Consider the following 288,358-nt stretch of genomic DNA (forward strand, 5'->3'; position numbering starts at 1 on the left):
AAGTATCTGATTTCAATAAAAAACATCTATAATTATTTATAGTTTTTGTTTAATGGTTAATTCAATGTTGAAATCGGGGGCAAAATCGGTGTTCTCCGCGTGTCACACTCTGTTCGCGCTTACGGAAAGCTTTAATAACTTTTGTTTTCTATTCATTAGCATAGAGTGTGATACATCAAAATAATCTAGATTAACTGGGCTACCTAATTCCTAAAATAAAATAATGTTATACCTTAAGTTAAAAAATTTAATAGGCATTAACGTCTGTGTCACACGATTTTGCTAGTTTCACGAGCGGGTAATAAAACTGCACCTATCTTCCAAACGCGACGACTTGTGGTTACACGTTTTAGCTGCACCAACGCTCAATGTCTTTCCAGCATCAGTACAGGGGATTCAAACCCTCGTTGCTTCAAAACAAAGAAAATATAAGATAAGATATTCCTTAAAAATTTTGTGGTCGCTGTAGTCACGTAACTTTTACGAGCATGTTTTTAATGATAATAATTTATAATTATGACACTCATATCAAATTAAGGAATAAGGTATATGATCGAGATTATTTCCTAGTACTTTGTTTGTTTATTTACCTATTACTTTAATCATAATTCTAAAAAATGTAAAATTTTCGTAACTTTCGTGGCACAATTTTCGTGGATTTTCACCCATGAAAGTTGCCTAGCGACCTACGAAAGCTACGCAGGCTGTTTTGTACACCGTTTTCCTATGTGAATGGGCTATAGTATAGTATTTCCAGCTATGGTTTTGGTACCCAGAACTAATTTTTCACTCTACAAGCTTTTTTTGAAAAACAAAACATATGTGGCTTTATACATCAATCTACCTTCTGATCTTTTCCCCATATATATCGAATCTGCTTCTAATCTAGTGGATTCACCTGAATATTATCAGTATTTTACATGAACAACTGATATTACATCCTCAATCCAAATGCAATGCGATACGATACTCAGACGAGAGCGAGCGAAGCGAGCCCTCGTATATATCCCACAAACTGAATCGAAGAAAATATTATGATCTTGTGTCCATATTTAGTTGAAAACCCCCTTATATGACTTCCTAAATGACTTATTCTTCACGAACTTCAAATAAAATTACCTGAACCTCGAAAAAATCACAGCATTTCAGGACCGGTTACTTGACAGATTAAGCAACAAATTAAAGCTCCATGCTCTTTAGTATTATTTATCGCAATAAAAACTGATTAAATAAATATTTTTTTTATTTTTTAAGGAAAAAAGATTTCAATCCATATTTTGTTCCTAGGAAATTCAATCGTAACTTTCGTGGAGTTTGTCGCAACTTTCGTGGGGACCGAAATTTCAAATTTGATTATCTCAGTAGTTTATGGACCGATTTACATGCCTTACAGATCGTATTTGTTAACTTTAGAGCACCTTAAAGGTATTTGCATTTATTTAAAGATAACTCTAAAATAAAAAATTCCCACGAAAGTGACGCGGAGAATCATTTTTGAAGAATCACTCAAAAATCAAAATCGCCTATTTTTAGAGAACAGAAAAACAATATTTTATACTTACTATATTTCGGAATGAACTGCAACTTTTTTGTGAAATTATTTTACACAGTAATTACATACTAATTTTATTCATTACTGTATGATCTTCTCGTCGTTTGGATTTACATTATAATCGGGTACTTCTCTATGATGTACAATTGAACGCCTTAAGCCCGGCCGGCCGCACATTGTCCGAAATTTCTGATCAGAAACAGTTGAACGTCCGCGCTGTCTCTTACATTTTGTACTCAGCCGAGTGAGCTCGAACTCGCTGGAAGGATATTTCGGATAGTGTGCGGGGTGGCGGTCCGGCAAAATTTAACTGTTTCTGATCAGAATTCGGACAATGTGCGGCCGCGCTTATAGCTGTCACCCGGCAGTCGATACACACCGGCGGCGTTGGTTCACACCGGCGCGGCATTGGTTAGCAAACGTTTGTACTAGAACTTATGCAGATGTAGCAGCTTAATTGAAATATTAATACCTCTATACCTATAGAATAATAACACCGGTTTCGGTGACGGTGGCTCGTTTCATTGGGAGTCAGTTACGCAGGAGTTATTTTATAGTGCCCAAGTATGTGCACACGTGGATCATCTTGTCAGACATTACTTGTCAGACAATCAGGTGATCAGCCTGCATTGTCCTAACCAAACATGGAAATAACATGTTTCCAACGCGGAAATCAACTCCCGATGGTTTAGAGCGTGGCTCCTAGTCAAGAGCAACGTTCTAAGCCACTGGACCACTGAAGGCGTTTAAAAACGTACACGTGCACCCGTAGCGAGGCTCTTGACTCGGTGGTCACGGGTTTGATCCCAGCATTGGAAAAATGTTTCCAAGCAACACAGGCTGTTCATTTGATTGTTTTACAAGAAGGATGAATAATTGTTGTATAATATGAAGTTTGGCATGGTCATGTAAAAGTCGGTCCAGCGCTTGTTTTATCACCAATCACGTCGTCATTTCATTAGATTTAGAGAGTAAAGGAAGACAGTGCTTTGTGGCTGTGCATTCCCTTAAAACACTTTAGGTACTCCGCTACAGTGGGCCTTTTTTTTAACATGGGGAAATGCTTTACGCATCCCCGGCAAATTAGAGATATCGGCTGGGGTATGTGGGACTCCTGTCTACCCACTAAAACCCCATGGTGCTCCACTCATCGCTTAAGGCAGAGTTGCGGGTACGATAGAACCTACCGCAACCCGCTACAGTGGGCCTAGTTTTATTAAAATCGTATTTTAAAAAGAAACAACATATATTTTACCGGGATATAACAGTATTTTAAAAAGAAAAAACCGACTTCAAAGTTGTAAGTAATTAAGAATTAAAATTCTCTATCTCAAAAACTACTAAGCCGATTTTGATGAAACTTACAGTAGTCCTTAAGTTGAACAATACTTAGTATAATAAAAAAATAATCACTCAAATCTGACTTGTAGTTCCGGAGATATGCGAATACAAACATAAAACATACTAAATACATACACTTTTGAAATTTGGCACATTTGTTCAGACGCTGATATAGACTAACATAATATTATACGAAAGCTAGGCAGTGTTGGAAATACATACCGGTCGAATTGATAACCTCCTTTTTTGAAGTCGGTTAAAAATGGTTCGCAGTCATCGAAAGCGGTTGAAAGACTATCTCATGTTACTGTCTTTTGTAGATAATATTTTTGTGTAAATTATTATCACGCACGGTGAAGCACAGGTGTACTTCAAGTATGATTTAAAACCTAATCGCTAAAATAGCCCAGGTACTTGAGGAAATAAATATTATTGATATGTCCTAAGAGCGTCTTACCCACACGATTTACATAATATATCCAATTGTACTCTCAGAGTGCCAATAAATGTATTTTATATAGGGCTGGCGGAAATAGCGCTGTCGTTCAACGATATCGCGCTATTCGTATAGAGGATTTCGCTCGGTTGACACCCCTAGAGCTAATGTAATCTCCTAAACACGCTTCTCACTGGGTTATCTCCGACCGAAACATGTCGACTATGTCTTAACAATTCCGACGAATTCGACGAAATGTGTCGCCAGTGTTTTCAGAAGTGTTTCATGAATTAGTTACTTTTGAAGTGGAAACTCCTTAAGCGATGCGCTTTTTCTTAGGATTGTTAAAATTGAAAATCCGTAGAGAAAAGACCGCCAGCGAGGTGTAGGAATGGAATAAATAGCCTCTTTCTATGGCGTACTTTGTTGTTTTTGGAAATTTTGCAATTTTTTTATGATGTGCAGGTGAGGAAAGTTGTGATAAGTAGCTTACGTGTTAATTCAAAGTCGCATTAAATTCATTCTATAGTTTTTGCATGAATACGTGGCAGAGCCATGCTTCGGCACGAATGGGCCGGCTCGACCGGAGAAATACCACGTTCTCACAGAAAACCGGCGTGAAACAGCGCTTGCGCTGTGTTTCGCCGAGTGAGTGAGTTTACCGGAGGCCCAATCCCCTACCTTATTCCCTTTCCTACCCTCCCCTATTCCCTTCCCTTCCCATCCCTACCCTCCCCTATTACCCTATTCCCTCTTCAAAGGCCGGCAACGCACCTGCAGCTCTTCTGATGCTGCGAGTGTCCATGGGCGACGGAAGTTGCTTTCCATCATGTGACCCGTTTGCTCGTTTGCAAAAAAATTTTTATTATTATTTCATAAAAAAAAAACACAAATTCTTAAATTTCAATATAGTTACAATTTATCAAAAGGGTTGGTTTGATGCGCTCAAAGTTGCGGAAAATTTCTGCAAGTGCAAGATAAAGACGACGTGGAAACTTAAAAGAAAATCATATAAATTCTATTCGTGAAACAGGGTTAGGTGAAACGGTGGATGTCATGCGAGGAGCGGGACGGGGGGACTCGCCCGGGGAAATTCGGAAGCAATTTAATTGTGGCTGCCTCGGGCGACTGCCGTGTATGGCGATCCTGGGCGGCCTAAGCGATGGGATGTAGCGGGTAAAGGCCCGGCTTTTACTGAGAGGGCAGTCTTATCCCCGAAACTGATACGATTTTCATTTAATGATTTCTGTCAATGCGACAAGGCCCGGCAAGGCCCGACAAACCCGCTGCGCCCCGGCAACACTTCACATTGATTTCAACTTTTTGGTAGATTTGAGGTCAAATAAATGACGATTTAATAGTCCAAATTTTTTTCTAAATTTTAATAGAAAATCGATATTATATAACAAATAATATAAAAAATTAAAATGCATAATGAAGACAGTCCATATAAACATTTTAGTTTTGTTTTAGTTTCAACCACGTAGAATACATTGATTAATAAAGGTAGATTTTCGGTAGAAACTAATACACGGTCTAGTAGATTTCAGTAGAATATAGCAACGTTTTTGATAAGGTGCATTGGGGTAACTTCGGAAGAAAAAAAAAATGGGGATATTCCGAAAATGGCAAATAATTACCAAACAGAAAGTAATTTTGAGCTCTGGCTACATTAACCGAGACGCCAATTTAATCACCTCCCCCACTTCCTTTCCCTCGAGCCGTCAGCCGGCAGTGTATGTGCGCTAAGTTCATTTTTTCGCGCCAAGTGCAATTTTATGATTTTTTTGGGATTATCGAAATTACCCCGTATTGTTTTACACAGAAATTAGGTAAGTTACGTAATATTTTGTTTGTTTTAAAGAAGCTTTGACGTTTTTTGCTTTCCTAAGAATAGGTTATGTTGCTCTAGCTATGATTTTTAATAAACATTCGAAATAACCCCAGTGGGGTAAATTTGTTAACGAAATTTCCCCAAAAATTTTTTCATAGTCTTTTGCAGGGGTGCGCAACATAATATAATATTCCGATTTGATGGTCCTAAAATATGGATTGTTCTATTTATAGGACAAGGTTACTCTTGAATTATATAACTATAATAACCTATCATTATACAAAAAAACAGCTTATTAGGGTACCATTTTAGTTGTTTTAGTTCACTAATCAACAAAACTTAGTTGACTACGGAACCCTAAAACGCACCCCTAACCAGCTGATTTTCTGTATATTGATAGGTTAATAGTTCTACCTCTGTTAGCTACCACTTTCGTTGGCTTTTTTATTGTTCTTATTCTATTTATTTCTTTGCTCCAAATGTTGAGGACATCTGCATCCCCGATGGGGTAATTTCGAAAATTTTTCGGTACAAAACTTAGTTTGGTGTCTTCTATGGCTTGTATGCACAATGTTTTTGTATGGGGTAAAATAGAATAAAAATAAATATGTGCCTTAAATGTATTATTACATTAGGTCGTGTTTCGGCTGATATTCGAAATTACCCCTTGAGTATTCGAAATTACCCATGAAAAGTAGAAATAGGGTTATATTTTAAAGGGGTAGTTACATCAGAATCCGTAAATACTTTTGAACTAAAAAATATACAATTCACATGGAAATATGGAAATATGTTTATTATAACTAAAATGTTACAGTTATAGGTAACAATATATACAAATTCGTTTTCTAAACTTGAAACAATGACACAATATACTCACTCTTCCAAAAACTTTACGAGATTGCCCCAATGCACCTTATATCGAGTGATTTAAGAGTGGTCACACTGGAGCTATCCAAAGTACTCAAAATCCGTCAATGCGATGCGGTCCGGCCCGGCAATAGTGTGCTGTAATAATATTAAATAATATCCACCCCGGCAAGCCCCGGCAAGCCCCGGCACGCGCCAACAAACTGTGCGCGTACCTTAAAGTGTAAAAAACCGTTGAGATCGAATTAGTTCAAAATTGAGCTGCAGTACGATTAGCGCTGTCAGAAGTAGCAAAAGTTTTGAGATCGAGCTGATTCGATTCTCGAGAATCGAAGAATCGAGTCGAATTGAGTCTCAAAACCTAGGCCTACTACGAAACCGTTTTGAGACTCAAACAATCGGACGAAAATGCTGCGTCCTGCTCTAATGACGTCATTTCACGTTTGTTAGAGTAGGAGGTGGTGTTCTCGTCCGATTGTTTGAGTCTCAAAACAGTTTCATGGTACAAGCCCTGATTCTGATAAGAGTAAGGCAGCTGGTTGGCCAGAATGCAAGTTGATGTAACAGTGCACATTTGAGAATAAATCATACCGTTAATCTTGCCCTTGGCCTCAGTATTAAAAGTCTTTAAATATTACTAGCTGTCCCGGCAAACGTTTCTTTGCCATATAAAGTAAGGTGCATTGGGGCAATCTCGTAAAGTTTTTGGAAGAGTGAGTATATTGTGTCATTGTTTCAAGTTTAGAAGACGACTTTATATATATTGTTACCTATAACTGTAACATTTTAGGTATAATAAACATATTTCCATGTGAATTGTATATTTTTTAGTTCAAAAGTATTTACGGATTCTGATATAAGTACCCCTTTAAAATATAACCCTATTTCTACTTTTTATGGGTAATTTCGAATACTCAAGGGGTAATTTCGAATATCAGCCGAAACACGACCTAATGTAATAATACATTTAAGGCACATATTTATTTTTATTCTATTTTACCCCATACAAAAACATTGTGCATACACGCCATAGAAGACACCAAACTAAGTTTTGTACCGAAAAATTTTCGAAATTACCCCATCGGGGATGCAGATGTCCTCAACATTTGGAGCAAAGAAATAAATAGAATAAGAACAATAAAAAAGCCAACGAAAGTGGTAGCTAACAGAGATAGAACTATTAACCTATCAATATACAGAAAATCAGCTGGTTAGGGGTGCGTTTTAGGGTTCCGTAGTCAACTAAGTTTTGTTGATTAGTGAACTAAAACGACTAAAACGGTACCCTAATAAGCTGTTTTTTTGTATAATGATAGGTTATTATAGTTATATAATTCAAGAGTAACCTTGTCCTACAAATAGAACAATCCATATTTTAGGACCATCAAATCGGAATATTATATTATGTTGCGCACCCCTGCAAAAGACTATGAAAAAATTTTTGGGGAAATTTCGTTAACAAATTTACCCCACTGGGGTTATTTCGAATGTTTATTAAAAATCATAGCTAGAGCAACATAACCTATTCTTAGGAAAGCAAAAAACGTCAAAGCTTCTTTAAAACAAACAAAATATTACGTAACTTACCTAATTTCTGTGTAAAAAAATACGGGGTAATTTCGATAATTTCGATAATCCCAAAAAAATCATAAAATTGCACTTGGCGCGAAAAAATGAACTTAGCGCACATACACTGCCGGCTGACGGCTCGAGGGAAAGGAAGTGGGGGAGGTGATTAAATTGGCGTCTCGGTTAATGTAGCCAGAGCTCAAAATTAGTTTCTGTTTGGTAATTATTTGCCATTTTCGGAATATCCCCATTTTTTTTTTCTTCCGAAGTTACCCCAATGCACCTTATTTCTCCCATATAATTTTATTGAAGTGACTAAATAACTATATCACCATGACAACGTACATCGCTAGTAGGGGCCGTTAAAAAAAAAAAAAAAACGTATACGTCCCGTCGCACAAACAATAGTCGCCGTCAGTCTCGAGTTGTAATAATTTACTATTATTTATTCAACAAATGCACTTATCAATAGAAATGGTACCCAGTAGCTGATTCTTGGACCCACTGAATATGCATATAAAATTTGGTTAAAATTAGTAAAGGCGATTCGCAGGAGTACTGCGTAGTGACGCAGCCTAACATTGTGACAAGAGAATTTCATATATAAGATAGTGAAATATATTATGTTAGGGTGGATTCCTGAAGTTCAATCTAGACTACGAAGCAAGCAAAATATCCTCAATTGAATTACCAAACGTATAGAATGGAAATTTGATATAGGACTCTATGTAGTTTAGATAGTATGTAAAATATATTATGTGACATCCTTTGGAAGCCAATATGGTTGTCTACCCAAAATAGTGGACTTGCAATTTTTGATGACAAATTTAGAATTCATACATCCATATTAATATCATAAGTGACTAACTTTTCATGCACTTTTTCCACTTTTATTAATTAACAATTATGTTTTACAGGACCGGTTTCGAAAAATCATCATCAAGTGTAGTTCCACCAAGAAGTTACGGTACATTCAATATCATATATGATATTTTGAGTCTCAGGAAAGGACAAACATATAGGATACTTTTTATCCCGCAAAAATGACAGTTTCGAGGTAATAAACGAACAGAGTTGCGGGCGACATCTGGAATCAAATAAAATGGTAAAATGAAAACGCTTCAGCTTTTAATTGAAAAAACTTTAATAGATTAAAACGCAAGCATAGAGCCTATTAATCTCTTAGCACGCACTAACGTGATTCCATCCCGACATTTTTTTCTGTATCATTTTTTAAGATTAAAGTTATGAAATATTTTAATATAGGAGACAGTGGGGTAAAATAACCCAATCTAAAACAGAATAAGATGTATTTTAGCCTACATTTAGGTACTATTACAATATATTTCCTTATAAAAGTATAAAAATATATATACGTTTCCTATTATAGACCTGAAAGGATTTTTATAGGAATAACACATGAATGCGAAACGGTCATCACTCCAAATGAAACCGACAGTATAAATCATAATTTGGATAACATGGCACATAGTTCTGGCAGCATGCTGAAGCCTGGCATTTTGTGTCAAAACGGAATATGAAATTAATTTTGAAAACACCTTGTTTGCAAGCTCGCAAAAAATAATCGTATATGCATTTTCTACTTACTGTCGCCTATCCTATCAACACTTCTTCAATAATTAAACTTCTCATGTGCTGTCCCACTCACATTGACGTAGGAGTGAGCGAGATAGTATTAGTATCACGATTTCGCCAGAGCTAACAAGTTTGAAGCACTTATCCCTGTGCCGGTACAACTGGAGGCAATTTCGTGAATTAAAGTTGTGAGTTAATCGATTTTGAAAGCCTTTTTCATCTGAAGACACGAAGTTGTTTAAAATTTATTACCGACTCAGTCCTTTGTTACGTTTAATTTGAATTTAGAGTGTTAAAAGAAGGTAATTAACGTTAAACACAGTCTAAAGGTTTTTTCTAGTTTTTGGGGCTCCCTAAAAACATTTATTACTCTGTTTATTTGCCAATTATATGCGTATTTTTGCGTAAAGACGTACCTACCTACCAATACGGCTGATGAATATGATAAGGCTACCTTATCATTGACATGGGACCTGCCTTAAAATACTTTTCAAGAGCCTCTTACCATAACAGACGTTAACTTTGAGAGACGTCCCGAATATACGGCACAGTTATATTCTAAATACCGGGCATACAAATTGGTGTGGAGAGAGGAATTTCATCTCAGTGCAGGCCGCATACCGCTGGTCCGAATTGTGTCGCGATTACGCCGAGATCACATGATACGTTGTGTTTTCGCAACAGAATAACAATTATAAAATATGTCCTGTCGCGACCCGTAAGCTCATCAGTGAGCGAGACACAATAGAATAACAATAGATTTCCAAGAATCCACGATCGAAGGATTTAGGCCAATATCAACAGGTAGCCAATTAAAAAAATACTAATTGTTGAATGTTTTTTAGGAAAGTAAGATTTAATGTTACGCTAAACATCGTATGCTGTATCTGCGTTGCGTAAACGCTGCGATGCGACGTTGCAATTCAAAGCAATATTATAAAAATGAAATATTGCAGAATGGTTGCACCACAATAGTATCAGCCAATGCCGAGCACCCCGCTATTCTTCTCCGTCAATCCGTACCTATCGTATCTGGCAACGCATCAATTTTGCATAATATAATATACAACGTTGACGCTACGACAACGCAACGAAACAGTGTAGCTCAACTCTTATAAAGGACTTAGCTTTGTTGTGGTCTGCTTATAAAAACGTGACCTACCGTAATTGAGATTCTGTAAAATAATCTCAGAGCATTCCATTTTACCTATAAAGTTAATATAGAAAAACAAAGGCCTGAGCAAGCGAGATGTCACTATCAGTAACACTGCGTGGTAAAAAGAGATGTGTGTTACATGAGCAGAACTATTTTTTGACGTCCAGTCAGCACTTATCGGGACGTTGACAATTTAATCTCATAGAATTCATCTTCAATCATGCTTGTGTAAGTGTATACATACACATATTTTTACACGCAGATGTGAACCAATTTCGGTTTCGTTTGACAGCTCGAGATTGTTGCTCTATTCCGCTAGGTATATTAACTTTATGATTTTACCTGAAGTCCTGTTTGATTTCTTCTTTGTTATTACTACCGAAGAATTTTCAATAATATCTTAAAATTTTAGTTCCATCGCTTGGGTTGTAGCGTATAGGTGTGAGGTAACAAACAGACAATCCTTCCCAAATATTATTATGGATTTCGTAGAAAATGCTAACACCAAAGCAAGCTTCAATATTTTGTCTCGAGTTCGGATAAAATCTTGGCTCGGATACTCTAATCCACCTGTTGAGATCCCATTGAGGATAATCTCTTTATTTCCCCGTGAAATTATCAGTGATCTTTTCATATGTTTAAGATAATGCCAATGGTCCAGTGGTTGAGAGCGTGACTGATCTTTACCTAATCATGGGTTCGATTCCCACGTTGAAAAACGTTGTTTTCAAGTTTGGTTAGTTGATCCATGACTCGGATAGTAATTTTGTCCCTTTTCCTAATCTTTGGCTGGTTGCTTCTGTCTTCTCTTTTATTAGTGTAATTACTCTAGTGTACTGCGCACATAATTGGGCATTATTGAATCACTCCGTAGCTAAGTCTCGTTTTAATAATTAATATTATTAATTAAACCGGGCACCGTAACTAGAACAAAAAATTGTCATCAAATAACCAATAGCCGGAGAGCTCTATTCCACATTCATACTTACTAATTACTTATAATAGTATAAATGCGAATGCGATGCTGTGTCTATGTGTCTGTCTGTTACCTCTTCTCGTCCAAACCAATGAATCGATTTTGCTAAAATTTTGTATGGAGATACTTTGAGTCCCAGGAAAAGACATAGGATATTTTTTACTTTTGATTTTTTTATATTATCCTGTTGGCTGTTATCATTTTTTATTAACCCTAGAAATACGAAATTTCAAAAGTGAAACGAATAACATAAATCAATTATTCTTTGCCAAATTTCAATTCATCGCCCAAATTCAATGAACATTGAGAAAGAACTCACTGACTGAAAAAACGATAATGTAAATAGAAGCGCAAAGTCGGAAAAGTATCAGTAAATATAAAGAAGTTGAAGTGTCGTACAACCGCTAGGCGGCCGATACTGTGCGTAGAGCATGCAAATATAACAAGTTTCACAGTTACCTACGAGCAGATTGTCTCTGAGAGGCAATAGAGTTGATTTAAATAAATATTCGCTGTTAATATACATGGAATTCGGTAGAGTTTAGTAATGATATTTTGCATTTTTTTTATATTATGTAAAATATATTTTTTAATTTTTCAAAGTCATTTTAACTTTTGCAATAATATACAAACTAAAAATACTTATCATATTTTGTCATAAACCTTTCTTATCATCATAACAATAACAAATAGAACGACAAACGAAAAAAAATAGTACCTTTAATGCTATTCATTATTATAGCTATGTAAATTTTCATACTTGTAAATTTTGAAAAATTTTCATTTCGTTAAAAGGCTACAAAAATCTAACACACTACTAACAACTAAATAATATTCGCTTATCTTTGTCTACTAACTGGAAACGCCACATGGCAGAGAAAGACAGAGTACCTAAAATACACGCTGTAAAATTATATTTTACAATTTTAATAAGAATACAAATACAACATACAATTTTATTAAGAAGGTAAAGTAGTATCATAAATATGTTTTCTGTTCTGAATGAATAGTCTGTGCTGTTCCCCGCGAGGTAAGATCTGTCCTCGTGGGATTTGTTCGCCAGTTGCCAGCGACCGGCGTTTATCAGCTGTGTTTCAAACAAACACACTTTATTGGTTTTGTTTTACATTTTTAATTATTTCAGTATTTTTATCTACTTTATATTTTGTTGTTCGTTTCATCAATAGTATTGGAAAAATACTTTTGCTTACTATGTGTTGCAGCGCCTAAATCTTATTAATGTTAATTTAGGTTTTTTGTTTCTGAAAATCATGTTGTTGCTATGTAATTTTTATAGGCGTTTTAATTATTTTTATTTTTGTTAATTGGTAGGCGGTAGTCGTCATATTCTTGTATCGTCCATTTTCTCTTTGTGCACTGTAATGCTGTTCCTTTGTTACAAAACTAATATGCAAAAGTTCATATAAATTGCATTTCATTCAGTATCCTCAAAATAGGATCAAAATTAACTAAATCCAGTTTCAATACGAAACATTATGTTTTGTAAAGTCAAATTATTTTGATTGTTATCTATATATTAATACCCAAGCGAAAAACTTTGTAACCCTTTTTACGAAAAATGGGGTAACGTACGTGCATGAAATTTTGCACAGTTATAGTTTATATGGTGAAGGAGTGCATCGCAAGTTGACAAATTGAAAATGGATTATAGTTTTTTTTTATTGAATCTAAGATACTATTAGATAATGCTTACGCGGCCAGTCTGAGATCAGCTAAGTCCCAGAGACAAGAGTTAAAAAAATGATAAAGTCAATATTTTTACAAAATATAGGTAGTAGTCCTAATATCGTTGAAACTAATGTCGAATTTCTTCGACCATTGAGCGATCTCTAGTATAATTAGCAACAAATAGTTTTTGAATTGCTATTACTAAATGCTATCAAATAATACAAACAAAACAATGACTATTCAAATAAACTCATATTTAATCGCATTATACAATTTAAACTGTAAAATTCATACGCCGTAATGAAACAAAGGAAAATGAATTCCCGAATTCGGTTCATTCAATTATGCCTAAAACCGATGCAAAGGTCGTATCACAAATCATGGTAGTGTGGTTTTCGGTAGGCTAGCTGGCATGCTGCGTGTTGAGCTTCTGTGTTTCGTTGCTCTGTGGCGCGTAGCACATCTCCCGCCATTCGTCTACTCATTGTTCTCGCGAGCGGTCGTGCTACGGCGTAGCCTCGTAGCCTCGTAGCCTCGTAGCTTCGTAGCGTCGTAGCGGCTACGAATGATTTTGTGACTGAGTGATTGCGTGATGACATTTTGAAAGTGAAACTTTTGGAAACATGAGGTAAGAAAAAAATCTTCTATTTATGATTGTTTTTTTTTAAGCACCAAAACAGTCAAATTATTAAAAAAAAAAAAAAAAAAAAAAAGCACCAAAGCAAAAAAAAAGTACAAAACTTTTTTACTTGTGAATTAATAAATGTTATGAAATATTTCATAACATTTATTAATTCACAAGTAAAAAAGTTTTGTATAATATTTTTTATTCATTTAGTATACAATTTTATAATTTTACAACATGTGACTTTAATTTGTTGATAAAATAATATTTATCACATTAAATTATAAAAACATTATTCAATTAATTGTTAATTCTGTTTTACATTCGTACATACTAATTTAATTCCATTTAACCTAACTAAATGTAATTAAACTAAATGTTTCTTAATGTTTGTGAGAAGTTTGTATCTAGCGAGTTGTAACAAACTTAGCGAGCTTAGCGTTTGAAACAATTTATTATGAGTAGTTAAATTCCTTTCTTTAAATGTTTCTCGTCATCTTGACGACCTCTGTGGCTTAGTTGGTGGGCTGTTGATAGCTCAAGCCGGGGATCGCGGGTTCGAATCCCGCCAACGGAACAAAAAGTTTTCAAAGTTGTGGGTCATGGATGTGTATTAAATATGTACCTATATCAAATAATAAAAATCTTAAATATATTATGTTTAGTATAAAAGTGATTAAATATATTTCCGTTGTCTGGTACCCGTAACAATTCCCGTACCTTCAGGTACTTACGAGGCCAGACTGACGTGGTGTGAAGCGTCCATAGATATTATTATTATTATTATCTTTCAACAACGGAACCCTCAATACTATGCTATGGTTTTTAGGGTTTCATCCCTGAAGTTTATGTAGTGTCATAGACGCCATTGTACCTCTGTTTGTCACAATGCATCACATCTATATATATAAAAATGGATTTTCAATTGTTTTTTTTTTTTTTTTTTTTATTATTAAATTGGGGCCGACTATGGACTGTTCGTCCATATCCTTTTTTTGTTATTTTATTATTTAGATTTTTCGCACCAAGGATAATTGAAATAATATTATGAATTTTAATTAATTGTGGTCCATCACGCCATGGACATTTTTTTTTTTTTTTTAATATATATGTGTATTTAATAGAATAGAGTATAATATGTTATACATATAATAAATAAATATATATATATATATTTATTGTTTTATAAATTGCATTTTTTTTTCAATTGTGTTAGTAACGCTAAAACTCGAAAACGGCTGAACGAATTGGGCTAATTTTAGTCTTAAAATATTCATAGAAGTCCAAGGAAGTTAGTTTTAAAGTGACACGAAGTTCACCGGAACAGCTAGTAAACTTATGAATCTAGATGGTTCTTACAGTTATATTTTTGGTAACTACCTAGTTTAATTTAAAAAATATTTGATTAGTTACTTTAAACAATCATAATATTTTTTGTGGTATTAGCAAAAAAAAAAATGATTTTTCGATTAATTTATTTTTTTATCTGTTTAAAAGTTATAGATATATTTTTTGAATCGAATACGCTCTGTTACTTCTGCACCGATTTTTATGTAATTTGCCACAAAGTGTTTTTTAATTGCGACTTCATGATTTAAAAACATTTAAGAGATTTTCGTTATGTCTGTAAATAACTCAAGATAAAGAATAACGGGTCTTTCTTACCAATACGATCAGATAATGAGTGCTAATGTGATTTACCCACCCAAAAAGTGCACAATACCGCAGGACTTTTCACTACAACAGACTTATAACATTCTAGTCATCAACAATCAGCTAAACTGAAGTAATTACAGTCACAACATTTTCTAAGGGTCAGTTCACATTGCAACGTGATGAGGTGATTCAATTCAAAATTGGTAAAACCAGCTCACACCGCTGACGAGGAATATGTAGTTTATTCAATTTGCATCTATTTGTGTAGCAAATAAAGTTTATTTTTGAATGACATAGCTAATCCGCAACGTATCACTTCGTCACGTTGCAATATAAACTGTAACATAAACTATTCCGCCAAGTGTCTAGCTAAGCTAATGACAGTTACAAACTTAGAATCAAAGCTCAGCTAAGCTGTTAGACTAAGCCCGTTAGAATAGGCACAAACTTACACCCTATTGTTCATAGATTAACCTGATTTCAGTTTCAGTATTGTGTGAAACTTCCATAAACTTTTGCTTCACGAGATTAAAAGTTCGGAAAGTTTAAAGTTTAAAGAGTGCTTTATTTATTATGGAATTCATCTGCCTCGCTTAGAATATCTTATGTAAAACAGGAAGAAAAACTTTTAAACTGAGCCAAACTATCTCGATATTAAAGTATTGATTTTTAGGGTTCAGTAGCGAAATAGTAAAACGGGAGTTATTACGACTTAACAGAAAATAAAACAATAACCCCTTTACTAATAAACGTTGTATAAGCTTTGAAACTATTCAACAACAACACTGTATTACTAAATACAGTGTTTTGTTCCTGTCACACAAGTGACATTTTTAATTGGATTGAAGAAGAACTAAGGGGGTAAGACGTCGCCGTCATAATTCGAGCAAATAATAATAATAATATCTATGGACGCTTCACACCACGTCAGTCTGGCCCCGTGCTAAGTACCTAAAGGACTTGTGTTACAGGTACCAGACAACGGAAATATATTTCATACTTTTATACTATACATATATTTAAGATTTTTATTATATCATATTTAATACGTGGGAGAGCCATGCTTCGGCACAAATGGGCCGGCTCGACCGGAGAAATACCACGTTCTCACAGAAAACCGGCGTGAAACAGCGCTTGCGCTGTGTTTCGCCGAGTGAGTGAGTTTACCGGAGGCCCAATCCCCTATCCTATTCCCTTCCCTTCCCTACCCTCCCCTATTCCCTTCCCTTCCCTACCCTCCCATATTACCCTATTCCCTCTTAAAAGGCCGGCAACGCACCTGCAGCTCCTCTGATGCTGCGAGTGTCCATGGGCGACGGAAGTTGCTTTCCATCAGGTGACCCGATTGCTCGTTTGCCCCCTTATTTCATAAAAAAAAAATGTATATCATACACATATTTAATACACATCCAGACCCGGGAACATTGAAAACTTTTTGTTCCGTCGGCGGGATTCGAACCCGCGACCCCCGGCTTGAGCTACCAACGCACTGAGCCACAGAGGTCGTCAGACAGCAAAGTAACAAATATATTAAAATTAAAATTCAATTTGGTTAAGATTTTATACGATACTTATTATGAGAATAGAAAAAGAAAAGCAATTATTTGTATCAAAATATAGGCTTAGGGATAAGCAGAAAATTTTTGATAAAATTTGGCATATTCATAGAGAAACGCTCCGAGAAATGACATTATTTACTTTTTATCGTTATATCACGGTGGTCGTACATTACGACTATCGTGAAATACTGTTGTTACGCGGAAGAACTGACAGTAATATTATTAGTTACTATTGTACTATCTGAAGTTTGAATAATCCCATCCCAACCATTTTATAATGCCTTTAATCCAAAATCCGACGTACAATTTTATATCCAAAATAATATTGAAATAGTTGAGCTAGCGAACGGTTATACAAAATAGTTCTGACCCCGTAACACGAGTTGCAAAGAGCGCGGTTGGAAAGAATGTATTTGCTTAAATTCCTATTCTTGTAAAATCCGAATATTACCATATACTTCAACTGTTTGTTTTGGATTTGTTTTCTGAAGTAAAATGTTAATATTTTTATTATCATCTTTTGAAAATTGATTTTTTTTGGGTTGGTGAAACATTTTTTAAATCGCGTCAGAACCCGATCGAATATTCGTAAGCGGAAGGATTATAGATTGTCAACGCGGAGTAGGAGAACAAATAACATAATCGCCTTTTTTCTGCGGTGCGGCAAAATGTGCCTGAGCCTGCTATTTTGTTTTCTTTTCCGCCGATACTAAAGATGTGCAAAAGATATTAATATAAAAAGAGTCTGTACTCCGTTTATCAACGGGCTATCGTGATTCTTGATAGTCTATGTCCGGTGTAACATGTTTAAATTGAAACTTAAAGTATACTAGCTGTCCAGGCAAACGTTTCTTTGCCATATAAAGTATTTCGCCCGTATTATTTTATTGAAGTGACTAAATAAGTATGTCACCATGGCAACGTCCATCGCTATCCCGTCGCACAAACAATGGTTGCCGTCAGTCTCGAGTTGTAATATTTTACTATTATTTATTAAAACAAAATATGAACTTATCAATATTAAAAGTGCCCACTAGCCGATTCTCAGACCCACTGAATACGAGTATGCATATAAAATTTGGTTAAAATCAGTAAAGCTGTTTCGGAGGAGTACGCTATCTAACATTGTGACACGAGAATTTTATATATTACTAGCTGTCCCGGTGAACTTCGTGTCACTTTAAAACCTTCCCTGGACTTCTACGAATATTTTAAGACTAAAATCAGCCCAATCCGTTCAGCCGTATTCGAGTTTTAGCGTTACTAACACAATTGAAAATCCATTTTTATTTATATAGATAAGAAGTATTTCAGTTAAATACAGACAAAAGTCCTAATATTGAAGCGATTTTGATTCTCCCGAACAACAACATTTTTGCTACACTTCAATTTTTAAGCTACTGCATAGCTTTTAACGCGGGCTTTGAGCGCGGCTACCCAATCAAGAAATTCCGTAACGAAATTCATAGCGAATTATCATTGCATAGGTTCATGAAAAATGCTAAGCAATAGTTTTATATCGGCAGCCCCCGAGTGCCATACGTATTTTTTGAAGTGCAAACTTCTTTACCGGCGTTGAGCACTTTTGTGGGATGGTAAAAACTGTGAAACTCGCGTCAGATTCTCGTGCTGATCGAAAAACCGTAATACGGTTGGAGAGTAGTGTTGCAACATTGAAATCGATTAATCGAACAAGTGATTGTTTTCGATTGTCGATATTTTTTAATCGTAAGGGTTTCGATTAATTAAAAAAAAACGATTTTTTTAAAATCGATTTTCATAAAATATGGGTTAAAAATTTAATCGATTGTAAGGGTTTCGATTCATTAAAAAATCGATTTTTTTTAAATCGATTTTCATAAAAAACGGGTTAAAAAAATAATGCACAACGTTAATAATCAAGTTTTTACTTCTGCCGGCACTCCAGGAGTGCAACTCGTCTTTTTTATGTTATTTAAATCTATTTGCTACAAAAATCCATTGAATACATTATTTGTGTGAATATACGAAGGCTTGTAATAACGGCTATTGTCGTTGTAACAAAGTCCATAATTTTTAAAACATTAATGCAGACTCAATACTATGTTTCGCAGGAAGTTTATTCAGTTATTTAACCTCTACTTGTACCTTAATGCTGAGAACATAAGGGTCAAAATATACATTCTGAGGTGGAATAACTGTGACCGGAGTTTACAGTTATGATAAATATTGATTTACATTGTGCAGGTCCGGAACGGGGCCCACCGGATGCGCCGTGCTCCTGCTCCTATCCGGTGAGTCGCCTTTGTTATAGCTACGCCCCTGGTCGCCAATAACTTTGTAGTACGACCCTCTCGTTTCATTTATTGAGTATCACATATTATAATATTTCAATGCATTTGTTTTGTCCTGATTTTTGGAACGGATGCCACAGTATAATAATGTAACATAAAGTATCTTTATCAGGTTGAGTTCAGTACATAACAGCGTGATATTAAAGAGCAAATCACTGCACTCGCCATCGAAGTCTTCTTGGCCTTAACGCACTAGGAGTAGCCCATGACTGTCGAATATCTCCCTGAATGACAGTCTGCAATCGTAATTCGAGGAATGAGAATAGAACCCCAGTTTTGAATTTAATTTCCCAATTATTCATTATTGCAGCGGGTAAATGATTTCGCATAATTCGAATTGTTGAATTGCGTTGAAATGCGTACTGGTCAAGCTATTGTTGGGTGGTTCGGGTGGGGCTGACCTAGAAAGCGGATTGATTAATTTGTTATGCGAGGCTGCACTGTGTACATCAGACGCCATGATACATAGGTATAAACCAGTTTGAGCCGGCTTGAGCCGATTTCAACTGGTATTTGAGTGCGCTCCTGGCTTATGGGGTCACCATTAACCAATTAGTTTCGCTCGGGGTCCATTTTAAGGAATGACCTTGGCGGTCTGCATATTTTATAAAAAAATATTTTTTAAACAAAGATAATTACAGAAATTACAAAGGTATTTATATACATATCAATGAGAAAAGTGATAATTTTTATTGATAATTATCTGTCTGAAGTTTTAAGTAAAATTGGTGCAATTAAACGAAGTTCATCTTCGAAAATATTTGGTCGGTACCCACACAATGGGTAGGCGGTCCGGATGCGGACCGCGGTCCGCATTTGGTGACCCCTGAACTAGCCTAACATATTGTAAAAACTTTACTTTGCTACTACAGGGTGTAACAAAACAAAGCGATAATACTTAACCCATCAATCCCCAAACGGCAGCCGGCTGCCGCATAACAATTGAAAATCTATTGTGTCTGCGATACCCTTGATCGAGGTGCTACGAGTGTGTATATATGTATGTACCCTTTATCGAAATCGCTGTGAAAGTAGCTGCGCTTACAGAGATTTTTTTTGTGATTTCTGTGAGCAATCGTCATGAATTTTCCCATATAAAAGTAAGAAAAAACTCTTTCAGCGCTGCTACTTTAACAGGGAAGTCAATATAAGGGAACCCATTCACACCCTTAGCTATTATCATTTATTTTTGTTACACCCCGTAAAAACCCAAGTGTCGGTAGATATCATGACTTTGATAGATTATTCTAATGATTTTAACGTGTGCCTAAGAAACGTAAAAAGATAGCATATTAATATTTTATTCCTTCTAGTGCAGTCGTTTAAAAAAAAATGATTTCGGTTTTTCACATCCCCGCCAAAACAATACACAGGATTTTAAATGCTGTGTGTAACCGTAGAAGCTTTTTTATTTTCAATGAATAAGCAACAGATGGCGTTTGCTGTCCCAATATTATCTCTGTAAGGTTAAAATAATATTATCCCGATAGTTTATTTTTATGATTTTAGTGATGTAACAAAATCAACTTCTGTATAGAATACAAATACTCGAAGATATTACTAAAATATTAAGGCCGTCCGGCTAAAATTATAATCTCCTGTTACTGGTGAAATAAATTTTAATTAAAACCTGAATAAAGGCCGGCTTCCAGCACTGATTACGTAAAACCCACACGAGGCCAGGGCACACAAAACTCATTCATTACGCGCTAAAATATTGCCTGTATTTCAATATCGACGAATAAGCGAACCGCATCGATGTGAAATGGTGATCTGAAATATATATGTTTCATAAAAATATTATTTACACAAGCTGTAACGAAACAAAATGATGATGAATTAGAATTTTTAAGTGTCCTTTAAAGTTCCAGTTTAGTATTATACAGGGTGTAACAAAAGTTTATGATAATACTTTAAGTGTGGGTTGCACCAGAGGCGTGGTTAAAGTTAAAGTTATGTTCAAAGTTATGTTTATTGTTAAGGCTAATTTAACTTTAACCTTAACTTTGACCACAGAATTTGACAGAAGACGTTGCTGGTCCGACAAGGCTTTATAAGAACGTGGGCTGCTGGTAAAGGAGAACTGTCAAAAATGGCGTTTTTGTATGATGACAGCGTTAGTTCCTTTTTTCGCCACGTGCATTTATAGCCTTGCCGAGCCCTATGGTTATGGTTAAATATAGCGTCTTGATGGCGTCCATTTTTAACTTTAACCAAAGATTGTGCTGATTTTCATCTCATGGAAAACATATATTTTTCCGTGATGAACCTATGTACCATCGAGGAAGTTGATTCCTCTGCAATTGACAGACCAACGTTATTTGGTCGAATAATATTTCAATTCAATGTTAATTGTGATCTGTCAGCTGGGTTTGACGTAACGCGACCAAACTACTTAGGTCCCCAATTTGCATAGGAATTAACTTACATAACATACGCATGAAGAGGTACTGCAGTAATATTATAGAAAATCTTTTTTATAATATTACTAGATGATGCCCGCAACTCCGTTGCGCCAAAATTAGTATATCGCGTGGGAACCGTACTTTTTTTCGGGATTAAAAGCATCCTTTGTCCTTTCCCGGGACTCAAAGTATCTCCATACCAAATTTCAGCAACATCGGTTCAGCGGTTTAGGCGTGAAGAGATAACAGACAGACAAACAGAGAGACACACTTTCGCATTTTTGACGTGGGAGAGCCATGCTTCGGCACGAATGGGCCGGCTCGACCAGAGAAATACCACGGGCTCACAGAAAACCGGCGTGAAACAGCGCTTGCGCTGTGTTTCGCCGAGCGAGTGAGTTTACCGGAGGCCCAATCCCCTACCCTTTTCCCTTCCCTACCCTCCCCTATTCCCTCTTAAAAGGCCGACAACGCACCTGCAGCTCTTCTGATGCTGCGAGTGTCCATGGGCGACGGAAGTTGCTTTCCATCAGGTGATCCGTTTGCTCGTTTGCCCCCTTATTTCATAAAAAAAAAAAAAAGTATGGACTATAGATAAAATTAATACATTATAATGTTTTGCAGTAAGCCGTCTCGTTTCCATGGCACCATGGTTTTCCAATAAGCATTGCACCATGAAATGATTAGCCTGTAATGTGGGAGTGTAATCAATTGCTCCTCGTTTGGCCAGCGACCGGCGATCGGCGACCGGCCGATGCAACGTATCAATTACTATATCTACGACATCGATGTCAAATAGCATCTAGATAAAAAAAATATATTGGTAGTATAATATAAGTTATTGGTAGTAATTAAGTAATATGCTTCAGCATTTCAGGAGTAACATCGAATTTTGATAAAAAAATAAATGGTGAGTTACACCTAAGATGAGGACATCTTAGATGTAACTCACCATTTACTTTTCTACTAAATATCTTGAATAGGATGGATCCTATTCAAGATATTAATTATCATAGTACGTAAATCAATATGTTGATTGTTCAGAGTATGAAAAATCCTTCTGATATTTTTAAATTACATACATTGAAAATGAAAAATCCTTTTAAAATTTTAATTTCATACATTGAAATAATTACCATTTACCTCCATATTTTTACATTCATATTATGAAGTTTAAATAAGATATTCTAGCCAAAATCGTTTTAAAAAAATATGTTTAATATTCTTACATAAAACAAGTTTCAAAATATTCTCAGCATTATTTACACGACTGCCGATAGTGAATCTATGAACTTCAATGTCGATGTCGTCCATACTTGCCCACACATTAGCTGCTCCACTAGATTTCAATCATGGCGGGCAATGTTTGAATGACGGCCATCTTGTGCTCGTCGGCCAATCAGCTGCACGCACGCTCGGGAAATCCCTGAGCACGCTTAAATAAATATCCCGCATTAATTCCAATTTTTACAAAGCAAATAGAAAATTCCATTAGTATTGACTAAAACATTTTCCACTATCAAATACATCAAGTTACGAGGGCTCATAAGATTGTATGCAAAACGAATTTAAAGTCAAATAACTTGGCAACAGAGCAATGCAAAATTCATTTTAACATTTAAATTTTGCCATACTTAATCTTGATTGACGGCGCATGTGGAATCAAGACAGCAAGGCGGGCGTTCCGCAGGGCTCACCGTTCGCTCCGCCATTGTTTATCTTGTACGTTGATATGCACAATATGAGTAGCATTCGCCGTTATGCAGATGACAGTGCGGAAATGCATTTCATTTCGGCTGAACAAATTACTCCAGGGATTGCGAAAGGATACACGCAGGCGGTAAATAAATTAAACATGAACGAGTGTATGATCAAAATTAATATATTTTGCTTACCAAAAATATTCATAACGCGTCGTCTACTTGTTATGTAAATTCAGTTTAAACAATGATTCATTATTACTATTAATTGAATACTGATAAAGTAGCAGAGTGCTTAACTAGAGTTTCTTTTATTTTAAATTAATAAAGTGTTGTTCTAACAATTAGAACATCTAATAGTTAAATAAAGTGTTTCAATAAAAGTAAAAAATACGTATTTTATTTACGAATGTCTAAATAGCGTACTAAAAGACAACTATCAGGCTACATAACATGGCGAAGATCCAGGTGACATCACAGGAATTCCAGCTCCTCACAAAGGGGAGATTGAATCACGCTCAAATATTAGTACGGCCCACTGCACCCGATACATCAACTAGCGGCGAATTGACTTGTATTCGTATTGTAGTGTCTTTTATTGGTATTTCATGAAACGTTTCAAATAACTTTGATCTACTCAACCATTTCTGAAATTTAATCAGTATAAAATATGTAACTTAAAGCTACGCTATTCGAGTATTTCACGCACAAAAGTGATTGATTCACTTTAATCTCTAATATTTTATATCGATCATTACTGCTATCTATAGTTTTTTTTATAAACAAGACTTGAGCGTACTCATCTTTTCTTAAGTACACATAAAACAGTTGAAATATTGTGTTTATAATATTATTTTCATAAACATATTTTCTGCGCAAATCCTTTTTTCTGTGTAAAGTCATATAACATGTCCATTATTGGTTCCGACCTACAGACTAGTCTACTTTTTTTTCGTATAATTATTAAAATACCCATCTTAGCAAGCAATAATTCGTGCCAAAGCCTGTAACTACAACAATAATGTCAACAACATTGAATTAATATTGGCGATAATAGCGATAATATTATTTGATAAGAGTCATGTACATAACCGTTTATGTACTCGGATATGTACAGACTGCAGGCTACCTAAATACCTATCGAGCGGACGGAATATGTAGAACATGTTTGTTTCCATTACAGTAAGTGCTTTTAACAACGTTTAGAACATCACAGATTTGCAGTTTAAACATGTTAAGGCTGAAATTAAACCAAGCTTTTATAGACAACTTTTATATTTTGTAAAAAAAATAATTTAGTGCCTACGATTATTGTAATTTATTATTTCCTACCTTTAAAATTTCCCAATTAACCAAAAACGTGTCATTATAGAAGTTAACTCAAAGTTATAAAACACTATCGAAATTAATAGATGATACTTGACTTTGGTTCATTTATGTGAGTCAAAACGTACTCAGGTGGCTAGAACGTTAATGTATATAAACAATTTGTTTTCCCTCACTCACAGCTAAGCCGGGCTAACGTGGTGTGAATATTTATTTAATTTGTTTGAGCTGAGTACAGCACAGTCGGTTTGCCGACCACGTGCCTGATTTATGTTCTTGCAGAACATTCGAGAATGGTGGCGCTAGTAAAAGACACGGGGCTCTTTTTAAGGCAGAGACCATCTTAAGTTTTTTGTAAAATAAGATACGTTTGGTTTTCTGGAAATTTATGACCGCTATAATACATTATTTAAGATCATTAGGATTTTTAGTCATACTGTTAAATGTTTAATGTCTAGTAAAATAACTGACTAACACAAAATCTTAATTAAATTATTTTCATTCAAAATATATTATTAAATACTGTTATTGAACGTAGATTCCATAACTATGAAAACAATCCCGACTAGAGGAACCGGTGTAAGAAACAATAGTGTTACTCAACTACTATTCCTTTTTCAGCGAAATTTCAAACGGGACTTGATAGGAATAAGCTTACGTGTAGCCTTCGCCTGCAACAAAGCTGGTAAATATATAAAATCCCTGAGCTCTGTGAGATGTAATCCGTGTAAACAGATTAAATCCGTTGTAAGCAGCTTAATCGCTTTATTACCGCTGCCCATCAAAGCAACTTTAGATACCGCTGCAAATTAGCCGCTTCGCATTCCAAAATGGCTGACTTAGGGTAGGGACGAATGGATGGACCCATCCATCCATTTTTGGTTTTCAATTGTCATCTTCATTGGAATTGTTCTGAGACACAATGGGTGATTGTTATGCCATGCACACTGCTAAAGTATACGGGTACCAGACAACGAATATAATATTATATTTATTAATTTCATAGTTATCATACATTCAAGATTTTTGTTATATCCGATCCACGATCCAGGAACATTGAAAACGTTCCTTCGACGCTAGTGGGATTCGAGCCCGAGACCTCCGGCTTGAGCGCCGACTTGTCAACTGAGCCATAGAGAGCGTCTTATATTTTTGATATTCAAAGTAGGTACTGCTTTAACTTGAATAATTACAAGTCATCAGTAGGCAAATCAAACATCCTCAAACATAAGTTTGGAGGCGATATCAAACATAATTTATCCGGAATTAATTAGAATAGACTCGTGCCGCGCTTACTAATGACGGGATTATTCTTTGTCGACTTTCTCTTACCGGACTCAAAGGATCCTTATTCCAGGATTAGTAAAGTATTTGGGAATTATGTTACACATGGATTACTGAGCTGTAACAACTAAAATAATATTATTTGCCTCGAACTTCGTCGGTGGTTTCGTCTTTATCGCAATTAAAATGTTTTGATGCAATTTGTAACGTCATTTACCTTTAATTTAACAAACAGTTTGACAGAAAAGGTGCTGCTTATGGCAAAATATTCTTCAAATTAATGTTAAGCAATCATCAAATTCTCTGAGTGCGGACAAAAGTATGATAGTCTTTGAATGTCGTTGTTTAATTTCTACCGCTATTTTCTTTATTAAATAAGGGGGCAAACGAGCAAACGGGTCACCAGATGGAAAGCAACTTCCGTCGCTAATGGACACTCGCAACATCAGAAGATCTGAAGGTACGTTTCCGGCCTTTTAAGAGGGAATAGGATTACAAGGTAGGGGAGGTAAGGAAGAGAATAGGGAAGAGAAGGGTAGGGAATTGGACCTCCGGTAAACTCACTCACTCGGCGAAACACAGCATAAGCTGTTTCACGCCGGTTTTCTGTGAGCCCGTGGTATTTCTCCGCTCGAGCCGTCCCATTCGTGCATGGCTCTACCACGTAATAGTGTTTTTGTTACATAAAATACGTAACAAAAGTTGTTCCACAGGGAGTAAGCGCTTACCGCTATTGTAGAGGCGTTAACTACAGAACGGATCGAGCATAACTCGCATCAGTAAACTTAGCAAACTGCTCGTTTGGGATTTGACTTGAGTACTAACCGTTGCCAATAATAGCGCTAGCTTCTCTATAAGCCCTAGCTTCGACCTATTTCGATACAGTTTGTATAGTTGTAAAGTTTTATTAAGCGCTAGAGAATTTATATTGTCTATCGTCGTTTGAATTCTGTTTAAGCGTAATTTAATGGATGGTGCGAGGTAGATTCGACACTGTAGGTATAATGAGGATTCTTAATGGAGGAAAATTTTGAAAGGGATTACATTCCCTAACGAATATCAACACATAAAAGGAAAACACGAGTAGATGAATATAAATGATTTTTATATTTTTTTATGAATTTCAAGCTGGGTCATTCTTGTCAGAGTATGGAATTTGTATGTGTGGATGTTGTGTTTTTCATACAACATCATGTTACCTCTACTTTCACATCCAATCCAATAACTTATAAATACACAAGTCTACTCTGATCATATTTTGCTAAAATTTTATATCCAACAATGTAGAATAGTAAATACAGAATGTTTTAACAACATTGGATATCAAAACAAACGTTAGCATTAAATTTAATATACGTCCATTAAAACAGGTTGAAACTGGGATCGCGGCGATCCCCCGTGCCTTCTATAACCGTTACTCCAAATGTAGTGATGATACCCACAGGACTCTTCTGCGGTTGATATAGGACGTTGTATGTATGTTTTAGAATTACTTTTAGAAGGTGTTTTAGGGGACCGTCTCGTTATTATTAGCACCTTAAATTTTAAGCTATGCCATAGCCTTTATCGCGGGTTTTGAGCGGCGCGACCGAAACAAGAAATTGCGTAACGAAAAAACCTAACACACCCCACTCCAATCGGCACATTGGTGCGGCGTTGCTAGACTTCTACACGGTCTAGTCATGTGACTAGACGTATGCGAATTATCATCTTATAGGTTGATAAAAAATTAGCTATGCAATAGCTTTACTGCGGCAGTCCTTAAGTGCCACACATATTTATTTGTTTAAAAAAGCTATGTCAATAATAGGATTTTCTGTTGTATGCACTTTTAAACTGCAGTAGTTTAAAAGTGCATTACCTTATATGGCTTTAAAAAAGGTTGTATTTTACGTTCTTATTTTTTGCACAGTTATATAATATACAGAAAGCGATTGAATACGAAATCATTGATTTAAATATGAATATTGTAATTAAAATTTTAATAAACTTACGGATTTATGTGAAACAGCAAAATGTCATTGTCATTTTTAAGTACCCTGTAAACGATCAAATTTGTTTGACAAACTTGTTTCATGAAATTTACGTTTTCATCAAACAGCAGCGCATATGAACAAACGTGCATCATACAAGTTTGTCAAACAATTAGCTAGAAGAGGTTTGATATCATTAGATCTTGCTTGGCAAATACAGCGGATCACGTTCAAACACGTTTATCAAACGCTACGCCAATCCAAATGTTGTTCAAACAGCTCAAACACGTCGATTGTTTGACAAACGCTTCAAACAAAGCTGTACACTATAAAATTGTTTGACAAACACGTAAAGTTTGACAAACAATTTGATCGTTTATAGGGTACTGCCAACGCAAGATGCCCATTGATTGGTCCAAACTAGAAAAATCTGTCTAAAGCCTCAACGATTTATTAATTCTTTCGAAATCTCATTCGAATACGAAAATCAGAATTCAAAAATCAGCTTCGTGGTCCATTGTTTAATAGAAAAATGTTAGAAACTGCTAATGACACTAACCCCCCTCTTTTTCGCCGGGGCAAAAACGTCTGAGACAGAAAGCGATGAATTAGCATAAAGCGCAGTTGACACACTTGCTGGAGGTTGCAGCCGCTTTGTCCCTAAGCCGGGTTTGATTGCGAATACGTTCATAGTTCGCGGAGCTGTTTTGTTCGTATAATTTTTAACAGACTGAAAATGTAGACTGGCTCTCATTGTTTGATGATGCGGGGGTTAAAATGTTACATTTTGGGAACAGTTTTATGTTTTTAATTTTTGTGTTTTTGGAATGCCGGGTTACTTCCCGAACCGGTGGTAGGCACCAGTCTGAACGTCGGAACTACCGGACGTACGTCCGGTAGTTAGAAAGTATTTGAAAAAAATTATTCTGAATAAAAAAAATTGAGTTTGTTTGTTATTTCTGATTTTTGAGTGTTTCACAATTGTCTTTGCTACGGATTTGGAAATTACCGCATCGGTGGATAACGCTTAGTACGATGCACTTTCTGGCCTCGCGACGATTGTCGAAACCCAATCCAATTCACAATATAAAATATTCCCCAAAGGACAACAGTCCTCCGAAATCATTCCATTTGCTTTTCAGATCGCCTTCAATAACTTAACGCGCGTTTACATGTCCAACAATTTTGCGGTAAGATTTCAAATCCAAGTCGAATGGGAACCCATACGCAGGATCCACGATTTGATTTTTGCATTGTGCAATAATTATGATTGCTTTGAATAACTAACAACTATCCATACTTCACAGGTTCTAAATGCTTTTAGTGGTAATTCTAACGTCCAAATCCCATAAGTTTAGGACTCGAACATTCTGCATGACATACGTAATTCCACGCCATAATGCATATCCCAGCACGTGAATCCCAAAACTAGTTTCGGCTCGGCAATCTGTCGTGCGGGACATTACTATACATAATAGATGGCTGGATTTACAGCCTCCCTGCGGATGTACGAGTACAGTACGGCCGGAACACCACCATTCGATCCTATACCTATGTAAATAAAGGCCAAAATTGGTGAAACTGGTACGGCAGCGAATGTACAGAGCACGCAGCACTGGTGAATAATTTAATGGTTATGTTTTATTGGTCGCGCTAAACGTAACGCGATGCCACGGCAATAAACAAAAACCATTTGTGCAAGGTCGTTTCAACATCCATCTTTCCCCAAAAAGTGTTGGATGGAATAGAAAAGTTCTTAAGTAGGCGAAGATGTTAGTGTAAACTGTAAGCACCGTTATCCTTGAAACCACCAAATGAGCCCGTCAAAATGAACAAATTTTTCTATGAGAACAATGCTGGCAACTTAAAAAAATCTGTCTTCATACCCATACAAATTTATTGCCGATCCGAGCATCCGTATGGGTAAGGTAAGACGGCATTTTTTTTGAGTTCCCAGCATTGTTCTCATAGAAAAAGTTGTAACACACTGTATAGAGTTTATTTTTGATAAAATAAATTTTATTATTAGAAATAGAAATATCATTTAATTGCCTTTGATTTCGTAATTAGAAAGGAAAATCCTGCTAACAATTTTATGTCTTTCTACGAGAGTGAGGCTGAGTGAAGAAATATAGTTTGCACTAAAACAAAACAATCATCAAACCAGTTTTTTACGAAATTAAACATTTTTTGTTTTGCTTCAAAGTTGACAAAAAGTGTTACATGATCTTATAATAATTACTAGCTATTTGACCGAGCTTAGCTCGGTATTGATAAAACACGAATAAAATTACATTTTCTAAAAATTCCTAGCTAGATCGATTTATCGCCTCCGAAACCCCCTATATACTAAATGTCATGAAAATCGTTGGAGCCGGTTCCGAGATTCCAATTATATATATATATATATATATATATATATTATATATATATATATATATATATACAAGAATTGCTCGTTTAAAGATATGAGATACAGTATTAGTCAAGCGGCTGATAGTTTAGATTTAGGATTTAGATACATTATTTTATTGACAAGACAAATCAAATTGTTAACAAGAGCTAGAGCTAGCCCATGTATTTATTTTAAGCAGCAGGTTTTGCCACCCAAAATTACGCTAGTTTTTGCCACAAAGCGATTAAGGTTTTTACTTGTGCTTGGTCTGGGAAAATTAATCTCCGAATGTTCGTAGGGCTAATATTCTGAAATGATCTGTTCACTTTGAATGTAATATTTCATTGTTTGTAATATTGTTTTGTGAAATAACTAACTCGTTAAAAAGCTGATGATGATGTTGGCTAAGAAAATGTTCAATCACCTCTAGTTTTAAACAAGTGAAACTAGATCAAAATCGGTTCAACCGATTGGGTGCTATGGACATGGGCATTTCTCTAGCTGTTTACAATGTTCATTTACTTTTAACGCCAGTAAAGCAACGCTTATTAAAATTTTAAATTAAGAAAACAGGTCTGGGGTTCACAAGCTAAAACAATTAAAATCTTTAATAAAACGTAATGCCTACGCTGAAGGCTCCTCGTATTTTCTTAGACCCTGGTTATGAGCCCTTAACGATGGCGGGATCAGGTAAACGGTCGTCCCCGTAGGGCTTAGCCAGCTATATTCTCAACCTGCGGCCCGACGGTTTTTTTTAAATAAAATTAAGGGGCAAACGAATATAAACGGGTCACCTGATGGAAAGCAACAACCGTCACCCATGGACACTCGCAATATTAGAAGAGTTGCAGGTGTGCTGCCGGCTTTATCAGTGGCCCGCGTGAAATCAAACCATTATGAAATTAACGCCTACCGGAAAAATAGTAACTAAGGACCGGGACACATAAACACGATACGACGTCGTGTCATACCACGATGCGGCGTCGTTTCACGACGCGACGTCGCGTCGTGGAAATCTACGACGACCATCGTAAAAAACTACGTCCCGAGATCGTAACGTGCAACGCACGATACACGGCACGATGTCGCGTCATAGAAACTCACGATTCGTGTCATTAAAAATTCAAAGAAATTAACTGCGACAATTCACGCTGCATTGTATCGACGGCGTCGTGCCGTGTATCGTGGCACGTTACGATGTCGCGAAGTAGTTTTTTACGATGCTCGTCGTACATTCCCACGACGCGACGTCGCATCGTGAAACGACGCCACATCGTGGTATGACATGACGTCGTATCGTGTTTATGTGTCCCGGCCCTAAGTCGTCGTGAAAGTCGGGAATTTTTTCACACTTTATTAAATCGCTAATTTTGAAGATTTTTATTTTTTTAACTTCAAAAAATGTTGGATGCGACCCGCGACACTAACACCAAAACGTGCTTATGGCCCGTATTAAAAAAGGTTGAGTACAACTTGGCTAAGCCCTCATATATTGAAGGGATCCCGCAAATACCTTCCCTCCGTGTGAATTTGCTAAGACACTGCGAGCCCTTCTGAAATAATGTCCCTTAGATGTTGCCTGGATTATTGTTTGCCGGAAAAAAAGGTAAAGTATTTTGGGTTTGGAATTTGTGATTAAGTTTTTATATGGGAATTTTTATGAATGTAATAGATCATTCTTTCGGTATAGATAATTTCGATCTGTCGCAAATGCACTAATAACCTATGAGTTATGACCAACGGTATTTAGCCGATATAGTGGCAATGATACTAAAACCTACCAGTTCTTGCCTTTAAATAAACCGTCAGCTTAGGAACAAAATTGAGTCTAATTCAATTTTCAAATTCCAATAAACTTCATTATTAAGCGCGAGGCTCGCTACCCGTTGGTAAGTGAAGTATTGGAACCTTTCTTGTTCCAGTGGGGACGATAAGTTATACGGGTTGAGCTGTGGTTTCTGTCCTTGCCAGGATTACTGCCTCTGTGTATTCTTATAATGAAATTCATATTAATATTACAAATGCGAAAGTGTGTCTGTCTGTCTGTTACATCTTCACGCTTAAGCCGCTGAGCCGATCTTGATGAAATTTGGCATGGAGATATTTGGAGTCCCGGAAAAGGACATAAGGTACTTTTTTCTCCCAGGAAAGTTACGGTTCCTGCAATAAAATTATTGTGATAAGATAAAATTATTGTTTTATAACGGTAAATCTTGACTCTGTCATCAATAGTCAAGTTCAACCTTATCTTCAGAATCAGGACACTGTATGCGGATAGAGATAAGTTTTCCCCAAAACCTTATTGACTTTCAAATGAGATACTTGATAAACACACAAGGCGCAGGTTCGGCCTCATATGGAATATTGTTCTCATCTCTGGGCAGGGGCGCCAAAATACCAACTGCTCCCTCTGGATCGTATCCAACGAAGGGCTGCTCGAATTGTTGACTGCCATAGTGTTTCAAACAGCTTGGACTCCCTGGAATTACGCCGAGATGTAGCTTCACTCTGCATCCTCTATCGGTTGTATCACGGGGAGTGCTCTGAGGAATTGTTCGGAATCATACCACCTGCAACTTTTCGCTATCGTCCCACGCGAAAAACATACCATCCTCATCACCTTGATGAGTGGCAGTCTTCCACAGTGCGTTTTTCGCGTAACTTTCTGCCGCGCACTGTAAAACTCTGGAATGAACTGTCACCAGCAGTATTTCCGGACCGATACGACCTGCAAACCTTCAAGAAAAGAGCGTATTCCCTCTTAAAAGGCCGGCAACGCACCTGCAGCTCTTCTGATGTTGCGAGTGTCCATGGGCGACGGTAGTTGCTTACCCGTTTGCTCGTTTGCCCCCTTATTTAATAAAAAAAAAAAACACATACAAACCTCGGTGCTGAAGATCACCTACTATTAGATTTTTTTGTTCTACTAAAGTTTAGTCATACTACAGCCTTGTGACGTTTTTTTGACTCTGAGATCTATTAGGTCCCTATACAATACTTATAGACGACATCCGCAACTCCGTTGCACCAAAATTTGTTTATCACGCAGGAATTGTGCATTTTTCCGGGATAAAAGTATCCTTTGTCCTTTTCCGGGTCTCAAAGTATCTCCATACGCAGCAAAATAGTTTTCAACAGACCAAAAGGCTGACAGACTTTCGCATTTATAATATTTGTTCATAGATAAAAGCCTTAGGGCGGATTCAGCGCGAGTTGCGTGTTTTCTTAAACGCTATAGCAATTTGAGGTTCCATGCTAAATTACATAAAGCAAATTTTTAAAAGTGGGCTCCAAAGTCACGGCGCGAAAGCCCGCGAAGGCAGTGAACCGCAAGTGTCGAAGGTTTCGCGGCTTCGCGTTCACGCTTCGCGGCTATTCCCATCCGGGGTCGGTTTTTTGGCCCGCGACAAAGGGCTCGCGAAGCGTGAACGTGAACATCATCCACACTCGCTTTTATTCGCAGTCGCACACAATGTCAGAGTAGCAGCAACAGTGACTTCAACGTCCATTTTACTCAAATGCTCGAACGTAAATGCGAAGACTGTGAGTGTAGAAGGCCGTTTTTGTTCGTGTTATGTTCTCGCCGCGTAGCACCCGTGAATCGCAACCGTGATTCGCGCCGCGAGTGTGGAGGGGGCTATACATTTCCACAACCGCGTACGCACGTAACGCACAGGTCTGAACGCGCGTTAAGCTTTAAGTAGCCGCATGCACTTGTTGTTTAAAATCAAGCTTAGCCTTCTCGCAAAGAAAAAATAACTTACACTCTCTTTTTACATCCTAGATTATTTTAAAATCTTTTCATTTAATAGGTAACAGTCACTTTGCGTAGATAAGCGCCGTAAAAGAAGATGATAAGGGAGCCGTGCTCGTGAATATATTCCGAGCTCTCATTTAATCCCGCCGTGTTGTTCGAGTCCTGTTGATTTTGTTAACGAAATTGAAATAAATATAAAAAAGATTTTTCTTTAAGGCAATTTAACGCGTCAAAAGATGGCCTTACCTTATCATTTTACAGGAGCAAATATTATAAATAAATTGATCCGTAGACAGACGCGTACCTTATTTTTTTGGTTGGGCTTGTCATGTTAATATCAGGCTTATCTTATCGTTATCGTGATCTGTCGGCTGGACCTAGGTCATCCAGATGGATAACCTAGGCTAGAAGCAGATGCCTATGAGTCAATTCCTAAGGTAATACTTTCAACTGTGGGCCTTGCAATAATAAAAACAACCTTAAAACAGCGTTTTAATGAAACCACCTTCATCGAAACCGGTGTAGAATCCATTATTATATATTTTTTTAATTCTATTATTAAAATCAATACTTTGAACCAGTACAATGTTAGTGCCATGTTATAAACACGTGTCTGCTGGCAATCCATGACAGCATTCCTCATGCAGTTGTAGCCATATCCCGGCACACTAACACCTGTGTCTATTACACTGACACTGACGGAGACGCTGTGGCAAGCTCCATAAAAAGAGCCACGGAGGTGTCAACTGAACACATAAAAGATTATAACATAAAAATGACTATAAAAGACAGGAACGATAAAGTCCTAAGGCACATGGCGGGTAGATTCAACACAGAACGATATCTCTTTAACACCCTAGAAACTCCACCCAGCTTGAGTGACCCCTCTCCACCAAGCCAATGTTACAACATCTAGAGGCAAAGGGTGGAGCAGCATAAAATCTAAGGAAATCGGAAAATGTCGGACCTACTGGCCGCCACACCGACTAGGACCTCACCGTTCAAAACATTAATATTATTATTATGTAATTGATATATATATATATATATATATATATATATATATATATATATATATATATATATATATATATATATATATATATATATATATATATATATATATATATATATATATATATATATATATATATATATATATATATATATATATATATATATATATATATATATATATATATATATATATGTATATATATATATACATATATACATAATAATACATAATAATAATATTAATGTTTTGAACGGTGAGGTCCTAGTCGGTGTGGCGGCCAGTAGGTCCGACATTTTCCGATTTCCTTAGATTTTATGCTGCTCCACCCTTTGCCTCTAGATGTTGTAACATTGGCTTGGTGGAGAGGGGTCACTCAAGCTGGGTGGAGTTTCTAGGGTGTTAAAGAGATATCGTTCTGTGTTGAATCTACCCGCCATGTGCCTTAGGACTTTATCGTTCCTGTCTTTTATAATTGAAATAATATTATGAATTTTAAATATATATATATAATATATATATATATATATATATATATATATACATATATATATATATATATATATATATATATATTATATATATATATTTAAAATTCATAATATTATTTCAATTATCCTTGGTGCGAAAAATCTAAATAATAAAATAACAAAAAAAGGATATGGACGAACAGTCCATAGACGGCCACAATTTTATAATAAAAAAAAACCACGTGTCTGTAAATTATTTTTGTACACCCCACAACATAAAAAACTATATAAAAAAAATAATTTTAAATTCACGGAAGTCCCAGGAAGGTTTGTATTAGAAGAAAAGTGATACGATGTTTACCGGGTCATCTAGTAAATTATAAATAGAAAAGTTTTAAATAAATATTACTCTCAGCTAGACTAGCATTAGTAGGTGCAGATACAATATTTGCTCCCGCCATTTTCCGATGAAAAATAACTCGATTTCAATGGGTTTCAATAGCGGCATATTTTAGCGGAAAATAAAATTTACTGCGAATTTCATTACAGGCTACACAGTAAAATCGATATGAAAATTCATAAAGGCTTAGTCTGGTTCATGATATTTAAATTTTTAACTAACATAATATCTACAGGTTATCTGTTGATAACAGTAGATTCCAGCGACGTCTCTTATCTACCTTTAGATAATATTGTAGACGTCTGTCAACTATCTATGAATTAATTTATCTGATAATATATTGCTAAGCTTCTTTTAAATCTTTCTCAGGTCTCATAGTATTTCCTGAGTCCTCTAGGACTGACACATCTTAATTCATATCTTTATGCTTTAACCGCTGATGGTTTTAGGCTTATCAACAGCGGTTAAAGCATACAAATGTGACAGACAGAAGAAATGATTTAGCATTTATAATAATATAATATGCTATTATTAGATTATAGGTAAAAATTTAGGCAAAACAACAAGAAAACCTTTTTGTACGGCTACTTTTATACAAGCTTCAATTCATTTTTTCCCATCTGACAATTCCAATTATGTTAAGCAACTGAAAACAGAAGACGCTTGGCAAAAGTAAACAAAAAGAATTAAACTTCACCATTATGAGAATTACTCTCTCTCGGAACACTAAAACTTTAGTGTAACCGTATCCTTATGTAACCTACGGTAACCTTAAAGGTAAATTGTTTTGTATTTCGGGGCATATTAATGTATGTGTACACTGGCTGACAGGGCCCGCTATAAAAGCAATTAGTGACAATACTACCGAGGTAATGGCTTATATGGGCCAATGCGCGATTTGGCTCAGCTCCAAATGGAGCGAGACAGAAATATTGCCTCTCTCCCTCGCGAAATGCAGTTGTGTAAATTTTTTATTAGTTCAATATCGCACGGATAAATTGGTTTTTAATTGAGTTAATTATTGAGTCTCATTGAAATGTTTTTCTGATGTATCTGGGGACGTTTTGTTTGCTTTGGTACGTAAACTTTTCTGTTTTCGTAGTACCTGCTTAGAAATTAGTATATTCTTTTGTAAAATGAACTTTAATGTTAAAATTATCAACATTAAACATTTTTAAATAACAATTTATTTGATCCAGCAGGGAATTTTCTCTTAAATTGTTTGCTGTAGAGATGTCTAGTTATTTCCTAGCAGCTATCCGACCGCGGACCTATGAGCTTACTGTCATCTTCACAAGATTTATAATACAACTGAAATTACATTACGAAATAGTTGTGTGGCAGTATGTTGCTAAACTCAATTTAAATAGAGCAACAAGTTATAATAAGTTGGTTGCTCAAAAATGTATCTGTATATATTTTGGTGTTTTTTTTTTGTTATTGTAATAGTTTTTGTAAGTGTATAAATACGACCAATATTAAGTCTATGAATACGACCATTACATAGACGTAGCAATGATAAAACTAATAAGTTTGTACGGATTTATATACATTATACGTACAGACTACAGTGTACACTTAACTTGCATGTTGTTATGCCTGACTGTGGACTATAATATTAATAAAGTTACAAGTGTAAGTCTGTAACTTACAGGCTTACACTCTATAAATAATAAAAACTAAGGAAACGTAACTCCCATACTATAACCGTTTTAAATTTGGTTCCTTTCGAACTGTCAATTGTCATGTAACGTCAGCCTGATACCGCTCAAGCACAATAGACATAACGACCAGTAGTTCGACTGCAAAGAAACGGACAGGTTTCAATATCTGTCAAATTCGTCGGGTTTCACTAGGATTATGAACGGAATGTGCCTCGCGCTGGCTGATATTATAATTATTTATTTTTAAATATTTAAAACAGAGATTTCAAAATTGGATTCTGACAATTTCAATCGCAAGTTCCAAAATACAAACAACAATACGACCAAAGAGGAACACGTCCAGCGAATATGTCATAGTTTTAAATTCGTAGGTAACAATTTAACAACCCTAGCAATGATTTTCGTCATAATACGTCAAATTTAAAAATTTCAACATCAGTTCTAAGTCGACATACTCTATAATTCTGTTTACTCTGGCTCAAGGCCACCTAAATATTGCAAATGTATTGATATGTGTACCTTCTCTTAGGTACACATTTTTGACAAGTAATGTAGAACATGTTTTTTGACGGATTTAATTTTTCTTAGTTTTTAGGTTTCCGTACCCAAAGGGTAAAAACGGGACTCTATTACTGAGACTTCGATGTCTGTCCGTCTGTCCGTCTGTCTCCAGACTGTAACTCAAGAACCGCTATAGCTAGACTTCTGAAATTTTTACAGATTGTGTATTTCTGTTGCTGCCATAACAACAAATACTAAAAACAAAATAAAATAAATATTTAAGGGGGGCTCCCGTACATCAAACATGATTTTTTTTTGCCTTTTTTGCTCGTAACCAATAATGGTAGCAACTAGGCACTTGAAATACTCACAATATTATAATTTATATTTGTACTTCAATAGTTGATAATGAAATTAAAATAAAATAAATATTTAAGGGGGCTCACATACAAAAAACACAATTTTTTGCCACTCAATAACGGTAAGGAATCCTTCATGTGCGAGTCCCACTCGCACTTGGACGATTTTATTATTAATATCACTTAAAAAAAAATTAAGTTTTAACAATAACATACATACATTTGTACATTCATATTAGAAATATTACTGTTTGTCTATAAAAACCAAGATCTGTTTCCCAAAAATCGTGATTACATCAAATGAAATAGACGATAACAATAAGTTATATAATGCCAACTGCTGCAAAACCTCACTAGTGTGTAAAAGCATATTGGGTATGTCATCAAAATTATATAATAAACTACCTACATCAATAAGAAAAAATTGTGACAATATTATTATTTTCAGAAAAACAGTCAAAGATCTCCTTATGCAAAAATGTTATTATAACATTGTGTTATGCTTGGTAGGTGGATGGCTTCAGGATTTGTTCATTAAAAGATAATAGTTTAGTCATTACGTTTTATTCACGTTTTATTACACATCGGCGGAGGGCGAGCGCGGAGCGAGAAGACGGAAGTGCGTACCTAGTTCACAGATTACAATATCCTAACAGCGGTGTTGCTATATTACAATATCCTGACACATTGAAGAATACCTTAATGATAATATTATTGACATGTAATTGAAATTAAATTTAATTGACTATTTTTTTTTTCTCTACCTGGGATGTCAAGATATCACACTTTTACACTTTATATGGCGGTAGATTTCATTTCAATGACATGATGAAATTAATGATATTACTTAAATTCAATTTTATTTAACTTTGACTAATTTATTGGCATTTTTTACTTTATGCTATTAACATTATTATTACTAGACTAATTTATTGACATTTTTACTTTATGCTATTATTATTATTATATACCTTTATCAATTTTTTTCTCCTTTATGACATTACTTTGTGTACTTGACGATATTATTATTTATGACAAATTATAAACTTTGACCTATGTGTTTTGTCGTCCATCCAATGTATTTTATTTTTTTATTGAGGTATAATGCCTACGACTTGTATATTCATTAGTGTATAATGTATGTCATAATGAATTTAATGTAATATTATGTTAATTTATGTTTTTGATCTAAATATTTAATGTTAAGTACTACTTAGTTTAAAGCTTTATATCTTGTTTGACTTTGTATTAATAAATCATATTCCTGAAACTATTTTGCACGCCACTGACAAGGCAGAATGTTGGATCTGATAATATGTAAACCTTTGTAAACCACAATTCATGCAATAAATGATATTCTATTCTATTCTGTTCAAAAAACGCTGTTACTGGAATCCCATAAAACATTCACACTCTCACAACAAAAATGAATGGAGCAGCTCTCACTTTTTGCAATAAATCTGAACAAAATAGTTCTACGGTTGTAAATGCTAATACAAAAGGTTTAGAATAGTTTAGAACAGTTATTCTCAAAGTGGACGGTGGGTCTACGGATACGGATGATTTGTGCGTTACAAAAACTAAGGGTCGACAATCGTAAGAATGAAAACGTAATTTTATTCGTATAATGAAGTACTAAAATCTCTGCTTGACTTCTATTCATAAAGGCAGATTATATTAAATTTATTTATTATTAACTGATTAAGTATAATAATTGATATCTAAACTTAATTATAACATAATATTTTAAGAAGCTTAGAGTCTTTAAAAAACGCATCTTTACAATCTAGTCTTGATTTTTTAAGAGATCCAGATATTGGTAATAACGTCCAGAAATTGGTAAGTAAGAGACATTAAATCCAGCAAAATTTTGCAAGTGTTCTATCAAACAAAATAGTTTGGGAACCACTGGTTTAGAACGAAGCTCTCCAATATATTTCATGGGACATTCTCACTGCGTCATAGATACGCTCTACTGGCTTCGCAATATGCTCCAGTGTTTAGTATTTAAGTTCCAATCTATCAGGATACCTAACTTAGAATATCCCTGGATTTCATGATACCAGGAAATTACATTTTGGTATTGCAACTGGAAAATTACGTCTTTGATGAATGATAAATTTATTTCAATCAGATGTTGAGATTTTGTGACGTGGGAGAGCCATGCTTCGGCACGAATAGGCCGGCTCAACCGGAGAAATACCACGGGCTCACAGAAAACCGGCGTGAAACAGCGCTTGCGCTGTGTTTCGCCGAGTGAGCCTACCCTCCCATATTTCCTTCCCTACCCTCACCTATTCCCTTCCCTACCCTCCCCTATTACCCTATTCCCCCTTAAAATGCCGGCAACGTACCTGCAGCTCTTCTGATGCTGCGAGTGTCCTTGGGCGACGGAAGTTACTTTCCATCAGGTGACCCGTTTGCTCATTTGCCCCCTTTATTTCATAAAATTGCTGAATGCACTCGTAATGGTCTTGATAATAATTTAACCCATCAAGGCCCATAAGCTCACCGGTGAGACACAATAGAATAACAATAGATTTCCGAGAATCCACGATCGAAGTATTAAATGAAAATAAATTACGTAGAGAATGAAGCTGATTTCCACAATGGCGAAGAATTCGTATGCTATTTTTAAATATTATTTTTTACTATGAAGCAAAAATCGTAATTTTCCATTAGTCTGTGCACCGGATTCCATAACTTATATGGAGTTACACTGATTCTCGAAAAAACGATGAAATACCCCTTTTGACAGGGGTCAATGTCCGCTGTCACCTCGAATCACGTATACTATAATATTTACTAAAACGGTAGGAGGAAGGACGTTTCGTGTAATTTGACCGTCGGCTGAACCCGCGACAATCGCATTACGGTGTACCTTACACGCGGGACGAGTGCTATAATGAAATTGTGGTCAATTCGCCCCAAGGCCCCGACACCTACGACCTTCATAATTTAATATTAAACAGTATTGATAATCCCAAATTATACGTGTAGATTGGTGCGTTGTTTTAGGTTTAGGTGTTGGTTTTAGGTCCATTAGCACCAAAGTGAGACACGAAAATGAGTAAATATCTACCTATCTGCTATTATCGAAGCCATTCGGTTTAATGGCTCTATGCAAAACTCCAAAACATATAGAGTAAACTCCACAGACCAACGCTTATCATAAATTATGTACTAGGTGTATTTATATACGTTGTTTTGTAGCACCTGTTAATGCGCCAGATAACTAAGGTTTAATTAAAATACACTTTTGGTTTTTTTTTTTACGAGATAAGGGGGCAAACGAGCAAACGGGTCACCTGATGGAAAGCAACTTCCGTCGCCCCTGGACACTCGCAGCATCAGAAGAGCTGCAGGTGCGTTGCCGGCCTTTTAAGGGGTAATAGGGGAGGGTACGGAAGGAAATAGGGGAGGGTACGGAAGGAAATAGGGGAGGGTAGGGAAAGGAAAAGGGTAGGGGATTGGGCCTCCGGTAAACTCACTCACTCGGCGAAACACAGCGGAAGCGCTGCTTCACGCCGGTTTTCTGTGAGGACGTAGTATTTCTCCGGTCGAGCCGGCCCATTCGTGCCGAAGCATGGCTCTCCCACGTCAAAAAGTTACTGGTAACCCATACTAATAACCTACACACAGTGTCTATCTGTATGTTACCTCTTCACGCTTAAACCGCTGTACCGATTTTGATAAAATTTTGATATGTCCTTTACATATTATGATAGTTTTATTCCGACTTATGTAAAATTAAAGTATTATTTTGTAACGTTAAAAATAACTTACATCATTTTATTAATTAAACTTAAACACTTAATTAAAAATGCCGTCCATAGCACAGGCGTTGAATTGTTAAGTGGTTTCTAGACGTCAGTACATCTCCCATTAGTGCATAACAAGAGAAGCTGCAGTGTAATTGCCAGCGAGTGTCAGTCCCTAGAGTCAGTCCCTTGACCGAACAGTCGCTTTGAAGTGTAACATTTTTTAGTATTACTTAAGTAAAAATTCGGCTGCCAATTGAAATATATTATGTGATGCTACGAAACTTTTCTATCACACTAGAATTAGATGTTGTCTAATTTGTTGTGCCGAAATCATTTATCGCGCTCAAGAAACCGTTCATTTTCCAGCGGTAAATGTCCTTTTCCAGGACCCAAAATACTTCCTTACCCTTATTGTGGTACGTTTAAATCGCTAAAATAATTTATATATAAATTGATTCATCAAACTAAATGTGAACAGATAGACTGACAGATACAATATAGACACACTTTTTATAATTATTTTGTCATATTTTTTTTATATAATTACAATGAATTATATAAAACTTATTGGCTCCAAGTCAAATCTATTTACTGTAGGTACTGATTGTTTATGTATAGTAAGTCCCGTGGCTGCATCAGTCCCCTGGTCATTGCAGATTACTGCTGCCAGCGATTACGGCCTGAGTTATTACTTGTCACGGCCAACTTAATCTGAATGTACTACGTAATTAATACCCGCCGTAATATATGCTAACTGGTATCGAGGATATATGCTAATATGCTGAATATCTAGCTTGACCTGATAGACATAAGATATATGTAATATAAACTGTGCACGAATAAAAACTTTATAATTAAACAATCTGCATTAAGCACCACTTACAAACTTTTAGTGTCACTATAGCCCTTTCACGTTTATTTATTAATTAAAATTAAAACAATTAACATATTATTTGCGTATACTTAAAAAAATCATTAACAAATTAGTGACCTCCGCTTTTTTTGTTAACGTTTGACTAAGTTATATAGATATAAAATAACCTTGATTGATTGCTTCAATAAAGTGTTAAAATGATTAATATTTACAATAAATATTACATTAATGTTCCGAAGTTTCGCGGAGCGTTTTGTCACTAAATTAAAACTTTTCTAATTTGATTCGCCATTTTGTTCATTACGTTCGTGCCGTGATTGTCAGTCATTAAGGAATAAGGACCTCGAGAATATCTCATAAAGATTGCTAAGGGAGGATGAGATCAAAGTTAATAAACGAATTGTCTACTATATGAACGGGACTGTTGACAATATAATATTTGCTTTGTTTGCGAACGGAGAAATAAAATGAAATGGTGGCTAAGGAGAATTAAATCGAAGAAAAAATTAGAAGAGATTTTCTATTTCATTCGGAGTAAAAAGGTGGTTAAACATACCTCGGAAATAAAAAAGTTATGGATACTCATTATTACCAAGGCTTAGCGTTCACTTACAACACGATAGTTTTTAGTCAGTCTTCACTATAATTATTCAAAACAGTCTTATAAGTTATAAGTAAAAACTTGAACAGTTATGTCTTGAAACCATAGACATTAATGATTAATAGTTAGACTTGCAATGAGCCAGTTCGGACAAAGGCCTGAGCAAAAGAGATGTCACTATCAGTAACACTACGTGGTAAAAAGAGACGTGTGATACATGACAGCAGCACTCTTTGACGTCCAGTCGGCACGTGCCGCACGTTGACAATTTAATCTCATAGAATTCATGTTCAATCATGCTTGTGTAAGTGTATACGTACACATATTTTTCACACAGATGAAAACCAATTTCGGTTTCGTTTGACAGGTCGAGATTGTTGCTCTATTCCGCTAGGTATATTAACTTTATGGTTCGGACGCTATAAGTCAGATTGTCTTTGAGACGTTTTGTTTCGAGTGTGCGTAGCTACATGTTATTATACTTTGTATGGCAATGGTCAGTCTAGTCACTATTTTATCGCAGGTGAGCGGTTAGCCTTAAATAAGTTCAGACACATGACTGGTTTTAATCGCGAATTAGGCTGCGCTGTTTATTATGTTGATTAAGTTTTATGGTTCTGTTGTTAAACGAAACAACAGATGTAAGGGACTGAACGAGGGGGGGGGGGGGGGGGGGGCGAAAAGCCGAGGAGACGAATAGGAATGACAAACAAGCGGTAATCGCGTTTCAGCTGATTTCATTACTGCGGTTCCTCGCCGAATGAAAATGTAATGAAAATGATTATACAGTATAATCTAGAAATTGAATGGTAAATAGATTGTGAGTAAGGGTGTTTGTGCACTATTTCCGTGTAGTGCACAAACACCCTAACAGTGACGTGAAAACAGGCACGGACAGTAAAATTGTATAAGAATTAAGGCCCTTATATTAAGTTGCATTCAACAGCAAAGTCGCTCCCTCACTGGGAGCATTCGCGTGTAATGTAATAGATTCGACTTTGAGCATTCCATAGACTACGCCTCCACTCACAGCCAGGAAAGTAACAGCCTGGGACCGAAGTATTAAGACCTTGTTTAGCTAGGACACACGCCCTTACTACCCATATCTTACTCTCAAGGGCGAAATATTAAATAATTTGGTAATTTTAAAATTATAAACTTTCTCATAATATATTTTTTCAGGTCTCAGGGTTTTATTTTATTATAAATCTTTAAGGACCCAGCATAGCTAGCACAAGCACGTAGACAAACGAAAGAAACTAAATTTTGACAGTTTTACCGGAAAAACATTGGAGTAAAAGTTTCTTTCGTATCTCGATATCTTTCGCTTTTGAAAATATATATCAATGAGTTTCTAACATAGAATATCATTGATCTATATGTCAAGCATGACGATCCGCTTTTGACATTTAGTTTCTTGATTCTGTTTTTATTTTTATTATGGCACTTGGCTATAAAACCATGGCCAGTGTCGAATAAATGGCGGCGAATTCAAAAAATCGATGTATAGCAACCCTGTCTATAGCCGGAATTATAGTTTTGATCTACAAACTACGAATAATAAAGTTAGTTAGTTTTTATTATCCGTATTTCGTAGATCAAAACTATAATTCCGGCTATAGACAAGGTTGCTACACGTCGATTTTTTGAATTTGCCGCCATTTACTCGACACTGGCCATGGTTTTATAGCCGAGGTGCCATAATTAAAAAAAAAGAACCAAGAAACTAAATGTCAAAAAAAATAAATAATTGCCGTTGCTTTAATGGTTGCTATGGAAAGAGTTTCTTGTCTTTGTCCACTGAAACTCAAGTCGATGGGTGGTGCCATGCTCGGGAATAAGATATGTAGACATGGGAAAGAAACTGCCATTACTTTCTTCCGAATAATCGACTGGGAAACCCCGTGCTAGCTACACAGGAACCTACCCCGTGACATAAGCTGACTTAACTGTCACGTGGCATTGATGTTACAAGTTGTATCAAAATATTACACATTGTATCTTTACAAGGTACTCATTGTAATGCTCGGTTCTCCTCCCTCACTGATGTAATACTCGACTCTACAACGTTACAATACAAGCGAATGCTCCCGGTGAGGGCGCACATTTATGTAAGTTAAAGAAACATTACAACAATTTTTTTTCAACACATTTTGACCAATTAGATCGTGTTTGAAGTTGGATTGACAGATTTTATAAGAACACCTTATCATTTAATTTTATTTAGATAATTATCCAAAACTGCATCGAAATCATATCGGTATTCACTTTAAATCATGAAGTCCCAGTTTGTAGCCAGATGTGTAGTCACCTTTAGCTAAATAATTAATGAAAGTCGAGGGTTCGCAGAGATTTCCAATAAAAGCTGTCATACACCCTTACAATAAGTTAATTGACTGAGCCTAATTTTGTATTCAGCTAATTATTTTTGTCTTGACACTGCTATGAGATTTTATACGTGGGAAAGCCATGCTTCGGCACGAATGGGCCGGCTCGACCCGATAAATACCACGTTCTTACAGAAAACCGGCGTGAAACAGCGCTTGCGCTGTGTTTCGCCGAGTGAGTGAGTTTACCGGAGGCCCAATCCCCTAACCCCTACCCTATTTCCTTCCCTACCCTCAACTATTCCCTTCCCTTCCCTTCCCTTCCCTACCCTCCCCTATTACCCTATTCCCTCTTAAAAGGCCGGCAACGCACTTGCAGCTCTTCTGATGCTGCGAGTGTCCATGGGCGACGGAAGTTGCTTTCCATCAGGTGACCCGTTTGCTCGTTTGCCCCCTTATTTCATAAAAAAAAAAAGAGATTAAGGTCCAATTCAATAAAAGACTGTTAAACTTAATGCTCGAATTAGTATCACGTTTGCTCTTTCATCTATCATCTTCATCTATCATCTATATATATAAAACTCAAAGGTGACTGACTGATTGATCTATCAACGCACAGCCCAAACCACTGGACGGATCGGGCTGAAATTTGGCATGCAGGTAGATGTTATGTCGTAGGCATCCGCTAAGGAAGGATTTTGATCAATTCCATCTCCAAGGGGTTAAAATAGGGGATGAAAGTTTGTACATAATAATATTTCTTAACGTGAGCGAAGCCGCGGGCAAAAGCTCGTTATTCATATAAATGAAAGAGGAGACATGACATTTTAACAAGCTGTTAACACTTGACGTTGGTGAAATTGGGCCTAAGGCTCATTGTGCTTGAAACTATAATATGACTGTTACTGTGATATTAGTATAGCGGCTTTCGACTATGCCTTTAATTATTACACTGTACAATGGTGACTGCAGTCGACTGCGGTGACTGTAATTGTTGAGGACAGCGGTGGTCAAACGGCACCGGCTCCAATTATACCGCTCCGTTCCTTGTGACGTCACTATTTGCCTTAAGTTACGCAAGAGAAGCGATGATGTCCTTAAAGATGAAACTATGTCTAAGACGATGCTTTTTTTTATGAAATAAGAGGGCAAACGAGCAATCGGGTCACCTGATGGAAAGCAACTTCCGTCGCCCATGGACACTCGCAGCATCAGAAGAGCTGCAAGTGCGTTGCCGGCCTTTTAAGGGGAATAGGGTAATACGGGAGGGTAGGGAAGGGAAGGGAAGGGAATAGTTGAGCACACGCAACACAGCGCAAGCGCTGTTTCACGCCGGTTTTCTGTGAGAACGTGGTATTTATCCGGTCGAGCCGGCCCATTCGTGCTGATAGAACCAAACAACCAAAATAGCTACCATAGAATATAAAATAGTAGTACTCTAATAATATCTTACATGTTAAATAGAAATCAAAAAAATATAACGAATTAAAAAGTTACTAAATAAAGTTAAATAGTTAAAATCTATTTAGTACTATACACGAAGAAATACTAATACTATTTAGTGTTACTTAGCTTTTGATATAAAACATTTACGTGGTAGAGCCACGCTTCGGCACGAATGGGCCGGCTTGACCGGAGAAATACCATGGGCTCACAGAAAACCGGCGTGAAACAGCGCTTGCGCTGTGTTTCGCCGAGTGAGTGAATTTATCGGAGGCCCAATCCCCTACCCTATTCCTTTCCCTACCCTTCTGTATTCCCTTCCTTACCCTCTCCTATTCCCTCTTAAAAGGCCGGCAACGCACCTGCAGCTCTTCTGAAATTGCGAGTGTCCATGGCCACGAAAGCTGCTTTCCATCAGGTGAACGGTTTGCTCGTTTGCCCCCTTATTGCATAAAAAGAAAAAAAATGAGGATTTATTGAATGATCTTTTAATTATCGTATTAAAATCAAAAAGGCGTTTTTTTTTTGACTAAGTTCCAAAAAATTGCACACCCACCTTACTTACCTATATATATTTTTTAAGATTTTGGACAAAATTAGTTCTATAGAACAAGTTCATAATCTTATAATTTGTGCCGGATGGCTCTGATGTTGGAGAGCTGAGCAAGCGGGAACGGGCGGGGAGGGCGGTCGCCATTAGTGCAGTTCCGGTATTGGCCTAATTGCCCCAGCTCAAGCTTGCCAATGCACATGGACACTTAAGCCTTATTATTTGTAAACGTAGTACTAATTTATTGTACTAAGTATAACAAGGATATATACTAAGTGTCGTCTACAGAATACTTTGATCATATACAAAGGATTCGTTATAGAAGTAAAACTTTAGTTATCACTGATGTTCTGCTATAATATTATAGTTTTCCTATATTGCTATAATATTATAAGCCACGAGCCTTGACAAAAAAATTACACAAGAGTTGTGTGTCTCGACTCCTGAATTTTGCTATAACAATAGACGAACAATAATATATTTTAATATTTTGACGACCTCTATGGCTCAGTTGGTGGGATGTTGGTAGTTCGAATCCCGCCAACGGAACAAAAAGTTTGCAAAGTTCCTGGGTCATGGATGTGTATTAAATATGTGTATCATACAATAAAAATCTTAAATATAATATATATAGTATTAAATATATTTCCGTTGTCTGGTACCCGTAACACAAGTCCTTTAGGTACTTAGCACGGGGCCAGACTGACGTGGTGTAAAGCGTAAATAGATATTATTATTATTATACAAAATAGTCTCTAGTGACTTCAAAATATCTTTTAACACTTCTCAAGCTGAATCCAAAACTTCTTCAGGCCCATTTAAAGTGCAGACTTACAAACAGGCATTTAAATTTCACTGCAAACGTGCCATAACAAATATAAGTTTATCAAAGACAATTAAAAATCTAGTATAACAATTACCAAATCATAATAATAATAATAGCTCCCACACCGGTTTCGGTGATGGTGGCCGGTTTCATGGAAACCAGGCCAGCTACGCAGGAGTAATTTTATAGTGCCCAAGTGTGTGCGCAGTACACGAGAGCACTCCCTATTCCTTTACTCTCATAACCCAGTGGAACGGCAGACCGACACGACTAGCGAGAGATCAGGCGCAGGACCGACTTTTTACATGCCCATCCGACGCATGGATCATCTTACTTGTCAGACAATCAGGTGATCAGCCTGCATTATCCTAACCAAACTTGGAAATAACATGTTTCCAACGCGGGAATCGAACCCACGACCTCCGAGTCAAGAGCCGAGCTCTGAACCACTGGACCACGGAGGCGTTATCAATATCAGTAATCATAATTTATGTAGAACTAGATGACGCCCGCAACTCCGTTGCGCCAAAGTTCGTTTATCGCGCGGGAACCGTACATTTTGCGGGATAAAAATTATCCTATGTCCTTTCCCGGGACTCAAAGTATCTCCATAACAAATTTTAGCAACATCGATTCAGTGGTTTGGGCGTGAAGAGGTAACAGACAGACAGACACACTTTCGCATTTATAATATTAGTATGGATGGACATTTCTCTATTCGGTGTTGTACCTACTATAGCAATTGACAAAGAATAATACAATATTATGATGCTGAAAGACTTTAGAGATTTCAAGGCACTCCCTGAAAATATCAACGACTCGTGCCAACTTCATCAAAGACAATTAAAAATCTAGTCACTTACTTAATTAATATAAATGTAGAATATGAAGTTCTCAAGTGTAACGTCGTTATGCAGATGCTCGGCGGTAAATCAGCACTTGTCTCGGCGACGAATAATTGCTGCCTTTAATCTCACACCGCCACTCCGGGGAATTTAATAATGGTATTAAGCAATCTTTGAGCTTATTATAAACATCAAAGTGGGAGAGATGAAAGCGTGTTTTGTCAAACACGATGGAAGTATTTTAATTTGCGTAAGCGCGCGTAGTTTGTGAAACTTGTTGTGACATACTATTGTTAAAATAGTTGTACAACTTAGACTACATACTAGATGTCGCCCGCAACTCTGTTGCGCCACAATTCGTTTATCACCTAATACATTTTTTCGGGATTAACTGTAGCAGCTATGCTCATTCAGGACTCAACGTAGGTTTTTTTTTATGAAATAAGGGGGCAAACAAGCAAACGGGTCACCTGATGGAAAGCAACTTCCGTCGCCCATGGACACTCGCAGCATCAGAAGAGCTGCATGTGCGTTGCCGGCCTTTTAAGAGGGAATAGGGTAATAGGGGAGGGTAGGGAAGGGAAGGGAATAGGGGAGGGTAGGAAAGGGAATAGGGTAGGGGATTGGGCCTCCGGTAAACTCACTCACTCGGCGAAACACAGCGCAAGCGCTGTTTCACGCCGGTTTTCTGTGAGAACGTGGTATTTATCCGGTCGAGCCGGCCCATTCGTGCCGAAGCATAGCTCTCCCAGGTATCTGCATACCAGCGGACGGAAGCCACGGAAGACATTTATGTGATAGGCCCTCGCGTCTCCGTCCTGCGCGGAAGTAGAAACACGGTCGGGTTTTAGTGGGCACAGCTGCGGCCACTTACCATCTCTTCGGCAGTAGCAAGTCCCACATACCTCTGTGGTCCTTCCCCAACGCTACCGGGGATGCGTAATAGCATTTCCCGATCAAAAAAAAGGTATCTGCATACCAAATTTCAGTAAAATTGGTTTAGCAGTTCGGGCGTGAAGAGGTAACAGACAGCCAGACACACTTTTTAAAAAATTAACTCTACAGCGCTGTATTTAATGACAAATTAAATTTAAAAAAGTACTCAAAGAGCGTTTGTGTGCCAAAGCTTATTATAAGGTCAATGACTTCATAGAAGATGGCACATCTTGGGAGTAGGATGGTTTCTTGCAAGGCTACTTCTACATTATTATATTATGACTTACAATTATGTATGTTGACATTGTATATAATATTAAGTTACAAAATTGTAAACTTTATTTTAAAAGAATAATTTTTCTCTCACTTTTTTGGTAAAAAGTGGAACCCGTGCGAGTTTCTTACGCCGGTTCTTCTCGCCGGGGTAGTTCCCGAACCGGTGGTAGGCATCAGGTAGAAATTTGATTCAAATTTACTCAGAAATATAACATTTTTTTTATTTTTTTTTATTTTTTTAATGAAATAACATTTTAAACTTTCGCGTTGCATTATAATTAAACTTTTTAATCGGGACTTAACGCGACTTATTTAAGTAGTAATGCTACTACGAGTACATACTTTTTCTCGACGTTTCGGCCGTGTTGCAACGGCCGTGGTCACGAGGGGACTGCAGGAGCGCGACGTCTTCGTTTGCACCGGGCGGTCGGTTCTACGACTACCCTCGAATTGTCCAATATTTGTGTTCCAATACACTGAAAGTCAGTAGGTTCACTGCGACACACAACACTAACTGTATCCGGGTTTACACTTATAGACAGAGGTGACACACGCGGTTTGCACTTATTGATCACTGGATTCCAGGCGGGCGACAATTTAAATCCGTCCTCACGATTGAAATTTTTGTACTTTTTAATTTCAATTGCTTCACGTATTACTCTCGTGTGGTAATGACGATCCGTAGAGAGGATTTTAGGGTCGTGTAGCTCCATCCAGTGATTAGTCCCCATATCAAGCAGATGTTCTGCTACCGCGGATTTATTTGTCTGGCGATTTTTCACTGCGGCTATGTGCTCTTTCACTCTTTCGCCAATAGTCCGTTTCGTTTGGCCAATGTACGAACTACCACAGCTACAATCTATTTTATAAACCCCAGGAGTTTGGAAAGGTAAAAACAGATGCCTTGCATTTTTGGATGTGGAGATCAAAGTGAAGGAGGATGGTACATTATCCCACACTGTGTACAGAAAACCTACACACACTGACAGATATCTACACGCAGCTTCTCATTATCATCCTCGGCATCTTCAATCTGTTATATCATCATTAACAAACAGAGCTCATAACCTTTGTGACCCTGAACATTTACCCAAGGAGCTAACACATGTTCAGGATCACAAAGGTTATGAGCTCTGTTTGTTAATGATGATATAACAGATTGAAGATGCCGAGGATGATGATGAGAAGCTGCGTGTAGATATCTGTCAGTGTGTGTAGGTTTTCTGTACACAGTGTGGGATAATGTACCATCCTCCTTCACTTTGATCTCCACATCCAAAAATGCAAGGACTCTGTTTTTACCTTTCCAAACTCCTGGGGTTTATAAAATAGATTGTAGCTGTGGTAGTTCGTACATTGGCCAAACGAAACGGACTATTGGCGAAAGAGTGAAAGAGCACATAGCCGCAGTGAAAAATCGCCAGACAAATAAATCCGCGGTAGCAGAACATCTGCTTGATATGGGGACTAATCACTGGATGGAGCTACACGACCCTAAAATCCTCTCTACGGATCGTCATTACCACACGAGAGTAATACGTGAAGCAATTGAAATTAAAAAGTACAAAAATTTCAATCGTGAGGACGGATTTAAATTGTCGCCCGCCTGGAATCCAGTGATCAATAAGTGCAAACCGCGTGTGTCACCTCTGTCTATAAGTGTAAACCCGGATACAGTTAGTGTTGTGTGTCGCAGTGAACCTACTGACTTTCAGTGTATTGGAACACAAATATTGGACAATTCGAGGGTAGTCGTAGAACCGACCGCCCGGTGCAAACGAAGACGTCGCGCTCCTGCAGTCCCCTCGTGACCACGGCCGTTGCAACACGGCCGAAACGTCGAGAAAAAGTATGTACTCGTAGTAGCATTACTACTTAAATAAGTCGCGTTAAGTCCCGATTAAAAAGTTTAATTTTTTTAATGAAGTATACGTTAAAAACAACAACTATGCAAAAGTTTCGTATTTTTTAATAAATTATGCTATGCTTAATGTCTAAGTATGTCTACGTAGATGTCGTAGCACGTCTACGTAGATGTCGTAGCACGTCTACGTAGATGTCGTAGCACGTCTACGTAGATGTCGTAGCACGTCTGCGTAGATGTCTAAGTATGTCTACGTAGATGTCGTAGCACGTCTACGTAGATGTCGTAGCACGTCTACGTAGATGTCGTAGCACGTCTACGTAGATGTCGTAGCACGTCTACGTAGATGTCGTAGCACGTCTTTTTTTTTTTTTTTTTATGAAATAAGGGGGCAAACGAGCAAACGGGTCACCTGATGGAAAGCAACTTCCGTCGCCCATCCGTCGTCTGCGTAGATGTCTAAGTATGTCTACGTAGATGTCGTAGCACGTCTACGTAGATGTCGTAGCACGTCTACGTAGATGTCGTAGCACGTCTACGTAGATGTCTAAGTATGTCTACGTAGATGTCGTAGCACGTCTACGTAGATGTCGTAGCACGTCTACGTAGATGTCGTAGCACGTCTACGTAGATGTCTAATGTAGCTACGTGAAGCCCTGCTTGGACTTTTTTGCGTCATTTTCAATTAAAATATTTTATGATATCAGAAGAACAAGTATGAGACGCTTCACTTTCAAGAAAAAAATCTATCGAAATAATCGAAAAATATATTCTGTCCTCTAAATGTAAAGGTAAATGTTATAATTAAAAAAATATATTATATTTAAAAATGGAAAATAAAATGCCGTAAATATTCAAGCTCATCAAAAACTCTTTAGCAGTACAATAAACTCAGTACCGTACTCACTAAAAGTTTCATATTAAGTAACGCATGCATCCCTCTGATTAAAAAAACGCAAACAAAAAAGGGGACTGTTACAAAAAAAGATTAAATCCGACGTCAGACACGTCGGTAACATCGATATACAACAATAGGTTTTCTTTTTTATAGTTTTAAAAAAAATATTTTTCATATGTCGCGGTGTCATCAACCGCTCCTCCGAACACTCCTAGAGCACGTAACCAGCGCAATTTGCCCGCGAGTGTACCCGGCAGCAGATATGAATATTGTGAATCTAGCTACGGGATTCTCGTCCCAATCTCGGTTGTATAAAGGCGAAGATCGCGCGAAGGATTTGCGTCATATGATAGGCGGCGTCAGTCATTACATGTTTCGCTCTCTAATTGCTTTCCGCTCGCCTGTACTCGCCTGTACTCATACGGTGAAGTATCATCGCGCGGTAAATTGTTTACGATTCGAAACTGTTTCAGCTCATATTACACTGGCGGAGGTTTCATACAAATTATGAAGGCTGAGTTTAAAATACGATACTAAAATATTATTACCGAGTGCATTACTAAAAATATCTCATTAGGACTGGCTATGTAACATACACTATTGTCTTCAATCCTATAAAGAAATGGAAACGTTTGTTTCTTATTTTGTTATTTAATTTCGACGCAAATAATAAGGGTTAGGTTAGGTTAGTTTAATTTTTGTAAAAAAAGGGTAAGGTTAATTTTTGTAAAAAAAATATATTGTGCTTTGGCACAATATATTTTTTTTACAAAAATTATGACACTGCTTCAACATTGCGTCGCGTCTCCTCATGTTTTGTTTTTGTAAGATCCCGAACCACATTATTAATACTTGCATAATACCAGTAAAAAAATATCCAATTTTTAAGCATTCAACACAACTTCTCCTATATTTAATCAAGAACAAATTCAATGTTAACATAATGGTCACATTAGAATATTCAATTTCACAAAACTTTCGTGTTCAAACAATGGGAATTTGTGTATTAAAACATTCGACGTATGTTCGGGCCAAGCCACAACGCTGCGTTGCGGCGTCGCATCGCTAAAACAAGATCGCATAGAAATGCGATGCGATGACGCTACGTGAAAATTTCATCAGAAGAAATTGTACAATAAGACCAAACTTACCAACTTTAGGGCCAGGCCACAACACTGCGTTGCGGCGTCGCATCGCAAAAAACTACATTGCTTTTCAAAGGTTGTTTTTGCGATACCACGCCGCAACACAGCCTGGCCCTAAATTAACGCTTTATCATGTGTTGTCACATTGGAAATTCTCGCGATGCGTTCTTCGGCATCGTAGATTTTTACGATGCGACGCCGCAATGCAGTGTTGTGGCCTGGTCCTTTGGGGTTAATGCAGACCGCAATACGACGCGTAGTAGCATTTCAAAATTTGTACTGAATGGACAGATTTCAATTACGTGAGATGTCTTGCAAGTCTGTCAATTCAATACAAAAGAAATGCATATTCTATGCGTCGCTCTGTGGTCTGAATTGACCCTTATAAGGCGTGTGTACGGCGCGGCGCGGTGCGGCGCGTGGGAACGCACAAGTGATTTCATCAAAGATAATCAGTTTAAACATTTCCCAACTCCAGCGGGAAACTGCGTGTGGTCCAAGTCATGAGCTTACATTTTTTTATTCTAGTGTAACGTGAAGTTTTCAGCTCAGAAGTCTGTAAGGGAACTGTAACTAGTCCAAATTATAAGCTGAGAGAAGACAGTTGCTGTGACTAATTAATTATGTTTACGTCTTTATGTCACTAGATTATAGTATCACAACAACATTTTCCTAAGGACGACTAATGCTAAGTACTCACATGCGGTTTTGCTCGATAGTTTTACTCCAAATCGAGTAATAATCACCGTGTGGACCGCAAAACTGACAGCTCGAAGGCTCGCATTGAGCCGCTCGAAGGCTCGCATCGAGCCGGCTCGATGGAATTAAATATATCGATTTAGAATAAAACTATAAAGCAAAGCTAAATGTGTGGACTGTGGACGAAATCCCGAGCCGCGGGTTTTGCTCGACGTTATTGCTCGATCCGCGATCGAGTAAAGCCGTATGTGAGTACTTAGCATAAGAATTCACCTGTCATCTTCAGAAGATAGTTAGACTTTCATAACTTATTATAATATTTTATTCATCTATTCATATAACAGTAAACATAATATTAATGGATAGAAAAGTACACATAAGTTAAAGTACCTGAACGAAGCAATAGTTACGCGCACACGATATACATTTTTTTCTGGTCAGAGAGATGTTTTAATATAGATAATTCCTCCATTTTGCCGTATAGAATTACTAGATGACGATTGCAATTCCGTTATGTCAAAATTCGGTATTCGCACGGGAACCGTACATTTTTCCGGGACTCAAAGTATCCCCATACCTAGCAAAATAGCTTCAGCGCATTACACGAGAAGTGGTAGGTAACAGACAGACAGATATATTTTTCATTTAAAATACTAGTATCTGATCTTATATCTTTAAACGAGCGATCGATATATATATATATATATATATATATATATATATATAAATCGATCTAGCTAGGAATCATTTCTAGAAAATGTCATTTTCATCGGATACCGAGCAAAGCTCGGTCAAACAGCTAATGAATATTAAGCTCCATAGACGAAACAAAACACATCTAAACTTGTGACAGCAGTAGGATAAGATACAGGCTCAAGTTGCACCGATACTGAGTCTTCCGCCGGCGTCTTGGTACACTGATTGTTTATATTAACAAGGAAGATGGTCTAAGGGCGGCTTCACATTTATGTATTGGATTATTTCCTTACTTCCATACTAATATTATAAATGCGAAAGTTTGTCTGTCTGTCTGTGACCTCTTCCGCTGAACCGAATTTGCTGCAATTTGATATGGATATACCCTGGGAGTGGGTCTTAGTGTATATACACTTCAATGTTGTCATGGGAGATTTTAACTCCAAAGTAGGAGTACGAGCTAGCGGCGAATCTTGCTTGGGACAGCACGGTGTTAGGATTCGAAACCGCAGGGGGCAAATGCTGGTCAACTTTCTCGAAAAAGAGAGGCTCTTTATAATGAATTCCTTCTTCAAAAAGAAGCCCCAAAGAAAGTGGACATGGCGAAGTCCTGACTCTGTGGTAAGGAACGAGATAGACTTCATCATTACGGATCGGAAGTATATATTTAGGGATGTCTCTGTGATCAACAGGTTCAATACCGGTAGCGATCACCGACTACTGCGAGGATCCTTGAGTGTATGCTTCAAACTCGAAAGAGCCCATATGCTGAGGTCTACTCTCCGACCCAACTTTCAACAATCCGTCGCTGATACCCAGAAATTTCAGTTACAACTGAGAAATAGGTTCGACGCTCTTAACATCTCGGAAACTACAATGGCAGTTGACGAGGCTTTAAATGCAATTGTGGAGAGCATACGGGTCGAAGGTGAAAGGTTTTGCAGGCCCAAGCATGCGGGCAGGAAATCCAAACTTTCGGATGATACACTCAAACTTATGAGGGAGCGGATCGAAAACACGGACTCGGGTTCGTCAGATGTAAAACATCTCTCGAGGCGAATACGGAAACTTATACGTAGAGATCTTCGCCGCTCGAACACGCTGGAAATCAAGGAAGCGATTGAGCGGAATAAAGTTTTCGTAAGGCCCCTCGGGAGGAGTCATCTGACGAAGGTGAAGAATAGCTGTGGCCAAATTGTTTCCTCACAAGTTCTGTCCGAGATCGAGTATTTCTATAGCCGCTTGTATGCTTCACATGCTTCGCAACCTGATCCTCGTGATGACGACCCGCGTGCTAAACTCACCCGGCATCTTTCTGGCGAGCTTCCTGACGTCAGTATAGGCGAAATCGGATTGGCTCTGAAACAACTTAAAGGGGGAAAGGCCCCGGGGAGGGACGGAATTACGATCGAACTTCTCAGAGCGGGAGGCGAACCCGTCTTGAGAAAGCTTCGTAAAGTCTTTAATTTTGTCCTTCAACGGCGAGTTTCCCCCGAAGAGTGGCTTAAAAGCGAGGTGGTTCTCTTTTTTAAGAAGGGCGATAACACCCTTCTTAAAAATTATAGACCAATCTCGCTTTTGAGTCACATATATAAGTTGTTTTTTAGGATCATTACGAATCGCCTATCCAATAAACTTGACGAATGCCAGCCACCGGAGCAGGCTGGGTTTCGCAGAGGCTTTAGCACCATAGATCACATCCACACCTTAAGGCAAGTTGTACAAAAGTCACATGAGTACAGGCAGCCATTGTGCCTTGCCTTTGTGGACTATGAGAATGCTTATGATTCTGTTGAGACCTGGGCTGTTCTGGAAGCCCTGCAACGATGTCAAGTCGATTGGCGTTACGTCAAAGTTTTGAAAGGTCTTTATAGTGCCGCGTCTATGTCCGTCCGAGTACAGGGGGCCACAACAAGGCCAATCTTTTTGCATCGAGGACTGTTCACAAATGCGTTAGAGGACGCCTTCAAGACCCTAAACTGGAAAGGACGTGGCATAAACTTTAATGGCAAGTACCTCTCACACCTTCGTTTCGCTGACGATATCGTCATATTGGCAGAATCGTTGGAGGACTCGCAGGAATGTTGAACGACCTAAATGAATCTTCCCGGCGGATCGGTCTCGGGATGAACTTGGACAAGACGAAAGTCATGTTCAACGAACATGTTCTCCCGGGTACGGTTGCAGTTAACGGTGTCTTTCTCGAAGTCGTAACGGAATATGTCTATTTGGGGCACATACTGCAGGTAGGTAGACATAACTTCGAGAGAGAAACCGATAGGAGGATACAGTTGGGTTGGGCAGCATTCAGGAAGTTAAGCCACATTCTCGCGTCGCATATTCCGCAGAGCTTGAAGACGAAAGTCTTCGACCAATGCGTGCTTCCCGTTATGACCTACGGGGCGGAAACCTGGCCTTTTACAGCAGGGCTAGCTCGTAAGTTTTCCGTCGCTCAGCGTACTATGGAGCGCGCTATGCTCGGAGTTTCTTTGGCGGATAAGCTTCGAAATGAAACAATTCGTCAAAGAACTAAAGTCACCGACATAGTGCAGAGAATCAGTACGCTGAAGTGGAACTGGGCTGGTCACGTAGCTCGAAGAACAGACGATCGCTGGAGTAAACTTACTCTGGAATGGAGACCAAGGCTGGGAATTCGGGGTGTAGGTCGACCTCCAACTAGGTGGGACTATAGGCTGATATGATGATACCCTGGGAAAAGACATAGGATACTTTTTATCCCGGAAAAATTTGCGGTTTCCGCGTGGTAAACGAATTTAGGCGCACCGAAGTTGTGAGCGTCACCTAGTTTGTTTATGATTGTGAAATTATACTATTATAGTATAGCTTATCAACTGAGCTGCGCAGGCCAGCGAACCTTGAAATTTAAACTACAATTATAATGAAACGTGTATTTTCATATGAAGTGAATGAAGTTAATTTTAAATTGTTGTTTTAGTGCTGCAACTTCGTGTATCGTTTTTTTTCTCGAACTTAAGCAATACAAGGCCATTTAGCCGAAATTTAAAAACAAAACAAAGTGATAATGCTTTAGGGTGTGTATGTGTCCCCTAAATAGAGTTCACTGTGAAAGTAGCAGCACTGAAAGAGCAACATTTTTTGTGATTTGTAATGTTCATGCACCCCCGTGTCGTGCATTTTTCCATACAAAGGTGAAAAAAAAATGTTAGTCTTGCAGCACTGCTACTTTCACAACAAACTCAGTATATGGGTTATACACATACACACCATGAAGTATTATTTCTCTTAGTTTTGTTATACCCTGAAGAAGAAACATTCATATTATTCTACTTAATTAAAAAACAAAATTTAACTGAGAACCACTGTTTCCTACACCCTATATTAAAAGAATAGCTACCATTTAATAAACCTAATAACGTAGTATAAATGGGTCCATATTTTCGAATTAAAGGGAAACCTCGATGGGGTCCCGGCTAATCCCCTTTTTTGTTATCCCACTTTTATTAAAACGAAAATCCGTAGGACAGTTTATTACTTAACACGGGCGTTTTGTCGTTTTAAGCCGATTACTCAGTGGGACTTTACTGTTGTATTCTCTAAGCGGACTTTCTAATGTAAACGAAATTATTAAAATACGAGCTTTTGCCCGCGGCTTCGCTCGCGTTAAGAAGTATTACTATATACAAACTTCCATCTCCTATTTTAACCCCTAGGAGGTAGAATCGATCAAAATCCTTTCTTAGCGGATGCCTACGTCATATCATCTACTTGCATGCCAAATTTCAGCCCGATCCTTCCAGTGGTTTGGGCTGTTCGTTGATAGATCACCATGTCAGTCAGTCACCTTTGAGTTTTATATCTATAGATTTGCTTTGCCGTGTCCGTGAGGACACTCCGTCTCATACGCAACGTCGTCAAAAATTGAAGGTAGGACTCGATTTAAATGCGTCCGTGCGTACGAATGCGCCAATACGAAAGTTGATGACGAAAATTGAAGATGAAAGTGCACAGTGTGGACAAAGCTTTTGACCGCTACGCCGCGATTTCATAAGCAATTGCATATAATATCCAGCCTAATAATTTTCAATCTCGGTGGCTAACAGCGTAATTAATCATAAAAGTCGAAGTTTGCACAAGGAAAAATATAGTCCACAAGGATCTGTTTCATCATTGTAATAACCTAGTAGGACTGGTTATCAAGATAAGACAGATTCTTAAGACAGCATGTGTGGAAATGAGATCAAAAGTCGACGATCGAAGGTACATTCGAGGTATGGAAAATCAGGCCCCATGGCCTATTCCAGTATTCATATGTTTACTTAATATTATAAAATATGCGATAGTGTGTATGTCTGTCTGTCTGTTATCTCTTCAAGCCCAAACCGCTGAACCGATTTTGCTGAATCTTGGCATGGAGATACTTTGAGTCCCGGGAAAGGACATAGGATACTTTTTGTTCAAGAAAAATGTACGGTTCCCGCGCGATAAACGAGTTTTGGCGCAACGGAGCTGCGGGCGTCATCTAGTTCTGAATAATGATATATTATGAGACAAGTCACCACTTTTGGAATATGTGTATGACTATTTTATTACCAAACGAATGGAGTGAAATGCTAAGGATTTACAGTGTCGGAAGTGAGTTTTAATATTTAATTAAAACTCACTTCCGACAATATGCCTCCTCACAGCCTGATATTAAAGCAGTTTGTCGTGCTCTAACCTAAAGGTTATGGAGGTCACCTAGACGTAGAGGTTATTTAAGCAACGTTATGTTATGAATAAGTTCTAGGTAGAATTAGCATATAAATAAACACTAAATGAAATTACAAAATGTATGGTAATATACGAGTATGTTCACCTCTTTTAAATTTTCTTTATGTTTAATAACAATAAAGTATTTTCATAATTTAAAGTTCCCAATACAAACTATTTTTCTCTATTTTCTATAAATTGAGATTAAGTGATAAGAGTAACATACATTTATATTTACCTAAGTGATAAGAGTAACATAAATTTATATTGATACAGTTGGTGCATCACATAATTCCATACTTCATTGCACAGTACGTAGATAATAAAACCAAAACATTTCTGTAGGTAGAGAAGAGTGCATCAATTTAAACCCTTAAAGGATCAACCCTTTTTAAAGGGACACTAGAACGCAAAATGCAGCCAAAATATTGGACAAAAAATGTCTGTTGGATCGGAATAAAAGTTTTAAAACGATCGACTGAGTAGTACAAGAGCTCTTGACCGCGACTAAAATACGGCACTAATTTGAGCGACGACGACAGAACGAGACGGATTATTATAGTAGAGGAGACAACGTAGTTCGTCGAATTGTAAATTCTTTTTAATGTTTTTTTTAGGTCTGAGAGATCATTCCTAGTATGCTAACAAAACAAACTTACACTTACTACAATGTCAAAAAAAGAGTGCCGGCAAAAGTAACAACAAAGTAATTTTGTAAATCGTTCCACAAACGACGGAGCTGTTATCCACGAACAAGCATAAATAAAACATTGTATAATAATATAATACGGTCCAATTGAGAAACCTCCTCCATTTTGGAAGTCGGTTTAAAACGAAACAGTACAAGCAGGCATACATGTTCGCCGAGCAGTATAAAGAAAAAGTTTTTCTTTCTTACGGCGCGCCGGTTGTCTACTCTCCATTACAATTTTCGATCATGTCACGAGTTTCACATTTTTACTTATCCCAAAAAAAGCACAACGTCGTATAAGAAATTTACAGTACCAAAATATTACCTCTGTTTTATACTCTTTGGATAAAACGGTCGTCGGTCTAGAGGCAAATGACGTCTCGCCCAAACGCCGATGGAACGACACAAAATGTGGACAAAAATGACGCTTAAGTACCCACAATAGGAGCCACTTTGTGGGAAATATTGGTCGGTTTGTAGTTCTTTAGTGTCTTTAGTGTAGTAAAATAGTTTTGATGGCATCATACATTCATGCTTACATGAACTTACATGAATTTGAAAAGAACGACATGGACGCTTCGGGGTTTGGAGAGTATATTTTGACATTTGGGGTATGTTATTGACGATGTAATTTTGTCTTGCATGATTTTTTCTGTCTGCCTGTCTGTCTGTTACTTCTTCAAGCTTAAACCGTTGAACCGATTTTCATGATATTAGGTAAGTAGATAGTTTGAGTGCCGGGAATAGACATAATGTACAAAATACCCCAGATTCCCGTACGATAAACGAATTCTAAATTATGAGTAATGGAGTTGTGAAATAACGACTTTAGTACGTTATAGATTTAGAGTATTTTAAATTGCTACTATTGGTTGAAGGTTATATTGCAACAAGTCGTTATTTCTACATAATATTTTTCGATATTAAAAAGACCAAGGACATTTTCCCCCCGACCAGTCTGGGACTTAAAAGCGGCGCATTGTTGCTCGCGACTGCACAGTAATTTCGCTGTTTTACCTTTACAAAAATGAGAATGGTTTTAATGTGGTACGCCTACATAATTGTGAAAACTGTACAAAGACATCGCTGGAAATGTTACAATGTTTTTATAAATTTTGGAAGTGTGTTTTTGTTGTGTTCTACATACGTACTAATATAGTTAATTTGAAAGTATATCTATCTGTAACCTCTTTAGTACTTTATCTTTAAGCTGCTAAGCTGATTTCAAAATTATTTGGAACGGACTAGAGAGACAAATAATGTACGGTCACCGCACTATGGATTTAATTAATTAATTTATTCTTTATGTACAATTTTTAAAACTAGCTTAATATACACTATACATAGAGTACAAAGGTGTGCTTATCTACGTTATTGCTAGTAACTTCTATTATTCTAACTAGCTATTTGACCGAGCTTTGCTCGGTATTCGTTAAGACACGAATAAAATGATATTTTGACATTTTCTTATAATTATTCCTAGCTAGATTGATTTACCCCCCCTATATATAGTGATTTGTGATTTACCCCCCCTATATATAGTCAGTCTGGTGTGAACCGCGTACGCGTGCGCATGCAGGTCTTGCACCCGTGCGAAAAAAATGGATAACGTTTCGAAAACTGTAAAATGTGCTACTTGCAATATTGTTATCTGTGAGGTGTTAGCATTTATACAAAATAAATTAAATGTTATGGACGAACAAAGCCTTGTGCAAATTTGTGAAAGTGCGTTTAGTACAGTGGATATAAAAACTGATAAGTCGTTGTTGTTTGAATCGCTAAGCAAGCGACCAACAACACGAAAACGGGAAGGCAAAACCCTTAGAGATCTAGAGGACATCATATGTCTACTTAAAGAGACAGATCCCGAAGAGATTCCTATCTTTGTGGCCAGGAAGTTAGAAAAATTGCCTCCCGTAACGTTTGATCATATAGACGTTACGGCGCTGCTAAAGAGGATAGTTGTACTTGAGAAAAATGTTCAAGATTTTCGCCACGTATATGTCACTAAAAGTGATCTTAATGATCGAATTAATAATAATACTCCCCACACCGGTTTCGGTGACGGTGGCCGGTTTCATTGAAACCAGACCAGATACGCAGGAGTAATTTTATAGTGCCCAAGTGTGTGCGCAGTACACAAGAGCACTCTCTATTCCTTTTACTCTCATAACCCAGTGGGACGGAAGACCGACACGACTGGCGAGAGATCAGGCGCAGGACCGACTTTTTACATGCCCATCCGACGCATGGATCATCTTACTTGTCAGACAATCAGGTGATCAGCCTGCATTGTCCTAACCAAACTTGGAAATAACATGTTTCTAACGCGGGATTCGAACCCACGACCTCCGAAGTCGAGAGCGACGCTCTAACCACTAGACCACGGAGGCGTTAATGGTCGAATTAATGAATATTCGGAAAATACGTCTTTTGAATTTCAAGAAAGGAATGTTAACATGCACAGAGGAGGTACTTTTAAACATTTCGACAGCGGACCGTTGGCACTACCTACATTAAGCATCGATAACGACGACGTCATCGAGCGCGAAGCAATGAACTCGCCATCTCGTTCACATCTGCGGCCGCCACCTGTATCGACGTCACCGATCCCGGCAAGCGAAGCTACAGCTGCTGATAGTGATATTGTTAATACCGCGGCGAAGGTGCTTGACAGTGTGTTGAATGGTTTTCTTATGGAGTTTATCAAGGTCAGCGATGCACAGTTTGGCTTTAGGGCTGGAGTATCGACTGAGAGTGTTGCCTTAAACACACTGTCAAGTATTACACCGCCAGGAGGACGCCGGTATACGCGTGCTTCTTCGACTTGTCGAGGGCTTTTGGTTACCTATGATATCCTGTGGAACAAGTTGAGTCGGGTGTGCCGGGCCAGTACACCGCACTCTTTAAATACTGGTATGGTCACCAGACAAACCGAGTGAGATGGGTCTGTACACTGTCGGATGAGTACACAATGGACTGTGGCTTGAGGCAGGGGGGGTTGAGCTCCCCATTACTGATCAACCTTTATGTAAATCAGCTTATCGAGGAACTGAGCAGCACTCATGTCGGCTGCCACGTAGACGGAGTGTGTGTTAACAACATAAGCTACGCGGACGACATGGTTCTGCTCAGTCCCTCGATAAGCGGACTTAGAGAACTCCTGTCGATTTGTGAGAGATACGCGGAGGCTTGAAATATAACTCAAATAAGAGTGAAATACTCATATTCAAGGCACCGAAACAGCCCAGGCGTGCGCCTCCAGTCTATCTTAATGGGGTGGCTCTTAAGGTCGTCAATAGTTTTAAGTATCTCGGTCATATTGTGACCAGTGACCTGCGAGATGACTGCAACATAGAGCGGGAGCGCAGAGCGTTGGCGGTGAGAAGTAACATGCTCGCCCGCAGGTTTACTCGCTCTACTGCAGAGGTTAAAATAACTCTATTTAAGGCGTTCTGTCAGTCTTTTTTACGAGCGGCCTGTGGGTGTCATACACGAGTCGAACCTACAACGTTCTGCGCGTACAGTATAATAACGCTTTTAGGATGCTGTTGCGTCTGCCGTGGCGCTGTAGCGCATCAGGAATGTTTGCCGAGGCTCGTACTGATGGCTTTCACGCTATCATGCGCAAAAAAGCCGTTTCTCTGCTGCAACGTATTCGCAACTCTCGGAACAGCATCCTAAAAATGATTTCTTGCAGACCAGATTGCCCCATTCAGAGGCATTGGGTGGAGGTAGCACTGGGCCTAAAATACTACTAACATAGGTTAAGTCATTGATTGTTACTAACACATTTACTAATAATTTTATGGGTTTAAAGCCTGAAATAAACATATTTTATTTATATCCCCCCCCCCCCCCCCCCCTATATACTAAATTTCATGAAAATCGTTGGAGCCGATTCTGAGATTCCAATTATAATTATATTTATATATATATATATATATATATATATATATATATATATATATATATATATATATATATATATATATATATATATATATATATATATATATATATACAAGAATTGCTCGTTTAAAGATATAAGATAAAACTCGTTACACACACTGTCCTAGTCTGAAATTATTGAGCAATCAGTCTAATAGAAGCTCTATTCCAAAGAGATAAGGATCACAAAAAACTCCATAAAAAAACTGTAACAGCCTTAATAAAATTCACTAGTGAAATATAAACTCGGCATCATTATTACGCTTCATAATATATTTGGCGTCAAAAGAGTACTATAGCTGGGAGCCGGGTACAATATACAGTAACGACACTCCACCGACGCCGGCTCTCATTAGGAGATTCTTCACATATTTTTATATCAAAATATTTATAATGTAGCGTGGAATTATCATATCGCTATGACTGCTAGAAAAGTCGTATGCTGCGCGTCCAACAGTCGGAATAGGAGCGTATGGTGCGGACGGAGCGTCGTCATTTATAATTTGTCAGGCGCAGAAATGACGTTCCATTGCACACAGTACCATAGAAATCAATACAAAGCAACAAATCTGTCCGTGCGTCCGAGCCGGTGGAGGCGCAGCTTTATAGGCGCTTGTAAGAGTCTTACTTGTCACTCAATACTTAGTCTCCGGGTTGCAACAATGAAACAAATTCGACATTTAACTTAGGCTTTTATCCCTGTACTTAACACTTGTATTAATAATATACATACTGACAACTGTCTGTCCGTCGTTACAAACTATTTAGCCCTGATTAGGTTGATACTTGAGTTAAACGCAGTGGACCGTATAAATTAATATATTCTCGTAATATACAAAAGAATTACCGTGTGCGGGTGCTGTTGTCTGAATTCTAGACTCAAAACTACTCACACTACACTTTCACACACTGTCCAACGTCCATGGTTCTCCACGAGCATTCGCGCGTAATGCATCTTAACACAGTCGAGTTTCATGCTCGACACTGTAACGTCAGTGCAGGAGAACTGAACATTGCAATCCGTACCTTGTAAGATACAGTGTGTAATATTTTGACACAACTCGTAACATCAACGGTTTTATATTATACTAAATGACGCATGCAACTCCGTTTTGACTTAATACGTTTACCGCGCGATAACCGTACATTTTACCGGGATAAAAAGTGTCCTAAGTACTGTACCGAGACTCAAAATATCTCCATAACACATTACATTTAATCTATTACATTCTATTTTAGTGCAATCATGAAATTCATAAACATTTCCACAACATTTATTACTTTCCCAATCGGAGTTATCGGCAGCTCGAGGTTGTCGAAAAGTTAAATTAGCCCAACTTCAGTCGAACTAATGACCTGCGAAACAATTGTCGACAACTTCTGTACTTTAAGCGCTTAGTCCGATTAAACACTGCACTCTCACTAAATCTATATTTGGGAAGAAACTTCTCGTAATAGTTATAAGTTTAACAATGATCATTCGCTAGTTTAGTTTATGAAGGCAGAAAAAAAATTGTATTTTAATATTAGGTATGAATAACTCTTCTCTCAACTCAAGCTCGCTCCTATATAGAGAAAAAGGGAGATTTTTCATTCGAATACCGTGCCGTAGTCAAACAAGTTTATCGTGTGTTACAATATACGTAAGAATAGAGTTTACTTTGGGCTTACAAGAAAATTCATCATTATAGGAGTCAGTGGATGAAGTGAGTAACAATTTGAAAATGTTCATTTTTTTTGCATAAATGGAACGTTTAGGGCGGGAAAAATTATTAGATAAAAAAATGTCGACGCCCCCACCGAATAATCAGACAATGTGCTATTGTGGGGTTTTTGCTGTTATGCGATTTTTGGCATCTAGAAGTCAAAATACATCATGTGAATTTTTTTCAGAATTTTTCTGTGGATATTTACAAAGATATAAAAAATTATGTGTTTATTCCATAACAATACTTAAAATTGTATTTTACACCAAAAACTGGGCAATAGGCTATTGCGAAAAAATATGTCAAAATGAATTGACGACAAACGACTATTGCATGACTATTCGGGTAAATAAAGCCTACTGCACACTTCCACTCCTGCGCATCTCAATTTCACACTCCTTCCACTCAGGTAGCCGCTGATCACCCGCCTCAGGTTCCCCAGACACCTAACTTCAGCTAACCGAACCTTTATAGCTGGCCACCAAGCATTGTCGAAGATCCCCTCTGTATCCAGCGATACCACAACAGAAATTTTCTCCTTCTCTCTCTTCTTTCTGATGTGGTTCAATAATCTATAGAGGGCGTCTTCGGTGCCCCTTTGGGGCATAAAGGCATATTAGTTGGGTTTTATTTTGGACAACTTGTAGGATCTGAATCGGACAACCATCATGTCGCGGTGATCATCTCAGTCCACTCACCTCCAGTCTCAGACCAGCATCAGATCAGTCATTGGAGAGGACAGGACCCAAGAGTCAGGAATTGTCAGACTTTCTTCATTAAAATAAATTAGAATGTCTGACTGTACCTGGCTAGCTTTTTTGGATGTCTTAAGTCGTCATAGACGTAAGAACGACCAGCGGTCGTTTTGGAAGACATCAAGTGGTAATGTCCTTCCTAATATTCATTAAATTATGTATATTACATTGTACATCTACATTTTATACTTTACTGCTATTGTAGGAATCCGTCTTCTTCAGTTTTCAGGATATATAATCATAATCTGTTTCAATTTTTGTAATCCACATGCGGTTTTTCTTACAAACAAGGATGTATAGGCAATACTTGCTACAAAAGAAATTAACGAGAACGTATTTAGATATCTTCTTCTTTCGCAAATACTCCTAAGAAGTGCTTAAAACTGTCACGACAGCACTTGTTACGGTTTCACGACTGCAAGCAGCTGTCAGACAGTCAAACATTATTCGTGGAAGTTGTCCTGCAGGTCCTAATGGGACCCAATTCAGTATTTAATTAGGAATACGATTGCTAGCTACTATAAGATGTGTTGTTATAGTGTGTTGTGTGAATATTGTATTGTATCGTAACTTGAGAAGTTTTTAACATAGTTTTGATCCTGATTACATTGAACTGTGTTACGATGTAGACAGAAGTCGACGATTAAAGCACCGTCATATATGAAAGGCCTATGATGGTCTCGGAAGACTGTCTAAAGTAATTTCCTGCCATTATCATTCCTTTTTTTAGAATATAATATGATATTGATTATTGTGATACCAGCTCTGGTACTCCGGTGGCGATAAGGGTTATGATTAACATTTTAAGTAACTTCAATGATTATATAAGTACTATTAAAATGATAGAGCCAGTCTCCAGAGTGTATTTTTTTGAACCAAGAGCTGTTTCGATTGCAAGAATATAATTTATGTCATCAAAAAATGAATGTATTAAAACAAAAATACATATTATTTTTATTTTATCTATAGTAGAAAATCATTGGAATAAACGACAATGACTATAATTATAAAGTGTACAATATTTTTTAATCACCGAATAGAAAAGTAATAGGTGTTTACCAATATTCTTATCCCAAACAATTTCCCCGAAAAATATTGCAATGGGATATTATATGTGCATTTTATTGAAGTCGAAACGCAAGATTACCCGAATAATCATGCAATAGACAATAATGATCAGAGCTTGACCTACTCCAGAACGATAAGTTGCGTTTTGCTTTATTTAAAAAAAACTTCGGTGGTAATTAAATATTGTTAAGATAGCAAGATAGGCAAAAAAATTAGCTTTCATTTGAGATATAAAAAGTCTTTGATGCTTTTTTTATGACGGAGTTATTAACAAAAATCAGTTTTTCGGCTCCCCTGGACATTTTCATTTTTACGATTGTCCGATTATTCGGTGAGGGCGTCGAATTGTGGATTATAATTTGTATTATAGCAAGATAAATTAGACAGATGATGAAGTAGGTAAGTTACAAGGTTTGTTTAAATGATAAAGGAAAAAATGCGTATAATTATGCTCTTATATACAGTGTGTAAGCACCGTTATCCTTGAAACCATCAAATGAGCCCGTCAAAATGAACAACATTTTCTATGAGAACAATGCTGGTAACTCAAAAAAAATGCCATCTACATACCCATACGGATGCCCGGATCGGCAATTTGTAAAGGGTATGAAGACGGATTTTTTTGGGTTCCCAGCAATGTTCTCATAGAAAAAGTTGATGGTTTCAAGGATAACGGTGTTAACACTAACATCTTGTATATTGTAAAATGATAGAACCACGTTATCCACTCACGTTTTTCATTATGTTACTTAATAACATCCAGAGACATTACAACAACTTCTGGAACCTTCGGATGATTGTCAAAACCACTAACGAGATAATACAAGCGAATTTAAACAATAAAACAGCGGGAACGGCGAACTTGGAGTAAAAACTTTTAATTAACTTCACAAACTACAATGAAACTAATGACTGCGCCGAACGTAGCTGCGAATTGAAATCTTGCGAGTTTAATAGAAAATATTTAACAAGTTAGCTACCGCTACGTACACAAGTTGCCCCATTGGACTGTCAAAATATATTTACAAGTTACGTTTTCCACAATTCACGTTACTGTTGCACTCAGAGACGAATACTAAACATAACTGTAAATAAATGAAGATTTTGACGCCCCTTACATTATCTGTCTGAATGTGATCGTGTTTCTATCAACACGCACGCGCCGAACGCGCCGCATTTTAGAATTCGTTGTATGAAATGATGTGAAACCTTGCACATTCGTCCGCACCGTACGCTCCGCATTTCGTATATTATGCGGTGCGTTCGGCGCGTACGGTGTTGAACTACGAATAAAAAAAACTAAGGAATCGTAACTCCCGTTACCGTTTTAAAGGACTATGCCCAAAAAAAAACCCATGGTCGATTAAAATAATTTATGTACAGCAAAGTAGAGCATAAATAGTAGATTGAAAATATGCAATTCATTTTTTTCTAAACCATAACCGAAATCGATAATTTGAAAAAATAAATCTGAGATGCACAGTGTGGTATCTACTTCGAATCACCTTGTTATTTTCTTTTATTTTGTGATCTTTCTCGTGAAAGTGATGTTGAAAGATGATAATGTACAATTAAATAGAAAAAAATTGGCCAAGTGCGAGTCGAACTCGCGCACCAAGGGTTCCGTACCGTTATAGAGCGAAAATAGGGAAAAATTGTTTTTTGTATGGGAGCCCCCCTTAATTATTTATTTTATTTTAATTTTGCGATTAAATATTAAAGTACACACATAATTGAGGATTTCGTAAAAAAATCATGTGGCTACATAATATAGCCATTACAGATTAGGAGCTAAAAAGGGCAAAAAATCACGTTTGTTGTATGGGAGCCTCCCTTGAATCTTAATTTTATTTAGTTTTTAGTATCTGTTCTTACAGCGGCATCAGATATACACAATCTGTGAAGATTTCAGAAGTTTAGCTATAGCGGTTCTTGAGTAAGAGCCTGGAGACAGACAGACGGACAGACATCGAAGTCTCAGTAATAGTGTCCCGTTTTTACCCTTTGGGTACGGAACCCTAAAAAAGTATGTCAAATATAATATATTTAAGAATAAACTAAATCACAAGTGGCTTCACTCTACATCCTCTATCGGTTGTATAACGGGGAGTGCTCTAAGAAATTGTTCGGAATCATACCATACATATTCAGATATAATTTAAGTGATAAATATTTAAACATTAAATTCATAAATACATAATTACAACACTGTACATCTGTATTAAAAATGTTTTTACTATGTACTAATCGCCACACTTTCGTTTGTAGCATCGCGTCGTCCTGAATATCATATAGATTCCTATAAGAAAAGTCAATTAGATCGTTTTTAAGGTACTCGGTGATTGTTTAATCCAAAAAGGACATTGTATTTGGGATATAGTCTACCATGACACATATAAATGGTTTCAATCGATTACGGGTTTTTGATCCTTACATTTTTGGGCATTCGCCTTTGTTCCTTTTGATCTGTCACGTAACGTCAGCCTAGTACCGCTCAAAGTCACCTAAATATTGCAAATGTATTGAAATGTGTACCTAAGGTACACTTTTTTGACAAGTATTGTGGAGCATGTTTTTTGACGGAGTTACTTTTCCTTAGTTTTATTATTCGTAGGTGTTGACAAATATGCGATCAGCTAAACTCTTCATTAAATTGAAGAGTCTCTGAGTCCCGGGAAAAGGTATAGGATACTTTTTAACACGGAAAAATGTACCTTGCATATTTTTTCCGGGATTTTTTTTTATGAAATAAGGGGGCAAACGAGCAAACGGGTTACCTGATGGAAAGCAACTTCCGTCGCCCATGGACACTCGCAGCATCAAAAGAGCTGCAGGTGCGTTGCCGGCCTTTTAAGAGAGGAGAGAGAGAGGCCTATCCTCCCCTATTCCCTTCGCTTCCCATCCAGGGTAGGGATGAGAAGGGAAGGGAATAGGGGAGGATAGGAAAGGGAATTGGGCCTCCAGTGAACTCACTCACTCGGCGAAACACAGCGCAAGCGCTGTTTTACGCCGGTTTTCTGTGAGAACGTGGTATTTCTAAGGTCGAGCCGGCCCATTCGTGCTGAAGCATGGCTCTCCCAGGTAAAATATAAAAGGCATGAGGTTGGTAATAGTACTGTAGAGTACTATTAACTGGATCTTCTGAATATTTATAGAAAACTAGATGACGCTTGCAACTCCGTTGCGCCAAAGTTCGTTTATCGCGCGGGAACCGTACATTTTTCCGGGATAAAAAATATCCTATGTCCTTTCCCGGGACTCAAAGTATCTATATACCCAGCAAAATCGGTTCAGCTGTTTGGGCGCGAAGAGGTAACAGATAGGCGAACAGATAGACAGACAGACGGACAGACAGACGGACAGACAGACAGATGAACAAACTGACCGATTTTCACATTTTTAATATTAGTATGGAAATAAAAAAAATCGAGATTTCTCAATATTCTTACAATAATTACAATGTTACTTTCTAGTTCCTACTGAAGTTCATTTAAAATAAAATACACTAAGTTTTTAACGAATTAAATACCAAGGAAAAGGTAATTTTTCTTCTTGCCCCAAATTACACGGGTCCTGTGGCCACTTCTCCGACAATTATACCCTAATTGCTCGCGGTAATAAACTGCTCGTGATCGGCGACTTTCGTCCTTACTGCACCGCAATAAAAACTGTTAGAGTACGAGTTGTGTTCGGTGGTATTTTACTTTAAATTGTGATATTAAACCTCCGTGGAATTTCATCTCGCAGCAATTGTTTCATGCATGCAGGCATGCTCGCGAGGACGACAGTAAGATTTAGTATACACACATAACGGTACACTGCCTTTTAAATTAATGTGAGGACGGAAAAATAGTTCCTTTGTCATTATGAGTTCACGTAAATATAGTTTAGTTTTTTGCGTTTAACGTTTGAAGGTGTGTCATAAAGTGACAATTTAAGGTAGAGAAATGCTCTGGTTGGTCATAATTAAAGAGATGAGTGTATGAAAATGGTAAATTCGTACCACATTCTTTATTATTTAGCGGTCGAACTCAGATACATTTAATCATAATTAACCCATATGCTCACCGGTGAGCGAGACACAATAGAATAACAATAGATTTCCAAGAATCCACGATCGAAGTATTAGCTCGGCCGCACATTATCCGAATTTGTGATCAGAAAGATTCGAACGCCCCGCCGGAACGCACTCTGTTCATTATAGTTAAGTAAGTAATTAATATTTGTCTCTGAGTGCGGCAGTTAGTGTCTAAACACACTAGGCCGAAGTTCCGCGGCGGAAATTCCGCATGATTACGTCAGCAATGTCAAACGCATACAATTTAATGCGACGGAATTTCGGCATGGTGTGATCGGTACTTAATTTAAAATACATTGCAGGTGGAATCATGCGGTGATTTCGCCGCGGACACAATGTGTTTAGACACTTTAAAACTTTGATTGGTCTCAAGAAAATTTGAATTTTGCCTACATCATCAAAATACCAGCGCATACACAATGCATACATCTGATGAGATTCATCTACACCATGTGATTAGTTAGAAAGAGACACTCGACAATGAGGAAACAAAACATTGAATAGCTTATTCATCAAATTTATTATTAGTAAGAGGGATAGAATTTTAAAATACTGGATCTGCAACATCTAAAATATTATCTACCCAAAGACCTAACATGTCCTTTTAAATGAGAAGCTCTATCATATCTTTATTACAACCCGGGATCAAATACGTAGGGTCTTTTGTTAAGAAAACATTACCCTTGTTTTATAATGTAGGCTTAGAAATACATTACAAAAGTCTTGTTATTTTTGCCCATAATGGCAGCGATATTAACATAATTATCATTGATATCCAAATATTTATGTTCAATTTGTTGTTATTAGACCTTTTATTGTGCTCGTTTCTCGTGAGAATTTTGAGTAAATTGGATTCATAATTTTAGACTGACCGGTAAGATTCGATTATACTGGTTTGTTTTCGATCTTATTCTTGCGTTTTGCAAGCTAAAGTCTAATGTCCAATTTTATCAACTACTGATAAAGTTAATGCTCGAATTAGTATCACGTTTCCTCTTTCGTTTTTCATCTGAACGAAAGAGAAGACATGACATTTTAACAAGCTGTTAAGACTAACAGACGTTGGTGAAATTGAGCCTTAGCACACTAGATATACAGAATGTAACAAAGCTAAGTGATAATACTTTAGGATGTGTACGTCTTCCTCGTAGAGAGTTCACTGTGAAAGTAGCAGCGCTGAAAGACGATATTTTTTCACTTTTGTATGGGTAAGCGCCCCAGTGTCACGAGTTTCCCCATACAAAAGGGAAAAAAAATTTGGTCTTTCAGCGCTGCTACTTTCACAATGAACTCTCTACAAGGAATACATACACATCCTAAAGTATTATCACTTAGTTTTGTTACACCCTGTAGATGTCTATTGTCTCCTAGGTAAAACATGATAATCGTATGTTCAAAAACTCAATTTTACAAAAGAGCCATTTCAATACAATAATATGATGTATCTACTTCTACCATCAAGTTGATATACCTACTAGACGCCTCCGTGGTCTAGTGGTTAGAGCGTCGCTCTCGTCTCCGGAGGTCGTGGGTTCGAATCCCGCGTTGGAAACATGTTATTTCCAAGTTTGGTTAGGACAATACAGGCTGATCACCTGATTGTCTGACAAGTAAGATGATCCATGCGTCGGATGGGCATGTAAAAAGTTGGTCCTGCGCCTGATCTCTCGCCAGTCGTGTCGGTCTTCCGTTCCACTGGGTTATGAGAGTAAAGGAATATGGAGTGCTCTTGTGTACTGCGCACACACTTAGGCACTATAAAATTACTCCTGCGTACCTGGTCTGGTTTCAATGAAACCGGCCACCGTCAGCGAAACCGGTGTGGGGAGTATTATTATTATTATACCTACTAGGTATAATATTAACTTTATGGTATCTATAGAATATTGTCTAAAATATCATGTATATTAAAAAATATAATGCCTTTATTTCTAAGAACCTTACTCAGAAATAAAGGCATAGCCCAAATTTCTAGCGAATCGCAAGGTAGTAAAACATTTTAATAATAAATGGAGTGTCAGGAAAACTAAAGAATGTAAGTTACATCAGTGCTGTGGCCGGGATTTAATTTCCTGCGAGGACGGCACTGAATAACAAACGCTTTGGCCGAACTTTCCCTTAGGAGGAAATCATGTCCGGAGAATGTCAATAGTATCCTGAGACTTGAGTCCTGGTGATTTCAGTAACGGCCCAATGATACAAGTAATAGAAATTGTAGGATCTACATTATTTAGCCGGGTCAGAATGCAGTTAATAATGTCAATATTTGTTGTATATAATATAGTAACAGTTTCAACGACGGTGACCATCGGGATGGTTTCATCAAGACCAGGCTAATTACACAGGAGTAATTTTATAGTGCTCAAGTGTGTGCGCACTGCAAAAGACCACTCTCTTTCCCTTTCATAACCCAATGGGACGGATGATGACTGACACGACTGACAAGAGATCAGGCGCCGGACCGAACTTTCACATGCCTATCCGACGCATGGATAATGTTATTTGTCAGACAATTTGGTAACCGGCCTGCATTGTCCTAACCAAATTTGGAAATAACATGTTTCCAATGCGGGAATCGAACCCACGACCTACGAGTCAAGAGCCCCGCACTAAACCACGGAGGGGTCGTCTGAATGTCTGTTGTGACGTGTATCTAACCTAACCTAAGAAGGTATATCTCTGCCTTCAAATGAAGTTGTCTAATAATACTTAGTACTATAGTTAATACGTGGGAGAGCCATGCTTCGGCACGAATGGGCCGTCTCTACCGGAGAAATACCACGTTCTCACAGTAAACCGGCGTGAAACAGCGCTTGCGAGAGGCCCAATCCCATTTCCTTCCCTGCCCTCCTCTATTCCCTTCCCTTCCCATCCCTACCCTTCCCTATTACCCTATTTCCTCTTGAAAGGCCGGCAACGCACGTGCAGCTCTTCTGATGCTGCGAGTGTCCATGGGCGAAAGTTGCTTTCCATCAGGTGACCCGTTTGCTCGTTTGCCCCCTTATTTCATAAAAAAAAGTACACTCCGCTCAAGCCTCTTAAATATCAGTTGGGTCCTGTAGACTTATCACCACAGTAGAAATAAGAGAGAATACTGACAGATTCAAGAGACAAAATTACAGATTTCCCTCGTCAATCTATTAAGTGACGTGTTGACAAAGGTGATCTGTCATTCATTTTTCCGAAGCAAGAAACCTTTTTCTTTGTTCGGTGAAGGGTTGGAAGGACTATCTCCTAGTTTTTAGGGTTCCGTACCCAAAGGGATCGAAAAGGGACCCTATTACTGAGACTTCGATGTATGTGCGCCTGTCTGTCCATCTGTCCGTCCATCTCTAGGCTGTATCTCAAGAACCGCTATAGCTATTAATCGCTACATATAACATACTTTTGAAATTTTCACAGATTGTGTATTTTTGGTACCGCTATAGCAACAAATACTAAAAACAAAATAAAATTAATATTTAAGTGGGGCTCCCATACGACAAACGTGTTTTTTTTTGTATTTTTGGCTCGTAATCCACAATGACAACATGTAGGCACTTAAAATTGTCAGAAAATCCTCAATTATATCATAGTAAAAGGAGGGGAAGTAGGATAACTCCGGCCCAATCCGCGATATAATTACCTACTTTCTTAGGGTTGTCAATTTTAGGCGGTGCGGATGCGCGGCGGGTTGGAGTGGGAGCGGTCCGTCCGTCCGTCCGTCCGTCCGCGCTTCGTCCGCGCAACCGCATGAACAGCGGCAACGTCGCGGTCTCCCGACTTTTAATAAAAAGTAAATCTATATTGTGCATATTTTGTCCATATTTCCGCCATTTTTCGTACATATTTGCATGCATATTTCGGCACTTTGTCGTGCATATAATCCGATGTCTATATAAAATTATAAAGATACCCTGTAAAACAACATTAAAAACTAACGCCTGTCTCCTATACTATATACAAATCTGTTGTTATGATTCGAACATTGCTTTATGTGTATTGTGATTTACAATTAGTCAGTCACTTATTTTTAATTAAGATTTAAAATAAGTAATTGACTGTAAGTAGTTAGTTAATATACGGTCTACAACACAGAGAAATCGGCAAATTATTATTACGTAAACAAAGCAATAGCGGCAAATTAGTTGACGGATCAAAAGTACATAAAACATTAATATCTTATTTATACTATGTTCTATATAGTGGGAAAGTAGACCTACCTACCTACCTACTTCCTTTGTGTGATAGAAAACTTACAATAAAAAACAAGTAACCTGTAAGTAGGTATCTGATCATCAAGTAAAAATTATTATATTATGCTAGAATAAGTGAGTAGTTCCTGTTCCTTTCCTGTTCAACAGGTATTTTAAACAAAGACAATTCTGGAATTGTTACATTACTATTAAAACACCCAAATATACAGCAATATCTATTACTCCTGCGATTATGATCGGACATTTTTGATTCGTTTAGCCGTGGCGCGGCGCGGCGCGAGCGTGCAGCGTAAAGTGTTAGCCCCGACTGGTAATGCCGAAATATTGTCCGAGATTTTGTTGTGTGCCGTGTGGCGACGCATTGATACTATGGCGCACACATACAAGCCGCGCGCGGTGCCTTTGTATGAAGATAACTTACTTCCCCTCCTTTTACTATGATTATATGTTTATTTTAATATTTAATAATAAAATTGAAATAAACATACAAAAACACATTTTTTTCCTACTTTCGCTTTATAATGGTACGGAACTCTTAGTGCGCGATTCCGACTCGCACTTAGCTGATTATTTGAGTTATTTGGAGGAGAAGATCAGGAGTTTATCGTTTCAATAGCGTTGTTGATTAGTCGAAATTTTGACATGAATAAAAATATATTAATAATGAATTGTATAAACTATTTTCGAAAAATCTCAGAAACTAAGCAAAAAGAACAGAGGACAGCGCAGACCTTCTAATAATATTATTATATTCATACAATATATTCTAAATATTAATATACTGTCGTGTGTACTTAAACATTATAATAATATTATTATGGTGTTGGCAAATCGCCTCGCTGAGTTATATGAGTTAGAGCCCCCGCAGGCCACAGACTTTTAGTCGGCCGATAGTTTGACCAAGTTGGGGTTTCATTACATTATTATCGGCCGACACAAATCGTTTAGTGCACTTCCATACATCTTCGTACTGATTAAGCTTTCGATCAAACTATCGGCCGACTTAAAGTCTGCAGTCTGCGGGGGCTCTAAATTCTAAAGGTAGAGAAATTACTCTTGCATACCACACACACAATTGGGGAACTATAAACCCATTCCTGCACAGCAACTGGTCAGGTTAAAATTACACCAGCTACTTTCACCGAAACCAGTATAGCGCTATTATTACTAAACGATAGTCGCTTTTAATATGCGTACGGCCTTTGGAATGCTATAGGCGGCAAACATATTTTCAACTTTAATATTACTTTGATGCGAAAAATACTCCGCCGAAAATCAATTCACGAAGCTTTTTCGCGTCCACTTTTAAAGCAAATAGCAATTTTGTCATTCCATTCCGTGACTCGTATATATTTCAGTGCACATTGTCGACCGCTATCGTGTTCAACAAAAAGAATTGCATTTTTCATACACCGCGGCCATTATGGCGAGTCGGGGAAAACAATTGCAGATACACCACACCTGTCACATACAATAGCCATGTTCTTATTGTAGTTGTACAATAGAGTAAGTCGGAAACCCGATAAACGATTCCCATTCCTATTAGTAGGCGTGAATATTGAATATTTAGATATGCATGAAATTTCAGGTTTAGAGGATTTAGGAGCAAGTTGTAAATCTATTTTGACGTTCGCAATTCCAATTTGTTTATATCCGTGGGATTTTATACGTGGGAGAGCCATGCTTCGGCACGAATGGGCCGGCTCGACCCGAGAAATACCACGTTCTCACAGAAAACCAGCGTGAAACAGCGCTTGCGCTGTGTTTCGCCGAGTGAGTGAGTTTACCGGAGGCCCAATCCCCTACCCTATTCCCTTCGCTCCCCTATTCCCTTCCATATCCATCCCTTAAAAGGCCGGCAACGCACCTGCAGCTCTTCTGATGCTGCGAGTGTCCATGGGCGACGGAAGTTGCTTTCCATCAGGCGACCCGTTTGCTCGTTTGCCCCCTTCTTTCATAAAAAAAATATATTCCATTCAATGGAAATCGGTACGCGTGTCCGATTAATCATCAAGGTAACATCCTAGAGAATTAATAACCATTTAGATAAGAGTAATTGCTTTAGTAGTTGGTTAATTTTTAGCGATCGGATTGCGCGGCTCTTTTGATACCCGCGCCCGCTGGCAAGCGAGCACAGGCAGTAAGAAATCTCTCACCGCTTGAAACAATGCTTTCCCCGCGTGTGTTCGCAGTGATGACTTTGCTCGGCGTGTGCGTCGACTCCGCCAGAGCTGCTGCTAACCACACAGCCGAACGGGACGTGGATTGCGACAACCTTCTCTTACGCAGTATATATGACAAGTTGCACAAAACCTACGACAAAATTATGGAGAAGACCAAAAATCCATCAAAGAAGCCAAAAAACGCTCTAAAGCAGCCCAAAAACTTAGCTGGAGCTCGCTTCCCACGGAGAGCGACCCATACATGCGCCTCATCCATGATACCAGGCTGTTTACGAAGGACGACCTGAGGGTGATGGTGAAACGTAACTTTATTTTCACAACCGGATATAGTTCTTTTTTTTTTTTTTTTTTTTTATGAAATAAGGGGGCAAACGAGCAAACGGGTCACCTGATGGAAAGCAACTTCCGTCGCCCATGGACACTCGCAGCATCAGAAGAGCTGCAAGTGCGTTGCCGGCCTTTTAAGAGGGAATAGGGTAATAGGGGAGGGTAGGGAAGGGAAGGGAAGGGAATAGTTGAGGGTAGGGAAGGGAATAGGGTAGGGGTTAGGGGATTGGGCCTCCGGTAAACTCACTCACTCGGCGAAACACAGCGCAAGCGCTGTTTCACGCCGGTTTGCTGTGAGAACGTGGTATTTATCCGGTCGAGCCGGCCCATTCGTGCCGAAGCATGGCTCTCCCACTTATATTTCTGAGTTCTATCACGAGTACACACGTCTAGATCCTTTACCGCGACACGCGAATGTCTCCGGCACCACGGCGACGTTGACCACTGACGGATACCTGGTTGTAACCGTCCCTATTGATCCTAAAGCGCCGAAGTCGGTGCAGCTCGAAAGGATGATTACCCATAGTAATATAATAATAAAAATAATATCTATGGACGCTTCATACCACGTCAGTCTGGCCCCGTGCTAAGTACCTAAAGGACTTGTGTTACAGGTACCAGACAACGGAAATATATTTAATACTTTTATACTATACATATATTTAAGATTTTTATTATATCATACACATATTTAATACACATCCAGACCCGGGAACATTGAAAACTTTTTGTTCCGTCGGCGGGATTCGAACCCGCGACCCCCGGCTTGAGCTACCGACGCGCTCACCACTGAGCCACAGAGGTCGTCATAGTGGAGGGTGATAGCCCTCTAGGGAACGAAAGACCCGATCCTACTCAGGATGAAGAAGACAAATAGGGCGATAGCAGCCATAGCTTCGACTTCAGTGACAATATATTTTTCCAACGAAGTCCTCGTTCTTTCTCTTAATACCTAATTCGTACTGTCAAACCGTTGTTCGTTCGAGAATATCACTCGAAATACACATAAAATTTAAAAAAAGAAAAAAAAACTCGGAATCGAAACGAAAAAACAAATTTTATGTTGCTATCAATATCAACGATATCCATTTCATCGGATTTGTGCGTGGCGTTTGTTTGTATTGAAAATTAATTAAATCGAGGGGTATGGCCTGATTTTAGTATGTCGATTTGTATGTAACCTAGCTCCCTCACTAGCCATACTATTCAAGCATGTGAACTGTAACGATTTTGTGATGATTACTGGGTTGGGTTGGTGGGTTGCATCAACTTACTTTAACTATAACTTTAACTACAATGCAAAATGTCAAATCTTTGGTTAAAATGGACGCCATCAAGACGCCAAATTTGACCATAGCCATAGAGCTCGACAAGGCTTTAAATGCACGTGGAAAAAAGGAACTAACGCTGTCATCATACTAAAATGCAATTTTTGACAGTTCTCCTTTATCTGCAGCGCCCCCGCCCACGTTTTTATAAATTCGCCTTATAATTCTGTGGTCAAAGTTAAGGTTAAAGTTAAATTAGCCTTAACTATAACCTTAACGTTGACCATAACTTTAACTTTACCCACACCTCTGGTGCAACCCAACCTAAAAGTTTTTTTTTTTTTTAATCTAAATTAGAACAATAATAGTACAGGTTCTCTAGAACATTTTTTTCATATAAAACATTCAAGCAAATTTTTCGTGAGTAGCTTCATTTATTTATTTATTAATATTTCTTAACTGATAACCGTGTATGACGCAACTTTTTGTGTAAATATTATGCTGTCAGAGCCCCAAGGAGCGACCGGTAGTTGGAGCTGGAGCCTACACATTTGCATTGCAAACGGCCCATTGTGCCGGCCTCTACGATGGTAATGCAGGCTCTGTTCGGAGTATGAGAAATGTATACTGTCGAAGATATATTAGGTTTATCCTTACTAGATTAGCTTGTGTAAACATAAACGCACAATAATGCACTCGTGCTTTACTTTACTTAGGGCCTGTTTCACCACTTTCTGATAATCACAAATTTTTTGACAGATTCTCCATACTTGATCTGTCAAGTTAATTGGTGGATAGCCTTATCAGGAAGTGGTGAAACAGGCCCTTAATCTTTTAAATGCGAAAGTGTATCTGTCTGTCTGTCTTTACGCTCAAACCGCTGAACCGATTTTGCTGAAATTTGGCATGGAGGTACTTATAGTCCCGGGAAAGGACATACGATAGTTTTTCTACCGGAAAGATGTACGGGTCCTGCGCGATAAACGAATTTTGGCGCAACGGAGTTGCGGGCGTCGTTTAGTTTACTATAATAATTTAAATCTTGTAGATATTTTCTTAGGGTGGGTTGCACCAGAGGCGTGGTTAAAGTTAAAGTTATAGTTAAGGCTAACTTTAACTTTAACCTTAACTTTGACCACAGAATTTACCAGATGGACTGGTCCAACAAGACTTGTAATGAACATGAGCGGGGAGGGCGTAGGCGCTGCCGGTAATAGAGAACTGTAAAAAATGGCGTTTTTGTATGATGACAGCTGCGTTAGTTCCTTTTTTCGCCAGGTTCATTTAAAGCTTTGTCAAGCTGAAGGTTATGGTTAAATATGGCGTCCATTTTAGACTTTAACCAAAGATTTGATATTTTGCATTGTAGATAAAGTTAAAGTTAAAGTTACAGTTATAGCTAAAGTTAGTTGGTGCAACCCACCCTTACTGTGTTATATAAAAGTAAGTGTAAACCTACAATATGAAAAATTGCTGACCTACCTAGGACAATTAGGTATTACAAATCTATTGAAATCACATTCACCAAAATCGGATCAGTAGCTTCTAATACCCAAAAGGGTACGAAACGAAACAAACTGACACGGGTCACGTAAAATTCTCGTGAGCTGTTCAGAATATTGTCAAATGTAATTTTCCACATCACTTCACACAATCTTTGGCGAGCAGTTTTCTTGTTGTGTGGCTTGTTATGTATGCATAATATTTAAATAACGAATTTTCAATGCTGCTGTTAAGCGGTTTTGTTTAAGCTGCCAATAAATTTAGTCCAGTTTTATAGTAAAACAACCAAACCAATAGACCACGCACGCATATTCTTCCTTGTCGTCTACAAGGTGCAACAAAAGTAAGTGATGATACTTTAGTTTGGGGTTTGTATGTGTCCCTAGTTCACTGTGGAAGTATCAACGATGAAAGATATTTTTTTTTGTGATTTCTATGGGCAAGCGTCGTAAATTTTCCGATACAAAAGTAAAAAAAGTTTCAACTCACTTTCAGCGCTGCGCAGCGCTTTCACAACAAACTCTATAATATAGGTTTCCCATAAACATCAAGATCCCAAAAGCATCCTGTAGGTATATGGACGTCTATTGATGTAGAAAATCCCACTCGTTTGAATACTCGTGTAATAAAATTTATTTTTCAATCAATAAAGACCTTCTTTTGGGAACTGGAAAATCCCATTGATATTACAACAAAGACCCAAATTCAGGTAACCACACAATGGCGACCCGTATTATGTATTTATTGTAACCGAAACGATTACATTTAACTTATCTACTTATAAAAGTATTTATCCCACAAACTCTACGCATATACGAGTACGTTTTGCCCATGACTATTGTGTGTGTGACTATGTCGGATGTGAAAAACGACAACTTTACAGGAGAGCGATTCAAAGTCTAAATTGTGCATAATTTTTTACTTATTTCAAGTAGGATCATGAATTTTCAGGGTAATACTATAAACGTTATTTACGTTTGATATGTTATTATGAGTATCTCGTATTTTATGCCTAAATATGAGAAAAGTCACTTCTGACCTTTTTAACGGGGTACGAGTAATGCTGATTTGTCGGAAGTGCCAAAACCGACATTGTTGCTTGTAGAAAATCGACGATTGCTTGTCGGAAGTGGCATTTACGTCATTGTTAAGTGATAACTGTTAATTTAAAAATATGTCGCATGTAGAAATTACCAACAAAAACGACAAAATTTTAAAGAAAAAAAAATTGTTTATGGACTTCTGTCAAATAAAAACAATGTACGTATGAAAATACAAAACATTTCTTATGATTTAAATAATTCGGAAAATCAAATTTTCATCCGAAATGAAAACTTACTGAAAATATTGAAATTAAAAATTATTACTAACACTATTTTGTTGACTTTTTGATAGCATAAATTAATTAACTAAACAAAATAAAAAATAAAAAAAATATATTAATTATAAAGGGAAAAAGTTTATTTTAAATTATAAAGAGAAAAAGTTTTGTTTGTATTGAATGGGCTCAATAATTACTGAACTAATTTTAAAAATTCTTTTACTTTTGGAAAGCTATATCATTTGCAAAAAACACAGGCTATGTATTATTCTGAAAAATGTTAGGGATCCTACCGAAAATAGCAAAAATATAACCCGAAGTGGTAAAAATTTGCCAAAAATTTCATTATTTCGCTTCCGTAACGATAAATACTGATGATACATCGAAATAATGTTAAACATGTTTATAGTACTCATCATTATCTACAAAAAAGCCCAGGGCAGCTTATGTCTATCTTTTATGGTTAACGAATAATAACCATTACTTTCATTAAAAAATTTACTTCAAATCATCTCCTTCTATCGTGACTTTTTTTGCATATTCGTTATTAATCCTTACCTACATAAATATCAAAATATTAATTGGAATTATGTGAAAAATAGAATTGTCGTTTAAATTATTACCTTGAGCAAATATTTTAGAAGTAAGGACAGTTTAATTAAAGCTCGCGGCAACGGCGGCGGCTACCACGAATGTGTAATGGAAAATATTATATTTGCAAGTCTCATCTAGATCTTCCAAATATGCTGGAGAGATGATAGTGCCTAAATGTGTGGGGAATACAGAAAGTACTGACGAAGGACTGACTGTTTTGCAGGCCCATGAAACGAAGTTCGCGGAGTCAAGTAGTTCTTAAAAATGTCTACATTTAAGGACACTTACGTACCACCACAGCCTTTGTTTACATGAAAAATTGAGATTAGCATTTATTAGATTAATGATTCAAAAGCAGTCTTCTTCATCCGAGATTTTCTCTGATCCATTGTGGTATATAAATAGCATTTTAGATATTATTTTTGGGAATTATGTCACTTTTACATAATTTGAGTAAATTTTTATGTTTGTTGCCTACCTGCTTAATAGCAAAATGCCAAGAAAGTCTGGCTTTATTGCGGCTACTAGTCACCAAATCGCAAAACCATGAAAAATACGATTAATAAATTAAAAAATATATTAATTCATTATGTGCCAACAAAAAACTAATTTTCGCAAAAAAATTACCCATTTTAAAGCCTTCTGAAATTTTTTAAAAGTCGGTAAGCAACGACAGATATGGTAAAAACTACAAACGCCATTTAATCAATAAGAAAAGTAAATGAAATGATGATTTAGTACTACCGACATGTTACCAATTTATAAATCCACATAATAATGTCAGAAGTGGCACTACCGACAATTTAACCATTTATAAAACCGATTAAAAATGTGGTATGTGGTACTACCGACATTTTACTCATTTGAAAAACCGGTTAAGAACGTTGGATGTGGTACGTCCTACAATTTTAAGTTACCTACGATAAATTAATGTTGATGAAGTTAAGAATTCATCTCATAATCAAATCTAAAGCAATAAAACATAAGCTATACTGTTAAAAATATTTAAAAAGATTATAAAGAATAGTAAATACAATTTTCCGCAATAGCGTTAGCTTTGGACATAATATTACCATCAGCATTTTTTGCCTTTTACTATATTTTTCTTAATTTCGTTGAGTACCAAGTCTTGATTGGCCGTGCTGATCTTGTTGACATTGAAAATGGCGTCGAAAAGTAAAAAAATATAACTACGATAGCAAAAAATCAAGTGACAGCGCGACGTTTATTCCCTCCGTTAACATAGTCGGATGTGACACATCGTGCGCTCTTACTCGCTTCCGCGTTCCGTTAATAACGTAGGTAGTGACTATCCGACATTGTTAGCGGGCTATCTTAGTAATATACGACATTTTTAATGTGGCTATTTCAGAAACTAAGCATAATATACATTTTTTCTTTTCAGCTCACGATAGCCTTGGTTATAAGGACATATTTTATGAAATAAAACAAAAATTACGATTTTGCACATCCGACATTGTTAATAGTCATGGGCAGTTTTATCGACTCAACATAATGGTTTTATACATTTTATATCGTATTTTATGGTTGTGTTTTGTTACGCATTAAGTGTAACTTACCTCTTTATAATAGCTTTAATCGAGTGATATTTCTTCTTTTATTTACTACTCGTAGATGACTCGGTGAAGTTCGTCTCACTGTTCTTATCTCCTGATATAAACCTTACTTGGACTTCTTCGAACATATTTTCGAGATTAAAATTAGCAAAATCGGTTAAGCCGTTTTTTTTTTATGAAATGAAGGGTGCAAACGAGCAAACGGGTCTCCTGATGGAAAGCAACTTCCGTCGCCCATGGACACTCGCAGCATCAGAAGAGCTGCAGGTGCGTTGCAGGCCTTTTAGGAGGGAATAGGGTGATACGGGAGAATAGGGAACGGAATAGGGGACGGTAGGGAAGGGAAAAGGGTAGAAGATTGGGCCTCTGGTAAACTCACTCACTCAGCGAAACACAGCGAAAGCGCTGTTTCACGCCGGTTTTCTGTGAACCCATGGTATTTCTCTGGCCGAGCCGGCCCATTCGTGCCGAAGCATGGCTCTCCCACGTCAAAAATATAGTTCTCGAGCTATAATGAGACTAACAAAATATTTTAAAATTCATTTTTATTTATATAAGTAGACTAGCTGTTGCCCGCGACTTCGTCCACGTCAACATAGTATAATAACAAAGATGGATAGTCTCCTTTTTGGAAATCGGTTAAAAAGTAGCCTAAGTTACACCTTACTACATCAGCTATCTACCAAAAAAGTCCCGGCAAAATAGCTCCAGCCGTTTCAGAGATTAGCCGGAACAAACAGACAGACAGACAGACATACAGACAAAAATTGTAAAAAATGTTGTTTTGGTGTATGTACCATACATACATTCATATTATGCATGTAGTAAAAAACGGTTCTTTCAATATTACAAACAGACACTCCAATTTTATTCATGTGTATAGATGTATAGATTATTAAATCGATATTTTACTATGAGAAATGAGAAATAAGAGGTAGTTTTGGAGGAGATAAGGAGATCTAGCTAAAGACCATAGGAATACATCATACCATATTTCCGTATGTGCACGGGTCCAATAAGATCGGCCTACCCGCATTTGTGGACCTTAAGTTTCCTCAAAGTATAATAATTTCACCGTCAGATTTTCAGTTTATAAGCGTTCAACATATAGTCATTTCTCGAAAAACCCTTGAATGAATAATCTTTAAAGGCTTTTCAACCTTAATAATATTGGGTGTATAAACAAAAATACTTGTAATTTTATTCTTTGTACTAAAATTAATCCTGTCAGCATCAATCTAGTGTAAAATGAGTGAAAGCCGAGCCGGCGGGGGTGACAGCGGCTGAGAGCCCTCGCCGCGCTAATGACTTCAAGGAGGCGCAAAGAAAAAATAAAACCACATCCTTAGACGGAAATTGTATAAATTATTCGCCTTACTTACCCCGTGATCTTGTACTATTTTTATACTTCCGACAATTTATATGCTTAGGATGGTAAAATTGCGTGTAGTGCACAAACGCGCTTAGGCTGAATTTATATGCGTTGCGAAAACGCGCGGTTGGGCGACTACAGCGCGAAATCGTATGTAACGTTTTATTTAAATAGCGGCACAGTCGCGCCTCTATTTAAATACAATTGCTTATGATTTCGCTCTATAGCGGCCGCTCTAAAGCGCGGACGCATAATAAATCCAGCAAGGTCAGGGCAACGTGGCGGGGCGATGCGATTTTTATTGAGTCAATGCAAAATTGAACTTTATTTTTACTACAGAAGATACACGTTGAATTTATCGAATTTGCTGACCTGCGTGGCTTATGGCTGGCTTTTCTATTTTGAATGTTGCATGACGTTGCAATCTGAAGTTGTGAACTGACCCCAGGCACCTCCGCAGTGGCTTAGGGCAAGATTTTTGAATTCGACAGAGCTTTTTCTAGTCACTATATTTGAAAAATAGACAACAATACATAAAAATAAATAATTGATATTAAATTATTAATTTTCTTCGTAACATTTTAACCACATAAAAATGCCTTATTAAATAATTTTACGATTCAATCCAAGATAAAAACTGCGAAACAGTTGCGACATTGTAATTAAGTTGAGACAAAACATTCGCTTTAATATCCTGTATGATGGAGCAAGACTTAATAAAATAGGAGCGGCTTAGAGCAGTGTTTTTCAACCGTTTTGAAGATGCGACCTTCTTTGTATGAAAAAATATTTTGCGACATCCCGTTTGTTTTAAGTTTATTAATATGTCGGAACAGGAGAGGCCAGAGCAGGTACATCAGGGCATTCTTGGTCCTCGGACATTTTGATCACGGGAACAGACAAGTTTCTTGGTGGCTATCCTTTGGTAGGCTCTCGAACCGAATGTGTCTGAATCTTTTTAGTTCTCCTCTAAAATGTTAACACCAAAGCCAGCCAAGAAGCATGTCCAAGCCTTTCCGGCTTGCGTTCCACCAATCATCACAAACTTAACATTGTGTACCAACTTAACGAAATTTAACTTTACACAATCTTTCAAATCTGATTGGCTAAAGTGAACAAGTTTGCCAACACATCAACGTAAAGATCATAATCAAATTCGCAACTTGACAATATGGCTAACGTAGTAAAAGAAAGTCAAATTAGTAACTGTGTACAAGCTCGCCAATCATGATCAAGCTAATCAGAAAGTTAGCGTTGTCTACCAACATAACTTAAAAAAATAATAAATCAAATCAATAACCGTATTCAAGTTATAACATAGTCTGCCAACATTACATAACAAATTAATAAATCAAATCAGTAACCGTATTCAAGTTATAACATAGTCTGCCAACATTACATAACAAATTAATAAATCAAATCAGTAACCGTATTCAAGTTAAAATCAAAATGTAAAAGGATGTTAACATCAAAACACCTACTGTGTGTAAGTTTCGCCAACATGGCAAAACTAATGAAAGAAAGTTTACATTAAAATCCGTATGGCGCTTCTTGACATAAAGCGCCCTCTCTTAGCAAGGATTGTAGTTAACGGTTTAGTGAATATTTGAAATTGTGCAAACTCCCGCCAGCAGATGGCGCTACACGTCTCGATCCGACACGGCCATCAAGACCTTCACACGTCCGCGTGTGACTGATCTGTAAACAAGACAAAAGCATAGACAGTAATCTGTTCGGCTATCCTGCCACAGTATATTATCAATTAGAAAGTTAAGATTTCTCTTACTTGAAACAAAAAAACATCATAAAACCTCAAATGTAACATATTTTGATCTCAGTGCTTTTAGGCTATTGTAACAAATCATCAAGACACCACGATCAACACAGTTGTTACGATAAAAGAGCCTTAGTATTCCTTTTAGTATAATGAACATTAACAATCTGGGCATTACTTTAAACAAAAATCGCCAGTACATCGGCATTGGTAAGTCCTTGATAGTAGTGTGTTGCCAGTACATCGGCATTGGTAAGTCCTTTGATAGTGTGTGTTGCCAGTACGTCGGCAGTGCCAGTCCTTCGGCAGAAGTGTAACGCCAGTACGTCGGCGGTGCCAGTCCTTCGGCAGATGTGTAACGCCAGTACGTCGGCAGTGGCCAGTCCTTCGGCCGACTAGATTAATGACTATCAATATCCTCATCACCATTCTCATTATCACATTTTCACATATCTAATACAAGGGCACTTGTTGATCGGGTCTCTTTCTGACTATATCGTGAGCATATTTGTAAATTCTCTTAAAGGTTAATTTATAACTTTAAAAAGGTTTCTTTTTTATCATTTTCAATAAGAACTAAATCACTAACTACTCATTTCTGGATTAGAGCTTTATTACTGTCAGCGTCTAGCTTTATCATAACTAGCACTTTAAGCTATATTTCGGGACGCTTGTTCTCTCATTGCATCTATGTCAATTGTCTCATTATTATCATCAACAGTTATTAAATCGAGGAGTTGAGCGACTTTTCCGACTAGTAACTAGAGCGGACTCGCCTTAGTGACGCGCGAAGTAGCAAAACCTGTTGAAACTGAGCCCCTAAACTCCTGTGGCACATTAATTGACTGTTGTTTGTATTCCAAATATGCATCAGTTTGAATGTCATCAAAATTGACAGAGACTTTTGAATTGACCAAATTAACACTAACACAAGTAAAACACAATATCTAATATCTCTTATCAGGCACTATATGAAATAAAACCTCTAAATTTAAGTTATCAATTACAACTTTACATAAAATCTGTTTGATACTGTATAGAAAAGTTTGTCCAATACCAGTCAAAGCCACAGTATTACTTTGTCGCTTTCCCGAAAACTTAAATCAAAATCTTAGATGCAATAGATTATTAATGAGAGAACATTCTGTGCCCGAATCGTATAGAACATTAAAACGCTCACCAGAAATGCTGAGTTATCCAGCAGGGTCACTGGTGCAGCACAGGTCCACCCGACGCTGGCTGTCGATGCTGGAGGTCCCACTGGCTTCGCTGTCACCGGGCTCGCTCGCGCCGCCGTTGTCACCACCATTCTTCCTAGCAGTAGTAAGAGGAGACCGGGGACACTTGGATGCATAGTGCCCGAAGACATTACACCTGTAACATCTGACGCCGGGCGGGTTTGGTCTTTGCTTGGTATGAGTAGAAGCAGAAGTGTTGGAACGATCGCATGATCTTTCGGAGTCCATGGAGCGGCAGTCGGTACTGCGATGTCCCTGTCGCCCACATCGGAAGCATCGAGGGGTGGGCGCGACGGACGCTCTCGATCGCTTCGATACGTCGGCCACGTGGTTTTCAGTCTTCCTCTTGGGATAGGAACATGCTTGTAGTTCCCGCTGCATTTGCTCCCGGCTCTTGATTTCAGTGGTAAACGCGATGCGTCTCAGTCTTCCATCAAACTGAGACACGTGGGCTAACACCATGGATAAAATTATCTCCTCCGCAGAGGAGTCCTTAAATCGGGCCATCAATGTGGTGAAGAGTCGCGCAGCGTAGGACGCCATATTCTCGTCGACTCTGGGTTTGTCGTTCTGAAGATTAATCAGATTTCCGGCAGGCGTTTCTATGGCGCCGTATCGGGATAGGAAAATTTCCTTAAAATGGCGCCAAGTCATTCCCGCAAATGATATTTGGGATAGCCACCGTGACGCGTTCCCCTTGAGCGCATCGCTGAGGGCAAGAATAAGTGCACCACCCTCTAAAACCTGATCAGATAGGCACAACTCTGCGGTCGTGCACCACGCACGTGCGTCGGCGTCCGGTTTTTCGGGATCGAAATCCGGTAAAATAACTTTGCGGTTACTCACGGGGTGCATGGCGTTGATGAGGGCCAGCATATTCTGGTTTTGGGCTTCCAGCAGCGTGCGCAGAAGATTTTCGCTCACCCGTGAATCTTCGTCGGAAGTCCGATTTAATCCCAGTTCTGATGTCGGAACAGGAGAGGCCAGAGCAGGTACATCAGGGCATTCTTGGTCCTCGGATATTTTGATCACGGGAACAGACAAGTTTCTTGGTGGCTATCCTTTGGTAGGCTCTCGAACCGAATGTGTCTGAATCTTTTTAGTTCTCCTCTAAAATGTTAACACCAAAGCCAGCCAAGAAGCATGTCCAAGCCTTTCCGGCTTGCGTTCCACCAATCATCACAAACTTAACATTGTGTACCAACTTAACGAAATTTAACTTTACACAATCTTTCAAATCTGATTGGCTAAAGTGAACAAGTTTGCCAACACATCAACGTAAAGATCATAATCAAATTCGCAACTTGACAATATGGCTAACGTAGTAAAAGAAAGTCAAATTAGTAACTGTGTACAAGCTCGCCAATCATGATCAAGCTAATCAGAAAGTTAGCGTTGTCTACCAACATAACTTAAAAAAATAATAAATCAAATCAATAACCGTATTCAAGTTATAACATAGTCTGCCAACATTACATAACAAATTAATAAATCAAATCAGTAACCGTATTCAAGTTATAACATAGTCTGCCAACATTACATAACAAATTAATAAATCAAATCAGTAACCGTATTCAAGTTAAAATCAAAATGTAAAAGGATGTTAACATCAAAACACCTACTGTGTGTAAGTTTCGCCAACATGGCAAAACTAATGAAAGAAAGTTTACATTAAAATCCGTATGGCGCTTCTTGACATAAAGCGCCCTCTCTTAGCAAGGATTGTAGTTAACGGTTTAGTGAATATTTGAAATTGTGCAAACTCCCGCCAGCAGATGGCGCTACACGTCTCGATCCGACAAATATATCTTTTTGTTAATCTTACTTAAGATACCTTTTTTTTTCACTGAACTAGTTTTTTGGACCTCTGCAGAAATTTTTGCGACCTCCCAGGGGACCGCGGTCCACATGTTGTAAAACACTGCCTTAGAGCACTTGAATTTACTGCGCAGTCTCCTCGACTATAAAAGTGAGGGTAGGCGTAAAACACACGAATACGATTAATTTTATGCGCGACAGCTGCTGTCTTATATTCAACTGGTATACAAACCTACATTAGTTGAACCGAAAATTAAAAAAAAATACAATAATATTTTTAGGAAAATGTGATAGAGTTAGAGCCTGCGATGGCCAGATTTTCCTTCGTTTCTTAAAGCTGAAAGTTTACCTGTTTGTGGCCTTTACAGAGGTAAGGACGACAAGCAGTTTCGGTCGCGATTACTTTAAAAGGTATCCAATCCAAAATTCTGATGGTCGACCTGACCTTCCAGAAAGAGTAAAGCTCAGTTTCATAGCTTATATTTTCCGCGATAAGTGGAGGAATCTCCTCTTCCAGTGCCGGACATTTTAGGCAGCTGCCCTTAAACTTTCTTAAAGTATTAGACTTTGAGGGTGTCTAGCAGTAGAAAGCAACTGTCAAAAATATCCGGCACTGGAAGACGAGATTCCTCCACTTACCGCAAAGATATAAGCTATGAACAGGTAAACTTTCAGATTTACGAAACAGAGGAAGGTCTGGCCATCGCAGGCTCTTGGTCTATAAAACAAAATTTGTTGTAAAGTTTCCTGAAAATAATTAAACATAATGATAAACATTAAGGGCCTGTTTTACCACTTTCTGATAAAATGCAGAATAGACTATTCATAACATTTTTGACAGTTTCTCCATACTTGATCTGTCATGTTAATTGGTGGATAGCCTATTCGTCACTTATCAGGAAGTGATGAAACAGACCCTTATTGTTTTCTTGTGCACGCCCTATCTGACGTTTCTGATCTAATTTTTCTTCTTAGGACTGCTGGAAGAAATTTCATAACAGAAAAGTAAGTGTTTATGTCCTACCTGCTGTGTCATTCTTCTTATGTATTGAATGTAATGAATAACGGATTGGAATGTAAATTAAAAGATGTAATGCAGTAGGTACTTTGAATGTATAGAATATGTAAAAGCATAGAAGATAGAATATTAAAGTGTACAGACTTATAAAAAATGAACAATGTAAAAAAAAAAAAAAAAAAAAAAACAAGGCGGATAATTGTCCCCTATTTTGTAAGGGGGAACAAGAATTAAATAAAAAAAAAAAAAAACGGTCAAAATAAATAAACAATATTTAATTCACATTGCATTGTTCTAACACATCTTATGTTAAATATTGAGGTTAGAATGTAGTCTAGGATACCACAGCAGTAGTAACTTAGCTCAATGAAAATTGTTTCAGCGAGTTATGTATAAATGTAATTTTATGAAAACAACCAATAGCTACTATAAAAACAAGCACATAACAGAACTATCGAACTTCGAAATATGTATTGATAATATAATTTTAATTACAAATTTTAATTTTATAATTTCAATAAATTATCCTACTAGACCTACTAATATCATAAAGGCGAAAGTTTGTTTGGATGTGTAGATGTATGGATGTGTGGATGTGTGGATGTATGGATGTTTGTTACTCTTTCACGCAAAAACTACAGAACGGATTTTAATGAAACTTTACAATATTATAGCTTATACATCAGAAAAATCAAAATGGGGGAGGTGTTATGTTCGTTTTCTTATGTTCAACTATTACTCCGCCGTTTGTTAACCGATTTTCAAAATTTTTATTTGGTATATAGGGTATCATCCCAATTTGGTATTTTGTTCACAAAAGTGGTGATCTGATGAAGGATCCATAAGTAATCGAGGGAACTCCTCAAAATTTATAGGGAAACATGTGGTGATTTTGGTTTCGTGAAAAGTATTCTAAGCATATGCTACCAACAAGTAAGATTTTGCACCGAGGTATACCTGGTATACCGTGGTTCGGAAGGTGCTGAGAGAACTCCTGATTCTTTATAGATACAAGTTTGGGAGTTTCGGCGTTGTTTTAAGAACGGAAAGCATATGCTACTATGCAAACTACATTAATCATCATCATCATCATCACTACCATATTATACCATGCATCGTCCCATGGTTATGACTTATGAGCCTATAATGACCCTGTTATTGGTACTTTTCATAGTCTTTTAGATCGAGACTCGAGTTTGTCAAGCGATAATTAAAAAAAAATATATACCTACCTAATATTATAAACCTGAAGAATATGTTTGCCTAAACGGGTTAATCTCAGGAACTACAGGTCCGATTTAAAAACTTATTTCAGTGTTAGATAGCTCATTTATCGAGTAAGACTATAGGCTAAATATTATCACGCTAAGACTAATACGACCGAAGGAACTCAGGAAAATGTGGGAAAAACGGAGGAAATATAAGTAATTACTAACTACTGGAGCAATTTTTATGGCAATATTAAGCACAGACATAGAGTAGACCAAGTGAAGGGAGTAGGGACATAAGCTATTTTTTTATGGGAAAATGTACGGTTTCTGTAAAATTCCTAATTTACGCGGGCGAAGCCGCGCGGGACATCTAGTACTTAATAAATATTTTTATGGATCTGCTGAACGGACATTTAATGTATATTATGAAAAATCTTTTCCACCAACAATGGGCTCAGAAATTTCATTAAATTTGAGTTCTTTTCAAAGCTCGAAGCTTGGAGCAATTAATTCGCAAATCCGATGTAATTACTATTCCGACAGGCACTTCGATATCAATTGTCACGAATCACGATACGGTGCGATGGGCGGTTGATTTTTTCAAGTGAAAACTTTTCTGAAGTGAAAAAGTTGTGCACTTTTTGAGATGGGTAAAAAATTTACCTTATGTTGTGGATCGAAAATCAAACCCCCGGCCCCGGCGTGGAGTAAACCGGTGAACATGTATGTCTACTAATAGTGTTTCGTTTGCACATAATATTATGATGATGTGATGATGGACGCGTGATGTGATCGAAAATTAAACTGCCAGTGAAGCGTAAGAGAAGAAGTTATTTCCCTCTCTGTCTCTACCGCTGAAAATGTATGCCTGATTTTTCGTTATCTTTATTTCGTACTTTACAAATTGGACTCTAAGTCATTACATCTGTAAACACAACAACAATTTGTCGCTCTTTGTCTGATATAAATTCTTCCTCTGAGTGTAATACAACCTGCAAACCTTCAAGAAGAGAGCGTATCTTAAAAAGCCGGCAACGTACCTGCAGCTCTTCTGATGTTGCGAGTGTCCATGAGCGACGGTATTATTGAGAATCAATTTGAGAGCGTATTATCTTAAAAGGCCGGCAACGCTCCTGCAGCTCCTCTGTGTCCATGGGCGACGGAAGTTGCTTTCCATCAGGTGATCCGTTTAATCGTTTAGCCCCTTATTAAAAAAATCTAAGGCGTGCAATGAATGATGTGAGTTTATCATCTGCGAGGAGCGTGTCACTCTATTTGAGGTCGTTAAATATTTTATGAACGCTTAAAATTTTCAACACTGGCAATAAATTCTTGAAAAATCCTCATCTATTTATTCAACCGTTAAATTGACATTGTTAATGCATTAACAAGTACTTTGTACATAATGTTATGTTCCTAAGTTAAATATGAGTACCTTTTTATAGCAACCTATATAATATGCACTATCTATTATTATAAATGCGAAAGTGTGTCTGTCTGTATGTAACGCCCAAACCACTGAGTAGATTTTGCTGCAATTTGGTATTGGGATACTTCGAATTCCGGGTAAGGACTATTATACTTTTTAACTCGGAAAATGTACGGTTCCACGTGATAAACGAATTTTGGCGACAAGGAGTTGCGGGCGTCATATAGTATGCTATATTTTCACTTACAAAATAGTTCAGATTCAGTCAAACGAGACTACAGCATCGAAACCGTATCAAATATAAATTACTAGCTGTTGCCCGCGACTTCGTCCGCGTGGACTTCAGTTTATAGCGCGCGATGTCAACAAAATTGGTGTCAAAAGCTTTTATGAAAAAACCCTGGTACCCCTTAAATCAATACAGCTGTGCAGTGTGCACACAATAAGTATTTCATTTTTTTATATTACTTAAACTTTATATTTTATGCCAAATTTTAAAGCTTATTTAGCCCTCCAATTACACAACTTTACCCATAAACTATTTATCATTGATAGATTTAAGGTTACGTCACTGCACAGATAAAGTACTGACTTATTTAATACCGTAGAATAGATATAACAATCGAAAAAAATCGAAACTTAAATGTAAGATGATACCACGTCTTATAGAAAGACTTTTGAGCAAGCGTCAGCGCGATGTAGAAGACGCACGGTGCCATCTATTATGAACTGTTGGAACTAACTTAATTTGAACAAATTTACGCATTTTCACCCCCTTACAACCCTTTTTTCCAGTAAAAAAGTAGCCTATGTCCGTTCTCAGGCTTTAGACTATCTGTATACAAAATTTCATTACAATCGGTTCGGTAGTTTTGGCGTTTGGCGTGAAAGCGAGACTGACGGACAGACGGACAGACATACAGAGATACTTTTGGCGTTTGGCGTGAAAGCGAGACTGACAGACAGACAGACAGACAGAGATACTTTCGCATTTACAATGTTAGTATAGATTATGTGCACACTGCACATCTGTTTTTGGGTATTTTGATTAATTAAGGGCCGCGCTACACCGGAATGGCAGCGGCGAGGCGAGCACTTTCAGCGCTGCCATTCCGGTGTAGCGCGGCCCTAAGAGGGGTACCACTTACCAGGGTTTTAAAAAGTTTTTAAATTTGACACACATTTTGTTGACACCGCGCGCTATAAACTAAAGTCCACGCAGACGAAGTCGCGGGCAACAGCTAGTGTTACAATAAAGTAAAAAATAAAACGCCATCTGTTGAATCGTATTAGAACTAAAATGTTCATTGCATCGATATATTTCTGGATTTTTTATAATATTATACATAAAATATGTTTAAGATTTTTGAAAGGAGATCGAAACAATTACATACAATTCTGGGCCTTGTATGTAAAGACATGAAAATGGTGTGAATTAAAAGGTTCAAAATTAAGAGATCCTTGCTGAAAATTCTATAGATATTGACAATCTGAAAGCTGAGATATTCGAGGTTTAGTAAAAGTGAGGTTATGTTGAAATCTTTAAGTTTCAGATGAATACATGTAAAATATGTGTTTGTGAACTAATACCGCCACATATTTAATTAAAATAGTACCCTAGATAAACTAATATTATGTTTAGTCAGGTATTTACCTCCGTATTTCACTTAGCGGTTCAGTTGAAAACCGGTGTCATGTGTCCTACATAGGTACATGGCCTAAGCTGAACTGAACCCTTTTTGGACACATCTAGGCACAATTCGTTAAATAATTATACTAGTTTGTCTGCTCCTGTACTGCTTATATTATAATTGTGTCTTGTGTGTGCTGAAAATAATTTTTTTTTTCTTTCTTTCTTCTTCTTTCTTTCTATGTGAAAAATATTTATTACATCTAGTAGATAATGTCTGATCAGAAGTCGATGAAGACTCAAACAAAGACATAGGTAGGTGACAAGTATGGAATTGTAGAGGACCAGGAGGAGTGAACTATGGAATAAAAGTTGTAAAATAAAACCAATTATTTTATTAGAATACCTATTTTATTCCTCTTCAATAATAATTAAAATGTCGTCTAAGAATTGTGCAGGGGGTACAATATTGCGGTACCTTGCCCAGCTAAGGTACCATATAATGGACATTATGTGAGCACAGCAGCCTACTGTTCGTCTACCTACAATACAGTTGCAATAATGCTGTACAATGGCTTCTCTTCCTCTACGAGAGCTGTCGACTAAAATATAAATATAATATGTTTTCCGACTTATATGTCGTGATAATATACGACCCCTGAGTAGCCAAGATGTGTTAGAAGCCGACAACTCTCGAAGTAGGCTATTGGCAACCTCCCTGCACACTTCAATAACAAAACCGTCATTTTGTCTCATATGTTCTCCGTAATATGATCGTGCCTGCTTAATTTGGTATGTACCTAATGAAATTAATATAAGTTCGCTTTCAGAAAGCTGAGGAAAATCGTTTAAATTATCACTATGTACAGTTATTGTTTCAAAATTAGCCCGACGCCTATTATAATTATTACTAATAATAAAACTGGCTAACTCATTTTCTGTATTCATGTACCTTTCTATTTCTTGTATTATTTCTTGAGCATCTTCACGATCAAATATAGGTGGGTGAAACTTATTTAAGAGACAAGCAGCCACCTCAAAATCTTTCATGAAACTTTTACTGGCTATATTAAAATAATTTTGCCGTAACAATTTAAAATCTCTTTTGAATCTGCCATTCACAACTTCAACAACCCAACGGCATATGGTGACTGCTCTTGATTTATTTGCCTCAATAGTTGACAATTGCGTTTCACCCTCCTCCAATGAAGCAGGCACGTAAGTTCTATAACCACACTGGTTCAATAAAGAAATCGAGTCACGGAACCCTCTATCTAATATAAAGGCATCACCTTCCTGGAAATATTCACGTAGAGGCCTTCCATGTTGAAATTCTTTCTTCATTATGTCAGCATCGGATGTTGTGGCTGGGTATGGACCCAAAACATCTATTATATATCCATCCGTACACACTATCAAGAATGGTTTCATAAGATTCCTGTACTTATGCAGGCTGTATGTTTTTTTTTGGTATAAGTAATTGGAACTCTTTTCGACATAGCAATATGTTCCATCAAAAATTGCTATTGGGGTGTCAACTCCCTCAAAGCTTCCAAACAAAGCCTTAGGTATTGCGAGATTTTTCTGTACCAATTGTTGTCTGTTCTGGTGGTTTAAACCAAGATTTCTGGGTACAAAATGCTCAGTAAGTAGTTCTCTTACTTGATAAATCCACTTTTCAAGAGTTGTCCTAGATACTTTTAATAAACTTGCCAACCTTTCATTTGAATCTCCAGTTCTAAGCTTCATGAGATAAGCGGCCAGAGCTACGGCTGCTTTTGAGATTTCTGATAATTCAGGAACTTCAGCAAACATCTGGTTAAACTGCTCTTTATTTAACCCAGTCCATATGTGAACAACATGGTCCTCCATTTCACCAATATTTTCGAATTGAAGTAGTGAAGTACTTTCAACTTCTTTTAGAGACATCATATCATATATATGTCTCTCAGTAAATGTCTGAACATAATTGGATCTCAAACTATCCAGAAAATCCCATGCTTCGATAACCAAATGTTGATCACAAAGACGGTTATTTTCAGGGATGTAATATTTATATTCATTGAACAACATTTTACGAGTAGTAAGTGGTACTCTGTATCTCTCTGTTCTTTGGCATCCTTCAATGAAGCACCTTCTTTCAGTTTCAACGGCTCTCATGTACTCGGACAAAACAATAGAAGGTACTGGTTGGTTGCTGCTAACTCCTACATTTGGAGACACATTAGGAAGATCTGGTTGTTGTGGGTCTACTATTTGAAGAGTGTCTTGTCGGGATGATGTTGATGGGCCTGAGGTCATGTGGACAGAAGCTCTGTCTGCAGCCACCCAACATGTATGACATATGTGACTTGTTGCTTGAATCTGCAAGAGACATACATAATTAGTAATAGCCAAGTGAAATGCTACTTTTTATAATATTCCCAATGTACTTGAACCTAAGAATGGTCATAAAAATATAGCAGGACTTCACTATATGCTTAGGTACATCATGGCCTACCTAATTATATGATAGGGCATCAACCTGTACAATGTAATGAGGCAGGCCATAAATACTTTTGTTTTGATTGCAGTAAAGAATATGTTAATTTATTTACTTACAGTTCGAGGAATAATCCATTCTTTTATGACATTATAAATTCTAGATTCACGAATTGAGTTGGTGTGAAGTGCATGACTAACTCGTGCAGCTAGAGAGCGTCCGCAGCGGAGACAAATGTTGCGGTGTCCTAGTAGTCTTCCCTGGTTAAGAGCCCGTGGGTTTTGAGCCAAATCCCAACACGCTTGACAAACATGGTCATTACTACTTACCTAAAAAAAGGAAAAAATATTACATACATTTTAGTATTCAGTCACTTTAATGATACCTATCCTAAAATGAATATCTCATTATATAGTACAATGACTATGCAGTCTTTAGAATTTTCTTTGCTTTAATCGTAAATAATCTGCATATGCCTTGTAGCTGAATGTATTAATAAGTCTATCAAGGTAGTACCTACATAGGTGAGTTTATATTTACTTACAGACTGAGGTGCAAGCCATTGCCGAATCACTGATAGAATATTTTCATCATTTAATGGTCGTCGCCCTAATGTATTGCAGTGACTAGTTACTATCCCGCAATTCACACAGCGATCCATCGTTTCAACAATATCCAATCCACAAGCTAGCGACAAAATCCAAATTAACAGTTCCAAGTCAAACTTGCAGGCAATCTTCGGTGTCCAATATGAAAGCAAGGGTCGTACAACGTAGACGGGTTCGGAGTCCGTAAGAAACAAAGCAGTGGTCGTTGAAAACATAAAATATTCGGAAAAGCACTCAAAACGCATCGAAAAACACGAAACAAGTAAGACCCAGATAACGGCAAAAGCAATTGTCAATTTCATGTTGCCACAGACTAGATTCTAAATGATTTTGATCGATATGAAATCGATAATCGAAAGGGATGTTTTTAAATAAAATATACTTATATTATACGTTATGTTTTATTGAATTGTAGACATATATGGTGTAGTTTAATATATTTTCTATAAGTTTAATACCTAGTGTGAAGTTTTTATTCTGTAAATAAATAATTGAAATATCATTTTTAATTCGATTAATCGTTAATCGATTATTTCACAAAAACAATTATTTGCATATTTCTCCGCTTGTAGATTGAGAATTTATGTAGATTTTTGGTATTTCATACAAAAAAAAATAACTAATTTTTTAAACCAACTCTGAACTTATTACATTTGGGCCCACCAGTTTCAGTCTCCTTTTATTTTAATACACATCAAAACTTTTTGTTCCGCCTGCGGGACTCGAACCCAGGACCCCCGGGATGAGCGCTGGCCACGCGTAATGCGAATTCATTTTCATCGGTATTTTCATGGAAATAAGATATTTTCCCACATCAAAATGTAGCCTATGTCCTTTCTCAGACTCTAGAATAACTGTATACAAAATTTCATTGCAATCGGTTCAGTAGTTTTGGCGTGAAAGCAAGACAGACAGACAGAGATACTTTCGCATTTATAATATTAGTATGGATTTTATAATATTATTCATAAAATATGTTTAAGATTTTTGAAATTTTATTTTAATACACATCCAAGACCCAGGAACATTGAAAACTTTTTGTTCCGCCTGCGGGACTCGAACCCAGGACCCCCGGGATGAGCGCTGGCCACGCGCAATGCGAATTCATTTTCATCGATATTTTCATGGAAATAAGATATTTTCCCACATCAAAAAATGTAGCCTATGTCCTTTCTCAGACTCTAGAATAACTGTATACAAAATTTCATTGCAATCGGTTCAGTAGTTTTGGCGTGAAAGCAAGACAGACAGACAGACAGAGATACTTTCGCATTTATAATATTAGTATGGACAGACAGACAGACAGACAGAGATACTTTCGCATTTATAATATTAGTATGGATTATTATATCACAACTATTGCGGGAAATTGAACATCGACTTAAGAGGGCGACTAACCCAAAAAATCAAACGCCGTCCTGCTCTCTTCACACTCACGCCCGTCTTTCATATGCCATGTGAAAAGGGACGACGCGGATTCATCGCCAAATTAGTTTTTTCTCAATAACTCGATAAATGTTTAACATTTTAAAAATCCGCTATGTCGATTTCTCAATAATAGAATTTTATGCAATGTGCTAAAATATTAACTTAGTTCAATGCATGGTTATGGAAATAAATGAAAAATTCGTGAAAATTAGATGCATCTTTGTGATTTTTTTCTATCGAGAAAATTTTATGATATCGTGTTTTCGCTCAAATTGAATTCTAGGAAATATAATGTAGTACTTATCTAATTTTAGAAAATGAAACAAATCGGGGCTTATTTTCAAGTATCAAAATAAATTATGAAATCGACAATAATTTTGGGTTAGTCGCCTCCTTAATCAATTAGTTTTTGTAAAATATTCACCCAAATACTGAATTTACACGTGGGAGAGCCATGCTTCGGCATTCGGCATTAAACAGTCCCAGCTGCAGATGTGATCCTGACGCAGAAGAAACCATCATGCATGTTTTGAATGAATGCCCGCTTTATGCCAAAGAAAGGCTGGACCTAGATAATAATAATAGCTCCCACACCGGTTTCGGTGACGGTGGCCGGTTTCATTGAAACCAGGCCAGCTACGCAGGAGTAATTTATAGTGCCCAAGTGTGTGCGCAGTACACAAGAGCACTCTCTATTCCTCTACTCTCATAACCCAGTGGGACGGACGACCGACACGACTGGCGAGAGATCAGGCGCAGGACCGACTTTTTACATGCCCATCCGACGCATGGATCATCTTACTTGTCAGACAATCAGGTGATCAGCCTGCATTGTCCTAACCAAACTTGGAAATAACATGTTTCCAACGCGGGAATCGAACCCACGACCTCCGAGTCAAGAGCCGCGCTCTATACCACTAGACCACGGAGGCGTGGACCTAGAGATACTGTGTGGACTGGCAGTAAAAGAAACAAATCTAAGACAGCTTATAAACTTAGGAAAAACGAGAAATGATTTCTTAAATTACGCTAGAAACATAATTAAAACTGTAAATAACTATAATAGGTGAATGGATGGTTGATTGGCAGGCATATTCAGCAGTCAGTCATTGTCTTAAGAAAATATGTATAGTAATGTGTTAATAATAAAAACTAGTTACTTACTAATTGTACAATTTGTATTATATTATGAAGTAATTACAGTAAAAGTAAAAGCAGCAATATTATAACTATGTAAAGTATGTCTTGTGTTAATGTGTGCCTGGATGAGTGTATGAGTTCAAATATTGTTAAATTATAGTTGTTAGTTATTAGTTTCTATATTAGTTATAACTCATAAGTAATAGTGTATTACCTAGTATTAGTCTGTAATAATATAATTTAGGATAGTGTTTTTTTTTTAATAATTTAAATATTGTATTCATACAAATGTAGAGATGCAAAGTTGTTGCAATATAAAATAGCAACAGTTGTTAAGAATTAAAAAAAAAGGCATGCTTCGGCACGAATGGGCTGACTCGACCGGAGAAATACCACGTTCTCACAGAGAACCGGCGTGAAATAGCGCTTGCGCTGTGTTTCGCCGAGTGAGTGAGTTTACCGGAGGCCCAATCCCCTTCCTATATTGTCTTCCCTGCCTTTCCTTCCCTACTCTCCCCTATTCCCTTCCCTTCCCTACCCTCCTCTATTACCTTATTCCCTCTTAAAAGGCCGGCAACGCACCTGCAGCTCTTCTGATGCTGCGAGTGTCCATTGGCGATGGAAGTTGCTTTCCATCAGGTGACACGTTTGCTCGTTTGCCTCCTTATTTCATTAAAAAAACTACCTAATATCTAATAAAATTATATTTTATAGGAATCCTTTGTAATCATTCCGTCCATACATTCAAAGTTTAATATAGAGGCTGGTGCAAGAGCTTACATCGTAGTTCGAATAAGCCCCTCTTCGCTTGAACGTTGTCATAACCTGATATTAATGAAACCTACAATTTTCGAGAGCTGTATTTAATCATAGCCTCTACCTAGGTTGGGTTTCAGCCTAGGTTAGATTAGATTTAAATATTAATAAAAGTTCATAATATGGCAAAGCTATTTCGAATTTGTTTTAACCTTTTTTGGGAAAAGAAACTGCGTTGTACGGTTACTTATGTCATATTTTATAGATTAAGTTACTATTATATTGTGTTTTTGTGTAGATAATAATTTTCTACTATTTCACTTATACGTTTCACGAAAAATGGTTAGAACGTGCCCTGCGTGTTTCTTACGCGGGTTTTACTAGTAGGGCTCGTTCACGAACTGGTCATAATAATTATAGTAAAAACATGATTTATTAAATACTAGACGGCCCCTGCAACTCCGTGCGCCAAAATGCGTTTATCGCGCGGGAACCGTACATTTTTCTGGAATAAAAAGTATCCTATGACCTTTCCCGGGACTCAAAGTATCCCCATAGCAAATTTCAGTAAAATCGGTTTAGTGGTTTGGACATCAAAAGGTAACAAACAGGCAGACAGACACACTTTCGTATTTATAATATTATTAGTAGATAGTATTATATTAAATTAACTTATGTAATAAATAAGCTCGGGCACATAAGGTGCGGTGCCGCTGTGGTTGCGGACGGTGGGCTTCCTCTTCTTCCTCCTCTCCATCAGAACGAAGCCCTCCTCATCACACCTCCTGCTCTCGTCCCTGTCGAGTTGAAGATGTTCAGCCTTGCGACCCTCCTTTGCACCCCTCGCCTTTACCCGCGGGGGCGGTGCGGGGCAAACAGCGACGCTTGTATAATTTTTCTGTTAGTCGATGGCCTCAATTTCGTGTCGACGTTACGCGGTGCTGGCGAGCTGACGGCGGCGGCTGTTGCTGACCCACTCGGTTTCGCTGACGTGCAAAGCGGCGAGTCGCACTGAGCTGAGCGAAACATATACTTTATCGAGTCGATCGGATGCTCGGGTGACCTACATAATGAATCATTACCTTTTAAATTGTAATTATTCACTTCGTAACTCACTGACTACATCCAATCTACTCGCATCTCGTCCAGCTCTGCCCTCATGGCGTTGAACTTCTGGAGCAGGCTGGAGACATTGACGTGGTCCGTCGATACCGCCAGCAGTTTGTGGAGCTGCTTGGCCACAAACACCGGCAATTCCGCAGGATTAGTCTGCTTGAGCAGGGAGATGATGTCCTGCAAGCTTCATTCGCTTCCCTCTCTCCTCCGGGACATTAACTGCGCTGTCTTGCCGAGCGCTTCGTACAACATCAGCCTGCCTTTGCAGATCTCCTCGCTGGTGTAGGTTGACCTGCAGAGCTGCACGATTCATAACTAAATACAACCATATGCGGGTTTTCTCACGATGTTTTCCATCACCCTAAAAGCGTCCATATTATGCAGTCGAAAATGTCTTATTGGTACACGCCTCTACCCGGTACAGTAGGGTACAGGTTCGATCCCGGGATCAAACCTGTACCCTCTCGGGTGCGAACCAAAGATCTACCCATTAGGCCACGGATGCTCCTTTCATAATTAACACACTTTTTCTTCCTTCCAGTGGCCTCCACCTCCAGCCAGCTGATCTTCCTCATGGAGCCACCTCCTCGGCTGTCGTTCTCCAACAGCACTGGTGCCAGGGTCTCCTGCGCAGCACATGGAACACCAGCTCCTACCATTACGTGGCTGACGGAAGACGGGGTGCCTGTTACTGACATCCCGGGTCTGAGGTATGTTGATTGATGATGATAATTTTGATGATGATGAGAGATATATAGAAAAAAAAACAAGAATTTAAAAACTTAGCAAAGCTCCTATAAAAACCACCACAGTAATTGAAGACATAAGAGGATGAAGTGGATAACTTACATTTTATAACATAAGGGCAATTACTTGAATATTTTCTTATAATTTGAACAAACCTTGTAATTTACCTACTTTCTCATCTGGCTAATATATCAGCATATCATAATAATACAATAAATCCTCTTTTTTATTTCAAATAAATTTTCCGGTCCTAAAGTTTATAAAAAAACGAAAACGTTTAAATTCTTAGTTGACCACTTCACCCACATAAATCTTCAAATATTATGATGGTGGTGGTGATGGTAGGAGATCACTACCAAGTGATGGTATACGATAGCGAATAATATCAACCTAGTAGCCCCTATATCTATGTAAATAGTGTGCTAGTAGTCTAACAGTTGGACGGTCGATTGACATACAAAAGTTTGAAAGTGTTTTCGTTTGAGTTACGACAATGCAAGTATTTTCACTGGGAAAATGACGGAAAAGTTAAATAAAAAGCGAAATTTCGATAAAAATTGCACAAGCTCGGCCTTAAGGTGACGCCGCGTTAAAGAAAAAAAACCGTGTTGGATATGTTTTGAAAACAAGCAATGGCACAGCAAAAATGGAAAGGGCGTAAGCGACAAAATGGTTCTTGTCGCGTAATTTAAAAACCATAAATACATTTAATATAAGCTATGGGCAAATTAAAGTGTATGCTTGAACCAATTAATGTACAAATTTTGGAAGCTTAAATCAATTGTTGGCAAAATAGGAATCCCTTTTTACAGAGGTATTTTTGATTGATTATTCTGTGTTATAAAAGTTGACCAATCGTGTTATGCTATGGGTTACTCAAAGAAAAACATGATGAATACTGACAATGATCTTTAATTTCATAGCTTTAGTCATTGCTGAGAAAAATCGATATCGCTACAGCCAAATTATCAAGCCGTCCCCTTAACTTTTGTTATTGTTAGTTAAAACTTATTTTATGTGCACTTCGCACGTGGTGAAAGTAAAATCTTTGATGCCATCTAAGTTATGCTTTCGCATATCAAACTTTGATAGGATTATATTATATTTTATACTAGATCATGTTGCTATCAACATTTATTATAGTTTTGTACTAAAAATAATATTATGTTGTGCGGAAATCGCATATTTGGAGTGAAAACTGTAAGGTTGGGTTGCAATTAAGGCTAAATTTAACTTTAACCTTAAAAAAATAAAAAAATAAAAAATGTTTTATTTCTGAGTAAATTTGAATCAAATTTTTTCAGAATGTCTACCTGATGCCTACCACCGGTTAACTTTGAAAAAAACTTAACTTTGAAATTGACAGATGACAGCTGGTCCAACAAGGTTATAAATGAACGGGGGCGGGGGGGCTGCTGGTAAAGGAGAACTATCAAAAATGGCGTTTTTGTATGATGACAGCGTTAGTTCCTTTTTTCGCCACGTGCATTTAAAATCTTGTCGAGCTCTATGGTTATGGTTAAATCGTCTTGATGGCGTCCATTTTTAACTTTAATCAAAGATTTGACATTTTGCATTGTAGTTAAACTTACAGTTATAGTTAGTTGGTGCAACCCAACCTAAGTAAGCATACTTAATTTTATTCGAATCGTAAGAGCTCAGCAATGCTAAACATACTTTCGGATTTAAATTAAGTGTTACAGTACGGTTCAGTAAATCCATACAAAATTATAAATGTGGAAATCTGAAGTGATTCTGTATGTCTGTTTGTTACCCCTGCACGCTTCAACCGCTGAATCGATTTTGATGAAATTTGGTTTAGAGATACTTTGAGTCCCGGGATAATAATATGATACTTTTTATCCCAGCAAAATGTACGATTCCCGCGCCATTACTGAGTTTCTGCGCAACGGCATTGAGAACGTCATTTAGTAAGTAAAAAGTATTATCTAATACAAAGCATGAATTTAGGATCAAATCAGACCGCGACGGGTCGCGTAGATGCATTTCGTATAGTATGGATTTTGATTTTCAAAATTTCGAAATGCACGTCACGTTGCGCTTTGAATTGACCCTTAGACGTACATTACACGATTTTGCATAACTTTGAAATCACGTTGCTAAAGTCATGTTGAAAATTACATACATTTTTAAATATAATTCGATATCACCCCTGATGAGGGCGGCCATGTATCATACCCAATTACGGATAACGGAGACAAACGAGCGAACGTGGCGCGCGTTTGTTTACCTGATTATCTACAATTGCAGATAAATTTCTATCGTGTCGCTAATATGGTGCTGTACCTGAATGGTAATGGCTTTTAATGGTCAGATTTTTATATAGATAAATAATAACTGATAATAATTTTACCAAAAAAACCGACTCCGAACTTTCATTATCATGGGACTACATATTTTAGTAGTGTCCTCCTTCTAACAAAAAAAGAATCATCAAAATCGGTTCCAACTTCTTCCACAGGAAATTTATCTGCAGATTAACGGCCATTCCCAATATTTGATCTATCTCTGGTTTTGCCCTACTAGAGATAGGAATAGCTCACAATTGACATATATGTCTAATGTGAGCTATTCCTATCTCTAGTAGGGCAAAACCAGAGATAGATCAAATATTGGGAACGGCCTTAAGAAAATTATACTGCCGAATTGAGAAACCTCCGTTTTTAAATTGGTTGAAAATTTTAGCCGCTAATAGCCTCTGACACAGCTAAGTCTGGTTAATCGTGATCTACCATTTAATAACCCGTCTAATCGCGATTCTCCGTGCGCGAATACTGCCCCGCTCACACCTAACCACACCAAATAGTCCTAAAAACCGAATATCGCGCATACACCGTACATTTTTGTCGAGCAAACTTAACACTGTACCTACAATGTCACAATTTAAAGGTATATAGGTATAGTGCTAATAATCAAACAATTTACAACAATAACAATTATTAATGTAACAATTTATTAAATTATACTAAGCGCTTTATTATCATTAATTTTGCGGCTATTTAAGTATTAGATACCGAAGTTCACCGAACTACCTTTAATGCATTTCTCCCATAAGCATGAATTTGTCATACCATGTTCGCCATTTCCCAAAATTCTAACTCCGCCATTCATTGACTTTTCAATCGTAACCCACACACATAGAGTTCAAAGTGGCTTGCAGTCGAGTAATATTTTCGTGTTTCGTCCAAATACAAAGCCAGCAGTTGATTAATGGGTATGACACGTGGGATGTCCGATGCAGTGTCCATTACTGGCTGTACACAAGACAAAGTATGGCTGTCGTGACGTGGCTGACGTCACAGGACATTTAGGGAAGGATACCGTAGGTGTACAGTGTTCTGAAGCCATTTGTAGCTAGGAGAAATTTATTTTTTTAAAATGGGACAAGAGATATTTTCAAAAATACACAGCGCGTAGGTTCCGAAATATAAGCCAGTACACGTCTGGCTATGTGCTCACTTCATGTATTCGATGCTATATTGTACTGGTAACTGGACAGAAACAAGTGTGGCATAATATTATTATATTGACATCTCAACGAAGTCATTTATTATTATGTCAATGTACTATGCCTATTGAGTACATTGTTTCGGCACGAATTTTCAGTACAGCATCGATTATAGCCCCGACGCCTCCGTGGTCTAGTGGTACAGAGCGCGGCTCTTGAGTCGGAGGTCGTGGGTTCTATTCCCGCGTTGGAAACATGTTATTTCCAAGTTTGGTTAGGACAATGCAGGCTGATCACCTGATTGTCTGATAAGTAAGATGATCCATGCGTCGGATGGGCATGTAAAAGTCGGTCCTGTCGGTCTTCCGTCCCACTGGGTTATGAGTGTAAAGGAATAGAGAGTACTCTTGTCTACTGCGCACACACTTAGGCACTATAAAATAGGGATGACGACAAGGTCAAAGATTAGCGAATTTTGATAATAAAATCAAGAAATCATGGTAAAAAATAAGTGCTCCCAAAATTTCAGTTCGATAGCATTTGTATTTTTTTTATTATGCGCCTTCAAAGTTGGATAATCAAGTCGAATTTATTTTCAATTAAATTTTTTAATATTTGTATACCATTCGATAACTTATGCAATTAAAAGCTACTTTTGTTAAGAAACCACTTTCATAAACGCAATATTTAATATACCTATTGAACAAAATTTTCTCCCGATGCGTACAAACTACGAAAGAGTGACGTCAGTCTTTCGTAGCACTTTGTATGGAGCGTTTCGGGCAGGTCTATTTTATGAGATGTTTGAATTGTCATATCTTGGTGAATTTTTAAGCAATCAGAGTAATTCTTTCAGCGATGTTTCTATTTTTTAGGGGTCTTTCAATTACCAATAAGAAAAAAAATTAGTCATCATGCCTATTACTCCTGCGTAGCTGGCCTAGTTTCAATGAAACCGGCCACCGTCATCGAAACCGGTGTGGGAGCTATTATTATTATTATAGCCCTGGCCTATTTACTGGCTTATATTTCGTATTGCCAGACAAATAACGTCCTTACTACACCGAACGAAATGGACACAAACACTCGGTATAAGCAAAAAGTTTCGTAGTAAAAGTTAAGAAGTAGTCACAATTTTGTGGACATAAGAGGAAACTTATGTGATTTTCTTTCTCAAATGTTAACTTATGTGATTCTATTACGAAAGGTGAAAGCATCACCAACTATTTACGACATATTATCATATTATACGAGTATCAACAGTATAACTCTTACACTTAAACTCTCTGGGTATTACTTGTATGAAATTAATCCATACTAATATTAAAGGAGTGAGCACACTGAGACGGGCCGTGCCGGGGCTCAGCATGCCGGGGCGCATCGCAAAAATCCGCCTCCATACAATTTGTAAGCGGATGCGCGTATCGCACACTGTACCGGGGCGCATTGGCGTGGATTTCTGCTCGGCGGATTTCCGTCAATGCGACACGGCCCGACAAGACCCGCTGCACCCCGGCGACAGTGTGCTATAGCAAGTGGCGTGCGGATGTGATGCGATGCGGCCCGGCAAGCCTCGGCTCAAAATCCGTCAATGCATTGCGCGCCGACCCGCCCCGGCACAGTGGGCGTTAAAATCCGTCAATGCGATGCGACCCGCCCGGCAATAGTGTGCTATAGCGCATTTTACGCTGCGCTGAGCCCCGATCCGCCCCGGCACGCGCCGACAAACTGTGCGCGTACCTTAATATTATGTACTGCAAAAGTTTGTCTGTCTGTTACCTCTTTAGTTTTCACGCTTAAACCGCTGAACTGATTTTGTTCAAAGGTATGGAGATAATTTTGGTTTCGGAAAAGGACATAGGATAGTTTTAAGCCCGGAAAAATGTAGAGTTCCCGCCCGATAATCGAATTTACGCGCAAGGGAGATGCGGGCGTCATATTATTCTGATTTCCTAATAAATTGTGGTGGTATGCTCAAAATATCTGTAGGTAGACATATTTTTGAGCTTATAACCAACGAATGTTATAGACATTTTACAGAATATCACACAGTTTTTTTAAATCATTCCTTATCTATAATATAAAAATGAGTCGCTAAATGTGTTGCTAAGCGCAAAACTCGAGAACGGTTGGACCGATTTCGCTAATTCTTTTTTTTAAATATTCCTTGAAGTACGAGAATGGTTCTTACGGAGAGAAAAATTCTAAAAAAAAAAAAATTCCTGAAAAAGTCTAAAAACAACACTTTTATATATAAAAATGGATTTTCAATTGTGTTAGTAACTCTAAAACTCGAAAACGGCTGAACGGATTGGGCTGATTTTAGTCTTAAAATATTCGTAGATGTCCAGGGAAGGTTTTAAAGTGACAAGAAGTTCACCGGGACAGTTAGTTTTAATAATATTATTATTATTGAAGTAACAAAACATGATTTGGAGTTAAGAATGGTGGGTTGCCAATAAAGTGTACGAAAGTAAGTACTTACATTTTAACATAGCCGGAAATACATTGTACTCCTAGCCCAACCCATTTTTCATTACGAACAATTTCAGCAACTTTCAGGCAAAGGCTAAAAAATAAAAGGCAATATTTTCGCTACAGGGAATGTGCCAGAATTTCAGGGCAAAGTCATTAGCATCTAAATCAAATGTGTTAACACGCCCGAAGATCGGAGGGTCAAATTAATGACTCACAGAATAATTAGCGAACCTCGCGTTGCCCGTATTAACACGGGTTATTTTTTTTTTTGTGTAATCATCAACATTACAGACAGGCTTTTTTTAGACACTAGATTGACACAACTTTATTGCGCCAAAATTCTTTTACAAACCCATACATTTTTCGGGATTAAAAAGTAGCCTATTTCCTTTCCTGGGTCTCGCGACGGTCAGCGGTTTGGGCCTGAAGAGGTAACAGACAGCCAGACACAGTACTTCCGCACAAACAATGGGTGGCACTCCGGGAGTACAGGCAGAAGTGAAAAACGAAACATCAGGCATACTCTTTCTTCCATGCGGCTTTTTTTGCACCCATTGTTCTTTATTTTGTTTTCTAAATCGCCAACTAAAAGTCTCAACGTCATGACTGGTCCCTAAATATCACTTAATACACCGAAAAGGATGAGATAAATCTAGTGTGATATTGTTATGAGCGGGATGACAGGTGAGCTAGAAGGATGATCAGATCATTCATTCTCAGCAGAAGCAAAACTCCTTCGAGCGGCGAGCATTAATCTTCCCGTGACGACTGGATTACGGATCATGAGTGAAATAAGACCGAGCTCGTGTATATGCGGAGCGTTTTGCGGTGCGTAGAAAATTTCCTGTGCTAGAAGAATACTTTAAACTTGAAGAGAAAATGATACACAGTAGGTACTTGGCCTGATACATACGCATTATTAATTCTACTTTGCTTTTTAAGAGATATGATAAACTGTCCAAAGTTTTAAGATTGAACGTTAAAGCAAACGCTGTTTTGGTGATAAAGATTATAATGATTACTTCCTATTAGCCTTAAAATATTATAAGCTATCAAAAAACAAAGGTTGTTAATGCTGAGTGGTTGCAGACGTAATAAATAAATTGCATCTCAAAAATGTGCAACGATAAATAAGTATTTACTTTAAAAACAAGCTATCCGCTCCGCTATCTGCTCCGCTTTCCGCTTCACCCGTGCAGATGTCCAAACCTAAGCCGCAGATATTCTCTGAATGCTGCAATGATACGCCGGCACTGATCCTGCAGACGGATGGTTGTTTCTGGAAATTGGGAAACATGATTAATAATAATAATTCTGTAATGTGCTGTGTAAGCTTATGACTTGTTAATTTCGCAGTATTCAATATTTTCGTAATCGAATTCCATCATTTAAAGGCTTCGCTTCTTTTTAAGCTACTGCATAGCTTTTATCGCGGGCTTTGAGTGCGGTGACCGAATCAAGAAATTCCGTAACGAAAAATACCTAACACGCCCCAATCCGACTTCGTGCGGCGTTGCCAGACTTCGACACGGGGTTTTCGTGCGTGCGACTAGACGTATGCGAATAATAATAATTGGATAAGTTGATAAAAATGCTATGCGATAGCTTTACCGCGGTAGTCCCCGAGTGCCACACGTATTTTAGGGTTCCGTACCCAAAGGGTAAAAACGGGACCCTATTACTGAGACTTCGATGTCTGTCCGGCTGTCTATCTGTCTCTCTCCAGGCTGTATCTCAAGAACACAGATTGTGTATTTCTGTTGCCGCTATAACAAACATAATATACCGTACTAATAAAAAATATTTAAGGGGGGCTCCCATACAACCAACGTGATTTTTTTTGGCTTTTTTTGCTCGATATTAATAATGGCAACAGGTAGGGATATAATCTGATTCAAAACTTTACACCGCACGTTGTCCATCAATAAAATCGATATTTCATCGCAGCGTTAGAGAAAATAGAGAAACATAATACAGGCGGAATATTGACAAGGTTTACATGAAAATTGTGTCCGCCGGACCGTGTACGCAATTATCGGACGCCGGACCCGTCCGTATTATACCACGGACATGTTACCCTGTCCGTCCGTCTGATGGGTACATAAATAAATGTAAAAATGTATGATCTTTTTAAATATTGTGAAATTTGTAAGTTGATAGTGGAGAGCTGCTGCTGAGCTGCGTGAAATGCTGGATGTAAATCTTACCCTATATTTTTTACCCAACATAGAAAATAGTAAGATAAGGAAGTCAGAAGGAAATATTAGCTTCATAGTGACAGTCATGCTATACCTAAATTAAGTAATGATTCGATGAACGGGGCTTCAATCATGATTACAAAAATGTATTGTAATTTGAATGAGCTATTTTCGTCTTATAAAATAAATGAGAGACGAGGATCGACTTTTTACATCGATGACCATGTTACGTTTAGAAGTAATTTTATAGTGCCCAAGTGTGTGCTCAGTACGCAAGATCACTCTTTGCTCTGGCTACTGAGCAATCAGAGAGCCTGCATTTTCCTACAGGCTTAGCATGATCATCATAAAAACGGTTTTTTTCTACGGAAGAATAGACAAAGTGACTGTTAGACAAAGGAAATCCGCCATTTTGTCGATAAAATCTGTCAGTATGTCGATTCTTTCCCATGTCTACTGTTGTTATGCTAAGCCTGGTTTTAATGACATCAGTCACCCTCACCGAAACCGGTGTAGGGGTATTTTTTTTACGAAAATTCATTTAGCTCTAGTTTAAAGTAAATTGTTACCATACTCCTGATATATACCCGAGTATAATCTAAGTTCGCGATGAACTGTATAATGTACACATTCCTGACATAGCAGTTCTAAGTTCACGTTAAACATCTCAAGTAATTCGCACAAGAACAAAGTGACGAGCATAATTCAGCTAATCGCAAAACTTGGAGAGAAGTTCTTGCGACCTTTAGTTTGGGGATTCCAAAATTGAATAACATTAGTAGTTTGTACAGGCGATTACATATTTATAGTGTTACTATAGTTTGTGCGTTTTAAGATGATATGGGTGACAGTTCTCATATTCCTTGCTACGGGTTTTTTTTTAACAAGAAAACAAAAAAATCAAAATGTAATAAATAATATTCCATCTATAAAAACAAATGTTTCCTATAATTGTAAATGAATATATGAAAAGTTGCTAAATGCTAACTTATTAATATAAAATTATAAATATTAACTGTGAAAACAGGAGTAAAAATTATTGTTACGAAAATATTTGAAAAATGTCAGATTCATGAAACGGAACTTATGCCAATAGAGATTGACACTGTTGAATCGAAATCAAATCGATAAAAATGGCGGCCATTTTAAATCGCCGGCGCCACTCTGAAACGTCAGTACGAAATCGATAATTTCGATTGCAATTCCTTTACGAAGTGATTCAATATTTTTAAATTATCGATTAATTTTTTTAGGTAACTTCACTACTATTGTCAATTATTATTTTTTCACCCAATCATATTAAAATGCACAAACTATTAGGCAAACGTTTCTTTGCCATATAAAGTATTTCGCCCGTATTATTTTATTGAAGTGACTAAATAAGTATGTCACCATGGCAACGTCCATCGCTATCCCGTCGCACAAACAATGGTCGCCGTCAGTCTCGAGTTGTAGTAATTTACTATTATTTTTCAACAAATGCACTTATCAATAAAAACAAAAGTAGCCAGTAGCCGATTCTCAGACCCACTGAGTATGCATATAAAATTTGGTTAAAATCAGTAAAACCGTTTCGGAGGAGTACGCGGCCTAACATTGTGACACGAGAATTTTATATAGAAAAAGATAATACAGGGAGGTTTTTCTTGTTAAATATTTATAAATATTTTCTTTTCCCGATAAAAGTGTTCCATGCCTTTTCCCGGGAATAGTTAGTGACTCGCCGGTTCATTTAAATTTTTACTCCCTTAAAATCGCTTCAGCGATTTAGGCGTAAAGACAGATAGACAGACAGACACACTTTCGCATTTATAATATTAGTATGGAAATATGGAAGTCACAAAGTGGCATTTTATTTCGATTTTTTATCGGTCGCGATTCTTTCGGCAAAGATCGAACCTACAGCTAGATCAAAATCAGATTCATCGCCTTCATTCTTGTAGTATAAACCCAACTTGCTTGCACAAACGACCATTGGGCCACAGTATCACATGAACGTGTGGAACAAACAGGGAATGCTAAAGCTAACGTACTGCCTTACAAAACTTGTTATTTGCATGGAAGTTGTATATTGCGGCCGCTACTTCGCAACTCCACGAGTAAACATTTAAACTTTGTATCTATTTACTTTACCATGCCGATGGGATTCCAGTTGAATAACTGAAAAGTTGACGGTGTGTGCCTTTTGTGGATCCTTTACTCACTTACGTGCTGATAAATTGATGTTTGATAGTGCTGGCGCCAGTAGGACTGGATTACAGTACCTACTAGATTAGCACTATATCAGTGTAGTGGATATGTCGCATCTGGTTTAATCTGCGATTCGATTGAATGACTAGTGTATACAGTGACAAATGTGCAATCTTCTTAAAGCTAAACCAATCTTGATGAATGATGGTTTGGAAGACAACATAGTTTGACACCCATAAAAGAACATGCGATAGTTTTTATCCCAAAAATATGTACGATTACCGCGTGACAAGTGAATTTATTCGCAATATTATATTATTATTATGTGCGTACTAATTATTATTAAGAATTAATTAACAGAATGAAGTTACAATGAATAAATTATAATAATTTATTCACTTTGAGATCTTTTGTTGTATAAATTTTCGAAATATATTTTCATAGTTTAGTGATAAACAGACATCAAAAGGTGCTTTGATCGAGTCAACGCATATTAAGTACGCTCCATTGCCGTCGAGACAAAGGTCTTGTCGTACGAATTTACAATTAAGTATTATAATTTTGTTTACACGTTGTCTACAGAAGTGTTGATAAATAGTATAGCATATAGGTAAACGCTATACTATTTATCAACACTTACAGTTCTGTAATGAAAAAAATCGGCCAAGTGCGAGTCGGACTCGCGCACGAAGGGTTCCGTACTTTTATAGAGCAAACATAGATCAAAAATTGTGTTTTTGTATGGGAGGCCCTTAATTTCTTATTTTATTTTAAAATTATTCTTAAATATTGAAGAAGACATAATATAATTAAGACTTTTGTGAAAATATTAAGTGCCTACATGTTGCCATTATTGATATCGAGCAAAAAAGGCCAATAAAATCACGTTTATTGTATGGGAGCCCCCTTTAAATATTAATTTTATTTTGTTTTTAGTATTTGTTATAGTGGCAACAGATATACACAATCTGTGATTTTTTCAGAACTCTAGCTATAGCGGTTCTTGAGATACAGCCTGGAGACATACAGACGGACAGACAGACATCGAAGTCTCAAGAATAGGGTCCCGTTTTTACCCTTTGGGTACGGAACCCTAAAAACTCTGTGGGCACTTTGTTGTCCACAGAAGTTTAAATAAAAATATACGTATTTTTACCACATCAGTGTAAAAAAATTATATGTCAAGTTTTTTTTTTCGACTTTCGTATCGTTGGGCATTAAAAAGATTTAATTTAAAAAATCGAATCCTAACCTAGTATGTCCGTCTGACGTCTCACATATTTTATACACAAGGCTACAGCAGTAGCAAAAACCTAACCCCTCCGCATTAAAAAGATATTTTAATTTAACCACCATATTGAACCAAGTATATCAAACCAGTGAAAAAAAGTATCTCGTCAAGTTCAGTGATTTTTTTTAAATATCCGATGCATCAAAAAAAAAGTTAACTACAAAAATCGAATTCGAAGTGAGAAATGCGCGGCTGTTGTTGTAAAGCAATGATAATATTATTATTATCATGATGAAGGACCCTGCGCACAATTTCTTTATTAAGTGGGCGACTAACCCTAAATTGTCGATTTTATAATACATTTTTATACTTGAAAATAAGCCCCGAACTGTTTCATTTTCTAAAATTAGATACTACATTATATTTCCGAGAATTCGATCTGAGCAAAAACACGATATCTTAAAATTTTTTCGATAGAAAAACATCACAAAGATGCATCTAATTTTCACGAATTTTTCATTTATCGCCATAACCGTGCATTGAACTAAGTTAAGATTTTAACACATTTTATAAAATTCTATCATTGAGAGATCGACCAAGCGGATTTTTAAAATGTTGTATATTTATCGAGTTATATACTAATTTAGCGATGAATCCGCGTCGTGCTTTTTCACCTGGCATATGAAAGACGGGCGTGAGTGTGAAGAGAGAAGGACGATGTTTGATTTTTTGGGTTAGTCGCCCTCTTAATACAAAGTAAGCGCTTTCCAGTACACGTGTCAGAACAATACAATTATTGAGTATCGAATTTAGTCGCTTGTCCTAAACAATCAGGCAACTCACATACGGGCAAAAACTAAACACATCGCCTCGCTAACTATAATGTAAGGGTCAAAGGGTCCAAACTGAACTAGTTCGCAATTTCGGCCCTCAAATATTTGCTTAGTACAATTTATAGGATTCAGCGTTTATAGAATTAACGTCAAACGTCCCTGGGTACTTAGACTTGTCGCATTCGATAAATTCAAACGCGAAGCTGGACTTAAAGATTTGGCATCAATAATCGCGCAACAAAAGTAAGCGCTATGTGATCGCGATGTATAAAATACCAAGCATTCTGTTATTAGTAACTTAGCTATCGAATTGTCGAATGCAAGTTTTCTAAGCACCCTGGTACTTATTACTTTGGTTTGTTTTGCATTGAGTTGACGGCTGGAAGTTTCATAATCTTTTAAGACGTCGGTTATCTCGATTAGCATAAAGTTTGTGGGGGCTTAGTTAACGTAACGTTACACAATTGTTATACTTAAATTGAGTGGGATTTGTTTTTTTTTTATTTGAAATGGACTGGTACACTGGGCGTTAACTGTATAATAAAACTAAAGAAAATAGAAAAGAATAGAAGATTCTAAAAAGAAGAAGTTCAAAAGAGGTAACTGATTGAGATGAAATCAATGACGTATGTCCAGTCCTAGGGCAATATACGGAATATTCGCTTTTTATATACGATTTGACCCTAAAAAATGTTCTCGTAACAAAATTTATTTTCTATTAAACAGATATGCGTCGCATGTTGTCGTGAATGAAATATTTGGTTTAAGTGCAATAATAAAAAATAAAAATCGTCCAAGTGCGACTCAAAGTCATTTTATTTTCTTTTTAGTATTTTTTGTTACAGCGGCAACAGAAATACACAATCTGTGAAAATTTCAGAAGCCCAGTTGAAGCGGTTCTTGAGATACAGCCTGGAGACAGACAGATTGACAGACGGACAGACATCATCTCAGTAATAGGGTACCGTTTTTACCCTTTGGGTACGGAACCCAACTTTAACCGTTAATTACACGGAAAACAACTTGCTTAAAAATTCTCATTTCATTAACTGGGCACCTAGTTTAATGTCGTCGTTATCACGGCTTCAGTTGTCTGGGGATTTGTACGGGGAAATTGTGGTGGACCTAACGCGCTGTCTTTTATGGTCCACCCACAGGTGCAGTCCTGGGTAATTGAATTTGCTGTGTGGCGGTGATTTTGTAATACCAAACTTGGAAATACGCCGTAAACGGTGTAAAACAGAGATTGCTTGGTGAAAGCGCATACGTAAAGTGGCGCTAAACTTTAAGCTTCAGCTTAATAACTACCACACCGGTTTCGTTGAAGGTGGCAAGTCGCAGGAGTAATTTTATAGTGCCCAAGTGTGTGCGCAGTACTTACACAAGAACACTCTCTAACCTCTATTCCTTTTAAGATACGCTTATACGGGCAACTAAAATTGCTCCACTCCAGTCAATTCTCGTCAACTTTGACGTCACGACTACATCAAGCAATTTTCGGCAACAAGCAGCAACAAGCAGCAATATTGCGCAATACATCGCAATACAATTGAGCGATATAGCGCAACTTCATCAACTAGTTACTAGGCAATACTGTCATACACGAGCCCATCGAATATTCGTCAATTCGTATCGGCGACATTGAGCGATATGAAATATCTGGAGCAATATCGCCGAAATAATTGCCGCAATTTATTGAAATTGCTCCATATTGCTCCACTAATTGCTCCAGATCGGTCCTTTCGTGTCGCCGGGCAATTATTGCCACAATTGTTGCCCATGTAAGCGCATCTTAACTCTCATAACCCAGTGAGACTGACGACCGACACGACTGGCGACAGATCAGGCACAGGACCGACTTTTTACATGCCCATCCGACGCATGGATCATCTTACTTGTGGGACAATCAGGTGATCAGCCTGCATTTTCCTAACCAAACTTGGAAATAAAATGTTTCCAACGCGGTAATCGAACCCACGACCTCCGAGTCAAGAGCCACGCTCTTAACCACTGAACCACGGAGTCGTTAAGAAGAAGTTTTAGCTTTAAGAAGACCTATTCAAACAAGAACTCAAACACTCTGTATCTACTTACGCAGTGTTTGAATTTTAGGTCTTCTTTGATCGGTTGAGAATGTTTTATACTATTATACTAGACGAGCTTTTGCCTGCGGCTTCGCTCGCGTTATTTAGTATTAGTATATACAAACATGCATCCCCTATTTTAACCCCTTGGAGGTGGAATTGATCAAAATCCTTTCTGAGCGGATAACATCCGTACCATCTACCTGCATGCCAAATTTCAGCCCGATCCGTCCAGTGGTTTGGGCTGTGCGTAGATAGATCACTATGTCAATCAGTCAGTCACCTTTGAGTTTTATATATATAGATAGAGGACGCCTGCAACTCTTTTGCGCCAAAATTTGTGTCGAATCGTAAGTTTGTCCGAGATAAAAAGTATCATAATATTATGTCCTTTCCTGGAACTAAAAGTATCACCATACCCAGCAAAATCAGTTCACCGGTTTAGGCATGAAGAGGTAACAGACAGAGAGATACTCTTTCGCATTTATAATATTATTATTATCAAAGTATAGATTAGATATTTTAATCCTTGTTTTTATAAATTTCGCATAACGGACATTTAGTACTGTCTTTGGTAGGATAATAATGTGTACACGATGCAAAAGTCATCAAAATGGTTTCATTCAATGAATTCGCTACAAATCAAAATAGCAGATTCAATCGGATTACTTCAACTTATCTAAGTTTCTATACTTATCAATTTACGTTTCGTTTTTTTAACGAAGTCAACACACCACACAACTCAGCTTTTAGAATCCCTCTGAGAGTCCTTTAATTATTGTTACACGCACTGCATCTAATAACAGAGCACTCATTTCGCGAGACAATTTCGTCGAATTACGACCTCTGGGGGGTAGAAGTTAAATTAAAGGGTTATGCCGACCGTACACTGTTGGTTTAGGATGTTGATAAAATACATTTTGTTAGTCGCGAGCTTAATCGCATTGTCGCATGTTGGTGCGGGCTTGTATAAAAAAATATCTTAAAAGAGATGGTTATAAAAAAGACACGCATTCAACAGTGGCAAGTAAAATAGCAACCTCAAAATACGCTGAGAATGTGCCATTTTAGATTATAAGGCTGCGTTTCCACTGAAGCGGAGCGGAGCTTAGCGGTGCCGAATTGACCAATAACCATGCTCGAAATCTTCGATCCGCTTCGCTGTCATTCCGCTGGCATAGCACGATTGGTCAATTCGGGCACCGCTAAGCTCCGCTTCGCTTCAGTGGAAACGCAGCCTTAAGGCAGATTTACATTGAGTCAGTAACTGACGTCAGTCCACTGACGTGTCTGTGCTGACCTGGCACTGCCATAGTGTAGCCAAATTACATAAAATCAGTAGCTGTCGTCAGTATATACTGTGCTGTCTTGAAATCAATTATTTATACTATGGCAATGCCAGGTCAGCACTGGCACGGCAGTGGACCAACGTCGGTTACTGACTCACTGAAAATCTGCCTTTGTTGCTGCATCTTGCAGGGCTAAGTAGTTCAATAACAAAAGTTTCCTGTTCAAGTAACAGAATTAATTAAAACAATACTAATAAAACACTATTTTTGGTGCACTTTTTCCACTATATTCAGAAATAATTATATATTTTAACAAATTACACGACCGGTTTCGAAATAAATCATCTTCAGCTTATTTCGAAACCGGTCGTGTAATTTGTTAAAATTTATAATTATTTCTGAATATAGTGGAAAAAGTGCACGAAAAATAGTGTTTTATTGGTATTCAACATGAATTTCCACCAAGAACCAACAGTACGAGTACAATCAATTAGGTAAATATATTAATTAAGACAAGCTAGGTGATCGTAACATTAACGAAATAAAAAAAAAAAAAATTTAAAATAATAATAATAATAATAATAATATCTATGGACGCTTCACACCACGTCAGTCTGGCCCTGTGGTAAGTACCTGAAGGACTTGTGTTACAGGTACCAGACAACGGAAATATATTTAATACTTTTATACTATACATATATTTAAGATTTTTATTATATGATACATATATTTAATACACATCCATGACCCAGGAACTTTGAAAACTTTTTGTTCCGTCGGCGGGACTCGAACCCGCGACCCCCGGCTTGAGCTACCAACGCGCTCACCACTGAGCCACAGAGGTCGTCAAATATATATACAGGGTGTAACAAAAATAAGTGATAATACTTTAGGATGTGTACGTGTTCCTTGTAGAGAGTTCACTGTGAAAGTAGCAGCCCTGAACGACCAACTTTTTTTTTCACTTTTGTATGGGGAAAATCGTGACGCTCGGGCCCTTGCCCATACAAAAGTGAAAAAAAAAATTCGTCTTTCAGCGCTGCTACTTTCACAGTGAACTCTCTACAAGGAACACGTACGCACCCTAAAGTATTATCACTTATTTTTGTTACACCTTGTATATATATATATATATATATATTTGACGACCTCTGTGGCTCAGTGGTGAGCGCGTTGGTAGCTCATTATATATTTATGAAATAAGGGGGCAAACGAGCAAACGGGTCACCTGATGGAAAGCAACTTCCGTCGCCCATGGACACTCGCAGCATCAGAAGAGTTGCAGGTGCGTTGCCGGCCTTCTAAGGGGTAATAGGGGAGGGTAGGGAAGGGAATAGGGGAGGGTACGGAAGGAAATAGGGGAGGGTAGGGAAAGGAAAAGGGTAGGGGGTTGGGCCTCCGGTAAACTCACTTACTCGGCGAAACACAGCGGAAGCGCTGTTTCAAGCCGGTTTTCTGTGAGGACGTGGTATCTCTCCGGTCGAGCCGGCCCATTCGTGCCGAAGCATGGCTCTCCCACGTCAAAATAGCTTTGATAACCTTATAGATCTGTTAATTGTACCTACTTGTCTATTATATCAATTAGGAATGTGGACTATCCTTTGACGGATGATAATTTAAACATATCCAACAATGAACAACAACAAATTAGCGCTACAACAAACAACAAGCAGACCGCAGCAACAAACATCAATTACCGCGCGCATTAATTAATTAAGCGACGGTAAATATGATTACTGTCTGTAATTATGTCCGTAATGATGTCACACGTCCTTAAGGACACTCAGGTGTGTATCCGAATGCATACACCATGATCACACCTACCGAGTGGAGAAGCCAGACAGTGCTCTCGGCCGAGCACTTGGCATCCATACTAAAACTATTGCGAGAGTGTGTCTGTCTGTCTATTGCCTCTTCACGCCCAAACCGCTGAACCGATTTTGTTGAAAATTGTTATGGAGATACTTTGGGTCCCGGGAAAGGACATAGGATACTTTTTATCCTGAATAAATGTACGGTTCCTGTGAATTTTATTGCAACGTAGTTGCGGACGCCATCTAGTATAATATCTAGTTTAATGATATTATTATTTTAAACTAGCTGACCCGGCGAACTTCGTATCGCCTAACAGTCGATTCTTTAACTTTTGTATGGGAGTATAGAAAAGTGTTGTTTTTAGACTTTTTCAGGATTTTTTTTTAGATTTTTTTTTTCTCCGTAAGAACCATCCTCGTACTTCAAGGAATATTTAAAAAAAAGGAATTAGCGAAATCGGTCCAACCGTTCTCGAGTTTTGCGCTTAGCAACACATTCAGCGACTCATTTTTATATTATAGATTCGAAAGTGTGGACCTGTCTGTTACCACTTCATGTCCAAACCACTGAAACGATTTTGCTGAAAATTGGTATGAAGATTCTTTAAGTCCCGGGGAAGGACATAGGATAATTTTTATGGTGGAAAAATGTACGGTACCTGCGCGATAAACGAATTTTTGCGCAACGGAGTTGCAGGAGAGTGTTAATATTATGGATGTACTCGGCCAAGGGCAATGACTGGTTGATCTACTCGGTAGGTGTAATCAGGCCTATACAGGCCGAAGTTTTAAGTGGACGAATATGGGGACGGAAAGTTCCGAATGAAAAATACTGAACGTATTAAATGGGAGTCGATTTTATAGAGGCTTTGATAAAAAATCAATAGAAAAATATGTGGTAACCTACAAAAGTGAGGTCGTCCTGACTTTTTTTAAAACACGAGAGCTTTTAATAATTATACGATGACAGAATCTTATGTATGTATTATATTGTGACCCTCTCTTTATTAGGAGATATTATAAAGGTACTTAATAATATTCTGACTTACATCAAAATTGAAAACAGGTGGAAAAAAAGGAAAGTGGTCAAAGGACATTTAGCTAAAAATTGTCAGTCCCTTGCTGTCAGTTGTTAAAATAACACAACTAATTTAATATCAACATTTTGTTATTTAACGTGAATTTTAAACTGTTCACGTTTCCTTAACTGTATGAGAATGGAGATGGAAAATTGTAAAGCCGCAAATGTAGACGGTGCGCTTTCAAAGATAAGATTTATATACTTAATAACCGCGGTCATAATTCAAACGATTTATTATCCGACACCTGAGTCCGACCCCGAATTCACACTGTGTCAGTCCCATTCAGTATTTTCTCGGCGGTCGCCACGTTTTATTAGGGTTCCCTAGCCAAATAGCAAAACGGAATACTAATGGATTCGTCATGTCTTTCTGTATGGCCATTCGTATGTTACAGCCACATTTCTCAGGAACCCGGGAAGTAGCTGTATTCAATGAACCGCATTAAGATTTTCATATATAGAAAATAAATGGGTAGTCCCTATTCTTGGAACTGGTACATGAAACTCGTGAGAGGTATCTACTGCTAAGTCTTCAATAATGATATTGAGGTTTCTTATATTATAATTATTAAAAACTAGCTGTCCCGGGGAACTTCGTGTCACTTTAAAACCTTCCCTGGACTTCTACGAATATTTTAAGACTAAAAATAGCCCAATCCGTTCAGCCGTCTTCGAGTTTTAGCGTTACTAACACAATTGAAAATCCATTTTTATATATATAGATATTTGTAGTATTGGGGTGAAGCCAAACGAGCATAATTTGTGAGTTGTGAGTCGCAGAATTTCGGCTGGCAGAAATTCTGCTGCATTCAGTTTCATACAAAAGTCCTGTTTGATTCACACGAGCATAATTTTGTGAGTCATGATTTCTATGAAAAGATATTAGACGCGACCGAAATTCTGCGACTCACTACTCACAAATTACGCTTGTTTGGCTTCACCCTTGCGCAAGAGACACTGCCAAAGTATATTCTTCGATGTCAATAAATGGTACTCGTACAGAACCTTTCGTACGAGAGTCTGACTTGCACTTGGCCGATTTTTTATCCGCATTCAAATCTAAAATCGCCCGTTAATCACATTTTATATTTGACTGCGCATTCGGTAATCCGCTTTACTTTGCTTTAATTAAGTTTATGTTATGTGGTTGCGGATTATATAATATTACATTACAGGAACAATAATGTTATTCCACATTATACCAAAACGTGTCGAACTATATTTTGTTTGTATAAAACATAGAATGAATAACTTATTAGTTACTAGATGTCCCGCGCGGCTTCGCCCGCGTAAATTAGGAATTTTACAGAAACCGTACATTTTCCCATAAAAATATTTCCCCCGTTTTTCCCACATTTTCCTGAGTTTCTTCAGTCTTATTAGTCTTAGCGTGATAATATAATATAATATAGCCTATAGTCTTACTCGATAAAATATGATCTATCTAACACTGAGATAAGTTTTTAAATCGGACCTGTAGTTCCTGAGATTGACGCGTTCAAGCAAACATACTCTTCAGGTTTGTAATATTAGGTAGGTATAGATTTTTTTTAATTATCGCTTGACAAACTCGAGTCTCGGTCTAAAAGACTGAAAGGTACCAATAATACGGAAGTATAATATGGTAGTGATGATGATGATGATGATGATGATGATGAATGTAATTTGCATAGTAGCATATGCTTTCTGTTCTTAAAACAACACCGAAACTCCCAAACTTGTATCTATAAAGAATCAGGAGTTCTCTCAGCACCTTCCGAACCACGGTATACCAGGTATACATCGGTGCAAAATCTTACTTGTTGGTAGCATATGCTTAGAATACTTCTGACGAAACCGAAGTCACCACATGTTTCCCTATAAGTTTTGAGGAGTTCCCTCGATTACTTATGAATCCTTCATCAGATCACCACTTTTGTGAATATAATACCAAATTGGGATGATACCCTATATACCAAAAGAAAAATTTTGAAAATCGGTTAACAAACGGCGGAGTAATCGTTGAATAAAAGAAAACGAATATAACACCTCCCCCATTTTGAAAGTCGGTTAAAATTGTAGCCTATGTGTTATTCTGATGTATAAGCTATATTATTGTAAAGTTTCATTAAAATCCGTTCAGTAGTTTTTGCGTGAAAGAGTAACAAATATCCATACATCCACACATCCACACATCCATACATCCAAACAAGCTTTCGCCTTAATAATATTAGTAGGATTACAGACTGTAAATGAAAAATTGAGGTAATTTACAGGCTTTAATCTGATAATGTTGATGCCAATAACGGTTTCAATCTACTTATAATAATAATAATAATAAACTTTATTGTACACCACGAATATATACAGTTACTTACTTATATAAATAAGAAGTCGGTATAAAAGTATTTTCAATGTTGTTAGCCTCACTAAAACTCGAGAACTCTTGCCAAATTTTAATTTTCAAATATTCGAACTCTGGAAAGACCTGTCACCAGCAGTATTTTCGGACCTATACGACCTGCAAACATTCAAGAAGAGAGCGTATTCCTTCTTATAAGGCCGGCAACGCACCTGTAGCTCTTCTGATGTTGCGAGTGTCCATGGGCGACGATCAGGTGACTCGTTTGCTCGTTTTCCCCCTTATTTTATAAAAAAAAATCGTGAAAGTCAAAGTTTATACGATGAGAAAATTTGGGAGTGCGTTGGAAGTTCACGGGTCATCTAATATTTTCTAACAATTAACATTTATTATCATCCCTACCTATTGTGGACTGTATGATTTTTGTTGATATTTATATTATATCTATTTTTGAGCTTTGATGACTTTAAAATAAATCACTTTAAACTCTTCCCTTCGATTTATTTTATTAAAATTAAACTTTGTGCACTGTACCAAGGCAAAGGGCGGACTACTCAATATTTATACTCGTTACACCCGTAATCTGACCTATCGGAGCAATTTATATCCGTCCGATAAGAATGGTGTTCTCTGACCAAGTTCCGTCAGAGTTTCGAGTCGTAGTTGCCGTATGAGTCCTATGCCCAATTACTATTCTATACAACGCTAGTTTCTCAGATATTGCCGAACGTCTGTTCCTAAATATCCTTTATTTATTGTTCTGATAAAGACAATGCTTTATTACTTTTAGAAAGAAACATCTCAATACTATTTTTTAAGGAACACAATAATTACGTATTTTAGCTAATAAACCTAATACAGTCAAAAGGACCGAACATGTGTCGATTTCACTTTAACAATATCTTAGAAATACGCTACTTAACTTTCTAAAATATGTTCACCGCCCTTTTCATCGTTCTGTCCACAACACTACCAATCAGAACGTTAGGTGGGGATAATGATATACACGGTTGGGGCTCGTCGCTCGATATTAATTAATGATAATGATGTTGTTGATGATAATGACAATAATAATCACGATGATGATAATATGGATGATTGTTCCAGGGAAGCCCTACCCAACGGTACGCTATGGCTGGGCGCGTTCTCCGCGGCTCAGTACCGCAGCGACGTCCACGCGGCGGTGTACCGCTGCCGCGCCGCCGGGACTGTCGGCACTGTCCTGTCCCGGGATATGAGACTTGAGGCTGGTGAGTAATATTATATTCTTAACCCATCAATCCCCAAGCGGCAGACGGCTGGCGCATAATAATTGAAAATCTATCGTGTCTGCGACACCCACGCGGATGGAGGTGTTAACCAACGTTAGAAACACGCAGAGTTTCTCAATTTGTGTGTAACGTTTTCTTTTGTGTGTCGTTTTTTTATGAAATAAGGGGGCAAACGAGCAAACGGGTCACCTGATGGAAAGCAACTTCCGTCGCCCATGGACACTCGCAGCATCAGAAGAGCTGCAGGTGCGTTGCCGGCCTTTTAAGAGGGAATAGGGTAATAGGGAAGGGTAGGGATGGGAAGGGAAGGGAATAGGGTAGGGAATTGGGCTTCCGGTAAACTCACTCACTCGGCGAAACACAGCGCAAGCGCTGTTTCACGCCGGTTTTCTGTGAGAACGTGGTATTTCTCCGGTTGAGCCGGCCCATTCGTGCCGAAGCATGGCTCTCCCACGTATAAAATTGCAAAGTCACTTTTTCAATGTAAACGCTCTACTCCCAAATTGGTTCACACTTCTTTTTTACTCCACCAGGGAGAACACCATCAAAAATAATTGAGTGAAGTGATGAGATCCGACTATTTCACATTCTCATTTGCAAAGATTTGCTGTCCTGACATTGCCTGTTCTCATTATTCTGTATACGTGGGAGAGCCATGCTTAGGCACGAATGGGCCGGCTTGACCGGAGAAATACCACGTTCTCACAGAAAACCGGCGTGAAACAGCGCTTGCGCTGTGTTTCGCCGAGTGAGTGAGTTTACCGGAAGCCCTACCTTAATCCCTTCCCTACCCTCCCCTATTCCCTTCCCTTCCCATCCCTACCCTCCCCTATTACCCTATTCCCTCTTAAAAGGCCGGCAACGCACCTGCAGCTCTTCTGATTCTGCGAGTGTCCATGGGTGACGGAAGTTGCTTTCCATCAGGTGACCCGTTTGCTCGTTTGCCCCCTTATTTCATAAAAAAAATACCATAATATCACTGACAAATAAACGCAAGCGTTTTCTGATGCCCTTGATATCCACGGTCAAACCGTTCTGTAGCACAGAGCATGGCCTTTAAAGAAAGCGAGCAAAAGGACAGCCTGGTACAAGGTGTGATTTGTAAGGAACCTGCCAAATCCTAGGGGTCGCAAGTGCGTTGCGGGTTATATCAAAATGAGGTTAAAAATATCCCATATCACAAAATTTTATCAATCCTCCAATATTTTACCACAATCCTCATATCTGTCTGAACACAAAGCTATATAAAACGCAAAAGTAATGAAACCTCGTTCAAATCGAACCGTTCGACTTACAGCACACCCAGGAAACGCCACGAATGCGAGCAATGTAAAGGCAACCTAATCACGAAGCAATAAAATGCATTTTCGTCTGTGTTAGCCGTAAATACTTGACCTGTGTGGACTTTTGAGACGGCATAAGACGGAATCGTTTGGGTCGGGATGCAAATAAGAGTCTTTATATCCGACTGTTCGCGAACCTTCGAGATTGGCCCACAATCCGAAGGCCTAATGGAATAAACAGTTCATATTTGAATGGAAATAAAACAGCTCTTATTGCGTTACAGGGGAAAGGAACGTTCGGTGATCCGTGAAGAAATTGTTTTATTCGATAGAACGTGATCAAAGAAATTTGATTGATACAATATTGAATATGGGTAACTATGATTATTATATTTTAGTTGATTTAGCTTTATTAAATTGCAACTTCAACTCTCAATCCAAGTTCAGAATAATATTATAAGTAAGTATGTAGTTGAAAAAACTAAACAAAACGCGTTTTTTTATATTCAAATATTTTATTAAATTATTACATTGTTATTGGCTCCTAATACGTAGGCAAAGTTTCGAATTAATTAGACTACTGGTGATAGGTAAAAATCGTGCTAAAAGATTCCGATGCATTTTATACAACCCAAGCTAGAAAAAACGTGTTAAAAAGTATAAATAACAATGTTCCAAAAATCTGCTTTGTAGGGAACAGGAAGTATCAAATTTCACAACTTTTTATTTCTGTTCTCAAATATTATGAAGCCTGTAAAAGTGTACACTTCGGTATCGGAGTTTCGCTGGCAATATCTCAATGGCTCTTACACGGCTTTTAACGAACAATCGTCCTCAAACACACAAACCGCACATAAGACGAGAACAAAAATCCCGCAGGAAAAAATGCTACGGCATTTTATGAAATGGCCAGTCCTTTTTTGAAAAAAACCAGCAATTCTGTCAAATATGTAGATAAAGAGATTGAAATGGTTGTTTTGATTTAAGCTGTTGGTAAAAATTGCCACAAAACAACATTAAGCTGCACTCATAATCAAAACTTCAAAATACCTTTAAGAGCAACCCGCTCAATATAATATAGCCGTATTACTCATGCCACTATTACTAATATCTCATTTAATAAAATCTAATAAGTAACATAGGCTCTACCTTCATAAGTACATAGACTGCCATAATTACCTTTTTGCGTTGTACTCGTACAAAATATCACATGACAATGTCCCTTTTATACACCAAGCTGGCAACTTAAATGGTCCTTAAGTTTTACCTTACAAAACCGCTTTGTAGGCTTTAATCTGCGGCACTTAAGTGATTAATTTAGGTGATGACACTACACGCGAGGGTCTGGAGTGGACGCATTGTGCAGACTCGTGACGGTAAAAGGCGAAGTGTTGGGGGCTTGTGGTGGATATTAGAGCAATTTAGGTATTTGACACGTATGATGTAGCCAGAAGTTATTTGGACGCTGTTAAGCATTTGTGTTATGTTCTTTAGATAAATTAAATTAAGAATGCATTCATAACTCAGCTTTTTTTGTGGATTAGTACACAAATGCTTAACAGCGACCAGTTAATGTGGCATTCATCAGGATAAAGCAAATGTTACTTACTTTACGACAGCCGAAGCACATAAGTATGTTTCAGCATCGTACCACCAATGTTTCAATATTAAAAGTGTGTTGGTGCAACGCTGTTGTGTTTCTGCCCTTTTCTCCAAGGTCAACGAACTTTATAGGGGTGTAGACTATTTTTAGGAAATATATTTATTTTACAGATGTACATTTGTTACACCTAAAAATGTATAATATAAAAAATAAATACACCCTTATTTATATAAAAAAAAACACTTATTTCAAAATTTCCCGCTAAAACGCTAAAGTTCATCATGGCGTCGCGTCGCTTCGACGTCACGGTCCTTCCAAACAACAAAATTTTTTGTATGTTGTCACATATGTATGTATGTCACACAATGTTTTGGAGATCGTGACGTCACACTCCTTGATGGCTGTTTGCGATCACGCTTTATAACAGATTATTCAATAATATTTACTTTTTAGGGTTCCGTAGCCAAATGGGAAAAAACGGAACCCTTATAGACTCGCCATGTCAGTCTGTCTATCCGATTTGAAAAATTATTTCAGAGTTAGATAGCCCATTTATCTAGAAAGGCTATAGGCTATATTTTATCACGCTAAGACTAACAGGAGCGAAGCGAAAAATGTGGAAAAAACGGGGAAAATTATTTGAAAGTGCTTATCTCACGAACTACTGGAGCAATTTTTATGTTATTTGGCACAGATAAGAAGTAGACCACGTGAAGGATCAAAGACTATTTTTTGTGTACTAGTTTGTCTGTGAAATATCTAATATACGCGAGCGAAGCCGCGCGGAGTTATTTATATCTCATCGTGTCATCTACCATACCGATCATATAGGATTATGCATAGGATGAAGATTGGACAGCATCTAGTTTGCGTATTAGGGGCAGACTAACACGTGGTTATGTTCCAATTTGGTTCCGTCCCTGTTGATTCCAGCGCTGTAATAAATCCACTCGTTTGTACGAAAAACACGTTTTTAATTTAGAACGAATTATGGGACAAACGAAAATTTTCCGAGAACGATTACTGTTTTGTTGAAATAAAGGCCGGGACGTAAAAATCTCTTTCATAAATCATACAGTGTTCGTAGGCAATTAAAACATTTATGCTTTTCGGTTTAAAGTACATAATATTATATCTATTATAATACCTCGATCGTGGAAAAACCAGACACAATAGCTTATCTATTGTTATCGCGGTCGCATGTGACCGCTTCGGAGTTGAAGCACCTTATTTAAGGTACTATCAGAGAAGTTGATTCCTAGGCAGATGGGGGACCTATGTAAATTTGGTCGCGTTATGTCAAATCCAGCCGACAGATCACAGCTAACATTGAATTGACATGATCCGACCAAATGACGTTGGTCCATCAACCATCGTGGAAATTGATTCCATACATATTTACAAGGAAGAATAACATCACCTTTGTCAATGAAAGCCAGAGACGCTGGACGGACAGCTCAGAATTAGCACTTATTTTGCCTGATCTTAAAAAAACTCTCAAATTCAATTTCCTTATTAAACCCTTAGGTGGAATCGCAGCCTGAAAGCACTAAACCCAGATCTGATATAGACAGCTAAATTTCAGTAATTCCATTCCACAATGAGTTGGTCAGTTTCATCTGATTATGCAGCGCACGATCGTGGTCAGATTCCATCGCAATTCGATCGCCATTAGCAATGGGAAATTTTCCATAATCGATGTGGTTGGAAGTATCAATGGAACGAAATTCGTATTGTGATAAATCATTACCATTGGGCATTTATGCTAGCTTTTGTTGTGGGTTTTCTTCAGAATGATGCTATTATGCCTCATGAATCATCATTAATATTGTCAGTTAAAATGATTGTTATTGGTATAAATTGTAGACGATGTAGTTCAGAACCAAAAATAGGAATTCTGACTTAAAATATTTCATACCGAATTTCATCAGAATATTTTTATCCTGTAAAACAGTATCCATCATGTTACTGTGTTACGACGAATTAATCTTCATATTCATAGTATTGGAGTAATTCTAAGGACCCGAATGTCCCGTTCGATCATATGACCAGCTCATAATTGCTCGCACAGTATCGATTTCGTGGGCATGAGAGACTCGGTTACATTCTAACACAATTCCGCGAGACCGACTCGGCGTGCTCGTATAATTAATTACGCCGCAGCTGTCATGTGACAGGGGGAGTGGGGAGAGGTGGAGGGCGAGGAGTGGGGAGGCAGGAGGTGTTATAGTGTCTGCGAGGATATTAGTGCTCCCCAGTATTCCATATTAATTATAAGCATATTACCGCGCCGAAGCCCGTTATTAATATCATCGTTAGTATTATTAATCGTTACACGTATGTCTTCTGTGTGGAAGTCAATTTCCCTAGACGAAATATTCGTCATTCTTCAAAATGTGGGAGAATCATGTTTGGGAAATAACACATCCTTAGTGCATGTCCTGCTGAGGCGTTTCACGCGCGAAGTCCATACGCGCTTTTCAATTAACGCGCGTTTTTAAGCTACAAACATGGACTTCGCAACGGATTCACGCGTAGTTCTGGACGCTGCAATGGCACCCAAGTATCTCGACTCGCGCGTCGCTCATTGCAAGCGTTTTACGCGCGAGTAAGAAAACGCGCGTTAGCATCTGGACGCCCCGATATATTAATATTTATAGCTTTAGTATCTCATTTACGCGCGTAAAGCGCGTGAGTCGCTCACTCGGGCGTAAAACGTCTCATCTGGACAGGCTCTTATAGTATTACTCGTGTATTGTATTCTGAGCTTTGCAAACTACCCTTATGGTGGTTGGGGTGCTTAAACGCGAACCTCTAAGCCCCTTAACTACCTTTTCAGCATCTACAACCGCATAGGGCTTGTTAAATTCTCTAATATACAAAAAGTAGGTTTATCGTGATACTGTAGGGTAATTTAAAATTCGTTTTAAAGCTATTTCTGGACCTATACGACCTGCAGACCTTCAAGAAGAGAGCGTATTCACTCTTTAAGGCTGGCACCTGCAGCTTTTCTAATGTTGCGAGTGTCAAAGGGCTAAGATGTATTTATTCTGGTACCATTTCATGTCATTTGCTTTCAGTGATGGACGTGTCATGGGAGCTGCGCGTGCAGCCAACTCACGGCGTGTCAGGCGGCGCCGCGCTGCTGACTTGCGCTGCGTCGTCCGCCGTCCGCCATCATGTCACCGTCACCAGATGGTTCAAGGATGGCGCCGTGCTTACGCCCATGGCTGCTGACTCTGGTAAGTGTGCTATGACCCCACGGCTCCACGTTTGCCACCATGGCAAGGCTGCTGTCTATGGATCTGCGCGTGCAGCCAACGCATGGGGTGTCGGGCGGCGTCATACTGATGACCGCCATGTTACCTTCACCAGGTGGTTCAAGAACGGTGCCGTGCTTGCGCCCAAGGCTACTGAATCACCTAAACGAGAGGCACCTCAAATACATTCTATAATGAAATGCACCACCTTGATTGTGAAGCTGCCTCTTCGCACTGTCGATGTCGGTCTTGGAAAATCAAAGTGTATTTTTACGCAATATTATGAGAGTTGCGACCCTTTTTAGGGTTCCGTACCCAAAGGGTAAAAACGGGACCCTATTCCCTTCCCTTCCCTTCTCTACTCTACCCTATTCCCTTCTCTTTCCTTCCTTACCCTATTACCCTGTTCCCTCTTAAAAGGCCGGCAACGCACTCGCAGCTCTTCTGATCCTGCGAGTGTCCATGGGCGACGGAAGTTGCTTTCCATCAGGTGACCCGTTTGCTCGTTTGCCCCCTAATTTCATAATATATATACAGGGTGTATATATATATATATATATATATATATATACAGGGTGTAACAAAAATAAGTGATAATACTTTAGGGTGTGTACGAGTCCCTTGTTGAAAGTTCACTGTGAAAGTGGCAGCGCTGAAAGACGAAATTTTTTTTTCACTTTTGTATGGGCAAGCGCCCCAGCGTCACGAGTTTTCCCATACAAAAGTGACCTTTTAAGAGGGAACAGGGTAATAGGGTAAGGAAGGAAAGAGAAGGGAATAGGGTAGAGTAGAGAAGGGAAGGGAAGGGAATAGGGGAGGGGATTGGGCCCCCGGTAAACTCACTCACTCGGCGAAACACAGCGCAAGCGCTGTTTCACGCCGGTTTTCTGTGACAACGTGGTATTTCTCCGGTCGAGCCGGCCCATTCGTGCCGAAGCATGGCTCTCCCACGTATAATAATTAATAATAATATTTAAATTATGTGTATATTATGTGTACTTGTACGAGTATGTAGTATATTATGTGTACTTTAATATTTAATAACAAAATTAAAATAAAATAAATATTTAAGGGGAGCTCCCATACAAAACCACAATTTGATCCCTACTTTCGCTCTATAACGGTACGGAACCCTTCGTGCGCGAGTCCGACTCGCAGTTGGCCGATTATTTAACATTTTCCATGCATCTATGGTAGTAATTCAGGCCAAGATGATCTATCACTACTATTGCGCAGTAAATTGTCCACTACATGATAGGCGTCGGTTTGACCTTTTACAGGGCCTATTCACCTGTAAATATTATTATCTATCATGTCGTAAGTATAATAAGTAGCCTATATAAAAAAATTAAATAAGCTACCGGCTCCAACTAATCCGACTCCGACTAACAAATTAATTTTAAGGAAATTCCATGTAGAGTGTATGGTATCTGAGATAAGTTTAGTTAAAATATACTTAGTACCTTTATTATTTTACTGAATAATTGACAGAACAGAAGGAAAATCCGAAACTTAGTATTAACTATTGATCTTAATAATTCGATTCCAAGAAGGCGCGCCTATTAATAACCCAATAATACACCAACAAATATCTACAGCGAAATACCGAGAATCTTGGAGCGTCGAGTATCTGTGACAATAATGGCTGGGTCTTAAAATCGCCTCGTAAACACCAGTTTCAATACCACGCCGGGCTGGAGAGCTGCCAGGCCACCTTATAAAATATAAATTAATTTTTCCCGTAGGCCAGACGTTATTGCCTTTTAGATTGAGAATTTTTCCTTAGAAAAGTCCGAGGGACTTTAACGGTGCCCGATTCTGTCGATTTAACGAGGAAATTCGATTAGTCATTTCTGTCGAATGAAATTGGCTAGACCACTGACTTTAGGGTTTTGATTGATTGTTTTTCGATGAAGAATGTTTGGTTTTTCGTGAGTTTTCCGACCATATCTAAATATGCGTTGGCTTGACATTTCTTGAAAATATTAACTGTCTGTATTTAACAATTATAGAAAGGTTGAATTTAAATAGTAGAAACGCATTCACACACAATATGACTTGTATACGGAACAAAACTAAATAGTACTGCAGCTAAACATCAAAAGAGTCATGAAGAGAAATGATAAAAGTAATTACTCTCACGAAAGTCACAAATGTACGTTTGTATTTATCGAGATAATATAAATGGGACATTATTATTTCCGTTAGAAACAATTATCATAAGCCTTTCAAAGGACTCCCTTGAACCCAAACATCGGCAGCTAAAATGTTGTGAGTATATTTCGTTGTTTCTCTTAATTAAAGATAGTTTCAATGGATAAAATTTAAACATGAAGGCCCAAAAAAGTGTTAATCGTTTCAGAATTTTAAAGCGTTTTATAAGTACCACCTCCGTCGTGGGTATCGCAGACGCAATAGACTTTCAATCCCCAAACGGCAGCAGGCTGCCGCTTGAGGATTGATGGGTTAATTCCTTTAATATCATGCTAAAAACAAAGTTAAAAATAAGGTGTTTTTGTGGGTGTCGCATTTCCACGGACGCAAAGCCTGCTTATAGTTACGCTCGGGTGTACAAACTTTAAAATTATTATACGTTACAATGTTTGAAGTTTTTGTCTAGTAAATAGTTAACCTGTTACAGGTAACTATTAAACAAATAATATCGGCCAAGTGCGAGTCGGACTCGCGCACGAAGGGTTCCGTACCGTTATAGAGCAAAAATTGTGTTTTTTTGTATGGGAGCCCCCCTTAAATTTTTATTTTATTTAAATATTATTATTAGTTATTAAAGTACACATATATTTTAGTCCTTTGTGAAAATTTCAAGTGCCTACCTGTTGCCATTATTGAAATCGAGCAAAAAAGGACAAAAAAATCACGTTTGTTGTATGGGAGCCCGCCTTAAGTATTAATGTTATTTTATTTTTAGTATTTGTTATAGCGACAACAGACATACACAATCTGTGAAATTTACTGATGTCTAGCTATAGCGGTTCTTGAGTTACAGCCTGGCGACAGACAGACAGACGGACAGGTGGACAGACGCAACGAAGTCTTAGTAATAGGGCCACGTTTTTACCCTTTGGGTACGGAACCCTAAAAATCTCGCTTCGCTCGCCTGGTGATGACTACTACAGTAGTAGTTATCGTCAGGGCGCGCGAAGCGAGCCCTATTATACCCCACAACCTGCAGAGCACTTTTCTGGTACACTTTACGGAAAAACTATCACCGCCTATTGATATTTTGTACTTTAATATAGTATAATTTCTATTTTTTTTTTATGAAATAAGGGGGCAAACGAGCAAACAAGTCACCTGATGGAAAGCAACTTCCGTCGCCCATGGACACTCGCAGCATCAGAAGAGCTGCAGGTGCGTTGCCGGCCTTTGAAGAGGGAATAGGGTAATAGGGGAGGGTAGGGATGGGAAGGGAAGGGAATAGGGGAGGGTAGGAAAGGGAATAGGGTAGGGGATTGGGCCTCCGGTAAACTCACTCACTCGGCGAAACACAGCGCAAGCGCTGTTTCACGCCGGTTTTCTGTGAGAACGTGGTATTTCTTCGGTCGAGCCAGCCCATTCGTGCCGAAGCATGGCTCTCCCACGTATAAAATTATATATAGATATTTTGTCATCGGTCAGTCAAGATTTGGTTACTATTAAAATATAACAAAAACTGCCTTAAAGATCGTTTTTTGCGTGGAAAAACGACGCGAGCCCTCACAAAGCTCGGCTTTTAGCTAGTATAAGGACTATCAGTACTTACACTAGCTAAAAGCCGAGTTAGTAATAAATTATTCCTTTAATCAAAATAAATTTTCTACTTGCAATATTTTAGGGGTCCTTTGTTACAATATTAACAACAGGGATTAATGGAAACCCTGAATTCCTAATTGAGTTAGTTTTGATGGCCGTTTATATAACAGTATTATGCCGTGTTCGATACTGGACCCTCAGCCCTATATTAATGTTAATATTTATTGGATTGTCAAAGGAATTGGTTAACTAGGCCCTTTGTTAGGCTGCCCAATCAAAGTTGTGAATTTCAAATTCTACCCATATTGTGTATTTAGTTGTGCAAACTAGTTAAAATATTCATCTACTTAATTAGTTTGTTTTTCAAACAATACAAATAGATTTTTATGGTTTTCAGAAATTATCATAATATTATGTTCACCTTACTATGTTGTCAAATAATTTGTTTAAAAATCTTAAGAATGTTTGTTGGGTGAATGGGTGAAAATCCATAGAATCCTGCTTTTATTAACTAACACTTTTAAAACTATCTATCAGCTTGATCAACGTGTAAGTATGTAGCTTATAGGTACTACGTTACCAAGTGTAGCTTTATTATAATACGTAGACAGCCAAAATCACCATTCTTTAAGCTTTTACTTCTCTAAAACACTCACGGGCAAAAACTACAAAATATATATTTTTTTTTTATGAAATAAGGGGGCAAACGAGCAAACGGGTCACCTGATGGAAAGCAACTTCCGTCGCCCATGGACACTCGCAGCATCAGAAGAGCTGCAGGTGCGTTGCCGACTTTTTAAGAGGGAATAGGGTAATAGGGGAGGGTAGGGATGGGAAGGGAATAGGGGAGGGTAGGGAAGGGAATAGAGTAGGGGATTGGGCCTCCGGTAAACTCACTCACTCGGCGAAACACAGCGCTAGCGCTGTTTCACGCCGGTTTTCTGTGAGAACGTGGTATTTCTCCGATCGAGCCGGCCCATTCATGCCGAAGCATGGTTCTCCCACGTATAAAATAAATAAATACGCTTAAAAATTTCAATAAAGTGTCATCAAAATGGAGTTTAATTTGACCTGTATGGGCGGGGGCGGGTTAACGTAAATAAGATACAGTCTCAATAAAGTGAAGCGCTAATGCAAGTTTAATGTTCGTCTTTGATGTAGCTGAACTGACGCTCGCGTTGAACTGAGTTTACTGGATGTGCCTACAATATTTTTATGTCTGAGTTTTATAGGAAGCTGATAAGGCTGACTAGAAATATTTTTATGTAAAATGACGCCAAGACGAGACTAAATGGTCTTTAAAAAGACTAACTTAAGCTTCAAAGTTTAAAAGGCTGTTTTTATGAAAGACTTATTTTATCTTCGGAAGAGACAAGTTTCAGACTCTTTACGTTTCTAAAGAGGCTTGACTCTTTGACTTTACGAACTTTTTTCAATATAATAAAAATAAAGGTAGTCCATATGAATTCATTAAATTGAAGGGAATAAACATTCGTTTCAGCTAATTGGCTATTCGACTTAACTAAAATAAAAAGTTTGTGAAATTCTGCCGTGAATAAAAGTATATTATAAGAATCTACTTTAAAAAACCTTATCTCTTCATAATATGTCTGATAAACTTTTAAATAAAATACGATATCTACATAATGATAACACTGATGAACTTTCAATAGGATTATACACATAGCGTTTCAGGCCAGTATAAATAGCCAGTACTCAAGATGCAACTCGGTCTCAAGACGCGATTCGACTCTATGATTGGTCCAAATTTTGACAGCCAACGAATCACAGAGCCTGAACTGTGTCATGAGACCGAGATGCATCCTGAGTACTGACTATTTATACCAGCCTTAAAGTCAAATGTCTCATCCAGCATCTGTACCTCCTTCGTCTGGTAGCTCCGGCGTCGTTTATGCAGATTACCGCCGCTTAAACTTTAATACTTTCACCGACTGAGCTCCACAAACACCGCCGTAATTTCACATCCAGCGTTATTGAGAAAACTTCCAACACTTTTTACTGAATACTCCAAGTTTGTAATCGGTTAAGTTTCATTCGACGCCAATTAAGAGAAGTCATAGTGTAACCCACGGGATCTGCAGCCAACATTCCGTTAGATGTCTATTTACTTTGTTCAACGTGAATCAAAGTTTTTCTTTGCTTTATCGAAGTTAAGCCTCTTTAGGTACGTTGGGAGTGAAATTTCAAGGTCGCGTCACGATAATAGGAATCAAATAAGTTTAATATGATATTATCAATAATACATTATTCGCTTTTGTTATAATGTTAATGCACGGCGAAAGGTACCCAAAACTCTAAAGGAGTGAGCACACTGAGACGGGCCGTGCCGGGGCTCAGCGTGCCGGGGCGCATCGCAAAAATCCGCCTCCATACAATTTGTGTGGAAGCGGATGCGCGTATCGCACACTGTGCCGGGGCGCATCGGCGCGGATTTTTGCTCGGCGGATTTCCGTCAATGCGACACGGCCCGACAAGACCCGCTGCGCTCCGGCAAGACCCGCTGCGCCCCGGAAACAGTGTGCTATAGCAAGCGGCGCGCGGATGTGATGCGATGCGGCCCGGCAAGCCTCGGCTCAAAATCCGGCAGAGTGAGCGTTAAAATCCGTCAATGCGATACGACCCGACCCGGCAATAGTGTGCTATAGCGGGCTCGGGCTCCCTGAAATCATATCAAAGGGTTTTCGTGGTTGGATACCGCTGTCGATCCTGGCGACACAGGAGATACAGTGGTGGGAATGTGTGGTGGGCCAAAGCCCGGTTTTAAAGAAATAGTGTGCTATAACGCATTTAGCGCTGCGCTGAGCCCCGATCCGCCCCGGCACGCCCCGGCACGCGCCGACAAACTGTGCGCGTACCTTAAGACTGCGTGATGTGTCTTCCCTCCCATCATTCCAAGCGATCTCACCGCTATGCGCGTTCAATACCTAATAAGAACTTCAATTTTAGATCCACCCGAGGAGTCTGGCTTTAGCTTATTCAATTAGGAGACAGTAACGAGCTGTTGTCACTCAGCAGTAACAAGGCTGTGACAATGCACGCACTGGCGGCGCGGAAGGGAATAATGACGAATTGGTTGGCATTGTTATTAGCGTTTAATTGGAGGCTTTTGAGGTATTTTGTATGTTTTGGCGGCAAAATAAATATAAAATAAAATATATTTTTATTCAAAATGGGTATCATGATACACTTTTTGAAAGTCGAACGAAGAAACTACGTTGCCTACCACCGGTTCGAGAACTACCCCGCGGAGAAGAACCGGCGTAAGAAACTCGCACGGTGGCCCCGTGCGAGTTCTTCTTCTTCTTCTTTTACTAAAAAAATGGAAAATTACAATGTTATGGCTTACAGCTATGTAACAAAAATAAAAGAAAAGTAACCTGCATGGAGCTACCCTATTCCCAAGGTGTGCTGTCCAGAAATATAGTTAAACTAGCTGATACGGCAAACTTGGTTGTCATGTTTGGTTGTGTGTCATGGGGAACATGCTTGATAGTTTCAAAAGAAGATCATTGGGCATAGCGAGAAGTTATCATTACTGAAGACTTTTTATGAAATAAGGGGACAAACGAGCAAACGGGTCACCTGATGGAAAGCAACTTCCGTCGCCCATGGACACTCGCAACATCAGAAGACCTGCAGGTGCGTTGCCGGTCTTTTAAGAGGAAATAGGGGAGGATAAGGAAGGGAATAGGGAAGGGTAGGGAACGGAATAGGGTAGGGGATTGGGCCTCCGGTAAACTCACTCACTCGGTGAAACACAGCACAAGCGCTGTTTCACGTCGGTTTTCTGTGCCCGTGGTATTTCTCCGGTCGAGCCGGCCCATTCGTGCCGAAGCATGGCTCTCCCACGTTAAAATATATATCATATTATGTCACGTAACGTAATTATATAATCTTAGTTCGATATAAAATGGACTAGACCGAAATAGGAACAAATCTGTAATAATATTGATATTGTAGTAATTAATCTTATCAGATCACGACCTAACAGCGATTTATTTCGTTGTTTTAGTGTCGAGCCAAAAAGCATGAAAAACGTTTGGCCACTTCGATACTGGTTCAGGTTAATTTTTTCACTTGAAGTAAAGCTTGACCGCTGTAAAGTCGACCCGCGTAGCATACTCGTAGCATACTCGTAGCATACATTTAGTATGCTACGAGTATGCTACGAGGATCGACTTTACAGCGGTCAAGCTATAATTAATTGAGGAGGTGACTTGTTGTAATTAAGCTGTTTTAACAAATGTACGGCGTACGCATCATTTTATCCTGAGTTTTCTGAAAATACCGTAAACTGCATCAATCCAAGCAATTATACAGCGATATTAAAAATAATACAAGTTCCGACAAGTTTATCAGCTTTCTGATTACAGTTATTACAATTTGTTTACTCATTTCATATAACAAGTAATTAAATTGAGTCGAATTAAAATTTAATCGGCTTCAGTATGCTCTGATTTACAAGTGACGTACTCAACCCTTCGGTGTTTTATTTTATTTGCACTGGTAGATCTAGTCTGTGGTCGAATTGACCCGATTATTACTTTACAAAGTTGACCATTTTGAAAGTGGTTTACGACTAAGGGTCAATTCAGACCTCAACGCGATGCATTGAGGTCTGAATTGACCCTTATTCGTAAACCACATTCAAAATGGTACTAAATTGACAGATTTCAATTGCGTGAAAGGTCTTGCAAATCTGTCAAATCCATACAAATTTAGAAATGCACTTACGCGTCGCGTTGTGGTCTGATCACGACGTGACAGAACGCGTCGAGGAAATTTGCGACGCGACAGCGAGATTTCCGATGACATTTTTGCGTTGTGATAACGCATCACATTTCTGTGCGATGTTGTTTTTGCGATGCGATACCGCAACGCAGCGCACATAAATCCAGCCTTAGGGCCAGGCCACAGCCTGGCCCTGAGGCTGGATTTATGTGCGCTCTTCCGAACGCGCGGTTTGGTAGCTACATCGCGAGATGACAAGCAAATGTATGTAACGATTTATTTAAATAGCGGCGCGGCGCGCTGTCATTTACATACATATTTGCTTGCCATAACATAATCTAGCTATATTATTTTACGTATTTTCTTTTCGTTTATCAATCAAATAAATGGAAATCATGTGCTATGTTGCATGTTTTCACATTTGCGGTTATAGCAAACAAAGCTATCTATTGACGCCGATATAATGTAAAACTTTCAAAGATTCAGAAACCAATGCATCTTTGATGGCGCTGTTGGAGTCAATTTCAATCGAAACTTTTAGTATAAGAAGTACACTCAGCAGAATTTGTATTCTGATCGCCCGGTCTCGCGGGCCCGCGTCATGACTTTGTGTACAAAGTTTCCGCTGTTGTTTTAGGGTTAATGAGTTCATTAAAATTTTCATTGGGATTATTGTAATAAGTGATTTATTTAAGTGGCTAATATAGTTTTATTTTATGTTGTTTGCCACAGATGGAGTAATCTTTTTTTTTAATATCACGGAGTAATCTTTTTTTTAATAGCCACTCTCGAAAAGGTCTTTGCTCTCGAGGTTATTAAAAAGAACGTGTGTTTTACGCTTTATTTTTTTAATCTGTACTAAGTACTAAGTGGTCATAAAACTTGCACAAAAGGTTCCAAAGAGCTCTCGAAAGGGACAATGATATCGGGCATCAGTAGACATTCGCGGGGGACGGTAGAAGGGGATAGAAGGTGTCCCCGTTGCGAGAAGGGGACAAAAAAGTGCTAGAGGGGGACACGACACACATTTAGAATTCATTGAAAAACTCAGGAGCCGTCTTATCTGATCAGACCGCCTCACAGCTGATGTTTGGACTTAAACGAAATAAATTTTTACTGATATTTTGTTTATACATTTTTAAATAGACAGGCTCTCGCTCCTTTGTAACAAAAATTCCATCGTCGATATCTGGACTTTTAATCTTTAGGAGCTTTGGGGCCTACGCTTTGCGTCATAAAATTCAATGAAAAGAAATTATTAAGGCGCCTACGAAAAGAAATCGGTCTGAATAATTTACGTCTGTCAGCTTTCTGATGAGAATCACGTGACCAAGATGCATTTCTATAAATAACCAATGCATCTATTCCTTGTTTGTGTTCCTTACTTTTAGTAGTTGTTGATAATAATATTTTTTATTTTATTTATTTTTTTAAGTCAGACATCTAGGCCCATATTATGAATACCTTATAGACTAACATACATACATGATACAATTATACTAAAACTAACACTAACACTAAACACATATTGTCTGCGACGTGGGGCGCGACGTGTTCGGAAGTCGTCCTCGGAACCTAATTATATTATTACTAGCTGTTGCCCGCGACTTCGTCCGCGTGGACTTTAGTTTATAGTTGTTCCCGTACATCGATTGAGTCGTTTACGCGCAAATCAGAAACGTATATTGTGTGGGAACCGCTCATTTTTCCGGGCCAAAAAACATTGCTTGTCCCAGATTCAAATTAGTATCTCCAATCTCTATGCCAAATTTCATCAAAATGGATTAAATAGCTTAGGCGAGAATCATAAAAGCCTATAGCCTTTCTCGATAAATAGGCTATCTAACACTGAAAGAATTTTTCAAATCGGACCAGTAGTTCCTGAGATTAACGCGTTCAAATATACCCTTTCAAATAATTTCCCCCCGTTTTTTCCACACTTTCCTCTATTTCTTCGCTCCTATTAGTATTAGCGTGATAAAATATAGCCTTCCTCGATAAATGGGCTATCTAACACTGAAATAATTTTTCAAATGGGACCAGTAGTTCCTGAGATTAGCGCGTTCAAACAAACAAACAAACAAACCCTTCCCAATTATAATATTAGTATAGATAAGCACCACAAATTAAAAGAGCCATTATAAATGCTAAAGTGCGTTTAACTGTCTGTCTGTGTGTTACCTCTAGCGATTTTCATGAAATTTTGTATTATACTTAGAGTCTTGGGAAATACTATAGGGGATACTTTTCGTTCCGGAAAAATTTACGGTTACAACGCCACAAATTACTGCGCAATGAAGGCCATCAACTAGTAAATAAATAAGCGACAAAGTACTTACTTGATCCTTATTTGAACAAGCTTTGATTGTGGTAAATCTCAAGTACACATATCAGACCCTCGCCCTTCCCATCGAGTGTAAAGCAAATAATTGAACAAAAGACTAATTGAACCATCAAGTACTTGATGAGTCTTTAGAAAAGGCGAAATTTTCAATATGACATTGATTCCTATCCACCGCATATTAATCTGGCATAATACCGCATATAGCCTGCCCCAAAGCTTTAAAATTATTGTGGATTTTATTATATAATGAGGGGGCAAACGAGCAAAGGTCACCTGATGGAAACCAACTACCGTCGCCCATGGACGCTCTCTACATCAGAAGAGCTGCAGGTGCGTTGCCGGACTTTTAAGAGGGAATACACCTCTTCTTGAATATGGTAGAAGCCTCTGAGGCAGCTCTTGCTACCGAGCGAGGTTATACAGGATGTAACAACACGAAGTGATAATACTTTAGGGTGTGCATGTGTCCTTTGTATATAAGTATAATATAGTTTATTGTGTCTAATAAATTTGTCTCTCATAATTTTTATTTTTTATTTTTATGAAATAAGGGGGCAAACGAGCAAACGAGTCACCTGATGGAAAGCAACATCCGTCGCCCATGGACACTCGCAGCATCAGAAGAGCTGCAAGTGCGTTGCCGGCCTTTTAAGAGGGAATAGGGTAATAGGAGAGGGAAGGGAAGGGAATAGGGGAGGACAGAGAAGGGAATAGGGTAGGGGATTGGGCCTCCGGTAAACTCACTCACTCTGCGAAACACAGCGCAAGCGCTGTTTCACGCCGGTTTTCTGTGAGAACGTGGTATTTCTCCGGTCGAGCCGGCCCATTCGTGCCGAAGCATGGCTCTCCCACGTATAAAAAATTATAACGCTCGGGCATTAGCTTAATATTAAGGTTAAGTGAAAACAAAAAAAATGCTCTTTCAACGCTGCTACTATGTATTACACCCTGTACCCTCGGTCAGACCGAATCTTATACTAAACTAGATGTCCAGCGCAGCTTCGCCCGCGTAAATTAGGAATTTTACGGAAACCGTAAATTTTCCCATAAAAATAGCTCTTATGTCCCTACTCCCTTCACTTGACAGACGTGGGAGAGCCATGCTTCGGCACGAATGGGCCGGCTCGACCCGAGAAATACCACATTCTCACAGAAAACCGGCGTGAAACAGAGCTTGCGCTGTGTTTCGCCGAGTGAGTTTACCGGAGGCCCAATCCCCTACCCAATTCCCTTCCCTACCTCCCCTATTCCCTTCCCTTCCCATCCCTACGCTCCCATATTACCCTATTCCCTCTTAAAAGGCCGGCAACGCACCTGCAGCTCTTGTGATGCTGCCATAGGCGACGGAAGTTGCTTTCCATCAGGTGACCCGTTTGCTCGTTTGCCCCCTTATTTCATCAAAAAAAGAACCATAGTGATATCATGAATATCAAAAACTACTGAGAAGTCTGAGATATTTCATAAAAAAAACGTTCCTTAAAATAAGTAACAACAACGGAAACAATAGAAAGCAAGAAGGAAATTGTGTTTTTTTAATTTCCGTCTTCACTAATAGAATGTTCTCGACAAATGTGTAAACGAGACCCCCAATTTCAAAGTCATGAACGATTTACAGGGGACCGTACTTAACTTAAAACGCCTTTTCGATGTAAATGTTAGAATCTAACAAGACAACCTCTTTCTTTCTGTTAACTGTGCTTGACAAACTTATTTTGTTGCCAAAATACATCAAGCTAAATATAGGCTAGTGAAAAGCTTATTATTTATTTTTGTGAAATATTCATCTGCTACAGCCCCTGACAATGCTAAAAGACGCTTCGAGCTTCCAAGGTGGTGATTCTTTGAACTCTGAAAGATTTTGGAAGTAAAAATTAGGAAGAGTAAAAAATGTTAAACTCGCGCCAGAAGACAATACTTTATACATAAGAGGGATCCTCGTACAAAAATATATTTATGCTTTTGCTGTTTTGTTTTAAGCCAGCCAGCCAGCTCTCTCAGAGTGCAACCCATTTTTTTTTTAGAATTGATTATAAACAAGCCATCTTCTTCCAGGCGGTCGCTACATAATCGGCGGCAGTCGCGGCGACATTCTGGTGGTGCGGGACGCGCGTCTGGACGATGCCAACTCCTACTCCTGCGAGGCGCAGCACGCACTCACGGGGGAGAAGAAGAGAAGTGCTTCAGCCATGATCGCTGTTTCCCGTGAGTTTTGTTCTTCTAGAGTCTAGACTATCGGAGAAATTGTTTCATAGGCAGATTGTGGACCAACGTATTTTGGTAACGTTACGTCAAACATAGCCGTCAGATCACGACTAAGGTTAGGTACACACGGCATTGCCCTGCACGTTTCCTGCACGTTTTTTGCAGTATACATCTTACCAAATAAACAGTGGTGCATACAATGTATATAGAACCATTCACACATTTATTGTACTGCACGATTTGTTGTGTCATTAATGTCATTATATTACTACGCGCCACTATAATAACGTATACTGCAAAAAACGTGCAGGATTGTGCCGTGTGAACTTAACCTAATATTGAATTGTCATAACCCAACCAAATTACGTAGGTCCGTCAACTGCCTATGAATCAATTTTTTTTTATGAAATAAGGGGGCAAACGAGCAAACGGGTCACCTGATGGAAAGCAACTTCCGTCGCCCATGGACACTCGCAGCATCAGAAGAGCTGCAGGTGCGTTGCCGGCCTTTGAAGAGGGAATAGGGTAATAGGGGAGGGTAGGAATGGGAAGGGAAGGGAATAGGGGAGGGTAGGAAAGGGAATAGGGTAGGGGATTGGGCCTCCGGTAAACTCACTCACTCGGCGAAACACAGCGCAAGCGCTGTTTCACGCCGGTTTTCTGTGAGAACGTGGTATTTCTCCGGTCGAGCCGGCCCATTCGTGCCGAAGCATGGCTCTCCCACGTATGACAATTTCTGCGATAGTACATCTTTACGAAACACAGCAATATGCGTGCGCGAAACGGAACTTCTTTAGGAGCATTAGACCTATCACGATCACGTCATGAAAGAGAATAGTGACAAGGTTTCGGTTCTACTACATTCACTCTCTACATAATATCTATATAATTCTGTATCACCTGCTTCCTCTTATTTTATGTTTCTTCAATTAGTTTTATGTAATACAATAAAAAGGCAGTATGAAATTAATGCTGAGCAAAATACGCTTGCAGTTCACCGTAACGACCGACTTGTTTGACTTTTGTCTTTCTGTATATACAAGCATTTTTTCATTATCATCTAATACTTTTCCCGCTAAATCTTATTACCGAAAATGTTATACCGCGTTTTATTTTATCAAGTTAAAGCCTCCTGACTCCGTCGTAACTTGTTAATTTATCAGTTTAATGTTTATTGTTAAAGACAGAAGTGGCTCGTGTGTTTTACTGTTACTTTTATGTTTCGTTTTATGACATCCAAAGACTTAATTTTATTATTGGCTGGAGTAGATCTACTTCGTTTCCATTCTTTTAATTTACTGGTAGTAGACATACAAGCTGTAGACAAGAATTTTGCTTTTACTTTGAGTCTATCCACTTTTAATACGAAATTTTATTTTTTATATTTACAAATCTGAATAAAGTTTTTAAAAAGCTTTCTTGTTAAATATTAGAGTTCCATGTTTGTTTGTGCCGTAAAAATAGATGTATGTTATTTCTAATATGTTATATAGGATAGATATTATCTTAATAGTGTAAACCACGCGGTACATGCAACTTCTGTATTATTTAAATCCATATTAGTGTCCATAGTATAATATTATATCCAGAGTAGTAATTATAAATGCGAAAGTGTGTCTGTCTGCTACCTCTTCACGCCCAAACCGCTGAACCGATTTTGCTGAAATTTGGTATGGAGATACTTTGAGTCCCGGGAAAGGACATAGGATACTTTTTATCCCGGAAAAATGTACGGTTCCCGCGCGTTAAACTAATTTTGGCGCAACGGAGTTGCGGGTGTCATCCAGTTTTCTATAAAAATTATTTTAATTATAGTCTGACCTTTAATTGTTGTCAATCAGACCCTACGGGGAGCATGGCGCCCAGGATCCTGACGATATCGGAAGATGAGGTGGTGCCCCAGGGAGGAGACATCAGACTGGTCTGCTGCGCCATCGGAAGTCCACCGCCAACTTACAGGTAATCCTAACTTAATTTTACTGATTCTAGGAGATGAAACCTAACTTTAGGTAATTAAAGTAGGTATGTGTTACATCCACTACTAAGATGTGAGCTAGTGACAATAATTTATAGAGTACCTTGTCCATAATTAAACTTTTTAATCGGGACTTAACGGGACTTATTTAAGTAGTAATGCTACTACGAGTACATACTTTTTCTCGACTATGTATGTACTCGTATGTACTCGTAGTAGCATTACTACTTAAATAAGTCGCGTTAAGTCCCGATTTAAAAGTTTAATTATAATGCAACGCGAAAGTTTAAAATGTTACCTTGTCCATACTTCCATACTTAATATTATAAATGCGAAAGTGTGTCTGTCTGTCTGTCTATCCGTATGTCTGTTACCTCTTTTATAAATACGGAAACGTACATCTCTGTTTGTTTGCTCATTGCTTTAAAGCTGCTGAACCGATTTAGATATTGCAATGTATTACTTAGAGTGTTTATAATAATATATTTTGAGTACCAGGGTAGTCTTTATTTTGGAAAATGTTAGGTTTCTTTGGACAAACGAATTTCGGCGTACCTATTGAAGTTGTTTACATTTAGTCAACGTAAAATTTCAAAAAAGTGGTCTCCTGATTCCATTTCAATAATAATGTAAGCTTATCAGGTTTATGTCAAGAGAACTACATTTTTACTACATAAAATGATAGGTTCTAACGCATGCAAGGTTTTATTATGGTCATAAAAGAGAGCATTACTTTGTTAAATATATTAGCTTGTAACCCAACATGATGGGGAATAAAAGTGTAAAGAACGATCTCGAAACTCATAAATATTAAATAGGTTGTAGTCAACTCAGAAGGCATAATTGTATCATCTTGCTAGAAGAAAAATAATACGTATCAGCTGAAGTGACGTCGATTTTTTTTTTCAAGATAATGCAACGATCCTTATAAAATACTAGCTGTCCCGGCAAACGTTTCTTTGCCATTTAAAGTATTTCGCCCGTATTATTTTATTGAAGTGACTAAATAAGTATGTCACCATGTCAACGTCCATCGCTATCCCGTCGCACAAACAATGGTCGCCGTCAGTCTCGAGTTGTAATAATTTACTATTATTTATTCAACAAATGCACTTATCAATATAAAAAGTACCCAGCAGCCGATTCTCAGACCCACTGAATATGCATATAAAATTTGGTTCAAATCAGTAAAGCCGTTTCGGAGAAGTACACGGCCTAACATTGTGACACGAGAATTTTATATAACTAGAGATCGCCCAATGGTCGAAATTCGACCTTAGTTTCAACGACATTAGGACTACTACCTATATTTTTTTTTTAAATATCGACTTTATCATATTTTTTTTTAACTCTTGTCTCTAGGACTCAGCTGATCTCAGACTGGCTGTGTAAGTATTGTCTAATAGTATCTAAGATTCAATAAAAAAAAACTATAATCCATTTTCAATTTGTCAACTTCTTGTCAACAGACTTCAACCATAAATAAAAGAGTATAATTCGTATGTATAGGCTTGTCACTCAAAAATCTGTCATCTTTTTTAGTAGTAGTGTCGTAGTGTGTGTAACGTTTTATTTGTTAAAAATTTATATGATAAAAGCATAATTTCAAAATAATATTAGCTCGATGCACTCCTTCTCCATATAAACTATAACTGTGCGAAATTTCATGCACCTACGTTTCCCCATTTTTCGTAAAAAGGGTTACAAAGTTTTTCTCTCACGTATTAATATATAGATATAAGATTAAGTATATTAAAGAGAGTGTGGCAAGGTTTACGCTTAACACTTTACCACACTATACTAAGATGTTTCACAAACTCTTGAAGGGTTTCGTTATTTCAATGAAGCTTTAAATATGAGATGCGATTACATTGCTTACTTAATTAATGATCCCAGTATAAAATAAAATAGAAATAGTGCTAAGTCGCCTATGATTCTCCCATAATATCAGAGCCATCTTAATGTGTCCCAAATACGAAAAACTTTAGGTCGAAACCTAAACTTAGTAATCCACAGTTTTTGCTGTACAAAAACATGGCGGAATCGCGTTACGTTGGGTCAGAAAAAGTCACGCAATGTTCTTTCTTGACATAATTCGAGATGAACTGGACCCTCGTGGATCAAGGGATCACCCACGTAAGCCCTTCTTGAATTATGATACTACTATAACTTTCAGTATCTTATGTAACTCGGAACTAGTGTCTCATACTCGAAAGTATTTCGATTTCGAATTGCGAATTTTATGCGATATCGATTTTAATTTCGCTTTTATCTCGGTCTGAATTTTTTAATAAAGTAGATGATTCTAGTTGGATTTGGCCACACGTCTTTCTTGCTACTGCTGGCCGATTCTGTATCGCACATTTGTGAGTTAATCACTGAGTTAGTAACGAAACGGAGGAGTGAGTAACGGAAAGTCTCACTTTTTGTATTCACTTACATACAAAAGTGAGACTTTCCGTTGCTCACTCCTCCGTTTCGTTACTAACTCAGTGATTAACTCACAAATGTACGATACAGAATCCGCAAGCAGGTTATTTTTCTTAATTTTTTTTTGTCCGCGGGCAAACCTGACACAAAAACTGATTTTTCAATAAGTGTTTTCTAACACTTGAAACCGTATATCCTAGAAGTATCAGATAGGTAGCTAAGGCAATTAAATCATAGAAACGCGTGGGAGAGTCATGCTTCGGCACGAATGGGTCGGCTCGACCGGAGAAATACCATTTTCTCACAGAAAACCGGCGTGAAACAGCGATTGCGCTGTGTTTCGCCGAGTGAGTGAGTTTACCGGAGGCCCAATTCTCTACCCTATTCCCTTCCCTACCTTCCCTATTCCCTTCCCCACCCTCCCCTATTATCTCTTAAAAGGCCGGCAACGCACTTGCAGCTCTTCTGATGGGCGACGGAAGTTGCTTTCCATCAGGTGACCCGTTTGCTCGTTTGCCCCCTTATTTCATCAAAAAAAGAACCATAGTGATATCATGAATATCAAAAACTACTGAGAAGTCTGAGATCGAGATGATTCGATTCTCGATTAGGTCACGAGTAAACGACCATAGATGTTGAGACTTGAGAGTAAGCGCCCAGCTCACTTTATATTAAAACGGCCACAAATTCTTGTTACATAACTGGTTACGAAGATTAGGTTAAAGTTATGTGATTATTCAATTTATAAGTTTCTGTAACTTTGAAATGCTTGTGACATTTCAATTAACATTCTTGATGCATAATATTATATGATTATATATTATTATATTGTATCATAAGCGATATTATGCATCAGAAGTATGCATCATAAGCGACCATTTTATTTTTCTGAAAAGTTTGCTTGAAATTAAACAGCACTACAGTGGTTAACAGAATACCATCATAAAGGTATATGCACAAAACAGTTCTTAACTCATTTAGATGTAATTTATTACATTTTGTTGGTCAATCAGTGGTTTTCGGCACTGGATTAACACTATAATTTTATAGTATTCTCGTGAGACACTGTAATTGTAGTAGCAAAAGCTCTCACTTGTTTTTATTGTTAAGACTCGCATCGAGCTTTAACCATAAATAACTAACAAACATCTTTATTCTTCATCCAGCTGGTTCCGTCACTCGAACGGCCGCCTGAGCCCCGTCTCCAACAACATCCGCATCTCCGTGTCGGAGCAGGTGCTGGTCATCCGTCGCGCGCTGCTGTCAGACAGCGGGGTTTGGACTTGCCGCGCCCACAATCAGTACGGCGAGCAGCGAAGAGACGCACGGCTGAGGGTGCGCTCAAGACTGGTGGTTAGCGTCCATCCGCAGCTGCAGGTACGTTTGGACACGTTGTTGCCTCATGATGTATGAAACAGTGGGGCCAAGACGTGTCGCGCCCACAACCAGTGCAGCCGATTCTTTTATTAAAGTATAGTTTAAGGCGAGGATAAAGCCCAATTTGTTATTCCGTGACTCCCGGTTTACCTAGTTCCAATATAATAACGAAGTGTTAAAAAATATGAGATATAAAGCACAATATTTAAAATACCTTAAACCATAAACATTTTAATAAAACGTAATACTTTGGCTGTAATTAATTTACAAACTTATCTCCGAAAAAACTCTATTTCATCGAAATATAAGTATTAACTAGGATAATTGTACATTTTATTTGAATAAATTGTTAGTAAATCTATATTAAAAATTCTTTAACCGAACAATTTTGTTTCTTAATATTTATTTCCAAAGATATTTAAAAAAAACATGAAAAATAGAGAAGATCCGCCCGAGAACCTGTAGTTTTATGCTAAGCTAAAATGAATCTTATTGCGATGCGTATACGCTTGGTCTTTGGTTGTGTGCAAGGTTATCGTTTTTGATTGAGATTAATCCCCGCCTTAATAATACAGTTAGGTAATTATGCATGTTTTCCAAAACTTCTCCTACAAACCGTGTGCTATGGCCCGTTTTTAGACTTTGATTGGTTATCGTCAAAATGGTAACCAAACAATACCGTTGAATTGATAAAGTTATTACATCTTGCATCGGATGATCACAACGATGATGATCCTGATGACGATGACGATTTATATCCAACACTTGTCAATAACACAGTCACCTCATCAACATTTCAGGGTAGTCTCGGTCCGTCGTCGGAACGGATTAGCGACGATATCGCGTACAACGGTTCGGCGCTAAACCCCGAAACCCTTAACTTTTGATGTAACAAGTTATATCAGTAAAGTTGTAAACATAATAGCTATACAGCGTGAATAATTTATATTTACAAGGAGTATTATTTGGCTAACAAAATACAGTATGTTGAATTTTCAATTTCTCTCTCAGTTTTACTCTAAAAGTAACGGTTAAAAATTACTCACAACTTAAGTATAAGCTCATTGGATCACTCTTTTCGCTAGTAAGGACAGAAATTTTAAATTTTTAAATTTATCACCATATAACAGACTAGTCCTGTCGAAGTCTACTTCGAGTTAGAGGTAGAGCCAGTTTGGTTTTCAACAAAAAAATAACTATTATAATAACAATATTATTATGACATTTAACGTTTTTCCGTTTCATAATCATGTCCGTCCGTTCCGAATAAAATCAGCATAATATTCACAAATACCTTCCTTCCCGAATTCACAATCAGTCGCTTCACATCATATTACGGAAGCATAAAATGATTTCTCCGATCAAATAAAACACATTCAGATTCGTCTGTACTCGATCGGGAGTTAACACGAGCGAACCCTTTGACGGCGGAATTCTTATTTTTCAATTTAGTCGTCACGATTCCGATGTGGTTCCGAGACTTGAGTATCAATAAAGGTGCGTGCGTACTACGCGACGGTGGGGTAGAAAAATAGACCCTAAACATGGAAAAGTTTTGTATAGAGCAGAGAAAAAATTTCTAAACACAAAAATGTTTGCGAAAAAAATCGTCAAAATATACCTAATATAAAATGTATAAAAATAAAATTTATAAATATTTATTATTTGATGCGATTTTCATGTAACGACGATACGAATACTTTCTAAAGGATAGCTTTGAAAGGTCGATTTTGAAAACACCAAAGTTTTGACGTAGGAGAGCCATGCTTCGGCACGAATGGGCCGGCTCGACCGGAGAAATACCACGTCCTCACAGAAAACCGGCGTGAAACAGCGCTTGCGCTGTGTTTCGCCGAGTGAGTGAGGTTACCGGAGGCCCAATCCCCTACCCAATTCCCTTCCCTCCCCTATTCCCTTCCATATCCATCCCTTAAAAGGCCGGCAACGCACCTGCAGCTCTTCTGATGCTGCGAGTGTCTATGGGCGACGGAAGTTGCTTTCCATCAGGTGACCCGTTTGCTCGTTTGCTTATTTCATAAAGAAAAAAAAAACGTGTTGCCGTAAAGGTTAAACAAACCATTGATACCACATTTTTAATTTGGATGTGGAACTTAAATTTTACTTGTGTGACTAGTTAGTCCTATGATATTATCAGGACAACCAGAATCACAAATTCATAAACCTTTTGGAATTCGACTTCGCCATCATCAGCACTCTAAAAATGTATGTAGCGTTTGAATTCCGTAGTGTGTACACTCCTCGCAAGGATTTAGATGTGGGCTTCAGAATCGAGTATCAATAAATTCAGTCGCAGTGCATTTGACAACGTACTCGAAATAATATGTTTGAAATTTATATCGCCATTTCGTGTTCCAGCAAGTTGAAAGTTCATTTCAGTTTAAAGTATAAAGTTTATTTTCTCCCAGTTTTAATTTGCGATTCTTGCTAGAAACTTACCACTTTTCAGTGGCTCTCGAGTGAGATAGTTCAATGGAATACTTGATACTTTTCTTTTGTTACCCACATCTTAAGTAATTGTAAGATAGTTTTTTTTTTTATGAAATAAGGGGGCAAACGAGCAAACGGGTCACCTGATGGAAAGCAACTTCCGTCGCCCATGGACACTCGCAGTATCAGAAGAGCTGCAAGTACGTTGCCGGCCTTTTAAGAGATAGTAGGGGAGGGTAGGGAAGGGAATAGGGTAGGCGATTGGGCCTCCGGTAAACTCACTCACTCGGCGAAACACAGCGCAAGCGCTGTTTCACGCCGGTTTTCTGTGAGAACGTGGTATTTCTCCGGTCGAGCCGGCCCATTCGTGCCGAAGCATGGCTCTCCAACGTATAATGAAATAAAATACATCTTACATTATGATAGTAAACATAATTAGAAATGTTTGTATTTCTTTTACACTTATGCACTTTTGTATAATTACGCGCCGGTTTTACTTTCCAACTCCTTTGTCTATAATAGTGGTATTACATTACATTTTTAGACAACAATACCCAGAAATGTGATAAACAAGAAGGTTTCTTTAAAATGTTGACTATTATAGAATAACTTAACTATTTGCGTCGTTACATTTTATTGTAAACTACTTAAGAAAACTTGCACAAGGAATTTACAAACTTGTTCTAGGAAAATACCACGGCACCTTCTGAATCGACACGTCGAATAAAGTTTTTGAACAATTCATACTTTGCTGAGTCCTATTCTACACTGGCAATACAACCATAATAGTGGGCTGCACCACAGGCGTTGTTATAGTAATATCACAGTGTAATAAATAGATACAGTAGGCCAACGCGTTTGATGTCGCGCGAAATGCCGCTTTTGTGTGAGTATTCGTCATTGCTTCAGGGTGGTCACAATAATGTGTTTTATTCTAATCTGTTCTTCATTTTGTGTGTTCGTAGTATATGTATTAGAGAGTACTAGGAATAAAACAAAAAATATAGAAAAATAAATAAAAATATATCTATTTATTTATTACACTCTGTAGTAATTACAGTTAAGGTTAATTCAAGCAGTACTTAAAACAATTAATAATACTATATAGAACTTGACAAAATATGACACTTGCACTATGATTTTATTACACCAAACTCTTGTTTGATATTACTTATGTGCGATCACTTTAATATGAATTATATTAATTAAGTGATCGCTGATCGCACATAATATTTTGTCAGCACCGTACGCGCAACGCATAGAACACGAAATGCAGCGCGTACGGTGCGGACGAACGTGAGAGGTTTCACAATATCATTTCATACATCAAATTCTAAAATGCGGCGCGTTCGGCAGTGCATGCTGATAAATGTGCGATCACCTTTACTGGACACGTGACAGCATGTCTAGATGTATTGTTGGTCATATTTTTTACCTCCAGATCGCGAACTCCGGAAGCTCCGTCATGTTCAACTGCTCCGTGGAAGGAGGGGAGGCGAGGGTCAGGTGGCTTCACGACGGAGTTCCAGTGGGCGGGGGAGAGCGGGTGCTCCGCGTCCACGGTGTAGTGCGCGCACACAGGGGCATGTACCAGTGCTTCGCGGAACGGGACCTGGATAGCGCGCAAGCGGCTGCGGAGTTGAGGCTTGGAGGTATGTTTCTCACGTAGCATTGTTTTTTTAATAGGTTGTTCAAAGTAGGGCGAATAAAAGAATGGGTGCTCTTAAAATGAGGACAAGCGTAGTTTTTAATCTTGCATATTATTATTATGGCTGGGCACGTGATACATGAGTAAACGCAATATGAATCAAATGTCAATGCACGAAATTTTCTGGGATAGGACTTAAATTTGAATCACACCTTTGAAGTTTGAATCACTGCAAAAAGAACAAAACATGATATTTCCGTTTTCCTGTAACCCTAGTTCTTCGAAATTATTCTGATCGTGTGAATAAATTATTGTGTAAAGAATTCATGCAAAATAAAATCGTAAATATTAGAATAATAATATAATATCTATGGACGCTTCACACCACGTCAGTCTGGCCCCGTGCTAAGTACCTGAAGGACTTGTGTTACAGGTACCAGACAACGGAAATATATTTAATACTTTTATACTATACGTATATTTAAGATTTTTATTATATCATACACATATTTAATACACATCCATGACCCAGGAACATTGAAAAACTTTTTGTTCCGTCGGCGGGATTCGAACCCGCGACCCCCGGCTTGAGTTGCCATACACTCTTACCGTTGAGCCACGGAGGCCGTCAAACATCTTAAAATATTATACCTATATTTGAAGATATTTTAGCATTGTAAACACCAGGATATTAATAAGGTTTGTTGAGCAAAATGCAGAATTTCTATGTCAATATGAGCCACTAAAATGATGAAAAACTCCACGATTATGCAATCCCCAACATCCGAAAACCTCTGGCAGATTGAATCCAATTATAAAACGTTAGAACATTCCCGATCGCATCCCAGTCGGGCATTTATCGGTCTAGAAAGGTCTAGAATCAAGTATTCAAATTTATTCAAGTGAAAAACGGTTAACAGTTAGCTTCTTATCTGAGCAGACAAAGAACTGAAAAGAATTAATTATTTTCCTTTGCCGCTTACTCGAGCTTTCGTAATTGCTAATTGGCAAATACTTAGCTCTTTAATATGTTTACAGCTTAGGAATTAACTCTTTAAAATACGTTTTATTTGCGCAGATATTCTTAAATGTAATTAATTCATTTTGATTCAAATAATAAAGAAACATAGTGCAGTAATATGTAAAATGTAACAACTTAATATAATAAGTGTTATAGATATAAGATAGATATAAGATACACTTTAATTGTGTATCTTTGTAGCAACGTCGAGCTCTCAAAAGGGTGAATCGATTTTGACTTCAAATCAAATCGTTTATTCACAGAATGCAGATACAAACGTGTTATCTTATATTATCTAGTTGGTGCTTCCATTCTACCATTATAATGGTGTGTGAAACTTATTTAGTTGCATTACTTTTACGTTATCAACATCAATTCTGTCAACTACCTTTCAAATTAAAATATCAATAATACTCGTAATAAGTCAATAATCTATACTAATATTATAATTGGGAAGAGTTTGTTTGTTTGTTTGTTTGAACGCGCTAATCTCAGGAACTACTGGTCCGATTTCAAAAATTCTTTCAGTTTTAGATAGCCCATTTATCGAGGAAGGCTATAAGCTATATTTTATCACGCTAATACTAATAGGAGCAAAGAAATAGAGGAAAGTGTGGAAAAAACGGGGGGAAATTATTTGAAAGGGCTTATTTGAACGCGCTAATCTCAAGAACTACTGATCTGATTTGAAAAATTCTTTCAGTATTAGATAGCCTATTTATCAAGGAAGACTTTAGGCTATATTTTATTGCGCTAAAACTAATAGGAGCGAAGAAATAGTGAAAAGTGTGGAAATTAAATAATTATACACTTTCCTTGCACTTATTCCACTTTATTGAAATAAAGTGGAATAAGTGCAAGGAAAGTGTATAATTATTTAATTGAAGATGAATTTCCACCAAGAAGTGACAGTACATTCAATATCATATCTAAAAGTGTGGAAAATCAGGATAAATTATTTGAAAGGGCTTATTTGGACGCGCTAATCTCAGGAACTACTGGTCCGATTTGAAAAATTTTTTGAACGTTAGATAGCCCATTTATCGAACAAGGCTATAGGCTATATTTTATTACGCTAAGACTAATGGGAGCGGAAAAAATAGAGGAAAATGTGGAAAAAATGGGGGAAATTATTTTAAAGGTCTTATTTAAACGCGCTAATCTCAGGAACTACTGGTCCGATTTAAAAAATTCTTTCAGTGTTAGATAGCCTATTTATCGAGCAAGGCTATAGGCTATATTTTATCACGCTAAGACTAATAGGAAAGAAGAAGTAGAGAAAAATGTGCAAAAAAACGGGGGGAATTATTTGAAAGGGCTTATCTCACGAACTACTGGAGTAATTTTTCTGTTATTTGGCACAGATAAGAAGTAGACGACGTGAAGGATCATAGGCTATTTTTTGTGGACTAATTTGTCTGTGAAATATCTAATTTACGCGGGCGAAGCTGCGCGGAACGTTATATTTCGCGTGGTCACGACATCACGCGTAAACGGCTGAACCCATTTTGCTAAAATGTGGTATAAAGATACTTTGAGTCCCGAAAAAGAACATAGGATATTTTTTGTCCCGGAAAAATGTACGGTTGCTGCACAATATACTTTTATGATCTGCGCGTAAACTATACAATATATTTTGATGGAATTTGGTATGGAGATACTTTGAGTCTCGGGAAAGGACAAGGAATACTAATTTTGTCCCGGAAAATGTACGGTTCCCGCACAATAAACTTTTATGATTATCGCCTAGACATTTAATCTCTTTTGATGAAATTTAGTATCGCAATACTTTCAGTTTCGGGAAAGGACAAGGGATACTTTTTACCCCGGAAAATATACGGTTCCCGCACAATAAACTTTTATGATTGTCGCCTAAACTATTTAATCTATTTTGATGAAATTTGGCATGGAGATTGGAGACACTAATTTGAATCTGGGACAAGGAATGTTTTTTGTCCCGGGAAAATGTGCGGTTCCCACACAATATACTTTTCTGATTTGCGCGTAAACGACTCAATCGATATACGGGAACAACTATAAACTAAAGTCCTCGCGGACGAAGTCGCGGGCAACAGCTAGTAACATAATAATAATGAATAATTTCGTTTTATGATTTCAAAATGATGTGATTGCAATTTCTATATCAAAATTATTTATCATAATCTCGCATTTCCATTCTCACGTAACGCCTTTAATTTATTATTATTATTTAAATTAAGTAACAACCTATTTTTACTAAAATACTTACATAAATGTTACAGTCTTGTAGCTACACATTAGAACACTATTTTTAATTTTTATTCTGAAAAGTTAAATCACTTCTTTCAGCTCATCCCAAATGCTTCTATGAGGCAATTTAAACTACCCAACTTCAATAAACAGCGGTAGAATTAGCCGTTACCTATGAAATGTTCAGGGTTTGAACCGCTAATGACCTCTGCGTGGCGATAAATCCGGCTAACGCGCATAACGCGAGCTTAGCGTAATTAATGTGTGGAGCTCAAAAATGTTCACGATATTAAGCTTAACAACATAATGATGAAATTTAATGTTATCTAATTTAATTGTGTAGAAAGAGTGAGTGAGTTTACCGGAGGCCCAATCCCCTACCCTTTTCCCTTCCCTACCCTCTCCTATTTCCTTCCCTACCCTCCCCTATTCCCTTTCCTACCCTCCCCTATTACCCTATTCCCTCTTAAAAGGCCGGCAACGCACCTGCAGCTCTTCTGATGCTGCGAGTGTCCATTCACGGAATGTTTCATCCACGGAAGTTGCTTTCCATCAGGTGACCCGTTTGCTCGTTTGCCCCCTTATTTCATTAAAAAACATGCGATTACCAGGATATACTTAATTGATTTTAACATTTTTGCGCATGTGGCCTTTTAAACGTGAAAGCAATAAATTAATTCTAACGTCCTTTTTAAGTCGATCAGAGAGACCCAAATTCACCAAGCCAAACGTTCTATACATATCCCAAAAATGTATTAAAGTATAATTTTATATAAAGAAAATCGAATTGAAACTTACTTAAAATATTATCCTTTACTCAGGTCCCCTAGTATATTTAAATGAAAGTTATTGAACAGTCTTATACAGGTTTAACGTTGTTCGTGGCGGCCGAAAAGGAAGATCTTCCGACCGAGCGAGATAGCATGCTCGGTCAGGCCGAAGCCCACTGACGTCATTTCAGACGTTGTATATATCTTGCCGTTCTCCGAAACTTCGATAGCGCGATGCAGGATTGTTAGGCGAATTGTGGGTACCGCCACATCACTTCACCCCGAAGACCTGTGATATTCTTCGATGCGCTTGTGTTGTCAGGTGTGGGCCGAAGCTACGCGTGCAATGACCAGGAGAGGGACCCCGTGCTCTGCTTTATTGACCGGTCGTTGTAGCCTATGGCTGCCCCGTTCAAGCCAGAAACGGGTTCGACCGGCGCGGACGCCCAACGCGGCTTATGGTCGAGGCGACCCGATTATGCTTGATGTCTACTGACGTGGTGCGGAGGGGCGGGGAGTGTTGATGATGATTGATGTTCAGAAGGATGCGTGTTCTTGTCGGTGGTCACCAATTTAACGTTGTTCGTGGCGGCCGAAAAGGAAGATCTTCCGACCGAGCGAGATAGCATGCTCGGTCAGGCCGAAGCCCACTGACGTCATTTCAGACGTTGTATATATCTTGCCGTTCTCCGAAACTTCGATAGCGCGATGCAGGATTGTTAGGCGAATTGTGGGTACCGCCACACAGGAATAACAGCGTAATATAATTATTGTCGTACGTTATGTACGTACCTTGCCTTACGCGAAAACACGTAAACTAGAATCCCGTGATAATCGTTCATTTTGCTGCCTTAAAAGGTCATATTAAGTCCATCAATGTTCATTCAACAGATATTGTGCGAAACAAAATATGACGTTTTATACTTACTTACATATACAAACTGTTCGAATTTGGTGCTTCGCTGTACGAAGCTCCTGAAATTACAAATTCTAAGCCTAGAAGCCTAGAATTAATCATTGTGGTGCACCACAATAACCGGAACCTTGCACAATAACTGGATCTAGGTCAACTTGGTACCTACATCCGGTTTATAGTACCGAATATTATAATTATGACGTCTAGTGTTACTCAATTGCGATCAAGAGTGCTTTGTGAAATTCTGTCGAGAAGTTACTGCTATTTATGTCCGTAGTATTAAATAAATATTTATCCACAAGAGCCTGATTAAACTTACCAAGAAGACTGGCATAGACAGCCCCTCGGCCGAGCACATCCATATCAAACATGCCGAACACGCCTCCGTGGTGTAGTAGTATAGAGCGCGGCTCTTGACTCTGAGGACGTGATTTCGATTCCCGCGTTGGAAACATGTTATTTCCAAGTTTGGTTAGGACAATGCAGGCTGATCACCTGATTGTCTGACAGGTAAGATGATCCAACCATCGGATGGGCATGTAAAAAGTCGGTCCTGCGCCTGATCTCTCGCCGGTCGTGTCGGTCTTCCGTCCCACTGGGTTATGAGAGTAAAGGAATAGAGAGTGCTCTTGTGTACTGCGCACACACTTGGGCACTATAAAATTACTCCTGCGTGCTGGCCTGGTTTCAATGACACGGGCCACCATCACCGAAACCGGTATGGGAGCTATAAAAAAATCAAACATGCCGAGTGCTTGGCCGAGAGCCATTGTCTCGCCACTCTACTCGGTAGGTGTAATCATGGCAATACGAGTAGTAGAGTCTTTCTACAATCTACTACTTACTTACTAGCACTCACTATTTTGGACATTTGTCTACTCTTTCGATAGTCTAGGTCCTACGACTTTGCCGGCCCACGAGGCCGGTTTCGTTTCGACAGTTTTGGTATGAATACACCTTAATCTGTATATATATATATAAAAGTCAAAGGTGACTGACTGACATGGTGATCTATCAACGCACAGCCGAAACCACTGGACCGATCGGGCTGAAATTTGGCATGCAGGTAGATATTATGACGTAGGCATCCGCTAAAAAAAGGATTTTGATCAATTCCACCTCTAAGGGGTTAAAATAGGGGATGAAAGTTTGTATATAATAATACTTCTTAATATGCCAATTTGTGTCTCTCTGTCTGTTAGCTCTTCATGCCTAAACGGCAGAACTGGTCCAGATGAGGTAGGAAGAAACTTTGACAGAAAAAGAGCAAGGAAACGTTTTTGTTACAGAATGTAAGTTTAAATGTATGTGAAAAAAATGTACAGCTCCCATGCGATAAATGGATCATTTAGGGCCTGTTTCACCACTTCCTGATAAGTGACGAATAGGCTATCCACCAAATAACTTAACAGATCAAGTATGGAGAATCTGTCAAAGAAGTTGTGAATAGCCTATTTGGCACTTTATCAGAAAGTGTTGAAACAGGCCCTTATGCTTTTACGTCATAAGGTTTTAGATTGTGGACTTCAAAAGTTTTGTTTATCAATGACTCTGTTCTCGGAAAATATTTTCTTGTGAATTCAAAAAGTTTCTTCCTTTCTATCTGCATGAAGTGTAATATATTATTGATACAGATAGTACTTCTGAAAGTTTTCGAGACCAACACTTGATTGATTATTTTCCACTTTCTCGGGGAATTTAAAAGCAAGTTTATTATCCTCAGCCGGCGCTCATAGAGAATAGCTGCTGTTAAAGATTGCGGAAAATTCGCAATTTCGTTCTAAGCGTTTTGGTTTTATATGTATTATGGATAAATCAATTGGTTTATGTTATACTAGATTTTGCTCGCGGCTTCATCCGCTTTGAATTCTGGGAACGACATAATTTCAGGAAAAATAATTAACTTTTTATACATAAAATCATAGACATAATATATATGCATAAAATATATCTTATGTCACCGAGAAACACATGAGTTTTCTATCGATGTTAATTTTTTGCAATCGGACCAGCGGGGCTAAAATGGTCGCATTTAGCAATTCCTCTCAATCTCTCAAATCTCACAGAAAACCCGCGTGAAGCAACGCTTGCGCTGTGTTTCCCGAGCGAGTGAGTTTACTGGAGGCCCAATTCCCTACCCTGCCCTACCCTGTAATCCTATTCCCTCTTAAAAGGCCGGCAACGCAACTGCAGCTCTTCTGATGTTGCGTGTGTCCATGGGCGACGGAAGTTACTTTCCATCAGATGACCCGTTTGCTCGTTTGCCCCCTTATTTCTTAAAAAAAGTCACCGACGCTGTGGCTTATCCAAGTTGGTTGTAAAATAGTCAGTTTGTAAGATATAGCGGTTTCCTTACTATATTCTTTAACACATAATATATTATGTTATCTGAAAGTATTATGTTAGTTGTCAGTTTCTCCACTAAGCAACAGAGTCAAAACTTTCGTTAGCGCTTATCACGTCTTATTATGCGCTTTCAAAGAAGGCTTTCAGCATCATTAGCAATCTATTAAACGTCTTCATTCTTCACACCACCCAGCATCGAATCTGCGTCCACTACATCTATAATCTACAACATAAGAACGACAAATTAATAATAGCTGCTCAGCAAAATGAGCCCAGTATTGGATTATGGCTTCTGTGGTATTATAACATTGATTTCGGATGTACATTCGATTTCGTCGTGAGCCCGGGATTGTCCAGTTATTGATTAAATTCTGCTGCAGTATACAGATAGGCCATGCGTCAGTCCTCTGATACGTCGTGTGGGGCAAGTTGAAGCGGATAGCGGAGGGCGATTAGTTTTACTGGACGTTTGATTGCCAAAGCTACATGAAAACATTGTGTGAACAAGACGCTTGGCAAATTTGTAAGTCAAAACATCAAAAACGCAAGTAATTAGAAGAGTTATTTGTTAGTAATTGCTAGTATATAATTATTTTATGATCGCATACTCACACAACTGATTCATTTCATATATGCGATAAAAATAAGTCTCAATTTTAAAACATTGTTTACCGCCTTAGTATAAAATTATCGAGAAAATATTACTTCCTTGCCAAGAAAATTTCATTAAAACATTTAGTGACAAATTAATTATCTTTTATAACGAGTTATGATAGTCTTAAGGATTTAAAATGGGCACTATTCCAACAGGCCAGGTGGGCCAAGTTAGAAGGTAAAGCGAATTAATAAAAGTACTGCCAGAATGGTGTGATCTCATAATAAGCTATTCTCATTAAGAAATATTAGATTTTTAGAATATAAACAAGTTGTAAATTATTACTTTTAATTGATCTTCGCAGCATAATACCATTGTATTTATTTATTTATACTAATGATAGGTTAGTAAGTTTTCTAAAATGAGGACATTCTGTTCAATTGTGACTTCTTTTGTTTTTTTCTGCTCGCTACTAAATACTTGCAATTTGATAATAATATGATAAAACGCTCGTAAGTGACAACATCTTTCATTATTTTAAAACTAAATGTATAACTTTATACACAACTTTTTGCTCATTTAATTAATCACACTATACAGCTAATATATCAACACAATTTCATCCTTTTGTCATCCGGTAAGCAAAGTATTCGCGCGGGATAAACAACTTCAGCGTAACTTTAATCGCTTCAGCGTATGCCTCGGGGCAGGCGACAACAGATCGGCTGTCACAGCGTCCGGCACCGGCGGCCATAGCAGTAATATAGCGCTCACAACCTTATCCGCTCCGATTTACTACCTCATCATTTCACGTTAATGCCTTTGATTCATTTGCGCGATTATATCGATCCCTTTGACATCAAAGTTTGGGTTAAATCAATTTCGGAATATTGAGCCAAGCATGTTAATTTGTGTAGGCTACGACGTATATAAGCCGAGTAAACAACGCGACGTACAGCATTAAAATGTTTCGTAGCGCGTGCTATAAAATCCGTAGCGCATGCCACGAAATCCGTAGCGCATGCTACAAAATCCGTAGCGCGTGCTACGAAATCCATAGCGCGTGCTACGAAATCCATAACACTGTTACGCAAACACCAATTCTTTGAGGACGCTCTAAAAATGCTTTAAAAATCTGTGGTATAATTTATTTACAATGTTTATTTACTGGAACATCACCATCACACATCCATTTACGGTATTATTTATTGGAACTTGTATAATATGGTTTGTTAAGCCAAAAAAGTCATTTGCAGCGAAGTTTGCGTTAAATGAAGAAGCACCGATTATACCATAGATTTTTAAAAGCATTTTTAGAGCATCCTCAAAGAATTGGTGTTTACCTAACAGTGCTACGGATTTCGTAGGCGCTACGGATTTCGGTTTGAGTTTGAATTTTCAAAACTTTTATTGGCTATATGAGCATAGCATCATTTAGGTCTAAAATATCGTCAAGTTTCCAGATTTTCTAATTAAACAATAAAAGTTAAAAAAGACAACAAAAACACGCTTTAAAAAACATTAATTTTAACAAATTATTGCATTGTCATTGGCTCTTAATACGTATGCAAAGTATTGCAAAGTTTCGAATTAATTAGATCACTGGAGATAGGTAAAAATCATGCTCAAAGATTCCCTTACGTACATACAGCCCAAGCTTATAAAATAATGTTAAAAACATCAGTGCAGATACAATTAGATCCAAAAAAACTACCTTGCTTCACCAGCAGCCTTGATAGTAGATCTTGGAGCAGTGACAATAATATTTTCGGAGGCAACCCGTTTGGTATAATCTAATGATAAATGGTCGTCCTTTGTTTAGACAGCAGCTCGGCGCTGATTGGATTCCGCTGTGACGTGACATACGACCTGCTAACATGTGAAATGTTATTCAATAACACAAATATCAAATACTAGATGACGCCCGCAACTCCGTTGCGCCAAAATTCGCACGGGAACCGTATATTTCCCCAGGATAAAAAAGTATCCTATGTTGTTTCTTATGTTAATTTCAGCAAAATTGGTTCGCGGTTTGGACGTGAAGAGGTGACAGATAGATAGACACACATTCACATTTATAATAAATAGTAAAATAATATAAGAACATACCACGGCGACAAAGCGACATATGAAATTCTCCCCAAATTATTATTAAGTGCGATTGGAACAGAGAAACTGCGAAAGAGCATGGAGGTGTCCGCTCCCACGTCATACTTTTTGTAGGACTGACAATCGGGTATCATTGGAATTTCATATTGATTCCGACTGACTTTTTACGTGCGTTGCTACTACTGATAAATATTGTATATTATACCAATATCGTATAATGGAGGTCAGTGGTTGCTACTGATATCGGTATTGAGCAGAATGTTCTGCTTTTTTGGGTTCCGTAGCCAAATGGCAAAACCCTTATATATTCGTCATGTCTGTCTGTCTGTCTGTCTGTCCGTCCGTATGTCACAGCCACTTTTCTCCGAAACTATAAGAGCTATACTATTGAAACTTGGTAAGTAGATGTACCTAGTCTGTGAACCGCATTAGGATTTTGATACTACGAGTAAAATGGAAAAAATATAAAAAATTTTAGGGGTCCCCATAGGTACAACTGAAACAAAAAAAATGTTTTCATCTAACCTATGCGTGTGGGACTGTGGGGTATCTATAGATAGGTCTTTAAAAATCATATTGAGGTTTTCAATATAATTTTTTTTCTAACTTGAATAGTTTGCGAGAGAGAATCTTCCAAAGTGGTAAAATGTGTGTAAAAATTATCGAGTGGACGGTAAAAGTAGGAAAGTTGAAGGCTCGCGTCGAGCCGGTGCGATGGAATTAAATAAATCTAATTTCCATCGAACTAACTCGACGCGAGCCGTCGAGCTTTACGCAAGCGTGTGTACGAATTGTGAGATTTACTAAGTATAGCCTATAAAGTTATTATACCTAGCGGAATAGAGAAACAAAGGGCTGAGCAAGAGAGATGTCACTATCAGTAACACTGCGTGGTAAAAAGATACGTGTGATACATGACAGCAGCACTCTTTTTTTGACGTCCAGTCGACACGTGCCGCACGTTGATAATTTAATCTCATAGAATTCATGTTCAATCATGCTTGTGTAAGTGTATACGTACACATGTTTTTCACACAGATGAAAACCAATTTTGGTTTCGTTTGACAGCTCGAGATTGTTGCTCTATTCCGGTAGGTATATTAACTTTATGGTAAAGCCACCGTCTCCATAGTTGAACAGACATGTTGTGGCTCCAACAGTTCGGTGAATACAAAACGGCCCGCGTCATTCGATAGATTAATGCTGAATGTGTGGACAAAAGCCAAAGCCGTGGGTTTTACTCTACGTGAGTATGTGAGTACTTAGCACAGTCACTTTTTGGCTCGAACGGTTCGGTGATAACTGAATGGCGTGCATCAATCGATAGGTTAATGCTGAATGTGCGAACTAAAGTCCAAGCCGTGGTTTTTACTCTACGTGATTGCTCGATGGAGTAAAACCGTATGTGAGTACTTAGCATAATAATATCAAACCAACTCAACGTACGCCTTGGTGTGTGCAAAGAGAAATATAGTAAACCATTTTTCGTTACAATTATCTGTTCCATAGTACAATATCTCGATGTATATATTTTGTAGCAGCAGCAGAAAAATGTCGATCTATTTGTGAAACAGAACTCCGCTATCAATATTCCGTGATGTTGTTCTGTCAGGTTGAAGCCAGCTGTAGATAATTCGATTATTTGGTACGTTGGGGCGAATCCTCGTATCTCCGGCCTCTTGAACAACCGATTGTGTCATATAGATAGCTTATGATGCTACATCTTACTTATTTTTTGTATAAAGATTTCATTTAAATATCGTTATTCCAGGTTCACGGCCATTAAAAATATTTCACTCGCTAAATACCTATTTTAATTGAGATCATTCATCACTTGACAAACACTACAAATAAAAGAGGGTGATGAGACACACATCTTTAATATTTTCTATGAATTTTTGTAGTAGTAAACCTTTCTAACCCCAGACATGCCACAGCACGGAGTGGCATCCTAACACAGCTTTATTATTCAATTATATTATTCGTAGTTCAAAGGAGACCCTAGCCATTTCTAAAGATGTAAAGATACTAAAAAAGACATCATATATTTTCGTTTTAGACACAGCACCCGAACTGCACTACACATTCATCGAACAAGCACTGCACCCGGGCCCGGCGCTGGCACTGCACTGTTCTGCTTCCGGTTCTCCTCCTCCACGCTTCACCTGGCTCCTGGACATGCAGCCCGTGGAGGAGCACACCACCACTCAGAGGTACCAGGGCAATATGGTATCTAAACAAGCCACGTGGCCGTCGTTGCAACTACTTATCTTATAAAGCTACGGGCATACTACTATAGAAAAGCTGGATAGCCTAACACTAGCATGGTTTAAACAATGAGATATATTATAAGAAAGAAATACCGATTATATGTCCAGGAAATCATAATATTTTTCTTTATATAACTGGCATGCATGTTCAAATGTGCCTTTGCACAACTGGCATTCTAGATAGAAGCTAGCATTATAATACGACATCAATTATCGGAACAATAATTATTACATAAATAGTAAATACTGATATACTTCTCATTGAGTAATCACAGTTCATCTTTACTACCTTCTTCATCTTTAGGAGTATATCCCAGTTCATGAGTGCTAGCGGCGACGTGGTGAGCTACCTCAACATCACGTCCGTGCGACCTGACGACGGCGGCCGCTACACCTGCCGCGCTCACAACTCACGCGGCGCCGTCGAACATTCCACCAGGCTTAACGTTTATGGTGAGTATTTCAATGATACTATTATTATTTTCATTTTCAATGTTATTGTTATTTACTTCAGTTTTCAAATTATAAGCATTTTCAATTTTCTCTTTACTATCATCTTCCAAATTCTTATGAGCACCTTGCGATTTTTTTTTTGTTATCATCACTACCTTCATTATCAAAATCACTTATGCTTTTGAAATTGTGCGGATGAAAATGTGTAAACGTTTTCTCACTGTGGTGTTGTGCATTAGTTTTGCTACTGTCATTTACCGTGCTATCTCCAATTTTTAAAACTTTGTGTTCTTATTTTTATACCTACAGATCAAATATTTGCAAAATGACCCTTCATTTATCATTTCCTTCTTCCATATTCCAGGTCCCCCCTCAATAAGGAACATAGGTCCAGTGCGCGTGGTCGCCGGCGTCAATACCACCATCTACTGCCCCTACTCCGGATTTCCAATCAGGTTGATGGAGGTGCATTTGTTTAGTAAGATTATAAGTTTCATTTTCGTTTTTATTTGTATCAATTAGTCTATATTTTATTACATGACTTAGATTTTGTAGTGACTGTAGTTTTCATTTGTATTTTTGTAGGTATTATATTTATATTAGTTACAATATTCTAACTCAAATTCTTGCAGCATCTTGGTTAAACGTAGTTTTGTAATTTATACGTGAAATTTTAGTAAACCATTTAGCAGCTAAGCTCAATTTGATGTTATGTCTAGATTTCCTATTGCCCTCTGAATTATCCATCCGATGTCATCTACGATGTCATCATCAGATTATGAATCTATATTATGACGACTTTTTGAAACAAGTCATGTACTCGTACATTGTACACCCTGAATCTTATTTGTATTATCGTATTGTGTACCAAAAGCCTCATTCTCTCTCCAGCGAGATCCGATGGCAGCGTGGTGGTGTGGACGTGGGCACGACGGGGCGGGCGCTGTCTGGGGGCGGCGGGGAGCTGCTGCTGTGGCCGGCCGAGCCCGCGGACGCCGGCGTCTACTCCTGTCGCGTCACCGCCCCCTCTGGGCAATATGCGCAGAAGGACATACAGATATTTGTGAGGAGTACGTATTTTTTGGCTTTTTTACTGCTAATATAATTATTATGTGTTGTTTGCTGAAATATCTGTGAATGTAAAAATTTTAAAAAATTACAAGCGACGATGGCAAATTCGAATTGGAATGTAGATATGGATGAAACTAATTGTCTATTCATATACCTTATTTGGATGACGACCCATCAAGCACTTATCTAAATTATCCTTCTAACATACTTGGCACTTCCTTTTACAGATCCTCCAAAAATAGCCGGGTTCTCGTTTCCAAGCGACTTGACCGAGGGCAGCTCCATCCAGGTGCTGTGCGGCATCACGTCCGGTGACAAGCCCGTTTACTTCTCCTGGCTGAAGGACGGACAGCATATACCATCTAACTTACAGGTTATAGATTGATTACCTTGTTTGTAAATAACATTTTTAATGATTTGCCTTAATGGGAAAGTTTCATCTTGATATATATTTTTACCCCTATGGGAAGGGATATATAATGGTAAATTATAATATCCCTTTCCATAACGGTAACGGTCTTTATACCTCTATTTTTGTATTAAATTTTGATATAATTTGATACAAAAATAAAGAGAAGATAACTGGTATCTGAGATTATTCGAGTGAGCAAACAAATGTTAGTAATAATAATAATTTAAAATAGGAATAATATTGCAGGTTCAAGAAAAATCGCTCGATGAGTTCAGTTTCCTCATCTTCTCGCACGTGACGTCGAAGCACAGCGGCGAGTACACCTGCGTCGCCAGCAACACCGCAGCTGAAGTCAACCACACTGCACGCCTGGCGGTCAAAGGTCAGTACAGCTGAATGCTGATGCTTATGGTAGTTTCTGAAAAAAAAAGCAGAAACAATGCCGATAAAGAAATATGACAGGGAAATATTTGCAAGGAACAGAGTAAAGCTTTCATGTTTTTAGTCACAGAAAAACTGCCCTTATAAAAGATAAATAAATGAAGGGATAAAACAGATTATTTTTTTAAACTTTCAGTTTTTACCAGAAAAAAGTTTTTTGGTCATCCATCTTTCAGTCAAATCCAATTAAAAAAATGTTTTGTCATATATTCTGATTGTTTTCTTCAGTGGCACCGTCTTGGGTGTTCGAGCCTCAAGATGTCTCCGCGTTGCTTGGAACTCAGATATTGGCGCACTGCTCCACGCGAGGATACCCTGAACCCAGGATTACGTGGTTGAGGGCACAAGGTAAGTAACGCCTTTAAAGATAAGAAAAAAATTGATCATCGATGACGTGCGATGATCGATGACGATGATTGACGATTCGCGGAATACAGATCATGATATGACACAAGACGAAGTGCTGTATACCTATTGGTTTCCGCTATTAGAGGTATCGGTTTACTTAAAGAGTTTATAATTAGTTGAGATGTACAATGTACTATCAGAGAAGTTGATTCCTATGCAAATCGGGGACCTAAGTAGTTTGGTTGCGTTAAACCCAGCTGACAGATCACAATTAACATTAAATTGACATATTCGACGAAATAACGTTGACTCTGTCAATTGCATAGGAATCAATTTCCTCGATGGTACATCAGCGAAGATGATTCATAGGCAGATGGTGGACTTACGAATTTTGTAGCGTTTAGTCAAACACGGCCGACAGATGACGAGTTACATGTTAACATAATCCAACCTATGCCTATGATGGTACCTAACATTGAAACTTAAATGTAAGCTAATTTGTTTGCAAAAGTGTCAGCGAGATATCATTTACTAGCCGATTTATATGATTTCAGGTTCCTCCAGCGATTTCCGTCCTCTAGCCCGTATGGAGGTGCCTATGACGGTGCTGGCCAATGGCACGCTGAGCGCGGCGGCGGCTGCGAGGGCGCACGAGGGCCGCTACATGTGCCGCTCAGACAACGGCGTTGGCAGAGGCTTGTCTAAGATCATCACGGTGTCTGTCAACGGTAAGATATTTTGAGTTTATTGTTGTTAAATCAGAACGTGTAATATTAGAATATTGAATACATCCATTCAAGTCTTCTAAGAGTCAATTCATACCACAAGGCGTCGCGTACATATTGTATTTGATAGAGTTTTCAATTTTTTAGATTTGTAGTGTTGTGTTATAGTAGAGGTAGACCAAAAGGCGTGTTGTCTCATTTGCAACAGCATTTATGATGAGTCTACGAAAACTTGCATTCGTATCGTATGGTAAAACTTGCATATGTATAATTCCAGAGCCCGCCCACTTCGACTTCTCCTCCCGTAACATGTCAGTGCGACGTACCTCGAGCGCATCACTATCATGTGAAGCGCGAGGTGATGCGCCTATACAGCTGCATTGGACGCACAATATGCAAGCGCTCGACTTGTCTACTTACAGGTTAGTATGTCACAATTATTATCATCAGAGTCGTTGTCACCATATTCTTTGATGTTTACTTTTTCATTTTCTGTTTAATCCTTACTTAATCCTCATTGGATTCATTAGTATCACTAATATCAGTGTCTTCATTGTTATGATTGCCATCATCATCATCGTCGTTATTATCGTCATCAGTATCATTAGTGTCTTTCATACCTGCAGCTAGTAACAGCTCTTTATTTTTTTTTTCTCCTACCAGGGTGTCAGTATCAGAGAAGAGGTCTGAGAGTGGAGCGAGTTCCACGCTCAGTATTGCGCATGCGCAGCGCCAGGACTCCGGCGTGTACCGCTGTCGCGCCGAGAACGCGTACGGCAGAGACGAGCTACTTATCTATTTGGCTGTACAAGGTTTGTTCTGTGTCTTATATTGTTCTGGTAGCTTTTATTTAACATAAAGATTGCATTATTCTTAAAGCATTGTGTCCTACATTGTTACCTATGCAGCTGCTCTCAATATACTAGTTACCGATTAGGCTATTTTAGCAGCTAGGGATCCTAAGCATTTTCAAATCCTACCTTACATATAAGTAAAAACTACTTTGTCATATGTCATGTTTTATGAGGACCACCTCATGATTGCCGTGAACCATCTTCGCGGTTAAAATTAGGGTGTTTTTTAATTACCGCCCAAGAATCATTCTAGGGCGGTATCTTGCTTCTTTTGCCAGTACTTGTGGCTTATCAAATCTTATGTAATGGCGAGGTTGATTTAATAATAATTTCCATGAGTTCCTTAATTTTTTCTTTTAGCCTCAGGCTAGATTTTTTAAAATTTTGTTCTCAAAATGTATGCAAACAAATATTCCAGAATTCCCTGAAGCTCCCCGTGGTCTATTAGTACGGAGGCGTGAGGGGCGAGCAGCTGTGGTCACCTGGCGGCGCGGCTACGACGGCAACGCTCGACTCCGAGCATACCGCCTGCAGTACCGTGTGGTGGGAGATTCCACCAGAGCCGCGCCTGACTGGAAAGACGCGCCGACGAGGGATTTAGCCCCTGATCTTATTGCACAAAGGTACATTTTAAAATGCATTAGAGATAAATAAGTAATCTTATGTACTGTCACAGAGATTTATTTTACCTACTTGCCGCCTGTTGCTGTCGTATTCTGTCTTCATGTCTGAGATTTTTGAGTAACAAAAACAAAATATGGGTGGTTCAAGTATGACGTATAATTATATTACTAGCTGTTTGACCGAGCTTTGCTCGGTATCCGATGACAATGAAATTTTCTAGAAATGATTCCTAGCTAGATCGATTTATCGCCCCCGAAACCCCCTATATTATTCTTTTTTCAGGATTTGTTAAGGTCATATTTAATGGCTAGTGGTCACTTAAAAAAGGATCCGCTTGATTCTTGCCATCTTCCTGATTCATTGATTTTTCTTATCGCATATCTCAGGCAGGAATCATCAGATGCCTCCTCAGACATGGTGCTGGAGTACCGGGTGGACGGACTGCGGCCCGCCACGACGTACGCGTTGCGTCTCGCTGCCGTCAACGACATCGGTGACAGCGACTACAGCGACTCCGTGCTCGTGCATACGCTCGAAGAAGGTAATTCCCGTTGAAAGTCATTCCTCTTTGACATCAGATGTTTCAACTCTATGGAAAAAACTCTCTATAAAACTCGTAAGTTATAACTTATAACATACTCACTAACTCGGTCGGCATCTTATGCTTGCCTGTGCCCAATTGTTTTCGCTTCTGACAGCTTACTGTATTTTCTTAGGATTCAAAAAGGTGTAGGTACTTAGATAACGTAGAAGTATTTCAATTTCAGTACCATCAGAGCCGCCGCGGAATGCGGAAGTGCAAGTGGATATGCCCGGTGAAGTCATCCTGAAATGGCAGGTAATAATTAATCCGTCGTACTTTTGGCCTGATTGAAAACATAACTTGGACCGTAATTGAAGACGTAAGTGGAAGAACACAATAACCAACAGTAAAAAGACTGCCGTTTTTTTGCATAAATGGAGGCTTTAGGGCTGGAAAAATGATTTGAAAAAAAAATGTGTATTTTAGTTTTATGTAGCCGAGCAGAGTAGGTTTGTTCCAATTATGAGAGAAAAAAATGATTAAATGTCCGTATGTTACAAAATGTTAGTTATCGTGTTCCTCACGTCTTTAAATATTTTGTTGATTCACATTTGTGTATTGTGTTAGGCGCCATCCCAAGAATCCTGGAACGGCGAGCTAGTGGGGTACGCGGTGTGGTGTCGAGGGGAGAACATATCCCTGGCGCTGACTGTGTCGGGGTGGGCGGGGGGCCGCGCCCGCTTCCCCGCGCCCCGCCCCCGGACACGCCTCGAGCTGCGGGTACGTGCGGTCAACGCGGTCGGTGCGGGACCGAGCTCGCCTCCGCTGACAGCTACTACGCTTGATGATGGTTAGTTGATATCTAAGGGATCAACGTTTATTGTATATCGCCAGTTAGTTTATACGATACCTGATAGTCGATTTGGTATAATAATGAAAAAAAATGTCCTCAAAAATCGACTACTGAAATACATCAAGCATTACTTATTTCGACTGCAGCGTAATTTTGATGAGATAGGTAGACAATCAGACGTTATTCAGTAAATATAAGCGAGTCAATAAATATTCATGTTTCAGTGCCAGAAGCTCCCCCGCAATTGGTCCGTTGCGAGCCACTTTCCACTCAGTCGTTCCGCGTGTGGTGGGAGCCACCTCCGCCACCGTCCAGAGGTGGCCTGCTTCTGGGATATGAGCTGCTATACCAGGTATACTTCTTCTTCCTCTTTTTGATAACGGCTCCTTGGTTAGTTGCCAATGTCAGAGTGAGTGGCGAAGACTCTGTATTGAAGAAGTACCAGGTACACGTTTTGGCTTTGCGACTTTGATACCTGCTGCAACTAGTGACGAAAAATTTAACTGGACAGTTGAAAATGTAGACCGTTCTAGATCTTCTGCTTTTGACACATTTGGTGAGGCAATCCCTGTCAACGGACTATACGATGTATTGGTGTCACTAGCATAGCTACGCCAACAAGCATAAAGACGCTAGAAACGCTAATGCTATATAGACAAAATAAAAGATTTACGACCACCACACCTATCACCTTGACCAGTATGAGAGTCTAGGTTGCTCTTCAACAAACTCTTACGTCTTTCCAGGCGGCAGGTGAGCTGGAGGTTGGTTGGGAGCGGAGACGGGCTGGCGGGGGCGAGGCGCAAGTAGCGGGGCTGCGGGCTGGTGCGTACGTGGTGCAGGTCGCAGCCCGCACTGCTGCAGGCTTGGGACCGCCTGCTACGGTGCACTGCTCCACACTTGATGACAGTGAGTAGACATACTGTAAGGAATTCGAAAGTCTGTCCGTCTGTTACTAACATGACGCTTAAACCGCGCGAACCTTATGCAACTTGTCAAAACGAATCGAAGGAGTCCAACTTGATGGGGCTTATGCATTTTATGTTGACATGGCCTTTAATTTCTAACAGACCCTGGCTCATAGACTATGCATACGAGTATTAAACAAGTCCAATTGAGCGTTAATGCTGTGGGATATGTGTGGTGGCCGCAAAGGAAGATCTTCCGACCGAACGAGGTGTTATGCAATGCTAACCAGGGATGGAAAAACATGTGCCATCAGAATAATTAAACTACCATTAGGAATACGCCTCAAACATTTCAGTTCCCGGGCCACCTGCCGACGTCAAAGTGGTTCCAAACAGCGAAGATTCTGTCATCGTCAGCTGGCTGGCTCCTCTACAGAAGAACGGCAAGATACGACACTACACAGTCTACAATAGACCACAGAGGTGAGATCTATGCATTTTAAACAAGATCATCAATTATAGGTGAATTAATTTGCGTAGGTTTAGTCAGAGTAAGAACAGATAATTCAAGTTTTGTTTTGTTAGCACCAAATTGCTTGGTGGCACAACAAAATGACGTTACATCTCACCGTGCTACCAAGCAACACCCTTTAACATGAATTATTATCCAAATTTACCCTTATCCAAATAAAATACTCTGATTAGCTCGACTTGAATGTGATTGTATGACCATTATTTCCGTTAAGTACGAGATAGAGACAATCAATAAGATAAGACCACATATCCAAAGCAGCTACATCATTATCTATATTTCAGGACAGGACAGCACTCCCACGTGCTAGTTCCTCATTCTGAAGAGGAGCAGATGGTGGAACTGCGTGGGCTGCAGCACCAGCTGTACGAGTTCTGGGTCACAGCCGTCACCTCCGCCGGCGAGGGCGAGATGAGTGCTATCGTTGCAAGAACACCTACGCCTAGAGGTATCGGTACTTGTGATACAACTGCGAAGTGTTTCTGTTGGTCTGTTAGTTTCTACGTCTTCCCACTTAAACTTATTAATTGATTATGAATTATGATAGAGTTTGATATGGGGATTTTTAATGCTCCGGGAAAGGACAAAGAATAGTTTTTTTTCCTAGAAAAATGAGCGCTTGGTGCGCAATAATTAATAAATGAACTTCAATGTAACGAAATGAGCAACGTCTAGAATGTAAATATTGACAAAACTGATGAAATATCTATAACACGTGGTGCTGTTTGAAGATTGCTATAACGTCTTGGTTGAGCCATTTTTGGCATAATATCTTTGATACTAAAGCAGTAAAGACCGGCACGTGTGTATCTTTTTGTCCTGGACGCAACTATAGATTTCACTTGACCTTGAAACTTCCCTCTTGTGTTCCAGCCGGTGCCAAGCTCTGGTCGTTCCCTCGACGGGTGGTGGCTGCTGAAGGTTCTCGTGTGGTGCTGTCCTGCGGGGCTGCAGGCTCGCCGGCACCGCTGCGGGCGTGGAGCAGACGCCGCCCCCCACCCCCTAGTGCTGACCCCCGCATCGCTATAGATGGACATAGACTTGTTATGTCTAGTAAGATATTTATTTGCTCTTGAATAGTATAATAGTATCAAGATTTGTTTACTGCATTGTGGTCCAAAAAGCACAAAAAAGCCATTACTGTGAGAACGAGACAACAATTCGAAATTATAATATCAAAAGGTTTTGTTTGAATACCGCCTTCCTTCACTGAATTCTAACAGGAATATCATTGGTGGAAAATATTGTGACTATATTCTATTGCCCAACTATCTTACAGAACTAGAAGCTTCACTCAGCGACAACTACACATGCGCAGTCCGCAACCCGTGGGGGGAGGAGCGGGGTGTGTGGGAGTTGCGCGCCGTGTCGCCGCCGCCGCGCCCGCGCCTGCGCCTCACTGCTGCCGCGCCCGCCGCGCTGCTGCTCGCCTGGGACAGCGTGGACTCACACAGTAATAATTTTAAAAGAACCTACTATAAAATTCCAAGAAGCTTTTAAATTGCCATGCAGTTAGCGAGATGGTGATGTTAACTAAAAATTGATGATGTTAAATATGATATGCAACAGCTTCCTGTTTTTAATGAAGGTTAAAAACAGTTTCAGCACAAGCTATGTAATGAGAAAATATGTGGATAAATATGCAGCAAATAGATTTCTGTTATGAGATATATCTAATATATAAAAATAAGTCGGGTTCCTTCCTGACGCTATAACTCCAAAACGCACGAACCGATTTCCACGGTTTTGCATTCATTGGAAAGTCTCGGGCTCCGTGAGGTCTATAGAAAAAAAATCAGAAAAACTTCAAGAGAAATGCAGGAAAACAGGGAAAACATTTTATGGCAAAACAACGTTTGCCGGTACAGCTGTTAAATATATAAATAGATATCTATACCATAAAATATTTTTCAGGTTTTACGCTGGAATACGCTGCGGAGGAAGGCGGTTGGCAGTCGGCATGGATATCGGGCGTGGCGCGCACGCACGCATTGCGGCGACTGGCGTGCGGGGCGGCGTACCGTTTGCGTCTGACAGCTCGCAACGCGGCAGGCGCGTCCCTGCCCAGCGAAATATTGGCCGCGGCTACTACTGGGGGATGTAAGTTACATTATGCTTCAGTAATATCAATTTTCTCGTTGGTTCATTATTTAACACAAGGTTTGCTGATTTCATCAGCTAATTAACTTTTCTGAGGTATCAGATGAAAGAGCGTTTTTCAGTTATCCGTTGCGTAACTATTTTCGTAGAGGTATTTCGACGGTATGACACATCTAGCGCATTTGCTATAGCTTACTAAATACTACACAATATTATTCCTAGAGGCATTAATTTTTAGAGACAACTAATTACTGGCAGCCCATTTATGATATATCAAACCCGCCTCTGGTACGGTACTCGATTTTAGCCTGATTGCATAAAACTTACCATCAATACTCATAACTCATAAGTAAGAAGTAATCCTATTGATCGTTTATTAAAAATAGTTGATCGTCGCGGTCGTATTACTTTTTCAGTGTCCAAAGCCGCGCTCGAAAAGCATTTGATCACAACCAACAGCAGTTGCATTCGTCTCAACTTGCTCACGTGGGACAGCAACGGATGTCCAATCATCAACTTTGTCGTCTCCATAAAAGCCTTCGAAGACTCCGCCTGGCGGTCAGAAACCTTAGAGCTGGAGCCTCATCCAGTCTCCATGTGTGGGCTGATGTCTGCCACGTGGTATCACCTGAAGATAGTGGCCACGAGTACCGCTGGAGCGACAACTGCCACTTATTACTTCTCCACGCTGACAGAAGATGGAGGTGAGTTTCATGAACATCTAAAAAAAATTAAAGCTTACCAATTATGATGTGAAATGTGTTTTATGTCACATGAGAGCAGTTGTTTTAAAGTTATATGTGGTTGTAATGGGTGTTGTAACATTGAAGAATTGGATTCATAGATAGATAGCGAAACTACGTCATTAGGTCGAGTTATACAAAATATTCAATGTTAGGACCAAATTCCCTTTCGTTAAAAACGATGACGAATTTCGTTATCAAAATGTATGGGATTTGACATTAGTCTTCGAAAGCGAAATGTCATTTAGCGATGACTTATGTCAAACCGCATACATTTTGATGACGAATTTCGTCATCTAATATACTTTGTCTAAGGGGGCTGATCTGTCGGCTGGGTTTGACATAACTCGACCTAACTATGTAGGTCTGCCATCTGCATATGGATCAACATTTCTGAAAGTACAATACCTAAAGTATAAGATGAGGATCTTACTTTGCTGTAAGTTAATCCCATTGCAAAATACCCATTATATTTTGCTTTGTAATTTTCAGAACGAATACCAGCGCCTGCGCAGTTTCCAACTGGCGGAGAGGAGAACGTCACTGGCGGGCCGGTGCTGCTGGCGGCGGCGCTAGGGCTGCTGTTGGCAGTTCTGCTATTAGCTGCCTTTGCTTATAGAAGAAGGTATGTTGCTTTGTAAAATTATAATATGTAGAAATAGGTAATGGATTGTTGCAAAGTACGTAGAAAATCTAGACGAGCAATTTTATGGCCCAATATCACGAATTGCGTAATGATATGTCTATGGTGTAGAGTTCAGGGCGAGCAGTAGCAGGAGGAATACAAGTGAAAGGCTCGAGAGTGGTAGACCAACTGTTTATTGAAATATTAATTATATTATTGTAGACTCCGTTCACACGTCACATCTTACATACACAATTACAACTCGCACGCGTCACCATTCACACACTTGCATACAAGGTACAAAGACTAGGGTTGATAATTAATATTGAACTTCGCGCGCCTTCGAGCTAATTGTCAAATAAACTGTTCAATAAAATTGAAGCGTGATATTGCACAATACAATTGATCGTCTAGGGGCCAGCTTATATTGACCAATTGCTACTTTTGTCTCTTTTACTCGCTTACGAATAGGTAAATCTATTACCATTTCAATTAGTATTACTATGTAGAGCGAGTGAAAGAGACAAAAAGCATTTTAACAGTCTTATTTTAAAGGAGTTCAAGGTCACCAAACAAAACATTAAATCGCTTCCAAATGCACGCACACAAACATTTGAGAAATTGGTTCTACCCTCAAAATTGTCCACATTCCCACCTCTCACCGACAGCTCGCCGTCCTGCTTCAGGAAGGGGTACGAGGCGGGCGGCGGGGGGGAGGCGGACAAGTCGCTAGAGAAGCGCGACAACCGCCGCAACTGCCAACAGGTGTATACCTCATCGCCGATCAAACCCTCGAAGAAGGAGCAGCAAGGTTGGTATAACTTAAACAATACTACATCACAGAAAAAAGACAATTACTTATTGAATAGAATGCGTTCAAATTGAATCGTGCTGAGAGTTTTTGAAAAAACATTAACAAAGTTAAAAAAAATGTAATAATGAACACGCCGTAATGTAATGAAAAATTTTAGGTTACTTTCATTACTATTTCAACATGGCGACGTTTTCTATGTTCCCGGTATATAATTATTATGTTCTTATTATATTTACAGAGATGTACGAGATCAGCCCGTACGCGACGTTCAGTATGGGCGAGGCGGCGTGCGAGGGCGGGACGCTACGTACGTTCGGCCGCGCCGAGCCCGCCCCGCTCGCCGCTGCGCCGCCGCGCGCGCCGCATCCGCACCCGCACCGCGAGCCCGCTGACTCCGGTAATTCTAATCGATGTTCATATTTTCCTTAATTCCGAATCCCGATACATAAGTATTTTTTAACACGGGCAAATGGCCCACCACACATTCCCACCACTGCAACTCCTGTGTCGCCAGGATCAACAGTGGTAACCAACCACGAAAACCCTTTGATATGATCTCAGAGATGCCCGAGGGACAAGCTAAATCTGTCTTGGGACCCGCAACGAAATTAATCAGAAGAAAGGTAGGAGGAGTAGGAGAAATCCAGTTTCCCTCCCCAAGCAAAGCAAAGCGATACATAAGTATGTAAAGCTGCACAGTTCGGTTCCAGTAGCTTCATATACACACTTCTATATAATAATTATCTATTCATAAAAATATTAAAAAAACCGGTAATCATACAAGGATTTTACCCCCTACATTGAAAAAATAGACACAGCGGACCTTGAAAAGTTATACGCTGCGTAAACATCTTTATATAGAAGAGGTTGTAACATTACAGTGCCTAAATTATAGCTTCAGAATGACGCTCAAAACATTATGTGTATGCGTCAATTTTCGTACGTCGTAAAAATACAAGTTTATTAGGTAGAAAATTAGGAATTTTACGTGTTTTGCGATCGCTCTATACTCGTACTCAAAATAAGTACTTAGAAGTTAGACCTACCTTCTTTACTATTGAAGTGTGATAATCATATCTTAGTATATTCTAATACTATGCTATAATATATTATAGTATAGTATTGGTATAGCTTAATGTATGATATTAACTTTATGCTTATTTCCCAATGCGTCCAACGTTGTTCCGAATATTGTGGCGTAACTTCTTAATAATTATTGTACCACCCAAGTAGAATAAGCTAAGTAATAATTTTAAGTGAGATTAATTATTAATAAAGATGCATCGGAGGAGACAAGTCGTTTTTATTTAATAACTCTACAAGTCTAAACTCTTCATGGCGACCGTGACAGGACACGAACCTGCAATCTTCGGATCTCTTCCAAACTCTTCACTATAACTCCTTCACTACATTCGCCATGTTAACTTTATCATTTCACTTCAGACGACTACACGTTATCCCACGCCATGACGCTGATGGTGCGTCGCGCGGAGTCTGACTCTGACTCCAGTGGCTCGCCCTGTGCTGAGTGCACCAGCGTCTCTTATCGCATGCCGCTGCCTGCTAAAGGTAATAATTGATGTACACATAAGTATTGATAAAATAGTAAGTTAAAAAGATAAAACCGACTTAAAAATAGTAATATAATTAAGAATTAAAATTCCTTATCTCCAAAACTACTGAACCGATTTTGATGAAACTTCCAGTATTCCCTGAGTTGAACAATTCCTTGTACAACAAAAAATAATCATTTAAATCGGACTTGTAGTTCCGGAGGTATGCGAACACAAACATAAAAACATACATACATAAATACACTCAAATTTGGCACATTTGTTCAGATGCTGATATACAGTGTGTAACAAAAATAAGTGATAATACTTTAGGGTGTGTACGTGTTCCTTGTAGAGAGTTCACTGTGAAAGTAGCAGCTCTGAAAGACGAAAAAAAATTTCACTTTTGTATGGGCAAGGGCCCGAGCGTCACGAGTTTCCCCATACAAAAGTGAAAAAAAAATTTGGTCTTTCAGCGCTGCTACTTTCACAGTGAACTCTCTACAAGGAACACGTACACACCCTGAAGTATTATCACTTATTTTTGTTACACCCTGTAGACTAACAATTTATACGAAAACTGGGCAGATAATATGGAAACGGAAATTTCGGCAAATTATGTATAGTCTGTCAAGAAAGTCAAGAAATTAAAAAGTGGCAACATCGTAGTGTCATCCCTTTCAAATCAATCTAAGAAAAAAGGTATGACACTACGATGTCGCCACTTTTTAATTTCTTCACTTTCTTGACGAACTATACGAATATTTTCAGGCAAACGAAAATGTCAAGATCATGCAACTAGAGCTAAGCTTCTCACTCTAAACTTCAAAACTTGAAAAAGAATTAATAAATGAGTAGTACAAATTGTTTCTTTCAATGGTTTAGCAGGTAACAGCACAGCAGCGGAAGAGTCGCTCCGCGTGACGGACTCGAGCGCGGAGTCGTGCGGCTCCGGACCGCGGCAGCTGGAGCGCGCGCGCCGCCGCCCCCGACGACATCACACGCCTACTAGCTCCAGGTAATGCTAAGATTCTTATGAAGTTTGTTAGAACAGTTAGTTTCAACTTTTTGCCTTAACATTAGAATTATTGAGGACGTTACCTACTGGAACAGTTTAACTAGGACGACTCGACATATTTGAGCTCATCTATAGGCTGCTCTATTTGCATGTGCCCACGGAGCTAATACTAAGAGGAGGTGTTGTAATCAAGTTTCCTTATGAAACGACGCGTGACAATTTGCGGGGTGAGGGGGTGTCAAGCTCCGCCCACTTCTCAATATTTCATCTATCGGCTAAAAGCAAAACTACTAGCTTAGGTCGATGTTGATGTTACTACGTAGTTCAACTATCTTACACTAGATGTCGTTTTGTCTTGAATATTATGGGACGTACTACGGCCCTGGATATTTTTTACGTTTCAAATAGTTATCATAGGTGACGACAGATGGCGGTTTATAAGTAATAAAATAATAAAAGCTATATAATCACGGTTTTAGCTATTAAATGTGTTAAAGACTAAGTGTATAGCGGTTTTCAGTATTCAAGTATGATTATTGTAATAAACTTATGCAAAATTATACGCAGTTACGTCTGTATTATCTTTCAAAGGTTTGGCCACCTAGTGTCAAGTAGTATAATTAACGCTGAAAGCTGAAATGTTCTAGAACTTTTATATTTAAATTACATTCAAAATTATTTAATTTAAAATTATATATTTTTGTGATGGTATTTATATTATCAGAACGTATGTCTGAGTGATTTCGACATTGTAAAACACAATACTTCATCCTTTCCTTGTTAAATACGCAGAAAACACCAATTTATTGGGAGTCTCGTTACGTGTGCACCTGACAAACGCTGAAAGTGTACTGACTGTTACGTAGTATATGACATTCTCTTTGGTACTGACTTAAGCCCCGCCCACAATGATGACGTCAGGACCTAGTTGAAAATCACAGTGCACAGTTGCTTAGGCCAGCTCCTTCCGTGCATGTGCCTACATAATTATAAGTGTGTGTAAGCACACTGCTTACGATTGGCAAGGTGTGCGGGTCAAGCAGGAACTTTTAATAGAATCAAGCCAGATACTATCAGTTTTCTGACTGACGCGAGGCCAGAACTGGCATCAAATTAGTTACTTACTAATTTTGCCACTAGGAGCGCTGTTTCTTTTCGTGATCAACCCATTATTACCTAAAATAATTAAATGGCCTTTTTCAGATATCAACAGCGGCAGGAACAAGAGCGGAGGGACTTCACGATACACGTCTAACGACAATAAGACTGCCAAGTGTTAGTACTTACCTACACTAGTTAACATGTACGACCTCACTAGCGACATACGGAGAAATTAATTTAGTCGTCTTATAAAGTGTCACTGGAGTGGTTGAGAGAAAAGTAGCGACACTCGCACCTCTATGACAATGTCACCCAAAGGCTACAAGATTGAAGATCGTTGTAAGTACGTACGAGTTACAAAATTGCCTAAACAAGGGAAAAATTTACCACTTTACATTTTTTGTAACTTTTACGGCCGTTCCCAACACGGGTTCCCAATATGCAATCTATCTCTGGTTTGACAACCGATCGCAGCTAACATTGAATTGACATAAAATATATGTCTCCAATGTCTAATGTGAGCTATTCCTATCTCTAGTAGGGCAAAACCAGAGATAGATCAAATATTGGGAACGGCCGTTAGTAGGCAACTATTTACTAACGATCGGATCAGCCTAACAGGTGATCGCACATTTATCAACAGGCACGCGCCGAACGCGCCGCATTTTAGAAACTTCGCACATTCGTTCCGCATCTTATGTAATATGCTGTGCGTTCGACGCGTACGACTCGTTGCTGACAAATGTGCGATCAACTTAATGAATGCTTGAGTCATTTAAAAGTTAGTAAAAACTAGATAGCATAAATATTATGTTGATGTTTTGCCACTAAATGTCGCTGTGCGGTCGTTTTTACTTTAAGGAAATAATCGCGAATTTTAACTCGGACTTCTCGCGGCCTATTCGGACAGAAATTTTAGAAAAATATTTTTCAATCGAGTACGAGAAAATTTTTGTAAAGAAATATTTTTTTTAATAAGTAAATCGAATAATTACTTTAGCGATAAATTTGTAAATAGTAGGTTGTTATATCAAAATGTGAATTTAGTAGTTATATTTCTAGATAGTACATTTGATGTGATTAGATTGAGGTAGCTACGAAATATGGTGACAGACAAAAATATTAACATAACACTAAGGGTCAGTTCATACGAGACACATCACGCACAAAGCGAGACAAAATAGAAATACGTAGTGCAGTAATAATTTTACAAAAACGCTGCGTCTTCGCCCGTGAGGCGTGAACTGACCCTAAGTCCCCGGATTTAAAAATAGATTACAATAAAACTAATATTCAATTACATAAATGATTACTATCCATGTTATTCCATAAACTTAATACAAGGACACACAAAATAGGTAAACCAAAAATATTCAAATCTTCAATTTTTTCCCCAATAAAAATAATACTAAACACTGCCGCGGCTATACAATGTTTTATCCTTGTCAAATGTCGTTTCCAGTATCCAGTGTAACAGACAAGTAAGAGGAATAGTGTCCTAAAGCAGTGTTTTTCAACCTGTGGGTCTCGACCCCCTGGGGGGTCACGTAGCTTCTGTAGGCCGCAAGAGGTCGAGAGAACTATTTCAGGGAAAAAAACAATAAAGATCAGTGATAGTATGTGCATTTTAACAAAAAGGTATATTCATAATCGTACATTCATGATAAAAAGTAAAGGGTGGGGGTCGCGAAATATTTTTTCATACCATGGAAAAGGTTGAAAAACACAGTCCTAAAGCGATATAAAATTTAAAATATTTACAGCTCGTAACAAAATTAAACCAGCTCTGTTGATAGAAGATACCTATTGATTTTTTTCTTGTAAGTGTAAAAACTAAATTTTAGAATAAAGACAATATACAATATGTGTCTTAAGAATTTATCAACTGATATTAAGTGCTAGTGACGATTTAATGATCAAATAAATCAATGTTACTAATAAATTGTTGTGTAAGTTAAGTATAAAGTTTTAATAATGATTTCATATTTATACGATTTTTTCAAAGCAAGATACTGCCTCTGGACTATTATTACATGTATTTCTTACTAATTTTAGGTTATTATTAGGCGCTTACCATAAAGTTAATATATCTAGCGGAATAGAGCAACAATCTCAAGCTGTCAAACGAAACCGAAATTGGTTTCATCTGTGTGTAAAAATATGTGTACGTATACACTTACATAAGCATCATTGAACATGATTTCTTTGAGATTAAATTGTCAACGTGCGGCACGTGCCGACTGAACGTCAAAAAAAGAGTGCTGCTGTCATGTATTACACGTCTCTTTTTACCACGCAGTGTTACTGATAGTGACATCTCGCTTGCTCAGGTCTTTGTTTCTCTATTCCGCTAGGTATATTAACTTTATGGCGCTTGCCCCATGGCTCAAAACTTAGCTAAGTTTAATTTTCAAATACATATAGCTCTTTACTGAAAATGACTGATTTATAATTAATTTTAGACAATGATTTACGATGTGAATATGTTTTGTAGTGCCGAAAATTATGCCCGCTTGCTAATAAAAAATATTTTTACAGCGAATGATCATCAAGAACTACTTGTCTCTTGTCTAAGACATTTAAAAAAGTCACATAACAAAGACAGCGGTCCCTTGATAGTTATATAGGCTCAGTAAATATTTTTATTCGTACCTACCAGCGGAGGGCCTAAATTATAAACCTTTGTGCTAAACAAATATAACATTTAAGATCAAAGATAGAAATTACGAATTCGATAAAATTATTTATTCAAATTAAAGTGCGTGCACAAATACGCAAACTTGCGTGCAAAATGCGTACAAAATGTTGAAACTGAACTATTTAGGGGAGGTCAGCTCAAAGTGGCCACCTTAACTTTCAATTTGAAAAAAAGGCGAAATATTATATATTTAAAAATAAAAAATGTACTACCAGATAGTGCATTTATTATATTTCTGCTATGTGTGATTCATATTGACCCAAATCTTAAAATTAGCTCATGATTCACATATTACGACAACCTGTCAAAAAACCGCTTTGCCCGAGGGCCCGCCTAAAGCGGCCATAGGGGTAAGGGCAACGTGGCCAGCCCAAATGTTCACACGAAATGGTATTTTTTTTTCTATTGAATAAATATATTTTTTATAAAATGAATGCTAAAAAATAGGTATTTATCAAAAACAATTCTGTAAACTGCTACTTATATCGCTTCTGCCCGGTTTCTGACGTTTCTTGACAGGATTATCTTCCAACAATCACAATATTTTTTTATAAAAACAATATCAACTCTTCTAAAATAGAAATAGTCAAAATATATCAATAAAACTTTGTTTTATCGATATATTCCTGTTTTTAAATGTCTCCTTAAAGTAAGCTATATGACCATGTTTGTTTTCTACTAATTTGACTGAACCCCGATTTTGTTGAACATATTTAATAGCTCGCGCCGTCGTAGTCCCCTGACCCCTGGATAGTTTTCTTTTGATAAGTTTGTTCACCATCTAAAAATAGGTTTGAGTAATTATCATAATATAAAAACTATCATTTAGCTTAGCGGCCTATTGGCCGCTTTGCCCGGTCCGCTTTGCCCTAAGGCAACCGTTCTGTTTTAAACATAATTTTCTTTCGCATTTTTTATCATACTCCAGAATAAAAACAACATAGATGAAGCTAAATAGATAAGCAACGACACCGGGAAAATAGAAGCATTCAAATATACAAGAAAATAATTAAAACAGGAAGAATTTACCTTGCATTTTTTTAATAAAACGTGAAATTCCAATATTTTTGGCGCTACAAGCTCGCGCCTTCCCCAACCGCTACCGCATCATGGAGCGGGGCTGGGCGGGATGTTCACTATGCGCCAGAGCAGCAACGTTGCTCTACCTTTATAAATAACCGAAATATTATGGGTGGCCGCTTTGCCTCCTATGGCCGCTTTGAGCTGGGCTCCCCTATTATAAAATGTAGTTATTAAATACTGTAAATTATATTTATATCTTACTGTTACTACGTATCACTGCCTAGTTATTGTACATAGATTATATTATATGGACTGTAAAATAAACGATTTCATGATAATATTGTTTGAATTATCCTTTTTACCTTCTTTTTAAAGAGGCATCTATCTACACTACTATTATAAAGATGAAAGATTTGATTGTTTGTTTGTTTGTCTTGAATAGGCTCTGAAACTACTGGACCGATTGGAAAGATTCTTTTACCATTGGAATCCTACATTAATTCTGCTGAACATAGGCTAAATTTTATTTAGGAAAAAAATAGGGTTCCGTAAGATATTTGGGATTTTCGGACGCAAGGTGTAAAAAATCAACCAGAAATGGTACTTTTTTCGCGTACGCTGCCTAAACTATAAAAGATAGAACCATAAAATGTTCTAAGTAATTGTAGATCTTTTCAATATCTACAAAAAAGTCCGCGGCACACTATACCTATCTATGTTGAGTGAGGCACAATAACCATTTTTTGTTAAAAAATCTTGAAATGTTTTTGGACTTTTAAATGCCTTTATTTCACTCATGGCATTAATTCTTATCAAAATAAATTATTTCATTACTAAGTACAGTTAATGTAGACAATATTTGGTCTTTGAATGATTAAAATTGGACGTTTGGTTTTAATGTTATGGCGAAATTAAAATATTACGATTTCTGCTGCACGTTGCGAATTGGGCGTCGTCAAGACGCGCCGCGCGGGTGTGCTCGCTCGGAGAGTCCACGTAAATATTAATTATTATTACCTCGATCATGGGAATCGCAGACACAATAGATTTATAATATATAATAGTTATGCGACAGCCGGGTGCCGCTTTATTGATGGGATAATATTATAGTGCTTCATTAATTCATTACGTTTTGAATGACTATTATTTTTGATTACTATTATAATTAATTTCTATAACTATAAATCTCAAATAGCGGCAGCCGGCTGCAAGCATAACAATTATTGAAGATCTATTGTGTCTGCGATACCCACGATCATGGGCGTACCGAGGGGCATGGTCATGTTGACGTTCCTACTGAGTATATTATCTAGTACTTTTATCCATAAAAATTAAAAATGAAGAACGAATTTTTGCCATTTGTTCGCAATACAATATTTTTACAACTAAAAATTATTAATTTTTTATTCTTTATAAACACCTAGCTTATGAAAAATCAGATTATTATATAAAATAATAATTTCCTGCTTTTTGGTTGCTTGGAAGAAATTGCTGCATAGCAATAAAGCCGCCTTTTGTGTTTATTTAACTTTATTAGTACTAAGTTTCAATTTTTAACCCCCGACAAAAAAGAGGGGTTTTATAAGTTTGACGTGTCTGTCTGTCTGTCTGTGGCATCGTAGCATCCAAACGGGTGGACCGATTTTGATCTAGTTTTTTTTGTTTGAAAGCTGACTTCATTGAGAGTGTTCTTAGCTATAGTTCATCATCATCAGCCTGCTCCGTGCTGAAAAATCACGGTTCATCTGGTTCGTGAGGGGCCGATTAGCAACTTGCAGTCGTTTGGTGGGCTTTATTGCATTCTGGTTCGTGACATTTATGAATATTTACACATTAATGGAAAGTTGACCTGGTGCTGCATCACCTGGTAACATCTGGTAATCAATAGGATACCCAACTCCTCACCAACTTAGATCAACGGTTTCGTGTTTGGGCTCATTTTAATTGCGACAGCTAGTAAGACGTAGATAACCAATAAATTTTTGCATGCTGCTGCTTCTATAGGAACCGAGCTCCATATGAACCCAAAGTGGAGGTTTATGTAGCTCGCCACGTTCAAATAAAGCCTTGTCGAACTATACTCGTGCTTCGTAATTAAAGGTATTAAAAGTGTCTGCACTAACTCTTAAAATTAAACTTAAGTTAATTAGATTATAAGAAAACACAATGAAAGTTATTAATGTTTATTATTACTAACTGGCAGTAAAATCAGTTCACAACTTTTAAGATTGTAAAATCTACATAAATACTTGTAAATGTAAACATTAAACATACATCAAAGGTACAATTTGGACGGACAATTGACGATCACAAACATTTACTAAGTATTACAAAGTCAGCAACATACATTTGGAATATGGTTCTTCACATCTCATCCAGTTTAATCCGATATCTGATAGTGAGTTTTTTTTTTTTATAGAGGTATATATTACATTACTAGACTAGCGTTAAAGTGCAGATTCGCAGTGGACGAAATGAATCATCCCTAACGACATGTGATTTGTGGTGTGTTCCGGAGCAATGGCCGCACCTCACTTCCGCAGCAATATCGGCGCAGAATCGCTTCCCGTGTCCGTACCCCAGACAGTGCGACTGTATTAAGCGGGGAATTCACTACCGGGCTGCCCGCGGGCCGCCCGGTCTGGCACAAGTCTGCCGCTTGCCCCTATTGAACACACACAGAACAGGCAAGTCAGTCGAATAGATAGAGGGCTGCAGCTCGGTCGTGGACTCATGGACTCAATCTTCTTTGTAACAAAATATGATAGATCAGCATCGGCATTGACTTCTTTGGATTTTTCAATAAGTTCGCTGTATTAGCGGCATTACGTAGATCGGTGTTCATGTAATCCTTGTTTTTAACTTTCTACAAACAAGGATACGACCGGTAAATGGAAATAAACGAATGTCAAAATTGTTTTGTGCCTTCATTCCTAAGTTTAGTGTTTGTATTGTTTACAATAATATGTTTTAAAATAATATTTGAAGTGCACTCCAATCGCTCTCCAAGGCGCGAATGACGACGGGCCGCCCGTCGCGACCATTCATGTACAGACTTGCCGGTGCCCGCGCGGGCAGGCTGCGGGCACGGGCCAACGGGCATGTTTGTGCCCGTACCTAGAAATTGACGAACAGACATGCGACAGACCTGCCCGTAACGGGCGGCCCGTAGCGGGCGGCCCGATAGTCAATTCACCGCTTTAGGGGGGACTGGTCGGCGACCCGCACACCCTCTCATATCTCTCATTTAGTGAGGCACAGCCATATCTCCGGAGACACCTCCAGCACGACGTGCTCAGTATGGTCATCCTTACCACGCTTTCGATATTTAACCCTTATCCTGTCCTCGTCCCCATCCAGGATATGATGTATATGAGGTGCTTATTCTGAACGAACTGAGACTGAAACTGCTTAACATAGAATACCAAGAGAATATCGCTGTTATGGAGAAGAGGAGTGAAATGCTCACTATGGTCAAAAAACTGTACCCGATCCTCAAAAAATATGACATAGTTCCGCCTGCGTTGACAGAGGCCTGCTTAAAAATCATCACAAAATGCAAGCAAAGAAAGATTACTTGGTCTGATAAGGAGAAAGACAACTGTGACTCGCTGTACAAATTTATATCGACTTTGGACTTGGACAACCCTAGCTACTCTGACAATGGACTTTGCTGAAAAATATAATTGTAAAAATCTCGTGAAATAACTTTTACGTAATTCCAAATGTATGTTACTGCTATAATTGCACTTAATTCATTATAAATATATTTCACTCTGGTTACCAGATCTTATAACTAAGCAGTAAATGATTTCTCCAATAAGTATAATTAGAATAATATAATTGTAAAAAATCTCGTGAAATAACTTTAAGAAAGCATTAAAAATAGTAAAAGCATTTGAAGACTAAGGCCAGACGCAATAATCTAACCAATAATATAATATTATGTTGTATTTTAAGGTAGCAACTTAAAGTGCATTAAAATTATTTTTTCGTCAGAAAGCAAACTATTTTGAAAAATAAGCGTAAAATTAGTATAGCTAATGAAAAAACCCGCCCACTTTGATGTGCCCTGTGTCACTTTTACAACTAAGACAACCCTTACGATACATCCCAAGTTTAAAACTGACAAGTGAACAGGCAAAAAACCTGACTCTTCATTCTGACTAAGTCAGATAAAATACATAAAAAATTTAATTGATTTACATAATATTTTAAGGCATTTACCCTGGCATAATCAAGAATAGAATCAACTCAATCTCAGAAAGTTTTCTACTCCCGAAATTATACTGGCGCGTGATCGTAAGGTGGCTCAATATGTTACTAATCAGAAGTAAGAAGTTTTTTCGATTGCAAAGTTTGTTGAACGCGATATCGATTTTGAAAATATTTTATTATTAAACACTATTAATTTATATATAATTTATATTAATAAACACGAATTAGTTTGATGAAGGCCACTGTGTGTTTTAAATAAGCGATTGTATAAAAATGGAACAACTAACCTATACTACCTGTACATTACGTAAATCTACATTGTGCCTAAAATAAGTCATTATTCAGTCTGTAAATTGTCTATTCTATGGCAACCTCGTAAGCTATGGTATATGCATACAGTCCTATCATATTTGTAGTATATCGGAATGTATTTGAAAAGTGGTAGGAAAATTGTATCAATACAACATTGTTATAATACAAGAAAAACCTAGCTGAGATCTGATTAAAACACTTTTTTATTAATATTTACATTACATGTTCGTTTAGCCATTGCTATGTAACATAAACTGACAAATAGTATAATTTATATTTTAAACTGTAGCCCTTGCTAACTCATTCATATGTTGTGTTTGTAACACAAATCTTTACATCAATCGTGCAATCTTTAAAAAATCTGAATGTGAAAAACGTCCGACGGAAAAACGGACGTCTACTATATTTTGATCGCTAATGCGTATTTTAGTCTTCCAAAACACGATCGATGAAATTCTATGTAAGACAGAAAATTCAAAGACCTGGATCTTCTGCAACTGAACTTAACGACGATCAAAATACTGTCCATAATATTGTCTGGTCTTTCTTATTTGTGCACGGTCACTGACAAACAGAATTTTGGACCTGAATGTCAACGTTATAAAATTTAAATGCGGTGTTTATTCGTACATAAAGTATATCATTCAATTGTAGACCAATCTTTTAAAACAATTTAAAAGTAAAAAACATCGATCTCACACGGTAGTCTGCGGTACACCATGCACTAGGGTTGTGCGAGAGCGGGGGCGCGGGGCAGGTCGTGGCTCAGGGCTGGCCGATACGACGCTCTCTTTTAGCGACAGACCGGATTCTGAAGACGCTACCGACGGCGCCCTCAAAGATTGCAGGGTTGTCGCGTTGCTCATCTGTAAAAATTCAAAATAATTATTAGTTTTATTTATTTATTTACAAATAATACGCTTTACATTACGGTACTTTTCAAAACTGTGCACGAGCCTAAAGGCTTATACTGCATTTAATTTAGTTGTATCGACAACTAATTTGCGCGTAGTATCGCCAAGCGCGGTCACACCTTAAAAGTTAGGCAACGGTACGTACCGTAGTGGGCGGAGCCTGCTTATGCAGTTCACCGACCACAGCAGATCTTTTAAATTTTTCGTAACTTTTATAAGTGTCACCATGTGACACTTATATACGTGGGAGAGCCATGCTTCGGCACGAATGGGCCGGCTCGACCGGATAAATACCACGTTCTCACAGAAAACCGGCGTGAAACAGCGCTTGCGCTGTGTTTCGCCGAGTGAGTGAGTTTACCGGAGGCCCAATCCCCTAACCCCTACCCTATTCCCTTCCCTACCCTCAACTATTCCCTTCCCTTCCCTACCCTCCCCTATTACCCTATTCCCTCTTAAAAGGCCGGCAACGCACTTGCAGCTCTTCTGATGCTGCGAGTGTCCATGGGCGACGGAAGTTGCTTTCCATCAGGTGACCCGTTTGCTCGTTTGCCCCCTTATTTCATTAAAAAAAAAATGTGGTTGGCATAAAGATTCCGTACCGTGGTGGGCGGGGCCCACTTATGCAGTACATATTGGATCTTTTATTTTAAAAATTTTACTTTTATAGTGTCACTATTATGTGGTTGGCAAGATTACGAATCGTGGTGGGCGGGACCTGCTCATTTAGTACACCTTGGATGTTTTACTCTATATTTTGTTACTTTTATTAATGTAACCATTATGTGGTTGGCATAAAGATTACAAACCGTGGTGGGCAGGTCCTACTTATGCAGTACACCGTGAATCGTTAAAAAAATTTAGTTACTTTTATTAGTGTCACCATTATGTGGTTGTAATATAGTAGACATATGAAGGTTACCGTGGTTGTGGGCGGGGCCTGCTTATGCGGCAGGTCGCGGTATTCGTACAGATCGGCGCGCGAGGACGTTTCCACGCCGCGGTCCAACTCTGGTACCAAGAAGACGTCACCGCCGTAGTATCGATCCGTCTCTCTGAAATGTTTGTTTTTTTTTTTTAATATTACGTAATGTCATTTTAAACACAAATAAAACAAAATTTTACGTGCACTTTTTCCACTATATTCATTAATAATTATTATTTGTGTTTAAGTTGTTTTTTAATAGTAGAACTGGCACAATGCGACGCAAATGTGGTGCGAGGTTTCACATTATTTCATACATGATACAACAAATAAAAAATTGCGGCGCGTGTATGTTAATAAATGTGCGATTCCTTTTTTCCATACATTTGTGAAAGACAAATCTTAAAAATGTATGGAATATTCGGTCGTCCAAATGTGCGAATGCCAATGCATGCTATTATAGATGTCCGTATTACAAGAATTCTATATAGTAATTCACGTTATAAGGGTACATACTACAAATAATACAAACTAAGGAAACATAACTCCCATACTGCAACCGTTTTGAATTTGGTTCCTTTTCGCACACTAAAATATGGCAATAGCAACGAAACACTACATTCAAATTTACGAAATAAAGCCGTTGAAATTAATTGTCACTTCTATATTTACACAAAATTGTGTACCGAATACATGCATAAAGTATGCATGTATTCGGGTCACATTTTGTAGACTCGTGGACAAATTTTTAGTTACTCTTTCTTAGTTTTTATAATTCATAGGGTACAAAATCCCTGCGTTCCATTTGATGTTAAAAACGACCAATGCCTCCTATTTTGAGCGTTTGATCGTTTTTAACATCAAATGGAACGCGGGGTACATGTCATAAAAACTTGACAAATATCATTAGAATTTAAACCCGAACAGAATTAACGTGCAATATTAGCGAAACTACAGTGTAATAAGGGTGCGTTTAGTTTAATGTTAGTAAATTCACGTACATGGCCGGTATTAGTTTCCACTTAGGAGGTATAGCCCTGCGACAAAGTATTAGTATTATTATTTTCATATAAGCATTTTGGTAGCAGTAGTTTTTCTGACTATATAAAAATAAGGGTCAATTCAGACCATAACTTTAATATACCTAACGGAATAGAGCAACAATCTCGAGCTGTCAAACGAAACCAAAATTAGTTTTCATATGTGTGAAAAATATGTGCACGTATACACTTACACAAGCATGATTAAACTCGAATTCTATGAGATTAAGAGCATCAAGCAATGCTAAATAAATAATGGCTTGTTAAATCAGTTAACGGCCTGTTAGAGCTATCGAGCGTTCCACCATGCCCTAATGTCATGTTAAATCACCTAACACGGTGTTAAATTTAATTCCTGCTATGGAGGTCCGTTAAATATTTAACAGGCTCTTATATGAGTCAAAATAACAACTTTCAAAGACAATAATATGCAATATCAATAAAAGAATCTGTTTTGACTTTTGAGTCTTTCCGCCATGTTTCCGCTACGTCCTTATTATTAATTATTTTCATAGTTATGAATAATTATTTATTTTCACTTTGTCAAAAATTCAGCCTTCGGATTTTCCTTGACATTGCAAATATACTAACTTGTATCAAAATTACCAAACCAAAATAAGTAAATAAAAGTTTGTATTATGATTCATGTTTTCAGCTTTGACAGATAATAATTATTAACCTGGTAAATTAAGAAGAACTATTATAGCATTACAAGTGTATGCGATCAGTGATATTTTAATTTGGTCGCATTATCTACTATTATATTGCAGCAAACATGTCGTATTAATCTTGTACATTGTAATTTCATCGCCTTATAACAAGAATGAACGAATTGATAGTTGTTCACTCGTTGTTCACTTAGCATTGCATTTACTAATCCGCTGTTAAATTTTTACTGTGGGACATAAGTATTTTAACAGTCTGTTTAATTTTCCAAGGTCCGTTAAGTAATGCCTTGTTAGGATTTAACAAACAGAGGTTGGTGAAATTGGGTCTAAATTGTCAACGTGCGGCACGTGCCGACTGGACGTCAAAAAAAAGGTGCTGCTGTCATGTATCACACGTCTCTTTTTACCACGCAGTGTTACTGATAGTGACATGTCTCTTGCACAGTCCTTTGTTTCTCTATTCCGCTAGGTATATTAACTTAATGATTCAGACCGCAAAGCGACGCGTAGATGCATTTCTAAATTTGTATGGAGTTGACAGATTTGCGAGACGTCACACGCTCACGAAATCTGTCTATTCAGTACAAATTCAGAAATAATAATAATAATAATAATAATATCTATGGACGCTTCACACCACGTCAGTCTGGCCCTGTGGTAAGTACCTGAAGGACTTGTGTTACAGGTACCAGACAACGGAAATATATTTAATACTTTTATACTATACATATATTTAAGATTGTTATTATATGATACACATCCATGACCCAGGAACTTTGAAAACTTTTTGTTCCGTCGGCGGGATTCGAACCCGCGACCCCCGGCTTGAGCTACCAACGCGCTCACCACTGAGCCACAGAGGTCGTCGAAATGCATCTACGCGTCGCGTTGCGGTCTGAATGTACCGTTAATCCTGTTAAATAAGTCTTGTAGCTTCTGTTTCAGATTCTGCTAATTAACTAAGCCCCAATTTCACCAACGACTGTTAAAGTTAACGCTCGAATTAGTATCACGTTACCTCTTTCATTTTTCTTATGAATGAAAGAGAAGACATGACATTTTAACATAGACTTAATATATACTGAACAAGCTGTTAACACTAACATACGTTGGTGAAATTGGGGCTAAAAGTTCCAATTTAACCAAGTACTATAAAGTTGATCGAATTCGAATATCATGTTACCTCTCCCATCTTTATAGTAATGAATTAATGATAGATAATTTGTAAGACATAAACAAACAAACTCTATAATAAATTGTTAGTGATAATTGTAATTCGCATATCACTATGGCTGACGGACTCTTTGATGATACTATACTAGTATCATCAAAGAAATAGATTCATAGGCAGTTGACGGAATACGTTATTTGGTCGAATTATGTCAATGTTAGTCGTGATCTGTCGGCTGGGTTTGATATAAAGCGACTGAATTACATAGGTCACCTGCCTATGAATCAACTTCTCTGATAGCACATTCATTGACCATACAAAAATTATCAAAAACTAGCGGTACTACGGAACCCTATATTGCGCGTGCCCCGAAAGGCACTTGGCCTGTTTACCTGAGCCGGCTTAGGCTTCGTGTAGTGTACGAATGATCAGAACACGAATCAATCGTAATGCGCATGACCGACTGGCAGTTGTAATATGTACCATCGAGGAAATTGATTCCTAGTCAGTTTACAGACCAACATCATTTTGTTGGATCTTGTCAATTTAATGTTAATTGTGATCTGTCGTCTGGGTTTGACATAAAGCGACCATATTACATAGGTCACCTGTCTATGAATCAACTTCTCTGATAGTATATTATGTGGCGACGCGTTACCTCTTAGCATTCCGCCACAGCAGGCAGCAGAGAACTAGCAGCACAATGAGCACGAGGCACGCGCTTGACACCGACCAGAACGCTATCTGCAGCGGCTGCTTCGGCTCCCACCAGTACTGAAACATTAATTAACAAACACACTGAAACACATATTATTAAAAAATGACTAAAGTCCAGTCAGCCCATTAGGGGAGAAAAATTTAATATTGACCGGGTCAATTAAGACAGCAACGCGACGCGTAAATGCATTTCTAAAGCATTGAATCGATAGATTTGCATGAAGTCAAAACTCAAATCCATACAAAATTAGAAATGCATCTACGCGTCGTGTTGCGGTCTAAATTGATCCTTAGGGCTAGGACACAAAAACACGACACGACGCAGAGTCGTTTGACGAGCCGACGTCGTGTCGTGGGAATCCACGACGAGCATCGTAAAAAACTAAGAAGCGACATCGTGACGTGCCACGATATACGGCACGACGTCGCGTCGTAGAAACTCACGATGCGTCATCTTTGAATTTCTACGTGAGTTTCTACGACGCCAAACGTCGTGCCGTACATCGTGGCACGTCACGATGTCGCGTCGTAGTTTTTTACGATGCTCGTCGTAGATTCCCACGACGCGACGGCGCATCGTGAAACGACGCCGCATCGTGGTACGAAACGACGTCGTATCGTGTTAATGTGTCCCGGCCCTTAGTCGGTAAAAATAGTATCTCATTTTCACGCACACATTATGTTATCTAGATACTAAGAGTATAGTGCGCGCGACTCACGCGAGTGATAGATACAAGCAGTTAAAGTCAGTTCCCGAATTTCTTTCTGTTCAGATACCGTTGTGACCTTAAGTGTTTGTGTGTAACTTTCATACATTGTCACTAAAATCGAGATTTTAAAAAAGATCAACTCATTAAGGTCACAGCACACATATCAACTCGGAAAGAGATCGGCACCGTATCGCCTCGAGCCGTTCAATATTGATTGTATGAAACTACCTACTGAAACGCACTAAGTGGAACTGAAGCGTAATCGCCTCGCCTCGGAAGGGGACAGCGGTCGGCGAGCCGTAAGCGAGGCGTCGTCTAGCCGTAGCCGAGTTGACGTACAGGCGCTACTGATACGCTTTGTTAATACGTGCATACGTTAGGTTGACGCCTGGTTGAAGGCGAGGCGAAGGCGATACGGTGATGATCCCTTTCCGAGTTGATAATAATATGTGTGCTGTGAATTATACTGTACCTCAGTATAAGGCGGGTAAGTGGGCACGATTCTCCCAATCACAGTCGGCAGGTAGACCGTCCAGAAAGCCAGCTCGGTCTGGCGGTAGTTGAGCTGGATGCTGGAATTGTACGTGGTGTTGAGGTTGAGGTACCGCAGTTGACCCTCCGTCGCCTCTTCGAAGTGAACGCCGAGGATGCGAGCGCGGGTTGGGTTACTGAAATTGGTGAGTGGGGTTGATTAGTGATGGTAAATATTTTCGTGACATTTTTGAGAAGGAAAACAATGTTGTGCTAAAGAATTATTGATAATAGTAATAAATAATTTTAAAATGAATTGTAAAAATAATAATTTATTCAGATTGTACAGCTATAACTGTAAGAACTTTAAGACATCCATTGATGAGGTCCGTAATTTATGTAACACTGGGAATATTGTGTGTTTACAGGAGACTTGGCTATTAAATCATGACATTCCGCTTTTGGGATCCGTGTCTGATGAATTTGAGTACACAGGAAAGTCTTCTGTAGACACATCGGTGGGTATCTTGAGGGGGAGACCATATGGTGGAGTAGCCATTCTCTGGAGAAAAGGTATGTTCGACTCTGTATCTATTATAGAATGTCATAGTAAGCGATTAGCTGCTATCAAAGGTACAATTGGGGATAGATCTATCTTGGTTTTTTCTGTATACATGCCAACTAAATCGCATGAGAACCTGCCGATCTTTACTGATATTTTGAGTGAGATAAGTGCAATCGAAGCGAGTAATAGTGTGGAGAATTCGTTTATTTTAGGGGACTATAATGCACACCCTGACGATTTTTTCTATACCGAACTGGATCGCTTCTGTACTGATCAGTCTTGGGTATGTGCGGATGTAAAAATATTAGGACCGGGTGCGTATACATTCATGGACCAATATCATAGAAGTAAAAGCTGGCTAGATCACTGTGTGGTCTCCCTGTCAGCCTGGCACACGGTATCGGGTGTAGGTATTGTGGAAGATGTATTTAGTTCGGATCATTTGCCTATTTACTTAGATTTTTTAATTAATATTGTAAGGCCTAAGCGGGTAATACATGATAATATGCAAAGAAACCTTGTGTCATGGGGCGAAAGAGACGAATCCCAAATGAATGAATATCATAAATTATGTAACTTGGGGTTACGTGACATTAATTTCCCTCCTGAACTGAATGGTTGTGCGTATGGATTTTGTGATAGCATATGTCATAAAAATGTAGTGGACAACTTATATGCACAAATTGTTAATGTGTTAAGTACGGCAGCTATTAAAACAAAACGTAGTGTTACTAAGCCTCGCAAACAAAAGGTTTGTGGGTGGAATAAGCACGTAAAAGATGCTCATCGGGTGGCCAGGCTTAACTTTAAAAAGTGGGTGTCACATAACAGGCCTACAGTTGGTAATATTTATGAACAGATGTGTGAATCACGTAAGATCTTTAAAAGTCGGTTAAAATGGTGTTTAAACAAACAAGAGCAAATCAAAATGAATATGTTAGCTAAGTTGCGAGCCGACAAAAATTTTGTTAAATTTTGGAAATGCACTAATAAGTTCGATGTTAAGCCTGGCCTCCCGACCAGTGTCAATGGCATTAGTGATGAAGAGGGAATTGCGAATATGTTCATGGAACATTTTAAAGTGCAGTCCCCGCTCAGTTCTACTACTGGGTCCCGCGTGCGGGGGGAGGTGCCCGTGCTCATGTTTACTGCTAAAGAGGTGAGAGATGTAATTAAGCGTATGAGCAGGGGCAAGTCTCCCGGTCATGACGGACTTAGTATCGAACACTTAAAATACGCAGGTACACATCTACCGAGAGCTTTAGCTCTGCTCTTTAATATCTGCATACAACACGCATATCTGCCAACGGATATGATGAAAACTATTGTAGTTCCCATTGTCAAGAACCGAGTAGGTGATATCTCGGACAAGGGAAATTACCGCCCTATATCGCTTGCTACTGTAGTGGCTAAAGTGTTGGACAGTGTGCTTGACTCATATCTGCAAAAATATCTGGAAGTGCATGATGGGCAGTTTGGGTTCAGACCTAGACTGTCCACGGAAAGTGCTATCTTGAGTCTCAAGCATACTGTCCAATACTATACAAGCCGTAGGACACCGGTTTACGCATGCTTTCTGGATCTTTCAAGGGCATTTGACCTCGTTTCATATGATGTACTTCGGAAGAAAATGGAGAGCATGGGTATACCGGTAGATATTATAAATATTTTTCGTTACTGGTATCGGAATCAGACGAATCACGTGAAATGGGCCAATAGACTCTCTAGGGCGTACAGGTTGAATTGCGGTGTGAGACAGGGGGGTTTATCGTCTCCTAAGCTATTCAATCTGTACGTGAATGATCTCATAGTGGAGCTCAGCAGTATGCGTGTCGGATGGAAGGTTGGTGGTGTTAGCGTTAACAACATTAGCTACGCGGACGACATGGTATTGCTGAGTCCCACTGCGAGAGGAATTCGGGAGATGCTGAAGGTGTGTGAGAGATACGCTGATTCGCATGGCCTGACATATAATGTCAACAAAAGTGAAATTATGATCTTTAAGGCCGCTGGTAAGTATCCCGAGTCCATACCTCCAATATACCTCGGCGGAAAGGAGCTGAATAGAGTATTTAATTTTAAATATCTCGGCCATATACTTACCGACGACCTTAAAGATGATCTAGATATTGAACGGGAGCGGAGGGCTTTGGCGGTGCGAGGTAATATGCTGGCCCGCAGGTTCGCACGTTGTACGGATGAAGTGAAGATCACACTCTTTAAAGCGTTCTGTCAGAATCTGTACACGGGCGGCCTGTGGATCAGCTATACCAAAGCATCTCTAAACACCCTTCGCATCCAATATAACAATATCTTCAGGATGATGCTGAAACTTCCCCGATTTTGTAGTGCGTCCGAGATGTTTGCACAAGCAAGGACGGATGGCTTCCGGGCACTCATGCGCAAGAAAGCTGCATCTCTAATAAATCGCGTAAGGGGAAGTAACAACAGCATCCTGAAGATTGTGGCAGATGATCCGCATGCACCTATATTAAGGAACTATGTGCGGATAATGAACGAATTCGAGAGCAGACCTCCAGGATATATTCGCTCATGGTTCTAAATGAGGTGCATGATTTTTGTTTAGTTTTAATTATTTACTTTAAGTTATGTTTTGTTCTTTTTAAATAACCCTAATAATTTTTAATTTATGTAATACTAACCAATGGACCACACTGTAGTCTGAAATAAAGATAAAAATAAAAAAAATAAAAATAAAGTGCATACTACACAGGTAGTATATAATATATATTGTGTCATGATATTTTGTGATTCGTTTCACTACAAATGCGGTAATCCTGAATAAAACATTATACGCTAAGCGAATATCTAGATTCTAGATATTATAGTGCTATCATTAACGTTGTTGATCATGTATTCAAAACAAAATCTCTAATATTTATCAAAACGTCAACACTAATCTGTAATAATCTAGATCGTCGAGTTGAGTAAAAAAACTTGGCCACCAAATAAATAACAGTTAACATACCCGTATCTAGCGAAATCCGAGAACGCCTTCATGAAGAAATGGCTCATATTCCTATCATTTCCAGTCCAAGCCTGACGCTCGATTCTCTGTCTTCTCGGGAAGAACTCTTGATCCATGAACGGGGCTCCGGTAAGAAAGTAATGTTCTATATCGTGTCCATACTGCCTCCATTCTGGCCAGTTGAATGATTCCACTGTTGTGTTCAGCACGTACATGTAGACAGGTACTTTCTGTTCTAGTAGCAATTTGACTATCTTGTCTGTGGGTGCTCGGTAGAGGAAGTCGGAGAGCAGCTGTAAAAAGTGGATATTGAAAAGATGCTGTATACATAAGCCTCCTTACTAATGAAAATTTATACGACGAATGGCTACACAAGTTCTGCATATCTTTGCCACACATATTGTGTCACTAGACAGTAGACAGCTGGCTACTAACATGTATGTACTGGTCGCGGACGGCGCTGGTGTTGTGCGGCGCGGGGTGGTAGGTGTACATGTAGCGCACCGCCTCGTACACGCCGCGCGGGTTGAGCGTGTAGTTGTACCGCATGACCAACTCCCACACCTTCTCCTCGAACCACCGCTCGTCGATCTCGTAGTTGGGGGCAAGAGTCTCGTTCGTGTCTGAAATGAGTTGAGATAATGTCAATACATATTATGTAATTCATTTAAGATGGAGACAAAGGAAACCCCACGGAATATATAACACTAAAGGAAGGGGCATAGCAAGTAAGTTTCATTGAAACACAGTAACATTTTACGCACTCAAAAGAAATAACCAATCACAAAGAGATTTCTTTTTAAATACAATGTCGTAAAAACAACCCTAACCCTTTTGAAATAAAGAATTTAAATTTAGCAATACCGGCTCTGACTACCGAGTTCAGTTATTCAACGCTAAATGGCGCTTGACAGCTAAATATGATAAGACTTGAAGTTGTACGCAATTTTACACCTTACGTCAACTAACGTAAGGTTTAAATCCGTACTCACGAATTTTCTTTTGCGTGCGAGTTATGTCCAGCTGCTTACCTAGCATACGCCATATCTCACTCTACATGTTTTCTCGATGTTTGATGGTTTGTCTCTTCATCTTTATTGACCCTAGCATGACAAACATTTTTTCTCGCGTAGGTCTATCATCGAAATAACACATTTTTATAGAGTTGGATCGAGATAATGTCGAGATTTTGACATTAATAATAATAATAATAATATATATGGACGCTACACACCACGTCAGTCTGGCCCCGTGCTAAGTACCTAAAGGACTTGTGTTACAGGTACCAGACAACGGAAATATATTTAATACTTTTATACTATACATATATTTAAGATTTTTATTATATCATACACATATTTAATACACATCCAGACCCGGGAACATTGAAAACTTTTTGTTCCGTCGGCGGGATTCAAACCCGCGACCTCCGGCTTGAGCTACCGACGCGCTCACCACTGAGCCACAGAGGTCGTCAAATTATGAGACGAGTAACTACTCGTCTCATAATATCAAAATTTAATCTCGAGAGTGAGATATCTCGTTGGCGTATGCTAGGTAGGCTGGACATAACTATGGCACGCGGGCCACGCCCATGTGCCCTTTCCTGTAGTGTTATATATTTCGTGGGAAAACCTAGTCAATATCTGTTTACTCACCATACGTACTATTATCAATATTAATGCTAATAGTAAGTAAATACTAAATCAGTGCGTCACACTAAAGTATTTTGAGTTTATGTCTGCTGTGACCGAACTGACATGAGTTACATAGCGCATATGCAGCCTCTTCGTCGCCACGACTATTAAACCGTGGATTTATGACTGCTCTGCTAGTGTCAGTCCAACTAGTGCCAAGCTTTCTACTACTTGTAGTCAACACAGCAGGGGACTGACAAATTACAAAGAATGTACTAACAACGTCTCTTCATATAACGCAACGCTTTATTTATTATTATTTAATTTAATTGTCGTTTTAGCGATCAGATCGACAAAGTGCCTGGCCGACTCGCGCCAGCCCTAGCATGACTCACCTTTAACACTCCAGGGGACTGACAAATATATTTTGAAGAGTACTTACACAGCGCATACGCAGCCTTCTACGTCTTCACACCCATCACATACCACAGCACCGGGTTGAACCATCGTTTAGCTGGTCAGGCGTCTGATCCACTAAGTGCCAGTCCGACTCGCGCCAGCCCTCGAACCAACCTTCACCAACACACCAGGAGACTGTCAAGTTTCGAAAGGTGTACTTACACAGCGCATACGCAGCCTCCTGCGTCGTCACACCCGTCATATACCGCAGCGCCGGGTTGAACTGTCGTTTAGCAATCAGCTGGTCAGGTGTTTGGTCTACGAAGTGCCAGTCCGACTCGCGCCAGCCCTCGTACCACTGGTCGCCGGGGAATGTGAAGTTGTTCTCCAGTACTGGACCCCACGGTATGAATCCTACATGCGGCTGTAAATTGTAAAAAGTAAGGTGACATCCATTTGTCATTAACAAATTTAAATAATAGTGCTATTTGTTTATGTTCAACGGTTTTGCAAAGGAGCCCTAAACGAGACGCCACTGAAAGTTTTCTGTACTTGAATTTATGTGTTGTGAACTTTGTATTTCGGTGATCGAATAAAAGTTGCCTGTGCCTGCAATTCATTTTAACCCCCAATTTATTTTAACAAAATATAATTATAAATCTGTTTCTATTATAAGGCATTTGTTCAACATAACATGTTAATCAATTTGCAATTAGTTAATTTGGTTGAATTAAGCACTGCCACATTCAATTATAATCTAAGAAATTTATGACTACTCAACGCTAACAATTTTTGCAATCAAACTCACCTGGAACTCAGCATTCCCAAGCTCATAGAAGCTCCTACCCTGGCGGAGGCAGTTGACGAGCTTCCACGAGGAGTCGATGGGGCAGCCCAGCAGCCGCCCGAACACCAGCGACGTGTTCTGTACTCGGTACTTGTCCTCTATGAGTGCCCAGTCGGCAAGCGCGGACCCGCTCTGTAACATGTTATGGAATAGTTAAGACGTGTGTTGGCCGTGTAAAATTCCAGATTGATGATAGTCTACTGTATTTAACACTGTAGTTAAGCATTTAGATCAAATAGCATCAGACGAGTGTAAGTTTTGTCAGTACATGGCAAAAAGTTTTGACTTCGAAAGCATAAAGAACAAGAAGACAGCGCCTATAGTGGCAAACAATGGTAACTAACTTATCTTAATTTTTTACATTTAGTAGCAACACATTTGTGCTAGCAGGCTTGCAATGGACACGCTGTCCTCATTGGTCCTATACATATGATTACTAACCTGTGCTATAACCCTGGAGACCAGATGACTAGTGCGCGGTGCAAGCGCTAGCAGCCCGGCGGACGCCGCGCCCGCGCCTGGGCCAAACAGAGTAATGGAAGCGCTGTCCCCATTAAACGGCTCAATGTTCTCATGCACCCATCGCAGCGCCATCGCTTGGTCCAGTATCCCGTAGTTGCCGGGGGAGTTCTCGTCCGCCGTTGATAGGAATCCTGTGGCAGGGGAATGACGAGATCAGCAATATTTGCAATGAAAATAATATATCGAATAGAAAAGTTGTACAAAAATTTGTCAATTGTGTTGATCAACAACCGCTCCGTTAGAATCCAAGTCAAACTGAAATCTATGCTTATAATGATAAGTGATAACCGTGGCAGAGGAATGACGCGATCAGCAATATTTGCAATTAAACTAATATCTCGAATAGGAAAGATGTACAAAAAATTGTCCCCTGTGTTGATCTATAACCACCCCGTTCGAATCCAAGTCAAACTGAAATCTATGCTTCAATTATAAAGCTGAAGAGTTTGTTAGTTTGAACTCACTAATCTCACAAATTACTGGATCAATTTTTATGTAATTTGGCTGTTGGCACAATTATTGTAGAGTAGACCACGGGAAAGACATAGGTTATGGAATTTCTAATTCACGCAGGCGAAGCGTCGTTGTTGGAACGTGTGAATATACTCGTATCACCAGAGATTTTATTCCAAAAAATATATAATTAAGTAATTTATATAAGCTTATATTGCGACGTATAACATTGATTTTGTAACTTTTTATTAGTAAGTAGTGTAGTGAATATAGGCCCCAATAGTAGTAGTGAATATAGGCCCCAATAGTAATATAGAACTTACCAAGTGCCCCCAATCTGTAGTTAATAGACACCACAACGACATTATAGAAAGCGGCCAGCATATGCGCGGGAAACAAGTTGGACGCTCCCGATGTGAATTGCCCACCATGGATATACACCATAACTGGATACTTCTGAGCGGTGGTGCCTGCCTCCGTCTGAAAAATAAATAAAATGCTAAGTATATGTGTTGGTAAGCGCTAATATCGAAATCTGGAAGTGTGTGGTTTAATACACGCACACATACTCACGCACACACATACACACACACACACAACACACACGCACACGCACTCGCACATACACACACTCACACTAATAACATCAATAAAATAACTTTTAAATTAGTGTAATTATATTACTAATTATTACAACAAAAAAAAAATGCAATTATTGTAACTTCGTTTCGTCCTCACAGGACAGGCATCGCCTAGTGTGGGGATCCGTTATCGCATTATATTATGTTAAAATTTTTTGGTCAATAAATATTTGTATTTGTATATCGGAGGAAGGATTTTATAAAAGAAAATTTTATTACAATTACGTGGAAAATTTTGAAAATATCAAAATAGATTATTTATACTATGCAAATATGTATATCTAATTAGTAATTATATTTTTATGGCACCATTGCATAATATTTTGGTACTTTATCGTTGAAATTGGATTCAGTACTTGTCGGCACGTTCGACAAAAATTTTCAAATACTTTTGGCATATTTCCTCAGTACGGCCTAAGTCTTTACAAAATTAAAAAAAAATAACGATGAAACAATTAAGTGACTCACTTTTTGCAAATTTAAGTGCACTAAGACTTCAGCTTATTGCCCCCAAGTGGTTGCAAAAGCAGGGCAGCACAATAGGTTAACAAAATATGTGTGTTTTGTTGTAGAAGCTTTGGTTTTGAATTTTGATGAATTAAGGAAAACTAGTGAATATACCCCAAATGAATAGTAATAGGCACAATACATGGTAAAAAGGAAAGGTACGCCCACATTTGGATGTGAGTGCATGTCCCCTGTATCATTGCATCTTTGCTCTATCACGCGTTAAAAAATCTATACTTATACATCAAGGTTTCTACATTTTGCGTTGTATTTTGCGAAACAAAGGCGCTGTGACTAGTAAGAATGTTATGCAAGTTTATAGTTTACTTAACTTATTTATAAGCAGAAGATATAAAAAAAAAACAAATAAATAATATTAAAACACTTAAATATGAATATTTATAATTCAGTCCAAATTAATGAGGTTTAATGTATTTTATTAGAAAACTAGAAAGGCTGCGACATAAACTTACATATTTTATGTAGTGTACTTAGACTAAGTGATTAGATTATAATTTATTGTTGCTTTTAAATATTACAACCACACTAATAATATAAATTTTAAAGTGTGTGTGTCTGTATTTCTGATGATTTTAATGAAATTTGGTAGGGATATAATTGGAACTTTTGTTTATTTGTTTGTTGAGCGTGTCAGGAATTAGGATGGTTTGTAACTACATATATTTTTTTTTTATGTAATAAGGGGGCAAACGAGCAAACGGGTCACCTGATGGAATGCAACTTCCGTCGCTCATGGACACTCGCAGCATCAGAAGAGCTGCAAGTGCGTTGCCGGCCTTTCAAGAGGGAATAGGGTAATAGGGGAGGGAAGGGAAGGGAATAGTTGAGGGAAGGGAATAGGGTAGGGGTTAGGGGATTGGGCCTCCGGTAAACTCACTCACTCGGCGAAACACAGCGCAAGCGCTGTTTCCACTCCCTCCCACGTATGAAATATTATTCTCGGAATAACTACGTAGAGGTAATTAAATAGGAAAAAAAATCAAATCATTAAAATCACTATTATATTAAAACTATTGCTTTGCTTCTTTCATCCTAAGAAAGATTTATGACAGTACCAACTTGAACGTGCATTCTACAAAATAGTAATGTTCTAGTGGTCTAATTTTTATGCCCTTTACAACAAACATTTTTAATAAGTAAAATGGTACCAACAAGGAAAAAATTAATCTGAACGCATAATTGCTTAGTTTTTGGAAGTCAGTTATTTTATACATAAGTATATGAATTCCATAGTAAATACTTGTATTAAATTATCCATAATAGCTTCCAGTGCAATTTTTTTTTTCAAAATGTAGCATAATTTATGTAAAATAATTTGATGTTACACAAATTTTAAATGGAATTCATTATAATATTACTCATTACCAAAATGAAAGGGTATAAAAACGCTGCTTATCTTAAGTAACCATTAAGTTACAGATTTACCAGAGAAGTAATATCAACAACGGATAAGTATTGAAGAGGTTTGTATAAATTTTTATGGCTATATTTATAACAATAACCTCTAACTTCTTACAAATGCTTCTTTCTTTTATAGACTAAACAAGATAAAATGAAGTTTGTCATACTGTGCCTTTTGGGCATCATTCCCCTGGCGTGGTCGTACGCAGACGTGAGCGACAAGGTGCACTTCGAGGACATAATCAAGAAGCCGGACGTGCTGCGCGCGGAGCTGTACTGCTACCTCGACCGCGGGCCCTGCGACGAGGTGGCCGCGCAGCACAAGAGTAAGTACTGTGTATGTACTGGGCCGTGAACGTCCCCTGGCGTGCTCGTACGCCGACGTGAGCGACAAGGTGCACTTCGAGGACATAATCAAGAAGCCGGACGTGCTGCGCGCGGAGCTGTACTGCTACCTCGACCGCGGGCCCTGCGACGAGGTGGCCGCGCAGCACAAGAGTAAGTACTGTGTATGTACTGGGCCGTGAACGTCAGTCCCCTGGCGTGCTCGTACTAGGGTTGGTGAGGATTCCTCTTCCGCTTCCTCATAATGAGGAAGTTCCGCAATGTTTTGGGTTCCACAACGGTTACCGCATCCTCATAAATAAAAATAGAAAAATCCTCTTCCGCTATCGCTTCCTCAAAATTTAAGAGGAATTTATAAGGAATTTCACTGCACATGCGCATCGCGTATCCAATCATGGCAACGCACAAGCCAGAGCCAGAGAATTGTATCATTCACTCATCTTTTTTTTTTGTGTGCGTTGTTGTGTATGTTTAGCCTGGGAAAATTAAGGAATTCAGACCGAAGAATTCGTGTAGTTTTGAAAGTTGGTACAGTTGTTCCTAAAGGTGTCCAGATGAATATACTAAAAGTCTCCGAGGGTGGGACAAGAGCCGGTGGTGGGGGAGGGGGGGAAGGCTCTTCCTGAAAATAATAAAAAAATAAATAAAATTAGATAGACTCTATTTTGGAGGAGGAATCAGGGGACTACGTTACGCCGATTTACTGTATCTGTCTAGGTACAGTTAATCGAGGTAACGTATTCCCGTGATTCCTCCTTCAAAGTTGATCCTATCTAAATTTATTCTTTTTAAATATCTTCAGGGAGAATGAGTCTATACCACTACGTTTTTATGTTATCGTAAACATCTTTCAAATTTATTTTATGGTCGGTCGATTGGCGGGGTACGGGGCATTCATTTTTTTGCAATTTTTAAGGGTCATATTATTTTTTATTTATTAGTAAATTTAGAAAAAAAAATGCAACGTAGCCTTAACAGACCATAGTATTGCATAAAAATCATTTGTCTAAACGCATTGTCCAGGGTGTAAATTGGGGAATATGTTTGAATGGAAAAACAGTGCGAGCGTACCCTTTTAATACTCTGTATTTCCTAAAGTAATGATCGTACAGTAAAAATGTTTGGACGTAATTTATAGTAAATTTAATGTAGATAATTAATGTAGAAGTCACTAAAGAGATATTTTAAATAATTTTCGAGTCACAAGCAAAAACCTTGAAAAAGAGACCTTTCCCCCCTCCTCCACCGCCGGCTCTTGTCCCACCCTCGGGGACTTTTAGTATAATCATCTGGACACCTTTAGGAACAACTGTATCAACTTTTAAAACTACACGAATTATTTGGTCTGATCGTCGATTTTGAAACTAATTTTCTTAGACTAGTTACTGAACTCCTCCTTAATTGCTGGACCGATTTTGATGATTCTTTATAGTGTGTGTTTTGAGAATGGTTTATATTCATAGTTTGGTCCACTGGAAAATGCCCTTTTAATTAATTTTTGTGTAATGTATGTACCTAGTTATGTACAGACAGAACAAAGACTTTTAGGTTGGGTCCGCTAGTATTATAATTTCCTATCATCCTCTTCCTCATCCGCTTCCTCTTCCGCTTCCTCATCCGCATCCTCTTCCTCAAAAAATATCCTCTTCCTCATCCGCATCCTCTAAATTTGCGCGTGAAAATTCCTCTTCCTCTTCCTCTTCCTCATAATCACTTCCTCAACAACCCTAGCTCGTACGCGGACGTGAGCGACAAGGTGCACTTCGAGGACATAATCAAGAAGCCGGACGTGCTGCGTGCGGAGCTGAACTGCTACCTCGACCGCGGGCCCTGCGACGAGGTGGCCGCGCAGCACAAGAGTAAGTACTGTGTGTACTGGGCAGTGAACGTCAGTCCCCTGGCGCGCTTGTACGCGGATAAGGTGCACTTCGAGGATTTTATTATTATCAGCATTGCATAATTTGCATTAAGACTGTGTGCATCTTCCGTTGGGCTTGCTCCAATAATTTGTATCTCCCGATTTCATCGCTTGATTTCACAAAACGCAATGCATTTCAGAGCACATAACCGAAGCAGTGAACACGGCCTGCGCGAAATGCACGCCGACACACAAGCACAATGTCCACGTGTTTATACGCGCCGTCAGCCAACTATTTCCAGAATTGTACCAGGAGTTCAGGAAAAGATATGATCCGGATGGGAAACATTACGATGTTCTCATACAGAAGATGGACGCTTTCTAGAATGGTGGCATGGCACATGAAATAGCTAATGTAGCACCATTTTATTTAAAGTTAACCACTTACTGTGATTTTTGTAATAGTCCGAGTTATCTATTAACTAGTGCAATGTTTGGATAGCTTGAAATTATTAACCAATCAACGACTCTGTTGATCAGTAAAAATCTTAGAAACCAGACATGGGAAAATTGTTGTAACAAATTGAATATGGGTATATAATAGATTTTAATGTAGTGAGTATTAAATTAAACTAATAATTATCTGTTTGTGTTAAAACTTTCTCCTATTAGTTGTTAAATACAAGCATAATATTATTGTCTTGTAATATTTTATTTGTAATATTTGACCCTTAATTACTAACAGCCAAAAGTCTAGATTAAACTAAATTATCACTGTTGTTTGACATAAGAGAGAGGATAATAATGTAACAAACAAAAGCCCAGACTGACACAAGTGCGCTAGAGACATACTTACATTGGGGGAGAATATATTCAAATACAGGCAGTCCTCGTCCATGTCTCGTATGCCCTTGGTGGCCCCAGTGAAGCGTACCGGCTGCGGGCATGCTGGACCCCAGTCTACGGCCTGCATCAGCTGCCAACCTGGGTGCTGCCGAGGAGGCTGAAATGGTGGGAATAGCTTAGCAAATGATTTTTTAACTTAACTGGACTAATCTAAAAGAAAATTGAAAACATACATTTATATGTAAGTGTAAAGTTTTCTCAGTTAAATTATGCTTAAGACTGCCTTCACATTAAGTCGCGAGCCGCGCGGCAGCCGCGCGAATGCAGCGCGGCTCCATACTAAAACGAGCCGCGCGGCAGCCGTTAGCCGCGTTTTAGTATAGCAGTCGCGCGGCTGCCGCACTACTCGCGACGCTGCCTTAGTGAAACCAATTTTGAACTAAGGTATCATCAATAAAAATGTCATTGGCACACCAATGACATTTTTATTAGAAAAAAATGCCTACCAAGTAAATAGCATAATATTGAAATACAAATATTATTGAAATAACAAAATAATAATCATATAAATACCAAATTAAGATAATTAAGTCTTAATTAATAATAAATACCAAAACAACTAGCATTATTATTTTTGTCAATATAGTACATTTTCTTTCAATATTACAAAGGAAGACAAAAGGTAATATTAAATCTTTAAATAGTATAAAACAAAGTCGCTTTCCGCTTCTGTATGTATGTGTGTATGTATGCTTAGATCTTTAAAACTACTCAACGGATTTTGATGCGGTTTTTTTTTAATAGATTGAGTGTTTCAAGAGGAAGGTTTATATGTATAACATATGCATAATATGGTAGAGAAACACTGATAATTTTAGAGGTTTCTAATGTTATGTCGTAAATAAATTCATTTTTTTGCGTTTATATTGCAAACGCTGGCTAAACCCTACGAGATAGATCAAAATAATGTACTACAGTATTGTACACCTTAATAAGGTAAACAAAAAAGTCCGCGATGGTATATGTCTATTTCTTAGGGATAACTCACAATAGCCATTTTTGTTCTTTACTTTTTACGAAAAATAATGGCTTATTTACGAAGCGATTTTAACAATTTACAACATTAACCCTTATCCAAATAAACATGTTTGGAAGCTAAGACATTAAATGTAGATTATAATTGTCTTTTACACTATACAATTTCGATCAATACTTTAGAAGTTTTCAAACGTATAAACTTACGCGGAATCAAAAAATATGTCGCGCGGCGGCGGCCGAGGGACATAGCGGTTACGGCGGAACCGGCCGGGGGCTCTCATAAGCTTCGGGCTTATGTTATTGTAGTAGATAGTGTATTTCGTCATTGTGTGGTTGTGCAGACGGTAACGCAGAGGAGCAACCACAGCGCTTTCTTTCAGATATTCATTGTTTCTGGTTCTTTGGTTTCTGAATTGTCGATAAAAATATATTTGACTTGGTTAGAAAAACGGACTTTTGTTTTTGCTTTGCGATTGGGTTATTTGTTGCTTTGTGGGTATTACTATACGATCATGCCTGGAAGACGTCGTCGTTCGAACATAGGTCGTAGTACAGTGAATGCCAAAAGAGCACGTTCAGCAAGAGATGAAGAATCGTCAACGGAACGTGAGACTCGCCTCAGCCAGAATAGTGATAGAAATCGGATACAGAGAGAAAGAGAATCGTCTGTAGAGCGTGAGGCTCGCCTCAGTCGGAAAATTATAGAATTCGGATACAGAGAGAAAGAGAATCGTCTGTAGAGCGTGAGGCTCGCCTCAGCCAGAATAGTGATAGAAATCGAATACAGAGAGAAAGAGAATCGTCTGTAGAGCGTGAGGCTCGCCTCAGTCAGAATAGTGATAGAAATCGAATACAGAGAGAAAGAGAATCATCTGTAGAGCGTGAGGCTCGCCTCAGCTAGGATAGGGATAGGCATCGAATACAGAGAGCAAGAAAATCATCCGCACAGACACATAGCAACACCGAACAAAACGAACAACCAAACAGCCACAGACCCGAGAGAGTAACTAATTCATGGGTAAATAAAGAAAATTCTGCCAATTTTTGCGAAACTTTTATCGTTTACGCAGCACAATAGGAAAAATCACCCGATTTTGAAACATTCTTCATTGGTGCTCCGCTTCTATTGGTCTTAGCGTGATAATATATTATAGGCTACATCCTACTAATATTATAAAGGCGAAAGTTTGTTTGGATGTATGGATGTGTGGATGTATGGATATTTGTTACTCTTTCACGCAAAAACTACTGAACGGATTTTAATGAAACTTTACAATAATATAGCTTATACATCAGAATAACACATAGGCTACAATTTTAACCGACTTTCAAAATGGGGGAGGTGTTATGTTCGTTTTCTTATATTCAACGATTACTCCGCCGTATGTTACCCGTTTTTTATATTCACAAAAGTGGTGATCTGATGAAGGATCCATAAGTAATCGAGGGAACTCCTCAAAACTTATAGGGAAACGTGTGGTGACTTCGGTTTCGTGAGAAGTATTCTAAGCATATGCTACCAACAAGTAAGATTTTGCACCGAGATATACCTGGTATACCGTGGTTCGGAAGGTGCTGAGAGAACTCCTGATTCTTTATAGATACAAGTTTGGGAGTTTCGGCGTTGTTTTAAGAACAGGAACCATATGCTACTATGCAAATTACATTCATCATCATCATCATCATCACTACCATATTATACCATTTCATAGTCTTTTAGATCGAGACTCGAGTTTGTCAAGCGATAATTAAAAAAAAATCTTTATTTTATTTCTAAAAATAGTTTGACGACCTCTGTGGCTCAGTGGTGAGCGCGTTGGTAGCTCAAGCCGGAGGTTGCGGGTTCAAATCCCGCCGACGGAACAAAAAGTTTTCAAAGTTCCTGGGTCATGGATGTGTATTAAATATGTGTATCATATAATAAAAATCTTAAATATATGTATAGTATAAAAGTATTAAATATATTTCCGTTGTCTGGTACCTGTAACACAAGTCCATCAGGTACTTACCACGGGGCCAGACTGACGTGGTGTGAAGCGTCCATAGATAAAAAAATCTATACCTACCTAATATAATAACATTGAAGAGTATGTTTGCTTGAACGCGTCAATCTCAGGAACCTGACTGGATAAGTTTTTAAACCAGACCTGTAGGTCTGATTTAAAAACTTATCTCAGTGTTAGATTGATCATTTATCGAGTAAGACTATAGGCTATATTATATAATATATTATCACGCTAAGACTAATACGACCGAAGAAACTCAGGAAAATGCGGGAAAAACGGGGAAAATATTTTTTATGGGAAAATGTAAGGTTTCTGTAAAATTCCTAATTTACGCGGGCGAAGCCGCGCGGGACATCTAGTTAGTAATAAGCTAAAGCAGTTGGCAAAATTGGCACTTGAATAATTATCAATTGAGAAAATGGTGACTGAGAATAATACCTTAAACCTTCCTTCAAGCACTGGAGGTCTCGCATATGGTATTCCGAGGAAAACTGATGCCTCTCCCTGTATCCTCTCTACCGGTGTCAACCAGGGTCGGTAACCAGAATTCGGGTCAGGGTTGTCATACAAATACACCTGGAAACATCAAATTTAAAACTTATTTAAAAAAGTACGATATTTGAAAGGTATGGAATAAATTTACATTAGTAATAATTATGCTGTCTAAGTAAATTATTGTATTTAAGCAAAAACTTTTCATTTCGTATTAATAATAATAATCTTTATTTCTTATAAACAATAACATTACTAAGATACAAGATTGAAGTCACCTAGTAGGCCTTGGCCTACTAGGTGAATGTGTTGTTACCTTTTTATATTCGTTAATTCAGAGCTGCAACATTTTACATTACTTTTAATATAAAATGTCGAAGCTCTGGACTAACATCCATTCAGTAGCGGAATTACCAATAGGCTAAGTAGGCTGGAGCCTAGGGCGGCAGATTTAGAGGGGAGGCAAATTAAGACACATTTTTTATCTTACAGAAATAAAAAATCCCACCAAAAACATTTCTTGTAAAATATTGCCGAGACGACCACACCCTGTAAAAAAGATATAATATCTCATGTAGAGCCAATTAGCTTCTGAATCTACATGGCCTAACTCTACTGACCCTAACTTAAACAAATTCTACATACCAGTAAATATGTAAGTTCGTTCGTTTCGTTACCGCACAGGGTGAAACCTTGTGTGGTCGTCTCAGCAAAAATTTTCAAAAAATGTTTTTGGGATATGATTGTAAACTAAACTAACGTATTGAATTTCAAAGGTCAGTTATAGGGGCGGCAAAAATTGAATAGCCTACAGGCGGCAAATTTGTAAATCCGCCACTGCATCCATTTATTGAAACTTAGTAAGTATGTATATATATTTCAACGATAACAATGAAATGAACATAATTAAAAGCTAATACCTTAAATCCCTGTACTTGTCCATAGTTGGTATTCACAAATATGTCCCGTTTCAGCTGCCTTGAGTCTCTCCTCTCCTTGCCTTGTAAGTCTTCCCGCCAACCGCCGAGAACACCAGGAAAAAGTGAATCTGGGTTGTTTGGGTCTCGGTTCTGAAATTACAAGAAAAATTTAATTAATATTCTGTATTCTGATTGTAAAAATAAAATACAAAGTTTAAAAGTTTTAAGTATGCAAATTTTACAGCCATTGTTTTTGTTGCGGCCTCATTATTAAAGTTGAGATTGGCTGTTTGGGTGTTACAATGAAGAACTGCTTTGGACTCCCAAAATTATAACCCTGGCTTTATTGTCTTTGCCAATAAAAAGTAGGTAAAAAAGTTTTGATCATACTTACAGTATTAAACTTAAATTGTTCATCCAAAGGGTTGGTCACTATGGGGTTATATGGGAAACCTCCAGGTTGGTTTATGTTGGGATTGTAAGGGTTATATCTTGATGGATCAGCACCATATCTTCTGTTGTTATAAACGTAAGTCCTGTAGTCACTGTCCCCCGGTTTAGGTAGGCGATTCTCCTGTGGTCTTTTAAACAAATCATTGTTGTATAAATCCTTGTTTGACTGAGATTTCACTTGTATTAACATCCAAAGTATAATTATACTAGTTTTTAACATTGTCACACACATATTGCACAGGTTTCGGTCTACTAATTGAAGCACCTACTTGCACGAAGAGAATGAATCACATACTTTAACCAAGATTAGTCAACTAATTAGATTAGTGAATTTGAGGATTTTTATGAATTAAACTAGTATTATGGTTGGGTTTAAGTCTGAATTAGCTGCAAATTTATACAATAAACGCATCACAAGTCTAGATAAACACGGTTACAGCCAATTTTGTGCAAAATTTTAACTTTTACGACGTGCATGAAAAAAAGCAACTTTGAAGTTTCTACTCGACACTTTATCTATCGTAGAACACATTTACACTAGAACAATTTTATCAACTTATAATCAATGAATTATCAGTAGATATCACAGTTGGGCAACGCCCACAACAAATTATCACAAAGAGTTTTGTTTATGTATTTCTTCATTGAAGTTTCTCAACCGCAAAGTGCAAACGCCAAAACCCAAAGTAAACGTCATTTCGAGGAATGAGGTGACTGGTGAGCTGTGGTGATGCCATTTTCAAAAGTCATAATATACTCTTTTGGTATTGGTCAAAATGCAAAACATTTTACGTGATTGGTTGTTACAACGTCAAATGGGCATGGTTCACTGTTCAGTGTGTAGACAGAGCAAAAGACTTTAATTTTATAATACTGGCAATCTACCTTTTAGTTTACCTTTGAAATAATAGATGACACTAGAATATCCATAATTGAGGTACTATCATAAACCGTTAGAGATAATTTAAAATTACATCTCAAAGTTCTTTATACCGAGCTCTCTTTTCAATTACATAATATCAAATTCGATCGCTTAGACGAAAAAGCACGCCATTTCGCAGCAATCGAAGTGCACGATTAACATTTAAGTCAAAAGAAAAAGCTTCAGACTTTGGTAAATAAAAACAGGATTGTTCAATCACGTGCAGAATCCAAGTCTGAACCTTTTTCCTTCCACCCTCGCGTCAAAAACTTAACCAGCGTACAATTTGCCAAGGATGAGATGACACTTTTGGAAAATATTCGGAAGGACTTTACCACTAGATGTCTTCCAAGACGACGACGTTCCTACGTCTATGACGACTTAAGACATCCAAAAAAGCTAGCCAGGGACAGTCAGACATTCTTATTTTTTTAATGAAGAAAGTCTGACAATTCCTAACTCATGGGTCCTGTCTTCTGCGATGACTGATCTGATGCTTGTCTGAGACTGGAGGCTGCAGGTGAGTGGACTGAGATATGATGGTCGTCCGACTCAGATTCTGCAAGTCGTCCAAAATAAAACCCAACCAATATGCCTTATACCCCAAAGGTGCACCGAAGACGCCCTCTATAGGTTATTGAACCACACCAGAAAGAAGAGAGAGAAGGAGAAAAATTCTGTTGTGGTATCGCTGGACACAGAGGGGGCCTTCGACAATGCTTGGTGGTCAGCTGTAAAGGTTCGGTTAGCTGAAGTTAGGTGTCTGAGGAACCTAAGGCGGGTGATCAGCGGCTACCTGAGTGGAAGGATTGTGAAAGTGAGATGCGCAGGAGTGGAAGTGTGCAGTAGGCAGCAATTTATTTACCCGAATAGTCATGCAATAGTCGTTTATCGTCAATTCGTTTTGACATAATATTTTTTCGCAATAGCCTATTGCCCAGTTTTTGGTGTAAAATACAATTTTAAGTATTGTTATGGAATAAACACATAATTTTTTATATCTTTGTAAATATCCATAGCAAAATTCTGAAAAAAAAATCACATGATGTATTTTGACTTTTAGATGCCAAAAATCGCTTAACAGCGAAAACCCCACAATAGCACATTGTCTGATTATTCGGTGGGGGCGTCGAAGTGGAATAAGCGCTTTATTGGTACACACACACAGATATGCTCATAGATAAAGTATTATAGTATAGATGTAGTCTTAGCCCGTCATCGCGTGGCCATTTTGTGCTTATTTTCATACAAGTAGTGTGCGTAAGCGTATATATATTTTCTTGAATATTTCTATTTGTCGATTATTTCGAAGCACATTATGATACAGGAAAGAAAGTCAATTAGTTCATGATATCTATTAACTATAGTTCAAGTGATAAGAATCCGTAAACACACGTAAAAAGCTATGCAATTTTTATAGCCAAATTATTAATTGATGTGACATTTTAGCACTAATGCCTTACATAGCACGAATAAGGGATTAATAAAGTTATAAATTATATTTTTAGCTAACAAAAATACCGATTGAAAACCCCAAAAAACGTTGTTCAAAACTTACGAATTTAATGTTAAATCCACGTATTTGAGGCATTCTTTGACCATTCTAATGGTTTATTATTTAGCGGAACCACAAAGCTCAACAAATGTTCACTAAAAACCTTTATTAACACTTTTATTACATGAAATATGCAGATAGACTCCTTTGTTATGTCCTAGTAAGTAGGACATAACATTACACGCTTTTGACGCTTATATACACTGATATAAGGCTCTCTCCAGTCTATAGTACCCATAAACTTATAATGCATAGAGCAACAAAGAGTGCGAGAGAGAAGAAAATCCTGTATGGAATTATAACAAGATGAAAAGAGAGAGGCAGTCTAATGAAAATTGTAACAACTTTTATTTGACAGGTCGTCAAAAGTCGTCAATCGTTTTTATGCCCTTTCGGTATTTGCAATTTATTATTTAAATCGTATGTTATTTTCAATAAATACTATTATATATAACAATAATAACTTGTGCTGTGAGTGATTGCAGTGTAAATCATAGGAATAATCCTGAAAAATATACATTTCACACGTAATAATTAATCTTCATGTCCTAATTGCTACGATGTGTTTATTTTTGCTCTATTCTGTCTTTAGCTCTCTATTTCAAATAAAATATTGTGAATCCTCCCTTTTACTTTCATATTTTGCGTAACTAAAGTTACTATTGTTTTTATATTACACAAAATTTGAAGAAAAGGACATATTATCTTATTTTAACGATTATTTTTAAGGAATAATTATCTTTTGACATACCTAGTTTATAGGTTTCACAGATCAGTCACTTGAATCCATAGACTTATTATATTATACTTACTAGCATTATAGGTTTATGCTTGAATCCATAGACTTAATATATTATACTGTCGTACTTGAATCTAATACTCATTGAATGCAGCTTTCAATAATATAATAGACAGTTCTCTGACAGAATAGGTATAAGTGCAACTTATATTCTGCCGTGGTATAACAAAAATGTCGTTAAGTGACATTTGGTCGATTTTCAGGTTTTGACTGTACATGAATAAGAAAAAAATTCTCTATCGACCTATTTAAGCGGTTTTTTGATAAGTTGAATAGTTTCGGAAATAATATTAATGAAAATGCCCTTATATTACCCTTTTTTGTGCATGTAATACGCTTAAATGACGTTAAGTCACATTGGGAGTTAATATAGCCGCTAATGTTCATTAACTTGTATTTTTATTACACTTTTTTCTTGTGATTGTTTCACTAGATTGCCGTTATACGGTATTTTGTACACTGTAAAGTGATTAAAGTACTTTAACTATACGACAGTATAGTTAAAGAATAAGAATTAGTCCGGCCTGTTTTCGATGAAACCGGCCACCGTCACCGAAACCATGGTGAGAGTTATTATTATTATCACAACAGCTATTAGCAGCGGCTTGATGATGACGATGGAATATGGAATGCCGTATATTTGGGTCACCATGGCTGAAATGTTTGCGCGCTTGATAGATTGGAATCGAATGCTGAGTTGAATGCAACGGGGATGTGGGAACAGTGGATGTGGTATGTAATAATTCAAATATTATTTATCAAAATTAGGTATTTTTGCAATCCTAGTTGTGGTCAAGGCTGCTGACTGCACGTTCCAGGAGGCACTTCATCAGGCCAAAAACAGAGACAAGTGGAGAGCCCTATCCCGGAAAGCAAATGTGGTCACATCCCTCAGCCATGAGGATACGACTAGGAAGGTAAAGTTGTGGTATCATTAGGTAAAGTGCTATCACAGTGAGGACGCGGAGTTTGTAGAGTTCCCGTGTCCCACTGGAATGGTGCTGGAAGGAGGGCATGGGGGGGGGGTTTTAGTGGGTAAACCTCGAGAGGGAGTCCCACATACCCCTGCCCCTTCCCCCGAGGGGGTGGGGGGATACGTAATAACGTATTTGCCCTCCTCAAAAAAAAAAAAGGTAAAGTGCTATCAGAGGAAATACTTTTTACTCTGAAGTTTGAACGAATACTGGTAACTACGAATAATAAATACTACCAATATTACATTAGTTGCTAAGAATGCCCTGTACATCCGTGTACATAATACTTACCTTTTATCATGACACTCAGCTTTCAAACAGAGAAGACTAGATCAAAATCCATTCAGCCCTGAATCAATTTAGATTTAGCACATATTATACAGTCGCCATAAACTACGACGCGACAGTAAAATAATATCAGCTGTGTTGAAACTTTAAGCTATGATTTAATGATTTAATAAATGACTAGCTATTTGACCGAGCTTTGCTCGGTATTCGATAAAACACGAATAAAATGACATTTTCTAAAAATAATTCCTAGCTAGATCGATTTATCGCCCCCGAAACCCCCTATAAGTAGGTATACTAAATTTCATGAAAATCGTTGGAGCCGATTCCGAGATTCCAATATATTTATACAAGAATTGCTCGTCAAAATATAAGATAATAGCTTACAACACTTTAATAATTAGTAATAATTATCATGCATGAGACTGCTTAACATGATGCGGACGTAGAATAGCATTTAGAAATGACAACGACCATGGACCATTTAAGGCCACGCTCCTTTGAAGGCTAACTATTAAAAAGTCATAGTTATCGTCATGGTAAGACATAATATTTCTTTGTGACTTAGATCCATCAAACTTAAGGCCACAAACGCGGCGGCAAGTCGATCACACCTCAATTTTGGCTGTGCGATCTCATTGTTTGTAGACTTGGGTTGTTGAATTTCGAGGTTACAATGGGGATTGTCCATTTTTTTTTTAATTTTGTTCATTACAAAAACATTTCGAGGAATAAGGTCAGTGATCGTTTTTCTGTACATAAACGAAAAAAATACCCATTAGTTACTTATATTTTTGAACAAATATGTTTAACCTTTGTTTGACCTTCAATGGCGTTAAATTAGCAATACATTCGACCAACATTACGTTTCGAACTTTTGGTAAGCTTCTCGTATCAGCTTTCACATAATGAGAACTTGCATTTGACGGACCAGCCATTATAAATAAGATTGAAAGGAAATTTAAAATATACTCAGAGGTCAATTGTCCGCCGATGATGACGTCAGAGCGAAACTTTAAAAATTTATTGAGAAAAAACTAGCCAATGAATTTCAAAATTATTTAATTTATATTCTTAAAATACCCTATTTTAACGAAAAAAAATATAAAAAGTACATGTGATTTTTTTTGGACAATGCCCATTGTAATTTACGCACACTGCAAAACTTAAGTTTTGTTACATAAGATTATGTTTATTCACTGTATTAGAAAGAAAAGAAAGAAAGAAAGAAAGAAAACCTTTATTTGTGCAAGAAAACATAAATAGCTTAGTTACAATAAATGATACATCATACAATGTTTTCGAGCACAAGCCAACGCAAAATGTGAGTTAGATATAGATATATCTAACTCACATTTTATTACAGTGAATTATTGTCGTATTAAGGATATATTATGTATGGTACTAATAAAAGAAAATATACTTATGTCTCGATAAAGTAAAAATATTGGTAATGTTCCCAGGAAGGCCGGTGGTTCCTTTTAAGATCCCACCAAAGATTTGATGGTTGGCCTTGCACCCTTGTTAATGGACTTTACAAGGAACATCTTAAAATCATTAGCCCTTAACTGGTATCGGGGGTCTGAAATCACCCCAGGTGTCCGAAGTTTTTACGATATCTTTACTATTTAAACATGTAAGTACGCTTTTGTGCTTCTGTGTAATCTCGTTATGTCGGATGGTAAGGCGGGTGACGGAAGTGCGCCGTTCTGCTGTTGATGGAAGCAGAGATACATACACTGCTGCCTGCCTAGCATACGCCAACGAGATATCTCACTCTACATGTTTTCTCGATGTTTGATGGTTTGTCTCTTCATCTCCTAGCATGACAAACATTTTTTCTCGCGTAAATCTATCATCGAAATAACACATTTTTATAGAGTTTTGTCGAGATAATGTCGAGATTTTGACATTATTAGACGAGTAGTTTTTAATTATCTCGAGAGTGAGATATCTCGTTGGCGTATGCTAGGCAGGCTGGAGTCAAAAATTACCCCCGACACCAGAAGTGTATGTATTTCTTCAAAGGTACCTTCTTCTGGTTTTTTATTATTTTTGCAATATATCGAGAATTTGAAACGGCTTTGTATGGAAGCCATTTTTATTTAAATTCGTCCATTATATTAATTTTTTTTATTGCATTATAAAGCGCGTTGGCAATTAGTTATAACTTATAAGGTGTCAATGTGAAACTCATTACTTTTTCCATTAATATTATATTCTTAGTTATGAGATCATCTCATAACTAAGAATATAATATTCAAGCAATGTTCGTTAAAGTTTTTTTAGATGATAATATACAAATTTATTGAGCATTTCACGTTTTAGAGGACGAGTTCACTAGAGGTCGGAAGAGTATAGAGTAAAACTCGATATACTGTGGTGAACTGAAGTGCTTTTTTGGGAGATTTGTGCTGCTTAAATACAAAATTTTAAGTACATAATTATTATTATTACAAAACTGTACAGAGACTGAAAAGATTAATTTTGATTGGCTAACAACATTAGAAAAGGACATACAGAAAGGGATACAAAATATTCACAAATTGAGAAAGAGAAAAAAATCGAGTAAGAAATATTTACAAAGTTTTAAGATTGCTGCGCGGGAATCTGGCCGCGCCGCGGCTCGCGGCGCTGGCATCGCCCGAGTATAAATATGGGCTCTCGCGGGCCGCGATTCGCGAATTCAGTTCACCTGCGCGCGCCATTCCGTCGTCGTCTCTGCTTGTCGCTGCGCCGGTAATAATAGTAGTGCCGCCATTTTGTGAAGATGTTATGAAACTCTGCAAACTCCATGAAGACCGTAGCTACGCTGCGAAGATCCCTCGCTCGACGTAGCCTCGATGTGAAAACGCGTAGTGTTGTGTTGCGAAGAATTCTTATTAGAAAAATGCCTTTTTCTAGGCCGGTTCATGTCCGGTATTATTACACGGACAGTTTTCTCGTTATTGCGAACGTACGTTCTTTGCAGAACGATTTTCTTCTGTGTTTCGTCTTCTATAACGAACGTATACAAAGACGGCGTGCGTTCTTTTCAGAGCGCGTTGTTTTCTTTGTTTCAATCGGCGAACGAACGTAGGTACTGCTACAACGTGTTGCTTAATTTAAAGAGATTATAATATTATTGTTTCATTAAAAGCAGATGAATAAATAATTGTAATTCTATTTTCAAGTTAAACGACTGATGGATAATATTGGCCTTGTTTGGAGCTTGTATTCCTATAAAATATTCAAGCTAGGTTAAAAAGTGATTAATAATATTATGATACCTGATAAAATATCAGAGTATTGCTTGATAATTTGTTTCCTTAATTTATTTAATTAGTTAACGAATAAAAAGTATTTTACCGTTAGAGTGGCCTAGCGTGGTCCAGGGTCCTGTAAATCCTGTATCCTGTACCTGTAAGTCGACAGCAAACATTTAGTATAAGGAATCCAAAATTAATATATCTTGTCCATTATTTACACGATGAATGTGCCGTCCCTAGCGAGTATTGCAGGTCGTTTCAATATTTCAGAACGCAGGACTGTCATCACGGTATCACGCCATCACGCCATCACGGCCCATCACGCCGATCATTCATCTGACCGTATCACGATACATCATTGATATAAGTATTTTATTTAGCTCAGATTTTTAAAATTCTCAAAACTTTATGTCGAAAAGGTCGAATCCTCGAAAAATTGGATCTGGTGCCGTACCACGAAACCGTTTTGAGACTGAAACAATCGTAGGTACGAGAATGCCGCGACCGACTCTACGTGAAATGACGTCGCGTTGTTAGAGCAGGACGCGACATTTATGTACGATTGTTTAAGTCTCAAAACAATTTCGTAGTAGACCTACTGAACATATTAACCCATTCAGTGCCGAGCCCGCCCAACGGCGGGCAATTTTTTTTAACTCACATGCCAAGACCGCCCATGGGCGGGTTGATTTTAAGCTGCACATAATATTATACACTTTTTACGCACCATACAGAGCATGTATTAACATAGCATTTGAAACTCATTTGAAACTATTCATGACGGAATCTGAAGCTTTGTGCCGAAAACGCCAATGGGCGGGCAAGAATACATTTAAATCGAGATGCCGGGGCCGCCGATATGGGCGGGCTGCATAGTATGGTATGGCGGCTCCTGGGTAACATCGTTACATTTCGAAAAGGCAGTGAATGAGTTAATAGACGTGTTACATACAAAAAGACAGTGATTATTTACAAAATATAATAATTATTACTGTAGTTTCTAACAACTAAAAAAACTACTTTGATTTACTCTCACTCTCACAGTGTACCTAACACAAGAATCTAACTGAAAGTAAATGTCAGTTAGATTCTTGCGTCCACTTCCCTGACCCTTCCCTTCCTTCAGCTCCTATGGTCAGGGAAGTGAGCAGGGAAGTGTTTTATGTCACTGGCGCTGCCACACGTCATGCCGCTGCCGCTGCCCGACGCGGCGAGTGAGTAGAAGCCTGAGTGTAAACACTCACTCGTGTCGTTACACACATATTCAGAGAATCCCGGCAGCGGCAGCGGCAGCGGCAGCGGCAGCGGCAGCAGCAGCGGCTTAATGTGAGCGGCCCAAAACAACTCTCAGGCACGCTGAAATCGGTCAAGCCAATGTAGCCTACGTATTAATCCAGGGTATTAACTAACTCCATACCAATTAATATTAAAATCCCTACAGCCGTTTAGACGGTAAGTTTGTTACGTTTACAAACATACAAACTCACAAACTTTCGCCCTTATAATATAATGAAGTGTAATTAATTATTAATAAGTAAAGCACTTGATCAGTAATTCAGTACTTACCCAGAACCCTAAGCACGGTATCCTTAGGTAGTTACGTCATGTGTACGTCTTGAACAATAATAAAATAATAAAAAATATTAGGGGTAAAAAACCTGGAACGTGCAAGCGACCTTAGACCAACGTACAGCTGTATTAACCCTCAATTCACTAGGTGTTTACTAACGTAAATACCTTCTATGAGTCCCTGGGACTCAAAATTTTATTAACATTTTGTTCAGTAATCTTCTAAAGTACTTAGTCAAATAAAATAATAAATAACAAAACTAACCAAACTTCTGAGATCCTCTTGAAAATTAAAGAAAAGGCACTTAAAAGTATTTTAAAACCATGATATTTTTAAAGTTTCTCTAAACTAGCAAATATTCTAAAAATTAAAAATAACTTAACGTTTTTAAACTAATAAATGTACACAAAATAAAATAAAATAAATTTTAATGTATGCTTCTATACAAAGAAAAAAAACGTGCAGTGGGTTCCTACCACCATCTAAAAGATACGTCGGCATTCTCTTTTGAGCAAGTAAAACATATCGGCTTCAGACATTTTGTACACAGATGAGCAGTTTTTGATCTCTTTTTGTAGTGGCATAAATAGTAATACTTTCCCTCCTGGCTAACTTGTTTCAGGGTGGCTCACATATGCAGGAATCTCATTTTTTCATCCAAATCTTCTTGAAGCCAGGCTTCCAGAATGAAATCTGCTCCGTCTTCTCTTATATTGATAAAGTCATGTTTTTTAGAGCCATTTTACAATTGTACAACATAAAAATAAAGCATTTAAATTATAATGACAGTGAAAAATCCACATTTCAAAACTTTAATGTATAAAAATAATCATAAAGTAATTAATTAGTATGAGTCCCTGGGACTCACTCGGCGTAATAACTCACCAAATATGGCACCATGTCGCCCGCGTCACTACATGAAGGTACTGAGACGTGGGGGAAACTAGCTGCTAAGACTTTTGAATTTAAATTTTGATGCGAGTCCCTGGAACTCAGGAAGTGAATTAAGGGTTAATATTATTAGTATACGGTTTTGCGTTAGAGCTTCAATTAATGGGTTCCCAGTAAACGGATTTTTTTATTACAGTCTTTGACACATACTCGTACTCGTATTCGCGATCATAAAAAGTATATTATTTCCAATATTCTCGCAATAAATTGTGTACCTACTTTATGATCTGAAAATAAATTGCGTTTATACTATAAGTTAATGTTAACTGGAACTCATGTCAATTTTTTTTTTTATTAATATTCATCCCCCCTAACGGTGTCAGGGCTTGTTGTTAACAATTAAGTTTTTGCAACATAACAATCAGTTTACATTAAAAATTAAGTACATTACAACATTATATTAAAATATTAAATTCTTATAAAATTATTCCACTCATGTCAATTTCAATTGCAATAGCTTTGCTTGAGTTTTAATCAATTTAATTATATTATGTTTTTTTAATGAGGGGGCAAACGAGCAAACGGGTCGCCTGATGGAAAGCAACTTCCGTCGCCCATGAACACTCGCAGCATCAGAAGAGCTGCAAGTGCGTTGCCGGCCTTTTAAGAGGGAATAGGATAATAGGGGACGGTAGGCATGGGAAGGGAAGGGAATAGCGGAGGATAGGGAAGGGAATTGGGCCTCCGGTAAACTCACTGACTCTTTCATAAAAAAAAATTTAAATATTTTTACGCAGCGGGTACAAACTACTACATAACGCCTTCAACTCCTTTGCGCCAAAATTTGTTTATCTCGAGGGAACAGTACGTTCTATCGGGATAAAAAGCACTTATCGTATGTCCTTTCCCGGGACTCATATTTTTTATAAGAGTAGGCCACTAATTTATATTTTCCGTCACTACATGTAACTTGTAAGTAATCTGGGCCCGTACCACGAAACCGTTATTAAAACCGAGAATGTTGCGTCCTACTGTAACAAACGTGAAATGACGTTGTTAGAGCGACGCGGCATTCTCGTCCGATTGTTTGAGTCTCAAAACGGTTTCGTAGTAGCCCTACTGAGCTCTACACATTACGTAATTACATGGGGCGCTGGACTATGGACGCTCTATGGATGCTGCCGCCCCACAGAACGCTGCCGCCCCTAGGCCTATAACGGCCTATTTAACAAACCTGGGCTGGTTCTGAGGATTTCTGTGGAGTCTGGCATATCTCTGTAGCCCACTCCAAATGCTCCATAAAAAAGATTTTCACATGAAAAAAGCAAAAGTCAGAATCACTGAAACTTTTTAAATGAAAGAAGTATCTCGCAGAGGTATCCTTATTCTAAAGGCGAACGAATTCCAAGCTAGGATTATAATATTATTTTCTAGCATAGAAGTGTAAGTCGAAACTAAGTTTATTCTATTGTTAAGAAACCTTACTCCAAACAATACAATCGACTGAATATTATCTCAGTAAGGGTCTGGGAGACCCTTGGGGGATTACAAACGTATAGCTACGACTCTCAATACACTTCGCTTATCTATTCCGACAAACGCTTCTACTTATAAAGATTTATTGTTAACTAGCTCTTTCTCTTTTCTTTCTCTCGTGGCTTCGGTCACGTTAAACAGCATTGATTAGTATCAATCTTTGAACTTTTCGATTTTCATTTAATTTTAATTTTATAAGAAGACGAATTTTGAAACATCCGTTCCTATTGGATGTCTACGTCTCACAAAAAATATGGCTTAGGCTGTGCGTTGCTTACTACCAGAGTAGACAGAATGATAGAGTATACCGACTTAGAACTGATGTTGAAATTTTTAAATTTGACGTATTATGACGAAAATCGTCGCTAGGGTTGTTAACTTGTTACATACGAATTTAAAACTATGACATATTCGATGGACGTGTTCCTCTTTGGTCGTATTGTTGTTTGTGTTTTGGCACATGTGATTAAAATTGTCAGAATCCAATTTTGAAAACTTTATTTTTAATATTTAAAAATTTATTATATCAGCCAGCGCGAGGCACATTCCGTTCATAATCCTAGTGAAACCCGACGAATTTGACAGATATTGAAACCTGTCCGTCTCTTTGCAGTCGAACTACTGGTACACGCAAGCCGGGCCAGGCCACAACAGTACGTTGCGGCGCTGCATCGTAAAAATTTACGACATCGCAGAAGTTCAGAACGCATCGTGGAAATTTGCGATGCGTCAGCGACATTTCCATACAACGCAGTGTTGTGGCCTGGCCCCAGGCTAAAGGATTTCATGTGCATCAGATATTGTCACAGACGAATTAGGTTTTGTTAGCAACTCGAGGCGCCACCTGGCGACGACGAGCTTCCCCCACCCTAAACCGGGTAAACCCTGTAAAATAACGGGAATAGACCGGCGCGGCGTTCGCCTTTATTATACTAATTTTTAGTTGCTAAAACATTTAAACATAAGTCTACCATGTTGAACTTAGATACTTAATAATTTGCGTGTGACTCTTAAATTTAATTACTTACTTGTTAAATAAATAGTCTACAAAGTTATAGTGATTATAATTATTTAAAACTGTTGCCTACGAATTCGTCCGTGTCAATACCTAAATGCTACGAATAATAATAAAAATAGTTTTTATTATTCGTAGCCTAAATGAAACAAATCTTCAATTAATTTGATATCCACTTGTGGTTGAAATTCGCCAATAATTATTGCTAGCGGTTAACTATAGACGGTAGACCAGCTGACCCTCACATATCTAGGTCTATGTGAGCAGTTTAGGTTAGCCGCACACACGACCTGGGTTTCTCACGGATTAGCCACTAACCTTGAGTATGTCGTCAATAGTTCACCTAAGTTGAGTGAGCAGCAAAATCCTTAATTAAGTCAAGATCCTTAAACTAATTGTAATAATTACTTTTATACTGTGTGTGTGGCTGTATGAGTTCCCTGTAAGTATAGAGTTCGCTGTGAAGGTAGTAGCGCTGAAAAAGTAAGTTTTTTAACTTTTGCATGAAAAAATTCATGACGTTGGTTTTTTAAAATGAAATACATACATTGTTTTTTTTAATGGCAAACGAGCAAACGGGTCCCCTGATGGAATGCAACTACACTCGCAAAATCAGAAGAGCTGCAGGTGCGTTGCCGGCCTTTTAAGAGGGAATACGCTCTCTTCCTGAAGGTTTACAGGTCGTATCGGTCCGGAAATACTGCTGGTGACAGTTCGTTCCACAGTTTTACAGTGCGCGGCAGAAAGTTACGCGAGAAACGCACGGTGGGTTGCTTGCGCCTTGCCCATACAAATCACAAAAAATGCTTTTTCAACGCTGCTGCTTTCACAGTGAACTGTGTTATAAGAAACACATACCCATTACCCCGCCTAAAGTATTAAGTATAAGTACTTAACTTTGTTTTTTTTTTCGCTTTGTAGAACTCTCCAAGGAAAAGAATACTTTGAAAAGTCCGTACAGACTGCAGTACACAGAATGTTCTTTCAGTCGATCAAATCAGCGTTTTAAAACGAACAAGAACGTTTAATTAAACTCCATACAGCGCGCTGGAATGCCTTCACCCAGTCGGCTCTGAAACAAGTTCATCCAATACCGAGGAATCGACATTGTCTCCGGGGATTCCCCGGAATCTCGCCGCGCGGGTTTCCCCGGAATCTCGCTGAGAGCCGCGGTCTGGATTCCACTGAGTTTCCGCAGTAAGGCTGATGGCTCACTGTCCAGACATGATGTGTATGCAGTGTGTTCCTTGTTTATTACCAGGTGTGGTGGTGTAGCAAAAGTCAAAACTAAGTAAGTGATAACTGATAATACTTTGGGGTATGCAATGTGTATTGTGTATGGGTCCCCCTATAATATTATACAGTTTTATGAATTGTATGGACAAGCGCCCCAGTGTCATGACTCATGAATTTTCCCATACAAAAGTTTAAAAAAGTTACTCTAAGGGTTGATTCAGACCGGAACGCGACGCGTAGATGCATTTCTAAATTTGTATGGATTTGACAGATTTCAATTGCGTCAGACGTCTTGCGAATCTGTCAAATCCATACTAATTTAGAAATGCATCTACGCGTCGCGTTGCGTTCTGAACTCTGAATTGACCCTTACAGCGCTGCTACTTTCACAGTGAAGTAATAATATGTTTTATTACACGCTTGATATGTGTTTGAATCACTCTTTTTCATAAAATACGCAGCAGCAAGTAATAATCAGTAAGTAGATAATATAATTATTATCCCACACCCTGAACATTTTGTGGTATACTTTACGGAAAAACTATCACACCTATTGATTTGTGGTTTAAGAGCGCATATGACCCTAACTTGACTACATACTTTAACCTAGATCATGGACGTACCGAGGGGGGGGGGGGGGGTCAGTTGCCCCCGCCCTGGATCATGTTAAATATATTATCCAGTACTTTCATCTATAAAAATAACGAATTTTTGCCATTTGTTTGCAATACAACTAAAAATTATTAATTTTTTATAAAAAACCTGATTTGCCCCCCCCCCCCCCCTGGCCCAGAATCTGCATAATTTGCCCCCCCTGGCCCAAAACCTGGGTAATTTGCCCCCCCCTGGCCCAGAACCTGGGTACGCCCATGACCTAGATCTCAAAATCTGTAAGGTCTAGAAAACTGTTTTTTTGACACAAGTAACTTCAATTCATAAAGATTAAATGCTCAAGACGAAAACACGATTACTCAAAAAATGCTCGATAGTTTCTTTTTTACAAAAAACCTTGTTTTAGACACATTTTTGCTTGGATCTTCGAAGTTTGCTGTCTTTTCTTTAATATTTTTTAATATCTAAAAAGGTATTGATAAAACCTAAATTTGCTCAAAACACTTTTTTCATAATCATTGTAGTTCGTCTTTTATTCAAGTAAAACTAACTTGGCGATGATTCCGCGCCGTCCTTTTTCACCTGCCATATGAAAAAAGGGCGTGAGTGTGAAGAGAGAAGGACGATGTTTGATTTTTAGAGTCAGGAGAGCTCTTAACATAGTAATTTTGATTTATATGTAGATGTGTTATCAACTTATCATCAGTCAGTCAAGGTGTGACGTTGAGCCCTCACAAAACTCCCCTATTAGCTAGTTATTACAAGTAATGTAACATACATTTTATACGTGGGAGAGCCATGCTTCGGCACGAATGGGCCGGCTCAACCGGAGAAATACCACGTTCTCACAGAAAACCGGCGTGAAACAGCGCTTACGCTGAGTTTCGCCGAGTAAGTGAGTTTACCGGAGGCCCAATTCCCTTCCCTATCCTCCCCTATTCTCTTCCCTTCCCATCCCTACCCCCCCTATTACCCTATTCCCTTAAAAGGCCGGCAACGCACCTGCAGCTCTTCTGATGCTGCGAGTGTCCATGGGCGACGGAAGTTGCTTTCCATCAGGTGACCCGTTTGCTCGTTTGCCCCCTTCTTTCATAAAAAAAAAAAAAGTAATTATGGCAAACTCCGTGACCGTCCATACATATTCTAACCTTTATTTTACAATTTTACATTCTCGTGATACCCTCCCCCAACATGTAAGTAATTATACTGTACAGTGCTCCCAAAGTGATATTGCGCATAGAAATTTTCGTATTTTTTCGGCAACGATCGTATTTCCCGAGCGTTGGAAGACGTCGCTGTAAGCGCTGTTTTAAGGTTCGCGCACACTTTGTCGGCGCGTGCCGGTCCGGGCCGGGCCGCATCTTCCGCTTGCTATAGCACACTGTTGCCGGGACGCAGCGGGTCTTGTCGCATTGTCGGCACAGTGAGCCATACGCGCATCCGCTTCCATACAAATTGTATGGAGCCGGATTTTTGCGATGCGCCCCGTCACGGCCCGTCTCAGTGTGCTCACTCCTTTAAATTTAACTTTTACAAAAACACCGCTTTGCAGCGACGTAGAGGCGCCTGACGTTGCATGGACGTTACCATGGTAACTCCGCGATGGCCGATGGCTTCCCGGTGAGTTATATTAGCACGACGGACCGGCGACAGCGGACACTTGTCACTTATCGTATGCGAGACGCCTTATGTATTCTACAACTTTTTTATACTTTAACGAATCTTGCATTACAACTTTTGATTTTGAACGATTTCTTTCTCCTTTCAGAATCTTTTTTCCGGAGCATTTATTTCAAATAGTTTAATTAAATGTCCCTGATCAATTTCCTCTTAGAAGCCTCTTAGAAGATGATTAGATTTTTTTTTGTAAAGCATAACCATCAAGCTTAATATTTGCTTTTTAAAATGTATAAGTAAATAAAAATTTAATTAAATAATAAAAACTTAATATACTTAATATATAAATAATAAAAACTTAATAAAATAAAAAAAATATAAACTTAATTGTCAATTTTCTTTGGCTAATTTTAATCATGAAATTTTAGTATTTGTGGAACTCCAGGGAAGTTATAAGAGTATTAGAAGGGAAGTGATACAAAGTTTACAGGGTCATCTAGTTAGTACCTACATTACAATAATTATAAGTTCATTGAAACGAAATTTCCAAAACAACTGAATCATAAAATCAACAGTCACAACTCACAATTTATAAAAAGTTAAATTGCATTATTAGCTCTTATTCTTCAAAGTGTTTAACTTCTGAGTCATAATGAACCCATTCTGAGCGAGTTGACTTTGTGGTTTAATAATTACATTGAAATAAAGACTAGATTTTTACACAGGATTCATTTTAAACTCTGAAAAGCACTCGTACAAATGCCTTGACTTTGAAATGATTGATAATATTTTTATTACATCTTTTCGGTAAACATCATAACATTATTATTGAGTTTTTCATAATATTATTTATATGGTGGCAAACGAGCAAACGGGTCATATGATGGAAAGCAACTACCGTCGCCCTTGGATACTCGCAACATCAGAAGAGCTGTATTGAGCGTTGCCAGCCTTTTGAGAGGGAACACGCTCTCTTCTTGAAGGTTTGCAATTGATCTTGGTCCGTAAATACTGTTCTTTCCAGGGTTTTACAGTCCGCGGCAGAAAGTCAATGGTATTCGCTTAACATAGAGTCAAGTCATAGTAAACGGCGGTCAAGTTTTACTTGCATTATGAAAATGCATGGTTTTGGTACTTTTTGAAGCGCAGCCATCCACCGTTAAAAAGCATAACTTTACGACCTCTTTATCCACAAGCAAAGCATAGCAAGTGAATGACCTTGCCTTCTGGTCGCCTTTAATTTGACATTGGGTGAAGCCAAACGAGCGTAATTTTGTGAGTCGTAAATCGCAGAATTTCGGTAGGCAGAAATTCTGCTGCATTCAGTTTCATAGAAAATTTCTACTTCTAATTTTGTAAGTCATGATTAGTATGTACTCGTAAAATAATTCACTCGACCGAAATTCTGCGACTTACGACTCACAAAATGCTCGTTAGGCTTCACCCAAAAGTCGCGCAATAGCCAGCACGCGCGAATGTGGGTAGTTGCAAAATTTAGCGGGGGTGCTACGCTGGAATTTCCAAGTCATGGCGTTTGTGACGTCATATCCTGTGACGTCACGTCCGGTCGCAGCTCTCGCAAATTGCTTTGCCGAGTGGATCATACAATCGAGTTACCGTCCCCACTCCCGAACGAGAGATAATTTTTTCGTTAAATCACCAACGTAATGGCGTTAACCACTGATTTTGTATTTCAGGGTTGTATCTGAGCTCCGACTAATTTGAATATGTAGTCAGATTAGTCAGAACTCATCTCATCTCGAGGGAACAGTACGTTCTATCGGGATAAAAAGCACTTATCGTATGTCCTTTCCCGGGACTCATATTTTTTATAAGAGTAGGCCACTAATTTATATTTTCCGTCACTACATGTAACTTGTAAGTAATCTGGGCCCGTACCACGAAACCGTTATTAAAACCGAGAATGTTGCGTCCTACTGTAACAAACGTGAAATGACGTTGTTAGAGCGACGCGGCATTCTCGTCCGATTGTTTGAGTCTCAAAACGGTTTCGTAGTAGCCCTACTGAGCTCTACACATTACGTAATTACATGGGGCGCTGGACTATGGACGCTCTATGGATGCTGCCGCCCCACAGAACGCTGCCGCCCCTAGGCCTATAACGGCCTATTTAACAAACCTGGGCTGGTTCTGAGGATTTCTGTGGAGTCTGGCATATCTCTGTAGCCCACTCCAAATGCTCCATAAAAAAGATTTTCACATGAAAAAAGCAAAAGTCAGAATCACTGAAACTTTTTAAATGAAAGAAGTATCTCGCAGAGGTATCCTTATTCTAAAGGCGAACGAATTCCAAGCTAGGATTATAATATTATTTTCTAGCATAGAAGTGTAAGTCGAAACTAAGTTTATTCTATTGTTAAGAAACCTTACTCCAAACAATACAATCGACTGAATATTATCTCAGTAAGGGTCTGGGAGACCCTTGGGGGATTACAAACGTATAGCTACGACTCTCAATACACTTCGCTTATCTATTCCGACAAACGCTTCTACTTATAAAGATTTATTGTTAACTAGCTCTTTCTCTTTTCTTTCTCTCGTGGCTTCGGTCACGTTAAACAGCATTGATTAGTATCAATCTTTGAACTTTTCGATTTTCATTTAATTTTAATTTTATAAGAAGACGAATTTTGAAACATCCGTTCCTATTGGATGTCTACGTCTCACAAAAAATATGGCTTAGGCTGTGCGTTGCTTACTACCAGAGTAGACAGAATGATAGAGTATACCGACTTAGAACTGATGTTGAAATTTTTAAATTTGACGTATTATGACGAAAATCGTCGCTAGGGTTGTTAACTTGTTACATACGAATTTAAAACTATGACATATTCGATGGACGTGTTCCTCTTTGGTCGTATTGTTGTTTGTGTTTTGGCACATGTGATTAAAATTGTCAGAATCCAATTTTGAAAACTTTATTTTTAATATTTAAAAATTTATTATATCAGCCAGCGCGAGGCACATTCCGTTCATAATCCTAGTGAAACCCGACGAATTTGACAGATATTGAAACCTGTCCGTCTCTTTGCAGTCGAACTACTGGTACACGCAAGCCGGGCCAGGCCACAACAGTACGTTGCGGCGCTGCATCGTAAAAATTTACGACATCGCAGAAGTTCAGAACGCATCGTGGAAATTTGCGATGCGTCAGCGACATTTCCATACAACGCAGTGTTGTGGCCTGGCCCCAGGCTAAAGGATTTCATGTGCATCAGATATTGTCACAGACGAATTAGGTTTTGTTAGCAACTCGAGGCGCCACCTGGCGACGACGAGCTTCCCCCACCCTAAACCGGGTAAACCCTGTAAAATAACGGGAATAGACCGGCGCGGCGTTCGCCTTTATTATACTAATTTTTAGTTGCTAAAACATTTAAACATAAGTCTACCATGTTGAACTTAGATACTTAATAATTTGCGTGTGACTCTTAAATTTAATTACTTACTTGTTAAATAAATAGTCTACAAAGTTATAGTGATTATAATTATTTAAAACTGTTGCCTACGAATTCGTCCGTGTCAATACCTAAATGCTACGAATAATAATAAAAATAGTTTTTATTATTCGTAGCCTAAATGAAACAAATCTTCAATTAATTTGATATCCACTTGTGGTTGAAATTCGCCAATAATTATTGCTAGCGGTTAACTATAGACGGTAGACCAGCTGACCCTCACATATCTAGGTCTATGTGAGCAGTTTAGGTTAGCCGCACACACGACCTGGGTTTCTCACGGATTAGCCACTAACCTTGAGTATGTCGTCAATAGTTCACCTAAGTTGAGTGAGCAGCAAAATCCTTAATTAAGTCAAGATCCTTAAACTAATTGTAATAATTACTTTTATACTGTGTGTGTGGCTGTATGAGTTCCCTGTAAGTATAGAGTTCGCTGTGAAGGTAGTAGCGCTGAAAAAGTAAGTTTTTTAACTTTTGCATGAAAAAATTCATGACGTTGGTTTTTTAAAATGAAATACATACATTGTTTTTTTTAATGGCAAACGAGCAAACGGGTCCCCTGATGGAATGCAACTACACTCGCAAAATCAGAAGAGCTGCAGGTGCGTTGCCGGCCTTTTAAGAGGGAATACGCTCTCTTCCTGAAGGTTTACAGGTCGTATCGGTCCGGAAATACTGCTGGTGACAGTTCGTTCCACAGTTTTACAGTGCGCGGCAGAAAGTTACGCGAGAAACGCACGGTGGGTTGCTTGCGCCTTGCCCATACAAATCACAAAAAATGCTTTTTCAACGCTGCTGCTTTCACAGTGAACTGTGTTATAAGAAACACATACCCATTACCCCGCCTAAAGTATTAAGTATAAGTACTTAACTTTGTTTTTTTTTTCGCTTTGTAGAACTCTCCAAGGAAAAGAATACTTTGAAAAGTCCGTACAGACTGCAGTACACAGAATGTTCTTTCAGTCGATCAAATCAGCGTTTTAAAACGAACAAGAACGTTTAATTAAACTCCATACAGCGCGCTGGAATGCCTTCACCCAGTCGGCTCTGAAACAAGTTCATCCAATACCGAGGAATCGACATTGTCTCCGGGGATTCCCCGGAATCTCGCCGCGCGGGTTTCCCCGGAATCTCGCTGAGAGCCGCGGTCTGGATTCCACTGAGTTTCCGCAGTAAGGCTGATGGCTCACTGTCCAGACATGATGTGTATGCAGTGTGTTCCTTGTTTATTACCAGGTGTGGTGGTGTAGCAAAAGTCAAAACTAAGTAAGTGATAACTGATAATACTTTGGGGTATGCAATGTGTATTGTGTATGGGTCCCCCTATAATATTATACAGTTTTATGAATTGTATGGACAAGCGCCCCAGTGTCATGACTCATGAATTTTCCCATACAAAAGTTTAAAAAAGTTACTCTAAGGGTTGATTCAGACCGGAACGCGACGCGTAGATGCATTTCTAAATTTGTATGGATTTGACAGATTTCAATTGCGTCAGACGTCTTGCGAATCTGTCAAATCCATACTAATTTAGAAATGCATCTACGCGTCGCGTTGCGTTCTGAACTCTGAATTGACCCTTACAGCGCTGCTACTTTCACAGTGAAGTAATAATATGTTTTATTACACGCTTGATATGTGTTTGAATCACTCTTTTTCATAAAATACGCAGCAGCAAGTAATAATCAGTAAGTAGATAATATAATTATTATCCCACACCCTGAACATTTTGTGGTATACTTTACGGAAAAACTATCACACCTATTGATTTGTGGTTTAAGAGCGCATATGACCCTAACTTGACTACATACTTTAACCTAGATCATGGACGTACCGAGGGGGGGGGGGGGGGGTCAGTTGCCCCCGCCCTGGATCATGTTAAATATATTATCCAGTACTTTCATCTATAAAAATAACGAATTTTTGCCATTTGTTTGCAATACAACTAAAAATTATTAATTTTTTATAAAAAACCTGATTTCCCCCCCCCCCCCCCCCTGGCCCAGAATCTGCATAATTTGCCCCCCCTGGCCCAAAACCTGGGTAATTTGCCCCCCCCTGGCCCAGAACCTGGGTACGCCCATGACCTAGATCTCAAAATCTGTAAGGTCTAGAAAACTGTTTTTTTGACACAAGTAACTTCAATTCATAAAGATTAAATGCTCAAGACGAAAACACGATTACTCAAAAAATGCTCGATAGTTTCTTTTTTACAAAAAACCTTGTTTTAGACACATTTTTGCTTGGATCTTCGAAGTTTGCTGTCTTTTCTTTAATATTTTTTAATATCTAAAAAGGTATTGATAAAACCTAAATTTGCTCAAAACACTTTTTTCATAATCATTGTAGTTCGTCTTTTATTCAAGTAAAACTAACTTGGCGATGATTCCGCGCCGTCCTTTTTCACCTGCCATATGAAAAAAGGGCGTGAGTGTGAAGAGAGAAGGACGATGTTTGATTTTTAGAGTCAGGAGAGCTCTTAACATAGTAATTTTGATTTATATGTAGATGTGTTATCAACTTATCATCAGTCAGTCAAGGTGTGACGTTGAGCCCTCACAAAACTCCCCTATTAGCTAGTTATTACAAGTAATGTAACATACATTTTATACGTGGGAGAGCCATGCTTCGGCACGAATGGGCCGGCTCAACCGGAGAAATACCACGTTCTCACAGAAAACCGGCGTGAAACAGCGCTTACGCTGAGTTTCGCCGAGTAAGTGAGTTTACCGGAGGCCCAATTCCCTTCCCTATCCTCCCCTATTCTCTTCCCTTCCCATCCCTACCCCCCCTATTACCCTATTCCCTTAAAAGGCCGGCAACGCACCTGCAGCTCTTCTGATGCTGCGAGTGTCCATGGGCGACGGAAGTTGCTTTCCATCAGGTGACCCGTTTGCTCGTTTGCCCCCTTCTTTCATAAAAAAAAAAAAAGTAATTATGGCAAACTCCGTGACCGTCCATACATATTCTAACCTTTATTTTACAATTTTACATTCTCGTGATACCCTCCCCCAACATGTAAGTAATTATACTGTACAGTGCTCCCAAAGTGATATTGCGCATAGAAATTTTCGTATTTTTTCGGCAACGATCGTATTTCCCGAGCGTTGGAAGACGTCGCTGTAAGCGCTGTTTTAAGGTTCGCGCACACTTTGTCGGCGCGTGCCGGTCCGGGCCGGGCCGCATCTTCCGCTTGCTATAGCACACTGTTGCCGGGACGCAGCGGGTCTTGTCGCATTGTCGGCACAGTGAGCCATACGCGCATCCGCTTCCATACAAATTGTATGGAGCCGGATTTTTGCGATGCGCCCCGTCACGGCCCGTCTCAGTGTGCTCACTCCTTTAAATTTAACTTTTACAAAAACACCGCTTTGCAGCGACGTAGAGGCGCCTGACGTTGCATGGACGTTACCATGGTAACTCCGCGATGGCCGATGGCTTCCCGGTGAGTTATATTAGCACGACGGACCGGCGACAGCGGACACTTGTCACTTATCGTATGCGAGACGCCTTATGTATTCTACAACTTTTTTATACTTTAACGAATCTTGCATTACAACTTTTGATTTTGAACGATTTCTTTCTCCTTTCAGAATCTTTTTTCCGGAGCATTTATTTCAAATAGTTTAATTAAATGTCCCTGATCAATTTCCTCTTAGAAGCCTCTTAGAAGATGATTAGATTTTTTTTTGTAAAGCATAACCATCAAGCTTAATATTTGCTTTTTAAAATGTATAAGTAAATAAAAATTTAATTAAATAATAAAAACTTAATATACTTAATATATAAATAATAAAAACTTAATAAAATAAAAAAAATATAAACTTAATTGTCAATTTTCTTTGGCTAATTTTAATCATGAAATTTTAGTATTTGTGGAACTCCAGGGAAGTTATAAGAGTATTAGAAGGGAAGTGATACAAAGTTTACAGGGTCATCTAGTTAGTACCTACATTACAATAATTATAAGTTCATTGAAACGAAATTTCCAAAACAACTGAATCATAAAATCAACAGTCACAACTCACAATTTATAAAAAGTTAAATTGCATTATTAGCTCTTATTCTTCAAAGTGTTTAACTTCTGAGTCATAATGAACCCATTCTGAGCGAGTTGACTTTGTGGTTTAATAATTACATTGAAATAAAGACTAGATTTTTACACAGGATTCATTTTAAACTCTGAAAAGCACTCGTACAAATGCCTTGACTTTGAAATGATTGATAATATTTTTATTACATCTTTTCGGTAAACATCATAACATTATTATTGAGTTTTTCATAATATTATTTATATGGTGGCAAACGAGCAAACGGGTCATATGATGGAAAGCAACTACCGTCGCCCTTGGATACTCGCAACATCAGAAGAGCTGTATTGAGCGTTGCCAGCCTTTTGAGAGGGAACACGCTCTCTTCTTGAAGGTTTGCAATTGATCTTGGTCCGTAAATACTGTTCTTTCCAGGGTTTTACAGTCCGCGGCAGAAAGTCAATGGTATTCGCTTAACATAGAGTCAAGTCATAGTAAACGGCGGTCAAGTTTTACTTGCATTATGAAAATGCATGGTTTTGGTACTTTTTGAAGCGCAGCCATCCACCGTTAAAAAGCATAACTTTACGACCTCTTTATCCACAAGCAAAGCATAGCAAGTGAATGACCTTGCCTTCTGGTCGCCTTTAATTTGACATTGGGTGAAGCCAAACGAGCGTAATTTTGTGAGTCGTAAATCGCAGAATTTCGGTAGGCAGAAATTCTGCTGCATTCAGTTTCATAGAAAATTTCTACTTCTAATTTTGTAAGTCATGATTAGTATGTACTCGTAAAATAATTCACTCGACCGAAATTCTGCGACTTACGACTCACAAAATGCTCGTTAGGCTTCACCCAAAAGTCGCGCAATAGCCAGCACGCGCGAATGTGGGTAGTTGCAAAATTTAGCGGGGGTGCTACGCTGGAATTTCCAAGTCATGGCGTTTGTGACGTCATATCCTGTGACGTCACGTCCGGTCGCAGCTCTCGCAAATTGCTTTGCCGAGTGGATCATACAATCGAGTTACCGTCCCCACTCCCGAACGAGAGATAATTTTTTCGTTAAATCACCAACGTAATGGCGTTAACCACTGATTTTGTATTTCAGGGTTGTATCTGAGCTCCGACTAATTTGAATATGTAGTCAGATTAGTCAGAACTCAGATACAAGTTACAACCCTGTAAATACAATATTGGTGTACGCATAGTCGGGGCAGTAGAATATTCATATAGGCTATAGAAATACCAGAAATACGATACGATAGAAATTAAAAAAAAAAAACGGCCAAGTGCGAGTCGGACTCGCGAACGATGGGTTCCGTACCGTTATAGAGCGAAAATAAGGACAAAAATGTGTTTTTTTGTATGGCAGCCCCCCTTAATTATTATTTTTTTTAATTTTATTATTTAATATTAAAACACACATATAATTGAGGATTTTGTGAAAATTTCAAGTGTCTATATTATTATGTTGCCATTATGGATTACGAGCCAAAAAGACCAAAAAAATAACGTTTGTTGTATGGGAGCCCCCCGTAAATATTAACTTTATTTTGTTTTTAGTATGTGTTGCTATAGCGGCACCAGAAATACAATATTTAAACTGTGAAAATTTCAGAAGTCTAGCTATAGCGGTTCTTGAGTTACAGCCGGAGACAGACAGACAGACGGCAGTGTTGCCAGATCAGGGGATTTCCCCCTAGATTAGACGGACAGACATCGAAGTCTCAGTAATAGGGTCCCGTTTTTATCCTTTGGGTACGGAAACCTAAAAAGGCAAATTATTGTTCGTAGGCGGGCATTATTATGTCGTAAGACTCAGTCTCGATTACTTTATTATCAAGGTTCACTTAATCCAAGTAGGATAGTTAATCATCATACACGGACGAGATCTCGTGGGACGAGCAGGAAAATGAACCGTTGCCAAACAAAGAGTTTCGCGACTTTGCTAATTCATATTTATACAGGGTGTAACAAAAATAAGTGATAATACTTTAGGGTGAGTATGTGTTCCTTATAGAGAGTTCACTGTGAAAGTAGCTGCGCTGAAAGACCAAAAAATTTTTTCACTTTTGTATGGGAAATCTCGTGACGCTCGGGCCCTTGCCCATACAAAAGTGAAAAAAAAATGTCGTCTACTGCTACAGCTACAGCTGCTACTTTCACAGTGAACTCTTTAGAAGGAACACGTACACACCCTAAATTATTATCACTTATTTTTGTTACACCCTGTATTATAAAAATATTTCAAATGCCCAAACCACTGAACCGATTTTGTCGTTTGTTATGGAAATACTTTGAGTCCCGGGGAAGGACATAGGATACTTTTTATCCCGGAAAATGTACGGCTACCGCGCGATATACGAATTTTGGCGCAATGGAGTTGCGGACGTCATCTACTGTTATACAGGGTGTAACAAAAATAAGTGATAATACTTTAGGGTGTGTAGGTACATGTTTCTTGTAGAGAGTTCACTGTGAAAGTAGCAGCGCTGAAAGACCAACATTTTTTTCACTTTTGTATGTATACTCGTGACGCTCGGGCACAGGATCCATACAAAAGTGAAAAAAAAATTTCGTCTTTCAGCGCTGCTACTTTTATAGTGAACTCTCTACAAGGAACACGTACACACCCTTAAGTATCATCACTTATTTTTGTTACACACTGTATAAAGTAGAAACCAATGTCGCCACACATTCCCATTCAGATAATAAATAATTTTAATTGCACAGGTTAACGTGCGGAATAAATACGAACGGCAAAATATACGGGCAGGTGATAAAATAAATGAATTTTGAATGAATTCAAAATATTGTGTCGGCCAAAGCAATAAAACCAACTTTTATTTCGTTCGAATTTATCGGGAATTTTTAGGAGTAAAATATACTTTATTATACAGGTTGTTCGGCTGAACACCGCGTTATCCTTAAAACCATCAAATGAACCCGTCAAAATGAACAACTTTTTCTATGGGAACAATTCTGGGAACTCAAAAAAATCATTTTGACGGGCTCATAATATTATTATTTTGATGGTTTTAAGGAATACGGTGTTCACCCAAACAACCTGTATTAGTTATAAGTAGGTATAGGTACGAATTCAAAATAAATAGAGAATTGTTTTGTAGCACTTCGGTTCCGGTTTCATCTGAAAGATATAATATTATGTAAGTATTTCATATTTGGATGATTTCAAACTTTAACCACTCTCTTGTAAATAAATAAAAGCTGCTGGAACGAACTGTCACCAGCAGTATTTCCGGACCTATACGACCTGCAAACCTTTAAGAAAAGAGCGTATTCCCTCTTAAAAGGCCGGCAACGCACCTGCAGCTCTTCTGATGTTGCGAGTGTCCATGGGCGACGGTAGTTGCTTACCATCAGGTGACCCGTTTGCTCGTTTGCCCCCTTATTTAATAAAAAAAAAGCTTTTAAAAATAATAATATTAATATATAGCACCTATGTAATTATTATTATTGAAGTGAAGTTTCTTTAGAAGCGTTGAGAGCGAAATTTCGCAGAAGAAAGGGGGTCGAAATAGTAATATATTCGTCGCAACGCCGTCACGATTTTGGACAGAGATTTTCACTTCTGGCACGTTTACTCTGTAGTACACGCTCTTTGATATTGGTGTGCTGCAAATATATTAAAATTCTACAGTTTAGATCACGCAACTCCGTTGCGCCAAAATTCGTTTATCGCGCGGGAACCGTACATTTTCCGGGATAAAAAATATTCTATGTCCTTTCCAGGCACTTAAAGTGTCTCCATATCAAATGTCAGCAAAATCGGCTCACCGGTTCGGGCATGCAGATGTAGTCAGGGGGTCAGTTACTTCAAAAAAAAAAAACACAATTTCTTTAAGAATTTAGTGTGAATAAAAAATTCTGCCTCGTAGGCGTGGAAATATTGTAGTAGTGGTTGCGGTCACCCCACCTGTACTCCTGAAAATTAAGCGATACAATTTCAAATACTAAACAATTAAAGCCGCATTTAGATTGAAATAAATGAGGCCGTTCACTCGTATTGCGTGACAGCCGTTTTGTAATTATTTAATAAATACATAGCGTTAATAAAGCTTGAGGCCTTTGCAATAATTTCTCCCGTAATATGTTACGATATTATCATCAAAATTGAGTTTAATTTGTTCCCAGTTTGTGTTTTTGTGAATATATAATGTTGATTCTATTGAATAAAAAATATTTTTATAATTTACAAAACATTTATTTTACATAATAATCAGATTTTGGGTAACAGGTTTCTCTAAAGTACCTACTCCATTGTTCTAGCTTTGTATAAAACCACAGAATAGATAATAGTACAAGATAAAACTTGAAATAAAGTAAGTTTACAAAGAGTCTACGCAGCAACTACTACTGGCAGGGGCGAGTCCACCACATGGACTGGCTCAATAACATCCACGACACTCACTGGATCAGGGATGACAGAGGGACTGTCACCTTGGATCAGATTGAAAATTACTTTGAACAGGTATACATTTCCTTCAGGTTTCTCAGAGATTTCGGTATCAACGACCGCTGGTCCTACAGCGACGGGTTGGTAAGAGTCAACGACTGCAGGTCCAACAGCAATGGGCTGGTAAGAGTCAACCACAGCAGGTCCAACAGCGATGGGCTGGTAAGAGTCAACTAAGGCAGGTCCAACAGCGATAGGTTGGTAAGAGTCAACCACAGCAGGTCCAACAGCGATAGGTTGGTAAGAGTCAACCACGGCGGGTCCAACAGCGATGGGCTGGTAAGAGTCAACGACTGCAGGTCCAACAGCGATGGGCTGGTAAGAGTCAACCACAGCAGGTCCAACAGCGATGGGCTGGTAAGAGTCAACCACAGCAGGTCCAACGGTGATTGGCTGGTAAGAGTCAACCACGGCAGGTCCAACAGCGATAGGTTGGTAAGAGTCAACCACGGCGGGTCCAACAGCGATGGGCTGGTAAGAGTCAACGACTGCAGGTCCAACAGCGATGGGCTGGTAAGAGTCTTCGATGGCTGGTCCAGGAACTATGGGTTGGTAAGAGTCAACGATTGCAGGTCCAACAGCGATGGGCTGGTAAGAGTCAACCACGGCAGGTCCAACAGCGATAGGTTGGTAAGAGTCAACCACGGCGGGTCCAACAGCGATGGGCTGGTAAGAGTCAACGACTGCTGGTCCAGGAACAATGGGTTGGTAAGAGTCAACCACAGCAGGTCCAACAGCAATGGGCTGGTAAGAGTCAATCACAGCAGGTCCAACAGCGATGGGCTGGTAAGAGTCTACGACGGCAGGTCCAACGGCGATTGGCTGGTAAGAGTCAACCACGGCGGGTCCAACAGCGATGGGCTGGTAAGAGTCAACGACTGCAGGTCCAACAGCGATGGGCTGGTAAGAGTCAACCACAGCAGGTCCAACAGCGATGGGCTGGTAAGAGTCAACCACAGCAGGTCCAACAGCGATGGGCTGGTAAGAGTCAACTACGGCAGGTCCAACAGCGATAGGTTGGTAAGAGTCAACCACAGCAGGTCCAACAGCGATAGGTTGGTAAGAGTCAACCACGGCGGGTCCAACAGCGATGGGCTGGTAAGAGTCAACGACTGCAGGTCCAACAGCGATGGGCTGGTAAGAGTCAACCACAGCAGGTCCAACAGCGATGGGCTGGTAAGAGTCAACCACGGCGGGTCCAACAGCGATGGGCTGGGAAGAGTCAACGACTGCAGGTCCAACAGTGATGGGCTGGTAAGAGTCAACCACAGCAGGTCCAACAGCGATGGGCTGGTAAGAGTCAACCACAGCAGGTCCAACAGCGATGGGCTGGTAAGAGTCAACTACGGCAGGTCCAACAGCGATAGGTTGGTAAGAGTCAACCACAGCAGGTCCAACAGCGATAGGTTGGTAAGAGTCAACCACGGCGGGTCCAACAGCGATGGGCTGGTAAGAGTCAACGACTGCAGGTCCAACAGCGATGGGCTGGTAAGAGTCAACCACAGCAGGTCCAACAGCGATGGGCTGGTAAGAGTCAACCACAGCAGGTCCAACGGTGATTGGCTGGTAAGAGTCAACCACGGCAGGTCCAACAGCGATAGGTTGGTAAGAGTCAACCACGGCGGGTCCAACAGCGATGGGCTGGTAAGAGTCAACGACTGCAGGTCCAACAGCGATGGGCTGGTAAGAGTCTTCGATGGCTGGTCCAGGAACTATGGGTTGGTAAGAGTCAACGATTGCAGGTCCAACAGCGATGGGCTGGTAAGAGTCAACCACGGCAGGTCCAACAGCGATAGATTGGTAAGAGTCAACCACGGCGGGTCCAACAGCAATGGGCTGGTAAGAGTCAACGACTGCTGGTCCAGGAACAATGGGTTGGTAAGAGTCAACCACAGCAGGTCCAACAGCAATGGGCTGGTAAGAGTCAATCACAGCAGGTCCAACAGCGATGGGCTGGTAAGAGTCTACGACGGCAGGTCCAACGGCGATTGGCTGGTAAGAGTCAACCACGGCGGGTCCAACAGCGATGGGCTGGTAAGAATCAACGACTGCAGGTCCAACAGCGATGGGCTGGTAAGAGTCAACCACAGCAGGTCCAACAGCGATGGGCTGGTAAGAGTCAACTACGGCAGGTCCAACAGCGATAGGTTGGTAAGAGTCAACCACAGCAGGTCCAACAGCGATAGGTTGGTAAGAGTCTACGACGGCTGGTCCAGGAACAATGGGTTGGTAAGAGTCAACCACAGCAGGTCCAACAGCGATGGGCTGGTAAGAGTCAACCACAGCAGGTCCAACAGCGATGGGCTGGTAAGAGTCGACCACAGCAGGTCCAACGACGATTGGCTGGTAAGAGTCAACCACGGCAGGTCCAACAGCGATAGGTTGGTAAGAGTCAACCACAGCAGGTCCAACGGTGATTGGCTGGTAAGAGTCAACCACGGCAGGTCCAACAGCGATAGGTTGGTAAGAGTCAACCACGGCGGGTCCAACAGCGATGGGCTGGTAAGAGTCAACGACTGCAGGTCCAACAGCGATGGGCTGGTAAGAGTCTTCGATGGCTGGTCCAGGAACTATGGGTTGGTAAGAGTCAACGATTGCAGGTCCAACAGCGATGGGCTGGTAAGAGTCTACGACAGCAGGTCCAATAGTGATGGGCTGGTAAGAGTCTACGACGGCTGGTCCAGGAACAATGGGTTGGTAAGAGTCAACCACAGCAGGTTCAACAGCAATGGGCTGGTAAGAGTCAACCACAGCAGGTCCAACGACGATTGGCTGGTAAGAGTCAACCACGGCAGGTCCAACAGCGATAGGTTGGTAAGAGTCAACCACGGCGGGTCCAACGGCAATGCCTTCCGGCTGTACGATAGCTGGGCCAATGGCAATGCCTTCTGGCTGTACGATAGCTGGGCCAACGGTGATGCCTTCTGGCTGTACAATGGCTGGGCCAACGGCGATACCTCCTTCAACGATAGCGGGACCAACGGCAATGCCCTCTGGCTGTACGATAGCTGGGCCAACGGAAATATCTTCTGGCTGAACAATAGCGGGCCCAACAGCGATGCCTTCTGGCTGTACAATGGCTGGGCCAACGGCGATACCTCCTTCAACGATAGCGGGACCAACGGATATTCCTTCTGGCTGAACGATAGCGGGGCCAACGGCGATGTCCTCTGGCTGTACGATAGCTGGGCCAACGGCGATACCTTCTGGCTGTACAATGGCTGGGCCAACGGCGATACCTCCTTCAACGATAGCGGGACCAACGGCAATGCCCTCTGGCTGTACGATAGCTGGGCCAACGGAAATATCTTCTGGCTGAACAATAGCGGGCCCAACAGCGATGCCTTCTGGCTGTACAATGGCTGGGCCAACGGCGATACCTCCTTCAACGATAGCGGGACCAACGGATATTCCTTCTGACTGAACGATAGCTGGGCCAACGGCGATACCTTCTGGCTGAACAATGGCTGGGCCAACGGCGATACCTCTTTCAACGATAGCGGGACCAACGGCAATGTCTTTTGGTTTAACAAGAGCAGGTCCAACATCTATTCCTCCTGGAGCAACATTGATTGTCTGGTGGTAGGAGTCGACGATAGCTGGTCTCAGTGGGTCCACATACCGGCGTGTAGGACCGGCTAGGACTACAGCCACGAGGGCTGCAGATATTAGGACGAATTTCATACTATGCTGAAAAAGGAAACAATGTTTAATAGCGAGCAGGAATAATAAAAAATTATAAATTAAACGGAACAATACAAGGCTAAAACAGTGGTCACAGTTTAAATACAGTCATTTTAGTTGTTAAGTTGTATCTTCTGCATTTAAGTATTCAGTACCTGGATGACCGAGCTTTGCTCGATATAGCAAACACTCATTGACTTCGTGTTACCTACTTATTAACGCCATCTGCTGGTCGTTAAAACAATTAGTTGCTCACAAAATAGTATTATTATTCGCCAATAGATGTCAGGAAGAGTCATATTTTCTAGTTTATCGTTAAAACACAAATAAAAATACATTTTCTGAAAATGATTCCTAGCTAGATCGATTTATCGCCCTCGAAACCCCGTATATACTAAATTTCATGAAAATCGTTGGAGCTGATTCCGAGATTTCAATTATTTATATATATATATATATATATATATATATATATATATATATATATATATACAAACAAGAATTGCTCGATTAAATATATAAGATAGGAAAAGATAATTTCAAATAAAATAGGTACATAATATTTTCTATTTACAAACATTGAAAATGCTATAATTAGGCTCTTCTTTTGGAAATGAATATTATTTATTAGTCGAAATTGTAATGCCGATTTTAACTGAAGAGATTCGAAGATGAATCTCAGAAAATTACTTGGTACTGTCAGTAATGATATAGACTGATAGCCATTTAAAGAAACACTTACCTTGGTGTCTGTTACAGGATAGTCAAGTAACAAACTATACGCCACATCAGAATCAAGCAGTTTTTATATGCACCTTTATCAAATCGTCCAAAATTATTAACTCTCTAAGATATGTAATATTTATAGCATTTAATCTATTTTATTACTTTATTTATGGCATCCACGATTAAATGAAACAAAGACTACCGAATACACATTTGTGTACTTATAGTGATTAAGCATAGTTAAACGGTTTCGGTCTTTCACTCTGTTTGTGCGTGTCCATGTTTTTGCATATTTATTTTGTTACAAAGTATTCAACGCTAAAGACTTAAATATGTTTTAATTTGAAGGTGTTTTGGAAAACAATTGCACAACTGTTTTTTCTGTATTACATTCTGTTTCATAGGAGAAGCTCTTATAAAAATCGATGGTAATATTTTCTTTTCCGGTAATTTTAACAACAGACTGTCATAATAATATTCATGTAGTTTAAAATTTAAAATACAAAAGGTAGCATGAATTTTTTAAACCTCCGTGGTCAAGTAGGTAGTTAAATAAATGCGTAGCTCTTGACTGGATTCGATTCCCGATGTGAAAAATATTGTTCCAAAGTTTAGAAGAATGCAAGTAAAGCTTATTGTTTGACAAGGATGCCCTATGCATCGGGTGGGCAATGTAAAAAGTCGGTGCTGAGCTTGATCCGTTACCAGTCGTGTCGGTCACCCGTCCACGACAAGCTGGCTTGGTTTAATGTGTGTAACCGCCAACCGGTCACCGTCACTGAAACCAGTAGGCGGTGTGAAGCCTTTGTAAGTTATAACTTATAACATTATATTAGATGACGCCCGCAACTCCGTCGCGCCAAAACTCGTTTATCGCGCGGGAACCGGACTATTTTTTTGGGATAAAAAGTATCCTATGTCCTTTCCCGGGATTCAAAGTATCTCCATACCATATTTCAGCAAAATCGGTGCAGTTGTTTGGGCGTGAAGAGGTGACAGAACAGCAGACAGACAGACACATTTTTACATGTATAATATAGTATGGATTTCAAATGTCGACTGAAGAAACTTTAAAGCCCATAAAGCTTTACACAGGCGCCACACTCAGTTTTAAACTCTTCATTAATTTTACTAATAACAATGTTTGTTAGTGATTTATTCATTTAACTTTCAAGCTGTAATTAACTTGGGTTTATAATTAAAATTGTTTATCATGATCAGTTTTGTAGAGGTTTTATTTCAGGTTTATTGAAGACTACCACTCGAAACTCCGCTGTGACAAAATCTGTTTATCGCGCGAGAACCGTACATTTTTTCGGGATAAAAAGTACTCTATGTCCTTTCCCGGGACTCAAAGTATCCTCAAACCAAATTTCAGCAAAATCTATTCGGCGATTTTGGCAGTAAGAGGTAACAGACAGACATACAGACAGACACACTTTCGCATGTATGCATTGAGTATGGATTTAATACTAAGCTTTATATTGTATAACTAGCTGTCCCGGTGAACTTCGTGTCACTTTAAAACCTTCCCTGGACTTCTACGAATATTTTAAGACTAAAATCAAAAATCAAAATATATATATTGTGCAGTGATTTAGTAAAAGAAAAAAATGTTTTACGCGCGGTGATTCACATATAATCTTCCATACCTATGGACGATTAATCAATCAAGAAAAAATCAAGAAAAACGAATAGCATATCAGCCACGACACGAATTTCGCGTTATGGTCTTTTTGTGATTGCCAGAACGCGTCGTGGCCGTTTTCATCAGAGCCACGACGCGAATTTCGCGTCGTGGCTGTTTCACTGTGACCACAACGCGTCGTGAGCTATTTTTTCGCTCACTGAGCGATTTCGGTCTTTGAGCGTAACATAATATACTTACATATACTAATGAGCTTGAAAAGATTTTATTAAAACGCAAAACTTTTGTCTATTCTCATATTTTGCTTAAATGAAAGTTTTATTTCTATGTTTTATTCTTGTTACTGTCAAAATTTGTAACTGAATCCTACTAATATTATAAAGGCGAAAGTTTGTTTGGATGTATGGATGTGTGGATGTATGGATGTTTGTTACTCTTTCACGCAAAAACTACTGAACGGATTTTAATGAAACTTTACAATAATATAGCTTATACATCAGAATAACACATAGGCTACAATTTTTACCGACTTTCAAAATGGGGGAGGTGTTATGTTCGTTTTCTTATATTCAACGTTTACTCCGCCGTTTGTTAACCGATTTTCACAATTTTTCTTTTGGTATATAGGGTATCACCCCAATTTGGTATTATATTCACAAAAGTGGCGATCTGATGAAGGATCCATAAGTAATCGAGGGAACTCCTCAAAACTTATAAGGAAACATGACGTGGTGACTTCGGTTTCGTGAGAAGTATTCTAAGCATATGCTACCAACAAGTAAGATTTTGCACCGAAATATACCTGGAATACCGTGGTTCGGAAGGTGCTGAGGGAACTCCTGATTATTTATAGATACAAGTTTGGGAGTTTCGGCGTTGTTTTAAGAACAGAAAGCATATGCTACTATGCAAATTACATTATTCATCATCATCATCATCATCATCACTACCATATTATACCATTTCATAGTCTTTTAGATCGAGACTCGAGTTTGTCAAGCGATAATAAAAAAAAACTATAGTCTACCTAATATTATAAACCTGAAGAGTATGTTTGCTTGAACGCGTCAATCTCAGGAACTACAGGTTCGATTGAAAAACTTATCTCAGTGTTAGATAGATCTTTTATCGAGTAAGACTATAGGCTATGATTATATTATCACGCTAAGACTAATACGACCAATGAAACTCAGGAAAATGTGGGAAAAACGGGGGAAATATTTTTTATGGGAAAATGTACGGTTTCTGTAAAATTCCTAAATTACGCGGGCGAAGCTGCGCGGGACATCTAGTTGAATAATAAATTTATCTTCATTTATTATCTTTATCTAACTATTGTATCTCTATCTTTAATTATTGTTATTCTTGCAATTCTACGCTAATAGAGAAATAATATAAATTTTGGAAAGCTAACCTTCTTGCAGTCTATTTCTCATTTCGGAATATCTAAATTTTGAACGGGAACCAATTTCGATTGCAGACAAAATCTCACTCCTAATTATGTGTCAAATGATGAATTGATGCATTTAATATTGCTTTCGTTTTTGTGAAATAAATTTAAAATGGCAGGATTGAGTTTCGGTTGTGTTTTTTTTGCTAATTTCTTGAGTGACGTAATAAGTAAAATAGTAAAAATTTTCAACTCATTCGTCCGTACGAAATTTTAAAATGGCAGGATTGAGTTTCGGTTTTGTTTTTTTTCTAATTTCTTGAGTTAGCTACTGAGGAAAATAGTTAAAATTTACAACTCAATTATCCGTACGAATAACTAAGTAATTTTTTTGATAGTATTTTTGTTGCGTAATTGAGACTAGCTTTAACATTATTTTAAAGTAATTAGTGGCAGTCTCGGAACAGACAATAATAAGTTTACTTACGTATTGATTATTTTATTTTATAACTAGATGATGCTGAGACTCAAGGACCATTCCAAATTTCAGCAAAATCGGTTCAGCGGTTTGGGCGTGAAGATATAACAGACAGACAGACATATAGACATACAGACACACTTTTACATTTATAATATCAGTATGGATAGGATTTACCAACTGTATAAATGGAAATTGATAACTGTGTATTATTAATTAGTAATATAATTTATTTTTGTGCAATATAGAAAAATATTTTTAGATAAGTTCATCTGGAAGGTTGATGAATGGGGTGGGGAGGATGGGGGTGCCGATCTCAGCGGGGGCAGCCTCCACCACCTGAACTGGGGACACCTCGATAACCTCAGCGGGTGCTGGAGCAACCTCGAGCGGGACAGCCTCAGGGACACTGGCGTCTTCGGCGATTACCACAGGAGTAGGAGCGATGGGTAGAGGCACGTCCACGACGTGGATTTGTTCGTTGATGTTGAGGATGATTTGGACTAGAGGAGCTTGGGGTGCTTCGGCGACGACGGCTGGTCCAACGGCGATTTGCTCAGGCTGCTCAACGATAGCTGGTCCAACGTCGATTTGTTCAGGCTGCTCGACGATAGCAGGTCCGACGACGATTTGCTCAGGCTGCTCGACAATAGCAGGTCCGACGGCGATTTGCTCAGGCTGCTCGACGATAGCAGGTCCGACGACGATTTGCTCAGGCTGCCCGACGATAGCAGGTCCGACGGCGATTTGCTCAGGCTGCTCGACGATAACTGGTCCAACTACGATAGGTTCGAAGTCTTCAACTTGGGCCGGTCCTACTGCGATTGGCTCGAAGTTGTCAATGATGGCTGGTCCCACCACAACTGGCTCATACTTGTCCAGCACTGAGCTGGCTCTAGGCTGCGCCGGGCTGGCCACAGTGACTGCCAAGAAGGCGAGAGCGATGATGAACGATTTCATGTTTCTGAAACATTTTACATCTTGAGTAATATTCCTTTGGGAACCGTTTTTGATCAACCTAGGTACTATCAGAAAAGTTGATTCCTAGCAGATGGGGGACCTACGTAGTTTGGTCGCGTTACGTTTTACCCAGCCGACAGATCACATTATCATTGAATTGACAAGATCCGACCAAATGACGTTGGTCTGTCAACTGCCTAAGAATCAATTTCCTCGATGGTACAAGAAACTTAATAGATATGAACAGATATATAATTATTATAGATAAAAGTTTATGTAATTGTTTTTAATATCTTTAATGTTGCAATAAAATTTTACAGGCAAATAACAAAACTGTAAGCAAGTGATTTTTAAATATCAATAAATGCCTATATTATGATAATTGATAACATTCATAACATTAACCATTATCAAGTATGAGGTTACACGTTTTTAGCGTAGTCTGTAGGTAGAAGGAAAGGCCTTGATATCTTTCAATGTGTAACTGTAATATTGAATTGTACTTGCTGATAAAATTGTTTGAGTAGCTTAGTTCAAAGTACGCTATCTTTCTTTATCTCGTAAGCTTTCCAATATGCCAGATATAGCCAAACAGATCTAGTTAGTCGCTGTGTTATTTTTATAACGATACAGATCACTTACATCAGCCTGTCCCAAAGTGGGCGATAACGCCCCCATGTGGGCGCTGAAGGTCTGAAGACAAAATAAGTTTGGGAACCTCTGACTTATATCATTCATATTAAATTATTATGTTTCTACTACATGACGTCCGCAACTCGAACCGAAATTCATATATCACTTGAGAACCGTACAGGTTTCCGGGATAAAAAGTCTCATAATTATTATGTCCTTCGCCGGGATTAAAAGTATCTCCATGCTAAGTTCAGTCGTTAGGGGGTGAAGTGTAAACAGACAGACACACTTTCACTTTTATAATGTTAGTATGGATAATGATAACGCCTCCGTGGTCAAGTAGTATAGAGCGCGGCTCTTGACTCGGAGGTCGTGGGTTCGATTCCCGCGTTGGAAACATGTTCTTTCCAAGTTTAGTTAGAACAATGTAGGCTGATCACCTGATTGTCTGACAAGTAAGATGATCCATGCGTCGGATGGGCATGTAAAAAGTCGGTCCTGCGCTTGACCTCTCGCCGGTCGTGTCGGTCTTCCGTCCCACTGGCTCATGAGAGTAAAGGAATAGAGAGTGCTCTTGTGTACTGCGCACACATTTGGGCACTATAAAATTACTCCTGCGTAGAGCTGGTCTGGTTCAATGAAACCAGCCACCGTCACCGAAACTGGTGTGGGAGCTATTATTATTATTATGCATACTAATTTGACTTATCTATAATTTAGATTGTAAACTGTATTTTATCTTAATATATTTAAGATTCTTAAATTATATTTTGATTCCTATTAAATTAATACATAATACACAAATTAATATCAGATAGATGATTCAAAGATAATTAATTATGTCGCTGTGACTCAATCTATTAGACGGTAGGTTTTGCTGTTAGTTTTACCAGTCATAGCTGTAACTGATGGATAACCTACCGTGTAAAAGGGTGACAGACGGTTGCATGAAGTTGATTGACGAAAATCTGGATATATTGATTTTTGCTTCATGCAATAATCAGTCACGAATTTTGAGGAGTGTTGTCACGTCTGACAAAATAGGAAAAAATTAGAAACGTATACCATTGAAAATATTAGCTTTGACTGACATAAAACTGAAGAGAATTGAGTGACCGTCTAATACCATTCGTCAGTCCATCAGTCAAACATAATTCATGATTGACGGAATTGACTGTCGCTTGCATGAGCGTGTAGTGGATGTGGACAAAACATTTAGCAGAACGAGCATACAATAATTAATAATTATTATAGTCATTACAGTCTAAATTATTGTTATGTAAATTAACGCCAAAAACCACATTAAGTTAATTCTACAGCCAGAAAACATAAGTTGAGATTTAATTTATGTGAAATTTTAATTAGATTCAAGAAGAGACGCGCCATAAAAATAGCAGATGTTCTACGAGCGATAGTGTCTTCCGTCAGGCGATCTTTTGCCACGTAGCTATTTGTTTTCGTTTTTTTTAAATCGATAGATCGTGGTTCAAGAGGACGATTTATGTGTATAATATAAACCACAGACATAGATCAAACTAGATACCGCATGTCGCTCCATTTGTATGAAAACGAGCGAGCCACTTTTTTCCTACCTACCTGTGACGTACCGATGATAAGAAACGTGTCCGTTATCTAGGCTAACGTTTCTATTTGAATTTCTACAGCTCAAAACGGCACTTTTAGGCATATAGGCATTTTAAAAATTCCGATTGACGTCCGATTCCGATAGCAGACTAAAGAACAGACTTTCGAAAGACGAGCATTGCTCGTCGTTTGGGAACGCGATATGGCACGTGAAGTGCACGTGTCAGTACTAATAATTAATAATATTATCTATTATATTATGACCTACCTTTTAACTCGGGAATTCCAAATGGTTTTTCCCAATTATTGTTGGTAAGTTTTATTATAGAGGGTGTTACGGAACAACAAAACATGGTTGTTGGGTCAGCTACTAATAATTGATAATATTATTATCTATTATATGACCTACCTTTAATTCGGGAATTCCAAATGGTTTTTTCCAATTATTGTTGGTAAGTTTTATAGAGGGTGTTATCGGATTAACGAACAATTAACTCTGGTAGATAATTTTATTGCGGCTAATCCCCCTTATAAAGATACGTGGAAAACGGCTTAGATGTTGATCGATTGAAGACGTCATCGATTGAAGGAAGAAAACAAGAATCTAACAGTAGAATTTGCCGTTTTTTTCTCATAAATGGAGGCTTTAGGGCCCGAAAAATTATTTGAAATAAAATAATCGGCCAAGTGCGAGTTGGACTCGCGCACGAAGGTACGGTACGGAACCCTTCGTGCGCGAGTCCAACATAGAGCAAAAATAGATCAGAAGTTGTGTTTTTTGTATCTGAGCGCCCCTTAATTTTTTATTTTATTTTAATATTATTAATTGATAAAGTACACATATATTTAAGGCCTTTGTGAAAATTTCAAGTAGGTACCTACCTGTTGCTATTATTGATATATAGAGCAAAAAAGGTCGAAAAAATCACGTTTGTTGCATGGAATTTAATATTTATTTTAATTTTAGTCTTTGTTGTGACAACAGAAATACATAATTTGTCCAAATTTCAGAAGTCTAGCTATAGCGTTTCTTGAGTTACATCCTGGAGACAGACGTTTTCCCGTGGGTACGGAACCCTAAAAAATGAGTAAATGTCCATATGTTACAAAATGTTAGTTATCGTATTCTTCGAAGATAGAATAAGGACTTTATTGCACGACGTACATTTTGTGCACGACAACGATATTATACTATATGCATAATATGTCAAGACTCAAGAGATTAATTACAGTTAACAGCCGTTCCCAATATTTGATCTTTCCCTGGTTTTGCCTTACTAGAGATAGGAATAGCTCACAATTGACATAAAATATATGTCTCTAATGTCTATTGTGAGCTATTCCTATCTCTAGTAGGGCAAAACCAGAGATAGATCAAATATTGGGAACGGCCGTAAGTAAAATGCAGAGGCGATCGTCTCTGAGTGCGGCAGTAAGTCCGCGCGTAAGGGTCATATGCGCTCTTAAGTTATTAAGAGCGCATATGACCCTAACTTGACTACATACTTTAACCTAGATCTCAAAATCTGTAAGGTCTAGAAAACTGATTTTTTGACACAAGTAACTTCAGTTCATGAAGATTAAATGCTCAAGACGAAAACACGATTACTCAAAAAATGCTCGATAGTTTCTTTTTTACAAAAAACCTTGTTTTAGACACATTTTTGCTTGGATCTTCGAAGTTTGCTGTATTTCTTTAATATTTTTTAATATCTAAAAAGGTATTGATAAAACCTAAATTTGCTCAAAACACTTTTTTCATAATCATTATAGTTCGTCTTTTATTCAAGTAAAACTAACTCGGCGATGATTCCGCGCCGTCCTTTTTCACCTGGCATATGAAAGACGGGCGTGAGTGTGAAGAGAGAAGGACGATGATGGATTTTTAGAGTCAGGTGAGCTCTTAAGATGCTCCCCCTACGGAGATGCCGTAATTTACCGTTTTTAGAGCCTTATTAACTTATAATTTGTAAACAACAAAATTATAATAAAAATACAACAATAATCTTCTGTACGTCTATGAACGTTTCTTTCATAGTTATTAATTTCCTATTTTGTTTTTTATACTAATGATATCAGCTTCCAAAGTAATACCAATTTATTTAAATTCAAGCATACATTCAGTATCTCCCTAGTATTTACAAATTACGGTTATTTGAAACATACGCCAATAGATCGATAATTTCAATAACTACAATATACTGAATGTTTGAATTTTTTTAGGTAAATTTTGAACTAAGATAAGTAAAAAAAAATAGGATTTTGGCGCGATCTCGGCAACGCGGCAAATGTATGGTCAAGGTCGTTTGCTCAGGGGATGGGCTTAAGTACTTTGACTCTAAATTCATCTCTCGGCATATGCAAGTTTCAACTTTCAAGACTTCAAACTTCGCAGTCAGATCTCTCAACACATGTAAGTTTTTTTTATCGCTCTACTATAAGGATGGTCTACCCACTACTGTATATTATTGTTTATATTGTGCTACAAGTACAGAAACCTTTTGATGTAGAACAACGGCGAGCTATCAATACAAACTAATGTACAATGGGCAAAGAAAATACTATCAAGAGTTAGCGTTCATTTTATATTGTTCCGGTTAGAAATCCAGAGTGCTTACTGCCGCAGTCAGAGAAATTTGATGATGATGAAACTTCAATTTACTATAGTGTTTGAATATAATCTATGCTTAATATAATATTATAATTATAATTTTATAATTTATAATATAATTATAAAGAGGAAGAGTTTGTTAGTTTGTTTGTTTGTTTGAACGCGCTAATCTCAGGAACTACTAGTCCGATTTAAAAAAATCTTTCAGTGTTAGATAGCCCATTTATCGAGGAAGGCTATAGGCTATATTTTATCACGCTAAGACTAACAGGAGCGAAGAAATAGAGGAAAATGTGGAAAAAACGGGGGAAGTTATTTGAAAGGGATTATCTCACGAACTACTGGAGCAATTTTTCTGTTATTTGGCACAAATAAGAAATAGACCACGTGAAGGATATAGGCCATTTTTTGTGGAATAATTTGTCTGTGAAATATCTAATTTACGTGGGCGAAGCCGCACGGAACGTCTAGTATTATAATATACTTAGTAATAATATATAGGGCTTATGTCAAAATCATTTAATTACAGTTAAGGAGTTAAGTCAACCAAGTTTTGTTGATTACAGAACCCTAAAACGGAACCGGAATGGTGAAATAATTTAAGAGTAACATTGACCTACAAATAGAATAATCCATATTTAAGGACCATCAAATCAAAGTATGAAATCCTTTTTTATCTCTGTTAGCTTAGCTACCACTTTAGAGATTTTTCGCAAATAAAATTGTTGTTCTTCTTATCAGAATGAAACTCACAAAAATTTTGCTTGATAGTATTAAAAAAAAATTGGGGGAACCAGGACTATTTTTCCCAAAAAAAATATACTATGTCCTTTAACGGGACTCAAAGTATCACCGTTGAGCAAAATAGATTCATTAATTTGGGCGTGAAAAGGTAACAGACAGTCAGACACACTTTCGCATATAATAATACCGGCAACCGTACATTTTTCCGGGACAAAATTATCCTATGTCCTTTCCCGGGACTCAAAGTATCTCCATACCAAATTTTAGCAAAATCGGTTAAGCGGTTTGGGCGTCTTTACGCCTAGATAACAGACAGACACAGATAGACAGACAGACAGACAGACGGACAGACAGACAGACGGACAGACAAACAGACGGACAGACAGACATATTATACACACTTTCGCATTTATAATATTAGTACATATGGACTAAATGATGAATCGTCTGGGTCTGTCCATTGACACTTTTACATCCACATATTATTGAATTGAAGTTCCTTAAGAGGAGTCCACACCGCCCTTTTTTCCATACAAACGTTGTCCCCTGTTTCCTCCCTGGATAATGCTAGTAGAGTTATATTTTTTTTCCTCTATATCTACGGCCACTAATACAATGTCCCTATGTTTTCTTTTTTTCATAATATAATTTAATTATTAAATAAGATATGAACGTTCAAGAATCCAAAAAAATTGCCAGATTTTCCGCTGTGTTCAAATACGTGGGAGAGCCATGCTTCGGCATGAATGGGCCGGCTCGACCAGAGAAATACCACGTTCTCACAGAAAACCGGCGTGAAACAGCGCTTGCGCTGTGTTTCGCCGAGTTAGTGAGTTTACCGGAGGCCCAATCCCCTACCCTTTTCCTTACCCTCCCCTATTCCCTTCCCGTCCCATCCCTACCCTCGCCTATTAACCTATTCCCTCTTAAAAGGCCGGCAACGCACCTGCAGCTCTTCTGATGCTGCGAGTGTCCATGCTTTCCATCAGGTGACCCGTTTGCTCGTTTGCCCCCTTATTTCATTAAAAAAAAAAACATCCAGAAAACAGATTTGGCTAGATTATACAAAAAAAATAAAACATAGGAACACAGCTCAAGCCTTTCTTTAATCTTTGAAAAAAGTACTTTAATCGGTTAAGTTTTGGAGAAGGAATCAGGGGACAACGAATCGTTGATTTTCTGCAGTTGTCTCTATCGCGTTCTGCGGTATAGGCTTGAGGTAAGGGAGACAGCCATTACACGTACTTTTTTTCATTTCTCTAGCCCCTGGTGTATCCTCTTAATATTGCTATAACAGGTTCCAGAAAATGTTGTGGAGTGTACATTATCAATAGCACTAGCGCTGGCCCGCTGTGAGTAAAGTGGCTTGTCAGTAACACGCGCCCGCAATAGCCGCTGTGTTACATCATTACGAAAATATTACATTTCATAAATAATATTTCCAAATGAATGGATGGATAGTATAAAAACTTAGGGTACTTTGCGCACCTTGTTTAGAGTATATTTAGGGTTCCGTACCCAAAGGGTAAAAACGGACCCTATTACTAAGACTTCGATGTCCGTCTGTCTGTCTCCAGGCTGAATCTCAAGCACGGTGATAGCTAGAGAGTATGTCACAAATTATGTATTTCCGTTGTCGCTTTAACAACACATACTAAAAACAAAATAAATCATAACATATTTAAGGATAATCATAACATGTTTAACACATTTTAGCCATGCAACAAACTTGATTATTTTGGCCTTTTACATTTCAATGTTAATTGTGATCTGTTTGCGGAATAAAGAAACAATTCGAGCTGTCAAAAGAAACCAAAATTGAATAACATGTGTGTGTACAAATCTTACGTCTTTACGTGTGCGTGAAAATGATGTTCCTAAGTACATACATTTCTCTTAGTAGGTAAGGTGCAATCGGGTAATTCCGAATGGTTTTCCGACAAATTGATGGAATGTTTGTATTTTGATGAACCAAGCAGAATCTGTAGGTTGTATGCCTTCTACAGTAGTCACTTCGTCTTTTTGAATATATAGCCTAGATCTCTATGCAGAGATCTTTCATAAATATCGCAGTAGTTTTTAAAATCAAAGTGTTTAAAAACTTACTTTTTTTTCTTTGCATTAGTGCAATTTCGAATTATGTACGGGTAATTCCGAATGACAGTTAAAAGTAAACTTTATTCACTTTTGACAAAAGGAACATAGTTCTTTTTCTATCGTAAATACCCTCCATAAATAATATTCACGATATTTGTCACAGAATAACCTGAACACGTTTGTGTTAAATTTCTATTTCGGAATTACCCGCCGATGGGTGAATGGTTCTCAAACTTTTAGCAGGTAAAGAGCGGATATTATGCGGTATAGCGTGGAAATGAAACTTATAACTTAATTTTTTATTTGAGGTCGAATTTCGAGCATTGGGCGATCTATGTATAGTTAATTACAAATGTTTAAGATTTTCTGTATTATGAATGGAAATAATTACGTAGGCTTTTTCAAGGATTTATGACTACAAAACTGTTTGAAAATAAGACTTAATATAACTATAAAAATAGTTTTATTTCAAAATTTGGTAAGTAATCAGGAGGTAGCAAAATCACAAATAAACAATCAAATTGAATTACAAAATTTAAAATTAAACAAAAATGTTACCTTAATAACTCAGGTACTTAAACACATAATAAAATAGTTGAGCCTTCCTCAGACACTTGAACAACATAAACAAATTATAAAGTTTTATATAAAAATTTAAAAAATCTAAGCAAATAACTTCTCAAAACTTAATAAAATATATCTTGACAATTTTTAACAATCAATGTTTAATTAAACAAATTATAAAGTTTTCTTCGGGGTTTTATATAAAAATTAAAAAAATCTAAGCAAATAACTTCTCAAAACTTAATAAAATAAATCTTGACAATTTTTAACAATCAATGTTTAATTAAACTATTATCTAAATGGCTTCAGACTTATAATAGATAGGTACTGGTATCTACCCTATTTGATTAAAAAAATCTTCCGTTCGATTGAATCACAATTTCCAGCTTTACTAACTTTAGCTTTAGTCTATAAACATTTGGCTGTCATCATTGAACAACATGAATTCTTTATCATTGTCATAGCTTTTCTCTAATATTACTTTTTTTACAATTTGTAATTCTGTAATTTCATCATAATCTCGTTTCTTCGTTTGTACAAATTTAAGACTTGGCTTCTTAACTGTTCTTAAAAAGTTGATAGTATAGTAGGTTTCGTCGTCTTTCTGTTTCATATTCTCAATGAATCCAATGTAGTAAGTCCATTTCTTTCTATTAAAGTATCTTACAAGTACTGTATCATTTAAGCTATATTTTTCGTCATCATCAGTCTTGTTTTGTTCTATTTGGTTATCATCAGTATTTTCAGAGTCAGTCTTATATTGTTTCAGTTTCATTTTTTTTTCTTTATTTCCTTCTTCGTCATCATCAGTCTTGTTTTGTTCCATAAGATTCTCATCAGTATTTTTAGGGAGTTTGTTAGTCTTATATTCTTTCAATTTCATTGTTTTCTCTTTAGGTGCTTCTTCGTCATCATCGGCCTTGTTTTGTTCTATTTGGTTCTCATCAGTATTTTCAGGAAGTTTGTCAGTCTTATATTGTTTCAGTTTCTTTTTTTTTCTCTTTAGGTGCTTCTTCGTCATCGTCAGTCTTGTTAACACATTCATTTTTATTTTCAGTCTTATTTTTCTCTCTACAGCTTTCTTGAACTTTAGCAGCTTTATAATTTTCTTGATTATCACAATCTCCATTTAAATGATAATTTTCCTTTCCATTCTTTGTTTTTTTGCCTTTACCTTTTCCTTTATTTTCTTTTCCTTCTTCTTTAGTTTTTAAATCTTCAGCACCTAATATTTTTTCTTTCCCTGTAATATCACACATTATTTTATGTTCACTTGGACTTTCACCTCCTACTTCTGTTTGCGAGTTTTCCTTTTCTATTTCTGTATCCAAATACTCATCACCCCAGAAACCGTCAATTAATGCTTCATAGTCACAATTATCAACAAAATCAAAATCGGTTTCGCTGTGTAAACTAATAATATCGGACACACTAGTAGAGCTGTCTGAAACTTTTCGTCTTCTTTTTAATTTATTTTTGCATTCTTTTTCTTTATATTTTATTCCTGAAGTACCTGGTTTTGCAAGTGTAATCTTATCAGTTTGTTTTGCCTTTAACTTGCCTTTGTTCTTCAAGTCCCGCTTCTTTGATACATATTTAACCGGTGGTGTTTCATCTGCATTTTTTTTCATTGTAGACGTGATAACCTCAGCCCCTTTAGCCACTCGCTTTTTTTTATTTAAAGTATTCCCTTTTTTATCCTGGCGAATTTTTTCTAGCAATAGTTCTTCAAAATTTACTTTTATATCCTCGATAATTTTTATACGCGAAGTCTTCTTTTCTTTGCGCTGAGAATTATCACATTGAAGGCACATTGGTATATCAAATCTCTCTCTCTTCCTATCAAATGTATGGTATGCTACAAATGACTGAGCCTGATCGTCATTTTTTGCCAGTTTATTCAGATTACTGAAAGTACCAATTCTTGTGCAGAAAACCCTACATGGGTTTTCTGCACAAGAATTGGTACTTCCTTGATCGGGATTGGCCGTTTTTTCTGTATTTATAGCATCAAGACAAAGTTCTTTAAGTGTCTTCGGAATTTGGAGACTTAACTGTGCTTTTTGAAATCTTCTGTACGCAGCTGGATCGTATTTATCTACTGGTATCACTTGAGGGTCGTATGGGCAAATGCCAGCTTTTTTAAAACCACTCTTAATCACATCAGGGTTTACGTCCTGCCAAGTTTCTGCAAAGGTTTGAGAAAATATTTTTTTTGGCATCTTTGTGCCAACATTGTGACGCTGCCATTCAACTAGTTTAGCGTCCCATTTGGTTTTAAAAGATTTAAAAACTGATACATCAAGTGGTTGTAGTAAATGGGACGTATGAGGAGGCAGCTTCAAAATGGTCACATTGTTTTCTATGGCCAACTCGACAACTTTCACATCCACGTGTGTGGAATGTCCGTCATAAATGATTACCACAGGACGTTCTTCACCAAGAGCTGGAATTAAAATCTTTTTCATATAGTTATAAAATATTTCTGATTCCATCCATCCTTTGGTACTAGCTGCATATGCCAGTTCAAAATCGTAGTTTTCTGCTGGTGCCATCCACTCATCCCATATATTTTTACCTTTAAATACTATTAATGGCGACACCTTTTTGCCAGCGGCGCTCACAGCCGTCAATACAGTTATGTTTTCTTTTCCAGTCCCGCAAGTGGTCCTTGAACATGGCTTGTTAATAGCACCAACTACTTTTGTTCGGACTGGATCAAGTGATAACGAAGTCTCGTCTAAATTCCATATCAAGTGTGAGCTTTCGAATAGATTTAAGGAAGTCAACGTTTCCTCTAGCATCTTAAAATATTCCGAGACAACAAAAGGGTCTGTCATTTTTTTCCGCACGTATTCTACGGGCTGCGCTTTTTTAATAGACAATCTGTTCCTTTTTCTAAAAGCAATAAACCAATCTTTGCCTGGTTTGTTGTTATTGAATGGGGTGTCCAATTTATTCTTTGCTACAAATTCCTCTACTAGCATTATCACTTCTTGTCTTGATAATCCAAACCCCCATTTCTCCATAATTTTAAGTTTATCTGCCAATTGCATTTCTAACGCAGGTGGAATAGCCGTCGGTCTACCCACATTATTTGACATAACATTGTCTTTGATTCTGTCATAAAGAGTAGTTGTGGGGATTCCATACTTTTTCGCTGAAGCGTATATTGACAGCCCATTATTTTTAACGTCTTGAATTGCTTTGTCCATATCATTTTGTGTGTACTTTGGTTCTTTTTTTTTAATATATTTATACGGCATGATTCTGAAACAATTTATATTTATTTATGTTTATATAGTATTTACCAAAGTAAGTATAAATAAGGTGAGTAAAAATTAGGTAGGTACATATTAAATGAATTCATTTTTCAAATAAAAACTTTAATACAAGCTAAATCACTTTGGGTTATTCCAATGGTTGGGCAATTACGAAAAATATCAATAATAATTATCGATAGTGCCTTATTCAACTATCTACTAGGTACAAATTTTTGTATTGAGCAATATTTGTGTTTATGTATTTATTTTTCTGACTAAACCCACTGACCTCCATTATACAAGTACGCTGGACCTATGATACCCTTTCAAATGACAGCTGTTTTTTGTGCCTATTTGAAACGGAATCAGCGCCCCAATGCGGGGGAAGAGAACTAAATCTGACGTAAACATGACGTTTAAAAGTCGCCATATTGGCGCTGATAGCAGTAGTGGGAGTACTTGGAACTGATACTAGTTTCTACCACTGTAGTGATTATATTTGGTTTCTACAATCAATAATGATTGAGCGGCCATTTGCAAGTTACGTCAGATTTAGTTCTCTTCCCCCGCATTGGGGGCGCTGATTTCGCTTCAAATAGGCACAAAAAACAGCTGGGTATCTTAATGTCCAGCGTACTTGTATAATGGAGGTCAGTGGAGTAAACCATTTATCGTGTTTTAGGCCAATGGTCTTCATTATTATTCTCCTTTTCAATCATTTATTAGTAAATGCGAATTAAAGTAAAAATAATTAACAAATTCGATAAATTTCGATACGATAATTACATACGCGCGAGTCTTGTCGAGCATGCTAGTCGAGTGGCAACAGACTGGTTAATATAATATACTCTATGGGCAACAGACTGCCATTTGCCTACCAATAGGTGGGCAGCGCCGATCATATCTAAACTGTGGAATGACATACCCCTGTCAAAGAGAATTTAAATACACTACGTTTTACCCCCTGTTTATATCACGTTCAGACGGAATTAACCTACCATCGGAATTACCCAAGTATATTATTTAATAGATTGAGAACGTTTGAGAACCACTGAAAATCTCCATAGAAAAGCAACATCGGCTAAATCCGAATTATTTTTGATTCGGATTTACCCTCTTCGGGTAATTTCAATAAAAACAGAAAAAGATACCTAAGATGCGCTGAACCAATTAAAAACTATGTTAAACACTAAAATCTATAAAACAAAAAAACAATCAGTTAAATAACTTACCAAATTTCTGAGATACGAAAGTTCGTGTAATTCCGTAATAGCTGAAAACGCGCGAAAAATGACACTGCGTGAAATGCGGCGCTGTAACACGTACCGACTTACGTAGCGACCTGAGTCAACTGAAGCGGGGGGAAGCTTTAAGATGGCGTCAAGGTAAATGTTGCCACAGTATAAAATATCATTGCGTTTGGTAGATAAATGTAATTTTCGGAATATGACGATTTTCGACATTACCCGAATGCACCTGTGCAATCGGGTAATTCCGAATGGTTTTCCGACAAATTGATGGAATGTTTGTATTTTGATGAACCAAGCAGAATCTGTAGGTTGTATGCCTTCTACAGTAGTCACTTCGTCTTTTTGAATATATAGCCTAGATCTCTATGCAGAGATCTTTCATAAATATCGCAGTAGTTTTTAAAATCAAAGTGTTTAAAAACTTACTTTTTTTTCTTTGCATTAGTGCAATTTCGAATTATGTACGGGTAATTCCGAATGACAGTTAAAAGTAAACTTTATTCACTTTTGACAAAAGGAACATAGTTCTTTTTCTATCGTAAATACCCTCCATAAATAATATTCACGATATTTGTCACAGAATAACCTGAACACGTTTGTGTTAAATTTCTATTTCGGAATTACCCGCCGATGGGTGAATGGTTCTCAAACTTTTAGCAGGTAAAGAGCGGATATTATGCGGTATAGCGTGGAAATGAAACTTATAACTTAATTTTTTATTTGAGGTCGAATTTCGAGCATTGGGCGATCTATGTATAGTTAATTACAAATGTTTAAGATTTTCTGTATTATGAATGGAAATAATTACGTAGGCTTTTTCAAGGATTTATGACTACAAAACTGTTTGAAAATAAGACTAAATATAACTATAAAAATAGTTTTATTTCAAAATTTGGTAAGTAATCAGGAGGTAGCAAAATCACAAATAAACAATCAAATTGAATTACAAAATTTAAAATTAAACAAAAATGTTACCTTAATAACTCAGGTACTTAAACACATAATAAAATAGTTGAGCCTTCCTCAGACACTTGAACAACATAAACAAATTATAAAGTTTTATATAAAAATTTAAAAAATCTAAGCAAATAACTTCTCAAAACTTAATAAAATATATCTTGACAATTTTTAACAATCAATGTTTAATTAAACAAATTATAAAGTTTTCTTCGGGGTTTTATATAAAAATTAAAAAAATCTAAGCAAATAACTTCTCAAAACTTAATAAAATAAATCTTGACAATTTTTAACAATCAATGTTTAATTAAACTATTATCTAAATGGCTTCAGACTTATAATAGATAGGTACTGGTATCTACCCTATTTGATTAAAAAAATCTTCCGTTCGATTGAATCACAATTTCCAGCTTTACTAACTTTAGCTTTAGTCTATAAACATTTGGCTGTCATCATTGAACAACATGAATTCTTTATCATTGTCATAGCTTTTCTCTAATATTACTTTTTTTACAATTTGTAATTCTGTAATTTCATCATAATCTCGTTTCTTCGTTTGTACAAATTTAAGACTTGGCTTCTTAACTGTTCTTAAAAAGTTGATAGTATAGTAGGTTTCGTCGTCTTTCTGTTTCATATTCTCAATGAATCCAATGTAGTAAGTCCATTTCTTTCTATTAAAGTATCTTACAAGTACTGTATCATTTATGCTATATTTTTCGTCATCATCAGTCTTGTTTTGTTCTATTTGGTTATCATCAGTATTTTCAGAGTCAGTCTTATATTGTTTCAGTTTAATTTTTTTTTCTTTATTTCCTTCTTCGTCATCATCAGTCTTGTTTTGTTCCATAAGATTCTCATCAGTATTTTTAGGGAGTTTGTTAGTCTTATATTCTTTCAATTTCATTGTTTTCTCTTTAGGTGCTTCTTCGTCATCATCGGCCTTGTTTTGTTCTATTTGGTTCTCATCAGTATTTTCAGGAAGTTTGTCAGTCTTATATTGTTTCAGTTTCTTTTTTTTCTCTTTAGGTGCTTCTTCGTCATCGTCAGTCTTGTTAACACATTCATTTTTATTTTCAGTCTTATTTTTCTCTCTACAGCTTTCTTGAACTTTAGCAGCTTTATAATTTTCTTGATTATCACAATCTCCATTTAAATGATAATTTTCCTTTCCATTCTTTGTTTTTTTGCCTTTACCTTTTCCTTTATTTTCTTTTCCTTCTTCTTTAGTTTTTAAATCTTCAGCACCTAATATTTTTTCTTTCCCTGTAATATCACACATTATTTTATGTTCACTTGGACTTTCACCTCCTACTTCTGTTTGCGAGTTTTCCTTTTCTATTTCTGTATCCAAATACTCATCACCCCAGAAACCGTCAATTAATGCTTCATAGTCACAATTATCAACAAAATCAAAATCGGTTTCGCTGTGTAAACTAATAATATCGGACACACTAGTAGAGCTGTCTGAAACTTTTCGTCTTCTTTTTAATTTATTTTTGCATTCTTTTTCTTTATATTTTATTCCTGAAGTACCTGGTTTTGCAAGTGTAATCTTATCAGTTTGTTTTGCCTTTAACTTGCCTTTGTTCTTCAAGTCCCGCTTCTTTGATACATATTTAACCGGTGGTGTTTCATCTGCATTTTTTTTCATTGTAGACGTGATAACCTCAGCCCCTTTAGCCACTCGCTTTTTTTTATTTAAAGTATTCCCTTTTTTATCCTGGCGAATTTTTTCTAGCAATAGTTCTTCAAAATTTACTTTTATATCCTCGATAATTTTTATACGCGAAGTCTTCTTTTCTTTGCGCTGAGAATTATCACATTGAAGGCACATTGGTATATCAAATCTCTCTCTCTTCCTATCAAATGTATGGTATGCTACAAATGACTGAGCCTGATCGTCATTTTTTGCCAGTTTATTCAGATTACTGAAAGTACCAATTCTTGTGCAGAAAACCCTACATGGGTTTTCTGCACAAGAATTGGTACTTTCTTGATCGGGATTGGCCGTTTTTTCTGTATTTATAGCATCAAGACGAAGTTCTTTAAGTGTCTTCGGAATTTGGAGACTTAACTGTGCTTTTTGAAATCTTCTGTACGCAGCTGGATCGTATTTATCTACTGGTATCACTTGAGGGTCGTATGGGCAAATGCCAGCTTTTTTAAAACCACTCTTAATCACATCAGGGTTTACGTCCTGCCAAGTTTCTGCAAAGGTTTGAGAAAATATTTTTTTTGGCATCTTTGTGCCAACATTGTGACGCTGCCATTCAACTAGTTTAGCGTCCCATTTGGTTTTAAAAGATTTAAAAACTGATACATCAAGTGGTTGTAGTAAATGGGACGTATGAGGAGGCAGCTTCAAAATGGTCACATTGTTTTCTATGGCCAACTCGACAACTTTCACATCCACGTGTGTGGAATGTCCGTCATAAATGATTACCACAGGACGTTCTTCACCAAGAGCTGGAATTAAAATCTTTTTCATATAGTTATAAAATATTTCTGATTCCATCCATCCTTTGGTACTAGCTGCATATGCCAGTTCAAAATCGTAGTTTTCTGCTGGTGCCATCCACTCATCCCATATATTTTTACCTTTAAATACTATTAATGGCGACACCTTTTTGCCAGCGGCGCTCACAGCCGTCAATACAGTTATGTTTTCTTTTCCAGTCCCGCAAGTGGTCCTTGAACATGGCTTGTTAATAGCACCAACTACTTTTGTTCGGACTGGATCAAGTGATAACGAAGTCTCGTCTAAATTCCATATCAAGTGTGAGCTTTCGAATAGATTTAAGGAAGTCAACGTTTCCTCTAGCATCTTAAAATATTCCGAGACAACAAAAGGGTCTGTCATTTTTTTCCGCACGTATTCTACGGGCTGCGCTTTTTTAATAGACAATCTGTTCCTTTTTCTAAAAGCAATAAACCAATCTTTGCCTGGTTTGTTGTTATTGAATGGGGTGTCCAATTTATTCTTTGCTACAAATTCCTCTACTAGCATTATCACTTCTTGTCTTGATAATCCAAACCCCCATTTCTCCATAATTTTAAGTTTATCTGCCAATTGCATTTCTAACGCAGGTGGAATAGCCGTCGGTCTACCCACATTATTTGACATAACATTGTCTTTGATTCTGTCATAAAGAGTAGTTGTGGGGATTCCATACTTTTTCGCTGAAGCGTATATTGACAGCCCATTATTTTTAACGTCTTGAATTGCTTTGTCCATATCATTTTGTGTGTACTTTGGTTCTTTTTTTTTAATATATTTATACGGCATGATTCTGAAACAATTTATATTTATTTATGTTTATATAGTATTTACCAAAGTAAGTATAAATAAGGTGAGTAAAAATTAGGTAGGTACATATTAAATGAATTCATTTTTCAAATAAAAACTTTAATACAAGCTAAATCACTTTGGGTTATTCCAATGGTTGGGCAATTACGAAAAATATCAATAATAATTATCGATAGTGCCTTATTCAACTATCTACTAGGTACAAATTTTTGTATTGAGCAATATTTGTGTTTATGTATTTATTTTTCTGACTAAACCCACTGACCTCCATTATACAAGTACGCTGGACCTATGATACCCTTTCAAATGACAGCTGTTTTTTGTGCCTATTTGAAACGGAATCAGCGCCCCAATGCGGGGGAAGAGAACTAAATCTGACGTAAACATGACGTTTAAAAGTCGCCATATTGGCGCTGATAGCAGTAGTGGGAGTACTTGGAACTGATACTAGTTTCTACCACTGTAGTGATTATATTTGGTTTCTACAATCAATAATGATTGAGCGGCCATTTGCAAGTTACGTCAGATTTAGTTCTCTTCCCCCGCATTGGGGGCGCTGATTTCGCTTCAAATAGGCACAAAAAACAGCTGGGTATCTTAATGTCCAGCGTACTTGTATAATGGAGGTCAGTGGAGTAAACCATTTATCGTGTTTTAGGCCAATGGTCTTCATTATTATTCTCCTTTTCAATCATTTATTAGTAAATGCGAATTAAAGTAAAAATAATTAACAAATTCGATAAATTTCGATACGATAATTACATACGCGCGAGTCTTGTCGAGCATGCTAGTCGAGTGGCAACAGACTGGTTAATATAATATACTCTATGGGCAACAGACTGCCATTTGCCTACCAATAGGTGGGCAGCGCCGATCATATCTAAACTGTGGAATGACATACCCCTGTCAAAGAGAATTTAAATACACTACGTTTTACCCCCTGTTTATATCACGTTCAGACGGAATTAACCTACCATCGGAATTACCCAAGTATATTATTTAATAGATTGAGAACGTTTGAGAACCACTGAAAATCTCCATAGAAAAGCAACATCGGCTAAATCCGAATTATTTTTGATTCGGATTTACCCTCTTCGGGTAATTTCAATAAAAACAGAAAAAGATACCTAAGATGCGCTGAACCAATTAAAAACTATGTTAAACACTAAAATCTATAAAACAAAAAAACAATCAGTTAAATAACTTACCAAATTTCTGAGATACGAAAGTTCGTGTAATTCCGTAATAGCTGAAAACGCGCGAAAAATGACACTGCGTGAAATGCGGCGCTGTAACACGTACCGACTTACGTAGCGACCTGAGTCAACTGAAGCGGGGGGAAGCTTTAAGATGGCGTCAAGGTAAATGTTGCCACAGTATAAAATATCATTGCGTTTGGTAGATAAATGTAATTTTCGGAATATGACGATTTTCGACATTACCCGAATGCACCTTACTCAAATTGTCAACGGGCTGATAAGTGCAGACTCACTGTCAAAACAGATGAAAAAAAGGTTCTGCTATCATTTATCACACGTCTCTTTTTACGACGCAGTGTTACTGATAGTGACATCTCAGTTGCTCAGCTCTTTGTTTCTCTATTCCACACTCCGCTAGGTCTGTCTGTCTGACATAACGCGACCAAACTTCGTAGGCCCCCCATCTGCCTAGGAATCAACTTCCTTGATAGTACATATTTGGCGGCGCCGCAGCCCGCAGCGTTGCGGCCGCGCGACTGATTACCTCGGAGATCCCAGTTGTGTGTTCCATTAATTAGTACAAGGTCAAAGTATTCTATACTAGCTTATACCCGCGGCTCAGTTTCCGTTATTTAGTGGCGTGGCATAAAAATCATGATCCTCTATTGAACTCTGGGGTGGTATCTTGAATTGTTTTGTATTTTGCATTCTAGAAGACGATCACAACTCCGTAAATAGATCTCTTTTTGTTTATTGCGAGGGACTGTACATTTTGTCGCTATAGAAACTATCCTTTGGCTTTCCCGGGCATTAGGTTACCTTTTTGGTACCAAATTTCTTTTTAGATTTTGCTACAAAAGGTTTAGGCCTGAAAAGGTAACAGACAGATAGACACACTTTCGCATTGATAATATTCATGAATATTATCAATGCCCATGAATGGGCGCCGGCAGGAGGGTGCCAGGTGGTGCACTTGCACCCCTTGGGAATCTCGGGATCAACAGAAATTATTGAAATAAAAAGCCGTCTGTAACCCTATAACCATGCCGTACAAAGATAGTTCGTAATGTTTCGGCACTAAATGCATTCTGTTGACGTAAAAAGACAGTCACTGTTGTTCGTAAAAAGTAAAAAGAAAATATAGAAAAAATTGAAAAAAAAAGTAAAAAGAAAATCTGCACCCCTTGGAAATTATTTCTGCCGGCGCCCATGAATTAATATTATAAGTAGGGATTAAGAGTAGTGATAAGAGCTCGTACTTAAACTCACAGAAATAATCTGAAGCCGAACGAACGCAGTTTCGATTTCAAATCCGATCCCATCCAGCTGTATTTACAATGCCTTTGCTTCATTTTAGCGAAAAAAGATTTCAATTAAATTAGTTAAGGATTCTTTTAATTAAATTTCCACTTTTATCTACACCTACGAATATTTCGAATATTTTTTCATCCACTCATTTTAACTTACAAAATGTATGAACATAAAATTAACGATTTAAGTCGTTAATTTTATGTTAAAGACTTGAAACTTGTAAGTAGATGGTGCATTTTAATTTTTGACGAGCAAATTTCTATCAGGTGATGCACCCGCACCTGATAGAAAACAACTACCGTTGCCCTTGTAAGCTCACAACATCAGAATATGAGTTGCAGTTCACCGGTCTTTAAAATATCGAGATGAAATAGTCAATAATTATTTATATTTCGAATGAACCCTTTAGTCAGATTATTTTTATTTCTATCAGTATAAAACGGATTTCATAGTATTTTTCCGAGGAGTCAGTTGGCATCCACGCAACGTGCCGCGACTCTCGCACAGCAGGAGGGTACATCTGTTGAAACTTGCTATCAGACGTAACTCATGAAATGATTACCTCTGTGCCTTTCATAAACATAGGTATATTATATATTTTCCGAGCTTTATTTATAATAGAGAATAGACAAAATCACGGTTTAATTACCCACATGAGTTATTTAAGAGGGATAACGCTCTCTTCTTGAAGGTTTTCAGATCGTAATAATTTGGAAATACTGCTGGTGATAGTTTATACCAGAGTTTAACAATTCCATGGTTACATTTAATTAATTATTTAATTTGGGGCCTTCTATGGGCTCTGCGCCCATATCCTTTTTTTTGCTATCTTTGTATTGTTTTTCGCACCAAGGATAATTTAAATAATATTATCAATTGTAATAATTGCAGTCCATGGTTACATTAATTTTCACAATAAAAGTGCTCCATGCACCGGGAGCATTCGCCTGTAATGCAAGATTATAGATTCGACTCTTGCATTACATAGTGCATAGACTCGAGCATTACATAGTGACTTCACTGTCACGGAGCATTGATGTTACAAGTTGTATCAAGATATTACACATTGCATCATTACAAGGTGCGCATTGTAATGCTCGGTTCTACTCCCTCACTGATGTAATGCTCGGCTCAATAACGTTACATTACAAGCGAATGCCATCATAATCGTTCACACATAATATTATATTTAAGCGAATCGAAACATCAATACATCGCTAACATCGAGTGGGTTAACCCGGATATCCGGGGCACGCTCATACGGAATTATGGATTATGTTATCTCATCCGATATCGATGTGCTCCGTGCTCGCTCTGCTCACTGCTCATTGCAAAATTGCGAACTCAATCAAGGGGCACGGGCTGTAAATAATTCAGCGATATAGCTATGTGGTAGGGCTGGGCAATTTTTAACACGCTTTTATATAAGCTTCGGCTGTATGTATATTGTATGTAACGTAATCTTTGAGCACGATTATTACTATCTCCAGTAGTATAATTAATTCGAAACTTTGCATACGTATTAATAGCCAATAACAATGCAATAATTTGTTACTTTATTTTGAAATAACTAAAATAAAAAAGCATGTTTTTTTTATTAAACTTACCTAGCAATTGCCGATTCAGCAATTTGTGTTCTTATCTGTAGGTCTAAAACTCGATTCGAAAACGGGGGAAATTATTTGAAAGGGCTTATCTCACGAACTACGGGAGCATTTTTTCTGTTGTTTGGCACAGATAAGAAGTAGACCACGTGAAAGATCATAGGCTATTTTTAGTGGACAAATTTTTCGGTGAAATATCTAATTTACGCGGAACGTCTAGTATTACAATATAACGCATTTAATAACCAACAATATTACTCACAAAATGATTAATGTAAAACGTGTAAAACTATGTTTATTCCAATTTTTCTGAAAATAAAGTTTTATTAACTTGCAAAGTTAAAGGAAGTGAAACATTTCGGGCAGCCCTCATAGAATTCGATCTTCGCAAGATAAACAGGGGGGCACCACACCTCTGTTCAAACTTCCCAACTAAAATATTGGTTTTATTCTCTCTTACTTAGTTTTGACATCCTCACAAACAGTTTACGGGCAGCTGTCGCTTCTTATCGACTGGAGAAATGAAAATACTCAGATTGCTGGAGATACGGATCACGTCCTGTTGTTCAGACATAAGCGTCGGAGTCTTGTTTAGAGTTTTAGTAATGGGTGAAAATAGTATATAAAAAAATATACGAAAAGGGCAGATACTAGATACGTATTAAAAAAAGTTCGCTCTAGTATTACCTAGAGTAATACTAGTAAAAACTGTTTACGACCTCTGTGGCTCAGTGGTGAGCGCGTCGGTAGCTCAAGCCGGGGGTCGCGGGTTCGAATCCCGCCGACGGAACAAAAAGTTTTCAATGTTCCCGGGTCTGGATGTGTATTAAATATATGTATGATATAATAAAAATCTTAAATATATGTATAGTATAAAAGTATTAAATATATTTCCGTTGTCTGGTACCTGTAACACAAGTCCTTTAGGTACTTAGCACGGGGCCAGACTGACGTGGTGTGAAGCGTCCATAGATATTATTATTATTATTATAAAAAAAATATTTAACGATAAGGACAGTTTTTTAACCTGGCTGGGTGGATTTCGCGGGAGTATCAATGGATATTAAATAGGTGGTATTTTAAGTTTTATCTTACCACACTTTTCTTTCTCATCATCTTAAGTAAACTTTTTTTTTTTCATGAAGTGGGCACAGGTCTTACGTCTAGTCCTAGACACTAGTCTCTACTCTCTTATTGAATTACCTACGTAATGAAAGATACACCAAAGAATATTTTTCAAATTTTGATAGTAAATTAGATTGAAGATGGTCGCGTAAGATCCACTTATGTAAGACTAAGTAAAGGCGCTTACATGTTAGTCTAGTCACGCTAGATTATTGTTCATGCTGCATAGTTGAAGTATAAATAAATTACATAAAGCTCATCATGTAAGCTTAGTAGGAAGACAGCAACGTAACTACATAAGGTTAGAACTTGAAAAGTTATTAAATACTAGCTGTCCCGGCAAACGTTTCTCGCCGTAAAAAGTATTTCGCCCGTATTATTTTACTGAAGTGACTAAATAAGTATGTCAGCATGGCAACGTCCATCGCTATCCCGTCGCACAAACAATGGTCGCCGTCAGTCTCGAGTTGTAATAATTTACTATTATTTATTTAACAAAATATGCACATATCAATATAAAAAGTAGCCAGTAGCCGATTCTCAGACCCACTGAATATGCATATAAAATTTGGTAAAAATTAACAAAACCGTTTCGGAGGAGTACGGTGACTAACATTGTGACACGAGAATTTTATATATAAGATTAATAATTTGCTAAAATATTATTTCCTACATTATGGTATGGTGTCAGTTGTCACTAAAAAGTGCTTTTGGACGTTTTGTGTAAAGAGTTGATTTAAAACATACATAACATAACACCATAGGGTTAGTTAATAAGTGAAGTAAGTAACTGGTATTAACCGAGTTTATGTCTGATTAGCTTACAATGATTTAGACAGAATGTGGTCACTGCACTGTTTTAATTGACCGACTTCCAAAAAGGAGGAGGTAATACGTTCCGCTGAATGTATCTTCTTTTTTACTGTGTCAATTTAATGATAATAATGATAATGATGTTCAAGTTCTTAAGGCTTAGTGGTAACTATGTAAGTACCAAAAAAATCTACCAACCTAATACCTGTTTTTCTTTTATGAAATAAGGGGGCAAACGAGCAAACGGGTCACCTGATGGAAAGCAACTTCCGTCGCCCATGGACACTCGCAGCATCAGAAGAGCTGTATGTGCGTTGCCGGCCTTTTAAGAGGGAATAGGGTAATAGGGGAGGGTAGGGAAGGGAAGGGAATAGGGGAGAGTAGGAAAGGGAATAGGGGATTGGGCCTCCGGTAAACTCAGAAAACCGGCGTGAAACAGCGAAAGCGCTGTTGCACGCCGGTTTTCTGTGAGAACGTGGTATTTATCCGGTCGAGCCGGCCCATTCGTGCCGAAGCATGGCTCTCCCACGTATAAATGTAACATTTTAGAGCTTAAAACCTATTTGCGCATATAATCTCATATCATTCTCTACAAATATTGTCCCCTAACAATATAACAGCAGAATTTACGGCATACAAATGGCGCCGGTAAATCTAAAAGGCATCAGCTCATTGCCCTAACTGTAGCGATTTGTCCGCGCCCGACGCAGGTATGCTGATGCGAATTATGAGAATTCCCGACGTTGCTCACATAATGTGTTCTGAAACTTTAACTAGGTTACTTATAAAAATAAAAAAGTTTGTGTAGTAAAGATTAGAAGGCTGTTTTGTCTTTGACCTCTTTGTCACAATGTTTTGTCTTTGTCTGGTCAAGCTGCTTTACCCATCGATCGTGGAATAACGAGACACAATAGCTTATCTATTGTTATCGCGGCCGGATGCGGCCGCTTAGGGCTTCATGAATTAATGTATCAGACAAGGTTTACTTCATTATTTTGTTTTTTTTAAAGTATGGAAATATTTTTAATTTAGGTATTTACAAAGAATTTTATAAAAATCGACTACGCCAGAAAGAAGGTTATATTTTTCGAGTCTTATGTCCCTTTGCATTCCCTATCTAAAGTACAGCTGAACGGCTTTGAAATGAACCGTGGGGCAGTGCAGTTCGTTATTATGGCCGTAGTCAGGGGCCGTAGCACGAAGCTGTTTTGAGACTCAAACAATCGTACGAGAATGCCGTGTCCTCTAACTAACTCTAACAAACGTGAAATGACGTTGTTAGAGCAGGACGCGGCATACTCATTCGATTGCTTGAGTCTCAAAACGGTTTTGTAGTAGGCCTACGGGGCCCGATCTTAAGGTGGGCGAGCCGGGCATTTGCCCAAAGCTGCAAAAAATCTTCCAACCTATCTTCCAACCTAGCTATTAGCCATCCACCACCCAAGTTTGACAATTTCACCTTCCGACCTATTTCAGGTTGGATAGTGGAAATATTTAAGTATTTTACTTTAATATTCCCCCATTCCCAACAAAACTAGCTTAGTATGACTGTTTTTCTGTATGAAAATGGTAGCGAAAATTATCTTTATCCGGACCGGCTACATAGCTAGATCGGGTTGGCCGCAGTATTAGCTAAATATTTATCAAAAGAGCATAAAATACTAATTCTAACAAAACTCACACTTCCGAGGAACGTGTCCCCGCGTGGGAATAAAGTTAGATCTTGTTAAAACTTCGCAAAGTTAATTATGGCAGCCACGTCACAGGAAGAAAACGACGCAGATTCCTGTTAGACGGAATTTCAAAATAAACTGCTCTCTATTGAACTCTATTCTTTACACACGTTTTATGATAAAATATGAACAAATAGAACACATCCATAGTAGTATCCGTACTAGGTAATATTATAAATGCGAAAGTGTGTCTGTCTGTTAAACCTGTTTTGCTGAAATTTGGTATGGAGATACTTAGAGTCCCGGGACAGGACAAAGGATACTTTTTGTCCCGAAAAAATCTAAAGTCCCCAAATAAAATTAAATGGCTACTTTTTACTACTATATACGACTACCAGCAACATCTATAATATCAGATCTATCATGAGATAATAAGATTAAGCCCGGCCGCACATTGTCGGAATTCTGATCAGAAACAGTTGAATTTCGCCGGACCGAAATATCCTTCCGGCGCGCGGCGAGTTCGAGCTCACTCGGCTCAGAACAAAATGTAAGAGACAGCGCGGACGTTCAACTGTTTCTGATCAGAAATTTCGGACAATGTGCGGCCGGGCTAATAACTAACCTTTTCCATTACATTATGATTTAGTACGAAACTATAACACAATTGGTTGGAGTGATCGTTGAACAAATCCGCCGACTCACCTCTCTCCTGATTTCCGAAGGAGTTAGCCAATGCTGACGCGGCAAATATACAATCATCCTAAACTACTTGTAAACTATACACTACGAAGCTCCCGGCCTCGTCAGGTGGGCTCATCGTGATAATATTAAATTGTGGGACATAATATAAATGAAATATTTCCAATTAAAAACTTGAGAGGTGTCAGGGGACACCCGAATGGAACGAAGTTATTTCTTATGTTTAAAAAACCTGTATAGACATACATACACTCAAAAAAATATAAAAAAAAACACCATCTATTGACGCCCAGGAATACTAACAACGCGTCGCTGTTTATTTAAAAAAACGCCATCTAGCTCACGCACAGGAATACTTACTATCAACGCCCTCTGCCTCTAACGTGCAGGTGCTAATAAGTGTCGAGGTAAAATCAAGGTAATCAAATATCGTTCTGTCTAGCCTTCAGATTTTCGCCTAACGCGCGATAAGGAACTTCGTTCCAAAAAAAAATTGTGTTGGATAGTCCATTAGTTGATGAAGGCTTGAGGCAGGTCATCACGGTGCCATCAGTGCCATCAATAGTAGTGAGGAATCAGTGGAAAATGTGGAAAAAAGGGAAAAATTATTATAGGTGCTGACGCGGAAGAAGTGACATACTTACATGGTAGATACTATAATATAATTATAAGTATATAATATATTATAAAATTTAATGAAAATTAGTTATTTACTAGATGACGCCCGCAATTCCGTTGCGCCAAAATTCGTTTATCGCGCGGGAACCGTACATTTTTCCGGGATAAAAAATATCCTATGTCCTTTCCCGGGACTCAAAGTATCTCCATACCAAATTTCAGCAAAATCGGTTCAGCAGTTTGGGCGTGAAGAGGTAACAGACAGACAGACAGACAGACACACTTTCGCATTTATAATATTAGTATGGATTAGTAAACTGTAATATCTGTAGTATTTATACAGTGTGTAACAAAAATAAGTGATAATACTTTAGGGTGTGTACGTGTTCCTTGTAGAGAGTTCACTGTGAAAGTAGCAGCGCTGAAAGACGAAAAAATTTTTTCACTTTTGTATGGGGAAGGGCCCGAGCGTCACGAGTTTCCCCATACAAAAGTGAAAAAAAAATTTGGTCTTTCAGCGCTGCTACTTTCACAGTGCTCTCTCTAAGAGACTAACTCTCTAAGAAGAAGACGTACACACCCTAAAGTATTATCACTTAATTTTGTTACACACTGTATATGTAATTATGTAATGTAACTTTGTTTGGTAAATAAAATTCATTCAAAATTATTTTAATGTAAACAGATGAAACAAACAATACGTAACGGTCGAAAATGAATCGCACGAAAACCGGATTGAATTTTGGGACCACAACGCCTTTCGCCTTCATCCGCTGATTTCCCGCGGGCTACACCTATTTTCATCTTATATTAATTGGAACGAATACATAAACACCGAAATAGCCATTGTGAGGAACCAAATTAACGTACCACTTACTGAATATCCCATCTTGCAAATAAACTCGGCCAAGTGCGAGTCGGACTCGCGCACGAAGGGTTTCGTACCATTATAAAGCAAAATTAGGGCGTAATTTGTGTTTTTTGTATGGGAGCCCTTCTAAATTTTTTATTTAATATTAATATTCTTATTAAATACTAGCTGTTGCCCGCGACTTCGTCCGCGTGGACTTCAGTTTATAGCGCGCGATGTCAACAAAATTGGTGTCAAAAGCTTTTATAAAAAAACCCTGGTACCCCTTAAATCAATACAGCTGTGCAGTGTGCAAACAATAAGTACTTCATTTTTGTATGTTAAACTTTATATACCTATTATGCCAAATTTTAAAGCTTATTTAGCCCCCCAATTACACAACTTTACCCATAAACTATTTATCATTGATAGGTTTAGCTCCAATTTCACCAACGTCTGTTAGTGTTAACAGCTTGTTAAAATATCCTGTCTTCTCTTTCATTCATATGAAAAACGAAACAGCTAACGTGATACTAATTCGAGCATTAACTTTAACAGTCGTTGGTGAAATTTGGTCTTAAGGTTACGTCACTGCCTGCACAGATAAAGTACTGAGTTATTTAATACCGTAGAATAGATATAACAATCGAAAAAAATCGAGACTTAAATGTAAGATGATACCACCTCTTATAGAAAGACTTTTGAGCAAGCGTCAGCGCGATGTAGAAGACGCACGGCGCCATCTAATATGAATTTTTTGAACAAATTTACGACCCTTACAACCCTTTTTTCCAGTAAAAAGTAGCCTATGTCCTTTCTCAGGCTTTAGACTATCAGTATACAAAATTTCATTACAATCGGTTCGGTAGTTTTGGCGTTTGGCGTGAAAGCGAGACTGACAGACAGACAGACAGACAGAGATACTTTCGCATTCATAATATTAGTACAGATTATGTGCACACTGCACAGCTGTTTTTGGGTATTTTGATTAATTAAGGGCCGCGCTACACCGGAATGGCAGCGGCGAGGCGAGCACTTTCAGCGCTGCCATTCCGGTGTAGCGCGCTGCGCGGCCCTAAGAGGGGTACCACTTACCAGGGTTTTAAAAAGTTTTTAAATTTGACACAAATTTTGTTGACACCGCGCGCTATAAACTAAAGTCCACGCGGACGAAGTCGCGGGCAACAGCTAGTTATGAATAAAAACAATAAAATATAATAAAGTAGGTACGATTAGTTCTGTTATAATAATGAAGTAAAAAATAAAGCGCCATCTGTTTTCATATATTAGAATTAAAATGTAAAAATATTTTCTGGATGGAATATAGGCCAACACAACACACTCGAACTCCTTAGAAATGCAGTAGGAGTTCTATAAGATAAGATAGATTGATTATTATTATAGCAAGTGATAATATTATTAAACATAATATTCTAACGTATTAAAAACTATAAACAAAAACATAATAACTAATAAGTATGATTAGTTCTATGTTACAACGAAGTAAAAAAAAGCGCCATCTGTTGAATCGTATTAGAACTAAAATGTTCATTGCATCGCGTCGATATATTTCTGGATTTTTTATAATATTATACATAAAATATATTTAAGATTTTTGAAATATTATTTTAATACACATCCAAGACCCAGGAACATTGAAAACTTTTTGTTCCGCCTGCGGGACTCGAACTGTTTTGCAGCACCCTCTGTGTCAGTTTTTAAAAAAAACCAAAAGTTCACCCTAAACTAATTTATTAATCCAAAATTAAATTAGTAACACTTTAAGCTATGACTTCCCACACGTTACTTGCCCGGCTTCCAGAATCTAACTGCACGATAAATTGAAGTAGAATGAATACCAAACGAAAACTGCAACGCAAACGGAAAAATATCGAGGAATAATAGAAATGCTTATTAAACGGAATGTACTAACTAACTAGGGATGTAACAGCTCCCCCCTTTTGACGAAGCTTTATCTCTTTAAGATAAGCGAAGTTAAAAAGATAGAGACGTAAAGTGTGCGAAGTCTACAGAACATAGAAATATAAAACATTCAAAACACAAATGAAATAGGAAGTAAATATCTAAAAATAGAACATCATTGACATTATTAAAAACATCATTAAAATATCAACATAATAAAACATCATTGTTATAAAATAGAAAAATCGTAGACTTCACAAAAATAAAGAAATTGAAAATAAAACGAGACAAAACTATTAACTGAAAACGAGACAAAATTATTAAATTAAAAATTTAAATTTCTATTAGAAGAAGATTGATTTTTATCAAAAATATTTGCACGATGTTGCAATGGCAAGGATTTAATAAATTGCCTGTCTTCATCTGAAGATGAAATCTGAGTCATCTCGATAGAATTTGAAATTTTAGATTTATGTCTTATATTTTTCTTATTATTACATTGATTGAAAATCTGAATGCAACATCCTGACTCATTCATTGAATTTTTATTTTTAAAACATCTGAAAATCTTATACACAAAATACAAAAATAGAGACACAATTAAAATATAAGTAAATGTAGAATAATATTGGCCATATTTAATAAAATGAGATTCTTTTTCTAAATTATTAATTTCATTTTCTAAATTGTCCATTTGATGTGAGGCATATTTTAAAGAGTCTAAATTTATTTTGCTTAAGGAAATAGGAGATAAATGTGGTAAACTTTTATTAAATATGTCCTTCTTACAACAATCGTCCTCGGTAATATCAAAACTTATATCTAAAGGAGATTTAATCATAAAAGAATAAGAATTAGTTGGTAACAATTGTACAGTTTTAGAATAGCCGACACAATCAGCTGTTAATTTAACAATACCAGTACCCTGGATAGAAAAATCATTAATTTCATCATCACAACGAATAGTTAATTTATTTGGTTTTGACTGTACAAAAATCCATTTATTATTTTGTAACTTTTGCCATATATCGATATTACCGTATAAAATTTTAGAATTACATTCAGAGGGCAACGAAAGTGTGACCTCGGTTAAGATTTTTGATTCACAATTTGGATTACTAACACAAGAGTAAATATTGAACAATTCACAAATAGAATAATTACTTGTTATTAATTTACAATCACTTAAGGAGCTCAGCATAGCATAATGCAGTCTGTCGTCGCTCAAGGCGATATATGAGTCAGAGGGTTGAATTAACGCGAAAGTATTATGAGCATCATCGTGAGGCGTTGGCAAAGGAATATTTTTATACACCATAAATTTTTCAGGTGTGACTAAAGGAATTTGTAAAATAAAAATTATTTTATTATTTAAGAAATAGGAACTAAGTTTAGAAATATCGATTAAAGTATGAATATTCTCTATACTAAGAGAGATTGGAAACTCCAATTTTTTACTTATTTGATTACTATGCTTAATTAACTCATTATAGAGACTTATAGGACTAATTACACTAGGATGTAAAACATTCACTTTAGAAAATAAGATAGAATTTAAGGTAGTGTCAAGTAAATTTGAAATAGTAAGCAAAGAACCTTCGATAATATTAAGTAAATTATTTAATTTAGAATTGTATAATAATAGATTATCTGTATCCGTAATTTTAGAAAGAATATTATTCATATTATTAATTTGCGTATTTAATTTCATTTCATTTTGATTGAGCTTGTAAATAGTATTATTAAAATTATTAATTGTAGACTTTATAACGTGTATATTATCACGCATTAAATGAAACATTTCAGATTCGCTTTTCTTGCAAGACTCAATTGCAGCATCATATTTTCTAGCATCATCAGCATCTAACGTGCCGAAGAAAAACTTTAAAATTTCGCCACCAAATTCTAGTGACCGTTTGACTTTAGTAGTCTTATGATCGGAAATAATATGAGACAAAGATTGTAATTTAATACTGTTACTATGAATCAAGACCTCGATAGGGTTAGATATGTCTTTACAAAAATTTAAATCTTGTGATTGAATCTTGTTACAAATATCAATTGTATCAGATAAAAGATTTTGTATTTTATTTAAATAAGGCTCAAGAGAAAATAAATCGATATGCGTAACAACTTTCCAATAGTCATTATAAAAATTAACATAAGTAACAGGTTCAAAATAGATTCCTGGACTATGCGATATAGGAATGATATTCGACTCCGCGTCGCTGCGGCAAAAGCCATGACAGCATAATATTCTGAAAAGAAAGAGACGAAATATGTTTTTATAACATAGAGATAGAAATCTAAGAAGTGGCAGGCTTAATTTCATTAGTATGATGTTTGACATTTTTGCGACCTATTTGTAGAGTCACATTATGTTTATTATGAACTTTAAGAATTTTATATGGGCCTTTCCATATCGGAGATAAGGCTTTTCTTAATCTATGATGATGTTTTAAATACACCATATCACCTGACTTATAAGAAACTTCGCGAGAATTAGAATCGTAATATTGTTTTGACCTTTCTTTACTACTGATAAGGTTCTGAATTGCTTTTTCGCGACTAAAGCGCATTCTATATTGTAAAGCACGAATATATTCATTATAAGTAGTATTATTATTACTCTCGTATAAAGAGCTAGGAATAGAAGGTTTATAGCCGAACAATAGTTCATGTGGCGTAAAATTAGTAGAAGAATGCGGCGTCGTATTATAAGCTAAGATAGCAGTAAATAAATAACAATGCCAATCGTTTTGATTCTCATTGACAAAAGATTTTAAATATTCTTTTAGAGTTGCATGAGAGCGTTCTAGTGCGCCATTTGTTTGAGGATGATAAGGAGTAGTAAATAATGCTTTTACTTTTAAAATTTCAGTTAATTGTTTAAATAAATCAGACGTAAAGGGTGTACCTAAGTCTGTTAAAATAGTTTTAGGAAATCCGAAAAGAGACATAAAATGAACAAGATTTCGAGCTATTTCGTCGGTAGTAGACGAAACCATAGGATAAGCGCTAGTGAATTTAGTAAGATCATCTTGTAATGTTAAGATGAATTTAAAATTTTGGAAACCCGCGTCGGGCAGAGGGCCTACAATATCGAGAGCTAATCTCTCAAATGGCCTTGTAGAAGTAGAAGTGATCTCCATTGGAGCTTTGTTAGATTTTCGTAAAGGCTTATTGATTTGGCAAAGTTTACATTTTTTTACATAATGCTCAATATCAGAGCGCATTCCTTTCCAGTAATAACTGGCTTTAATTCTTTTATACATTCTTTGAGAACCTGGATGACCCGCAATAGGCGAATCATGATTTTCCTTTAAAATTTTAGGAACTTCTACCGGAGTAGGATAAATTAATTGATTTTTGTAAATACAAATTTTAATATTAGTATTGTGAAAAATATAGGAAATCATATTATAAATTTTAGTATAAGATAACTTAGAAAATGGATCTGAAAAATCTGAGATAGCAAGATCCGTAATATTTTGGCAATCGACTAAAATATTTCTTAATTTAATTAAGAGATTAAAAATATCGTTATAATGAGTTTCATCAAAATGATGAACTTTAGTAAAAAGGAAATAGTAATTTTTATCTTTAAAATTATAATGTTTAATTGTGAACGGCTCACGTTCAGAATTTAGTAATTCGTCAGCATTTTCTAGCTGCGATAAAATTTCTTCGCAATGCGGAATAGAATTGTCGAAATCTAGAGAAACTGGACACGCAATATTATTTAATTTAGATAAATGTAAACCTTGAGTATATTCTTCAATAATAGTATTAGAAATTGGAAGTTGATTAGTAAATTGATTTTTGAAGTATTTTTCATATGTTAAATTATTTAAGTTATTTATATTAAGAGCATTGACCGGACACCTAGACAGAGCGTCGGCATTAGAACTGAGACGACCTTGTTTATAAACAATCTCGTAGTCATACTCCTCGAGTTTCAAGCGCCAGCGAATGAGTCTGCTACCTGGATCTTTTACATTAAATAGCCACACAAGTGGTCTATGATCCGTGACGATTTTGAATTTATTACCATATAAGTATGGTCTAAAAGTTTTAACAGCAAATAAAATTGCTAGGAGTTCTTTTTCCGTCGTAGAATAATTGCCTTCAGGCTTATTTAAAGTTCGTGAGGCGTATGCTATAGGTTTGTCCTTGCCTATAGGACCTTGAGAAAGAATTGCGCCTACAGCATAATTACTAGCATCTGTAGTAACATTAAAAGGTTGAGAAAAATCGGGATACTGGAGAAGAGGAGCAGAAATTAATTTTTCTTTTAAAAATTCGAATGCTTGTTGCTGTTCCGCATTCCAGTGGAAAACAGCATCTTTTCTTAAGAGACACGTAAGAGGCT

The 288,358-nt window shown here is 38.0% G+C and overlaps 8 protein-coding genes across 8 annotated transcripts; 2 read left to right on the forward strand and 6 right to left on the reverse strand.

Moving 5' to 3' along the window:
- Positions 1–13,519: 13,519 nt before the first annotated feature.
- On the forward strand, positions 13,520–184,013 carry LOC121730712 (Down syndrome cell adhesion molecule-like protein Dscam2; the record flags this gene model as incomplete). The annotated part of the gene is given in 37 exon segments (XM_042119850.1): positions 13,520–13,647; positions 19,086–19,132; positions 105,696–105,864; positions 128,017–128,159; positions 134,147–134,308; positions 147,228–147,377; positions 149,219–149,336; positions 152,949–153,159; positions 157,049–157,259; positions 169,301–169,454; positions 169,816–169,964; positions 170,329–170,419; positions 170,856–171,034; positions 171,263–171,408; positions 171,694–171,829; positions 172,117–172,236; positions 172,791–172,964; positions 173,239–173,383; positions 173,625–173,773; positions 174,234–174,438; positions 174,826–174,980; positions 175,207–175,277; positions 175,590–175,816; positions 175,993–176,167; positions 176,562–176,724; positions 177,080–177,206; positions 177,540–177,703; positions 178,129–178,308; positions 178,535–178,708; positions 179,170–179,359; positions 179,713–180,059; positions 180,591–180,723; positions 180,780–180,782; positions 181,392–181,534; positions 181,776–181,934; positions 182,981–183,106; positions 183,976–184,013. Coding segments are annotated over 37 exon segments (5,439 nt in total), but the record flags the coding sequence as incomplete, so codon positions are not given.
- On the reverse strand, positions 98,035–100,961 carry LOC121730448. Its single transcript, XM_042119482.1, has 3 exons — positions 100,651–100,961; positions 100,226–100,435; positions 98,035–99,988 (listed from the first exon to the last, which is right to left on the reverse strand). The coding sequence occupies exons 1-3, from the start codon at positions 100,957–100,959 to the stop codon at positions 98,036–98,038; spliced, it is 2,472 nt and encodes an 823-aa protein (XP_041975416.1). The 5' UTR covers positions 100,960–100,961; the 3' UTR covers position 98,035.
- A 9,327-nt stretch (positions 184,014–193,340) lies between the features above and the next one.
- On the reverse strand, positions 193,341–218,682 carry LOC121730776 (liver carboxylesterase 1F). The gene is made up of 14 exons (XM_042119969.1): positions 217,958–218,682; positions 217,564–217,713; positions 216,590–216,727; positions 213,118–213,264; positions 207,812–207,968; positions 206,955–207,166; positions 206,475–206,645; positions 205,889–206,090; positions 204,066–204,253; positions 203,631–203,923; positions 200,078–200,273; positions 198,837–198,952; positions 195,297–195,429; positions 193,341–194,326 (listed from the first exon to the last, which is right to left on the reverse strand). The coding sequence occupies exons 1-14, from the start codon at positions 218,246–218,248 to the stop codon at positions 194,156–194,158; spliced, it is 2,565 nt and encodes an 854-aa protein (XP_041975903.1). The 5' UTR covers positions 218,249–218,682; the 3' UTR covers positions 193,341–194,155.
- Positions 218,683–246,152: 27,470 nt separating this feature from the next.
- Positions 246,153–248,759, reverse strand: LOC121730713 (the record flags this gene model as incomplete). The annotated part of the gene is made up of 2 exons (XM_042119851.1): positions 246,153–247,949; positions 248,214–248,759. Coding segments are annotated over 2 exons (2,343 nt in total), but the record flags the coding sequence as incomplete, so codon positions are not given.
- A 4-nt stretch (positions 248,760–248,763) lies between these two features.
- On the forward strand, positions 248,764–249,689 carry LOC121730714 (bifunctional endo-1,4-beta-xylanase XylA-like). Its single transcript, XM_042119854.1, has 2 exons — positions 248,764–248,771; positions 248,870–249,689. Exons 1-2 carry the CDS (start codon positions 248,764–248,766, stop codon positions 249,687–249,689), a joined length of 828 nt encoding a protein of 275 aa, XP_041975788.1.
- Positions 249,690–254,453: 4,764 nt separating this feature from the next.
- On the reverse strand, positions 254,454–255,155 carry LOC121730715 (resuscitation-promoting factor RpfA-like). The gene has a single exon (XM_042119855.1). It carries the CDS (start codon positions 255,153–255,155, stop codon positions 254,454–254,456), a length of 702 nt encoding a protein of 233 aa, XP_041975789.1.
- Positions 255,156–263,791: 8,636 nt separating this feature from the next.
- Positions 263,792–264,517, reverse strand: LOC121730716. Its single transcript, XM_042119856.1, has one exon. The coding sequence runs from the start codon at positions 264,515–264,517 to the stop codon at positions 263,792–263,794; it is 726 nt and encodes a 241-aa protein (XP_041975790.1).
- Positions 264,518–269,285: 4,768 nt separating this feature from the next.
- On the reverse strand, positions 269,286–270,512 carry LOC121730717 (uncharacterized protein DDB_G0283697-like). Its single transcript, XM_042119857.1, has 2 exons — positions 270,395–270,512; positions 269,286–270,124 (listed from the first exon to the last, which is right to left on the reverse strand). The coding sequence occupies exons 1-2, from the start codon at positions 270,510–270,512 to the stop codon at positions 269,286–269,288; spliced, it is 957 nt and encodes a 318-aa protein (XP_041975791.1).
- Positions 270,513–288,358: the final 17,846 nt, after the last annotated feature.

The sequence above is a fragment of the Aricia agestis genome, chromosome 9, assembly GCF_905147365.1.
Source record: "Aricia agestis chromosome 9, ilAriAges1.1, whole genome shotgun sequence".
NCBI lineage: Eukaryota > Metazoa > Arthropoda > Insecta > Lepidoptera > Lycaenidae > Aricia > Aricia agestis.

What these genes read in the sequence shown, in the direction of transcription:
- LOC121730448 (XM_042119482.1), bottom strand. Translation starts at nt 100,959, where the DNA reads ATGCGTTTTGAGTGCTTTTCCGAATATTTTATGTTTTCAACGACCACT. An exon ending in AATGGCTTGCACCTCAGTCT is followed by an intron (nt 100,436 to 100,650) that starts GTAAGTAAATAT and finishes TCCTTTTTTTAG; the next exon opens with GTAAGTAGTAATGACCATGT. An exon ending in AATGGATTATTCCTCGAACT is followed by an intron (nt 99,989 to 100,225) that starts GTAAGTAAATAA and finishes TGTCTCTTGCAG; the next exon opens with ATTCAAGCAACAAGTCACAT.
- LOC121730717 (XM_042119857.1), bottom strand. Translation starts at nt 270,512, where the DNA reads ATGAAAAAAAATGCAGATGAAACACCACCGGTTAAATATGTATCAAAG. An exon ending in GATTACACTTGCAAAACCAG is followed by an intron (nt 270,125 to 270,394) that starts GTACTTCAGGAA and finishes GTGATATTACAG; the next exon opens with GGAAAGAAAAAATATTAGGT.
- LOC121730716 (XM_042119856.1), bottom strand. Translation starts at nt 264,517, where the DNA reads ATGGAGATTGTGATAATCAAGAAAATTATAAAGCTGCTAAAGTTCAAG.
- LOC121730776 (XM_042119969.1), bottom strand. Translation starts at nt 218,248, where the DNA reads ATGTGTGTGACAATGTTAAAAACTAGTATAATTATACTTTGGATGTTA. An exon ending in TGAATATATTCTCCCCCAAT is followed by an intron (nt 207,969 to 213,117) that starts GTAAGTATGTCT and finishes TTTATTTTTCAG; the next exon opens with ACGGAGGCAGGCACCACCGC. An exon ending in TTGGGAATGCTGAGTTCCAG is followed by an intron (nt 206,091 to 206,474) that starts GTGAGTTTGATT and finishes TACAATTTACAG; the next exon opens with CCGCATGTAGGATTCATACC.
- LOC121730715 (XM_042119855.1), bottom strand. Translation starts at nt 255,155, where the DNA reads ATGAAATCGTTCATCATCGCTCTCGCCTTCTTGGCAGTCACTGTGGCC.